This window comes from Acanthopagrus latus, chromosome 2 (genome assembly GCF_904848185.1).
Source record: "Acanthopagrus latus isolate v.2019 chromosome 2, fAcaLat1.1, whole genome shotgun sequence".
In the NCBI taxonomy this organism is placed as follows: Eukaryota; Metazoa; Chordata; class Actinopteri; order Spariformes; family Sparidae; genus Acanthopagrus; species Acanthopagrus latus.
This window is the reverse complement of record NC_051040.1, coordinates 20,661,148-20,927,268: the sequence shown is the minus strand read 5'-3', so window position 1 is coordinate 20,927,268 and position 266,121 is coordinate 20,661,148. Positions and strand designations below refer to the sequence as shown.

At 42.0% G+C, this 266,121-nt stretch overlaps 12 protein-coding genes across 24 annotated transcripts in view; 7 read left to right on the top strand and 5 right to left on the bottom strand.

Annotated features, from left to right (window-relative positions):
* Positions 1-6,923, top strand: part of bace2 (beta-secretase 2) — a 13,068-nt gene extending 6,145 nt beyond the window's left edge. The window contains exons 4-9 of the mRNA XM_037081686.1: positions 1,166-1,297; positions 1,943-2,077; positions 2,351-2,452; positions 2,875-3,024; positions 3,115-3,283; positions 5,114-6,923. Of these exons, the coding sequence (XP_036937581.1) occupies positions 1,166-1,297; positions 1,943-2,077; positions 2,351-2,452; positions 2,875-3,024; positions 3,115-3,283; positions 5,114-5,355 (930 nt within the window). The 3' untranslated portion in view covers positions 5,356-6,923. The remainder of the gene's footprint in view (positions 1-1,165; positions 1,298-1,942; positions 2,078-2,350; positions 2,453-2,874; positions 3,025-3,114; positions 3,284-5,113) is intronic.
* A 160-nt stretch (positions 6,924-7,083) lies between these two features.
* LOC119009941 (transmembrane protease serine 2-like) lies at positions 7,084-14,011 on the bottom strand. The gene is made up of 13 exons (XM_037081699.1): positions 13,713-14,011; positions 13,312-13,459; positions 12,613-12,705; positions 12,353-12,466; positions 11,523-11,652; positions 11,306-11,416; positions 11,177-11,220; positions 10,126-10,288; positions 9,863-10,035; positions 9,441-9,542; positions 8,736-8,878; positions 7,617-7,769; positions 7,084-7,348 (listed from the first exon to the last, which is right to left on the bottom strand). Exons 1-13 carry the CDS (start codon positions 13,740-13,742, stop codon positions 7,331-7,333), a joined length of 1,422 nt encoding a protein of 473 aa, XP_036937594.1. The 5' UTR covers positions 13,743-14,011; the 3' UTR covers positions 7,084-7,330.
* Positions 14,012-14,615: 604 nt separating this feature from the next.
* On the bottom strand, positions 14,616-38,156 carry atm (ATM serine/threonine kinase). 2 transcript variants are annotated; one of them, XM_037085009.1, is made up of 63 exons: positions 37,959-38,108; positions 37,539-37,658; positions 37,297-37,415; positions 36,868-37,013; positions 36,602-36,766; positions 36,254-36,419; positions 35,904-36,142; positions 35,432-35,601; positions 35,079-35,257; positions 34,528-34,899; positions 34,212-34,415; positions 33,266-33,367; positions 32,854-33,088; positions 32,641-32,772; positions 32,390-32,515; positions 32,123-32,212; positions 31,740-31,926; positions 30,985-31,178; positions 30,820-30,899; positions 30,569-30,724; positions 29,393-29,468; positions 28,989-29,131; positions 28,780-28,897; positions 28,509-28,679; positions 28,225-28,400; positions 27,871-28,114; positions 27,397-27,512; positions 26,745-26,871; positions 26,420-26,619; positions 26,139-26,313; positions 25,508-25,666; positions 25,223-25,355; positions 25,030-25,125; positions 24,776-24,947; positions 24,533-24,674; positions 24,158-24,334; positions 23,826-24,003; positions 23,582-23,687; positions 23,321-23,476; positions 22,956-23,064; positions 22,776-22,864; positions 22,585-22,687; positions 22,329-22,477; positions 22,132-22,236; positions 21,913-22,032; positions 21,557-21,791; positions 21,303-21,473; positions 20,982-21,101; positions 20,264-20,484; positions 19,941-20,148; positions 19,713-19,838; positions 19,404-19,544; positions 19,034-19,172; positions 18,695-18,777; positions 18,329-18,469; positions 17,380-17,496; positions 17,137-17,286; positions 16,837-16,993; positions 16,643-16,729; positions 16,233-16,347; positions 15,701-15,764; positions 15,088-15,230; positions 14,616-14,987 (listed from the first exon to the last, which is right to left on the bottom strand). In XM_037085009.1, exons 2-63 carry the CDS (start codon positions 37,608-37,610, stop codon positions 14,807-14,809), a joined length of 9,273 nt encoding a protein of 3,090 aa, XP_036940904.1. In that variant the 5' UTR covers positions 37,611-37,658; positions 37,959-38,108; the 3' UTR covers positions 14,616-14,806. The 2 variants fall into 2 exon arrangements, with proteins under 2 accessions (XP_036940904.1, XP_036940913.1); XM_037085018.1 differs by having other exon boundaries at positions 14,807-14,987; positions 38,048-38,156.
* npat (nuclear protein, ataxia-telangiectasia locus) lies at positions 38,151-48,139 on the top strand. Of its 4 annotated transcripts, none has more exons than XM_037085035.1 (18): positions 38,151-38,257; positions 38,567-38,609; positions 38,813-38,931; positions 39,041-39,101; positions 39,195-39,267; positions 39,401-39,444; positions 39,884-40,120; positions 40,386-40,461; positions 40,701-40,791; positions 41,237-41,328; positions 41,460-41,541; positions 41,681-41,777; positions 41,883-41,999; positions 42,675-43,985; positions 44,620-44,720; positions 45,400-45,493; positions 45,628-46,940; positions 47,387-48,139. In XM_037085035.1, the coding sequence occupies exons 2-18, from the start codon at positions 38,573-38,575 to the stop codon at positions 47,465-47,467; spliced, it is 4,026 nt and encodes a 1,341-aa protein (XP_036940930.1). In that variant the 5' UTR covers positions 38,151-38,257; positions 38,567-38,572; the 3' UTR covers positions 47,468-48,139. The 4 variants fall into 4 exon arrangements, with proteins under 4 accessions (XP_036940930.1, XP_036940937.1, XP_036940944.1 ...); XM_037085042.1 differs by lacking the exon at positions 38,151-38,257 and adding an exon at positions 38,264-38,421; XM_037085049.1 differs by lacking the exon at positions 38,151-38,257 and having other exon boundaries at positions 38,264-38,609; positions 45,628-45,642; positions 45,742-46,940.
* A 630-nt stretch (positions 48,140-48,769) lies between these two features.
* vmp1 (vacuole membrane protein 1) lies at positions 48,770-64,490 on the top strand. Of its 3 annotated transcripts, none has more exons than XM_037085074.1 (12): positions 48,770-48,919; positions 49,520-49,627; positions 49,967-50,099; positions 50,472-50,562; positions 51,050-51,160; positions 56,865-57,032; positions 57,360-57,491; positions 59,019-59,099; positions 59,290-59,406; positions 60,663-60,724; positions 62,405-62,504; positions 63,448-64,490. In XM_037085074.1, exons 2-12 carry the CDS (start codon positions 49,549-49,551, stop codon positions 63,589-63,591), a joined length of 1,218 nt encoding a protein of 405 aa, XP_036940969.1. In that variant the 5' UTR covers positions 48,770-48,919; positions 49,520-49,548; the 3' UTR covers positions 63,592-64,490. The 3 variants fall into 3 exon arrangements, with proteins under 3 accessions (XP_036940969.1, XP_036940968.1, XP_036940970.1); XM_037085073.1 differs by having other exon boundaries at positions 48,899-49,033; XM_037085075.1 differs by lacking the exon at positions 48,770-48,919 and adding an exon at positions 49,080-49,252.
* Positions 64,491-65,609: 1,119 nt separating this feature from the next.
* On the bottom strand, positions 65,610-70,399 carry tubd1 (tubulin, delta 1). Of its 2 annotated transcripts, XR_005072262.1 has the most exons (9): positions 69,924-70,399; positions 69,677-69,824; positions 67,399-67,615; positions 67,070-67,301; positions 66,818-66,982; positions 66,580-66,708; positions 66,277-66,383; positions 66,098-66,172; positions 65,610-66,002 (listed from the first exon to the last, which is right to left on the bottom strand). XR_005072262.1 is itself a non-coding variant. In XM_037085063.1 (8 exons), exons 1-8 carry the CDS (start codon positions 70,072-70,074, stop codon positions 65,897-65,899), a joined length of 1,329 nt encoding a protein of 442 aa, XP_036940958.1. In that variant the 5' UTR covers positions 70,075-70,393; the 3' UTR covers positions 65,610-65,896. The 2 variants fall into 2 exon arrangements, 1 of the variants encoding a protein (XP_036940958.1); XM_037085063.1 differs by lacking the exon at positions 66,098-66,172 and having other exon boundaries at positions 66,203-66,383; positions 69,924-70,393.
* A 2,744-nt stretch (positions 70,400-73,143) lies between these two features.
* Positions 73,144-81,577, top strand: rps6kb1b (ribosomal protein S6 kinase b, polypeptide 1b). The gene is made up of 15 exons (XM_037124266.1): positions 73,144-73,335; positions 74,700-74,743; positions 74,847-74,967; positions 75,113-75,181; positions 76,554-76,701; positions 76,873-76,930; positions 77,222-77,322; positions 77,440-77,530; positions 77,643-77,733; positions 77,836-77,943; positions 78,047-78,109; positions 78,462-78,539; positions 78,726-78,833; positions 79,400-79,512; positions 80,188-81,577. The coding sequence occupies exons 1-15, from the start codon at positions 73,267-73,269 to the stop codon at positions 80,441-80,443; spliced, it is 1,518 nt and encodes a 505-aa protein (XP_036980161.1). The 5' UTR covers positions 73,144-73,266; the 3' UTR covers positions 80,444-81,577.
* A 54-nt stretch (positions 81,578-81,631) lies between these two features.
* Positions 81,632-88,306, bottom strand: slc33a1 (solute carrier family 33 member 1). Of its 2 annotated transcripts, XM_037124250.1 has the most exons (10): positions 88,149-88,246; positions 87,997-88,046; positions 86,458-86,900; positions 86,219-86,372; positions 85,941-86,136; positions 85,639-85,841; positions 85,364-85,548; positions 85,161-85,278; positions 84,161-84,376; positions 81,632-84,073 (listed from the first exon to the last, which is right to left on the bottom strand). In XM_037124250.1, the coding sequence occupies exons 3-10, from the start codon at positions 86,856-86,858 to the stop codon at positions 83,906-83,908; spliced, it is 1,641 nt and encodes a 546-aa protein (XP_036980145.1). In that variant the 5' UTR covers positions 86,859-86,900; positions 87,997-88,046; positions 88,149-88,246; the 3' UTR covers positions 81,632-83,905. The 2 variants fall into 2 exon arrangements, with proteins under 2 accessions (XP_036980145.1, XP_036980138.1); XM_037124243.1 differs by lacking the exon at positions 87,997-88,046 and having other exon boundaries at positions 88,149-88,306.
* Positions 88,307-91,933: 3,627 nt separating this feature from the next.
* gmps (guanine monophosphate synthase) lies at positions 91,934-104,680 on the top strand. Of its 2 annotated transcripts, none has more exons than XM_037076936.1 (16): positions 91,934-92,441; positions 93,994-94,166; positions 94,283-94,397; positions 94,827-94,924; positions 95,655-95,758; positions 96,045-96,238; positions 96,960-97,125; positions 97,562-97,713; positions 97,954-98,127; positions 99,117-99,222; positions 99,392-99,507; positions 100,341-100,466; positions 101,223-101,338; positions 101,447-101,577; positions 102,324-102,496; positions 102,624-104,680. In XM_037076936.1, exons 1-16 carry the CDS (start codon positions 92,415-92,417, stop codon positions 102,723-102,725), a joined length of 2,073 nt encoding a protein of 690 aa, XP_036932831.1. In that variant the 5' UTR covers positions 91,934-92,414; the 3' UTR covers positions 102,726-104,680. The 2 variants fall into 2 exon arrangements, with proteins under 2 accessions (XP_036932831.1, XP_036932823.1); XM_037076928.1 differs by lacking the exon at positions 91,934-92,441 and adding an exon at positions 92,950-93,170.
* A 1,912-nt stretch (positions 104,681-106,592) lies between these two features.
* On the top strand, positions 106,593-113,886 carry LOC119006709 (vomeronasal type-2 receptor 1). Its single transcript, XM_037075716.1, has 14 exons — positions 106,593-106,893; positions 107,374-107,665; positions 107,758-108,000; positions 108,081-108,272; positions 108,410-108,535; positions 108,715-108,899; positions 109,964-110,084; positions 110,163-110,390; positions 110,504-110,627; positions 111,447-111,607; positions 111,690-111,885; positions 111,988-112,235; positions 112,310-112,509; positions 112,938-113,886. The coding sequence occupies exons 1-14, from the start codon at positions 106,670-106,672 to the stop codon at positions 113,257-113,259; spliced, it is 2,862 nt and encodes a 953-aa protein (XP_036931611.1). The 5' UTR covers positions 106,593-106,669; the 3' UTR covers positions 113,260-113,886.
* A 24,973-nt stretch (positions 113,887-138,859) lies between these two features.
* On the top strand, positions 138,860-242,581 carry kcnab1a (potassium voltage-gated channel, shaker-related subfamily, beta member 1 a). 4 transcript variants are annotated; one of them, XM_037072187.1, is made up of 15 exons: positions 138,860-139,153; positions 203,847-203,890; positions 216,756-216,793; positions 224,729-224,808; positions 225,835-225,879; positions 227,882-227,926; positions 229,378-229,421; positions 229,526-229,612; positions 232,865-232,950; positions 234,759-234,879; positions 235,190-235,284; positions 237,741-237,861; positions 238,333-238,421; positions 238,512-238,578; positions 239,716-242,581. In XM_037072187.1, coding segments are annotated over exons 1-15 (1,008 nt in total). In that variant the 5' UTR covers positions 138,860-139,151; the 3' UTR covers positions 239,760-242,581. The 4 variants fall into 4 exon arrangements, 3 of the variants coding, with proteins under 3 accessions (XP_036928082.1, XP_036928059.1, XP_036928068.1); XR_005070339.1 differs by lacking the exon at positions 138,860-139,153 and adding an exon at positions 164,249-165,067 and having other exon boundaries at positions 238,512-239,023; XM_037072164.1 differs by lacking the exon at positions 138,860-139,153 and adding an exon at positions 164,249-165,067.
* Positions 242,582-242,966: 385 nt separating this feature from the next.
* Positions 242,967-245,254, bottom strand: ssr3 (signal sequence receptor, gamma). Its single transcript, XM_037072201.1, has 5 exons — positions 245,029-245,254; positions 244,454-244,580; positions 244,027-244,125; positions 243,435-243,566; positions 242,967-243,086 (listed from the first exon to the last, which is right to left on the bottom strand). The coding sequence occupies exons 1-5, from the start codon at positions 245,159-245,161 to the stop codon at positions 243,020-243,022; spliced, it is 558 nt and encodes a 185-aa protein (XP_036928096.1). The 5' UTR covers positions 245,162-245,254; the 3' UTR covers positions 242,967-243,019.
* Positions 245,255-266,121: the final 20,867 nt, after the last annotated feature.

The window sequence follows — 266,121 nt, the reverse complement described above, 5'->3', positions numbered from 1 at the left end:
GAGATTGTATAAAGTTCATGAAACAGTTTGATACATGCGAGAAACAGACAAATTAAGCCAGTCTTTTCAAAGTCTCAGCTGTTAAAGAAATCCTTGCTCTCAGTGGGACTAACCTGTTACAATAAGGCAAAATAAAAACTGTATGTGTTAATATTGCCTGAGGCACAGAGAAGAAATAACATGTTACCTGATAATAGCAAAAGTGTATCAGTCAGTATTTCTTAACTTACTACTGTCCCATGATGGTTTTACAGGGTTAGGGTTAGGGGTCGGCTTGTGGTGATGGTCATTTCATGACAGAAACAGAAATGTTATCTCCACATTCATATTTTTTCTTTTAGATTTTTGTATTCAAGTTTCTTTTGAAATCTCAGATTTGGTTCACTTTTGGTGCTTTAACTTGTCCTGTGTAAGTTTGTATCCTCAGTGCTCTGCGGTAATATTTGTTCATTTAATTTTTTTTTTACACTGAATATTGGACAATACCTACTGAAAAGTATGACCCAACATGGTGCACCACTTCAGTAAAAAAGGTTACAGGTTAATTAATGGACTTAGATAACTCAAATGTTATTGAAAGTGTCAACTTTCTTTAACGTGATCGTTTGGTGTTGAAGGGATGAGGGTGACGACAGCGTAAACCAGCACAATACATTCTTTCATTCTGTGCTGACTATGGCAACCTTTGGGATCAAATGCCAGTGATTGAGGAGCAGATATGACCACACTGACCACTTTGTACTGTCGGTGTCTCCTGAGTGCTCAGGTTCAATCTGCCTGAGCCTTGTTTGTCATTCATGACATGATGGCACAGGACTGATATTAAAGAACCCATCTGAGTACAAAAATGTCCAGAAAATGTTGTCTCCTTCATACCCTCCAAGGTTTTACAGCCTTGAATCTTCTTTTAACTTTGTGAAGTCATGTAATTGTGTCAGGATACACAATATTATGTCCACTGTAACTTTAGTTTTTCCGTTCAGTTGGGCATTTCCAGTTCACGTTTTTTTTTACAATTATACTTTATATGTTGCCTATGTTTTGGTAAAGAGAAAGTAAATGTTCGCCAAGTCAGTTGAATAATCTAAAACTAAACTAAAAGCTTAAAATGCAAATATAAAGCTCAAAGAATTAATGATTAACACATCCCCTGTCTCTCAATTAGCCTGACTCGTCCTTGGAGCCCTTCTTCAACTCTGTTGTGCAACAGCTGGGAATTCCTGACATCTTTTCCCTCCAGATGTGTGGTGCTGGACTGTCAGCCAGCAGCACAGCTGACCCAGCGGGTGGCAGTCTTGTGAGTAGTCAGGAGGGGCCGTCTGGAGAGAAAAGTTTCATCAAATAATCATATCAAATAAGGTTTGGTTTAAAAGGCCTAAACAGAGTCTTTGGGACTGTTTATATTTTTTTATGATCTCTGCCTCTAATTCTGTATTTTGGTGATACAAATAGTGTCTCTGGGGCATTTAACATGGACTGGAAGAGCACTTATCTTCACAGACAAAAATAGATAAATCTGTCAGTAGTGAATCAGACATAGCAGCTGAGTGCATTTGAGAAAAATAATTGCTTGTATCCTCGTCAATGTGCTTTCTCCATTGGAGGCCCGGTCTAGTTAGAGTGGAGCTAATTAAGCTAAGATAGTATCCTGCTGAGAGCAGGTCTGTCACGGTTATACCAACGGCCTCTGTGCCTTACTCACTGCATCTCCATCATGTGACCCACTGATACAGACAGATGGATAAGATGGCAGGGTGCTGTGTGTGTGTGTGTGTGTGTGTGTGTGTGTGTGTGTGTGTGTGTGTGTGTGTGTGTGTGTGTGTGTGTGTGTGTGTGTGTGTGTGTTAATTTATTCTGCCAAGAGGATAAACCTTTTCTAGACTCTTTGTCCAGTTGTTGTCATCTGTAAATGCGTTAAGAAGTCATTTTGTTCCCTCCTCAGGTCATGGGAGGGGCTGAACCAACTCTGTATCGGGGGTCAGTGTGGTACACCCCTATAGTAGAGGAGTGGTACTACCAAGTGGAGGTTTTGAAGCTGGAGGTTGGCGACCAGAATCTTGACCTGGACTGCAGAGAGGTAAACTTCAAACTCTGCTATGCTTCCCTGATTATCTCTACCACACATCACCATGTAGAGATGAGCATTATGTTCCTGTGTCAAGGTTAAAACACGGAAATGAAACAGATTCTCAGTAGCAGTTCTGCAAAGGAATGTAATCTGTTTATTTCCCACTCGTGAAAGAACTTCCTTGTATTTTTTTTTTTTTTCTGTTTGCTCAAGGCCTTCCATAGGGGCCTGCTGAACTGGGAGAAAGCCTACTGCACTCAACTCTTTCTCCCTCTCTTTCAGTACAACATGGATAAAGCTATAGTTGACAGTGGAACGACACTGCTGCGTCTTCCTGTCAACGTCTTCAATGCAGTGGTAGAAGCCATCACACGCAGTTCTCTGGTACGTTGCTGTCTCTCCACAGACAATGATGAAACATGTTGTCAGAGCAAAGAGATGCAGGGGCGGATAGCACACACTCACTCTTCAAGGACGTAGTAGCTTTGAGAAGGAAGAATCAGGAGTTTTTCAGCTATAAAAATGTGTGTGTGCGCCCATGCTTTGTTTGTTTCCCCTGTTTCTGCTTTACACATTTTTCACCTCTTGCAACTGCACACAAACAGTACTCAAGGTTAATTTGAACCTGGAAGCAACATTTTCAATTAATGTATCCACATCCTTGGAGATTAATCCCAAGTGGAAAAATGAAAGAGAACAGCAAACCCTGACCTTCTGTTTCTGTCTGTTTTTCCTCTTACCCTGCATGTCTCACTTTGTCTATTTCTTTCTATTTCTGCCCTTTTTGCCTCTTCCTTCTTGTTCAGATCCAGGATTTTTCTTCAGGGTTCTGGGACGGCACCAAGCTTGCTTGCTGGATGAAAGGAGAGACACCCTGGAGGTTTTTCCCCAAGCTGTCCATCTACCTAAGGGCCACGAATTCTAGCCAGTCCTTCCGCATCACCATCCTGCCTCAGGTACCTGGATAAACATGAACTCTTCATCAACCTATAAAAACACATATCAGTGCTCATTCTCTTCCTATAATTTTGGCCGGTATATTGCAGTTGTACATCCAGCCAATCACAGATGTGGACGGCACGTTAGACTGCTTCCGTTTCGGAGTGTCATCATCAGCCAACGGCCTTGTGATTGGCGCTACTGTTATGGAAGGTTTCTATGTGGTGTTCGATCGTGCCCAGCGGAGACTGGGCTTCGCACTCAGCAGCTGTGCAGGTAAGAGTACATACAGGGCTATTACTGACACAGAAATGTATGTAAAACTGTTCATTTCACGAGTCAAAACATCATATACAGATGAAAATCTAGAATTTGTCAGTTGCACAGATGGAGTGAACGAGCAGCTCACGAGTGAATAAAGACAGTTAGCGACGTTTGTGATAACAGAACAGTGAATCAGAGACAGGAAATATAATTTTCCGATCGTGTCACAGTGGTTATGTTCTAAATCAAAAATAAAAGAGCTCACCCCTCCAAACAACCCTCTAGAATTAGCGTGAATACAGCCAAAGGGCCCCTTTTGGCTGTTTGCCTCTGAGCCTGTGCATGCATGTAGCTCAGCCCCGTTCTCGGTCAAACAGGCTTTCAGCTGGTATGATAGACAGACAGCAGATAACTTTGTCACACCTTGCACAGTTCTTGGCTTTTACTACACACCCCTGACCAAACACACCAAAATACTCAGAAAATGAAAAATAATGGAAGAGGGCGGAGTCTGTAAAGATACACACACGTTCACATGCTTCTTGTGGGTCCTAAGTGATGCTTGGTCACAAATTGATTCACTGTATATCTTGGTTTGGATGGTCAAAGTGTTTGTTATACCCATATAAATATTTTCCTCAGCCTGACAGCATCACGTGTGTGTGTGTGTGTGTGTGTGCGTGTGCGTGTGTTTGTATGAAGCAATAAAAAAAATAATTTAGGATATAAGTGATTTTTACAGTTTCGGGGCTCCCCTTATGCCCCTTATCAGGCACAAACATACACTGAAATCACCAAAACACTTCATATTATAGTCCCTGTCAAATGTTAGTGTAAGCAAGTCCTAACATACAGTAAAAAAAGATGCAGAGGTAGAAACACTCAAAGCCTGCTACAGCTGTTAAACTTTATTTCACCTTCTATTTACAGGGTGCTTGTATAAAAAAATAAAGATAGGACGAACCTTTAACAGTCCCTTGCGGGGAAATTGGATGAAATTCAGTAAAACACCTCGTATTTGTTAAGCACAGGAAATATTAAAGCTATTATGAAAAGGCAATAGGTTGAGTCTCTTTTTGGGTTTCAATAGTAAATGTTGCTGTTGCAGTTCAGAAGTCAAAATTGACACATTTTCAAAAAGCAAACCGTACTGTAAAGGTCTCTGTACTAATACTTGCAGGTTCACTGACTGAGACTTTGGAAATATCCCATTCATTATGACCTTGACAACAAATGTTAAACCTTAACCAATGCCACTTCCCAGTAGTTCTGTGTAAATACGAGCCTTGGCAAGGCTTCCCACATTCATCTTCAAGTACAAAGATCACTTTTGTTCCACATTGAGCAAACAGACATGGAGCAGATGTAGGCTGAAGGTTGTGGATGCAGGCTTGTGACTGTAGGGTTGCCAGGTCTGATTCCTCAGCTGGTTTCCTAAAATGTCGACTAAGAGAACTCTCAGCTATTAAAGTGTTGTCCATGAATAAAGCATATAACCACAGATTATTTCACTGATGCTGCCAGTCTAAGACAACTGTTGTGTTGCTATCAAGCTGCCATTAGTAAATCGACTTCTAACCTTAATCGTTAATGCAGTTGATGTTTTTACAGCGGCAAGAAAAACTATGTGAACCTTTTAATGGCTTCACTGTGGACTCGTAGTGGACTTGGATTTCATAGACTAAATGGTTAATCAAATCATGAACAAAAATCAGCAGATTCATCAATAATCAATCATTATATGCAGCCCTGTTTACATGATCAGGTGTGTGTTTTTTCTTTATCTTCCTTTTTACTTAAGATTTGACTGAGGTCTGGCAACTGTTTTCTATTTGTCTGCAGTGAATGGTGGGGCAGCTCTGTCCGAGATCGCAGGGCCCTTCTCAGCAGCAGACGTGGCAGCCAACTGCTCCGGCGGGGCCCCGAAGGAGCCTCTCCTCTGGGTGATCTCGTACGCCCTGATGGCGGTCTGCGCCTTGATCCTCATCATACTGTTGCTCCTGCTTGTCCTGCCCTGCCGACGCAGAGACCGCTTCGGGGAGATAACCGACGAGTCCTCGCTGGTGCGCCACCGCATCAAGTGACTGAGAGGCAAGGGACGGGCGCACAGGGTGAACGGGCAGGGAGACAGGGAGCGCAGCCCATGCACGGCGCTGGAGAAAGGGGTGAGGCCCGGCCTGCACCTGAAAGTGACACTCGGCTCTGAATGTCTGACTGACTCTAAACTGCACACAGCAGTTTGCCCGACAGAGGTGGACACAGACAGATCAACTGCCTCCTGAAGGGAAAATCCACCCTAAAGCAGTTCTATAAAAACATCTGTTGGTGATTATTTATGGTTCTAATATCTTGTTTTGTGGTGTATCTTTCTTATTCTCACTGATGATTGGTCATATGTAGACACTCTGACACAGACATAAACATCCAGGATAGAAGAAGAACAGTAGGTGCAATTTTCTCCATCAGCTTTGAAAGTTCAGGCATGTTCTCTTGCCTCTCATTCTCTGAGCTGTCCAAAGGTTTTCTGGGGAATGTAGGACATCCTTAACACAAACAGAAACACTTAATAATTTCTGATACACACTAAACATCTCACCAGCAACAATGTACAGCGACATGAAAATAGCCAAGGGTGGCGTTTGTGCCTTACAGACAATCACAGGGCAGAGCGTGCTGAAAAACCACTGGTGCACTCTTGAACAAATTAAACGTTTATGATTTCATTTTCAGACAAACTGTATTATTAATATCTGAAGGCATACAGCCTCCTGAAATTAGCCTTTACAGTTGAAAATCTGCTGATTACAGATGTGAAGGAATGTTTCTAGTGCCTTCTTACACTTTGAAGTTAACCTCCAGTCTTCCATGGAGTGAATATATTTATATATATATTTGTGCCTTTCTGTGGTGAACTTAAGAGGAAAAGCTGCTCAAACAATCACTGTTAATAGGATGAATATTACTCGAAGATACACATGTTTACAGTGCCTTTAAGTCTCAGCTCACTGCCGACTCAAATAGAGTATCAACAGTTTGAGACTCACTCTGCTGAATTGCACTTTGTTCCGGTCAATCAAAAGTGTAATGTAAATCTGAAGATCAATATTTTCTCAATCTTTTATTCAATTTGTTGTATTAATGTAGTTTTACTAATTCTGTATAAGACGTCCAACTTTATATTGAAATCTGATTGAATGTGATTTAAGTATTATTCCAAATCTTTGCTTTTTAAACACTATATGTTCGATGGTACAAATGCATGTTGCACCTTTTGTACAAACACTAAATTAGAAGCCAAAGGAGTTTTGAAACATAGGAAACACTCTGGGTACCTGTGGACTACAGTGAGTTATGTAACAAAGCCAACTGACCTGTTAGAAATGAAGACGTGGTCTCTTTACACTAGTGACAGCTTCTTATGTAGAAATCCTGAGTGACGTGACTGAAGCTGCACCTATATGTCACTGCGTGCCAAAGTTTAAAGTTGTGTAATTGTCAAAGTGAAGGTAAACTCGAGTCTTTGGTTGTTCCCTTATTTATACATGTATTTTTCTGTGCCAAAATTGTACTTGTTCTGTAAACAAAAGAAGTTGTGACCAAATCAAAGATGTAAATCATTTTAAATTAATAAACATTTCTTTTTTTGTGAAAAGTTACCCAGGAGCACTTTAAGTCAGTGGGACCGAGCTTCATGTGGTGTGAGTGACATCTTGTGTTCACACATGGTATCTCCATGTTCTGCCTCAAATATCACTGAAGTCAAATAAACAGTGTCCATCACATTAATACAGATTACAATATATATTTTATATATTTCACATAAATATACAAAAAATAAAACAATATGAGATGATGTGAAAACATTGTTCATCGGAGTATAATACATGAATTTAAACCAGTTTGATACCAACATCTGCTGTGATGTGAATTGGGAGGATGCAGAGCAGTAATATCAAGTACAACTTATTGTTGAGCCATTTTTAAATATATTATTTTTGCATACTCAATAAAAATAAAACAAACATCCTCTTCTCAGATAGTTCGTCTTTGGTTCTGTCATCAGTCATCTTGATGCTTCTGTAAACAGAAAGAAATTGATTTTTTTTTGTTTGATGTGATACTCTGATAAGATTGATATCATTTAGAGCTGTTACATTAAAAAAAAAAATCGTTTGAATCAATTAATGTTAAATCATAAGCTCCCATGTCAAATGACCAAGCCCAAATAAAAGTTTGAACCCGGCTTATTTTGACTGGCTAACAATAAAACGTATATACGTAATAACATGTACATACAAACACGGAAATCTCCCTTTACAAGTTTAAACTTTTCCTTTGTTTTTACCCTCATCTGATGGTAGATCCAGTCCAGAAAGTAGGTGATATTTCCATAAACACCTGGCTTGTTCTTCTCAGTGCAGTGTTCCCCCCAAATAGTGTCCCCTATGAGCCACCATACACCGTCCTGCAGGGACACCAGAGGGCCTCCGCTGTCAGCCTGAGAAAGGGCATAGCACAAAACTGAGTGAGATTTTAAAAAGTAAACACATACAACACTCTTTAAGTGTACAACATTCCATCTCAAGGGCTTTACAACGATCTCTCTGTGATGAAATTAAAACACTTCAATCACTTTTCGTTCAGTTTAAGAAGCATTTAGATGTCTATTAAGATCTATGAAAAGCTTTGAGTAGTTTAAATCAAACATGATGTCATGGTCAGCTGCTATGTCAGAGCTATAACTTTACATTCATAGTTGTATAAATGGTGTGTTGTAAGTCACAAAGCGGAGCTGTTTATTTAAAGCTGTAGCAGTGTACAGAACACAGTGCAGGTCCTGTTAGATTGCGCCTCAGAGCGCGTTACACAAGAGCATGAAAATGCCTTGAATTCTTTACAGAACAGGAACTATTTTGTTCGTCACAGCTCCATTTGTGAAAGAAAAGGTGAACTGTACCAGAAAACATGTCTTTATAAAGAGTTTGTTGCTGCTTGTTTCAACACTGATTTCTTTTGTCCTACATTGTTCTGTAGGATCATTCGAGGGTGTATCTGTAGAATGTATTCGCAGCTGACGCTCCAAACATATCAACCCTGAAGGCAGTGGACCAGTGTGGCGGCACGCCGGGTGCTCACTTCAGACTAAAACAAACTGCTTTTCGATCAGTTTATCAACTTCATTTCTGCTGTTTCAGCATTTAAACTATATTTTCACACCTCTATCAAAAAATAATGTGTGTGTCACTGGTTCGTCTCATACAGAAGCACATTGCCGGCAGAAAAAGTAAGAAAGAAAAAGAAAGATGAATCATTATCATGTTATGTTATGTGAAACGTTAACAAAATGTTTTACATTGTCACAGAGTTTACTAAATTTGAATAATGTGAAAATATTCACATTATAACATGATGCAGATCTGTTTTTCTTTTCGAGCGTTGCAGCAGTACACTGTTGTAGTCTTACACGGCACAGGTCGGTCGCTGCCCCCGTCTCCCTGGCACATAACATGTCCTTTGATATCCGGCCACTGTAAGCGATGGAGCTGTTGCAGTCTGCGATGTCTATGAGAGAGACCTGAGCCTCCGTCAGGTACGTAGAGTCAGAGTCTGTTGAACAACAAGAACTGAATTAATCTAACTGAAGTATTTTTAGACAGTTTAGCAGACAACAGTGATCACTAGGCACAACAGGTCGATTTCCAGAGCATCATTCAGACACAAAGCAAAATCAAAAGTACTTTACAGGTGCATAAATATACATTAAAATTAAGACAGGCAGAGATTAGATTATTAAAGCTGCATTTAAAGGATAGTAAAAACAAAACAAGAAACAACAAGCAAATAATTAAGGATAAAAAGGACATTTTGTATGTGATTTATTGGAAAAAAAACTCAGTAAACAGTAAAGTATTAAGCCTTGAGCTGACAGTTTTAGCCAACCGCAGGTACTCTTGGAGGTTATTCCACAGGTGAGGCACGTAGAAACTAAAAGCTGCTTCACCTTTCTTGGATTTAATCCTTTGAGCACTGAGGAGAGCTGCGTTCTGGAAAAGCTGCGCCACTAATGCTTTTGAGTTCTTCAGAACTAAAACATCTCATGTTTAAATTTCATCTCTGATACATTGCTTTCAGGAATGTCTTGTCCCTCATGTAACCACTAAGTTCTCACCTCCAATTGCTGTGGGGCCAAATCGTGTTACCCAGCACATCTGAGGAGCTGTGATGTTCAGACCAACATTTGGGAGGCACACAGGTCTGATGTTACCAGACGCTGCCAGAAAAAGAAAAAGTCTTGTTACAAGTCTACAAATGGAGGATTTATACATTAAGCTGCTTTCCACAGAGTGATGGACAATAAACGCTAAATTGTCACCTTAATTAGAGTAATGCAGACTAACACAACAGTCATGCAATAAATCCTTCTTTGGTGAAGGCTAAAATATTATGTTTTTCTTCGAGCGAGGTGTTGTTTCAATTGTACGATCATTTTGGAGGATGAAGTTATACATACAGGTGTTTCTATTATTTTGTCCACTCCATTTATATCAACACGGACAGCCTAAACACCAGTGACACCCATCTCTCTGTCACCTGTGATGTCCAGACGTTCAGAGAGCCTCATCAGAGCGATGTCGTTCCTGCGGGTGGCACTGTCGAAGCCTTCGTGCGCTATGATGCGGCTCACAGAGTAAGCAGGGTTAAACAGACTGCCTAACGGATCCACTATCCCAGCATACACTGTCCAGTCTCCAGGGCTGGAGGCTCTTGAGGGAACAGAGACGGCACAGAGTAGATTCAAGGTGGATGAGAACACAGCAGCCACTGGTCTGAGCAGTGTGATGAGAGGGCCTCACCTGGCCACACAGTGTGCTGCAGTGACTATCCAGTAGGGGGAGACGATGGCTCCCCCACAGCGGTGGGAGCCCGCAACCTGCAGGCTGACCTGCCAAGGCCAGGAGCCTAGAGAGGCCGGCCGGCCCCCAGAGGCCCTGCTGGAGTTCACCCCTTTCCCACAATCTGAGGACAAAAGTGCTGTTAGAGAGCTTTGACGAACAGGTGCTGCACAGACACAGTGTAAATACCGCAGTGTAACGTCATGCTAGAAAGAAGAGAGTGAACCAACGGAACAGTGATGTCTTCAAACTTACAGTTAGTTAATCATGATCATATTTAACGATGCTCAACTAATCAGTTTGAGGCATTTTTTTAGGTATAAGTGTCAGAATTCTGTGTTTGGTACTTCTTAAATGTGATTTTTTTTTTTTCCTCTCTGTCAGTAAACTGAATATTATTGGGTTGTGGAATAATCGAGACATTTGTGGACGTCATCTTGTCTGGGAAACACTGATCAACATTTCTCCTGTTTTTGGACTTTTTGTTGACCAAACAACTAATCAGTTAATTGAGAGATTAATCAAAGGATCGAAAGGTCGAAAGTGAAAATAGTCATTAGTTGCAGCCCTGGTTGGTAGTAATATGGCCTTTATAAATATTCCGGGCCACAACATTGTCTTCACATGTTTTGATTGTTTCATTTTGGACCACTTAACATTCATTGTCAGATCTGAAACAGATAGCAGTAATGGGGAAACCACGTTGGAGACATGCACACAACACACAGTCCTGCTGCAAGACTCCTGCACACAAATCCATCAAAAAGACAAAGACAACATTTTTCAACATTAGATGTCCAAAACCGCAGCAAATTATCAACACAAATGCAGAGCAATTAACCCACTGTATAACTTAATGAGACTATGAATAAATGAACAGAAACAAATGATGAATATCTGAATTGTATCAATGATGCAGCGTTTATGTTACTATTCCCTCTCTCGAATAAAAAAAAACAACTTGATTCTGCATTGCTGTCCTTTGTTTTGAGGATGTGTGATAATAACATACCAGTACAGCGCAGAGTCACCACACTGTTGTCAGGACAGGTATCACTGCAGATGGGGGAAAAAAAACAAACATTTGAGGTAGAATTGGGTTCACACTTATTATCATTGAGAGGCTAAGCAGTTCACTGACCTGAGGACAAGCTGCTGCAGTATGGACACATCAGACTTGAAGTCAGACTTCACTCTTAGGTATCCATCCTCAGAGTTGGTCGTCTGTTGGCCTGATTTGAAATACGTGCCCCTGTGACGGGAAACACAACAAATTCATTCAAACACGTGAATCCTTCACATGTCAGATGATAGAGGAGCACGGTTTCAGTGTCCAGTGAAACACAGGCGCGTGTCACCTGCTGTATCCGATTTGCTGGCAGCTGGCTCTCCCCTGCTGCTCGGTCCAGCCGAGAGAACAAACCGTCCTCCAGTTTTTGCCCTGAGTGGAGTAGATCTGGAGCAGGAAGCTGGAGCCCTGCAGCCTCACTGAGAGACAGCAGCACACAAACACCCAGCTGACATTTTGTTACAAGAGGAATGTGGGTGCAGCCAGTCCACGTACAGTTTTATACATATCCATTGGCACTAATGCACTTTGTATTTACAATATTTAACACTATTCTAATTGTTCATACTCCCCATCTACAGTCTCTAAGACTACAGCTGTAGTTGTACTATAATTGTTTAATTCTTGCCATACTTATCATTCGCCTTTTTCTATTCTTTTTTGGCCATTTTTTTGCCCTTATTTGTGATCTTTAATAATAATCTGATATTTTTTTTCGTTGTAGCGACTACATAGTTGTTGCTTGCCAAGTCAGAAGAATTTCACTGATCAGAATTACATTGTGTAACACCATGTGTTTGACAAGTAAAACACTTTGACTGGACTGTGTGTATCACACAAGGAAAACTGACATTCAGCGACAGCGTTCTCTGTGGTGTCTTTAGTTGTGTCTGATGCTTAAAAAGCAAGAGAACATAAGTATGTATGATAAACTACGATCAACAGTATAACTACATGGAGCTCCCAAACTAAAGGCGCAGAGCTTTGATGTGATGTCAGCAAAACTTAAATCAATGCGTTCCTGTCAGCTGTTAAAGTTGTACAGACTATATAAAGGCAAGTAAAACAGACTGCAGGTGTGTTTTATCAGACTTTTGGCCCCTGGAGGAGGCTGTTTACCACAGTTAGCTTCGTCCTGGCCTCCACGACAGTCCTTCACCCCGTCACACCACTCAGACTCCCACACACAGCTCCCATCGCCACACTGCATCCCGTGAACACAGGCCGAGGAATCTAGGGGACAAGATGAGACGGAGGGAAAGACTTTAGACTATACTGTGTGTGTGTGTGTGTGTGTGTGTGTGTGTGTGTGTGTGTGTAAAGGTTGTAATATTATCTGATTTATTACAGTGGACAGGTGGGATAAACGCTGCACTCACAGTAATAACCGAGGAGGATCCCAGCCAGCAGCAGGAGGAGCAGCAGGGAGATCACAGCAGCCACAGTGAACTTCACACAGCGCTTCTTTACATCTGCGGGACGACACACACACCGTGACTGGAAACCCATTAACACCAAGCTCACCACCTTGTTAGAAAAGTGTTCAGTAATGCCCCTTTTCAGCCAGATTTAACTCAGTTTAGTCTCATAAAAGCATTTGTATTTTCTTTGTTTTTTTATTGTACAAGGAATTCTACATACAAAATATGATTGCACCTTTATGGCTGACAGAAATGAATGTTGTATGATCATAATGATTAATTGAATGAGAAACACATTTGTATTTTTGATCATGTGAAGGTCACTGACTGTCCTGAAAATGGAAATCAACATAAAGTTTATCCCATTCATTCTGTACATCTGATTAATTATTGATTTATCAATTTTACCCAAATCTCTATCATAAATTCTGCCATATTTAGTTATGAGAGTGAATTATCATTGTCGACTTCCTTTGATTAGAGGTCATTTTACATCATTTTTACACTAAATACACATGCACATAGATTTATTTAGTTGGCGATTCATTTTTGAAATAATCCCACTTCAAGCCTGCACAAATGTTCTGAATTAACAGTTCTATTAAAATCATTACAACAGTATAACCTGCCAATTCAATGCAAAGGAGACTGGACTACCTTTGTGTTTGGGAATGGAGTGGCTGATCTCAGGTGGGGGTTTCGGAGCCACGTGATGAACATACTGAGGCTGAACATCTGAACGGCCGGGAGGAGAAAGTTTCCTCTGGTCATTTTTGTGGATGAAATAAGGACCTAAGTCCGGATACTGTCAGCAGAGCATACAAGATGAGAACGAAGATGTCAACCTCTTGATTTAAAAATTTGATGTATTTTCTTCTTTCAAATGAAAGAAAAAAAAGTGTGGGTGAGATTTGTACTGCATTTTAATCCCTCACATTTCTAAATGTATATTTTCAATGATGGTATTATTATAGTATGAATTACTAGGAGGTAATAACATGTTTCTATACAATACGTTCTTTAAACTGACATGAATAAAGAAATGAATGAAAACTTACCGGATTAGTGCTCATTTCCTGTTTAACCATGAATTGCAATCATCAACCTTCACTGTAAATAACCTGCTCAGTATTTACGTCCTCTCTAGGAGTATTTGAAGCCCCAGGAGAGATTTTTCCCTGATGAAATTCAGATGATTATGATGATCTCCTCTCACATTCACCTGGCTCTGCTCTCTACATCTTCACACCAGCGATGACATAAAGAGTGCATGTGCTCGTCTGAGTGGCCACTCCTCGCACTCCACTGGCATCGGTTTAAAGTTTCCCTCCTGCGCACACAGCGAGCGTCAAAAGGGCCGTTGCCTCGTATAAACATCCCGCGAGTGTTATCTGCCGAGCTGTCAGCGTTGGTGAGTGAGTGAGTGTTACACTGCAGTGGAAAGCTACTTCAACATACGAACTGTATACAGACAAACACATTAAGCTTCAATAACTTGAGTCAATGATTGACAGAAAACGCAAGAGCACACTTAGCTCTGTGCATACACTTGTAATGGATAAGTTAAAATACAACTCAACAGGACTTGTCTTAAAACAAATGTTTTTTTTTATTTTTTATTTATTTCAATGACAGAGCAGCAATCACATATATATATTGTTTTTACAGAGCAGTAAGTTATAAAAAGTGAATGAAAGTTGCTGAAATCTGTGAACGCATCATACATTTCTAAATGAGCTACAGATACTCAGTTAACAGCGTAGTATTCAGTCATTTCATACTAAAAGAACTCAACTAACAATCAGCTGGAGTGAAACTAAAAAAAAAAAATGGTCCAGAATCAAAATGGCATTTCAAGTGCAGTTTGTTTGAATGCATATTACATTCATAAGGCTTGTATGCATGGTAGAGGGCTTTAGATATACAGTAATTCATCACTTAATCTAACAGTCAGTAATGTGACATAAAACATATCAGGCCTTCACAGTAAACATTTCCTAAACCAGAGTTAACCAAAAGTTAATTGGTCCTCACTTAACTGTTTTGCAAGTAACTTTTGCAAGTTTCCGAACTGACTTTCTTTCCTGTCAAAGTGCAAATTCACCACCGCCGCACGTGTTCCCTGAAGCAGGAAGCGCTCCGTCTCCCGGGCCTACACCCAGGCCTGCCAGCCCGGGAAGAGTCTGCTGAGGTTCTTTGGGTCCATGGCTTGCTGGATGAGCAGGTTGACCTGCCCCCCGACGCTGAGCACCGTCCCCTCCTCCACCCCCTTCAGCTTCTCCTGCAGCCTCAGCAGCACCCGCGTTGCCACTTTGTTGAAGCTTTGGCTGTCACTGCAGGGGCGAGAGCGAAAGGTGGCGAGACAGAGCTTTAACAGAGACAAGAGGACTGCTGTTCAACATCACCAAGAGTGCGCTCATCTTCGTCATCTACCTGGATTTGCGGCGGCTGTCTATGTCATCTCCCCCCATGGTGGAGCCGAGCGTGGCGTTGAGCTCCTGCTGCTCGTCGTGCTGCAGGTAGAAGGCCTTCAGGGGGTTCATGGTCCAGTCGAACAGAGGATCATACAGCAGCACCTGTACAGAGGGACACACGGAGGCGATGCTTAACGTGATGTGAAGGAAATTAATAGTATTTCGTGTTAACTAATGTTCTGTGTTCTTATACACAAACGCACACACAGTTCAGATTCGTAGAGGAAAAATAGTTTGGCTCCTGATCAATCCTGAGGTCCTGTCTAAAAATGTTTACTTCAGAAGCTGAAAGTTTCCTCTGTCCTGCAGCCTCTAGTTTTTCACTGAGTGCACGGCAAAGCTAAAAATGACTGAGAGCAGCCTTGTCTAATCATTAAAGCAGCATAGTGTACCCTGGTTGTGAACCCACCTATATAGGCGCAGCTTACTATCTGATTAATGTGGCCGTTAAATAGCACCGCTGACTTCAGACCAGCTTTATGTTGGTCTGTGGTGCAGTCACTTTCTGCTGCCTCCAGATAACAAGGCTTCACCAGCGCGCCTGGCCACAGTGCATTTTGAGTTGTTCTTACCTCGACGATGGTCAGCAGTGCTTCCTGGGAGCTCCTCATCACCTCCATCGTCTTCTCACAGCATCTGTTAAGAGGAAATACATACATGTATGTAAAACCTTCATGCTGTAGTGCCTCTGCTTTTCACAAGATAAATCTCAATCAGCAGCTTGAAATGTGTTGCTCTTTACCTTATTTAGCTCTTACCAAGCTGTGTTTAGTTTGATAAATAAAGAAAATGAAACACATCTGAGTGTCCATGAAGGCATCACAAACCACAGTGTTTAAAAATCGGTCCTGCAAGTTAATTTCAACACAGCAGAGACATGAATATGAAACAGAGTCTGACTGGAACAGAGGAGATCAATCTTAAAATGTGCAGCATGCTTTTTATTATTTGTAGTTAACTAGATTTGTGGTTATGGGGCTAAAAAGACAGACTGAAACAATAACTAATGGAAAGAAATGCCAAATGAAAACGTTCTCAGGCCCGACTTCCCATCTTGGTTTATAAATATTTAACAACACGATCTCCTCCCTGACTTCTCCTCACCTCCTGAAAACTCCCTCCACTCCAGTGATGCCCATTCCGTCCACAATGTCTCTGGAGAGTCTGAAGGGGACGGTCTCCGGGGTGGGCAGGATCTTCCCCTGCTCAAAGGCCACGCCTGAACATAAAACACATGAAAAAGATAAGAGGGACGCGCGTTACACCATGATAACGCCAAATATTAGACTTCAAATTCAGAGTTTTAAAAGAGAATAATTTCACAGTTCATACATGATTTCATTTGAATGTGCCGTTTGGTCAAAAAAATATCTAAATGGAAAATAGGTCTCCTGAAAAGTTACACAAGACCAGCGAGCTCAGCACACACAGCACACGTTTACACAGCCTCACCTTTTCTGAAGGGAAGAATAAACTTTCCAAGTTCACACACTCATATGAGTGAAAGATCGTACCTAAATCGATGTGCACCAGCTCGGCAGTCTGCTCATCAATCAGAATGTTCTGGATGTGTCGGTCACCCAGGCCTACGATGTAGCCGACTGGGGGCACAAAACAGAAAAGTTAGCAGGTAATTCATTGGCTGAATCAAAAACAGGAGAGGTCAAAAGGCTTCGGACTGAACATCCAGCCACAGTACTGTCTGTACCTATAGAGGAGGTGGCCACGCTGCGAGTGTAAGCCAGCCGTTTCTCCATCCACACCGCGGGGTCCAGGAATCGCTCCATGCAGAAGTACCTGAAGACGGGCTTGAAGTTCTTGCACACCTCGCTGTACGCCTGGAGCTTATCTTCATACTGAGCCTCCTGCAGAGACAAAAGCGGCAGGAGGTGAATGGGAAATGTTTTGAGTTTCCTTTTTAAGGTAGGGTTAGTGCGATTTAAACACGCAGCTCTGACTGGGAGAGCGCTCGATATTTTTCCATCCGACATCATTGCCCGAGCAGTACCATCATCTTCTTGCGGCAGGCCAGGTTGGTCCAGTCTCGGGGTCTGAAGCGTTTGTGAGCTCCTCTATTGGGCTCCACCAGAAACTCCCCAATAGGCACCGTGCCTGAACACCACTCCAACACGCCGCTACACTGCGAGAACGGCACCACCTGGGACCAGTCGAGACACAAAGACGATTTATGGCGTTTTTCTTTATTTTCACATGTTGATTAGAACACATGATCGTGATGTGTGCGTGTGACCTTGTATCGTCTGATGTTGAGCTTCCTCTTGCGGGTGTCCGTGTTGCGCTGCAGCAGCATGGAGCACATGCCGAAGACCTGCTGCATCACTGCATCCTGCCGCAGGTCGTCCTTACCCTGTTCACAGCCAGAGGGCAAAGATCACCGGAGAATATGTAGAAAACCACAGCAGTCACTCAATTTAATATGCATTCTATATAGGTAAAAAACATATACTATATTATATACCATTTTAATCACTTAAGACATTGTTAAATGTTTAATTCAAATCTAAATTTATACATAGCATTCCTGTTAATATTCCAGGACTGCAAAATATCACTAACATAATTTTCACAAATGAGCAACTTGGGGACGGACTCGGTCAGTAACACAAAATGTGACAGTGAAAATGCCTAAATATCCCACATTCTTCACTGTGTGACATACAGAAGGGAAAGAAAATCAGCTAAATACTAATAAACAGTATTGTGGCATATTAACCTAAAAAGAGAAATTCACTGAGGTTAATGATTGGGAAAACTGTTATTTCACCATGACTCTCCCAAGTGTCGAAGTGGTGAATTATTAGCGTATGAGTGGCTAACAAGTGTTTCTGCAAACACAAACACACACACACACTGAACAATGTCCTGATCACGTAAGTGCGAAAGCATGTTTGCAATCTAACGAACTTTGCATTTGTCCCCGTACAAAAACGGGATTAATTATTAGCAGCAGCCAAAGAGGAATGGAAAAGAACTGAAGTTAAAAGAGAGCGCCGGTCAGACTTAAATCTCACATGACTGCTGCAGCTTTAGCTTCAAAGGGAGGGGGATCAGTTCAGTCCAGAAACACACGTATCAGACACAAAATAATGTCTTTGCACATGTTCGTAACATTAACTCAACCTCACTGGTCTGCAGGAATCAAAGGCATACTTCTGACAGCACGCAGACGTGCTCCCTACCTTGACCAGCTGTCTCCTGCTCTTGCCGTCAGAGCCGACACAGTCGATGATCTTGGGCAGGTTGACTCCTCCGACCAGGCGATAGTGGGGCATGAAGGATCTGACAGTCACCAGGTTGTCATAGCAACCGGATGGATCCACCTATTTAGGCAATCGTTATCATACGACAGCGTTAAATACATAGCGGAACAAAACAAGTTAAAATTTCACATTTGAAGTCTTTTAAATAGATCTAAAAGAGCTTTTTTTCACTTGAGCATACAGAAATAAAAACCTTCTTTCCAGACGATGATGAACCGCTAGATTATCAGCCAACAGTTCATCCAAAGTAACGTTAAATAGGGAAGAAGTTTTGTCATTTTTCACCTTGATCTCCATTGTGGGGATGACAACCTCATCCAGGTCTTTGATTTGCATGATGGGCTGGTCAGCAGGGATGGGAATGGCCTCTGTAATCAAGCAAGAACATAATGGACGACTCAACAACTGGACATATAATACATGTATGGGTAAAGAATAGAGAGGCGTCTTCCGCCAATCAAACAGAAACAGTTTTTGACATCCTTGCCTAAAACATGCTCTTTGTCCAGTTAAACCACTTAAAAAAGGATTCATTTCTATAACACTGACAAACCAGCTGCTGAAGTATCGACCTTGAGGATGAAGGCTGGACTTTATGTACCTCACAGTGCTATATCTACTCACTCTTCTCAGTCTTGTGCCTGCTGGCGTCCATATAAGCCAGAGTGATGTAGGCATCGCACAGGCGCTCGATCCCTCGGATCATCTCCGCTCTCTTCTTCTGGATGGAGTTGATGATCTTCTTGGCCACATCTGAACGCTCCTGCATGAGAAAAAAAAAAACACAACGACAAAATTTACAATTAAAGGCAGAGGAAATTACTTTGACTAATTACAGAATGTCGTGTTTGTAAACAGTGATGCAACCAATCAATACTCAATAAGTGCTCAATTTTGTGCAAATCATCCAATTTGAAGCAGGGGGTTTCTTTTGTATTCCTGCATCACTAATCCCTGTCACACTGTCGAACAGGGGACATAATCAAAGTCTCACCAGGTCTAATGGCGAGGGCTGCTGTCTCGCGGTCTTCGACAAGCGGCTCTTGCTGAAGTTCTCGTCTTTGTTGGCGTTCACCAGGGCGAAGATGATGAAGAGCGTGTGGTGAGGGTGCTCCAGAGACGCTCGGCAGATCAGCTGTGAGGAGAGGAAACCAGTGAAGCAGCAGGTTTTTTCAAAAAGGGCAGTAATGTGATTGATTATCGTGAGTCTGCATGCAGAGGAAAGTCAGCTGTAGATGTCCGCATGCAGCCGGTGACCGCTGATGCCCTGCCGTTAATGTGCATTCAAAAAGTGTTGCCTTACCTCATTGAGGACATCATGGAAGCCAGTATCCTCACTGATGCCGGTTGCCATCTTGGTCCCCATGCGAGCGGCCAGCTGATACATGAGAGGCAGAAACTTGTGGGAGGGGATCTTCTTCACCCCTTTCTGGAAGAGAAACATACAGGCACTGTACTTCCATTTCTTCAAGCAACTTTTTTATCTCAAACTCAACAGCAAAACTGAACAACCTCTGTCTGTTTTACGAACCTTCATCATGTCATTAACTGCCCTCACGTCAGCATTCTCCAGCCAGAGTGAAGCCAGGCGGAACACCCAGGTGTCGTGCTCCTCACCCTGCTCCAGACACTGGATGTAGTTCTCCACCGCCTTACACAGGAAGCGCTGTTTGTCCGACTGCAGTTTGGACTGGGCCGTCTCGTCCAGCTGCAGCTCTTTCTTCACCTTTATTGTGTACCTGTGACGTCAAAGGAAAATCAACACTTTGCCTGCGCATCGACTGTATCTATTAATCTGTCTAAAAGCTGTAGTTTATGCAGTGTTGGCAGAATCTGTGTTTTTAAAACACTGACCGATTATCTGTTATTTTATTCTCCCTTATCAGGTCCACCTCCTCTTTGGCCTTGTGCAGCAGCGCCTGCTTGTTCTCAAACTCAGACGAGTTCATGTACTTGTCGATGCTCTGGTACTGAGCGTCGGAGAAGCGGGCCAGAGACAGGAAGGCTTCGGTCCTCTGACTCTGCAGCCGGGAGTCCCGATGAACCCCCGAGTCCTCCTCGATCACCTCCACCGCCTGAGAGAACGGCACAGGAGAAGCTTTTACAGACTTGAATCGCTGACAGATTCTCTGAAAAAAGGAAGTTAAAAATAAAAGTGACAGAGTGGCACCATTTGGGCGACAACGGATAGAGTCGGGTACAGGCAGACACACACACAAATGAATAATTCAAATGTGTCCATATCAATCTACACAAACATTCGATGTACCCCTTATTCATTGTGACGTAAATCAATAATTCATGTCTGAGTATCTGAGTGTGGGAGTCTGAATACCGTCTGGACGAAGGTGAGCAACTCCTTCACTTCTCTGATGGTGCATGAGTATGTGTGTGCTTCAGAGAGAGAGATTCACTGAGTTACATATTACACACATTTTGAGACCTTTTAGTTTCCTGATTGCCTGTCAGAGCAAGATATTTTTCTGCTGCTCTAAATGGGGGGGGGGCTCCCGCCAGAAAATAGTAAATAAAGCAATCGGGTTGGCAGAATACCTGATGACCGTCCTCTTACCCTCTCGAGGTAGTTCTCCAGTATCACTCCGGGGCTTTCCAGGCACGTCTCAGCCAGCCAGTTACCACACAGCCTGAGGCACTCGGTGTACACCGGGACCACTGCAGGGTTCAAGTCCACCTGACCACCAGATAACAAAAAGTACAGAATAGTTCAGTGAAGCCTGCTGACAGTTTGGATTTTTACTTGGATTCTACTCAATCTGATAATAATTAGTGGACAGCATTATAACATTTACATTGTTTCTCATAATCAAATCAAGAGTCTCTGTCTGACGCATCGTGCATCTTCATACCGTGTATGTCAACGAGTGCATCTCACCTTTTCCTCAAGGTTGCTGATCATCTGTCTCAGCAGGCCCAGAGCCAGCCCCTGCTCTCCCTTGGCCCAGAACACCTGGGCTTCCTCCAGTTGCCATGACGACACAGGCGATGACGCCCAGGACCCTCCACCATCCTGCTGCTTCATCTGGAAGACCGCCCGCTCTGCCAGCTGGACAGGAACCACAGCACTGTCAGTACCTTGTGGATAACTGCTCTGGCCATATCACAAACAGACACGCGCACTACTCCTACCTGTGTGTTCCCGGCCTTGCGGGCCAGCCGGCAGAGCTCCATGAGGTGGTCAGTGAGCACCGAGCTGACGTACTGGGCGCTGTCGGGGTCTCCCGCACTGGACATCAGGGTGTGCTGGGCCACAGAGCGGGCGGCCAGGATGGGCTCTACCAACGCAAAGTCGCTGTCGGTGAGGAGCTGGGAGTGCTGCTTCCACTGGCTACAAACCTCCCTGAGAGTCATGTCTAAGAAGGGCCTGATATCAAACATTCAAAAGCAAATATGTTTATTTATTAATTTTTTTAAGGAATTATGTTAATAAAATCACTCTCCATCAGGTCAACTAAAGAGATGAGGGAACAGACTGCTGATATCACCTGGAAAAGAGCTGTTTGACACTCTCCAGCTCCCTGATGGTGTGCAGGTTCCTGAGAGCCGGGTACAGAGAGGACACGGCCTCCAGGCTGCCCCTGCACAGCTCTTCCACCTCTGCACCCCTGTGCAAACAACACAAGCGCATAGATGGGTGGGTGAATCATTTTGTCTGGGGAGAAGTGAACTTGAAATTGCTGAAAGAGACTAAATGTGGACCATACCTGGCCTGTTTCAAAGTCTCATCAAATATGGAGAACTCTTTGTCTCTCAGCGCTTGCAGGGAACAAAACATTGACTCATGGAAGCCAGCTTTGGATTTCTCACTCCTGATAACACAAGATTAGATTTGGAGGGAAGTGAGAGACGTTCAGTGATCATCTGATGGGTTATCGCACCTTCAACCGCGTGCCGGCCTCACCTCCCCGACAGCTCACAGTCCCACTGTGTGTTCCTCCAGGCGGCCTGGAAGCGCAGCTCTCTCAGCTCCGCTCCCCACTCCACCCCTTCACTCTCTAGACCCCTCAGGTAGGTGGCGAGGATGCTGCTCAGGCCAAAGTTCTGCAGGCCCTGTTGGCGCAAGAGGACGTGGAACATCACCACTGGGGAGGCTGAGGTACACAAAACATGAGCGCCCGGCACACTGTGTGATGAGACAGGGCTTTCATTGTTTTTACCTCCACAATCCCCACTTGTCGAGTGACCTCAGGCAGAGTAGAGTGGAGGTCGTACGAAGTCAGGGCCTTCCCCCACATAGCCTCATGCTCATAGGTTCGAATCCTATAAATGAGAATGACAAAAAGAGGGGAACGGGTGATGATGTGAACCATGGCGAGCAGATCTCATTATTAATCTGACAGCGTCCTACCTTGTCAACGGACTGGTCATTGTCTCTCCACCGCAGCCGTACAGACTGTCAGGCTCTCCGATGCTCCGATACACCTCAATAAGGAGCTCCTGCAAAAGTGAACGTGCACAACACAAGTGAGCAGCATTAATACTGTCAACAGAGAAAACATACCTGACAGGAATGTCATGAAGAACTGACCTGCAGACTAATGTTGGTGTCTTCCATACTCTTCTCAGTCAGGCTGGAGATGGTGAGGATCTGGCTGTTGTCCTCGAAATTAATCTTGCGTGTCGCTCTCGACTTGGTCCTGCAGATTTAGTAAATGCATCGAAATACATCAACTTGGATAACACTGTGATTATTGCCTTGATCAAAAAAAAAACCATTACAACTTGAACAATTAAATAAATATGTTTAATGGTGGTTGAAAAAAGGAAAGGTTTAATTAAAGAAGCTACAGGTCATTTTCCATCTTTGTTGATTCTGTGGATTCATGCAGACATGCATTTTTAAATCCCATTTAGAAAAACGTCCCCCCAGTTTAAAAAAAATTGTATTTCTACCTGCGACTCTCCTCCATGTTCGCTTTGGTCTTGTCGACATAGATCTCAGTGTACAGCAGAGCGGTGAAATGTGCCGAGCAGGACTGAGCAGCTTTGGCCACCTCCAGGTAGTTCAGCTCCAGCCAGAAGTTTGAGTGGCACACGGTGCCACAGGAGCTGTGTTAACACAGACCGTGTTTACATGCAGGGGAAAGAGCATGTCCGAATACTAATTACAGAATCCTTGAACATTCACTTTTATCTGATTACAGTAACACTCACCTGTCAGCTTCCACTGGTCGCTGTTGGTGCCTCAGATAGTCAACAACGGCAAGCATGGTGCGCAGGGAAGTCTTATCATACAAGCCCTGGCTGGCAGTGTCTGACTCTAAAGAATAATAAATGCTGATCACAAATAAACTCCTGAATGTTATGCGGACAAGAGGCACAGAGTAACACTTTCAATGTTATTAAGAAGACGACGGCGAGAATAAATGATCAGTATGCGCCACACTCTCAAACTAACCAGAGTCAGAGTTGAGAGGTGTGGCAGACCGACTGGAGGCCTGAGCACTTCTGCAACAGAAGCTGAAGAATTCCTGGATGTGGGAGGAGAGCGTCTCCCTCCACAAGCCGTTAGCGTCGTCCAGAAGGATGGAGTGAATGATGAGGGGCAGCAGCCTCTGACAGCAGTCCACCCACACCTGGAGAAAGACGCAGGGAGTGAGGCGAGCTGAGCTCTGGAGCTCTGGATTTTAAATGAAGATGGCTGATGTACAGTTTGTGCCAAAACAAAATGAAATAAAAAAGACAGCGTGTGTTCGACTAAGAGCTCTGATGTTGACTCGGCGTGCTCACCAGGCACAGCGGTCGAGAAAGCAGCAGAGCTTCACTCCTGACGGCTCCGCTGTCGAGCAGGGCGGTGCACAGAGCCTTCAGCCAGGCCTTGTGGCCGCCTGCCTTGGGTATCCAAAACACCTGACTCTCCAGCTTCTCCCTGGCCCCCGAACTCTGCTCAGGACTCACAGCTGCCACCTAGTCAGAGACAACAATTGGTAGTAACCAGGCAGACGCAGACAATATATGAGTGTAGACGAAAATACACGTTTTGGATAAATGAGGGAGCACAGTGGCAAAAAACAGTTGATCTTTTGTGTTAATTGGTACACACACACGCTGTAAATAGGAGCCAATGATCAATGCTGGGACACACACAAACACTCCTTCACCCACCATCTTCTTGGCCTTTCTGAAGGGGTTGAGGTAGGCCAGCATGGGGTCTCTGTTGTCTCTGTGTTGCTCCCAGAAGTCGACTCCAGACGTTGTGGCGAGGACGTTCTTCACACACTGGGCGGCTGCCTGCCTCACCTCAATACTGGCAGACGACCACAGCACAGAACGCAGCAAATATCAATTCAGAGTGTTCGCGCCTCCATAGTGAAGTACGACAAGGTTTTGATTTCAGTTTGACAGTACCGCTGGTGAGTGAGCGCGTCGTTCATGCAGTTGAGGACGATGAAAACACACTGATACTCAGTGGCGATGAAGAGAGACACGGCCTTTTCGTACAGGGGGTCTCTGCCATGAAGCAGGGCGATGGTGGAGAAATCCACAGGACCCAGCTCCCCGAGACAGCTGCCTGCTGCCTCTGAGGGGAAAGGTTTGCGTTTGTAAGGCTGAAAACAATGAAACGGTCCAGGCACCGTCAAGGAAGTTATTTGATTTCATACCCAGAATGTCGGCTCCTCCGGGGTGGTTGGCTGCCAGCTTACAGAGCTGCAGCAGACTGAGGACCAGCTTCACCAGCACACTGTCGGAGGGTTCGGCTACAAGACACAGAACATGTAGAAAAAAGCTTATTAGATATCTAACTTGAGACATCTTTTTTTTTTTACGTGTAGACCATTTTTCTCCTCATCATACCGTGGCACTCTTTGAGCAGCTCTCTGATCTGTCCCTTGTTGTCATGCAGCTGTCTGGTCAGCTCCTTCAGCCCCTCGAGTCTGGTCAGAGGCAGGGAGTCGCAGGACGTCACCGACAGGAAGTGGGCGATCTCCTTTAAAAAAGAGAAAGATGCAAGGATGGAGGTCAGCAGTGAAATCCATGACATTTCCATCCCTAGAGTCACTGAGGAATCAGGGCTACATATTCAAAATAAAATGCCTTGAATACATGATACTGACACATGGATTTCATAGGGGCCATTACCTGTCTGAGCGTGAATGTCCCAGTGTTATATTTGAGCGTGTGCTGCACGGACCGCAGCTCTCTGAATTCAGGGAGGTTGGGAAAAGGCTCCAACCTGCTGATGGCTCCTTTTAGCTTCTGTTGGTTTTCTATCACAAGAAACTGCAGCAGACTGAGCACCTACAGGGGGGCGGAAAGACGTAAAAATCAGATGTGCACAAATGCTGAAAGGAGGCAGATGATTCTCTCAAACCTATATAATGCAAAACCTAAATGACTTAAGGGGAGGATAAAATGATCAGTGCTGGATCATTTAAATCCAAAAAGATGTCTTTTAAATGGTGTGAGGCGAGTGTCTGGATGGAAAATTCCCAAATTCTGCTGTGATTTGTAGTTTTTAAGTTAACATTTTGCATTTCTCTGAGCATGTAAACGCTGCAAAAGCTAATCATATATTCACATATTTAGAAAATGTTTTAAAAAAAACTTAAAACCAAGTTGAAACCAAGGAGGTGCGTGCTTTTGTGGGTACCCGTAAGCATAGCACATTTTACATGGCTTCTTGAAGGCACCACTTGTCAAAAAGTCCATTATTGTGTCTGCAAACTTGCAAAACAGCAACCGCTCTTGAATCATCTCCCTCGTCACTTACCTGCTGTGAGATGGCAGGCCGGCTGGTCACCTGAGCTGTGAGAGTCCCAACGATGACCTGCAGGTGGCAGTCTAGAGCATCGTCACAGAACTGGAGAGCCGCCTGACACACAGAGGTCAACAGGTCGCAGCACAGAGAGAGGCTTCTGTTGGAGACCTCATCGCATTGAGCCGGTCTGAGGACGAGAGAAACACAAACTGGTTCGTCTTTGACAGCGGGTAGTATGTGTGACACCGCGTGTATGCAAAGTATGTTACCCGTGAGAATGTGTGTGCACCGACCTGCTGTTGATGTGGTGAATGAGGGTGTAGATGATGTCTCTGAGGACGAAGGCCCAGGCTCCCCCCAGGCCGTCCTTCACCTCTTTGAGCAGCAGGTTGACAAACAGGTGATACATGAGGAGGATGCGATGCCGCTCATAGCTGTTGGTCGTCTCTGCTTCTCTTTCACACACCGCCAGCAGAATCCTCTGGATAGAAATCTACAGCACAAAGACGATCAGGACAATATAATAACAGAACAGGGAAAACACAAGCAGCTAAACAGGTTCATTTTGATCGTTAATAATACACGTAAATCCACACAGGGGAAAGTCAAACATCTCACCGGAGTTTTTGACAGAATGGTGACCAAAGACTTGTGGTTGGCACTGTGGCACTTGCTGAGGTAGTCCAGAGTCGCCTTAATGACATAAGAGCTGAAGTATGGTGGGTTTGGTGCAGGGTCCAGTTCCCTAAGAGGGAAAAGTTATTAAGTCATACAGTTTTGTTGAGTTATACTTGAATTGAAGACTGACAGAAAGACAGGCTCTGTTTTACTAATAGCGCAGCTGTGTGGTGTCACACTAATCAGAAAAATTAGTCAGAGAGTCAGAAAAACCCACTCTGGGTAGTCGGTGAAAATGTTGGCACACAACTTGCCAACTGCGACGTTATGTAGAAACATGGCGGAGGAAAGGAAATGTTCGGCTAATGTTTAGTTACTTATGACTTTATTCTCAGAATTCTGAATTCTGACACTAAAGTCAGAACTAGGTCTAACATGAAGCCTCAAACTAGCGTCCGTGTTGTTTCCACATTACAACTTAAAAGCTCATCAACACACCAATGTCTGAAGAATGACTTCTCAACACAGGAAATGAGCTAAACATGTGAATGGAACATCATGTCAATAGTGAATCTGTGGTGTTTTATAGTGTATATAAGAAAAATGTAATAAATATAAGACAGACATCAGGGTAAGCTTTAAATATTATTACCCTACGAAGCGTTTCAGGTCTCCTCTGTCCTCTTCGGCTCCACTCCCCTCATACAGAGTCATCAGCAGTTCCACCACTATGTCTGCCAAGTTGCTGTGGATCAGGTTGTCAATTTCCTACAGACACGCACACAAACACAGAAACAGAAATGTAGTACAGTCAAGTAAATGTACACTGCACCTGTCCAGCTTTGTGTTCAAATGAAGTAACGAAAAAAGATAAGAAACTTATTCAGGCTGGGGCTACACAAGGTAGAAGATGTCAGAACATTAAGAATACCTCACAACAGTTTCGAAAAGGTCATTTTGCATTTCAGAGGCATATTTATGCACCTTTATTTGTTTTCTCTCTTTTCACTGGGTTCAAATTTTTCATCTTTTTTGTCATGATGTGATCAAATTTTTCAAACCTGCATGAAATAAGAAGCCTAACCCCAGATGCAGGTGTGGGCACATGGTACACAGCTGTGTTTACCTGTTTTCCCAGACAGTCGGCATCTTTGAGAAGGTCGTACACTCTGTAGGCCTTCTCTCGCTGCTGCGCGACCTGCGCATCCGGGCCAGACAGGGCGAAGTACGGCAGGATGTTGACCATGATCTTGGGGAAACAGTCGGCCAATAACTGCTCCCAGTCCTTCATCAGACACCTGCCAATAGACTTCACCTGCTCGAAGTCGTCCAGGATGACCAAGTGGGGGATCAACACCTGGTAGGAGGAGCTTCAAGGAGACAGAAGACAATGGCTTGAACAGTGAAGGGAGGGGAAGATAAAGCCACAAGACAACACAAAATGACACAAAATGAAAACAACAGAAGTTTATTTCCTCACTTATAGAAGTCTTTGACCGTGTCATGGTCTAGGAGAGTGTAGGGGAAAGATCCAAGAGTGTAGCGATCATCAGACTGTCTCTGCGCGAGCCACTCAGCTACCAAGTAGTACAGGTGACAACTGACAAATGTCTTCACGCTCCTGTAGCCCAGCACTCTGGATACACTGCACAGCATCTGCCACAAAAAGACAGAAAGAGCTTGTTTGGCCAATGCTAAACTCTATTTTTAAAGCAGCATCTCGAATCTCCATTTTCCCAGTGCACATATTCCTGACTACGTTACCTTTTTGATGAGCTGTTCCTCTATGTTGTTCTCCTTATAGGACTGGAAGAGGGCAAACAGGGACTGTTTCTCACAGACGGGGCTACAACACATCACAACGGACAAACTCTTGAGCAGGGTGGCCTTGCGGTTAAATGACTCGTCCTGCTGGTCCTCTGCTGAGCTGCTTCTCTGTGTGGGATCACACAGACACAAGAAGAATTAGCACAGTAAAAAACAGAGGCAGAATACACACACACATAATGAGGTAATTAACATCTGATAAACTTACTGGCAGCCTCATTCCTTCCTGAGCCTTCAGATAAACAGTCTCAAAAGCCGCCTGCTGGTGTTTCAGCGGCAGCATCTTCCTCTTATCTGGATGCTCCGGCCTCATCTCCAGAAACAACCTGGAGAATAATGGTGACTGTCAGTTATATGTTAATGACTTCTATGAAAAATATATTCTGATACATTCCCAGGGGTGCCAAGTCAGCGTACCTCTCCACTGACAAGGCCACCAGCATGCGGACTTGGTGGTGGGCATCTGCGAGGTAAGATGGAAGGATGGCAGACACCTTGCAATCTTCATCCGCGTCCGGCCCTCTGATACTTAAAACCGCCCACTTACAACATGGGTCAGCCTGTCAGAGGGAGGAGAGGTCAGAAACATGTTGTGCTGACAGAATAAATGGTACACGGGTAATAAATTGGAACATAAAAAGGATATACTGAAAAATAACAAAGTTCTCAAAGTCTGATGAACTATGACAATGTGTCCTATGTCATTTATTTAGAATGAGATATCAAAGATAGTCATGCAAGATTGCACTGTTGTGCAGATAAATACTTTACCAATATATAATAAACATGGAGTATAATATATATAATCTGTGAGCACTGACCTCCAGTAAAGCAACCAGACATCGTACTAAAGCAGTCCGTACAGCAGCCCTGCATTTCCCCGTTTGGCTCAGGAAACTGAAACACAGCACAGTGATCAAGAGTAGTTGGTACAAGAGAGTGAATCAGACACACAGATTGTAACAGATTATGACTACGAGCATCTACAAAAAACATGAATAATGATTTCAAATATATATTATATATATATATATATATATATATATATATATATATATATATATATATATATATATATATATATATATATATATATATATATATATATATATATAATGCTGTAGCTATCAAAACAACAACAAAACCTATTAGCATTGAGCAAATTATTTTAAGCATTGGAATTTAGAATTTGTTGAATCCCTAAAATAACTTGGTAGGAGGCAGATTTTACATGTGATCATCTTCAAAGACTGAAAGCTCCTTTGTCTCATACAGTGACTCATTTTTAGGACTACATTTACATAATCTATGGAAGAGGATTAGGGTCACATGTGATTTTTTTTTTTAAGTTCTGACTTTAATCTCAGAATTCTGACTTTAATCTCAGAATTCTGACTTTCATTTCAGAATTCTGACTTAAATCTCAGAATTCTGACTTTCATCTCAGATTTCTGACTTTACTCTCAGAATTCTAATTTTAATCTCTGACTTAAATCTCAGAATTCTGACTTTAATCTCAGAACTCCATTTACATAATCTACGGAAGAGGATTAGGGCCACATGTGATTTTTTTTAAAAAATTTTTAGTTCTGACTTTAATCTCAGAATTCTGACTTTATTCTCAAAATACTGACTTTACTCTCAGAATTCTGACTTTATTCTCAGAATTCTGACTTTAATCTCAGAATTCTGAATTCTGACTTTAATTTCAGAATTCTGAATTCTGACTTTAATTTCAGAATTCTGAATTCTGACTTTAATTTCAGAATTCTGACTTTAATCTCAGAATTCTGACTTTAATCTCAGAATTCTGATTTTAATTTTAGAATTATGACTGTAATCTCAGAATTCTGAATTTAATTTCAGAATTTTGACTTCAAAGTCAGAACTAAAAAAAAAATAAAAAATAAAAAAAATAAAACATATTTGGCCCTAATCGTCCTCCGTAATAATCTCTAATAGACCAACCCTGCATGTGTTCATGTTGTGTAACTAACCAGAATCCAGACACCACTTGTAGCACAGATCCCTGAACGTGTCTCATTTCCTCTGGCAGGTGGTGGGTCTTTCCCAGACTTCTGATGGAGGGTAACAGACCCAGCAGAACAGCAGCACAGATCTCTTGGTCCTGACGGTACTGATTACACACGTCCCTGTGAGCATGGCGCAACAAACTGACCTCAGTATTCGCAAAACATATTAGGGGAAATGTATTCAGACAGAAAAAGTCACAGAGAGAATTCCCTACGCCAGAGGACGAAGCAGCGAGTCGAATTCCTCTGGAGAGAGCGAGTCCTCAGCAGGGAGCTTCTTCAACAGGACCAGATACTGGAAGAAAACCAAATCTTAGTGTTAATCAGCTGCACCACCATCAGCACTGCAGCCACGCATCTCCACTGTAGCTGCAACCCACCATGTTGAGGTGCAGGGCTTTGCTGAAGTCGATCTGCTTCACCAGCAGCAGCAGCCTGCGCCGCACCTCCTGCGGCTTGAAGAGCAGACCGTGGACGGGCTGCACGGAGCCGCACTCACTCAGAAACTCCAAGACTGAAAGGACAGCCACGTCCTGTTGGGCCAGATGATCGTCTGCTAGCAGACTCTTTGCACCTGATGGAGGACAGAACCATTATTATCATCACTTTGAGTGTTTCATTTAGTGGTAGAAAACATCAGCCATCTCCCTTTAATTCTGACGTACTGAGAGCAGCAAAACATGAACTTTACTGCTGATGTTCTAGATGCCTTTAAATGCTACTCAGGCTGTGAGGTAAATATCCTGAAGTTATGTGGTGTGCTGTTTCTACATTTGGCCAGTATTAACATTACATGAATAAGCTGTTTGTTTGGGAAATGGTCACATTTGTGTGTTGATTTTTTACACGTTTCTTTAAATTAAACCATTTTTTTTTGTTTTTTAAATATATTTGTATGGCCTTTATATTGCTTTACAGTAAGTTCAGCTGAAGAGATGACAGGAAACAGGACGAGAGAGAGGGGGAGTGACACGCGGCAAAGGGCCCCAGGCCGGGACTCTAACCCACTACAGCGAGACAAAGCCTCTGTGCATGGGACGCTCGCTCTACCAGTTGACCAACAGCGCCCCATTAAACCAAGTTTTTTGAGCCCCAAAAGAGGCATTGATTTATAGAGTAAGTCGTCCCTGCTTACCTGGCCCACAGGAAGCATCACTGTTGTCTCCCTGCATTCTGTGGTGCCCATTGCTGCTGCTGCTGGACTCTATGTCCTCATCAAACAGATCACTGCCGTCCCCTTGTTGAGCTCTGGTCACATCCAAGTCGTCATCCATATGATCATCTTCATCCACAACAGTGACTCGCTTAGAAACGCTGCTTGACTGAGAGAGAAGAGGGAGTAGGACTAACTGAAGCAAGCCAGCTCTTTATATGAGGATTAACACATTACCACCTCTCAGACAGTTATTATTTTTGTATTAAAAGGGAGCGTGTATGGTTGTAACAGTTCTATCGGACTGCTCGGATTTTACAGGTGTACCTTACAAAGTGACCACTCAGTGTATGGATGTCACTCACCAACAGCTTGCTGATCTCAGCCAGTTCACTGAGGAGACTGGCAGGCAGGATCATAATGAACAGACTGGAGGAGATGGGAGAAACTTTATCCTGCAGGAGAAGCAAGAACAAAAGATTTACTCTGCAAGAAAATCTTTCTCACCGGTATACAGTTTGAATGTTTGACAGCGTGCGTGCATTGTTGAGGATGTGGCTGGATTGTATATCCATCTAAATGCCGCAGCCTTTCAGCATTATGCATACAGTCGTGTTGGAGGCTTCGGTCACCTTGTTGTTCCTGCTGGCTGACTGAGTGCAGAGCTTCATGACGGATCTCAGAGTGCTCATGGTTCCTTCCTCTGTCATCTTCACCTTCACGCTAGATACAAAACCGCTGAAGTCCTGAGCCAGAGTCTGGGAACAAGAATACACCAACAAACTTCAATTCTTATATGCTCTTCATAATGTTTCAGAGGCTGGATGATGACCAAATGGATAGCATGATGAATCTATTGCATATTCACGCATCTGGGCGATACCTTGGCTTTCATGAAGAGCTGTGAGCGGCAGGCCTCCTCCTCAGTCAGAAACCCAGTGGAGACATAACCTGCCAGAACACCGGTCAGCAGACTGAAACAGCGCACCAGACACTCTGGAGGGGTGGACGGAGACTGTGGAGGAGGAAATCAGGATAAATACCCATTTGTCACCGACATGAATACACACACACATATATATTAAATTCCACTCACATCAGGAGAGTAGCAGTTGAGAAGGTTGTCAGCCACGCAAAGCAGGGATTGCTCCAACTTGTTCCTCAGGCCGGGGACGGCAGCGAACTGGCCCTCAGCTAAAGACATCTTGGTTGACTCGTCGGTCCCTGCCATGACTGAGAGCAGCGTGTTGAAGCTGAACTGCAGGTAGAGACTCTCGATCTCTTCCAGGTCGTCTTTGGCATCGGATGCAGTTTGCTCTTGAACGAAGGCACTTTGAAATAGAGATCAAAAACTGAATTATTTGTATTCCATAATTACATATTCTGATTCTGGATTAACAATGATACCAAAAAACAACTGATACATGCATTGTGCATGAAAGGGATGCGAGGGGCGAGAGTTTTTAATCATTAGGGTGGTTGTGGTACTCCAGGATAATTTCCCTTACCTTTCTACCTCTTCAGTACCCAGCAGAAACTTCAGGCCACTTCTTGTGTCTTTCAAAGTCAGGGAGACCAAGATGTTGGCTATTAGATTGTGTGGAAAGTCTCTGCACATAAGATCACAAGAAAATACACATTTAAAGATCTTTATCTATGTAAATCAAAGTTAAATAGATATATCTTAACAAAGACATACGTAAGGTAAACCATGAAGGATTTTCACAAAAAAGAAATACAGACTTAAACAAAGATTGGGCAGTAGTGTGTAGCCACTGAAAAATAACGGCACAAAGCGGTGACTCGATAAAAACATAGTGTTCAGGTTACATCGCTGTCACTTCTCTTCTGTGTCTGTCTAATGAGCTTTAAGTCAGTGTGTCTCCTTGACTGGGGGCGGGGCTACAGACATACACAGAGCAGAGAGCAGCAGACAGGAGGAAACCTGTGCTTAAGCCAAGATTCATGCAAAATACAGATTTGTGCCACCTTCCGGAAGGACAAGGGGGTGTTTATTTGTGCTCTAAATAGTAAGCACTGAGAAACAATCAGAACGAAACATTTTTTCTTGTTATTTGTTTGTCCTCCTTTACACTGCTCTTCGTTCAATCTGCATCCCTTGCTTGGCCATTGTGGCTCTCTCAGTTTAGCTGACCCGGGGAGGAGGGGGCAGCTTTCAATGGTTTTGTTTTAAAACAGCAAACTACAAATCCTGCATAGTATACAATTAAGGAAGAAAGCACAATTCATGTTTGGAGATTACACTTCCTTTTTCTGCACATGCAGCACCAAGAACTGTAAGTGGAGCTTCCCAACATTTAATGATGAAAGTAGATCGTGTCACATATCATAATTTACATACCTAAATAAGCAAGCACTAAACAAGGATACTATTATCGACAGAAAGAAACAGATAAATCCATAGTTAACTTGGTAAAGCAGCATAGTGCCAACCTGCAAATGATGGGGTGTGGTCTTGTGCTCTCCTCCATCTCATCACTCTGGTCTGTCATCAGCAGCCAGGCTATGAGCGTCTCCTTTAGGTTAGGGGATGCAGATCCCTCTGTGACCCCCACACAGTCCCAGCTTGAGCTCGAGATGAGACTTTTAGGGACCGGACACTTCAGCAGGGCCTGGGCTAGACAGAGAGCTGCACTCCTGTGGGTAGAGGAGAAGAAGGGGTATTGAATGCAGACACAAAAATATCAAAATGTAGTACAAAGACAAATTTTCAGAATAAACAAAGCTCATATTCATGGTGGCAACTCACTGAGACGGTTTACATGCTGATCCAGAGAACAGCTTCCAGAGTTCCCTGTCCATATTGATCAGTCCACCGTGGATGATAGAGCTCAGCAGGTCCAGGCAGAGAGCTTCTGTCTGGGGTGAGCTGACCCCTCGCAGTGCCAAGGTCCACATCCGACCCCACAGCCTGCCCAGCTCCGGCCTGTAAACCTGGGCCCTCTCCGGGTAGTGAGCCTGGCAGCGGGCCACCTCCCTCAGACAGCGCAGCACGTACGGCCCCCTCTCTCCCCTCTTCTGCTCGGCTAGGAGCTGGTACAACACTGACAGCAGCGGGACCAGCTCCTGGCCGGGCACCATGGACGGGTACTTGGAAGCGAGCACTGCAGTGATCTGCAACCTGAGGGGAGAAAATGACAGAGATGATCCTTGATCTGGATTGGGTGCAACCAGAAAAACAACAGGCTACTTTTCTGGGGTTTTCTACCATTACCAAAATCAAAAAAGCCCATTTATGAGCAGCACTACCTTATTTACCTTCAAAATGTTCTTATATTCATTGTGTTGTGATTTCCATACCATGGTATGATATCAAAGTCATTATGGTGAGGCTGCAGATGATCCCTGATGACGTCCCAGCCCAGCTCGATGCGCCTTCGCTTGCTGGCTGCTCCATATGTGGGACTGCCCATGTGGGTGCCTCTGATAGAGGTTTGGGTCACCTCCAAGACATGGTTGTCATTGTCGTCACTGAACAGCTAGAGGGATTAAAGGAAAAAGGTTATCAAGACTGACCCCCCCTGAATCCCCCTGACACCTAAAGCATTTTATATTATTATTATTATCATTATAACTACATAACTGCATAAACATTTACGTCAAACAAAATTGTTGTTGTTTTGTTTATATACTTGAGTCACAATCTCTGTTACCTGGTGACAGATGTCAGCTGTGAGCTTGATGAGATTGTCTTTGACGGCGATGTGCCGGGTCCCTGTGACGTACTTCCCTCTGCTGCCTATGTGACTTATTTCTCTGATTAAGGCATCATACAGGTTGTACAGCAGACTCCTCCACTTGGTCCAGTCCTCAGCATGAGCACCTGAAATATGAGCGAGGAGACAACCAGTTATTGGTTGTGTGTTTATAAGGACAAACCTGTGGTTTATTACTGGATGGCATGATCCTCTTGACATCTTTCCCTGTGGTTGCACTTTCAACTTTCTAGATTAGGTTTGTCAAATGTCTCAGTGCACTGCTTGAAACAGACAAATCAGTGGGATTGTACATGAAACAATACACAACCCACAATTAAGCCTCCGTGCCGTGCAAGCGCAACACCACCAGAAACACTTTTTTTTTGTTGTTGCCGTTTTTTAAAGACATACGGAAAGCTCACTCTACCTGTATCTTGTGTCTTGGCTCCTTTGGGGTGGTGAGCACACATCTCCAGGTTCAAGAACTCCACTATCTCCTCTTTGAGAGCCACACTGGGCCTCATATCCATCCAGACATACAGTATGGAAGGGAGCAGCTCCTCGCCCAGGTGACACACCCTCATCCGACAGTTCATGGCCGCGGATCTCAAGAAGATGTTGAGAGCAGAGACGAGGTGCTCCAATATAGACAAGTGTTTCTCCTGCCTAACACCATCACAGGAGTTTGAGAGAAAAAAGAAAAACAATAAGTGCAGTCATTTAATTTAATTGCATTAAGTTTATAACAATTTAGGATGCAGTTGGTCAAGTCTGTACCTGGCATTTAGCAGTGCTTTGGAGAAGAAGCTGAACAGGGTGTTGTTGAATCCTTCAGTCTGCGTGCAGCAGCCCTGCACCACCGTGTGGATGACTCTGCTCACCAGAACACGGTTGATGGACTTGGATGAAGAGTTGAACAAGTGACAGTACAAGCCCAGAAGATCTAAGGACGGCAAAAACAAACAAAAAGGTGATTCAGTAATCTGATCAGCCAGGGTGCCGTTACACTGTCAGACAACAGTTGTAACACTGTGTAATGCTAGACGAAAACAAGATTTGTTTCAAAGGTATCATGCTCAAATTGCTACATCACTTATACATAATTCGGATGAATATCCCACTGACCGTGCCACTGCTGTGAAGTGATGTCACACCAGTACTTGCGGACAGAGAAGATGTCCTTTAATAGGATGCTGCTGTAATCTTGTCCATAGGCTGAAGAGCTGTATGAATTCTGCAGGACCTCGATCACATGTTTCAGCAGCTCACTGCACTTCAGACGAGGCCCGCCTGCACAGAGCGAGACAGACAGACACAATAAAGTCAGATATTTACGTCAGATATATTTAAGTTTAACCCACTACTGGATCTTGCAAAGACATCGCCCTTACGTTCATTTGCACAGCGAATGAAGTATTTGATCAAGCTGCACACGTCAGCCATCTTCTTCTGCCGGTTGGCCATCGTAGTTGCTGTGACATTGGATTTAAGTGATTTAACGAGTTCTGTCTCCTTCTGGACATAACGCTGCAGGACTCTGTCATGGAAAAAACGAGAGTATGCAAAACAGATCAAGGCCATTTCCAATAAAACCAAAACTCACAACAATTTACAAATTCAGCACAAGCACAACATACAGGTATGTTGTATAACAGGGAATGAGAATAGATTCTTGCGCACACAAAATTGACACTGAGGTTGCAATCTAAAAAGCATGTTTACAATCACACAGAGCAAAACATGACTTATGTTGTGCTGAAGAAATTGATTTGCATTTTGTTGCACATGAACAAAAATGCAAATATAAACAGGTAGACTACCTGAAAGCAGCATCCCATGTGAGTAGCTTGGAGCCTTTATCTTTGAGTCCGGATGAGCGATCCAACTCTTGCACAGTCTCTGGAGTTCGGATGAGCCGTCTGAACTGCTCCGCCACTTTCTGCGGGTGTGAAGAGAGGACACAGCTGTGGATTTATGCTGCACTCAATGGTTAGAACTTCCTTACAGTGAAACTAAATTGTAAACACATCTCATGTCACTGTTGATGTGCAGATGTAATTACCTTCCTCTCTGTAGCTTTGTCACTCTCCAGCCCCCTGCAGCAGACCATGAGATCATGAAGAGCCAGACTCATCGTGCCTCACAGTGGATGAGGGCACCGTTTTCCTCAATCTGGATTATTCTACCAGATAAGATGTAAACAAGACAGCATGTTATTATTCATACACAACATGCCTGCATGACAATCACTCAGCATAGACAGCATCAGCTCACTTCTGCCTGCAAACAATTTACATGAAATGACAGTTTTACTAGCAACCAGTTAACTGCAAAAGTACTGCAAACCACTCTACAATCAGCCTGGCCTTGCTGGTAGATGAGCTACTTTAGCAACACAAGTGGCAGACCAGATATGAACGTGATTCACACGCATCCATTCAAACGCTGAGTACGCTCTGTGGCTCTCAGTGTGATCGCTGACCTCTGATGACTGCGCCGATCGTAGTTGCAGAGCTGTCACACATGCAGGCGTGAGGACGGTAACTATGCTACTGTGCTGCTGCTACTCACAACTTTGCCATCTTGACGTGCGTTAACAGACACATGCACGCACACGTAGAAACATGCAGGAAATTCCCGCCCCGTCTGCGGCGCTGCAAGGGTCACATCACTTCCTGGTCGTCGCTAGAACCTCGGGAGTCCGGTAACCGTAGCGACAACGTTGAAACACACTCTCTGCTGTGTCTGCTGCGATATTAGTAGTATGATACTAAACATATAGTAAGTCTTGTTCGATGTAGTGTTCTCACATGTTTATATACAGCAGCCTGGGGGGGGTTAAGTGGAACTTCACATTTCGGATTGAACTACAACTACCGAAGTTACGATCGACTGATTAGTTTGAAACTTCCGGGTTATACGTGCTTGAGTTCCCCGCCTTTTGAGTAAGCAGTGGTAGGCTTAGGACGTCGCCCTCACAATAACACCGCAAACGGTTATCAATTTGACGCTGTAAAACAGATTTGTGAGGGACCTTTCTTGAATATGGAGCTTACTGTTCCCTGCTACTAACTTTATATCAACCAACAGGCAGCCATGTTGTTACCCTCCGACGTCGCCCGGCTTGTTTTGGGTAAGTCTAGTGTAGCTGTAGCGTTAGCAAACAATGATAGCCTACTTAGTTGTAAACAGGCAGCTTATAGCTGACAGCCGTCAACTGTTGACCTTCTAACTAACAGTAGAAAAAAAAATATATTTGGGATGACCATCCTCTTGTCGTTTGAGCTTTCTTGTGCTGTTTCTCTCTAACTGGACGTCTGTAAATGTCCTTCCCAGGGTACCTCCAAGAAGAGGGATTGTCCGCTACAAGCCAAGCTTTCATTCACGAGAGCCCAAACCTGAAGGAGTATGCGGATCACACCTTGGGAGATGGAGCTATTCCTGCGTGTGTGTTTGTAAGTGTGCTTTTTTGTCTGACAGACCCTCTCAGAAACTGATGGGTAAATGTCATGCGCAGAAACGTACAAAACGCTTTTATGATTCATTGCTTTTGTTCCCACACAGTCTGTCTTCGGCAAAGGCCTAACAACCATCCTAAATGAGTATATGGCCACTAAAACGAAAGGTGAGATCATCTGACATTGTCCCCGAATATATTATAAACGTACCATTTTTAATATGCTCTTATTCATGTGTGATTAATGTGTTGTTTCCTCAGAGTCTTGTCATGAGGTTCCAGCTGTGATGACCTCTTTGTGGAAAAAACTGGATTTTACACTCAACCAGATCAAGTAATGTGCTTCAGGATTCAGCTTCTAAATCATTGCAACCATCTGACCACTCATTGGAACTGAACACAATCTCAATTCCGGGGGGTTCTTCATCACGGTTATTGTGCCCTTATTTTTTGATTTCTTTCCTTAGGTCGTTGCAAAACGCCCCCGCTATATCAGCAGCATGTCAGAGAAGTAAGTCTTTTCAATTTAATATTCTTTTGTGTATTGTAAAATAATTAAAGGCAAAGGTACGGTACTGGCACACATATGTATACAGAATATACAGCAGTGTTTGCCATCAGTTATCATTGACACCCATCCAAGAAAACTTAACCGAGCCACTAAGATTTTAGTTTTATGATTTCTGTTTTTCATGTTCGTGTGCGAAAGTTAAAGTGTCAAATAATTCTAGATTCTGTTTACAGCATGTGTAAACATGTCAGAAGCTTACTGTGATTATAGTGGCAAATGTTAGTGCCTGTAGCATCTTGATAGTAAAGTGTACAAATGATTAGCATTGCACAATCTTTACACAGTAGTTAAACAATGATATAAGAAATAAAATTGGAATTATGCTGAGTTCTTTGTTCCACACAATGGCTTCTAATTAACCAGCCTCTGTCCATTGCAGCACGTTCACGCATTGGTGTAGCAAACCTAACTAGACAGCGGGTCTTGACTGTGGCTTCATCCGGTGCTCTCGTCTGCTCATCACTTTCTGAAACGAGCTCCATTGTCAGCCCTGCAAACACCTCTCACAGCATGCTCGGCCACTCCACCCCTGTGAGCTACGCTGCCCCGCAAGCCCGACCAGCTATCGGCAGTGGAACACCCCAACAGATCCAGGATGTCAGACTAAATACGCCCAGTCAGTATCACTTAACATGCAGTTCTCTTAATTTTTTTTCTCTTTTTAAAGTGTAACTGAGGTAACGGTTCAAAAGTTTTTTGTTTGTTTGTTTTAAATCTATAAAATGTCTCTTATATAATTTCTCTGTGATAAAGAATTATTACTTTATTTTTACAGTCTTAGCAATAGGTGTCATTTCCCTGCTTCCTTAACTTAAAAGCCATCATCAGTCACTAAAACAATAACTTTTGTGTAATGAGTGCAAATAATATGTCCATCACAGGGGACTCACCTATACCAGTGATTGTTTCAGAACATAGGCTAAATCCAGGCCCAATGTCTCCTGGACGGCGGAAATGGTAAGGATGATTATCATACAGTTGTTGTTAATAGTGCATTAATAAAAGAGCGGCGAAGACAGACTCTGCTGTCCTGCTAAGGCTAATCTGAGTTTGTTTTATGTCAGACACATATTTGTTGATTGATATACTGTGGCTTTTCTTTGTGTTGTTGTATAATATTGCACTTTATCCTGCTTACATCATTGTGCCCTTTCCTTTTGCATTGTTAACTCTCTCATCTTTGCTGGTGCCTTCAGGGACACCCCTAGGAAAAGAGGTGGTGCCACAACTGGCAGTAACCTCATTGCAGAGCCCCAACTTGAGGAAGCGGGCGATGAGAACTTTCCTGTAAGTAGATCTGTATGTGTGGATTCAGCTTTCCTAAACACTGAGAATTTTTTAACTTTTTTCATTCTCACAACTATCTTGGTCCTTTTTATGCAACAAATTAGTGGTTAATAACCTTTAGAGGTTTATCTTTTGTTGGACACCTGGGGAAAAAGTTTTAATTTTTGGTTTAGTGCGTTAATACTCAACTTTTGCAACTTTTGATCGCGTTTGTGTGTTGATTTTTGTGTATTGTGATGATGAAATCTAATATTTAGAGTATGTAATGAATTCAGAAGTAGACTGGGTTAAGGATCTGTTGTCTCTCAGATCTGAGTATACAGTATATGTATGTGTGTACATATATTATAGTAGGTGGAAACAGTAAGTTATGAGTTTATAATGTCATGGAATCAGAAATGGCTTGTTCTCCCTTAAATGTATTAACACATGCTCATCTCCACAGCAACTTGTGATCCAAAATGCACGTGACAGGATTTTGGGGGACAGGTCATTACAGGAGAAGCTTGCTGAAAACATCAACAAAATCCTCGCCAGGTACATTTTGAGTTGGAATTATGTTTGCTCACTGCAGGGAATATGGATTAAGTTTCTGTGATGGATTTGTCAGTGGCTGTCAAAGTTGTTACATGACACTATTTTCTCCTCTGTTTCACCTCTAAAATCAGTGATCCAGTGCCCCAAACATCAAAGGTCTCTTCGAGTACAGTGGAGGCGGACCAGTCTATCGATGAAATCTTAGGATTACAGGTGCTGTAGAACTAATTTATACTTGATACTAATATCGTAACAATAAAATCTGCTTTTCTTCCCCCCCCTTAAATATGGTCCTTTATCATGATCAATTCAGTGATTTATTTTGCCCTGTGTGTCATTACATCCTGCACAGGGGGAAATCCATATGAGTGACGATGCTATCCACGACATTTTGGAGCAAACAGAGTCTGACCCAGCTTTTCAGGCCCTTTATGACCTCTTTGATTACAGTAACTATGACCTACTTTTATTCTGTTTGTGGTGCACAATACTTCTGAATGAAAGCACAATGGAAAACCATTGAATAACAGACTTTTTGTTGTGTGCATTTGCAGATAAAACTAAATTCCCTGATGGAGAAACAGGTGATGGAGATATTGGTGGCTGTCCAGAAGAGAGTGATGCAGCTGGACCCTCATCTGCAGTCAGACCCCTTCAGAGTGATGATCCAGGTATTTTTTACGGTCTCTCGTAGTAGGCTGTGATAGAAATCAAAAACAGATGTCAGCATTGATTGTTTCCCTCCATCTCACATAATCAGAGGCAGGTTTTCTTGACTTCAAACTGCAGAGGGGAGATAAAACTTCATGTGCAGTGAAAACACTGCAGATATAGTCAGATTTATCATTTGTAGTGCAAAGTCTGAAGGAGGGTAAATGGTTTAGTTATGGTGAACAGAACAAGTTAATTCAATCAGGACAAAAAACTAAATACTATAATTGTTCCAAACCAAAACGGATATTCACAATTTCTCCTTGTAGACATTTCTAGTGTAGAGCGCTGTTGTCGACATGAGTGACGTGTTGTGTTGAGAGAGAAAAGAGAGCTACAGTGAAAGGTTCTAACTATGTTTACTTTCTTAGCTCTCAGAGCAGTCATATCTGGTATTATTTTGCTAACATCACTACATAGTTTAGCCCTGTCTACTTTGATGTTAGTGCATGTTGAAAGTTTGCGGACTCAACACAATTTGTTGAAAACTGCAGCCGTTGGACTGCTTTACCACACTCTTTACAGAGAAACTGTGTGTTGTGTGTGCTAATGCTAACTATTGATTTTTGGAATAAAATAAAAATTGGCATATCTGTTGATTGATTAATCATCAGATTTTCTATTTTATTTGTCAGGCACTACACACAAAGATGCTAATGCTTCGGATGCAACATCAATGCCAGCGAGACCTGGACAAGAACGCAAGACCAGAAAATCTACTGCTCCCACCTTATTAAAGAAAACTTTTCTCTGCCCTGGTGGCAGAGCATCCAGAATTGAAAATAGTGCAGCCAGGTTGTTAGTGAGTCAGGGAGAGCAACGAGGTGCTTCATCTGCTGCAGTGGACTCTTGCAGAAAAGGAAAAGCCTCTCCCTTCACTAACAGTGTATTTGATACACCAATGGATATTGATGAACCGTTAAATACACCTCCCCCCCCTGTAGACAGTATGGAGAGTATGGAGCTTACCTCAAAGGGCGGCACCTCCACAACCACAGTTCCCTTGTCTGGAGCATTTTTGTTGCCAGCCTCTAATGTGGACAATAAATGTGAGCTTAAACAAGCAGAAGGATCTAAAAAACAACCTGCTTCAGCCCCGTTAACTCCGTTTAACCAGCCTGCTTTGATGTCTTCTGTACAAACTGAACAGAGCAATACTCCAACAGCAACAGCTGATTTACCTCAAATGTCAATTGCAAGCAGTGGAGGAAGCACTCAACCAGTTTTTACTCTCTCAGTAACACCTGATTCTGCCTCTTCAACATCTGATTCCACTGCCACACCAGCCACAGCGACATCTGGCTCTGTTTCTACTTCTGCCATGCTTACAGCTTCCGCCTCATCCGTATCCACCTCACCCGCATCATCCTCCTCTTGTGGCCCAGTTGATTCAGCACCTGATCATCCAACCACGAGTCCCCCAACCCCGAGCAAGTCTGCAGCTGATTCCAATATAGTTTCTTTGAAGATCATCATCAGTGATAACCAGGATGAGGGTTCTTCCAGTGACCTGGCCTTGACTCAGGCGATTTCAAGCATTTCTGGAGACAAGATCCCCACCATCTATCTTTCCTCTCCAGCTAAATCACCTGTAGCCCCAGGCACACCAAAGGCTAATTTGGACGAGGCAGCACAGGCAGTTAGTGGACTACAAAGCTCTGAGGTACATGCAAGTCCTCTCTGCAGCAGGGCTGGGGCTTTGTTGGCATCTCCATTGACAGGGACATCACAGGTCCCCCAAAACTACATAATCCAACTCCCCCTGGACACTAATACCCCTGCCCTCCAAGGAGCTACAGCCAGCTATTTCCTTGTGACTGATCCTACCACCACAGATGCTCAAACCAGACAAGTGCTGCTGTCTACTGGTGTCTCAAAGGGACAGCCTATGTCTGTCAACCAGTTTGGGGTGGCCACACCAACTAGCTCCCAAGGCTACTCCACAGGTAAGAGACGACAGACTTCCACTTTGGCTTGTCTGTATAGAAAGAAACTAATCTCAGTCGCATTTGAGTATCGCTGGCTGTAACTTTTGGAGCTGCTTTAGTTGTGAATTTGTAGTGTTCATATTTGCAGTGAAGGGAGCTTGTTTCCCCTCAAGTTATTTTGGTCTTGATAAACAATGGACAGTGTTGCTTTTGCTACATTTGTGCATGGGTTGTAAGTGGAGTTCTGTTCTTCTGGAGCAATGCACAAGTACATTTTGGTGCCCATGCATAGTAACATATACAACCCTGATGCCAAACAAGTGCGGACACTGTGTTGAATGTAATTTAAAACAGAATGTAATCATTTGCAAATCCTATTAAACTTATGCTCAGTTGAATACAGCACAAATACAAAACATTTAAATGTGTTCATACTGAAAATGTTTAGTTTCTTCTATATGTCCAGTCATGATTTTGATGCCCACAACATGCAAAGTGAAAACAACCACAGCATCCCAGCTTTTTTGGGGTTGGGGTTGTTGGGGAGATGTCATACATTGTTCATCTTTGTTGTTCATTGTCTGTTCAGCCCATTACTGTAATCTTTATTAGTGTAAGTCTTTGAAATAAACAAATCTGTGTTTATCTGCAGGGTCAACACTTATCTTACCATCACCTGTTAAGCCCATGATGCTTCCAGTTTCTGTTGTTGGGCAGAATACATTGGGGAAGTTCCAGATGGTGTCCAATCAGGTAACAAGACATTATCTGCAGGTCTTTGTCAAAAGGTATTTCTATTCTTACAATTTTCAAGTTCTTAAAGTTTTTGAACGTTCTGGTGACCCATCAACTCCAGTTGTCATCCTGCCATCCGATACAGTATGCATATGCATATGCAAAAATGAAAGTGTTACTGTCAAAATTGATAAATGACCAGTGAGCGAATGTAACTAAGTAGTTTGGACAAGTGCTGTATCTAAGTACAATTACGAGGTACTTGGATTTTACAAGAATATTTCCATTTTTTTCCTGCTATGTACAGTACTTATGCTCCACTCTATTAGAGGTAAATATTGTACTTGTACTATTGTGCTAAATTGATTTGATAACTATTTGCAGATTCAATTTATTAATAGCCAAATCAGAGCCATATTAGCGCATTGTTAAAAAAGAAATGATCTGCAATCTGACAAAAATAAATAACAATAAATAAAATAAAATGCTGAATCTGATAGCTGGTCAGACCAATAATTGGTTAATCTTAAGACCCAGTACTGTTAAGGCTACAAAATTGTAAGTATGTTTCTCAATCCATCCAAGACTTATAATTAAGACTTGTGTGTTATAATAAACTTTGCCACCTTAAAGGGCCCCCACTGGCTCTTGATTTTTAGCAAGAACAATGAAATGTATCATCATTGTTTATTTACAGCTTGTTGCCATACCAAAGGCAGTATCAGTACAGCAGTCGGAAACTGTGAAGCCCAAATCTCCCACGGTGGCAGTCAATTGGTCTAAGCCGGCTGGTGAGTTACAGGTTTACTTGGACATACATAACTATTTATAATGTCTTTCTACTGTGTGTGACCAAAGGCAGTTGTGTTGCTCTGCTTAAAGCTTTACCACCTTATTTCTCTGACCATTTTTTTCTGAATTCCAGGCACTGAGCATCTGAGTAAGTTGGTTCAGCCTGTGTCTGCTGACAAAACAGGCCAGCAGGATGCAGCAAATGGTCCTAAACATAAGAGAATTTTATGTTTTGAATCTTCTGCAGAAGTTCAGAAGCAAACTCCGAAAACAACAAGAGCCGCCTTACCTCCAGCAACAAATACATCTACATCACGGTCTGTCCACCGGACTGAGAAAGATAATACACAGCCAGCCACTCAAACAAGGCCTAATATCCTGGGTGGCAACAAGCCCAAGAGGAGAGTACAGACCGTCAAATGCTCAGCAGATCCCCAGTTTGACGGAGGCTTCATGAAGGAGGCAGTAAAGTCCACACCTCCACAGCAGCACCAGAAAGATCCTGTTAAGAAGAACCCTCGTAAACAAGATCATGGCATCCATAACAAAGAGTCTCAAAGTGCAAGTACCAGCAGGGAGGATGCCTCACAGCCGGAGGCTTTGAAAAAGTCACAATCAGGTCATCCATCAAAATCTGTTGAGAGGAAGCCCAGTCATGATAAGGAAGGTGATAGAGTGAAAGCTAAAGATTCTCATAGTTCTCGCTCATTGTCCTCTGATTCTGCACTGAAATCAGGAACTAGGAAGGAGAAAGATGAGAGTAGCAGGAAAGAGCCTGCAGAAAAAGCTCCTGCCAAATCACGTGAGGGGCGTTCAGAGAAGAGGACTCCTTCTCAAGAGACACCAAATGTGACCGCTAACAAGGAGAATGAAATCAAAGGTAGCGTTCCAGAGCAGTCAACACCTTCATCTTCAGCATCAAGAGAATTCAGCCCTCCAGCTGCCACCCAGCCTACATCGAATCCTCAGTCCAAGGCTACAAAAGCCCCCTCAAAGACCAGCTCTCTGGCCAAACAGGCAGCTGAGATGCTGCACGACATCCAGGGTCTCAGCTCTCCTCCCTCTTCAGCCAAAAAACCTGTAGTGGTCACTGCAGAACCTGGGTCCGGACATGACCAGGAGCAGTCCGCGGACTGCCCCAGGACTCCCTGCCGACAGAAGAAGGGTAAAGAAGGAGAGGGGACTCCCAAGCATCCGAAGCACCCCAATACCCCAGATGTCCCAAACTGCAGCCCAGCCAGTGAGGCTGGCAGTGAAAACAGCATCAACATGGCAGCTCACACACTCATGATTCTTTCTCGTGCTGCCATTGCCAGAACAGGCACTCCACTGAAAGACAGTTTACGACAGGAGGGAGTGGGAGAAATGTCATCCGCAGGCTCTAAGAACTCTAAGAAACGCAAACTGTCTTCTCCTAAAGCCAGCCCACCTGCAAAGAAAGACCGGGTGAGTGATTTGCCATTGAGTAGGCATGTGTTAAAAGTGTATTAAGTTGTTAAAATTGCCACTGTTTTCTTTAGTAGACAAGTTCTGTTTCAGTTATATTCTGGATTCAGATGTAGGTTGATGTAGGTCCACAATGAATGTGAGTGAATGATGTTGTTAGTATACAGATTGTACAGGAGAATGCCCAAGGTGATTTAAATTTGATATTTTGTGTTAAACCGAAACATAATCAATCTTCACTTCTGTAAAGCTGCCCCAAGGGAATTTGTGTTACTTCTGATTGATTCGGAAATTGCGGTGGTTTTATATCAGCACTTGGATCATCATGCAGAGACTGAATTTCTGACTAAATTAAAGTAGATTGCCTAATCAATTCATTTAAATGAAAGGAAATTTTTATATGTATTCTTGATGTGATAATTCTGATTTTTGGTTTAAATCTGCAGGAAAGGAAGAAACTGATGGATTGCTTTCCCCATGACTTGGATGTGGATAAATTCCTGTCTTCACTTCACTATGATGAGTGAAATCTGACACACCAACAGTAAAAGGACAACGATATCACTACCTGCTTCGGTTACTGTCCAGGAATGGAACAAGCCATCTGCTTAACCTGTGCCTCTGTTTCCTTTTAGTAACCTTGCCTGAGACCTTATAAGCTGTAATGTCTCCCTCAGCCAATGAGAGACTTTGATTTAATTGTCTGCTTTCAAGTGTGGGTGATTTGCATAAAATCCTGTTAGATGCAGCAGAGGTAAGGCAACCACGGCACTTTGTTGTATTCTTTTTAATTCTTATGCTCACTTCTGTGTTAATCATCATTGTTTGTACCTTTTAACTTAATGGGTCCATTATGTGAAAGTGGGTGACTCAAAGCATTTCCTTGGTCAATATTTGACTCTAGTTGGATAAATCCAGCGGACACTGAGAGTTTGTTGTGTAAAAATACCTTTTGGAATATGCCTCTACCAGTCATTCTAGTCACACTAAATGAAGAGGTCTCATTGGTTGAAATCCAGTTGATTGATTGATTAATAAAAAAAGAAGTAACGTGAACATTATAATTTGTGGCATAAATGTGTATAGTTTTTTTTATGTAGAATCAGACACAACATTAAAATGGCTGCATTGTTCAGAAATGTAAATTGAGGCTTTATTCAACATTTTAATAAAACAACGAAACAGTCTTGTGTATTTCATCACGCGTTCAGTGTATACATAGCTTGTGTTAGAGGCTTTATCTAACATCAGTCTGGATGTTGGAGGATGCAAGAGCTGGACAAGTAAGGAGACGAGACTTGGGTGCCAGATGACATCAATGCATACACTTCATATGTGTAGGTCATTCAGTTTTGTGTTTGTTGCTCAAAGTCTAATTATAGTAATGGCACATATTCTGGCCTGGGCAGTGCAGAGCTTGAGTGAGTTAAAAGGCTTTCGGGGCTTTAAACATGGCTTTTCGAATGGTTCCAGACAACTACGTGACTCAAGCTGGAAATGAACCTGTTGCCCTTTTAACTCGTGATGTTTTTGGTTCCCCCATCCCTTAACGTTGTCAATATAAGCGGGATGTGGAATTTCCATTATAAAGGAAACGTGATCTAAGCATGACTAATAAAATCGCTGATGTAACTATGTGGTTAAATAAAGTATTGCAATTTCAAGGTTAGAGTGAAGGAATTGTCACAGTTTGTTGGCAAATCTGGCAACCACCGATTGGACCACAAAACACAACTGACGGAAATACGTCTTTACTTAGATTTCAGAATAAGAGTATGTCATCCGTGACTTGAATAGTCTGAATCATATAAATTGAATCTGGAGCATATATACCGCGTCTTACTTCCACATTTGCACAAGTAATAATTCTACCATAACAGTAAACTTGTTTCAGGAAAATTATTCACGGTTGGACTGCAGCACACTTTTTACTTTGACACGTCGGTCGTGTGTTTCCGGGTGAGGAGGACAGGAAAGAGGTACGACTGTCATTTAATTTCAACAACGGTCTGTTTTCACCGTTACATAGCGCGTGTTTTGTCGTTACCATAACAGCACGACGACAGGGAACATTTTTACATATATCTGTACAAGTAAGGCCTTTTGTTGTTGATTTCAGAACCACTATTTTGATGTAGAAACTGACAACGTCCCTAGCTTAGCCATTAGCATGTTGGCTAACCGGTTTGCATGTGGAGGATGATGATGATGATATGAACGAATTTGGCATCATATCTGGTTACAGACTGACCTACGCACTACACGGTTACTTCAGCTAACTAGCTACGTGTGCTATTGTCACGGGGTGTTTGGTAATATTTACGCCTTATTTCTTTGTATTATATTTTCCATGAAATTACCATGTCATTTCAATTTCAGCCGGCGTGCTGACGAAATGTTCTAATGACAGTCCGATGTGTTGTTGCTTAACAGACGCTGATAAGGCTATCATTACTGATTTAGTGACTGAGTCCCACAGTGTCTTGTCATGTCCTTTCGATCAGTAGGAAGTGGGACCTCAGAGGGGTGCACACTGTCGAATGAGAGACACCAACTTGTCTTTTTTTCTGTCGTCCTAGATTGCCTGACCTGCTAAACCTTGATTGACATGGCAGCCAATGGAGCAAGCTGTGAACAGCCTCAGAAACGTGCAGGAGCAAAAGAAAAACAGAATGGAAAGTCGGCAGGTTAGTTTCGTCACACTTTGTAGTTAAATGTACAGCAGGGAAGTTACCATTCATCTCTGAAGAGTGCCTGTCAAGTAGGTTATGAAATAACTGATGCCACGGAATGATAACTACCGCCACGTTGTTTGAGCAAGTCATAAAACCGCTCAAGACTGATCCATTTGAGGTTACTTTCAGTTTTCAAGGCTACAAACAACTTGGCCTACAGTAGAGCAAGAACAGACCCAGATGCCTCATGGATCATGTATTTAGCATCGCCTATTCAACAGGATGCAATAGTTGATATAGAAACAAGTTTTACAGAATGTGAGGGTGACTGTCATTTTGTTTGCCCTCCAGACTCCTCGGTAAGAGAGAGGCGACAGAGAGATAAGGAGGAACGCCTGTCTCTCGTGGTATGGAAGAGGCCTGTCACCACACTACATTATTTCCTCCTGGAGACCCTCATCAAGCTAAAGGAGTGGACGTTTAAGTAAGAAGTTAAACAGGTTTTTCTAAACAGGTTTACAGGATGATTGTGTGTGCACGTCCTTGTGTCTCTGGTCCTCTTTTTTTTCTTCTTGTGACTCTGTAGCGTTCTCTGATTGGTGAAGCAGATATGCCCTGAGACCTTAACAATTATATCAAAAAAGGGAATTTCTCTGTCCCTGAGAAGCTGGAGTTGTAAAGCTTGTAATGAACACCAGTATACACTGTTGGTTATAGTGTGATTAAAATTCAGTAGGGAATCCCATTAAGTAGGGTATTTGTGAAGTCATGCCCCTCCAATAAAATCACTTTTCTTTGTTTTATGTGTGGAACTTGCTTCATTACCAACATTTTGCTTTCTCACCTTTCTGCTCAGGCTTTGGCAACGGCGAGGCATAGTGTTCTTAGTGTTGGTGTTATGTTCTCTGTTCTCCGTTGCCTACTCCACTGAAGGAGCACACCAACAAGTAAGGCTTGACTGATTTGTTTTTTCAGTGATGTTAATAATCAACACCATTGCTGCATCACCCGCCTGTTTAAAGGTTAATGATAAGTCACTCTTTATCCAACCTGAAAACCTTTAGAAAAGAAAGTTCACATTGGGAGATAATGACGTATGCCCTGTTGTCAAGTAACCCTTGATCACACATTCGGTTGACAAAGTTTTGTTTAGAAATTCCTCTGTGCAATGGTCTGTTCCAGTTCAGTGAAGGCATCGCCAGTTTTTTTTTTGAATTAACATCTAGATTACAAACATTTGTAATGGTGAACTCATATTCAACCCGCCTCAGCTAATTTGTACGACATGATGATTTTATATGCAAATAAAATCTTTCCCATTGAAAAACAGCTGATATTAATCAAAAGTTTAAGAGAAAGTGTGTTCTTTTGGACACAATCATACTATGACTACAACTGAGAGTATAACTCCTCTTTGTACTTTTTTCACAAAAGTATGTTGACTACCTGGAGAAGAAGTTCCTATGGTGTGCCTACTGGGTAGGCCTTGGGATCCTGTCCTCAGTAGGCCTTGGGACTGGCCTGCATACCTTCCTCCTTTATTTGGTAAGAGCAGCCCAAACAGTGAAAAATTATTATTTTATAGTTGGAATAAACCTCTTTAAGTGTAATCTTTTTCACCTAGGATTTCCCTGTGGTACTACTGTTGGGATCATTGTTGCAAATACTGCACTAACAACATGATTACCATTAGCAGCCAGGATTCTGTCCAAGGCAAAAACATCTGTAAGAATCCAAATTTGATGATAAAGCAGATAAAACACCCATTTGTATTAATAAGAAGGCAGGCTTACTGATCTTATATAAAGAATGTCGGTTTTGACCCATCTCAAGTCCTGGCGGTAAGAGGAAACGCATATCAACGGGGGAACAGATGGGGGAACACCAGAGCACTCTCCGTACAGTGAATAGCCGTCTGTTCAATCTTGTTTCTACCACTCTCCCTCTTCGCCTTCTTTGCCTCCTCCATCAGTGGTGTTCTTTTTCTCTTGCAGTGTAGAATTTTCTCAGTTATTCCAGTCATTCCTGTTACCTGGGGATGGTGACCTGGGAAAACAATGCCTCTTCCTGTTTTTGTTTGGTAATAGTAGACAGCTTCCTTTATGCTGTAATGCAAACCTTTGTTTAGGTTTGCTCAGTGGCAGATGAAACGGCATAGTCATAGTGAAGCTTCTAGGGGACCAATCTATGTGTGGATGGTATCATTTTTATACAGATATTACACTCTGCAATCTGTATTTACTTCAGAATAACAAGTTAAAGCAAAAAGGTTGTTTATTGCCAGTTTAAAATGAGTCAAACTCAGATTGGAGAGAAAGCCATGTCACTCTGTGGGCAGCTGACCCTGTAAAGAAACAGCAGATTTTGAAATAAGGAACACAGCAAAATACACATGTGAGAATGCTAGCTCTTTATACATTTTGATGAAAAGGGTTCCCGAGTTGAGTGTCTTAAAATCTATTTTCAATGAACTGTTTGAAATTATCATGGCAGAAAAAAGTAACAGGAAATGTATGTCAGTGGTAAAGTTCTCAACCTTCACATACCTTCATTTTGCATTTTTCTGGGAAAGACTATCTCAGCTAGCTCTCATGTGACCCATATCTCAACAGTCAAAAGGGTGCAACATGATAATGGCTGCAAAGTCAAAATATGTATGTGTATCAACAGTATGCAGGCTGTTTTTAATGTCTTGTTCTAGAAAGCTATTTTCCTCTAGATGTGCCTCTAGAGTTCAAAGCATTTCTGCAAAGCCCATACGTGTCTATTCCTGTGGCTGCCAGATGATGGCGTCATAACCATCACACTCACTGTCCTCTCCTTCTTCAAACTCGTTCCATTTTGTCACCCGTCTGTCTAAGGCTAACCAAAAGTGAAGTGTAATTTTTCCCTGACAGGCAGTCACAGAATGACTGTCTGACTGAATCACCAACATGTGTGTCATTTGTCTTGGTTGTGGTAAAAAGGAGAACATAGCAAAATGAAAGAGAGGAAGAAATTCTGCACCATAGTCAGCTTTAGGCTGATGATGTGGCTTCTGTTCTGTAGGACTAGTGCAGATGTGGGTCAGCTGAGTCAGCTATTTCCATCATAATGAAATAATGGGAAAAGATGTAACTGTGACCTTCCTGTTTTTCAGTGCTGATGCACACTCCTTTCTATTAATGCTTTACAGCTCACCATGGGTTTGTTGTTTCATTGTCTAGCAGGCTTCAGTTTTTTACTTTACATACTTTGTCCAACAATAATGCAGTTGTAATGGTATTTTTTACTGTATCCTGTGTCTGTGCACTCTTGTGCCTCATTGGGTATCATAATACTGAGAAGGAGTGACCTCATCCTCTCTCCCCTCTCTGTGTGAGGGAGGTTTCTTTTTATCAGTAGGCATCGTCATCTCCCCCATATGGAACAACCTGGCATCTGTTGAAACAGCTTTTCTCATTCATTTTTCACAATTACCAGCTTTTACTGTTGAAACAGAGACTATTTTAATTCCCCTTTTTACTAACAACAACCGTAACATCTGATGTTCATCTGATAGCTACTATCTTGTGTTACTCATCCTGACATTGCACGCTTTGAAAAGATTAAAATTCCCATCAGATACTTTGTGTCTAGACAATAAAATGGAAGTCAGTTATTCCCAAATTTGATTGGCTTCTAATACAGTCAAAGATGATTGTTTTTTCTTTTTCTACTTTATGTTACAACACAGAATTGTTTTGTTTGGGCATTTTGGAAAATCATTTCTTTCGTAATGTATGAAGATCATACTAGAGCCTTATTTGCACAGAGCTGGTTGTTTCCTCTTGCAATACTTCATTGTCGATACATGCTGATACGTGATTCCCCTGCCAGTTTAACTTACCAGAGTCTCTATTTCGTATGTCCTTGTGTGTGTTCTGTAGACTGAATTTGCCTATAAAAAGTTATTGTGTTGTAGTTGACTTACCACAAAGATAAGACACTATGCATTTCAGTTTCTGTGAAAGTAACACCCCAGTGCAGTGCATTAACACATAATTCCTGCATGTTGCCTTCTTAGAAGTATTTTGTATTCTTCATTTGTAGAAAGGTAATGATTAATATGAATATTTGGTTCAGCTCACTTGTCTTCCCTCAGTCATTCTCCATTCACTTTCTGTTCTCTGTCCAAAGCTAGCAGTCCAGGCATCCTTTATCCTATTCCCTTCTAGTTTATATTCCATCATCCTCCTGTTGGAAGCTCTTCTTTCCATTGGCTTCTACTTTAGATACACTTATGCCCTATAAAACCTCTCCCTACCCCATGTGATAATAAAGGCATGTGTTGTATTCAGAGCAGCCTTCAGGTTGCTGTTAATCCAGGGTGTGGCTGTTCAAGCAACAGCATACCTCTCTGATGAGAATGATGTTGTCCACAGAAAGGTTGATACGTGGAGTGATATAGACTGTCAAGCTGCCGACATCCCTGTTATGTGGCAACTTCTGCTTATCCTGATGAGTGTCTTCCAGAGTATGAAGCAAAGCATCCTTAAACTCCTGTTTTCTTCAGTTTTTTCACAGAAAGGGAAAAGCCCTTTCTAGATTTTCGCTCATGATGTAAGATCTATGCTCATAAGGAGACAATTTCCTGCTTCTCAGTAAATTAGTTAATGTTCACAGAGCAGCACCATCTATCACTGCTGCGGACTCGGTGTTGATGTCAGCTATGGACAGGAAACTCCCCGTTTTAAGCTTGAAGGAAAATAACACATCTCACCATCAGTGTTATACTGTAAGTTTACCTCAAGCCTGAAGCATTAATACATCGCCCCATAGAGAGGATGAGATCACTGCTCGGGGGAAAGGGGATTCACACACCAGTATGATCTTATGATTCATCAGGTTGTTTTTTGGAGGTCATTGCCATGTTCCTAAGTGCTGGGGTTTGGTCCTAATATTGTGGTTAAAATAAGAGATAATACTGGCTTATAAACAGTTTCTTTTATTTGTAGCTTTGTCTTTTTGATCAGCTCACCAATCATTTAAAGCTTCTGTCAGTTTCAAAACATCCATCCATCCATCCATCCATCCATCCATCCATCCAACTCTTTGGTCTAGAAGAGGATATCTGGGCTATTCTTGTCCAGATTCCTATGAATTTTATTTTATTTATTTTTCTCAAATTAGTTTACCACATGCCACTGGTGGGTCAAAATGAAACCTCAACCCACACCCACAAGGTATTTTGAAAGCTAATTCTTAGATTTCCTTGAAATTAGCTGTAGTGGTTCATGATCCTGAGTGGGGCAATCGTAACATTTTTGGTCACACACACACACACCTGAAGAATTTCCTCTTGCGCCAACCACAGGTCAAAATGTTGAAGCAGATTGCTGTGAAATTTGTCGAGCTCATTCATGCTTCTAATAGGATTAACCATTTGAATTACCCTATGGCCTTTTCTGTTGTGTCAGCTTCCCAATAATGTTAACATATTTAGACTCATTACTGGTAAGGCTCTAAAAACAGCAACAATTGTGAGTTGGTCCATCAAACACTTGATTGTAGAGCTTTGAGCTTCAAGGATCCTTTTAACAGCCTTGTTGAACTTGATTTTGATTTTTTTAAATTTGATGACTACTTGGTGAAATAGTCCTGCTCTGCTGACAAAGAGGTTCACTGCAGGGCCACTGTATCCCCTGTCTAATGGGAATTGGGTTTCAGAGTTTGAATCACAGCTTAGTTTTTTTTTTTTTCTTGTTAACACTGACTTGTTCTGTCATGAAGAAATGCAGTTAAGCGAAGTTGTGGCGAAGTTGTGCTTGGTTTGAAACAGACTATGTTTTGTAAACTAAAGAAGCCTCCTGTGTGCTCATACAGCAGAGCGGGGTGGAGAGCGGTTGCAGTCATCACAGACTAATTGTGTGCTGTCAATCTACTGTCAGTGTTTCCTGTATCACCTTAAAGAAGGCATAATGGAGTAGCTGTGGTGTAGTTACAGGTGGGCCAACTGTTATTGAGGCCAGGTGGCTCGGCCTAACCAGGCATCTTCGCAATGATAAATGATGACATACCTGCCTGTCAGAGAGACTGTGACTCAGCTGCTGCTGGTGTGTGTCTGTACCTGTGGGCAGACGAGCTGTGTTTAGCCACGCGAGAGCAGGTTAAATTTAACACAAAGGCTTATGTAGTGCCGTGCAATCATATGTTATTGTTGAAGGTTTTACTGTTATAAATACGTATATACACTTGGTTGCCAATTTATTAGGTACACTTAGCTAAAATTATCCCAGTCTGACACAAAAGCTAGGCGGTTAATGCTACCTTTGAAGGAGTGTTATCATGTCCAGTGTTTGTTGAAACTGTGTTGATTCAACTGTTTGGTCAATTTGAAGGCTGCAGATTGCAGTGCTGTTGATTTGTTTTGAGTCATCCTGAGAAGTATTTCTAACAGCATGTTTACATCAATGAGGGTAGACTAAATAAAAGAAACACTCCTCATTCCAATGCAGTTCAACAGTCCACAAACCAAAGCCTTCCAAATAATCAAAAACCCTGATTATCAGGGTTCTTATTGATCCTTGAAATCCTTCAAAGTTTGGTCTGTTGATATTTTTATATGTAACATTACATACACCACATTCAGCTCCCTGCATGTGTCTACCACCGTTTTCTGCCATCAATGTAACACAGAATCATTGAGAATTGTTTAAGCATTCAAGCCTCTCTCTCTTCTCTCTTTATTTCTCTCTTGATTTCTTTCTGACCTTCTTGTTTGTAAGCCTCTGTAAAGTCTGCCACTTCTTGTCTCAAACTATGCCCAGATCTTTCTTAGATTTTAGTGAGTTGGGCCAGTAAACTCCCTGGAAAGACCTTGAATTGATTTTTAATAAAGTGTGGGAATCCTGAAACATTATAACCTTCATGAAGGCAGGATTTATCGCAGCTCTGTTTTAGTAGATTGCATTATAGATTGCACTTTCATAGCTGAATGTACAGGACCTAATAACAAACTGGTACAATGTATTGTAAGTAAAACATTTGATATGTAACCTTTCTCTATTTAATCAAGAATATATAAGTTGTAATCTTTCATGTAATATTTACACCAATAATCATAACTGTAACATAGAAAATTCTAAAAGATCCCTTTACCTGTGACAGTTGCATTGTGTATTTTGTCTCTCACACATTAGATAAACTGTTGGAATTTGCCAGTATATATCCCAGCGGTTTCCAGTCCATTAAAAACGGCTCATCTTATCCATCTGTTCCACATCTCTAGGGTCCTCACATAGCATCAGTTACCCTGGCAGCATATGAGTGTGGCTCCACAGACTTCCCAGAGCCTCCGTACCCAGACCAGATTGTCTGTCCTCAAGGTGGAGGGGTGGATGGAAGTGTCTCCCTCCTCTCAATCATGTCAAAGGTCCGCCTGGAGGCCTGCATGTGGGTGAGTATTGGTTTGAATAAAGAGACAATGCTGGTGGTCCACTCTGAAAAATGGCAAGAATGTTTTGCAGTGCCAGTAGTGAGTGGCGCATTGTGAGCACTGTAACCTAGTCCAAGAGTTGAGACTCTCTCATTTCATGTTTTAATGTTTGTAGAACTTAGAAAGCTTCACTCGTATCTTACTTTGAGCCAAATTATGCATTACGTTACACAGAACAGTTGGGTGTACAAAATTTAGAAGTCCAAGGTGGCATGAATAGTTGCCTGTGTGTGAATGTGGGAAATAAATAAGTGCTGACATGGAACATTTTAAATTGTGTTGTCGTAGGGGGCGGGCACTGCCATCGGAGAGCTGCCTCCATATTTCATGGCCAGAGCGGCTCGTCAGTCGGGAGCTGATCCAGATGATGAAGACTATGAGGAGTTTGAGGAGATGCTGGAGCAGGCTGAGGGCGCTCAGGTCAGAGTTACAAACACAAACGCATCTTAAGTGTCACCCTAATGTATGTGTATATTTTTTCACTTCAATCAGTTTAAGGCAACTTGTTATATTTAGTGATGAAGGCAGCCCAGACTCTGAAATGGAGTATCTCAGTTTGGTTCCATATTAGCATTGGTGTTGACACTTTGTCAATACGATATGATCATATCTGATATGGCCTCATCTTTATAATGTACAACTGACCATGGAGCCACTGTCCAGTGATTGGTCTTAAAATGCCATGTGACTTCAGTGAAGCCCCTCCCTCCTTCACTTCCAGTAAATGTTCTGTTCGTGGGTGAGTCACCCTGAGCACAGCTCCCCCTTTAATCATCCCTCGGGCTTCGCTCTCTCTCCCTCCCTCCTTCCCTCTTTTCACCGACCTCTAATTTGAATGACAGACAGCTCTGTCAGGAACAAAGTTCACATGACCAGCGCTGGCTAAGCACAGATGCTGAGTCAGCAGATCAGAAATCTGAGAAATTGAGTTATTTGTCTCCCTCACCTAGTCTCACTGCACTGGTTCTCAGCTGAACAGACTGAGGAAGCCACCGTCACATCACATGTCTTTCGTCATGTATTCAGGATGTATCCACATGTGCGATGGTCATAGGTTTTCAAAGCAACAATCTCATACGAGTCAGGACTACCTTTGAGGAACACAACAAAAAAAGTCAGTGTTCTGTCACGTCTGACTATAAAAAGTTAGATGTAAAAGAAATGATAAAGAAAAAAATGACCAAGAGAATTTAAATCAACAGTTGAGGGTCTAGTACAAGCATAAAAATGTACAGTAGTTTTATTTAATTTCAGTTTAAATATAATTATCAATAAATTATTATTTGTTTTTATTGGCATAGAGTACAATGAGCTAAAAATACTTTGCACCACTGGCGCACACTTACATGGGAGAAACTAAATTCTGAATGATTGTGGAGACTTCAAGGAGAAACTGTAATTTAAATGGCATTCAAGATTAACATTGATGCAATGCCAGCTTTTGAAACCACCTCTTAATCTCCCTCCTGCACCGGCTGTGATCTTCACCATGTAACCACAGACATTTCACCCCCACAGGGATGGAGCTTCGATCAAAAGATTCTCGGCACTTCTCTACCACACAGTTTTCAGTTGTAATGCCACTAAAGTTGTCGAACCAAAAAAAAAAAAATTCAGTGCTCAGAAATAGCAGGTATTTGACCGCAGTACTCTCACCAAGGCTTCTTGTAATAACATTGCAGACAACACTTTTGTTTGGTAAAAACCAGACATCTGCGAACAAGTCCAGCGTGGTTATTTTAAGAAAAGAATAAAAGGGTAATATGTGTTTAGAGACACCCATGTGTGTATTTAAATTGTGTTGCAGTGTGGTATAGCAGATTTTACAAACCATGGGTTTTGAAAGGCAGATTTAGAATTTTAACTTACTACCTACTTAAATACTACCCATTCACATCTGTTTTGAGTAATGTGTGTTTAAATAGTTTTTTTAAAATTTGTTTGCAGGATTTTGTCACAAGAGCAAAACTGGGAGTCCAGCATATGGTGCAGAAAGTGGGATTCTTTGGGATCTTGGCTTGTGCCTCTGTGAGTGTCTTTATTGGAGAATGTTGATAATGTTCCTGATCAACACTTACTGTTGCATTGCAGTCTTCAGAAAATATGTCACTTTGGATGCAAATTTAAATAGTAGGAAATTAACCTGTAACCTCACATAGCTAAAACAAGGGTAATTTGTAAGACTATGAATCAGTAATATTTGATGTGTGCGTTTCAGATCCCTAATCCTCTTTTCGATCTGGCTGGAATTACTTGCGGTCATTTCCTGGTTCCCTTCTGGACCTTTTTTGGAGCAACTCTGATTGGGAAAGCCATCATCAAGATGCATATACAGGTCTGTAAACTCAGCTAAAATTTTATCAGAGGTGGCTGACAACTAGCAAACGACCAGTTCACCTGAAATGACAATACGGTTTTCCCCTTTTAACAGAAAACTTACAGGCACATACCATACTAGCAGCAGTGTGGCTTTCACTATGATTCAACTTTTGTTTAATGTCATCACAATTCTCTGTCCACATTGTAGTAAGGCATGTCACAGAATCTCTCTTTAGGAAAAAAAGTGTATGCACCACTGACTGATTCACTTTGTCCCCACAACCTCAAAACGTGTGGGAGAGCCAAGATCATGAGTTGGTGACTGTGAGAAACTCCTAATTGTGCACTTCTCGTTAACTCTTTCTGACAGAGCTCCGATTCACAGGGGATTCCTTATTCTGGTTTTAGCTTTGAAATATATCTAGACCATATAAACAGCCTCAGGATGAAAGGAGGGAAGCTTTTAAGAAGCCATTTAAGTTTGGATTTTTAAAAATCCACTGGATCCCAAAAAACTTGTTAATTACGGAGTGTATTGTTGAGTCTGCCACACCAGTGACTAATAGAAGCCTGTGTAAGGAGAGGCCGTCTGTGTCTGTGACTCGCTCAGTGTCTTAACAAACTAAACCTATCCATCTCTTGGTAGTACCAGCCAGTGATCTCACTCTGAGACCTTTCAAACAAAAGGGGGCCCGGCACGCAGTGGGGGTTATGGAGGATGTAGAGTGGACATGGGAAGGTAGAGAGGAGGAAATTGAGCAGACAGTAAGAGGCTGCGGGAGGGATTGTTTAACTTACATTTTTCCTTTTTTGTTCCTTGAATCTATCGGACATCACGTGTCATATCCTGTCTGATTTGGTCCAGGGGGCCAGTGTGTCATGCTGTTTAAAGTTGATCAGTTTCAGGACTGGAGCAGAATATTGCGGTCTGGCCCCCCCACTTTGGCGCTTTGCAAACCACACAAAGCCCCTTGCAGCCCGAAATTTAGCTTACTACCAGGTTGGATTTTTTGTAATTAGTGTGTCTGTGGACGGTGGCAGATGTGGCCTAAATTTTCCACAGCTGTGCTGCTAAAATTGACTGATCTTAAGATATGTTTTTCATATCTGAGAAATGTTTTGTTAATTATCCATTCCTGTTTAAATGTTCCTCTTTTTTAAAATGCTTTAGAAAATATCTAAAAAAAAAAAATGTGTGTTTGTTGTATCCCTCTGATAATTATCAGAAAGACATGATTTTTAATGATTATTCATTTGTCTCCTGTTCTGCAGAAACTATTTGTAATTATTACCTTCAGCAAGCACATAGTGGAGCAAATGGTGTCACTCATTGGGTAAGTGCTCTTGAAGTGTACTCTGCGTGTGTGTATGTGTGAGAAAGAAAGGGAGAGACTGCATTAATCAGGTACTTTGCGGAGTCATTGTTTTTTCTCTGCCTTTGTGGTTGGCAATGCATTCATAAACATTTGATTGGGGATCCTGTATGAGTAAATACTTTCACTGCGGGGGTGAACGTGCATGCGTTTACCATTTTTTCCACACAAAGGTTTTCTTTCCTCCTCCGAAAATGCAATCCATGTCTGCAGCATTGGTGGTCAGGCGTGTGCGGTCCCATCCGAACATGTTGATCTGACTCACCATGTTCGGCTTTTACTGAGAGAATAACCCCTGTCAGACGGGAAACACAATCATAGAGAAGAAAAGAGTTTCTATGGCTGCGTGTCATTAGTTAATCTATACATGTAGAGGAAAAATATACCAGTTTTGGTCTTAACTACACACACACACACACACACACACACACACACACACACACACACACACACACACACTTTCCCATTTAAAAACTTAAGTTTAGACTAAAACTGTTTGGGTTTTTTTTTTGTTTTTTTGTTTTTTGATAAGACAGGTTTTAATTGTGAGTCAAGTCATGAATTGCCACTAGGCAAAATGTTAAAAAAGCCAACAACTTGTTCACTCAGATATCATGCTGTTTCCATTTTTGGGATTCTCCTAGCATGTCCATTAGGGAGCTGCTGAGTTTGTTGTTACCCAAACCTTTGGTCATCATGAGTGTTCTGTTTCTCTTTATTCAAGCTAAAAGTCCTGTGTTTTTTGGGCGATTGCTTTGTGTATATTCACATGTGCTTGCATGTAAAGTGGGAGAGATAACAAAAATGAGTCAGACAAATCTAGTTAGGTTTATTTGAAATCAGCAATTACCCACTTCCCCTTTGGTCTTTGTTTAGTAAATTGTCTTCTTTTTTTGCTTAGTCTTGTCAAGTCTAGACTACGTGTTTATGTCCTGAGAATTTAATTTCTGCAGTGGGAACGCTGTGTGTGTGTCTATAGCCCTGCAGTATATTTTCTCTTCATGGTTATAAGTTTCACATCATGTAGAGTTCCCTTTGAACTTAACCACGGCTGATTGGTGACTAAAAACAACACCAACGGCTCTCTATGACATGAATTGATAAAATGGTATCCATTATGATTGGCCCCCTGGTGAGCTCATCCACATTGCCTAATAAGGACATGAGCACGCCCTGATTAGATAGCTTTCCACCCAGAAGGCAGCAATGGTGGTAAAGGTGATGACATCATGTCGACTCACTTCCTGGTTGAAGGGGCTGACACAGGCTCCTATAGAGAGAGAAGTAGTATAAAAGGAGGGCTGAAGAGTTTGTGCTTCATTCCTCTCTGCTGCCTGCTTCTGCTCACTGCACTGAGTAGAGGAGGTGGAGGCTCCAGGATAGGGCCCACATGAAGGATGGGGCCTTCAGCTCTAACAAAGGATGCTGGGTTGACTGGTAGATGAGTGAGGACCTTTGGTAGTGTTCAGGGAAAGAGAGGACCTCATGAACTGCTCTTTGAGGCTTTTATAGGGAATAAGTGTTCAGAGTCTAAAGCCTCAGTTTTGGGCTCCACGTAGGAACGCTGCTGAAGGGGTAAGTGGATTAATGTTCTTCCTCTCTTCTCTTTTCTTTGCCGCTCTGTGTGGATGTGGATGTCAGGTCTGTGCCCAAAGTGGGACCATCACTCCAGAAGCCCTTCAGTCAATACCTGGAAGCACAGAGGACCAAGCTGCACCACGCTGGGGGAAGTGCACCAGCGGTAAGAGCAATACATTATTTTTACTGTGGACCTCTTTAATGCCACTGTGCTAATGAGAGCTTCAGTGATGTATTTATTTGCTTGGATTAACAACTATATAAGGCAGCTTTTGGTCATACCGTAGACTTTAAGTGAAACTCAGGATTGGTTTTATTCAGAGCAGGCCAGATCTTAAAACACTTGGAGCAGAATGGACAAAAAACAGCAACATCAGATTAGGGAAGATTTTTTTTTTAGTATAGCCCAGCTGATACTTGTTTATAGTGATATTTTAGAGAATTTTTCATTGTGTTCTTCAAACTGAATTTTAGTTAGGAAAGAATTCTGACAAGATATGTACTGAAGAATATGACTGTCAGAGCTCTCTGCAGGGCAAATGTAATGTGAGAAACTATTTGTAGGTTGCCTCAAACACATCTTTTGCATTTTTGTGCTGCATTTGGGTATTTACAGCCTATGTGCCAATACTAATATATTTATGATAAGCTAGTGTCTGGATTTTATCAGCTCGCTGTAGATTTTGGCCTCTGGAAAGGTAGAGCTACTAATATTAATCAAGCCATTATCAACTGTTAACATTAAACACCAACTATTTTGATATCTGTTCATCATCATGAATCATCATATTATTTCTGCTTCTTAAATGTGAAATATTTTCTGGTTTCTTTACACCACTATGACAGAAAACTGAAATATTCTGACCTTTTGTGGCCCAAACAACTACTAGATCAATCACGAAGATAATCGACAATGAAAATTCTCTTTAGTTGCAGCCAGCACCACTGAAAAAATATGCTGAATAGAAAATAGAAAAATTCGATTCAGCTGGTTTAGATTCAGCAAATTGGATGGTGCCAACAATAATTGCAAATGAATTTATTTGGCATTTATTGCCTGTTTTATGCTAATTAATGGCACATGCACCCCGCTTTTGGCTTCCCAGGATGAGAACTGGCTGTCGTGGGTTTTCGAGAAGGTGGTGCTGGTCATGGTCTGCTACTTTGTCACCTCCATCATCAACTCCATGGCTCAGAGCTACTCCAAGCGCCTGCAGCAGCAGAGGCACTCGGAGGAGAAAACCAAGTGATGACGAGACAAAGCGGTACAAACATCCAAGTGACTGTGTTTCTGCTGCTGCTGCTGAGAGCCCTCTGCTCAGCCCCAGCCACTCACAACAAACCTCACCCCCTCATCCATTCTCAGAGGCTCAACGCTCAAAACAACCAGGCACTATTTGTCGGTGTGTGTGTGCTTTTGAGGATGTATGTGCCGTTTTACTGTTTGTCCCTCTTCTTCAGGTTTTGTAGTTCTTCCTCTCATCTCAGTCTGTAGGCATATGTAGTGCGATTGGTACTAATGCTGATCTTAACATGTTACTTTAAGTTTAACCCATTCATTGACCTCAGAAGTTTAAGCAGCGGTTTGGTGGTGACTGCTGTGTGCGGGCAGTGCCCATCAGATGCTATGCCTTATGCAAGACGGGAAGGTCCGACTTCCTTTGAATATAGTTCTTGACTTATAAACTTGATTTTTATTTAATTTTGTAACATTTATGTATGGATGGATCTTGATGTGTTTGTACAGTGTGCTGCCAAGATAACTTCTATGGATGGTCTTTCTTTTCAGGGTTTAATTATCCTCATGTTTTTGTCCTGTTAAACAGTTGAGACCAACTTGTCTTTTTTGTTTGTTTCTGGAATCGTGAGTTTAAAATGGTGAGAAAAAAGCAATATCGACTTAAAACGGTGTGGTATTGATGGTTTGCACATTGTGTAAATATCTTAATCTTTTTGACAGTATGCACAGATGTATTTCTATTCTAATGGTCTGTGTGGACATGAGTTAACTTGAACCAAAAGAAAAGTGAACAAAAAGATATCATTTGTAAAGTGGCATTGTACTCTCAGCTAACTAGTCCCATTTCTATTCTGTACATTTAGGTTGAAACTTGGATCAGATCATATATAAAACATGTAAATCATGGCACTCGTTTCCAAGTCTGAGTCTGTCGGGTTTATTTTCTCTTCCTTTGTTGAAGACTAACTTTTTAATCGTTCATCCTGAGAAGTTGTGCTGTGATCTTGTTCCGTTTTAAGAATTGTTGTAATGTTTTTTTAACCGTCATGACAGAGCTAATGCTTAATTTTCTTAGAAATGATCATCTTTAAGGTAAGTGAACAGCTCATTACTCAGTAAGTTTACTTCTCTCTAGTAATTCTTAGAAGAAGAATTTGTGTTTTGTCAATTCAGACTACCTTCCCCCCCTCCCTGTGTCGGGGATAAGACCTGCCTGAAATACACTGGGTGGATTCTGGTGAACTAAACCTCATGGTTAGATGTCTCCTTCTGCCCCCTGGCCTTTACACAACTTTCCCACCCCATCAGCTAGCTTATCAGACTGGTGTTGGCTGTTTTAATTAGCGCGGCAACAGCGGTCTGTAAGCTGGCTGAAGTTGTGGGCTTTCAGCATTTCAGTTGTGCTGCTTGGCTGATGCTGAGACTCAACTTCAGCTGGAGCATTTGTGGATATAACGACCTGTCTTTACTGACTCTCATTCTATGCCAATCACTGCTGCTCTAGAAATACTACAATGTAAAATTAATTAATAATAAAGTGATGAAAAGTATTTTGACTGGTGCCCCTGTCACTTTTCTTTATGCATTGCTGCTGTTTCCAGTAATTGTTGAAGACAATTACAGTTTTAGCCTATAGAAACTCCAGTTGATAAGGACAAGGTGCATTTATTCTGGAGTTTTTCACAACACTTTAAAAAGTCCAGTCTATTCGAATTAGTGGCATCTAGCTGTGAGGTTGCAACCAACTTAATACCCCTCACTTCAGCCCCCTCTGAGCATGTAGGAGAGCATGTTGCTTAAAACACAGCAAGCCCTCTTTTCAAGTCACCGTGAGGTTTATACTTTCTCTGCTACCGTAGAAACATTGCAGACTTCATGGAACAAATTGTCTCCCTGTGAACATATGCAAGGTTCAAGTAATAAAACATTTTTTAAAAAATATTTCAGGTGGCTGTAAGCTATTAAAATCATAACGAATTAAATTCCATTTTTGCTAGATTGGCCATAATCGACAACCTTTTCAAGGCATTTCGTTTGAAAAGTCAGTTTATTCTTGGCCTTGAAACAGCAGTTGACAAAACAATCAGAGTCCATAAAAATATAATTTAATTTAATAAAGCAGCTTAGAGGCACTGACTGTGTGTCCCGATGATACTTTGAGTGTGACATAACCTCAGTCCTTCCCCCTGCAGATGTTGAGGAATCTATTAAGCTTTTGGTAAAGAGATTGTTTTTTTTTCCCATCCCACAGTGATGCTCGCTCCCGTCTACATAGAGTCCAAAGGCAAGGAGGTGCTTGTTAGTTTTTCCCTGGTCTAGCACAGTTGACTGTAGCTGGAGATGACTTGCTCAAGAGATGTAAAGCTGTCGAGAAAGTCTTCTTCTGTGAACCCAAATTTAATGTACTGATGGACGTAGGCCCTGCGGCAGGAAAACAAAAAAGAGAGGAAAATGAGTAAAGACATTCAGTGCAGAGGAAACATAAATTTCTGCATCATCTTAAAAGTATTACTTACTAAGACACAAATATTCCCACAGTTGTCATACTTATTGGACCCACTTTTTCCTAAGACTCCTACTCAGGCATGTCTCTGATAAAAAAAAAAAAATGTCTGACTCACTTGGATGCAAACATATTCCAGGCTTTCCCCACCATGTTATCCAGAGGTCTGAGCAGAGCCTGACTGTTACTGACCAGCGTGGCAGATTTCTCGTACTTAAAAGGCACTGGGGATTTCCATAAGTTGAAAGCGTTGTGAGGTGACAGCCAGGAGGTGTACAGAGCTGGGTCCTCAAAGCCACCTGTGGACAGGAGAACACGATATGTATGGAAGGCTGTTGATGCAGGCGACTTTCTCTACTTGACGTGCGTCACACAAACCCCTTCCTCTCGACCTCCATGGATTTGTTTCAGGCGAAATCAATGCAGAATTAACAAATTATTTCACCCAGTTCGTCAATTTATTTTTTCCCCATAACATCAATACGTTTCTCTGACCTGTCTCTGCGCTGTACACATCCTTCCCTCTCAGTATGAGCAGGTTGGCCAGAGAGGTGTTAAAGCCGGCTCCTGTGACGCTCCTGGTCCGCTCTGAGCCCGAAGGTGGACGCACCTGCCAGTCGATACCTGACACGGGACAAGAAAAGGATCCTCAGAAGTGCCTTATCATTTCATCTCTAACAGGATTCTACTTTCAAACCATAATGCGACTTGACAAACATGCTATGATCCTTGCCTTCCTCCATCTTGGTGTTGGAGATGAGCATCTGTCTCAGGTGTTTGAGCATGCCCGGCCAGCTGAACGTGCTGTAGGCCACGGAGGCGCTGGGCATCTGAGGGATGGTGCTCACGCTGAGCAGCTTGTACTCTGGGTGGCAGGTGAGGGCGCTCAACAGCTCACCTGACAGCGACATGACAGAATACGTAATGAGATGATGATGATGATGATGATATTGATGTTGGCAGTGAGTGTGTGGGCGTCTCCCACCCAGAGGATTTCTGCTGTAGACTCCATAGGAGTCGGCGGTGAGCGCGGGCTGCAGGACGCCACCCAGCTGCTGAGCGATGACGCCGTTGATGTCGCTGAAGGAGATGTCTTTGAGGTTGAGCAGCTGACTGCAGATCTTGTGCACCGTGTCGTTCTCGTGCACCAGGATGGCGTCAGACAGCTGGTAGAGATGAGCCAGTGACAGCACGGAGTTGTAGTTCTGGACGATCACCTGAACGGTCGAAGTCAAGGAGAAAGATTTAACAGAATCTTGTTCTAGACATCTGACATTTCCTGTGAGACTTGCCACTCAACGGCGGGCTCCGTACCTCCCCCGTCCCGTACGGCCAGGTGAGGTGGTTGACGATGAAGGACTTGGGGTGGATCTCTCGGAGACACTGGGTGACGTAGGTACCGACCCCGGAGCCGGTTCCCCCCGCCACGCTCATCATAGCCATGAGCCCGGCCAGTCTGTCACAGCGCTCCACCTCTCGCCTCACCAGCTCCTCCACCACTTCTCTGTGACGAGGGCCGTGCACACAGAACCTAACGTGATACAAGAGGCACATCACCAGCTCATCTTCCCCTTCACTTCCATTCATTTCTAAGCACAGTGTGTCTTTTGTGTCTGTAAAAAAATAAACACAATAACAATATACACTATATTACCAAAAGTATTCGCTCACCCATTCAAATGATCAGAATCAGGTGTTCTAATCACTTGGCCTGGCCCCAGGTGTATAAATTCAAGCACTCAGGCATGCAGACTGTGAAACAAGACATTTGTGAAAGAATGGGCCGCTCTCAGGAGCTCAGTGAATTCCAGCGTGGAACTGTCATAGGATGCCACTTGTGCAACAAATCCAGTCGTGAAATTTCCTCGCTCCTAAATATTCCACAGTCAACTGTCAGCTCTATTATAACAAAATGGAAGCGTTTGGGAACAACAGCAACTCAGCCACGAAGTGGTAGGCCACGTAAAGTGACGGAGAGGGGTCAGCGGATGCTGAAGCGCATAGTGCAAAGAGGTCGCCGACTTTCTGCACAGTCAATTGCTAGAGAGCTACAAACTTCATGTGACCTTCAGATTAGCCCAAGTACAGTACGCAGAGAGCTTCATGGAATGGGTTTCCATGGCCGAGCAGCTGCAGCCAAGCCACACATCACCAAGTGCAATGCAAGGCGTCGGATGCAATGGTGTAAAGCACGCCGTCACTGGCCTCTAGAGCAGTGGAGACGCGTTCTCTGGAGTGATGAATCACGCTTTTCCATCTGGCAATCTGATGGACGAGTCTGGGTTTGGAGGTTGCCAGGAGAACGGTACATTTCAGATTGCATTGTGCCAACTGTGAAATTTGGTGGAGGAGGAATTATGGTATGGGGTTGTTTTTCAGGAGCTGGGCTTGGCCCCTTAGTTCCAGTGAAAGGAACATTGAATGCTTCAGGATACCAAAACATTTTGGACAATTCCATGCTCCCAACCTTGTGGGAACAGTTTGGAGCGGGCCCCTTCCTCTTCCAACATGACTGTGCACCAGTGCACAAAGCAAGGTCCATAAAGACGTGGATGACAGAGTCTGGTGTGGATGAACTTGACTGGCCTGCACAGAGTCCTGACCTGAACCCGATAGAACACCTTTGGGATGAATTAGAGCGGAGACTGAGAGCCAGGCCTTCTCGACCAACATCAGTGTGTGACCTCACCAATGCGCTTTTGGAAGAATGGTCAAAAATTCCTATAAACACTCTCCTCAACCTTGTGGACAGTCTTCCCAGAAGAGTTGAAGCTGTAATAGCTGCAAAAGGTGGACCGACATCATATTGAATTCTATGAGTTAGGAATGGGATGGCACTTCAGTTCATAGAATGAGTAAAGGCAGGTGAGCGAATACTTTTGGTAATATAGTGTAGTTGCATATGACATGATTTAAGCATGAAAGCCATAAGAGCCAGTAGTTATAATAATGGCTCTTTGTTTAAATTTGGTTATGATTGGATATGATGATCATCTTTGCTGATGATTATTTTGGACAGCATCAGAGATAAATACGCCAAAGTTTCAGCCTAAAAAGCAACATTTGTCAAAGGGTGGCACACATGAACACCACACAGCAGGGACTTCAAGAAAAAGGAACATTAAGATGTCCAATAACTGAGCCCCGGATACTTTGTGTACTAGATTTGTTGTATTGCTTTGGAGCCCCTCAAGAGGAAATTCATCCCCTATTCTAGTTATTGCCCTACGTTTCAGCCTTTCTCAAGAATTAAACGGTTGCTTCCGACCGCTCCAACCTGAGAATTTGATCATTTAAATGAGTAAGTGACAGGAAAACTTTATATCTCTGAGTTTTGGAAAGTTGGTCACACCACAAGACATCTGTGGATATAATCCTGACTTGATCCCGGAGTCCAACTTATCTTACAAGCCATAACAGTGCTGTGGATAAAACAGAAAGTCCACCTCTATGACAACTGAGCAGACTAACTCTTGTTTGAAAGCTCTGGAAAAAGGAAGCTAGTAACTTGGGATGATTTGACAGGGTTCCAAAGTTGCACGGTGCGTTCACTGACACCGTGATGCTCGTGCTGCCACAGCAGCAGTCTTACCCGTTAGCCCAGTTGTTTCCGGAGCCCTGCTTCTGGCTGAAGTGTGAGCTCTCTCCGTACCTCCACCTGCCAGATTTTGCAGCCTTGCTCATACTCTGGTTGATCACTTTGGACTCCATGTCAACCAGAACCGCCCTGGCTACCAGGTCTGGTCAATGACAGACACGACAGGTGAACAGGTGGGCAGGTAAGCAGCACAGACAAGAGAGGGGAAAAACACGCATTGAGTCCAGAGGTGGCGTCCTACCTCCGCGTGCGGTTTGGTGGAAGAATCGCTCGCAGCTAGCTGAGCGGAACACTTTCCTCTGAGGCTCGTGAGCATCGCTGCAGATGATGTCGAACAGCTCGTGACCCACCTGGTTACCGCACTGACCGAGCTGCACCGTCACGACGGACATGGTCTCCGGAAGGTCCGATGGTCACTCAGATTAGCAGGTAGTCTGAAGTCCACCGGTCAATTCATGCTGGGTGTAAACATTTCGGTGACTGTGACCGAGGAGTGTCAGCGAAGTTTGAGAGGGTCTGTCGCCATGAAGACTCGGAACGCCATTTCCGGCCTTAACTGTCAAATCTTTCAAAGTAAAAGTCCAATTCACTTCTTCTTCTTCGGCGTCTTAATGCAGTTGGCATTAGTGCCTCCCTCTGGCTCAGTTCATCAATGGGCCCTCAGTTGCTCTATGTTGGTTGAACTGGTCCAGTTGTTTTCTTCCCTCCAATGTCTCTCCGTGTAGCAGCAGATCCCTAACATCTGTCCTGGTTGTTCCTAATTTCCTGACTGGTGGACATTTCTCCTTTGGTGCTTTCCTATAATAAAAACATTTACTGTACGGTGTTGATCCTACTTTGTTTTATTTTTTGTGTAAATGCTGCACTGTCCCAGTATTGTTACCATTGTTTAATTCCTCATTTTCACACCTGAGCTAATGGTACCCACATGAACATTAACAAAATTCCTGTAATTGCTTTCCATGTATCCCATTACATCCACATTTGTCTTTTGTAGAGTTCAGTCTGGTCTTATGGGCCACAGCACAGTTGGTCTGAAGTTTATTTTGTCAACTTTCATTTGTTCAGCCCTCATAGTTGGGTGACTTTCTATATGACCCTTTAAGATTAACCCAGCAATTGGCTATCAGCTGTATCCTATAGGTCCACAATGGCATTATAGGTACACAGTGGAGATACCACAATACTCACATGTTCTACCTCATTTCTAACCCCAGTATTTTATAGGCAGTGCCCTCCTTCACAAATGTAACACACCCCTTGCCTGCCCCTTCTTTTCAGTCTTGGCTGCATGCCACATAACCTTTTATTATAAACTCTAGCCTTGGCTTGAGCCACGACTCCTGGACATATATCAGGTCTGGTTTTTCCTTCTGGCTATATATGATCTTTTTAAAATCTTATTAATAACCAATACACTGTGCTCTCTTGGCTTGCTTGTTCACACTGATTTCCTCCCATTGTGTACCTCTTATATCCAGACTGGGGAATTGGTGCTTTAACTGCTACCTGAATTCTTTCAGTTTTACACTTTATTTCTGCTGTTGCATTTATATTTCCTGCTATAAATGTTACCGTCTTTTTTTTCTCCACCAAAATATTCTTTTCAGCTTTCATCATGTTTGCCTCTGTTTGCTTCATTCTGCTCTCCTGTTGATGCTCCCAGCTCGTCACCTTAGTCGCCTCAGCATGAGATAGTTTCTCTTTCACTCGTATCTGCTGTGCTACAGCCTGCCGCCTCATGGCTTCACAACCCCAAATTCACGTGTTGAATGGATGCAACATTTTTCAGTCACAAAGAAAAAGGAATGAATGCATCATGTTTGCCCAGAGTATATAATTTACATTGTATATTCTACTGTAGAATATATTTTATCATTATTATTATTAGTAGTAGTAGTAGTAGTAGTAGTACTAGCAGTAGTAGTAGTGGTAAAGTCTTCAGTTTGTTTTAGTTTTGTTTTTACAACTTTTGGGATTATTGGTGGTAATGATATTCATTTTGGTTTTAATTGTGTTATTATGGTGGTCCTACTTATAGGGGCCAGGATTTTAAATCATTTAATGGAAGCTGATAGCCTTTTATATTCATTCTTCTCCTTTTGATTTGAATTTATTTGATTTGTCAGAGCACATTAAAGTTACTGCCTAAACAAATTGAACAAACAAATAGCACAACTTGTACCATTTAACTTTGTTTATATGTGGCAGACCGTGTCACCTTTCTAGCTTCAAACAGTGTTTGAAACTGAACAGTTTAGTTATTTAGCTATGGAAAAATGAAAAAAAAAATCTGAATTTGAATTTCTCCTCCAAAACTACATTGTGCATTTTAATGTGAATGGCAACAGAAAGATTTAAACAATCCAAAACTGGACCAACAATCGTGTTGTGACAGTCTGTTGAACATTTCATTTGTGTGCGCTGTTATTTATTTCATGAGAAAAACAAAGTCAGACCACACAGGATGCCAAGTGGGTGCGTAGTGATCAGCCACTTCCTCAGCAGTGATGTTTCATCATCTAGGTTATGTCCTTCCACAGCTTGTTGTTGTGTTGAAATGCAAATACAATTTACTGAGGGTGGCTCAAAGCTTGCAGGATGGAATAGTGTCAGCTGCTGACTGTTAACCAGGAATTCATTGTTCACTCTGTTTGAGTGGGTCAGTTTGGGATTTCCAACTTGGGTTCTGGATTTGTGCTCCCAGCCAGAGTCTGTCGCTATCACACCTGGAAGAGAGTCAGAGAGTGAGGAAGGACATTGGCGAATGAAACGCTGCTGTCGATGTGCTGTCTGTGTTGTGCATTGTGTCTCTGTTTGGACACTGAGGGATCGTCTCAGACAGTGGTAATGTTGTGGTCGTGTGAACTGTGGTGTTGATCCCATCAGTGAGTTCCGGGGCTCCACAGAGGGAATGTAAACGCTGCTCTGTGTGCTGTGGACTGAGCTGGTACTTCAGTGAAACAACGTCAATGGCCCAATGAAAAGTGCCCATGTTCATCTAGTTGTGTCCGTGTGTGAGCCAGGGAGAACAATCAAAATGAAGTTAACACTGAATTGACTAGATTTTAAAACAGACCTTCCTCCCTCCAGTGAGACCTGGAGAATAAAGTGTCTAATCAATTGATATGTTGATTTTATCAGATAGCTTATGTTGGATCATTGCAGCCTCTTTAAAATGAACTGTTTCGGTTCTTACAGCCTCAGAGACAGTGAAACAGTGAAATGTTTCTGGTTCTTTCCTTCTTTGTTTCTGCTCTTTCTCCTGCCTCTCCTCCTCTACAGGCTGCTGCTCCATCTCTTTCTCCTGCCTCTCCTCCTCTACAGGCTGCTGCTCCATCTCTTTCTCCTGCCTCTCCTCCTCTACAGGCTGCTGCTCCATCTCTTTCTCCTGCCTCTCCTCCTCTACAGGCTGCTGCTCCATCTTTTTTTTTCTTTCTGGTTACCGCCCCTTTTGTTGAGCGCTGCAGTGCGCATGCTCAGCGTAGTAGCCGGTTATGGCGGCGGTGTGTGATTGTCCATGAGGTGGGGGACGCCTGCTATTCTTGCGGTCTGTGACAGAGCGATCCAAGCGAAGCGCTGCCATGGCTGCAGTGTTTGACATAGATCTGGACCAGCCGGAGGAGAATGTCTCCGACGATGAGAACGAGGAGGTACGGGAGATGTGGAAACGTAACCGCGAGAGTTGTGACAGCAGAAACTCTTGGTGCACAGCGGCTAGCTGTTAGCATGGAAGCCTGCCAGCCACCGCGGGCCTGCTCCTGCAGCCGGGGCTCCCGGGCCTTGTCAAACACCGTTAGCAAAGGGCTAATGCTAGCTGGCCGCCGTTAGCTTGACAGCGATCATGACAGAGCTGTCACCACTTCTGTCTTTATATTAGCAGTAGCGATAGCTTGGGAGGAAATGCATGCGTCGTTTGCGCTGTCACGTTTGAAAACCACCGCTGTCATGTGTGAGTTGAGCAAGCAGAGCCTTACTTGGCCAAAGGTGCTGCAGTGACAAATGTGGCTCGGTGTGCAACAGTTTATTCTGGCAAGCCTGTTACAGAGTGTCTGATCCCATCGAGTCTCAAATACAGAGCAGCACAACACTATTTACACCCACCACAGGGTAATAACCCCTCAGATAATGTGTAAATACTGCTTAATGCGCGTGTCAGAGGCTCGTATCACACCAAAACATGATCACCTGCTGTTAAAGGACTAGTGCAGTGACTGAAGAGCATAAACAGTGCAAAGTACAGCAATTATGTGCACATGCAAGTGATTCATTAAGATAGACAAGTCTTGCCAAATACCTTGCCCCATGTTGATGTTCATGGATTGGCCAGCTCTTTCATCACTGCAGCTCTTGTTTGTGTCACATCGCAGTTTCTGTGTGACTGTGGACCCTGTAAACAGGAACATTTGTTGGCTAAACTTATTGCACAGTGGGATATAATGTAAGTTAAGATACAGCTAAAGATTGTTATCATTATCGGTTGACCTGTTTTGTTTCCGAAAACACACAAATATTCCGTTAACAGTGATCTCAATACAGAGAAAATAAGCGAATCCTCAATCAGGAGAAGCTGGGACTAGAAAACTTGATAACTGAATATTTAAATGGCTGCTAATTAATTTCCTGTTGATCACCAAACAGTTACTGGTTGCTGATCTAAATGAGAGCAGGTATAATATGGAAGTTGTCATGTAAAGTACTATTACTTGATAATTAGATTTGAACAAGCACGACTCTTTACTTAATTGCCCTCATTATCGTGCTTATTGCAGTTTGTCTGTATTGGATGTCAAGTGTTGTGCTCTGCATCAACTTACTTAATGCAAAGTAGTAGCAAAGTTTTTAAACAAAGGGAAATGCAGAAGTTTCCCGATAAAGTCAAAATGGAAATGAAAAGTCAATAAATACAACCATAATCTCTGATGTCATGTGGATGTTCTGAGCCGAGTTCTTCTCCAGGTCGTAGCTGGAACAAAAAAACACTTAAGAACGTGCGATTTTCTACTTTTCCTTCCAGGTTCAACTCAGCGATATCATGGACCAGTGCAGTGGATTTGAGTTGTAAGTATTCAACACCTTTGCTTGTGTTCACGTGCCATTTTTTTTTTTCGATGAAAAAAACAAGTGTGAGAGCAGAAATAAGCATCAGATGTTGCCTCCGCAGCAACATGGACGACTGTGAGAAGATCGAGATATCGGAGGACAACGTCAATCAGGGGACGGAGAACATCAGGCCGGAGTGCTTCGAGCTGCTGCGAGTCCTGGGGAAAGGCGGCTATGGAAAGGTACCTGTGGCTCAGGAGAATGGGCACTTAACACACTGGATCATATTCCCTCTATAATGTGAAGTGCTGAATTATTTCGACTCTTGATTCCTTCAACCGTTAAGGATTATTTTGAAATATTTTGATTATTTTCTCTTCCGTGCAGGTTTTCCAGGTCAAGAAAGTCGTCGGCGCAGCAGCGGGCAAAATATTTGCCATGAAAGTTCTGAAAAAGGTACATTTTTTTTATATTTCACCTTTCGTCAAGACGGAAACACAATCCTGCTTTTATCACTTCAGTTTAGAGTGATGTACAGCTACTCTCAGTCTGTATCCTGTGGACATAATGATTGCACGCTTGTTTTTACAAACAAACATCATGGTGCCTCTTGTCTGCAAATATTGGCTGTCCTTGAAGCCGGCGGTGGGGTAAGATTTCACTGCTAGTTGGTAGGTTGCCATCTCCGCTGCTGCAGCATTGGCACACAGAACCTTCTGCCTCAGCCCGTTAGATTCTGCCTGATGCTCACGCCGCTTCTGCTCGATCGGCTGAAATGACCCCAGTGACCCGCTAAAGACGTGCCAGACTTCAGCCCGTCGTTAAGGTTCTTCACCTGCAAAGTGGCAAGAGTTTACGTGCAGCGCAGCTTTGATAAACCCCTGCAGGCACGGGCCCCCCTGTTTATGAAGCAACTCAGAGTGCAAAATAAGTCCCGACTTGCCCCAAATTCTCAGAGCGATACGTATGCAGTCCTCTCCGCAATCTGAACCGAGGACATAAGTCATGTCATTTCCAGAGAGCTGCAGAACTGCTCCCACTTGGTAGGAGTTCCCAGCGGGTGGACAGTGATAAGAGATGACATTTAAAAACTGCAGGAAGTCATTATTGATTTACATTTGTATGATCCTATACAGTGTCCATATGAGTGTCATTCACTCTTCTATGAGAACTTTGATTCCTTGCTGTGTGCGTGCTCACAAATAACCACATTGATTCTGAGATGCTTGATAAACACAGTGCCAGATTACACAACAGAATTAACAGCCAGCAGGCGGACAAGCTTTTTGCCGTAGTGGATGACACATTGTTAATATTGAGTCTGTTGTCTAGTAAAGCTAACAAAAGCAAGGAAGTTAAAACTTATAATCTCAACGAATGGAGAGGGTCAAGAGCGGCTTCTCGGGTAATGGAAGGGCTCGTCGCGGCCTCGATCCGCCTGCTTGAGCTCCATCTGTTGTCGCAGTTCTCACCCGAAGCTGAGACAACACTGTTGCTGCTGACAGGCGGCTCTTTAGCTCCCTGACAGAAGTGGTTAGCAAACATAAACAGGAGCAGGAGCAGCAGAGAGGAGAGGGAGAGTGTGGAGAGGAACAGAAGGGACTGGCTGCGCACAATTGTGCTCCTGACATCATTATGCTCTGGAGAACTGTAATCCAAATATATACAGTATATTTTAAAGCACAGTCAGATGTTGTACAGTGGAGCACTTCTCTCTATTAGCAGCACGTAAGGCTGTAACATGTAAAACTTGAGAGTTTCACGGTTTTCACTGGTCCCATCAGTGGATGTTGACTAATGTCGATATGCTTGTTCGGGGCGCCACCAGGCTATGATTGTACGCAACGCCAAGGACACGGCCCACACCAAGGCAGAGAGGAACATCCTGGAAGAGGTGAAGCATCCCTTCATTGTGGATCTCATCTACGCCTTCCAGACAGGAGGGAAGCTGTATCTCATCCTGGAGTACCTGAGTGGTCAGTGCAAGATGATGCACACACACACGCACACATACACACACACACAGTGAATGTGAATGCTAGTGTGAAGTGCTTTAATGTTGAATCATGTCTAAACCTTTGGAGACGGTTGTGTTCTTGGTGTGTGTCACCCATGTTAACGGCGTAAACATGTGTTCACCTGTGCAGGAGGAGAGCTGTTCATGCAGCTGGAGAGAGAGGGCATCTTCATGGAGGACACAGCCTGGTGAGCACTGATGCACAGACACGTTGGCACGACTGTCTGTGTCATCAGAAAGTACTCATTTGTGATTATCTTAAACACAGTTTAACTCTCTGAACTGCAGGTATTACGCCTCATGCTTTATGACAAGTCAAAGCTCACCAGTAAAACCTTACTGTAGATTGAACTGTTTACAGACGTATTGCATATTCATACCACATGTGTACCAGACGGGTGGATCCTTATTTAGGAGTTGTGTCTCTGGCCTGAAGTTGTTTGTATTGAGTGAGATGTTTTCTTTGTTTTTCGCTCTAGTTTCTACCTGGCAGAGATCTCCATGGCTCTGGGCCACCTGCACCAGAAGGGCATCATCTACAGAGACCTAAAGCCGGAGAACATCATGCTCAACAGCCAAGGTGTGTGTTTTCATTAGACATAATAATTGAACAGCCGTAACATGTGAGTAAATGAAGGTTAAATGCATGACGAGGATTGTAAATAACTGCATGTGAACATGTGCGACTTCCCTCCAGGCCACGTGAAGTTGACAGACTTCGGTCTTTGCAAAGAGTCGATTCACGACGGCACGGTCACCCACACGTTCTGCGGCACCATCGAATACATGTAAGACGAGCTCTCTCATTTTCCACCTTCTGCACTCGCTGTCCTTCTCCTCACACGCTCGCTCATTCAACTCCAGTTCAGTAGTGAGAAACGCGCCCTGATGTCGTTGCAGGGCCCCGGAGATCTTGATGCGAAGCGGACACAACAGAGCCGTGGACTGGTGGAGTCTGGGCGCCCTGATGTACGACATGCTCACGGGAGCGGTCAGTTAAGATTTCTGCCTCAATGTCATTAAAGGCGCCACCATGAAATAGGAATCGTAATCGGAGACGTTTGAGTAACCCCTTCCTTTCCTCCCCTTTTAGCCGCCGTTCACCGGTGAGAACCGGAAAAAGACGATCGACAAGATCCTGAAGTGTAAGCTCAGCCTGCCGCCCTACCTCACACAAGAAGCTAGAGATCTCCTGAAACGGGTACGGGCTGGTTGTTTGAAGTTCACACTACTTGTGTTTATCCATAACAAGCATGGAGCTGTTGTGCAAGTATTCCTCTGACATGTGACTGATGGTTGTGCAGCTGCTGAAGAGAAACGCCTCGTCACGACTGGGAGCGGGCGCAGGGGACGCCACGGAGGTGCAGGTGAGAAGGCAGACACACCGGCTCTACTGCTGACCTCTAAACAGCAATACGCTGCTTTTATACCAAATGCAGAAATGAACATCCCCTAAGGAGCATGGGTAATATATGTAGATTGTTTCAGAAAACACACTCTGCCTGCACCGCTGCAGATCATACATAGTTACAGAGACTATAATTGGCCTGGCTTTGGTTCAAGAAGACATCCAGAGACTCTAATATGCAGAGGGCCTTGGCCTAAAAAAACCCTGTGTTTTGCACTGGAGATATCCATGGCTGCATGACTGCCAGTTTGTTTAAATCTTTCCAGACTGAGAAGCGATGTTCTTTATAGCAACGCTCTGATATTTTCTAGGCTCATCCCTTCTTTCGACACATCAACTGGGAGGATTTGCTGGCTCGGAAAGTGGAGCCTCCCTTCAAACCTTTCCTGGTGAGTATCAGAGGAGCAGGCCACAGGGAAAGATCACTGTCAGCTCAAAAGATCAGGTTGAACCAACGGAACATGCTTGAGGGATTGAGCTCAGGTCTTCTCGTGTGACAGTGTTGTGAGTCGACACGTCTTCTCACGTTTCCGCTCCCTCCTCACCTGTGTTTGCCCTCCCGTCTGTCTTCGCAGCAATCAGCCGAAGACGTGAGTCAGTTTGACTCGAAGTTCACCAGTCAGACACCAGTCGACAGCCCCGATGACTCGACGCTCAGCGAGAGTGCCAATCAAGCCTTCCTGGTAACCTCTCAGGCTACAGTTCCTTGTCTTTTGTTTGTTTTGTTGAGTCTGGAAACTATTCGGACTATGGAACCATGTTTAGTATGTTAGGGAAACACCCAAAAGACATTGTTTTTGAGTTTACACATTCATCATTTGTTAAATGGTAGACAGAGTTGATTTTCTTAAAAAAAAAGAAAATCAATAATACAACAAATAAGTAAAAGTTGGTTGAACATTCTTTTGAATAGGAAAAAATGTTAAGAAGATTTGAAGATGTCAGTGTATTTGTGCTTAGCTCAGCTTGTATTATGAGGAAACTGTCAAATTTGACTGTGAAGATTAACGTGCGAAGTTACTTGCACTTAAATGCACCACAGGTTTCATACAGGCTCAGACAACTAACAAAGAAAATGATAAGAGACCACATCAGGGGGAGCTCTGTTAGATCTGGATCCGTGCTGCTGCTTCTGAGCCCGGTCAATCAATCATTTCTTCCTCGTCCTTGCTCTTCCCACGACCTGCCTCCCATCTGTGTCCGTGCACCAACCGTGCCTCTGTTTTGTCTCTCATCTTTGTTCTCGTAGGGATTCACATACGTCGCTCCGTCGGTCCTGGAAAACATCAAAGAAAGATTCTCGTTTGAGCCAAAAATCCGCTCCCCTCGACGGATCATGGGCAGCCCGAGAACACCTCTCAGGTACGTCATCTGCAGCTGGCACATGGAGACAAACATGTCTAAATACTACTCATATTTCCACAGTGAGTCCTTGTTTAAACCCCGATATTCCTCACTGTGCAACCAATTCTTGTTATATATAGTTGAATTTAAGATTGTGAAGTTTCCCTCCACACTACATGTTTAATAGCAACATCCTCTGGTGTATTGAATCCACATTATAAACATATCATCATACATGTTGTCAAGTCATTAATAAGGTTCAGCTTTGGCTTTCTTTTTCATGCCTTTTTCACCACTAGATAGAACCCAGCAAGGCCGCACAGAATGTTAATTTGCATTTGATTAATCTGTCGATCACTTTCTTGATTAACCGATTAGTTGTTCAGTCACTAAAATGTCAGAAAAGCTCAAGGTGAGTTAAAAAGTCTTGTTTTATCCAGAACCCAACGGTATTCAGTTTACTGTCAGAGAGGAGTGAAGAAACCAGGAAATGTTCAGTTTTACAAAGCTGGAATCAGAGAATTTTGATCAACAAAATAGTTACTGATTAGTTTATTAGTTGACAATAAATCAATTCATCTTTGTAACTCCAAGTCTGTTTTCTGAAATGTTCACGCATCTCGGAATGTGGCTGTTGAAGACTGTTAAAATAGACACACGATAATAAATCTCCTCTCTTCCCGTCTTGTTCAGCCCAGTCAAGTTCTCAGCGGGCGACTGCTGGGCCCGGAGCCCCCTCCTCCCCGGCGGAGGACCGAGCGTCCTCCAGTCACCTCAGGACCAGGCCATGGAGCTGTCCACGCCAGAGCAGATGGATGTCACAGCGAGCTCTGAGGCCTCGGCCCCTCTCCCCATCCGTCAACCTACCGGCGTCAACCTGGGTCAGGTGAAGCAGCAGGCCTATCCCGTGGCGGCCAAGCGGCCCGAGCATCTACGTATGAACCTATGACCCGCCGCGCCTCTTTAGGAAAGTTTATTTTTTGTTTGTTTTTTGTTGATATTTTTTAAGAAACAAAGCAAAAAGATATGGATGTTAGAGACAATTAAAATCCAAAATTGCACATCCACACACTACATATACTGTCCCAGCCTGGAGTTTGTGCGCGGGTCTGGAACTCCAGCAAGTGCTACAGACGACATCACCGTCTCACCACTTTCTCCGCCGACACCTCAGGTCTCATGACCTTTTGTCTTCTGACCCTCACTTTACGAACTGGACTGGAAATCTTTTGGGGAGAAAGCGGGAAATCAGAGGCGGTGTAAACTCAGTATGCAAGTGATTTAAAATGCAGTCGGTCTTCAGTACAAGATGACGTCCAAAGTGCTTTGTGCTGTTTGAGTGAATGCCAGCGAGGAAGTTGCTTCCACTGGGAGATTATGACGGTTCTTCTTAGACAAAAAAATGCTTCCTGGCTCTGAATGAAATTACATGAATTTGGTTTATTCTTGAAAACGATCAAAGAAATCATTGTGAGCTGTGGACAAGCAGAGGTTCTGGTGTTGATGAATATAGCTTTATGTCTTAACAATGTTTTACAGAATGGATGCATTAACTGCTATACGTCAATGATGAATCAGACAGCCTAAATTAAATGAGAAAAAAAAAAAGAAAACACGTTGACTTTTTATATTCTTTGGGCGTTGGTGTTGTGGATGACGCGTGGAATGACTTATTTGATGTGGGAACCATACTTCAGTTATCTGCTCTCTGGGCGTACTACACTACGGGATGTATCACTGGATTCGTTGACGCGTCACCAACCCGACATGATTCAGCTCGATCACCATCACCACCCCCAAACCATCAAACTGATCTCGGTGCTGCTTTGTTGTGACCCCCACTCTGGCCTCCCCAAGAGGCTGCGGGCCTCAGCGGTGACACGAAGTCAGAGCCCGTCTGACTTCATACTGGAGACTGTGGCACCAGTTGATCTGGACAGTCTGCAGCTGTGGGGGGGTTTAAAGCCCCAGATACACATGGGGCAACATTTACACTCTGTTGCATCAGCGCTCACTTGTTTAGGAGGGGAATTTTAGAAATCCTGAAAAGCAAGGAAAATTATAATAAAATGTTAAAAAACAACAGAGTGCGTCGTGTCTTTTGTGTTTCAGGAAAGACGATTCAAGACCTCAAGGGTATGCTTTTTTGTTTTTAATTACATAAGATTTTCATTTCATCGTATGAATGTCAAAGTTCATCAGGACATTATAGAGCACTGCTGCTGCTAGCATATTTAACCTTCAGATTATGCCGTCATCCTGTGCTTTCTTTGTCCTGCGTATGATTGGGGATTTGGACTCATTGTAAATAAAAAGGTATGCAAAAATCACTGATTTTTAAAAAACAAAAAAAACAAAAACAGGCTTATATGGTAACATTGTGAGACAAATTAAATTTCTGTCACTGAACTTACAGTTCACCACCTGAAAGCCAGTTAGACTTAAACCAACCACAATTTAGAATATAAAAGATAATGCATATATTGCAAAAATAAACAAACTAAAATAAAACCGTGATAACAAAAATTGTGACACTTTAGCTCTCATATGTCTGTTGAACATTTGGTCGTTGTACCGCAGCCAATTGAATATATTTTGAAAAAAGGATTTGCTTTCTGCTTTATGCGTTTCACATGGCATCTGCAGTTTTTTGGAATCTGTGGCTGAATGTCAAAGAAACTCAAAACAACAAACAGTGCCCTGTTAAGACAAAGGGGCTCTCAGGATGGAGTATCCTCACATTGCAGTGACATGCTCACAGAAATATTGAGTTAAAGGTAGTGTACACAGTGCTTCTGGGCATTTCAGAGGGATCGCTGGCCAAAACCATCAGCCATATAATAGTAATCCTAAGAATGTTTGACCTTTTACATCGAGTTCACAAAGCAGAAGAAATCACAAACGATGCAAATTTAAAATGAGTTAAAATGAGTCTCTATCCTTGAACCCTGATTGTGCGCTTAAACATTTACATTTTTGACAGAGCAGTGGAACTTTCAACGCTGGCTTTACAGAAAATAATGTAACATTCAGTTCTATGTACAATATTCAATACATAAACAGAGTGTTGCCTGTCAAGTTTCTCAACAAGGCTGAGACCTGAACTGTTTCGGGGGTGAGAAATTAAATGTTTTCAGGCTGGTGTTGACATCCATCTGCCACTGGAACTTTGATTTACACTGCAAACCTTGAATGAATAAGGACTCCTGTATTTAATTTTTGTAGTGATTATTACTATACAGTATAGTGGTCTTTCATATACATTGTGTCTCAATAATGATGCTGAGAGAGAGATTTTAGATATTTTGGATATTCTTCTTTGAACTTGAACCAACCAGGCGCTATTAATAAATATGTGGCAACACTGAAAAGCTGCACTGTCTAATATTGCTATTAAAGATTTGAGTTGTTGCTTTGATGGTTGAAACTGATCAGGTTTAAGGAAAAAAATGGAAAATGAAAGGCTGCTAAAAAAAAAAAAACAAACAACAAAAACATTCAAAGCCACTGTACAAATTATAGTTGTGATAAGGAATGTGTAAAACAGTAATAACCACAGTAAAGTGTTACACTGAGTACTCATCAGTTCAACAACTTCATGTTCAAGTCACTGTCATGTTCCCTGCTTCGATTATTTTACTACAGCGCTAACAAAAGGTTGGTTTTGAATTGTTAAACAAGAACTAAACAAAAAAATAAACAAGGCACAAATCACTTCAGATGAAATATATATTTAAATAATCATTAAAAAACATTGTCTCAGATCTGAGCCGAACAATGAATGATAATGGTACAGAAAGATATTCTTCACTCTGGGTTTAACTCACTTGAATTAACAGATTTGTTGGTTTTGCCTGTCTTTTCCCTTACGTATCCCTTTAATATGCATTAAATGGTGACTGGCCAGGAGGGTCTGATGTGCTGACTTTACTAACTGTACAGATCACTTGGAATTCTCACATATATTAAACTCAACAATCTGGATCCAAGCAGGCTAAAACAAACCCAGGAAGTTACTTGAACATGTTTTTTGACTCAGCTCTGGTTTGGTTCGACTGTTTCAAGCAGCAGAATACGGATTCAGGAAAAAATAAAAAACAACAACAAAAGGTCTTAGCTAATCTGACCGGTAGTCTCAGTTTTGAGCAAACCATTACAGTGAGCACGAATAAGTATGAGGAGGATTTTTACATCCGGAGAGACAATGGTGCCTTTCATCACATTAATGTACTTCAAGATGAGACAGTGTGAGTGTTTTCTGAACGTAGAAGCTAGAGCAGGACCAGAGGGACCAAACCAGTTGGATGAGAGTGGAGTCAGAGCATGTCCTCCATTCAGTCGTTGGGGCAGCGTACGGAGAGGTGCTAAGAAAAACAAAGTCTGTGATGCGCCGATGATGCTCAGAGTGTCATCACTGATCGACTCTGCACCTCCATGCAGCGGGGCTCTGTTCCTGCAGCCGCCGTATTTTCTTCCCTAACCACACCCACCAGGCTAAACCAATGACAACACACACCACTGACTCCACGTAGTAGCCATCCAACGTCGTCACACAGGCGCCGCCCTCCTTAATGCACAGCTGGAGATGGGAGCAAAAGAAGCGCTGTCAGTCACTCAAGTCTAGATAATCACATGCAACACTTTCTCCCTCACGGTGCTTACTCACCCCCGCCTCCGCTGGAGAGCCGCAGCTCTGCCCGACGGCCCCCTGGCACTCCTTAGAGGTGAGTGGATCCACCATCCACAGAGCCACAGTGGAGGGCCAGTTCCCACCGAGGTTAGTGACTGTGTTCAGCAGCGTCATGTAGGTCCCGCCGATTAGGGGGTCGCTCACTTTGGCGTGGAAGGCCATGCAGGCCACATACATGCTGTAGAGCGCCACCTGGGTGGGCAACATGGAGGAACATTTGTTGAAGATGATCCATTCCTTAACTTATGACATTCATATTTCAGTTTGATCTCATACATTTTTTGTTTTTGTGAACAAGAATCCAAGGTCCTGAAAAATAATATCTATTATCAATTATTTCCAAGCCAAAGAACTACATCTCTGTCACAATGATTTTCATGACATATTAAAAGATAAATTAAAAAAAGAAAATGATTTTCCTGTCCCTGGCATTTTCAATGTTCTTGTTGCATAGTGACATCTAGGGGCCAAGACAGGAAATGAGATACGGTTGAGAGGAGAAAAAGTGAAACATCTGAGCACTTGATGGCCTTAATGCATGTGTGACTATTCTCTACAACACACTCATTAACGAGCACGTTAATAAGTTACATTAGAACCTGATCGATACTGGATTTATGGAGCCAATGCCAACACCAATATCTACAATATGTTCTGTTAAAAAAAAGTTCACTTACAGACAATATATTGGACAACAAATACAGTATGCTGATAGCGATATATCTGTGGTAGACCAATATCAGCTGATAAAATTGACTGACGTATATATCAGTTTGGCTCTAGAAAACATAATTATATAGATCAATTGTTATGAGGCATTTTCATCCTTAAAGTCATTATGCCAAACTAAAAATGACAATTTGCAACCAATTGCCTTTTGTGCTCATAGTCATTTCAGCCAGTTTCCATTCACAAAAACTGCGATAATGGTTGGGCGAAAAAAAAGACATTAAAGAGAGTAAAAGAAAAAACAAACCTGGTGCAATGCGTAGCTCAGCAGCACTATCGCGTAATAGTAAACAGGAAATCCTCCTTCTTGTTTCACACTGGGGGTCCACCAAACCAGCAGAGCATACTCCAGTCCTATGAGCAACCTGCAATCGCAAAACTATTAGCTATTAGTTCTTTGAGGGAGTGTGTGTGGTTTTCTGTGTTTGTCTGTTATGTGTGTGTCACCACCTGAAAGGGAAGGCCTTGTAGAAGACATCGAGAGGTCTGGGCCCTGCTGTGTATTTACTGATGATCACAGGTAGCAGGATCTGCAGAGGCACCATGGGCACAGCCAGCAATGCCAGCTGCTCCTTGGGAACTCCAGCCTCCACCAGCTTCAGACCCGTCACTGCATCTGCTGCAGAGAAGCCCATCTGAAACACATGGACACATCTTTAATTCATGGTGCGATCAAGTTATACTTCAGAGGAAAACCATATACTCATGGAGGAACGGTGAAGTACTTTAGCAGTGAGGAGCAGGGAACAAAAGGTGAAGACTGTGGGCATCTTGACGATGGAGAACAGCAGCTTGTAGGTTTCCATGACACCCTGTGTCTCCTCCTGTTGGACTCGCCTTTTTCCTCTGCCGTGATCATTTTCCCTTTTCATGATGGCCACCAACGTTGTGGAAATCAAGAACACCACTCCCCAAAAGAACAAGAAGTCTGCAGCAGAAGTACAGAAAGCACCGATTACAGTTCTGTCGTAAAACATCTCAAAACAGTCATTTTTTCACTTGTTCTTCTCTCAGGGAATGTGGATACCTGACAGGGTGACAATGCCCGTGTCCTTGGGCTCTACTCTGAGGTATTTGTTGCAGAAGTCTGCAGACTCCAGAGCCAGAAAAAGCACATTCCCTAGGAAGTAGCCAGCCGTCTGGCCCACAGAGTTGCATGTAGAAGCATAGCCCACATTCTCCCTGGATAACATAGTCAGGGCCCAGCCATCAACAGCTATGTCCTGAGGGGAAGAGAAGATACGACCATTGGAGAACTTCACTTCCTGAGTGTGTTCTCACGTCACAGTGTTTATGAGCGTCTACCTGTGTGGCTGCCAGGAAGGCCAGCATAAAGAAGACTCCAGTAAGGGTTACAATTTTTGGTCCTCCCTCACTCTGCAGCATTGAATTGACTGTCATAGAAAGGTAGAGCATGAAGAGGCCCAGCAGGTACTGTGTGGGTACCAGCCAGGACTTTCTGCGGGACACGTGAGAGGTGGAATTAGAAATGATCGGGAAACTAATCCACACATCAGCATTAACAGTACACACATCTGTCTTACCTTCTACCAAACTTGCTGAAGTAGAGAGCATCCACCAGTGGTGCCCAGAGGAGCTTCAGACTGAAAGGCCAGAAGACGAAGCTGAAGAAGGCTTGATCTTTGTAGCTGACGCTCTTACCCTGTAAGATAAGTGGTATGCTACCAGCCAGTCCCAGAGGAATCCCCTGCAGCACGTAGAGGAAAAGAAGAAGCAAAATGTTCCCCAGCTCGCCCCTGACCCCGGGCCGGACTCTGTGCCTCCTGTCCTCAGAGTCTGACCCTCTGATGAGACCCTCCGCTTCCTCTTCCACTTCTGGCTCAGAGGAGCTCGTCTCTCCCCTGTCCATGTCCCTCGCGACGTTAGTACCCGCCAGCTTCCTCTGCCGCCCGTTCTTGTGTGTGGTCAAATCTTGGTGCTCCATATTGGAGCAGTGGGCATCAAACCTGCTGTGCCCTCAGCAAATCTGCAAAGGATTCATATTTTCTATCACTTGAATCCAGTTTAGATTTTCTTTTTTTTTGTTTTGTTTTCTGGAAAGCAACATCATAATAATAAACAATATAAAACGTAATGGACAAACAGGCTCAGTGCAAGAATAAAAGATACTATCAATTACCAAGGACATAAACATTCAGTGAGCTCCTTGCAGGGACATATCGACTTAAGCATTGCACATATTAAACATGTCTGACACTCATTATTCTTTTCTCACTTGGTCATTTGAATCAGAAATGACCAAGTGAGTTTCTGACTGACTACAATAATGAGTGGCAGACATGTTTAATATTAGTACTGCATACAGTATGCACACTGATGTTAGTGGCAAATAGTCATTATTTGGGTGAAAGGTGATTGTGAGACATCCAGTGGTCCACAGCAAATGCAGGATTGTGTTCAATTTAAGAGGTCCTACGATTTATAGAACTTTGTAGTTCAAACTGTACAGTAAGTATTGTACAAGGAATAGAGACAAACTCAATGTCCATTGTATGAAACAAGTGATTAACTAAGAAAATGTGTCCAGAATCACTGTTTAGCTCGCTGACACCATCAGTCTGAAACCAATTAAGGTTAACTATGGAGCAGATACATCCATGAATGTGTAAACTCGGTAGTTCTCAAACATTGTCGTCAGGAGCTGATAGAAGTTCACATCTCTGACCTCACATTTTGTATCAATCATTAACAATGGCAGGGGTAGCAGCTGATAAATAAGGGTTGAAGCTAAATTAAGGTCAGCACCATGGAATAGACAAACTCTTGTTTATTCTCCGTACTTATATCCAATTCATTCACTTTACTTCCACTTCATGTGACCCGATGTGACTCCATGGCCTCGAAGTTTGAGAACCACTGTAGTTGTGACCTGTCACTCTAACGTGACCATCTGTTCCGTTAGCCCAGACACAAAGGACAGCAAACACCAACATGAACAATATGACAAAAATATAACATTTCAGTCGATTAATTGGGGTCAATATAAAGACACACAAAAGACGTTCGTGAGGTGACAAAAAGCAAAGTGAAATTACACAAGCAGCGGCAGGGTTCATGCATACCTGGTGAAGATGACAGCATGCCAAATCAAACGAGCTCACACACGGCTGAACTACAGACACAATCAACGAGAACATCGATTTGAAGCGATGTTTATTCAATTACACACAGGAGTCATCCTAACAAAGGCGAGAAACACGTGAAAAAGTACTACCGTATGACTTCAGTCAGATTACATCGGCGAACATCAACACTGAAGAACCAGGAAGCGCGGCGTGTGCGTCGTCTAAATGTGTCCGGCGCCCACAGCTGACGTGTCTAAAGCGACTTAAAGGAGTTCCGCTTCAGTGCAAGTGCGCAGTCATACAGGAAGAAAGCACAATAATCGTGTAATTAATACTAGACGGACAGTGTCAGGTAGAAGTTTTAGACCATATCACAATTTTCAAAACTGGACACCCATGATCTCACAAGTCTGATGAGAAATGGTCCTCACATGCAAACACAGGCGCGTGACGCACACACACACACACATAAATAAGTGACATGTGATAATGATCCTTTGGGGCATGATTAATGGAGGCTGTCCTGAGAGGTTGGGAATATCACACCAATAAAAACAAGAGTTCCAGGAAAGATTAACAGTAATTAGAAGAGTGTCATGACTTCCAAGATACAAAGATACACTGCATCCTTTCATTGGTATATTACATTAGATACACAGGACCATTAACAGAGAGTATTTGAAATATCAAACAAACCACTGAGCAAATATACAATATATCACCACACCATTAATGTAAGAGACAGGCAGATCGACAGCCAGGCAGGCAAATGGTAATTTAATCCATCTATGGCACTAAATCATCTCCTTGAGAAAGGCCCCTCGCTCTGACACTTATCATTTCGCACTTTTTCTTCTTCTTCTATCATTGAAATGTTCATCACATGAGATTTATAGCATTATTCAATGAGCACACAATGCTATACAAAGATGTAGTGGAGCAATGGCATCCTGGCCAGTGAATAAATATGTGTGTGTCCTGATCCAAACATCTGGTCCTGGTAGCTAGCAGCACGTGCATGTTAGTGCATGTGAGTTATGTGCTACAAGCTGCTAAAGGCCTCCAACTTGACCCTGAACTGTTTTTTTTCCTCTTCTCAATGAACAACTAGTGGTTACAAACATTGTGAATTTGCTTTGTCAAAATTTCTATAGATGTTGCTGGATGTTGTATATAGCACCTTCAAAGTATATGACTGTGATCAGGTCTTGTGATATAAAACAGTCAGGTTGAGCAAACTAGGACAGGAATGATGTCCAATATCTGAGATTTGAAGCTATAGACTATAAATACCAGTTGGACTTCCTTGTCAAATGTGATTGGCACAACAAAAGCCCTTTACCTGAGGATTTTCCTTGCTTACACAGAAATTATGTCTCAATACTGGAAATAGCCCTATTTAGTTCTGGAGTTACTTCTGCATCTCTCAGTATTGTCTGGTAATGATATTTCAATATGGAGCCTTGGTGATCTATAAACAAATCTTGAAATAATGACCAGTTGTTATCATTGCCTGTTAAGTTATTTATAATGTATTCCTGATTTAGAGTAGTGAGGCATTAAAGAGTGACTTCAAGGTGCATCATATATCATGTATCATATCTCTGAAAGCCCTGCAGAAACCTCGAACCTTCACCTCGATCAAAAGATCCTTCAGAAGGGTCATGATGCACGCATTACACTACATTTTATTCAGAGGTAATGAATAACAGCACGCTCTGCCTTGTGGTTGCTTATGAGCGCATGTGAAGCCATTTATCCCCACAGACGGCATGTGACAACGCACAGGCATATTTGGGTTGTTCAGCATGTGATAGCAGGAGCTCTGTGAGGCTGCAGTTGCAACCATGCAAGACGATCAATGAAAGTGACAGAGTGTCCCAATTTAGGAAAATAATAAAGCTTAACATTTCTCTTTTTCAGAACAGAGGATACTGTTGAACTTATTAAGGTTTAACTAAAGTTTATTTTAAAGTATTTGATTTATTTTCAAGGCTGAATTACCAGTTGGATAAGTGGGCAGCTGCTTTGGGCTCCAGAAGTGTCTGTATTAACATCTCAGTTAGTTTGTGGTAATCTGATTAATTGAGAGATCTGAATCTGAATAGTCACTGAATAATTGATTGGGGCTTTAAGGTCAATAGGGACCTGAAGTCCCAGCTGGGATCATCAAGCCACACAAATGTTTCCGTCTGTTCCAACTGAAGAGGAAGTTCTGCTGCTATGGGCAGATAAATGTTCATTGTGCACTGGTTTAGGGCAATGGTTTTTAATGGACATTTACCAGCCAATCAGAAATTAGCATTTTGTTCCTATTCTTACAATCATGGTAATGATTGTCTGTTTTATGAAGCGTTATTCATTACATTTTCCACAGGATGGCGCTGATACTGTCACATCTGACTATCCTTTCCCAGTGTTTCTTGTCAGGCCTTCTCTTAATAAATGTTAGAAAAGAGTCATCTAGTCTTGAAAGACTTGCTAATACCAGATCACTCCTGTTTATTCATTTTGACTAAGTAAATGAGAATTGGGTTCACAGCAAACAGCTTGATTTGTCATAGCATTGACCGCACAGCTGGAGCCATTAACATTAACGATGGCTTTGTTACAGCAATTACTGCCATGAAGCACTTTATAATGTAATAGGTTACACCTGTGCGTGACCAGTCCAAATGCTGCTTTGAAAAGGGTCATTTTTTTACCCACTTTTAATTATCCATTCCCAGATGTATGAACAAGTTTCAAACATTTACCATTTAAAACTAAGAACAACAAACTCACTCAGCGCACTGTGGAATTTGACATCCGTCTATCTGACTAACTGAGTCTGTGTTGTGACATTCCTCTTTAACTTTTGGGGATTTGGAGTTTGAAGTATGTAACAAATGTTTAACGTCAAGAAAATGAGACTGAGACTGCAGCTACATTATCAAAAGAAAAGAAAAACTAAAAATATGTTCATGTTATGTTGAAATTTGGGAAAAACACGTGGAAAGAATAAAAGTCCTCAATGTACGTCGACCCACGTGGAGCATATAGTAGAGCAGATGTGTTAAAGTACAGAGGCCTCCTCTCACATACTTGCTGCCTCTGACGTATAACGCTGTGTAGTATTCAGTGTATTTACAGACTGTATATCAACTGGGCCTTCTTCATCATTGGACTTTTTTACAGTGAGCAGCAGTGTTGTATAAGGTACCTAACACTCCTAACGTTCAAATATTACTTTGGTGAATGTGAAAGTCACTCATACAAACTTGAGTCAAAGTTAAAGCATCTGATACTAAATGTACTTAAGTATCAAAGGTCATTTTCTCCCCCCAAAATTAACCCAAGTATCAACTGCACACGTAAAGTAAACAATACATATATTTACATGGAATCAGTTTTTCCGGTTGTCAATAAAATAAGTTAATTTAAAAATGCACCCAGTAGGCTCCGATGCATGTGATATGAAAAGTACCTGAAGTTATTAAATAGATGTGGTGAGTAAAAAGTATGTTATTTGCCTCCAACATGGAGAGGTGTGAAAGTAGAAAGTACCAGAAAATTAGTCTAGTAAAGTACAAATACCTCAAAAATGCTACTCAAAGGTGCACAGTGTAGTTTTAGGGAGGACATTTCAATCAAAAGGAGAAATTAATTGAACAAACTCTTAATTATCATGACTGAATAAACATGCTGACCTTAAAGGACAACACAACTGCACACTGTATTACTTTCTTTATATTTGGTGGACCCTGCCAACTTTCTAGCCTCAAACAGTGTTGTGCGGACTGTGTTTTCCTCTGAGAACAGCTTGTTTATCTAGTCGTGGAAAAAAATAAAATAAAATTGTGAATATTAAAATGTGTTGGTCACATTCCATTACTAGGGTTTGGTGATATGACATCATAGACCTCAGGACTAGATCCGTCTGTTTAGTACCTCCTGTCTTTATCAGGCCATTGTTTGCATCATTGCAATTAACCATAGCTACAGATGTTTTGAAAGATCCTCTGACAGACACATCTTCACCACTGAACTCCAGATTTCATGTGGCTATAAAACAAGCAGCGAGTGTCATCCACCCATCATCATTTCTCCTCGGACTAATTCCACCATGCAGTCTTAAGTCCAGCCCCCGTGAGGCCACTCTCATCTTCTTCTTCTTCCTTTTTTTTTCGGACTCAACTTTGTGCTCCACCCTCCACACACAGACACATTTATTGAGTCTGTTCCCCGTGTGAAAGTTATACCCCAGACGGAGGAGGGGAGACTGTGACAGCCCTGTCTTCAAACCGACAAACCCGATCTGCTGTTGAAACAGTAGTCGGCGTGCTGAGCCAGGAGCTAACCAGTAGCTCCCTCTCTGTGAGACCTGGGACACCGAGGCGAAGGGGAGAGCTCATTCCACAACACGGCAGTCCTCCATGGCTCTGTGCAACGGAGACAGCAAGGTCAGTGGAGCGGGGGAGCGGGTAGCCCGGTTGACTCGGTGTTAGGACCCCGGTTGCTGGTGTAGCCCTCCCCCTCCGCCCCCCGGTTAATTACGGCCTGTGTGTACCTCGGGGGGGAAAGTTAGGGAGCATGTAACGTTGCCACCAGTTTACTGACGAGCAATGAGTCCGCTGTTGTGTGTATGCCTGTTGCAGTATTACATTAACATGTTGCTCATAGCTGCTAACGAGCCGGACAGGTCATGTACATGATGTGTAGCGTAAATAACATCTTTATCGTATTTAGCCAATAAACGTGGCTGCCTTCTTATGATGGATTCTCTCCCCCCCCACAAGACCCTTTACCTCCAAGCACCGCGTGGGTTTTAGCATAGCCCCGCTAAGTTAGCCAGCCGAATGCTAATGCTGATTACCAGCCGCTGTTTATACTATCTGTAAGCTAGCATGCTACATAGGCAATTTCGTTAGCTAGCTTTAGCCGGGCAGCCAGAATGTGTAATGTTCTGTGCTACCAACCGAAAGTACTGTGTTGTGTTAGCTCTGGCGTTCATTCTGTGAAGTGACACTGAGCTTGTGGCAAAGTAATTTATTTCACACGGCTGCTGTCACACACTTGAAGCTAACGTTGCGTTAACTGACAGGTTTGCTAACATCTAAGCTAGGATGAGCCAACTTGCGGTTACCGGTCTGACAACTGGAGCCGCTGCTGCTCTGTTACCAGCTGATTTGGTAAAGTTTGCTGCAAAACTGTCGACTGTTTTTCTTGTGAATATACTGCTGGAGCTGCTGCGGTCGTTTTAATGATGGCATCTCAGTGTAGTTTGTGGATAACAAATCAGAGGTGATGGGTAGCACGCTCAGTGCAGGTTGTGTGTGTGTGTGTGTGTGTGTGTGTGTGTTTTTTTAGAAACATCTATGGCGGAAGTGTTTCTACAAACCACGTGGGATCATGTTTCTCATCTAGCCAGTTTTGTTGTGTGTGGAGATTATTAAGATGTCAATGATCTGGCTTCTCTATTCTTCTCGTGCCCAGTCTCGTTTATCCGAGTTTGATCTGGGCATATGTTTAAAAAATAACACCCAAGCATACAGAGTTGAGCCAAAGCGTTGGGTAGAAATAGAATATCCTGCCAGAGTTTGAGCAGGCTTGAAGGATGATCCAAGGTCCTTCGCACTAATAATCCTTAACTAACTTGTGGGTTTCATGTGATTCTGCTGATGGGCTGAATGGTTACAGCACGTTTCACAAGAAAGATGGTCTTTATTGGAGCTCACATGTCCATAATTTTGTTAGCCCTTATTGAATCACATTTCGCACGGGCAGGTCGTAGTGAAGTCCAGGAGGAGTGGGTTACCTTACACCATCCCACGCCAGAACCACAGCCAAAGGATCCACAGTAAACGCAGCACTAAGACTTTCCTCTTTTTGTGTGCTCGTCACGTAGCAAACACTCATGTGAATGTGGGCTTTTCCATCCGTTCAGATCAGCACAAACTATGCAAGCACTTTCAACAAGACAATGTGTGTTTTTCTGAATGTGTGTTTCCACAGCTGGAGATCAGCAGTGCAGAGCAGAATGGGTCATGTGAGGGGGCGGTGGCGATCCTGGACGCTGGGGCCCAGTATGGCAAGGTGATTGACAGACGGGTGCGAGAGCTGTGTGTGCGCTCTGAGATCCTCCCTTTAGAGACCCCAGCCTTCGCTCTCAGGGAGCAGGGCTACAGGTAAGCGTGACAAGCATTTAACCAGTGATGATTGTTTTTGTTCTTATAGCCGTGTTATTACACTGTTCTGTCAATCCATCCTGATTTGATTGTTGTCTCTCTCATCCTGTTCCTAGGGCAATAATCATTTCAGGCGGTCCGGCCTCTGTGTATGCAGAAGATGCTCCCTGGTTCGACCCTGCCATATTCACTATAGGAAAGCCTGTCCTGGGGATTTGCTATGGGATGCAGGTAGGTTTGCACATGCATACGCGCCATCAAATTCTGTGCTGGGAGGCTTTTGTAGGGATTAGGTAGCCCATCCTTCATCTACATCGCCTTTGTTCAAGGGAACGATTGTGTTTAACACATGCACTCCAACTAGCTACCAATTACTATCCCTCGGCTCCATGCTGCTGTTCAGCTCTTCTGGGCCAGCTGGGACTTCACTGCCTTCTTCAAGGACACTTTGTCACTAACTGAGGGAGATGAGAGCATCACTCACTCAATTTTCCCAGCTAGTCTGGAAATTGAAACCAGCAGCCCTCCATTCTTTGGCACATTTCTCCCAGCAGCAGGCAGCTGTAGCATCTTTGGAATCACACTAAAATGTGGTCTTTGTGTCCATGTGTTAACTCTGCTGTGTGTGTGTGTGTGTGTGTGTGTGTGTTTGTTTTACAGATGATGAATAAAGTCTTTGGCGGTACTGTACACAAAAAGAGTGTAAGGGAAGATGGAGTGTTCAGTATTAGTCTGGACAACACTTGTTCTCTCTTCAGGTAATATGGATCATCAGAACATCTTCTTTGATGTGTTATTATTTGATCATAGATATGTCTTTTTATCGACTCTAGTTCATTTGGTTTCTTGGATCTTCACATCCTTACACATGCTTGCATTCTTAACTTCACAATGAATTTATGAAAGAGCAGCATGACCTGATACAGTGTAGAGAGAACATTAGTAGAAGGAAGAAAGTATCCCTCTACAGAAAAACTAGGGCTTGGCAATAGAGAAGTTTTTTTTTTGACTGGACAGCATCAGACGGTGTTTGTCGGTGTGTGCAGCTTCAGGAGAGGGAGGGATGTGTATGTTGCAGTTAATGGCTGGAATACCAGGCCTCAAATTGAACATCCAGTATCTCTTGAAAATCGTCAGTGAAACACTGTAGAAGTGAGCTCATTATGCTTTTTAAGACATTTAGATGATGTTCTCTACCTGAAGCTCAATGGTGTTACAAATGCTGCTTGACAGAGTTTGTCCCTGCGCTGTGTTTACTACATAAACTGCAGGAGCATTCCAGCTGTCACATATTTTCCCTGGTTGTTACACAAATACTGCGGTGTCTAAAATGGATGGCTGCAGTCTTTTATTACTCTCTGCCTCTCACACTAAGCTCACATGTACACGGTGAAGCAGGCCCTGTATGTATATGGCTATTATGTGTGATATTGTACCATACATCTTCCTCTGATGTGTGTGTGTCTGTGTGTGTGTGTGTGTTGCCAGAGGCCTTCAGAAGGAGGAACTGGTCCTGCTGACCCATGGAGACAGTGTGGATAAAGTGGCTGATGGCTTTAAAGTGGTGGCCCAATCAGGGAACATCATTGCCGGTGAGCAGCATGCAGGATAGGCTGTGACCCTGATTAACATTATCTAAAATTAGACTCTGGTCATAGACTCGCATGCATGTCCTAAAAAAACACAGCTGTAATGTTTGTTTGTGTAAGAAAAGCCTCAGACTGTTCTGTTTACATCTGACGCAGCCTCTGAGCGCAATGTTTAATCTGTATTCTAAGAATCTATGTGAATCGTAATTTTGTCTTTTGTTATACTAGTTTTGAGAGAATAAATCTCAGTGTGAAGAGTCCTGCATCACATCTGTTTTTTCTCCTTTAGGGATTGCCAATGAACAGAAGAAACTGTATGGGATGCAGTTTCACCCTGAAGTCGACTTGACGGAGAGAGGCATGGAGATGCTGCGTACCTTCCTGTTTGAGATCGCAGGATGCACGAGTAACTTCACCGTACAGAACCGCCAACAGTCCTGCATAAACGAGATCAGAGAAAAAGTAGACAAGTCTAAAGTGCTGGTGAGTGAAGCTGCACAGAGGTGTGTGTGTGAGTGTGAGTATCTGAATCATTTTTAGGGCAGAGAGACTAATTTTAAACAAGACAGAAAAAAACAAAATTCTCAGCACAATTTGACCAAAAGTGTGAAGCTGGGCTGCAGAGTGGTGGTAGCTGCTCAGTAAGTGGTGACAGCAGCAGTGGTGGGAAGTTAAGTAGATCCAATTAAACTCTCAAATTAAACCCTGTTTTATCTGAAAAGAGGTAGTCGACTCCCTGAGCGCTTTTAAACTGGGCTCCATCTCTGGGGAGTGTGAAGGCGATAAATGAGTGTAGGAAATGGACTCAAAGCACAGGATTTATATTTAAAGAACGACATGCAGACTCTGTTTCTTCCTCTGCTACAGTTGGAAGGATACATATGTCACTGTTTTTACTCTGTTGTCTTGTGCCTGTTTGGCAATTGTGGGATTTTCAGTCTGTGTGAGTCCCAAGAATTGGTAGCCAGCCAATTATAAGTGATGAAGTGTCAAGGCTTGCAGTCATCTCTTCCGTTTTGATTCAGACGGCGCTTAATATTTTACATCCTGTGAGGACACAAAACACAAAATGTTGCCAAAGACAGTATGACAAATATAATGGGAAGCTAACATGAACTGAAACTGGACATGCAGTTGACTAGAGCAAAGGCTACTTAAATGTCTTTCCGGACAATTGTGACGTTTTCCTTTATAAATTCTTCAGGTGCTGCTGAGTGGAGGGGTGGACTCAACAGTTTGCACAGCTCTTCTCAACAAAGCTCTTAACCAGGACCAGGTGATAGCAGTTCACATCGACAACGGCTTCATGAGGAAGAGAGAGAGTCAGAGTGTGGAGGAGGCCCTCACCAAGCTGGGCATCAAACTCAAGGGTATGCTGTTAAAAATACACTAAAACAAGTAGGGATGATAGAAAAAGGCCACAACTGTCTGAAAAATGTTCACCATTATGTACTAATTTGTGGTAGAATAGTATCATGAAGACCATTTAATGAAATTAGTTCTTGTGATACACTTTTTCTTGGACACATTGTAATCTCAAAGAAGCATGTAATGAAATGATATAAGAGAGCAGTATTTAAAAGTTAAACTTGTGATGGCATTTCACACAGCCATGTGATGGGTCATTTTCATTCCTGTTTGCATTTTATAGACTAAACGACTCATTAATGATGAAAATCTGAAATAAAGTTGATATCCGGATATAACGCATTATTTAGGTATCTTTGATGTGATCTTGGATGGGAGCATTTTTGTGTAAATGTGTCTTCTGCCTTCCCCTCTCCTCTAAAATGTTGCTCTATCCAGTGGTAAATGCCGCTCACACCTTCTACAATGGAACAACAACCCTCCCCATCTCCGACGAGGACAGGACGCCACGAAAACGCATCAGCAAGACTTTGAATATGACTACCAACCCAGAGGAGAAGAGGAAAATCATTGGAGATACTTTTGTCAAAGTGAGCACTTGGCTTTCATTGATTCTTTTTATGCAAAGCACTACATAATCAAGTTTTTGTCATCGTCACATTTTTATTTAAATGTGCCAGCTTGCCTGCCCAACAGCCTTTGTTGCTACGCAGTCCATCGTCATTTATCACACTGTCAGTTCAGCTGAATTCTGTGTTGCACTCTTGCTTTATTGTTTGCCTTTTTAATTCACTGGTTAACTGTTGTATCTGACTTGTGCTGCCTCACAGGTGGCAAATGAAGTGATCGGGGAAATGAATCTGAAGCCAGAAGAGGTTTTCTTGGCCCAGGGTACTCTGCGGCCCGATCTCATTGAGAGTGCCTCTCATCTTGCCAGCGGCAAGGCAGAGGTTATCAAAACACACCACAATGACACTGAGCTCATCCGCAAACTCCGAGATGAGGTACTTTACTCGCACACACATGCAAACACTAACATCCCTCATTTCCCTGATACATAACTGCTGCCTCACAGTATGGCTGGTAAATCCAGTAAAGATATTGATCAGCTGTACCTTCAAGAGCTGTGAATGCTCACATTCAACACAGTAACATGGTGCTATTTGACATTCACCTTAAAACGGCTTGTTATTGACTTTGTAGCACCAAGACGTCTGACAGTCAAGTGCTCTGGTTACAAAATTATCTCAGTCTTTTATTTTGGCAAATTTACTAATGGTGTACACTGATTCTTCACTGGAAAACTTTCCACACCTGCTGTGGCCAACAAGACGCCAACTCTCAGCATTAACAATAGGAGAAAACAGATGTGACAACCATAGCATGCATTTGGAGAAAACCTTAGTTTGTCTGAACCTCAAGTATGGTGAAAGCAGACACTTTGTGCAGATGACATGAGATGCTTCTAGTTTTTTGTCAGCTTCCAGCAGTCAAACCGTTTGATTCTCCATTTGTACAGACAGACAAACTGTGCTGTTATGTATCTCTTAATGCTTTGAAGGACTGCATGATGGGAGAGTAACATTAACCTCTGCTAAATAGCGTCAGTCTGTGTAAAAAGAGCATCTGCTGCTGCAGTTTAGAGCAGAGATGATGATGAAAGTCCCAAAAGCAGAGCTATCATGCAGCACTCCTGACTCACTGAAAAACATCCGCTGATGGTCTCATGTTTCTCAAACACCTAAACATCATTTACTTTTTATTGAAAAATGTATTTCTGTGTCGTCCTTCATCCCTCAAAGAGGCTCTTTTCTTTCAGCAGTATTACTCCACTCAAAGGAGCCCTGTAACATTCACACATTATTTGCTGTTGAGTGCTCAAATATCATTCTGTGTTTCTGTTGTTTTGCTCCGCACGACTGTGCAATACCTAAGCATATCCCCCACTCTCTCACTGTTGCAATGCTGATTCCACTCTTTTGTGATCCTGCAGGGAAAAGTAATCGAACCGCTGAAAGATTTCCATAAAGATGAAGTCAGAGCACTGGGGAGAGAGCTGGGCCTGCCAGAGGAGATTGTCTCACGACACCCTTTCCCTGGCAAGTACATAAACACACGTCTGTGACGTACAAAAGTTCTGCTTAGTGATGTTCTGCCATTGTGTCATTTCATGATGAGTCTGTTTCATCTATTTACCCAATTTACTTGTTCAGTCAAACAGACTTTAAACTGTCCTCACATTACACGTCCTCTCTTGTGCACCTTTAGGTCCCGGTTTGTCCATCAGAGTGATTTGTGCAGAGGAGCCCTTCATCTGTAAGGACTTTGCCGAAACGAACAACATTCTCAAAATCATCACAGACTTCTCTGCAAGCGTCAAAAAGGTCAGAATAAACACCACTTTGTGTGTCTTTTTGAGTCCAAATTTAATTCCTGTCTACTGAAAACACCGGTCTGAACGAGTGCTGACACACACTATGATGAACTGCTGTATCCCTCAGAGGCTACCTGTGAAATATATGATCATTGAAATGCTGTTGAAGCATTAAACTGTGTGGACCCCCTGATTACTGAGATCTGATCCTTCAGAAATGTTCCTGTGGTTTCTGGCCGTTGCTTCCGAGAAATGAATAAAATGGAGTGAAAATCACAAAATCTATGAAGATGAAAAGTTGTCAGTGCTGGCCGTTTGTCGCGCAGTTGTAACTCTGTTCACATAAGAAATGAGAAGGCGTTGTTGTCTTGACAGTTCATTATTGAGTTAATAATGTGCAACCTCTGCTGGCTCGTTGGCCACACTGCACCAAATAATTCAGATGATTTCAAGAGGTTTTGTATGTAGTTTTTCCGGAAAAACAGCCTGTGCTCAGAAGTTATGCTACATTTCATAAGACCAGAAATGAAAAATTAACTTTGACAAGATTTGTTTATTACTGGATGTATGAAAGTAGAACTGGTGATTCAGTCATTTGTCAATTTGTCACTGGCATGCCGAACAGTTGTTTTGTCAGATAAATTATTAACTCCAGAGTTAATCCAAATTACTTTTCTCCTTTGACATTGTGAATCAGCGTTTTGTCGCTTGATTGTCATGTTAAAAAGTTTCTTTGGCTCTTGTGAGTCTGAGTAAAACGTAGTTATAACATAGCCAGAACTTTACCTGTAAACCTGTCCCTTGCCTTCCAGTTTTAAAAGTGTGTATCTCTCTCCTCTCCAGCCCCATGCCTTGCTGCAGAGAGTCAAGTCATGCATATCAGATGAGGAGGAAGAGAAGCTCATGCAGATCACCAGCCTTCATTCACTCAATGCCTTCCTGCTGCCCATCAAAACTGTCGGCGTCCAGGTAATCCATTTCATCAAACCCAAGCAATCACTCTGTATTTTTGTTTTGTCAGTTCACTGTCCAGCTAAATCATTAAACAAGACATAATATAGAATGATAGATATACTTATTTCAGTATTTAGGACTGTCCAGAAGCAGGGGAATGTTGAACAGTGTCTCACTTTTCCTGTTTGTCTCGCTGCGTCACCACTATAATTTAGTGGTTAACCACAAGACCCGCCCACCCTCACAAAGCGTCTCAGTTCTTTACTCTTGACTCTGTGTCTGTCTAGCCAAGGGAAGGATCTGTTGTAACTATTGTGGCACATTCCTGTTATTCTCAGCTCCTCTGATTCTTAGTCTCTGACACATACAAAGGGTGTTCTGTAGGAATAGTTAACATCACTTTCCAGTTGTTTATACTGACCTTCAGTATTGCTTGGAGAGAATGATGGTTGTGACTTATTTCCTCACAAAAATACTGCAGTCAGCCCGTGACTGTGTGCGTCTGTGTGTAGGTGTGTCTTATTACATCCTGTTTGAAGCCAGAGCTTTAAATTTAACTCTAAACCTCAAACTGTGGGGCAGACCGTAGACAAACACAAGCAGCTTTTTATGTAAGGGGAATTTGTTGTGAGTGAAAACAGATGCTCCATTTTTAGAAATGTTTACATTATTTATAATTTGTTTTATTCGACATCTTGCTATTTCTAAAACTTGATATACAGTCCAAGTTGTTTGTAGCGTTTAAAAATGTACTTTGTGTCCATGTCTCAGGGTGACTGCCGGTCCTACAGTTACGTGTGTGGTGTCACGAGTAAAGAATCTCCACACTGGGAATCTCTCATGTTCCTGGCCAGACTCATCCCCCGCATGTGCCATAACATCAATAGGTAACACACAAATCTTCATAGCTTTGCCCTTCATCTGTCAGTGATCTGCAGGACATGCAGACACTCAATCATTCATTCATTTCTTAACTCGTGTCTCCATTTTTCCAGAGTTGTGTATGTGTTTGGGTCCCATGTGAAAGAGCCGCCAACAGACATCACCCCGACCTTCCTGACCACAGGCGTTCTGAGCACACTCAGACAGGCTGACTTTGTAGCCCACTCTATCCTCAGAGAGTCTGGTAAATGTGTTCACTTTTATGTATTGAAGGATTATGTATTATTGGGGAAGATTTGTACTTGGTTAATATTTATCTGAAACTAAAAAGGATGCAATCTAAAATCTAATACAATCTAAAAGAAGAGTTTTTGTAGAGGAGTTGAATCCTTTTACACAACCTGGCATCAACATGCCCTCACACGTGTCCAGAATAGCGTACAGGTCTCCATTCTTGCGTCCACATGGGGAATTTAACATTTCCCCAGAGGCTTCCACATACTTCTTTCAGTGTTTCTCACTGAGTCGAAAATTTCCTGTCTCTGTAGTTTCTTGACCGTCGCTATGGTTTCACTTTTTGGGATGCGATCAAAGAGGTGACTTGGAAAATATTTTTGATCATTTTGTCCGCATTTGAAAGAAAGCAAAAAAAATCCCTTTAACATGACATAAAGCTTTTTGGTTCAATGAGACATTTTAAAACTCATATAGCCATGTGAGCCTATAATTTTTATTTGGGAAAAACATCAATTTAACCAATGCTGGCATCATGAGAAGAGCAAAAAAAGCAAAATGTTTATTAAAACATTGGATTTGAAGCAAAAACCTCATGTTGTTTCATCTTATTTTAAAGCGTAAAATTTATGAATAATAATATGACGAGTTCTAAATTGCATTTCTTTAGATTGCCATGGACACTCTCAGACAGTGAAATGAGTTTAATATTTGGTCATAGCAGCAATAAGAACTTTTTCTTCCTTTTTTTTTCAGGCTATTCCGGTAAGATCAGCCAGATGCCAGTCATACTGACTCCCCTGCACTTTGACCGTGACCCTCTCCAGAAGCAGCCGTCCTGCCGGCGCTCTGTGGTGGTCCGCACCTTCATCACCAGTGATTTCATGACCGGCATCCCTGCCATGCCTGGCAACCATATCCCAGAGGAGGTAACACTGCATCTCAACCTCTCGATTAACTTTGTATTATCTGACCACGGATACTAAGTTGAGGAGCATCTCTGTCTCTTTGTCTTTCTCTGTTTTAAGAGTTATTTGTCTTATCTGTTTTCTCCAGGTGGTGCTGAAGATGGTGAATGAGATCAAGAAGATCCCGGGCATCTCCAGAGTGATGTATGATCTGACCTCCAAACCACCCGGCACCACAGAGTGGGAATAAAACACAACATGACATCATAACAACAGGACACGCACTCACACAATGCACAAACAAGCTCAACAGATACCTGAGAGGGCTGGTGGACTCCTCTCCTTTTCTGTCCTCCTTCCTCCCTCCCTACTTTCCTCCTACCCCCCACCACCCTCTTGTACCCCCACACCTCTCTTCAACATTCCCACGGAAGGCAGACCGTACTGTGACGGGCGCACATGCAAAGGCGCTACTACTCTGCTTTCCCCCACGACTCCTCCCTGGTTTTAATATTTTTTGGCGTTAGGGATTGATTAATGTTGGTTATTGATAATATATTGTTTTTGATCCATGTACAACAGTGTATTTCCTCTCTATGATGAAAAGGTGAATTGCTGCTTCCTTTTTTGTGAGGTCGACCTTTAAAGGCAAGTGGCGAGAAGCTGTGAAAGTTCAGAAAGTGAACTTTGATGTCGTGCCTCAGGATGCATTGTGGGAGTAGCTGAACATGAGAACGAGTAGTGTTGAGAAGAGATAGAATAGCAGGAAGAGAGTCTGGAAATCTTCACTTGTTTTCTGCCTTTTTTTGTCAGATGTTTTTCGTCTTAATGTTGTAGGTCTGAATGTTCTCAACCTAAGACTATCCTCTCTATTTGTTCAATTTCACTTCCTGCCTGTATACTGTGCTATGAAGACGATCGTCTGTTTCAAACTGAACAGACGACCTATGTGACCAATCAATAATTTTTAAGCTTTTTCTTTTGCCAAAAGTAGAATATGCTGTGGTGATATATAACATCGTGGGCTCCTCTGACGATCCTCTCCAAACTATTTTGTTGATCTTGACTTGCTGCTGTACCCGTCGTGGATGGCAGTCAAACCCAAGATTAGCTTCAGTATGATGACTAGTGTGCAGCTGTGCAGGAGGCCAACATGATGGGTAACATTGTATGTGCCTGTTCTATTGTTTTTGTTTAATTCTTTGGTGTGCGTGACCCGACCTGGACTCTGATGTTTTTCCAGAAAGGAGGATATAACACTGTTTCTCCTCATGCTGCAATATGTTTGCTTTTTATGAAGAATAAACATGACAAGAGGACTTACTAATAACAAGAATTATAAGTACCATAGAGTTTATAACCACATCGTGTAAATTGCTGTTTTCATCAATATTTGGCTGCTCTTTTGTTGCGCAGGGGGCACAATTTTTGCACATTTCGTCTTGTCTTCACCCATAAAGCCTCGATGCTTTATCAGCATAATAGAATAACACATCGAGCGGCGACTTCACCGTATTAAGCGTGTCGCTCTCTAGTGTCAAAGGTCAGGGTAAGAGTGCTGTCTGTTGCCATCTCTTAACAAAAGGTCACTGTGTCTCAGAGAGGCATTACTGCTTCATTTTTCTGTTAACTCAAACCATTCAGCACTTCATAATCTCTAGTCTTCATGTCATGTCATTTAGACCTCAGTGGATACAGTGCTCAGGTTTAACTGAGTTTTAAAAAAGTGTATTGTACCCTGATAGAGACATTTCACCCAGATGTGAAGGTTCTCATGCCTCCAGAGTTTGTCTTTGTGCCTCTCGTCCTCTGTTCAATCCCTTTGACTTTAGTGGCAAAATACTCCTAATGCAAAATGAATGGTTTTCCTAACTTGTCTTAACTGCTATTAGCGTTTCTCCCTCTGTTCTGCCTTTTATACGTGGGTATTTTTTTGTTACATATGTCTCCATTAGAAAAACAGCTTGATAGTAATGGACATATAATTTTGTAGTTCAGTTTAATTGCAATATCAATAAGATTAAGTTATGCAATTTAATGTCTGATGTTTTTTTGTTTTGTTTTATTTTTTGTTCAACAACGCTCATTCTCCTTAGTAACGTGCCTCAAACCAAGCCACTGCATGCAGTTTCAACTATGATGACATTTGTACAATGGAAAACTGAGCTTTAATAAAGATCTCCATGTTGAAACTTCTCACTTCTATATATCGAAATGCTTACCATCTCATCTGTCATCCGTATCGTTTACCTTTCTGATCACTTCATTTGTAAAAGTTACTTTTTTTAACATTTATTTTTTTCTTGCACTTTTTGGCTTAAAGGTATATGTAAGATTTTGCCACCTGTTAAATTCATACTCAGTCAATGTTGCCAGAGTAACTGCTGACTGTATTGTGTTTATACATCCGTGACTGTAGTTATTGTTAGCTTGTTAGTTCAGTTAGCTGTGCGGCTAGCTGGAATACTGGGGTAGTGTTGGTTTTTACAACACTATCACAGGGGCTTTGACTGCTGAGTTTTTTTAGGCCTAGGGCTAGCTCGTTAGCATGCTAACTTCACTAGATATCTCTGCAACACAGTACATAAATTATTTGTTTGACATAACTTAAACTTATAACTGTTATAATGTTATATTGCCCCAACACAGACATGACAGCATAGGGAAGCTGTCTTGATATCTTCTAACCAATTAAACACTGTTCACCCCAAGATATTGGAAAGGGAGGAAGTACAAAATCAAAGTCAAAATAATGTTTGAAATAAATTAAATGAAACCTTTCTGATTATTAGTTGATTAAACTCAACCATTTTGAAACTAAAAATGGATTCAAATGCAAATTATGTAGATAACTATAAATTCTGTGCAAAATGTAGGTAGTGAGTAGTTTTCTTTTTGCTCTGTTATTCTATCAGTTTTTAGTTGGAGATTTAGTGGGGCGGCTTAATTCCAAAGAATCGTGCACTATGTGTTTTCAATATGAGTGCGAATTTTCAATATGGCGGCCGTGGCAGCCACGTTGAAAATTTACGATGCACGAAAAAAAATGCACGATTTTTCAGCTAAGCCGCCCCAGTAATTGTATTTTTTGATTTACTAAAAAGAAAATTAGGCAACAGCTTCCTGGTATCGGGGAATATCCCTTTAACTCCTTCCCTCTTTAGAAACATCTGCATTGAGCAGCGTTTGCTGTTAATGACTGTGCATAATTGATTTCTCGCAGAACTCATCAGTATTAGTCAGACGTCTCTCATGTGCCTGAGACAGATCACAAGGGCACAAGTCACGCACTCACTCACATGTTAATCATTCATCAGCAGCTACACAAGAGCAACACCTAAATATCCTAATTTCTTTTTTTGCTCTCCATGTGACAACTTTCCTTTACATTATTGTCATGTAACAACAGTGACATGCGACCACTGTAAACAGCCATAGTGTTGAGAGAAGTTTCGACTCTAATTAGATTTTATGAAGAGCCTGTCTGTGTGCAGCCGTCCCTCGTTGCCCAGCAGAGGTCCCTGTGTGTGCTGGGGGGTTCAGGTGTGTGTCGGTCCCCGCTGACTGAGAGACAAGACCAGACAAGTTCGGTCACACATCAACACACGGCAGAGCCACGCTCGGGGGACGAGGCACGGCTTTTGGAACAGTAGCTTCTCCGTAATGTTGCGCAAAGACTGCACAAGTCACCACACGCAGCTGCCAATTAACTCCTGGCCTGTGGCAGTTTATCGGCCACAGCTGACCCGAGTACAGACGAGCACTCTGGCTTGAATTCTGGGGGAAAGAAACAGAATTGAGGGGATGTTTCTTTGAACATACTTGATTTAGAAATGTTTGTGTAACTTTGGTGATCCAGTGTCTGGTTTGTGCTGTTGGATGGAGACGTAACCTGTGAAACGCCTTTTTTAAATTGAACTTCGTGTACACACTGTTAATGAGGTCATAATGTTTTGGTGTTCACTAAAATTAAAGTCCTTCTTGTCTTTACCTTTCATGGAATAAAGATCAATGTGCCCTCAGTCAGTCAGTCAGTGTAATCCAGTGTCCTGCTCAACACTTCTGCTCTGTTGAATCAGATCTCAGGTTACCCTGTGTAGCACATCTCCCCCGAGGACAGATAAGACACCTGTCACACTTGTGCTGCTTCCTTCTCTGTCTGCAACAGCGAGAGCTCTCCTGCGCCTCCGTAGCATGGCAATGGGGCGCCGTTTGCTTGGATTATGTGCCTTTTTCTTCTTTTACGGATCTCTCTCAGCAGAGTCCACGTGCAAGCTGAAGGCCAAGTTCAACCTGAGCGGCTACAAGAATGTGGAGAAGAAGAAAGTGGTCATCGGGGGGATGTTTCCCGTTCACATGCGCATCGCCTCCAACGACGGCAACACTTCGAGGCTGCCTGTCTCCTCGGGGTGTGAAGGGTGAGTTCATCTGCTTCTATGTCTATTTTGTTGACTGTTGGCTTAGTTTCTTTGAGCTTAAATTGTTAGAATGTACTACACTAATCAAAGATGACTCACAGGCCTGTTAACATTAAATTATTTCAAATTTTAGCCCTGACGTGACAAATATTTTAAACCCAATTGCAACCACTGTGTGTTTAACCTGATGATATTACTACAAAAAATAAGACAGGGCAGTGGAGGACCTCTGGGGCCAATTAGCCACAGTAGACATATTATTGTGGAGACAGGCCATTACAGTGTAGCATGCAACAATAATCAGCAAGCCTGTGTGAACTGTCCTCTTGTGGCCAATTTAGGTCATAACATCAGAGACTGAAATAGTCTGTGCATATCTTCCAGTCATCAAGTGTTACACTCAGTTTGGATCTGAGGTTTCCTTTGTTCTTTCTAAACTTGAGCTAAATGCAAGATTTTGTGCTGTGTGTTATGCTCCAGGTTTAACTTCCGTACCTTCCGCTGGACCCAGACCATGCTGTTCGCCATCAACGAAATCAACAAGAGGCAAGATCTGCTGCCCAACACCGATTTGGGCTACGTCATCTACGACTCCTGCTTCACCATCTCCAAGGCTGTGGAGGGCACGCTCACCTACCTGACGGGCCAAGACGAGGCCGTACCCAACTACCGCTGTGGGGACGGGCCTCCTCTGGCCTCTCTAGTGGGCGCCGGGGGCTCCGATCTTTCAATCGCCACCGCTAGGATTCTTGGACTCTATCACTTCCCTCAGGTGAGTTACACAAAGGCAGATAAAGGCAAGGAACCATGAACAGATAGAGAGAAAGAAAATGCTTTATGTTTCCTCTCCTCTGTCAATTGTAGGTCAGCTATTCTTCAACTTGCTCTGCCTTGGAAAGTAAGTTCCAGTTCCCCACCTTCCTCAGGACCATTCCCAATGACAAGCACCAGTCTACGGCCATGGCCAAGCTGGTGCTTCACTTCGGCTGGACTTGGGTGGGCACCATAGCTGCCGACGACGATTATGGCAAGTATGGCATCAAAGACTTCAAGGAGCAGGTGGAGGAAGCTGGTGTCTGCATCTCCTTCTCTGAGACCCTACCCAAGGTAACCAGTTGGTCCATCACATCGTGTCTGTCTTTTCTAGAGATGCGTGAGAGTTAATGTCCTTCTGTTACGACCATCAGGTGCACTCCCCAGAGGACATCCAGCGCATTGTTGAAACTGTAGTCAAGGCCACAGCCAAGATCATCGTGGTCTTCTCATCAGACGTGGACTTCAGTCCTCTCATCTCTGAGCTGCTCCGGCACAATGTGACGAACCGCACCTGGATAGCCAGCGAAGCCTGGGTCACCTCCGCTCTTGTCTTGAAGCCAGGGGTTAGTGCTCAGTGAAAGCTCATTGACTGATTGACTGGCATCACTTTTACAGACGTTCCAGAGGTTCTAACTAGCCTGAGCAATTATGTTTGAGTCACAGCTCGAGCTGCAGTTGATAACGTGCATGTTTTATCCAGGTGAGCTCGTTGCTGGGTGGTACCCTGGGCTTTGGGGTGAAAAGGGCTCAGATCCCTGGTCTGCGGCAGCATCTGCTGAATCTGGACCCCTATGATGACCCGCTCACTGAGGAATTCTGGGAGACGGTGTGTTTAATAAGTTGACTAAATTGATCTGTCTCCACACATCTACCGGCCACATGCAAAATCTGATTTTGACCAAAACGCAGTAATCATAGATCGTAGCTTGGACCGACAATTTCTGGGACAGTAGAATAAAAACCTGTTGAATATTCAGTGGCAACATCCTTATTTTTGTCTTATAGTTGTTTAACTGCACGCTGGACTACAGCAAAGCTCTGAGGCAGGCCAAACAAAGAGCCAAGGAGACCAACGGCACACTGTCAAGGGCGGCGAGGGCGGTCCCTGATGGGCTGTGTACAGGGCGCGAGAATCTGGCACAGCTCAATAACACCTACTCCGATGTATCCCAGTTACGAATCACTTACAGGTCAGTTCCCGTTCGATGGCGTACTGAATTAAGTGACGTCTCTAATGCAACCGAATCCTGTGTATCTTTATGCTACTGGAACTGCTTCCTCAACACCTCCACCACTAAGGACATGGCACCGCTCACAGTGTGTCTGTCTGTGGATAGCTTTGCTTTTATATGCCTAGATTTTACGTCTTCAACTTCTGCTGCCACTCTGATATATTGGAGGTGAATGGGATCTCACTGGTGCTGCACAAAGCAATAAAAACTCAAGCAACATATCCCTCCAGAGACACTGTCCTAGATAATCATGATTTCATTACTGTACATTTTTTCTTAGGGTGAACATATTCACCGTTAACTAGCATGCATATAAGTATCAAATGGGCTCTGTAATTATCCATCATGAAACAGTTATTATTTTGCTTGGTCATATTCTACTACTATCATTAACCATTAGCTATCAACTAAGAGTCTTCCCACAATAACCTCCTACTTACGGCTTATTGATAGTAAGTAAGGAAGTGGTTGTACCATAATTACAGTTGATAAGGTGGTAGTACCACAAAACTAGTTTTTTCCCATTAAACCGTACGTTACGATACACAGTCACAAATATATGACATGTTTATAGACACAATACATCACATATATCATAACACTTTATAAAAATGGTGTATTCCATATGTTGATATAGTCTAAGTAACTTTACATGAAGTCTAACTCCACCTAATTTCACCATGCTGAATTAAGGTCTTGCTCATAACTATTTCATTTAATTTCAGTATTTTGAGTTTGTTAAACTACCAACATGCCATTAAGCAAATAATTAATGGTGGATATGTGTACCCCACCCATGTGTAATATGAAGTGTTACCATTCCTTTAATAAAAAAAAATAGTTCCAGAGTAGTCAACACATTATGGTATTTCTGAAAAAAAAAGAAAACTCTGTTATAAAGTGTACCTCCACTGTGTGTGTATAATTTGGGCGAACTGAGTCTTCACTGATGAAGTCAAGCCAGTGGAAATTTGGATGATGGTGTGCTTGACATTGATAAAAATGCTATTGTCTCCTGACAGTGTGTACAAAGCAGTGTACGCTGTTGCCAACGCCTTGCACAACCTGGAGCACTGTGAACCGGGACGGGGTCCGTTCAACGGGAAAGACTGTGCTGACATCACCGACTTTGAGCCATGGCAGGTACGAGAGCGCATGAGAGAGCGTACGACTGTTTTGATATGCATGTGTGTCTGACTCAGATGTGGCTCTCTTCCTCAGCTGATGTACTACATGAAGAACGTGCTTTACACAGTGCCGCACACGGACGAAGTAATCTACTTCGACGAGGGAGATGTAGAAGGCTACTATGACATCCTCAACTGGCAGTTCAACAGTAACGGAGAGATATCCTACGTCACTGTGGGACGCTACAACGGCTCAGCAGCCCCAGAGAACGCGATGACCATCATGAACGACTCCATAGTGTGGAACAATGACATGTTGGAGGTCAGCTGCATATATTGATTAAGACGTGTTGATAAAGTACATCCAGTTTATTTTCTCCGTACTTGTGAGGCCTTACACTCAATAAATCTACGTATTTGCTTGTGTGTTTGCAGCCTCCTCGGTCAGTGTGCAGTGAGAACTGCCAGCCGGGCACCAGGAAGGGAATCCGGCAGGGAGAGCCAGTCTGCTGCTTTGACTGTATCCCGTGTGCCGATGGAGAGATCAGCAACTCAACCGGTCAGTGTACAGTTTTCAGACTGCATCTTATAGATATGATTTTATCTTCCTGAAAAGTCTGAACTTCTGCTGAAATACAGACCTTAGTGAATACAGTGAGTAAATCTGATTCCAATTAAACAAAACTACAAGAGGACAGACCAGTTATCTTAGTGAATCTGCCAGAGGAAAATACTACAGTTTACATTTTATCACTTAAAATTACCTTTAGTCCGAGTGTGTGGGAGTTAACACAATTGTTGTGAATTGTTCATGAATTGAAGCTAAGAAAGGTTGTGCTTTCCTTACCTTATAATGAGCCTTTTACATCTACAAAGGGAGTGGGCCATGTTTCTACAGTAGCCCTGGGGGGACAAATAAAACACTTGCTCTTGAAAGAGCATTTTTGTGTTTTCCCCGCTTTTCGCCTGGGACGATGAAGTTAGGGGTATTCAGTTGGTTGACATCTTCACCCTCACCACTACTGCCACTAACGTCTACACACTGGACCTTTGATAGCATGAAAGTACTCAGTTAAACTTCACTTATCTTACCGTAACTTCAGTTTAGCTGGTGTGTACTAATGGTATCTGTGCAAAATGCAGATATATGATGCAATTTAGAATTTTTTATCTAAAACAGGAAGAAAGTAACATAATTATAAACTAATCTAGTATTTTGTGGTTTTATTCAGGGCCATCAATAGTTTTACTGGGGTCAGGGTCTTCAAAGGCCTCCCAGACGATTATTTCAAGTTGCCCTCATTCAGCCCAAACAGCTGTAGATAAACACGGCCCTGCAACTTTCTTACCATCCTGTCTCTCCGTCCCTCTCTGGCAGATGCTCGTGAATGTATCCTGTGCAGTGAAGACGATTGGTCCAACGAAGCCCATGATGCCTGCGTGCCAAAAATCATCGAATTCCTGGCCTTTGGAGAGCCCCTGGGGATCACTCTCATTGTCATCTCGGCCTTCGGAGCTCTCGTCACCATCGCAGTCGGGGTGAGGCAGGGAGAACGCACCCGATGATGGGGACTGAGAAGCTAAAAATGGTTTGATCACCTGCCTCGTTTTCATTTCCCAGGTGGTGTTCATTTTGAACCTCGGCACTCCTCTGGTGAAAGCCAACGATCCTCTGTTGACTTTCTCGCTGCTCTTCTCGCTGGTGGTGACCTTCCTCTGCTCCATCGTCTTCCTCGGAGAGCCCCAGAACTGGAGCTGCATGACCAGCCAAGTGGCCCTGGCCCTGGGCTTCGCTCTCTGCCTTTCTTCCATCATGGGTGAGTAGCGTAAGCATGTTACTCTGCTGTTCTTTAAGCAGCAATAATAAAATCATGAACTCCTTGTTTTTGTTTTTTTGCTCTGGTGTTTTTGTACCTCAGGTAAGGCAGTAGTGTTGATGCTGAGAGCTCAGGCTCTTAAAAAGGCTCGCACCCGAAGCAAAGCAGCTGCCAAAGCTGCGAAGGCTGCAGCTGAGGCAGCAGCCAACAGCGGCAATCCCGACGTCATTGTAACGAACACGAATGCAAACAACAACAACAACGAAGCCAACAGTGGCCAAAACCCTGAAGTTGACCCGCTCACCTTTGGCCACCAGAGGGCGATAGCTGCTGTGATGACACTGATACAGGTAAATGCACTGGAACTTGCATCGTACTCTGACTTACTCTGTAATAGCTCTGACATTTTCAATCTTCACCACAGGCTATCGCGTGCACAGTGTGGCTCATCGTCCTCCCTCCTCAACGGATCAAGAACACCTCGTCCCAGAATATAAAGATCATCCTCGAGTGTGACGAAGGCTCTGTGGTCTTCATCTGTTGCATCTTCGGCTATGACATCCTGCTGGCTCTCGTGGCCTTCGTCTTTGCCTTCATCGCCCGCAAACTCGAGGACTACTTCAAGTAGGAAACACATAATGTTTCAGGGAAAAAACAGGGATATTTAGATTCAATATGTTTCACTTAGGTTCACTGGCAGAGTGCGAGTAACAAAGTACACTTAATCTAACATTTCCGCATTATAGTTACAAAACATTTTTAGACATTCCCAGAACTTTTTGTTCCATATGTACATCATTTTTACTGACCTTTGTCATGAAAAAAGATTCTTCCACATTTGAAGAAATGAATCTGACACTAACAGGAGCTATGTAAAAACAGACACACAAAACATCTGCGTTAATTGGCGTAGATTATCAAAGTTGTCCTTTTTCACCTGTCATTTGAGATTCAGGGCATTAATCCTGCTCTCGCTTAGACATTTTGGCATCAAGAACACTTTGACGCTTAACAGACACATAATGCATGATGTTTCTTATTCTCTCTCACAGCGAGGGGAAGTGTATGACCTTCGGCATGCTGGTCTTCTTCATAGTCTGGATCTCCTTTGTCCCGGCTTACCTCAGCACACGGGGCAAGTTCATGGTCGCCGTCCAGATTTTTGCCATCCTGGCTTCCAGCTTCGGCATGCTGACCTGCATCTTCCTGCCCAAGTGTTACGTCCTCCTGGTCAAGCCTGAACGCAACACGGAGGAGATGATGAGGCCACGGACCAAACCACGAGACGGCACCTCGACTGGCACCTCGGCCTCGCTCGCCACGGCCGCTACTGAGGTCCAAGCTACGTCGGCGACCGCTGGGATCGATGATTAGCGGAGCATCGCTAAGAACTGCTTTGAGCCACATCACTGAATGTAGATGGAGGATGTGCCACTGCTTCGTTTGGCAACTAGTCAGCTGATTAGGGTTGTTATTCATATTTATATTACATATCATCACGTTTGGTCTCAATTAATAGACAAACTGTGTCGTTTACAAAATATTTGGCTGAATATTTCAAGCTCAGGTCAACTGCACCTTTTTCATGCATAGTGTAGGTTTGATTTCAAGAAGCAATGAGGAAAGAAAACTGCTACCTCAACAATTAGTCTCAAAAATGCTTTTTACAAAAGAATTCTGCTAAAACATATTTTAACAAGTTCAGACTGTTAACGTCAAAGCTGCTGTTGTTTCAGTCATGCTAGTGGGATCAAGATTAAGGCAACGTTTACCTCAGATATTATACTGCTGCACTTCTAGCTGAAAATCAGTTTCCAGCATATCCTTCGATTTCCAAAATGTCACTTTGCTTCCTGCCAAAATATTTGTAGAAATCATTTCAAATACAGACTTACATTTCTTTGACTATAATAACCTGCCAATATAAAACATAATCCTGTAACTCTGTTGGTTTATTAACTTTCCTACCATTACAATAAATATTATTTTCAGTCACTTTAATGCATGTTGTTCTTTTTAAAGCATTAAGTTCATTTTGGGGCAGCACTTTCAGTGACATCCATGAGATATATATTGCAGTGTGCAAAATAACTGCAAACTCTGAAGCTGAAAAGGACATCCGTGTTGTTCCGAGGAGAGTGAGGACGATCCAGGACGGGCTAGAGCTGCTTTTGTTCAGTGGCCAGAGGGATCCAGCAGAGGGAGCTGGAGGAAGCAGCTGATGTGGAAACAAACATCTTTGGTTGCTCTGCTGAGAATGTTGCTATTTCTTTTCTGTTGCCGAGATCTTTGGCTGTGATGATTCTTCTCACACTTCTGCTGGTTTTGCTGAGTGTAGAAAGTGATTAGAAGTGTAGGTAGTATAAAACTGACTGCTTTTCAGTTGGAAAGAAAAATGTTCTTGAAACCATCTAATGGATGATTTAGTGTCGAAAAGATGACAAGATGAGAGGAAGCTTATTGATCGGTGAAAAGTAGCGTCTTACAGAACGGCAATGAGCCAGAAAGTGTTTGGACTGTGTTGACTGTCTCTTAAATCATGGCGAGCTTTACTCACCTCAAGCTGCATCTGAAATTTTTGTACATTTCCAAACATGTTAAATCAAGACCAGCAGATCTTGTAATCCGTGTGTGTGTGTGTGTTTGAGTTGGCTTTTTTGGTAACATGTTCTATGAAGCCCATGTGTATGATGCATTATAACACATTATGAACATACCTGTTATGCATTATAATGTACCTATAAGGCTGTGTTATCATTACTGTAAGCACTCATGAATAGTCATAACTTGTGTAACAAAAATCATAACATCAATAACTATAATATATCATAAACTTTGGTTTAATGAATGTTAATGCCTGTTAAATAAATACATTTTACAGCATTTTGTGCTTCTACTTAATCTTTTTTTCTCTCCATTTTACTTAAAGCAAACAGTAACTTTTTATACTGACTAATAACCAACTTGTAATGTATCAATTTATTATAATCCAGGGATTATAATAATTATAATCACATTAAAATGTATCATTAATAAGAATGAAAGATGAAATTATTGTGTTTTAAAGTGATTACAATGTATTGCAACAATGAGATTTTTAATATGTTATGATCAGGGCAAAAATTGTGTGACCAGCAAGTATTGATACTTGATCTGATCATCATCATAAAATGCTTTATAATATATGATTAATGTCATATAAGGTATATAAGTGTTCTGAATGTTATGGTTAGTTAAATGTATTGGCAAACTATAGCACTTTCTAAGTAATTAATGCATTAAACATTATAGACATTAGGGTGATAATGAGTTATGATTATTGTTATAGCGCATTGTCAGTATTCATGAGTGCTTATGACAATGATTATACAGTACCGTCTTTGCATTATAAGGAATTGACAGTATGCTTGCAATGTGTTATAATGCATTACAGACATGGGCTTCTTGGAAAGTGTTTCTAATAGACTTGTCTGTGCATTGTGCATCAGTGTGTGTTGCACTCTCTGGTGAGCACGTGGCTTTCCAGGAATCTGTGAAGCCGTGAACTGTGTCCAACCGAAGCTGTCACAGTGGACAGTAACAGATCCTCCTGGTGACAGAGCGCTGAGGGAATGTGCTTAAAATTTATTGTCAGCTGACGAGAGTGGACAGGAGCAGTAGTGCTAAATCAAGACAAAATGTGTGCACGTGCATCATTATGTGTGTGTGTGCTGACTTTATTTTACGTGTTTAAGTGTCTGATTGTGTTTCCATGCATGCACTGATGTTAACTTGCAGGAGTTACCATCAGCAACACTGAAGCTGATCACTTCAGTCACTAGGTTCTATCTACAGTTTATTTGTAATTTGAATTTCATGAAAGTGTTTTTATCTTTTGTTACATTTACTTTTTCTCCGTCTGATTTTGCCAGTCCAAGTGCAAAAAATAGTCGAATCCGTTCCTTCGTGACACGTGTCTGCTTTAAATAACCTGTGACCATTTTCTATTTTCACTGTATGGAAAACATCACAAACATTTTGATCATGAGCGCCAGCACATCTACTGGGACGACACTGATTCTGGACCACGTTTGTGATTCATTTTAAGAAGTGATCCACATTTCACGCCTGGATGCCTTCTCCTCCACAGTGACCACGTGATTGATTAAGACCTAAGTGAGTTTGAAACAATCCAAATGAGCCATGATAGCTAGTGTCATTTTTTTCCCCAGAATGACCGGTCTGCTGAGGTCCCCGAAGTGAGCTGTGTTTACTGACGGGCTGTTGAGGGTCTGTTGTTGAGCGGAGGAAGAGGAATTGATCAACATCTAATCGCTGGAGACAGAAACTCTCGAGAGACGCAGAGAGAGGCGTTGCTAATCATCAAGACGACACTGCTCCAGTGATTCATCACTGTAGTGTGTGTGGGCGGCTGATGGGCTGTTACTCAAAATGATTTATAGAAAAAGGTGCCACTAATTTGAAGCCTTCCTGATTTACGCGGGTATGTTTTGGTGATGTGTCAAAGCAAAAGTGTTAAAGCTTCATTTCCAGACTGAAATAAAATGAATGACCTGCAGAGTGGGATGTGAAGTGATTCTGATGCTGCAACAGGAAGTGTTGGACATGTTTTATACAAGGGCCTCAAACTAAACATGGATCAGTGATGAAACAGTGACAAAGTGAAAGTGAAAACCAACACAGTGTCTTTGTGGTGAACCAGCAGCAAACTAATCAGCACTAACTATGTATGATAGTGCATCTGAACACAGGGTTACCATGTTACCACAGGGATAATCCAGACGATGGCGCTCTTGAGTATCTGATTCTAAATCACTACCATCTGGATTTCTTTTCTAGAAATGATCTGAAACAGCAACAAACATAATAGTTTTAAAAACATTATGGAACCTTCACCCCTCACACCTCATTCTAATTTATAGCTATTTCAGCCCCTTGCAGCCTCTCACACTCACTCGGCTGAGTCTTTAAGGGTTCAGGCCACTGTCGACATGTCACTCCATAGCAGTTCAACTCGGTTGAGGTCTGTTGACTGTGAGGGTCATGACATACGATGTCTCTATACTTACAAAACCATTCAGTGACCTTTGTGCCCTCTACAGGAGCATCTGCATTTCTTATGTTTCTTTCCTTTAGTTTGTCTCTCATTGGTTTAATGCAGAGGTCAACCATGCTGGTACCACAGGCACAACTTCAAAGAGGTTACATGTTGTTCTCGTCAGTGCAGAAACTCGGACTTTGAGGGGAGGAATAACCTGTCAGTAACCATATGTTGCTTTTTTTTCTTGCTTTTTGTCTTGCTTTGGGGTGTAAAAACAAAACATAATTTCGAGGTTGACAAGACAAATTCAGAACCATAAAGCATCTGTTTGCTGAACAAAAATCACATGTGGCGGTGATGAAGAAACCCTCCTATCTAGAACCTACCTGGTAATACCACTCGACTGTGGAAAAAACATTATTCATGCCTCCAAACTCTGTTACTTTTCTAGGTCAGAGCTGAAAAGACCATGAGAAGAACTTATCATCGTAATTTCTCATTAAATGAATTAACGTCATGGCTGCTGAGCAACAGTCTAATAACTGAGCATCGTGTTGGTTAACATGGAAACTATAGAGAGAGGTGAAGAAGTTTGCTCCTCCTAATCTAATACCGGAGGGAGCAGCTGTTTCTATTTCTTCCATACGGTTTGTTGTTTATGTGTGTGTGTGTGTGTGTGTGTGTGTGTTTCTGGTTTACCTCTCTGATGCTGCTAAGTTCCCCGCTCTCATCTACATCCATCATCGCCCTCTCACCGTTCCTTCTCTGCCTCTCTCACAGAAATCTGGAATATTCATGAACCACCTCAATAACCATCTCCATTTTTTCCCTCCTTTATTTCTTTTGTGCCGGAGAGTAGAAAAACACCATGGATTCCAAACACTGGTTTAAACAAATGAACAGGAAGGGTTTTTTAGTTAATGGTTATAAAAATATTCAGTTTGCACAGTCTGACCACTCATGTGTGCTCTTTAAAGGTAAGTAAAGTCAGCTCATGAAGGATTAATCATCCTCTAAGTGTGAAACATATTTCATGCAAATGAGAAAAAATGAAGCAATTATTCATGAGAGATTTAAGGATGAAATAATTTCACTGGAGTGTTGGAATATATTCAAGAATAAACTATGCCTGCTGTACATCCAGTTTATAAAATGATGTATGTCGGATAAGGGCACTTAAAAAATAAGTGCAGTGATTTATCAGGCTTTACTAGACAGGGATATGGATTATTTGACTGTGTGTGTTGTCTGTTTGCTGCCCATGTGTAGAGAAGTTGCTCTCATCTGTAATAAACCATCCGCACAAAGTACCCAGAAATTAAATGAATAAATGTTAATGACATTCACGACTCTGTCTAGCAGCGACCTTGAAGTTAAGGGGTTGCGTCTGCTTTTTGGTCAAAACCCGACATGCACCTGTTAGTGCCTAATTTGTGTTAGCTGTCCATCCATCTACTAACGAACTACATGGATGCTGTAAACTTTAAAGCTAATTATCTCAGAACAATCCCAAACACAGATAGAAACCTTCCTCCATAAACTCATGCAGCCTGCTAAAACGTGCCGGAAAATTAACTTTATGCAGAAACCACCTTTGTGTGTGTGTGTGTGTGTGTGTGTGTGTGTGTGTGTGTGTGTGTGTGTGTGTGTGTGTGTGTGTGTGTGTGTGTACTGTATCAGTTTGCGTCTCAGCAGGGCTTTAGGATTAAGGACTTGAATGACCGATTTTGTCCATGCTAGAATTTCTCTCTCTTCGCGACGGCCTTATCACAGAGACGTCAGATTGGGTTCACTTGGTGTGAGGAGTCTCCTCGGGCAGCGACCTTGAGGAACAGCAGATCATCCAGCAGAAACGCTGTGTGCAGGCCGGTGTGATCCAGGTCAAATATGACAGTATGCTGTCTTACCCAAAGAGACTTACAGTCAGTGCATCGCATACAACCAGGTAGGAAATTAACCCCTAACACTGGAAAGTGTTAAAACTGTGAGGCATGCAAGACCCTGTCAAACTAACATACTGATCCTACTTGTAACAATAATAACTGCAGCCTACTTATTAGATGACCAGTGTGAATGAAATCATGGCATCTATCTTGTCATTTCACATCATGATATTGCTTTATTTTGATGTGCTACATTTTCTGGATCCTGAAATGAGTAAATATTTAAACTGTACATAAATATTGAGATGGGAATATCCTTTACTGTTATCTGTTCAATTAAATAACTCACAATTCAATTCAGTTGTTCTTTATTGCGAAACTAATGATCAACATAATTCTGAATATTTATTACAATCTCACCCAAGTGTTGTATGTACTGTACTGTACATACTGTATATCACTATGTGGTCTTAAAAGACAATGCATGAGTCCGCAGCAAACTGCAGAACTTTTCAATTTGTAATACAAATGAGCTGCTGACCATAGACACAGACAAAGGTCTGTCCTTCACTCTGTGCAGTCAGCACTGACCCCAACCTTGCCCCCTCCCGAGGCCCCTCAGACACGTTCAGCGAGCTATCAGGGTCTCGTTACCCAGCTGAATAATTCAGGGCTGACACTCCATCGCTGATCTGTTCACTTGACCTCTCAGGACACCAGTCTCTAGATATCTACTTAGATATCAAGAGGAATCCTCGGACCACACAGCTTGACCACATGGAGACATTTAATGGAGTGCACACAGGTCTGACACCTCTCGCTCTGTGAGTTGGGGTAACATGTTGCTTAAAAAAAGCCCTACAACGACCAGCACATCATCGACTTTATCGTATTTCCCGACAGCGTAGGCTATCAAAGGCTATCAGAGTTTTAGCTAATGTCGACGGCTCTGTCCTGCCCTTATTGGATTTGCACTCCAGAGAACCCAGCTGAGCCTGTTAGATAGAGTTACGCTAGCCAGTTACGGCTATGAAAAACTGACAAGTATGCACGTGAAGCTATAAGCAGCTAGCCAAGGTCACATTTGAATGGATGATCTTAGATTTGTCCTGACTGGCTTTACCCCACAATGCAAGGTGTTGACAACCATCTACAAGTGCATTAAACACGCACTATGTAATTTCTGCAGCGAGACATCAGCACGCATAGGATCATGGGAGATGCTGTCTTTATTTTTAAACAACCACTGCTGCTGAATGTATCTGCATGATGACTTAATGTTTCAAAGTTTTATTCTTGTTCTGTTTCAACATGTTCTCAACTTCCTTGTGGACTCAAGTTATTCAGGATAGCTTAATTAGCTGGCAGCAGCTGTTGCAACAGTTGTTGCTACTTTTTTTTCTACGTCTGTCGAAAGTCAAGGATCTATTGCTCTAAAGAAAATCTGAAATATGCATTTATGACTACTTAAGTTATTACAGTAGATTGCATTAGCTGAAAGCCTGGTCATGACCAGCCTGATTGTCTCTGCAGTTAAGCATCACAGACGTGTAATTAAACCATTTAAACTGTCTTTATTTGATCTATTCACATCGATCTGCTCAAACATCTAATTGATGGCCAAAATTAAAATGCAGCACTGGCCATTTCACTTCCAACTAAGCTTGCTGCCCTCCTTTGGTTTGGAAAAGTGAGCCAGCACTTTACTTAGCCAGCCTTCATAATAAATGAACTCCACGCCGGGTCCAAATTCTCTCTCTGGCTCCCTCCTTCCTCCTCTACTCATCCTCCTCTTTTCCTCATAAGCAGACTGACTCTGAGCTTCTTCGTGCATTTAACTGAACTTGTGTTGAGTCAGGTGGTAAGGGGCCACAACAGCCCACTGCTCTCCTGCAGTACCTGATGTGAATTACCATCTCATCAGCATGCAAGCCACCTTCTTCTTCTTTTTCTTCTCCACCAGCACGCAAATGATGATTGACCGCATGCGTCTCCTGGGTCCTTCCGCTCACCTTCACTTAATATACTTTCCAACTCTTTGCACAGGGCTGCTTCGCAGTTTTGTGTCCCTCTATGCGGTGCGTTCAGGCAAAAAATAAAGTTTACTGTATACCTGGCTGCTCACTTCTGTGGTCAGAGGAAGTTTGCAAAATAGTTTGCTTGGAAGTTGCGAGCTGGGAATCCATAAAGGCTGAACTCTGAACTTGCAGTGGAGAGCAAACACACACAAATGGAAACAGTGAAACACAAACCCTCACACAAGGCCTCTATACTGTTTGTGAATGTAGAGTGTTGTGTACATTAAAACTAGACTGCAGTGCTAATTTGGCTTCCTAAATAAATATATAATGGTAGGACAACAATGTTACATAATACTACAGTTTCTTGCCATCTACGCTCACATATTTTGTCTGCGTTTCCTCATTGTTAGACCTGACAAAGGTGTAAATTTGTGTTTCTGCCGCACCAGCTTGGCGTCTTATGACACAAAGAATGGTGTTAAGACTCCAAGACTCTGAAAAGCTCCAGGGGGAGTGTAAATATAGAGTTGTCACTGGTACCAACCCTGAAGATACAAAGAAGCAATGAGTGTGAGCCAGTGTACATGTGGTGTGTGCTAATGATTGTTAATAGCTCAGCTTCAAACAGTTTCCACTGTGTTTATTACTAGTCTTTATTTAAATCTCCAGTTACTGCCTATACTTTGCGTTTGTCGGTGTGCTTTGTGTGTCTGCGCTCTTGCACACGCAGTTAGAGTGTGTATTTACGTCGTTTCTCGTAAGTAATTTCAGCACGTACCTTTCGTGTGTGTGTGTGTGTGGTGTGTGTTTGTGCGTGAGTGTGTGCGCATTGTCGACACTGGCATGTTTAGCTCCCTGTTTTTAGGCCAGGGCAGGCAGTGACGAGACAAGGAAACCAGGATCCTGTTTCAGGGTGGATGAGGCTATAAGAGACCAGAGAGCACGCTGCACAGACAGACAGACACAAAGAGCTCAGAACAAACAGACAGGAACCGGACTTAACAAACAAGCAAATGTAGGGAGTCTGAGAACTGCAGATGGCCACAAAGTAGAGACACGAGGGTCTGAGAGCAGGTCAAAACAAGCCTACCTCAGACATGCATCCCTCTCTGAAGCTGGACTGATCAGTCAGGAAAATCAAAAGAAGGAAACACTTGGAAACCTGAAGCCCCTCCTCTTCACCTTGCTCACTGAACTGCGCCCTTGAGGGGAGCGGGGCACCCTCGGGGGCCATGCTAGCCGCCCGGAGCAGCGGAGGGGGCGTCGGGGGGCCCGGCGGTGGGCACCCGCCACACCATGTGCACCGCAGACAATCGGTGGCCTCCCTCAGCGGGACGAGAGCCCTCCGCAGCAACTCCCAGGATGTCAAGCGCAACTCCTCATCCGGGAAGCAGGGGGCGCAGCAGCGACACAAGGCGGAGCTGATCAGAGAGTTGGAGACCAGCTGGTACCTGAAAATGTTTGGACTGGGCAAAGACGACACAGTCGCGCAAAAGACTGGCATGCCCTACAGGTCAGTTAAGCCATGTGAGCATGTGTGTGCCTGTGCGTGTGTGTGAGAGAGCTTGAATGGCTCCCATGCAGCCACACTTGACACAGTGCAAACAGATTGGAGGCCTAATGTGTTGTGCAGAGCTGCTTGTTGATGAGCAAAATCATTTGGCCCCATGGACAGATTTATCTGAGAAGAGCTCATTAACCCCTGCACACACACAAACACACACCCACACACACACAGCAGTATTAAAGTTCCTATGAAGTCTTAATAATAATGTCATGTCTTGCTCTATATTGCACCTGTAAACTGGTATCAGGCCAAACCATGGCACAAAAAGGTGTTTTGTAGGTCCTGATGGAATTTCAGAGTTTGTATTTTCGAGGAAATTATAAAAAATGGTGATGAGTCATCCTGTGCGTGGGTGTGTGTTCCAATTACATAAATTGTTAATTAGATGCTCTCTTATTATTACAATGCTGCCACAGATGTATAAAGAGAAGGATGCTGTATTTATGGGGTCCAGCTCACAAAAAACTGACAAAAAACTATGGAAAAACACAACTTGAATCACAGATTTGAGTGAAACTACATCATATTCTTGTAGAGAAAATACTTCCTGGTTGTCCTTCTGATGTCTTCAGTTTTGAGGTTTTACCTCAACTCTGGACTGACAGTTTGGCATGTTGCTAAAGTAGCTGCTAACTTGTGCTAACCAGCAGCCTCCCAAATAACACCTCCAGAATGGGACCCTATGCCTAAGACTGAGGCCAGTTGCACAGCTGAGGTGATTTATTGAGTTCCCTGATGGACAGATACCAGAAGCGCCATTGCTAAATTGACAACTTATACTGCTCCTAAAAGTAGCTCCCCTGTTGAAAAAAACAGCCTAGACAAGCACGATTTCCATGCTGGTCTACGCTGGTTAGTGCTGGTTTAGTTGGTGGACCAGCATGATGATGCTGGTCCACCAGCAAGGTCCCATTAATAATGCTTAGTCTTGCTGGTGAAGTTGCTGATGAAGCTGGTTACCAGCATGGGATGTTGGTGACCAGCTTGTACATACAAAAGAAAAACTTTTAAAAATTGTTTACTTCAACTTGTGAGAGAAACGGGAGCATCAAACAAAGTGTTGACATTATATTTTTGTATATTTTGTGCAGTATTTACAGTTTGTTTTGGATGCCCTCAAATGACCGCAAAATGGTGCAGGTTTGAAGCTTGTGTTCATTAAACTTGGTGTACTGTGACAACCTCACTGACTCCTGAGTCCTGTATTGGACTTTCACAACCAACTTCACTCCTCCTTATACTCATACATGCAATATGAAATAAGTTGTTGACACATGCTATGCTGGTGACCAGCATCCCACGGTCCTATTTGCTGCTGGGTGCCAGGCGAGAAACCTGGCAGGAAAACCACCTCAGTACTGTATTACCTGTTGTCATACTGGCCTCCATCTTCCATCTGTGCTGCTCTGTCCCAGTCTGACTGTTTTCCTCTTGAAGCTGCCAGTCCAGGCAAGAGTTTGCAGATCGCTTGCATTGTTTTGACAGAAAACACATAAATATGCTGAAGCAAATCTCATTCCATTAGTCATTCCATGGGAACTTCAAGGGCTGCTGCTTCACATCATTAGCACTAGAACATTGGTGTCCGTCTGTGCAACATACCATTAGATATACATGGTCCATGCGCACAGATCGATTATTCAGATACTTTTGGGCTGGACCATCAGAGCCATCCGATGACAAGTGGGTCCCCCTTCTGTCCCGTCATTTCATTTGTGAGCTGTGTGTCACAGGAGTCACGCTGCTCATAACGACCCCCGGCTTATGGTCGTGTCACCTGATCTGGCCGTAATGCTAATAGCCAGCATCTGTCTTGCTGCAATAGACTGTGTTGACATCTTCTAACACCATGGTGACAAAACATATGGAGACAGGAGGGAGTGTTTTGATTCCTGTCTGCGTGACTGACAGACACAGAGCACCAGTGTCGTTGGGTTTCCAGGCAGCGGAGTGTGTGACTATTTCCACTTTTGGAAGTTAGAATATTTGTGCAGGAAGTGGCGTTGATCCTGTTTTCCCATCTGTCTCATTCTGCGTCTACTTTTTCTCACACATGGATATTTTCAGTGTAGGGTTGCACCCCCTCCTTCCCTTTTCATGTCTTCCCTCTCATCGCTTTACCCGGCCTAATCCGTCTGTGTCCCATTCCAATCATTCTGGCCTAAAGCTCCACATTCATCGGTCTGTAGTCCAGCCTTTCTCCTCCCCTCTTATCTCCTCTCCTCTCTTCTTCCCTCGGTCTTTATTCTCCAGCCTCCCTGCTGGTCTTGGCTCTGTCCGCGCTCTCATTTAGAAAAACAAAGCAGAGCAGAGACTAGAGACAAGGATGACTGAGAACCAAGGGCGCAGTGTGGAGACAAATTGTCGAGGTCTACCAAATGTTTATGGATCCCTTCATTTCATAGAGCAACAAGGAACATGCTTTCTCAATTCAAAAGGATTTCTATAATCCCAATTTGTTTGTTCGCCACTCAGAGAAAATTAATTTGGCAGACGGTCGCAGAATCGCTGTATGCGCAGCTCAGCTGTGAACTGAAGTATTTTCTTGTCACATGTGTTTCATTTAATTTTTTGCTTTCTTGCAGCTACAATGGGCTGCGTGAGCTCCTTTTTGTTGCCTTGTTGAAATCGAAGGTAACAGAATGTATGTCCAAGATGTCTTCCACATTTAAAGGTTATCTTTAAAAGTGACAAAGGTCATCGTGTGTCTAAAATACATCAGGTTACATCACATGCATTGTGTAACATGGCCAGTTAAAAAAAGGTGCTTGGCTTGTGCAGCTGTGTGTATTGCCACTATAGTTTTATAAACTCTGTAGCACCTCTGGAACAACTAAGCCTCATTCCAGTGATTTGTATGCTTTAAATGTGTACAGAACAGTGTCTATATTCAGCACTAATGTGAAAAGTAGAAAGTAGAGAAATACAATATAAATTCAAAATACTTACTACTGATTGGTACAGTGTATCATTTATTAATGACAATCTAGGTCAGTGACTCTATTCAGTGAATACTATGAATGTTGTTAGGCCTTTTATTGCTTAGCGCATTTAGCCAGCATTTCTAAAGCCTTGAAAGGTGTGTAATTTTTTTAATAATACATTTAAGCTAGTACACTAGTGCACCTATACTGGAGATGTCACCCATAGTGGTTTCTGCAGTAACCTCTCTAGGAAACTTGCAGATAGGAACAACAGATTGGTTGTTAGCTACCCAACCAAGCAGCCGGCTAATCAGCTAGTATGTTTAGCCCTTTAGTTGCCCTGCCAGTGTTTAGCTACAATAAATAATCTGGATAACTCATTTCTGAGTTTATTTTTTTTCTTTTGGAGAGTGTTTGAAATGTTTAGATTTTGGGAGATGCTATACTCTATGTTTATTTTGCCAGAATACTACTTCTCATATTTGTACCACCGATGTGGAGACTGCAAAGTTAAGTCAAAATGGCCACAATTATGAAAATAAGACAGAACCAGAACTTTCATTTTATATAATTTGAGCAGTTAGGATAGGTACACGATCAATACAGCACTTTGATCACATCACATCACTGTAGTGTTTGACTCACTCCATACCTTTCCCTACCTAACAATAACCCCTTAGCCTGAACCATGTTGGACTTAAGTGCCACAATTCCCTCTTTAAACCACATCCTCCTCTTTGTATCCTTCAAATCTCCCCTAATCCTTATCATGTATTTTTAATTTTTGATGTACCACTAAACTGTAGCATGAAAATGTAAACTATGTTTGAACTGTGTTTAATCCACAGAACGATGAACTGCAATTAAACTGAAAACTGATGAGAGATACTTCTTTCCAAGTGCTCTCTGTTTTCTAAATCAAAACACGTGTCAAATACTATACCCAGGTTGTTATTTCAGATGCGGATTCTAATGCCATTTAAGAGCTGGCTTGGTGACATGTTGGTGGCTGCGCACTTCACATGCTTTTTATTTACAGGCTCATAAAGATGCGATGAGAGCCTCTCGTGGTTTGACGGACAGACTGACAGGTGCATGTGGAGTGTGAGGAAGTGTGTGAGCGTGTTTAGTAGGTATATGTATCCAAAGTGATGAGCTCAATGGACCACCAATAAAAAGGACTACAATGTGTGAATCACTGTAAGATTAGCACAACCTTCATACACACCCACAGACCCAGTATCAGGACAGATCGTCAGTTAAAGGGTAAACTAAGAAGACTCCCAGACACAAAAGGCAACAAAAACAGGGAGAGCAGATCTGAGAGTTAATAAATACAATAAAAAGGTACAGACCAAAGAGGTAGTGGGAACATTGGCAGGAAATGGAGGAACGTCGTAGAACAGAACATAGGAAATGACAAAGACTAATTAACAAATTTAAACACAGGTTAACAGGGAAAAAGTGGGAAAAGGACAAAGGGAGGAAGTGAATATCAAAACATGACAAGTAAGGAGAGAATTTATAAACTAAAAGAGGAAACAATAATGAACCCAAACCATGACACCATGTGCATGAATTCTAAAGATTAAATGTACTATGTTGTCCTTACCCACACAGACCACACATTTCATAATACATTCACTCTATGAAGTCAATACTGATCATCAGCGTCTGATCACTTGGACTCAATAATTATAATGGGAAGTCAGTCCTTCTATTTTGAAAGAGCGACGATCAACTCTGACCTAGAAAAGATGTGAGCGTGAGATGAACCCCTCCAAAAGTCTCGCCAATCAGCCAACTCTCTCACACACACACACACACATGCACGCACACTGTCTGCCAGCTCTGCTCTCTGAGCCCCTGTCGTGGATGCCAAACAGTGTGCAATGGCTGGATCTCTCCCCCTCTCATTTGAATCGAAGCAATTGCTATGATTTTTAGCTCTCCAGTGATTCTGCATAAAAACTGGGGCAGAATATGACCACAGAAAACCCGGGCTTTTAAAACCACGCTAAAAATAGTCTTGTGTTTTTTTTCATTGCTACAAATTAATGCAATGGTGTAACGTTTTTTCAATAGAGATGGAGCATTTACTCTGTTCCTCTTAATTGCCATCATGCAGGTTCTGAAAAAAGTATTTTGTCTTTTTCAATCAAGGTAGCTGTTTTGGCAAATAATACAAATCTCTGTGCATTTTCCATGTATGGTAGTGTGTGCTGTCTTGGGATCTTCTTGCTGTATTTGTTTATCTAATCTTCTGTTATACTCATAGTCTCTCGAGACGGTAAGAATTGTTACACAGCTACAGTTACAGTCACACATAGTGACATTTTTTTTCTCTCTTTCAACAAGTAAGTAAGCAGAAAAGGAAACTTGATTGGTTGAAACGATGACAGCCAACAGTATCACTGCCCCTCTCTAATCAGATATTGGTTTTATATTTCCTCACACCCACTGGCACCAGAGACAAAGGCGTGGCAACATGACACTATTGCATGGAGAACAAAAACACATGTTCCAGTAGGGCTTGATGGACAGGTGGACTGTGGGGAGGCTGCCAAGACTGGTGGCTTGATTCACTACAACAGACACTCCTCACATGCTAGAAGTATCCACCCCTCACTAAATTGAATATTGTAATATAAGGAGCAGTTTGTAAGATATGGTCAGAACATTCAAAAAATGAACATAGTATGAGTATGAAGATACAATAGTGTTAACGTCATGTGAAATATGCCTGTGTGTTGTGTATTGTGTTGCAGATATGTCTACTGACCAGATAACCACATTCTGTCTTATCTAGTAATACCACATTGTACCGGCAAGAGATAATAGTCTGATGGCCCCTGTAGTTTCAGCTTGGAGATATATGCAAGCTGAGAGTGTCATAAAAGCCCAAATAAACTAGCAAAAAGTCAAGAAATTAATAAAAATTTAACTACACACCTTCTGAATTCAAGTTTGTCTCAAACTAAGACAAACTTAACTGCCTCATTAACTCATCTTAAAACACAATTAAAACTTGTCATAAACAAAAACAAAACTCACCAAAACAGTCTTAGCTTGTCTTTCTCCAATCACCTCTTGTTTGGTCAAAAGAATTCCTCAGTTCATCTGTCTGAAGTCAGAGTCTCAGTTAGAGTCACTGTAAATCACCTCCATACTGATTCTCCTGTTATTAAACTCCCTTTGGCCAAATCCAGCAATCTAAAACTGATCCTGTGAGTGGTGACCAGCATCCAGCATGGGGCCAATGTGTTCATGGCTAACTGAGCTATTTAGCAAGGACAGTTGTCGGTTACTCTGTTGATGTGCTGCTGCCTCTGTTTTATAGAGCGATCTATGAATTATGTCATTATTCTACTAATGATGCTATTATATGGTGTTTTCTTTTCTTGGTTCATCTTTGAAAACCTTTTAGATGAATTAAAGTCCAGCAGGACTTAAAAAGAGAGGAGCCTTAGGACAGCTATAATGTCCATATATTTTACACAGTTAATGTAATTTAATGTTATCATCCTCTCGTTGCTCTCACCCTTCAGCTTTAAGCAGGGTTTAGATTTTTAATGATAATAACAATGGGATTTAGTAGAAAATGTAGGCCAACACGCTGGTGTTAAACAGGGGCAGGACAGTCCCTGAGGGCTGGGGACTGATCACTGGCATAATTATTGCTGCCATAGAGTCAGATGGCACAGAATGAACCTCCTCCATCGAATGAACAACACTCATATATTGTTTTATGCACTGGAGATTGCAAGGTAGAGGTTACAGTGTAGAAACAGACCTCAGTCATCTCATCTTTAAAAAACATTTTCCACAATAAAGGTTCATAGTGTTGCGTTACGATATGCTGCTCTACTTGTTCTGTTTCTATCACGCTGGATAATTATCCGACATGTGAAATCATTATATAGGGACTCACTCACAGGAAGGGGTCTGCGTGGGGGCAGAATTAAAGATAGAAAAAGGTGGCTAATTAGTCTCAGGGAACATGAAGCTGATGGTAAAAGAATTGAGAATAAAAATTAGGTGAAATCTTATCGTCATCTCCCCTCTCTCTCTCTCTCTCTCTCTCTCTTTTTTTGCTTTTATTCTTGTCAGTAACTCACCTGCCCACATGCTGAGCAGTCAAAGGAGAATGTGAGTGTTCTCAACACCAGAGGCCAAAATAAAAGAGAAGAAAAATAGCACAAAAGTGAAAGAGAGAAAAAGTTACACAACTGTTAAATTATTAGTGAATCTTATCCAGCAAAACAGGGTATTAACTGTCATTGTATAAGTATGTATCAAATGTGTGTGCATGTATATGACCATGTGTGCGCTTCCAGTCTCTATAAATACATTGTAAAAACACACTCTGCCAGCTGACATTCCTGCTGCCAGGCAGGATCAGTTTTTCCACCCATCCTGCCGGACAATGGACACAGCTGCCCCTCTGCAAACCTGCCCCCTCCCTACGCCTGTGTCTTGTGTGTGTGTGTGCATGTACACAGTCGTTGTTTTTTTTTTGCATTAATCTGGTAAATTTCTGCTGTAAATTGCAAAATGTCACTCAACCATGTATGGTAGTCTGACAGTGGTCAGCTCTGGGAAAAGGTCCCACTTGAACAAAGTCCACTTGAAGTAGCTCTCTTGTCAAGCTGGGACATCATAACTTAGATAGATTTGGGTTTGGACCCAAAGTTTTAGAAGCAAAGACTGACCAAGCAGTCGGTAGCTGGTACCTGCAGGAGAGAGGATAAAAACACAACCTTTTTTGGGGGGGGATTGCTCCTGTTGATCCCATGTTCAAAAGAACACAGTGAACGTACCCTCTTGGATGACCCTATGGTAGATAACACATGACAAAGTGCTGTCTGTGACGCCCTTGACTTGAATTTGTAGGCACTTGTGCCCCTGCCCCTCAAACATCCTGAGCCCACCACAGATATTTTTGATGGCAAGTTGTGATATTTCCAGCCTGGTTTGTGCCAACAGGTATTTCAAGCCAAAACATGTTGTTTTTTGTGCCTAAAACAACCCTAAACCTTGTCCCAACACTGAATTGAAAATTCAACCTAAAGAAAGAAGTTCCAAAATATCAGTGGTTTATAAGAACATACATGACCAACATTCATTCTGGCAATTGGGTGAGGACAACTGACTGTAATGGGCAAATATTTTGGGTTTCCTAGTTTCATTTGGGCTTAGTTTGTGTGTGCATGGTGGACCCGTCTGTGTTTGGGTATTGTAGCCAAGTAGTAGTTGCCAGAATTATTTGCTGAATACCGAAGATGAATGGAGGGATAGAGATCCAAGTTCAACATCTATGTGTGTATGCGTGTGTGCATGTGTGTGTGTGTGTGTGTGTTTGCAGAGAGAGAGAGACAGTGTGTGTCTAAACTCAAATTTCCCGATATGGTAGAATGGCATTCCTCATGATTCCCACAATCCACTGGAGGACCAGACGTGATGTCATTGAAAGCTCCCAAGAGGAGGCCAGAGGTGAGACATTAAATACTCAGTGTGTGTGTGTGTGTGTGTGTGTGTGTGTGTGTGTGTGTGTGTGTGTGGGTAGAGGGTGGGGATGATGATGATGATGATGATGGAGAGAGAAGGAGAAAGAGAGAAAACAGAGCAGAGAAAGAGGCTTCCGAGTTTTATTTTGTGGTTCACTTCATTACAAAAACACTGCCTTCAGACCGGGTGCAATTGTGCATAACATGCTGTTGGCTGTGTGCATCTGTGTGTGTGTGTGTGTGTGTGTGTGTGTGTGTGTGTGTGTGTGTGTGTGTGTGTGTGTGTGTGTGTGTGTGTGAGTGAGAGAGAGAGAGAGAGAGAGAGAGAGAGAGAGAGTGTGTGTGTGTTTATTTTAGGTGTTTGTTATGGGCAAAACTCCAGAGTACACTTTGTTTAGAGAGAGATGGAGGAGAAAAGAGAGGGCAGGGTAAGAAATGAAAGACAACAGAGGTTCAAAGGGCATTTTAAAGGGGCGTTGGGGATGGAAAGTGAGCATAATGACACGAAACATGCACAGCGTGATGCACTGAAAAAGAAAAAAGAAAAAAGAAAAAGAGCAGGAGATGTAAATGCTGGAAATAAGACAAAAGAGGAAATCAGTTGTAAGTAGTAAGTAAAAGGGTTTGTGACAAGGGGAATACTGGGAGACAAAGGAGGGATGATGGAGCAAGTGAGAGAAAGGATAAGAGGGAGTTGGAGAGAAAAGGAGGTAAAAGGAGGGAGAGAGAGAGAGAGAGAGAGAGAGAGAGAGAGAGAGAGAGAGAGAGAGAGAGGGGAGAGAAACAGACAGAGAGAGGGAGGGAGGGCGGGAAAAATGTCCCAGATTCCCATGCCATTTAATAGGGAGCAATACCAAACTGAGCTTATAATGTAGACTGGCTGAGCAGGGGGCAAAGTGACAGTGTTAATGTGTGTGTGTGTGTGTGTGTGTGTGAGAGAGAGAGACAGAGAGAGAGAGCAGATGCGAGGAGGGAGAGAGAGAGAGAGAGAGAGAGAGAGAGGGCGATATCTGTGTGTATGTTTCTCTCTCTCTTTCTATCTGCATGTGTGTATGTGTACAGACAACATATGAGGCACAGCCCACATGGAGGAGAACATGTAAAGAGAAAACAAAAAAAAAAGCCTGTTTTTCTGCGTGGATGTGCAGCCTGCAGACAGATTGGACTCCTGAACGCTGTTTCTCTCTCTTCAAATTAAGTCGGATTTTCCTGCATTTCCTCTTTTGTTTTGTGTTTTTGATCAAGAGGAATATGCTTGATGTGGAGTTTCATCCAGAGGAATACTTCACTTTCCTCTGAGCTTTGATCACACACTGGTCCATGTAGCGCTGCGTGGGCGAGGGGGGCCTACCTGGATTACTCTGAGCGTACATGTTTGTGGGACAGACTCACAGACGACGGGAGAGACTGAAAGGGAGGATAAAGTGAGGACGACGAGAGTAGGAAGATGTACCTGTACAAAGCAACATGCCCGGACATCCCCAACCCGAAGCAGAAGGGTCCCAGAGGTCAGGGAGGAGGTCACGGTGGGGTGCAGGCCCAAGGCCCGGGCCAGGGGAGGCTCACCAGGCAGATGTCTACAGGCACGGGGCTGCGACCCTACGCCCCTGTGATGCTGTGGACGGCAAACAAAAGCAACAGTGTGGCGGAGCTCAAACATCTGGAGGAGTTTCTCAACTTCCACTCGCTGTCGCTGCACGACACGGTGAAGAGTCAGACGGGCATGCTCTACAGGTAACCTCACTGGTGTGTGAATGTCTGTAGGACGCTCCTCAAGACTTCTGTGGCAGCACTCCAGGGATCACATCCACGGGCTAATGTGTTGCCATGGCAACCCTGACAGCATTTCTGCTCAGATGGATAGGTGTTGTTTGCACCTGCTGTGGATCAGGGATCTGCTGCTCTGGTTATTTAGACGGTGTGTTGGTTGCGGGGCTTGTAGTTTCTTTGACCACTGTTTATTTGACATGTTTGCATGATTTCATTTTCTTCGCTGGAGGTTTTGTTGACATTTTTCTTGTTTTGTCAGAGACAGAAAAAGTTTGAGCCAGAGCAACTTGAATAGTAGCACAAATCAGGGGTTTAGAAAAAAGAAAACTCAAACTCTTTGAAAACTTTTCAAACCCAGACTGCCACGTTTACCCTCTTTGTTTCCATCAATTTTAGGGTCAGCATTTTCATATTATGCAACAGGGATTACAGCATCGGGACAATTGATCTCTACGTTAAACTCACCAGTTGACTGAACTCTCTCTGAAGGCGTCTGTTTGTATCAGTGTGTTGTATGACTACAGTAACTCATCTGATTAGTTACTCTATGGTGTTTTTTTTCCAGCAAAAAAAGTATAATTACCACATTAGGATCTTTAAAATGGCACCTACTCACTGTAAAGTCCATTCTCAGTCTGTGTGCACTGGGGCCTTCAAGTATCCACATCACTTCTAAGTTTGATGAATACTGGACAAGGACTGGCTTCCAAACTACTAAGTATGTCACAAATCATGATCATAACTCCACCTCTAACATCAGATTTTCACAGACAAAATGTGCACTTTTATCAGATTATGTTACAACAGCCCTCCAGTGTCAAAGTCTGCACATACAGTACATCCTTCTACACATTCAATTGGAGAAACAAGAAGAAAAACACACTTTTGACTGGAGGGAAACTATAATATGATTATATAATAATAATAATAATAATTTTAAAAAGCCAACAAGGTTTTTTCACATTATTCATCTTGAACACGGTTTTATAACATATACAGACAAGCTTGAATTTCAGGTTTAGTATCAAAAAGCACCAGTTAGGTTGCTTCACCTTTCTACATTAACGTTGACAGTCTTTCCCTTCACGTTTGCTCCAACTTGAACATAGATATACTAAAGCTTGTGCTTTAATGTTTGGAGTCGCTCATGTGTCCAGGTGTGCCAGTAACTGACGTCAGTACACCAGGGTCACGCATAATCAGAACATGTGCATTTACAGCCCCATATAGAAAACACACATTAGATAATCCTCTATATGTAAAATGTTTTGAAGATGATCTACTTCACGTTCCTCCAGCCTCTGTGGAGGCCCCACTGCCGCCATGTGTTTGTTGTTTCTCTTCTGGTTCGTCATCAACAAAGCATCATGTTGGTGAGTGGTTTGACTGAGTATGATTGGGACACTGTGGATCACTGCTCAGCCCTCAGGCCATTGAAAGCAGCATGTAGATGCTATGGCTTCGCTGAGTTGTTGTTTCCAGTGGAGAAGAAAGGAGAGGAATGATAACGGCTAAAGCACTTAATTCTCACATAATGTTTCTGTTGATTGTCGGAGCTTGTTGGCACCAATCTTTAACCTTTTTCTTTGAACCTGGATGCTCTTTTACAGATACCCGCCGCTTCACACTCACTCTTCAGTTCATTAAATGTAAATCATTCGGAGCCTAAATCAAGCACGGCAGTGTTGTTTAGAAATGAGCTGTCCCTGTGTGCTTTATATTTGGAGTGGCTGATGGCTTAGCTTTTCCATGAACTGTATTTTGGTCATTCGAACAGCCTGTTCATCCCTCAGGCTCTCTCATCACTGACTGGCTATATTCTGTGGACATATCTGACTGTATTGCGGTTAGTGTAATAATAACATGGCCTTAACTTGTTCTGTTGTTGAGGAAATGAAAGCATGGAGGGAGTCTTTTCCATCACCCCTCTGTGTCCACCAATGGAGAAAGAGAAAGGGGGAGTGGGGAGGAGGATGGCAGACTTTATCTCTGTTGGGTCAACCTGGCTGTGGGAGCTCATATGGCTATGTGCTGTAAGCGTTCCGCCTTGGGACCTCAGCATATGTGTGTGTACATGGGCCTGTGTGTGTGTGTGTGTGTGTGTGTGTGTGTTTGAAGGTTTGTGTTCGTTGCCATGGTAATAAAACAGCTGGCTGTCCACCTTTTTTTCCAGGTCACTGTGTATCAGTGGTTAAGACCTGTGCTGGACACTCACACTCACACTCAGAGGAAAGAAAATCAAATCCAAGAGCCACTGAAATGGAAACCCTTAGATGAGCTTTGACTTTACACGTCAAAATGTTATTAAAATATTAATATTGAACTTTTTTTATTAACATATGAACACCCCAAAGGACAAGATGCAAATCAGTGAAGTGCCCTCAGTGCCCTTCCAACGAGTGTTCCTTAAAAACCCTCCTGGCTCTGCAGAGAGGTGAGTCGTGACATGATGAATGTTCAACTCAACCTATTTAGCTTGTGACCCCTGAAAACAAAGGAATTTCTTCTTGTGAAACCCCGACATTATTGTTATGACAGCTCCACCAAAGCTGGACAAAAAGAGGACATTTAGGGAAATAAAGCTTGACTGAAGATGAAGATGAAGATTGTGATGTAAAATGTTTTTTTTTCTCTTTCTCTTCTATCTTGTTAATCATCCTGCGACACCTTAACTGGGAACTAACCTGAAACTCCTAAATTCCTAAAACCAATGGTGTGATTGCTGCAAATGCTGCAATCCCAAATGCAAGCTAATGTATTTTAACCCTCAACCTTGAGCTTCAATCCCAGCTCCTAAACTTCGTAACACTGGTATAGTCTGAATATTCATTGTCTCAAAATATCCTCCCCATTGTTTCTTGGTGTTTTAATGAAATTCAGTCCTTCGCAAAGACAGACTTGCATTCACATGAAGCTCACACGCAGGGTTTCTATTTTTTGCAAATACCTTTGATTCATTCAAAATTCCACAAGGAGGAGGAGAAGAAGAAGAAGAAGAAGAAGAAGAAGAAGAAGAAGAAGAAGAAGAAGAAGAAGAAGAAGAAGAAGGAGAGACAAATGATTTGCAGATATGAGCCTCAGCTTCACAGTGCACCCTCACATGCCCTGCAGTTTATTATTCATGAGTGTGTGTGTCTGTGTTTGGGGGTAGGGGTGTGTGGATTTTTTTTTGAAGGAGCATCTGTGTGTGTTAGACTGCTGCTTCGTATGTGTGCATGCTCATTGTATCGTTAACCATGTAGGCCACGTTCCGAACATATGCATTCAACGTCTCCTCGAGGCTAATGTGGTCAGTGTTAACGCTGGTTATCTACTCAGCACCAGATACTGTCAGTGTGTGACGTGTTAGTGAACTGTGTTAGAAAAGAAGAGATCAGCCACTTTGTTCCAAGATTCAAAAGAAGCTTTAGAAACTGACTTTGACTGACAGCGAGTGCACGTGTCAGTCCTGAACGCCTCACCACTGAATCAGCATCCGGCACAGGTTCACTCTGGTGTTTCCCTCAGCTCTGTCTTCCTCCTTCTTTTTGTTCTTTGCGTTCTTGTCTCATCTCTGCATTGTATCAAAGAGGGTACAGCTGTCACAGTTTGTTTTTATTCAACGCCCCCACCATCTGCCATATTTGAATCGCTTGAATGTGAGGAAGTCGTCTTTGTGCTTTGGTTGAAACTGTTTTCTTGTGCTAGTTTTCAACGCAGATAGCAGGAAACTACATAGCAGGTTTACTTTTACATTCAGGAATACTTTCTGGTCCCCAGTTTCCACACTTTTTATGATGAAAGAACTTTTTGGTGGACAGGAGGGCAGTTTCCATGATTTTATTTGGGCAACCAAATGAAAATTAATCTGAAAATAACTATTGTGTTCAACTGAACCATCCTGTAAAAAGAGCACATCCCCTTTTAGCCTAAATGGCAAATGCACTCTGCTGAATTTTTAATCACGCACACTGAATCAAAACGGACATCAATTTTAATCAGACTAGATTAATCAAAAGCCCATGATATTATGGGCTGCAGAGCAGGGAATGTCAGTGACAGTGAAGGGGCATTTAGACCTCCAGGGGCCAGAGGGTCACATTATGAAGCATATGCCTTGTGCACATGGGTGTACCGGTGTGTGTGTGTGTGTGTGTGTGCAGACTGGATGTCTAGCGGTCCATCTGATTAAGCGAGCTCTGCCTGCTGATGGAGCATGGTGTGAAGGTGACAGAGTTACAGTGTCCCCGCAGTTGTTTCTCCACTCCCCTGTCACTCATTTTGGTTCTTGACTACTGTTTTATTTTTCTGTTTTTACATCACTCCTTCAGTCACCCTTTTAGAACGAGGTTTTAAAGGTAAAGGAAAAAATTAGATGTAAACGCTCTATGATGCAAAATTCAAAGTGAAAACTGGATGATAAACCTGCCCCTCTTTAGTTTCACTGTACTTTTGGATCCTCCTATTTGTATAACTAGACACATATTCTAGTAATACACTTAAGAATATATACATAGACACATATACATGAAAAATGCATTTTTTTGATGGATGGATGTTCAAACTGATCTACTACTTTTACAATATAGTTATGCAATTTTGCATTAAAACTGATGTTTAAATGAACTCTTGATGCAGACGTACAACAGCATATTGTTTAGGAGTTACCTGCTAAAACACACAATTCCTTGTTTGCTATAGATTTACTATCTGATTTTGGGAGTTATTTTGGCTAAGTGATGGTGACTTCAAGACCTCCCTCTGTGGGGCTGTTTCTGAGCTCCACAGTACTTTAATGCAGAGAGAAAATCAGATTAAACACAAGAGAGAGCATAGGCGAATGTTTATTGACGACAGCCAGTCACAAGCCTGTCCTCGCTGGACTGGAGCCTCATGTTCACGAAGTGTTTAGACTCTGGCATCTGCCTATGTAAGGAGAGGCTGTCCAGGCACACAACTTAACTTGTTCTGTTGTGCAGCAGACGGACACAGAAAGGGTGAAAAGAGAGAGGGGAACAAAGCTGAAAGATAAATAAAAAGAGGAGCACTTTAAGATGAAAAATGAGATCATAGTGTACTCACTACTGTCTGAAAAAAAAAAAATGGTGATGGGACTAATCTGTCTCACTTTATGTTTATGCATCTGTCAGTTTGTGGAATAGTTTGTGTGTCTCAGTGTGAATATGTGTCAGTCCGTATTCTTAATCAGAGCCTAATGAAGCTGTAGTTTGTAACAGATCGACACTTGAGGAGCAGTGAGCGAAATCGTGCACTCAAGTGACTCGCAGAACACACACACACTGTCACGCAGTCAGACACAGACATGCACACGTGTGCAGATAAATGCGTCAATTGCTCATCCTTTATTCATCTTGGAAAACGAGTGAATATTTAACATTGGAGCTGAGATCCTCACTAAATACTTAATTGGTCAGGCGGTCACAGAAACGTCTGTGTGATGGGTTGTGTGTCAGTTTTATACATAGAACTACAAACTAATCAAGTTTGTTTTACTGCATCGAAACCCATTCGTTTCTACCACAACTATCTGAATACACATTGAAAGTGCTTTCATCATTATGAGTAAATGAGTTAAAGAGACAGAAACACACAAGTGTTGTAAAATAAATTCAAGCGCCACTTTATCAAAATAATTTCAGGTTTGTAAGATAAATCTTTTTTGCGAATTTCCATGTGTATTTGAATACAGCAGTATAAGTACCTCTTTAGGGCCTTTTTATTATGAATGCTCTGAAGCCATTACATTAAAAGCCCTGTAAGGGTGCGCTAAAGTGTCATGGGCTTTACACGCAAGGTATCAGACCGACAAAGATCTGGTGACAGCATTGGCTTAGAACCAGTCATGTAATAAATGACTTTGGACGGAGAGAAAGAGAGCACCTAATCTGTAAATAAAAGATGGGAAAAGCCCTTTAACCAGGGGTTTTATGGTATAACGTGTCCAACTAAGTTACACGTTGTACTCCAGAGGGCTTATTTCTTTAGAGTGACATTGAGATGGGAGAGTGGTCTGTGCTACTACCTTTTATCCCCCCTGGTTCTCCTCCTAAAATCTCCTCCAGTTTTCCCAACTCTAGTTTTTCTCGACTCGTTCAGTAAAAAGAATAGTTTTTTATTAAAAAGTTATCACTGGCTTTCTTCAATTTGGTGAAACAGCGCCCCTCTGGATTGTAACGGCTGGTGCATGTGAGTCACTCTGTGTGGTGAAAAACGGGATTGCAGCCTGATACGACCCAGACGTCAGCACCTGCCCAGGTGAAGTTCACGTCCTTTCATTTACAACACAACTGTACTCTGAAGTCGCCACTGGTATTTTACTGGCAGAGTGTGAATAGAAAAGGCTAAACGCATAGGACAGTAGTCGCTTTTCACTAAATAAACCGTAGTGGGAGTTAGCAAGTTTTCTAGCTCTTGTAAGTTAGGCTACTTAAGCTAGCTCTGAAGACCGCTAACAGTTCAGAGTCCTGAGACAGAGCATCACGATATAGTTCACGTGTGGAGTGCAGTGGGATGGTAACTCGAAAAACCACAAGGAGAATGGCCTCTTCAAATCATGTGAGTAAAACACAGTCGGAACTTATTGACTTGTCTGTCTCATAACTGTCTCTATACTCTGTGGTTTCACTGCTGGTTAAATGTCCCGCCATGGCTCATACTTGGTGGTTGCTTTGTTAGCTTGTTGCTGTTGCTTGCCTGGTTTACTTGAGGGCTCCCACCGCTTTGCTTATTTAATATTCGGTTTAGTTGTATTTATGCTGAAGGTATACAGTAGTAGTTGCTTATTGTATTTTTAAGCTGTGTTGTATAATGAGTACTGAACTTTATTGAGTAATAAACTTTATAGGAGCATTTCATCTGAAATTGAAAATTCAGTAATTATCTAAGTTATTTTGGGTGAAGTAGTCCACAAAACAGCAAAACAATGTTGCAGCATTCTCCTTAACAACTGAGGTACATTCATTAAAACAATAACCAAACATAGAATGGCCCCATACAGCTTGTCTGGCACGATCCAATACTATGGCAGCTCCTGTAATCTCAGATTGATTTGAAAATACATACATATATATACAAATACATGTCTTAAACCAAAAGCTTCACTGTGGTTGTTTAGCTCCCCTGAAGTGGCTGCATGAGCTCGGCCACACATTGAGGGTTGAAATAATGTCTTGTAGAATTAATTTGGGACCCTGAAGCTTCAGGAGATTTGGATGAGATGTATGGGGCCTTTTCATACTTTTTTTGGTTTGTTTCAAAACCAGTCTCCACCTTCTGTTGTTGCTTTGGAGAATTCTACAATGCTGTTTTGCTGTGAAGCCCCAAAATTGTTTTGTGGACTATGAAACATTACCAGACTTTCTGCCGCCACTAGAGTAAGAAGACAATGACTGACTTTACATTTTCAGGTAGACTTATCCTTTGATTTATAATCAAAATATTTTAATCTCTAAAAGACAAAATATTATTTAATTGACTGTAAATTCCTGAAATTATGCCAATTACAGTTGTATTTGAGATCTCTATGCTCATTTGAGAGCAGGTGGAGGAGTATGGACTGCTGGATGGCTTTAAGACAGAGAAGCTTTAGTTAATTAGTGTTTTTTCAATCTTAATGATTGATCATTTTATGCACTTCCTGCCCTCTCTCACCTACACACACTTTAACTGTTCAAATGTCACTCTAGGGACATTTAATTAACTTTTTAATTCCCTGAGAAGCTTACCCTGTGAGACATCAAACCCTAACCTTAAGCCTCAACTTTAACACGAACCCTATGAACCCAAGACAGACAGAACAAATGTATTGTACAATGTACAAATATATTTCTGGTGAAAACAAATGTGGGTTTGTGTCCCCCAATAGTCAATGCTGTTTCCATACTGGTATAAGCAAGATTGAATCTAGTTCTTTAATGTGACACAGGCTTCCAGTACTCACACACCTGACACACTCATCACCAGTTCAGTAGTTGGCTATTGAGTGAGCTAATGCATGCTTGACTCTCAAACATGACTCTCATTAATAAATCAGCTCTACATTTTGGATAATCCTCGAGAATCTCACACACAGCCCTGTAACTCTAAGAGTCTTTTCAGTCGCAGACCTCTGGTGTTTCTCTTGTGTCAGTACTAACTGACTGTGTGTATCAATAGGGCATCATTTTGTCCTATTGATATGCCAGGCCGGATGTGCCCAGTTAGGACAGAGTCAACAGTCGCTGTGCTCTGCTGAACAGCCTCTTGAACTCATTCAGCTTTAGAAAAACAATTGTGCGTCCAATTCTGCTTTATTAGATCTGTGAATGACAGAGATTTGAGCCTTGGGATGTTAGGCAAAGATCTCCTAATATAATCAGAGGGTGGTGGAGTATGTGCCTCATCAAGTTGATTCATATCCTTCCTCTTTTCTTCCATTTCCTTCAGATTTGTTTAACTTCTCATTTACCGTGAAAATAAGGACAAAACATCATAATCCATCAAGACAAAGGTATTTGTTTCACCTCGTCTTTATCTCTCACTCTTTCTCCGCTCTAGTCTTTAAGTTTCGCTGCCTCCTCTATCCCCCCTCTTGGTGTTTGTCCATTATTGATGAGGGCTGATAAGCGGTTATTTAAGAGGCAGCGCTCTCCTTGAGGCTCAATGAGGTCGCTTGAGGATAACGCCCCAGTGGAGCTTTATCTTACTCTCCTACGCTGTTTCTTGTAAAAATGAAAGTTGCTGTGCCAACTTCAGCTTTGTGGCACACTCACAGATACATCTTTTGAACTTTAGATGCATTAGCTGATGTTCAAGGTGACTTTGCAGCCAAATCAGACCACAGCCAAAGTACCATGATTGATAATGATGGTCTATGAGGTCTGAACAAGTCATATAACTTAATTAGAAACTCCCACAAGGACTCACTAATAGGTTTGTGCGAGTGTTTGTAACAAGGATGTGAGACTGAACCATTTGATAAGATAAGAGCTGCAGTTAAATACCTCATTTGTAATGACGATGCAGTGCACATGAGGGGTAATAGCGTGGGCATGTGAAGAACGCCAAGGGGGGAAGGCACTTTTAAAACATGTTTAACAGTTATATGGTACATGTGGGCGGGCGAGTGAGGTGCAGTGAGGAGATGCATACATAATGAGAGTCTTGGGAAATGAAGAGAGGGATCAAAAGAGAGCCAGATAGATAAGAAGTGTCTAATTTGTTTAAATAGTGCTGGTCGGTGCTGTCACCACCAGGGGGAGCCGTGGACCAGCTGTCATTTTGTAAATGGACACGAAAAACTGCTACTAGTGTATTTCATTGTGTGTGCGTGTGAGAGAGAGGAACACTTGTCAACAGTAGATTTAACAGTAGTGAGTGTTTAGCGCAACATTTACTTCCCAAACTTACACCTCCACACAACAGAAAGTGTAGCACCATACACCTTGATATTTTATTTATCTGTGCACTGTTTAATATTTGTCAGGGCACAAAACGAATGCCTGTGCCCCGCCGCTGATGGCAGAGAGTCAGAGCACATAAAAGTCAATTGCTCATAAGCTCCCAGAGATAACTGTGTGTGTGCCAAGAGAGGAGAAAAAGGTTTGAGCAGGGTGAAATACTGTATCGCTTCAAGAGACACTGCAGTGCGATGCAATGGTGGAATTGGTTGCGGAGTGTCCCTTCCTGTGGATTGCAGAGAGACCTTTCAAACCACGGCTCAAGGGGGGCAATAAAAAACATGAAAAAAATCCAAGCCAGCTCCTTCAACAGATAAACAATCAACCCCTACTCTTTGTTCTCATCATTCTCTCTCTCTCATTTCCCCAAGTGCCTCTAAACCAATTCTCTCTAAGCTTTTTTTCTTATCTTACTGCTGTTTTCAAATTCCCAGTGTGTATATGTGTATTTTTTCACAGCTCACTCCTTTCTTCTTTCCTTCCTTCCACTCTCTCTATCATTTAATCTTTATTTATTTCTTCCACTCCCCCCCCGGTACTGTCATTAGTTATACACCTCCATATACGTTCAGTTTTAGTGTCACCATATATCTCCACTTAGTTCACAGCACTAAGCTGATACTCTGACGCAGGCAAACTTTATGCTTCCTCGGATCAGCACTTTTCTTGTCTTTTCTCTGTGTGTGTTTGTGTGTGTGTGTCTTCCCAGATTGTAATATACAGGAGTGGAGCTTGATTCCTTGCCAGTTTGTGTGTGTGTGTACGGCGGTGTACAGTATGTGTGATTTCGGGTGCAGGGCTATCTTTTGTATGAAAGGGTAATACACTGTAGTCTCCCTAAAGGCCAATTTAAAGAGGAAAGGTGAGAGAACAGAGGACAAAGAGTGGGATATGGGAACTATACTGCAAGGACTATAGTGCAGCTTACACACACACACTGTGGACTTTACTGCAGTATTTGTCACTGATAAACACTGCAAAAAGTGTTGGACAACACTGTGTCAGTAGAGTGAAGCACAGCAATGTTCTTTGAGCATTGTGTGCAAATACTCAATAAGTAGTTTCATAAATCGAAAAACCCATGAGTAACAGTTATGTGCTTTTTGTGGCTTCAGTGCAGCAATGCAGCAAAAATGCAGCGATCTGTGGCCAGTGACTGCAGTCTCTCATTCTAATGTGTTGAGTATTTACTCAGCAACAGAATCACATGCTTATTCATGCTTTAGTTATGTGTTGCTAACAGCAACCGAGTCTACATATCAGATGTGCTCTTCTATCACCTGACTGATGTTTTTATTCCAGAAACTTAATCTAAATGCTTGAGCCAGAGTTTGAACATGGACTAAGAAAAGAAAGGGCACCACATGTGTCCTAAAATCACTGCAGTGACGTCCAAAACGCATAATTGCTGAGCGATCTGATTTGTATGTGACATGTTTAAAAGCTATAATTCACACCTCTCAAGTCATGTAGTCTTGGTATGTTTGCTGTTGTGATGTTGTAATCCTGTAAAGCTGCTTTTAGCCTTCTTGCACTTGAGATATGTTCACACCCGCACTTCTTTAAAAAGCAGCATCAAAACATTTCTTTTTATCTTGCCTTTCAATGGCAAGTGTCATATCTTAATCAGTGAACAGTTTGTGTTTGCATGTTTCTGTTCTTTCTTTCTTTTGTCCTTTCTTTAGTCTTTTCTAGTTACCTAACTATCTTAAAACAGTAATATAGCTGAAATCTTTTTCATTCATGTTTTTATTGTTCGTTTATTTGCTGCACAGTCTCTGTGGTATTCCCATTGTAACATTGTATAAGATGATTTAACCGCCACTGTAGGAAGCGATACTGATGGAAGCAATCTTACCTGTTTCACACAGACGCAGTCAGTAAATCTGAGTTGAGTTGTGTGTTGCAGAGATGATAAATGGCATGGGATGTGGTGCAGAAATTCTCTGTCAGCACACATGAGAGATGGGGAATCCCTTGAGCTTAGATCATTGCACACAAGTGCTCACACACACACACACACACACACACACACATAAATCAATACAGAGTACATATACACAAGTACACACATTTACAGTATTTATTCCCATTTCTTGCACGATCATCTTTTTTAAATTTAAAGTTTTGGAATACTTGGATTAGGGCTGTAACTATTGATTGCTTTCACTGATGATTATTTTGTTATTTATTTTCTTAACTCGATAAGTTATTTGGTCATTGTCGGTGTTTCTCAAAGCCCAAGAAGACGTCCTTAAATGTCTCGTTTTGACAACCCAAAGATTTTCAGTTAACTGACAAAGAGGAGTAAAGAAACCAAAAAGTATTCACATTCAAGAGGCTTGAATCAGAGATTTTTTCTTATATTTTTTTCTATTACTGAAGTACTAAAACTGATGAATCAGTCATCAGAGTAGTTGACAGATAATTGATATAGTGATTAATCGTTGCAGCTCTATCTTGGAATATTATAATTGACGTTAAAACACAGAGAGGAATGGCAAGATTTCCTGATTTTTGAGCTTCCTTATGACCCTTCCTTATCCCTAACCCTTCCAAGTTTGGACTTTTTTTCAATCTTAGCGATACTGTCCACTGTCTCACCTCGATGATTAGTATTCCCACAGTAAAGCACTTATCAGAAGAGCCAAATGGTTTGGCAGGATGGCGAGTGCTCCTTCATACAACCGCTTCACCTTCTCATTATCTTCAAGTGGTTTCATTTCAACACTTTTATGGTTTAGGTAATTCCACTAATGATCATTCTCTACAAAGTGCCACAAGAGATTAATTTTTCTACAAGGGCTACCATTTAAAAAAAAAAAGTTCTGCTTTTAATATCTACAGGAGTTAAAAGTCACAGCTAAAATCTCACACCCCAAAAAATGGCAGATGATTTATACAGTGCACTTGCTATCTATGTGCTTATATATGTAATTACTTCCATCCTAACAAATCAGGAGAACAAAAACAGGAGATTGAGGGAGACGTCAATCAAGCTCAGTCTATACACACCTAGATTCTTGAGAAGTGGTCTAATTAGCCCAAATAATGGAAATCACCTACGTGGGTTAATCATAGAGGCTTTAAAGCCCTTATTATTATATACTCTTTTTATATTGTACAATGGGTTATTATCACAGTTCAATTTCGAATAAATCCATAGAATAAAGGCTGCAAAGATCACCGACACCCACAGCCAAGCTTACAGCTTCTCTGTAAAGTGAACTGTAATCTTGTACTATATGTTGAGAAAGTGACGTAGACTCAAAGTGAAAGTATCAAACACTGTAGATTTTTACCTACCCAACCAGTAATCATGAAGTAATTAGAGCATGAAATTGGAGCAGAGGGAGATACACATTAGACTAGACACAGGTGTTTGATATAATCCAATTAACAAAGTGATGAACTCACCGAAGCTGGTAGATTAAACATGAAATCTACGTCTCACTCTGTTTGTCTCTTGAGCTCTTTGTCTTTCTGTCCCTCTTACAGAAAATAAAAGGCTGATGTAAGAACACATGTACATCATTGTGCATACTGGTGAATGCAAGCAAGCACAAACATACAGAACTATACAGACACCATCTGTTAAATTCTCTCAAAAAGTTTGTATCTGGAACTGGAGAGCAGTACTGAGAGGACAGTGAGCCGTATGAGGAATCGTGTTCATACTAATGAACTTACCTCTTTCTATTTCACACAGGCTTTGCCCTTTAACAGGCACTGTGGATTTAAGTGGTCCTTTCTGTGGAGCGCTACGCCACAATTTACTGTACATGTACCTGCTCAACCAACCAAGTCTTTTTCCAGGGGTTTATGTAGCGTGACCCCACTGTGCACCAAATTTAATGTAGCACCTGAAAGAGCAACATGACCGACAGCCTAGTCTTGCTAGATAATATGTCATATTGGAAAATACTGCAGTGCACGATTTCTTTCCAAGTCCAGCAATCAATGCCAATTACATGGGTCCTCTGGTTCATCATATTTTAAATGTGATCCAGTCGGGTTGGTTTAAATTCTTTTCAGTTTAATGGGGTTCAGGTAGGACTTGAAGATTTTGAAGGTGACAACTGTGAAGTACAAAGAAATATAATTTATTTGGGACCGTTTATTTTTACGGGGTCAGATTTTGGTGAGTTGTTTATGGTTGAGATTCAGATATTGGACAAGTTGTTAAATAAAGATTCAAGGATGAACTGATTAGAATTTAGTGGCCAAAGATTAGTAATACAGTAGTAGTAGTAGTAGGAGTAGTACAATAAATAAGTAATAAAAACACATTCAGTACATAACATTCACCTAAAGTTGTCTTTCTCTGCAATGCAAACAAAACTGCATTAGACCTGCAGCAAAAATGTGTGTCTATGTGTAGGAGAGAGGGTGTGTGTCACCAAAAGAAAAGTGTTTTGTTAGAAAAGTGGCATAAAGGTCAAAACACTATTCACAGAATAAAAAACCAAGGGCAAATTGGTTTTCAGTTTCTTCTGCATGAGTGCAGCTCTCTCCTACTTCTGTATTATGTCAAAGGCTGACTTTCTTTTCTGGGTGTTGAGAAACTGTCTCGATCAAGGATACATTTTTCTTTTCCCCTGGAATTGATCTGACATTGTATGCCCTTACAACTAAAGGGGTTAGCTTGTGTTAAATGCTTAATGGGTAAAATCATTAAATAAACCTCTGTTGCTGTTATCTTCCATTTCTGTGCTAGTCTCCAATGTGACATGTGTTCCTCAAATTGTTAACTTGTTGATTTTAAGACCGTAACACTAACTGAATCATTTGTGCAACGTACTTTCCTTAAAACATCCCCTGTGCAGATGTAATTTATCCATGTTTGGCAGATCAGTGTGTCTCTCACATCCTGTTTCATGACACTACACAAACACTTTCCTATCCAAGGTAACCGGTGTACGTGTACCCTTGGTTCCTCCAGATGCTGCCTGGTTGCCATCTGGCATCTTTATTCTTGCCTGGTGTTATTTTATTGCTGCTTTTTCCCACACACATAACGCCTCCATACTGTTTCCATAGCAATGCTATTACTGAGATGACGGTTTTCTCTTGTTGTTACCACTCTTCACTATCAAGTGTCCATATCTGGAGACTCTCTAGCAGCCAGGAACGCTGCTCTCCGCAACAAATAGCTAATTGTGGTGCAGGTAGCGTGGGAGTGTATGCTTATTACATGGTACAAGTTTGAGAACAACCTTATTATGTCATGCATTCAGGTACAAAAGTTTACAAAAAGCTTATGCCTTGCAATTGTGCTCTCGGAAATTCTCCAGTAAATGCACTGTGTAGAACTTCAGGCACATTAATTTTAGTTGACATTATTTGAAGGCTTAAGATATAATAGAACCAAGAGTGGTTACTTTTCACTCATCAGCAGTTTTTCTATGTTGAGTTTTACTTCATAGAGCAAACAGGACTTCCATTTCCTATTTTAAATCGCTCCCTTGAAACACATTCATATTTACCGCAGTGACCCTGGATGGATACAGCAATGACCTGAGCTGCAGTGGGAGGAAGTGTTAACCTAGACATACACACACACACACAGGGGAAAGATTCAACTCTCAGTCCTAACACAGTACCGTTAGTACTCTCTGAAGTCTGCTAGAACAGTGCCTTGCTTGCAGGCACTTTATAATGAGGTCCTTTTGTTGTTTAAGTGCAAAACGTTTCGGTTGAGACATATGGTGCCAAAAGCTCATATGATTCTTTGCACAGATATTACCATGATGATAACCGGGGGATTTCTTTAAGGAGTATTGGTATGAAAAATAAAGGCTTCAAACTCACTGGCAGATTGGTGTAGCGTTTGGAGTCACCTGGTATATTGATGCTTTCTTCTTTCCAATAATGAAAATAATGATGATAATTGTAAATGTTTTTAAACATAAACATAGCAATATACAAAGATTAAATACAGACACCAAATGTATTATGTATTATTTACATTTGAAATAGTTTAGGACTCAGAAGAAGAATAATTACATTTTTTTTGTTGTTGTCCCCATTAGATGTCCCCATTCATAATTTATTGGCCTGATACACGTTGTGCATCTCCAGGGGCAATTCTGTTTATTTATTTATTTATTTATTTTTTTACCCCAATTACATTTCAATTTTTAATTGGTTTTCCAGACCAGAAAAAAACACAACAATTGGGCCCTAAATACAGTATTTTGGGATCCACTTTTTCTCTGGGCCTTGGATAGTTAAAACTGTTATCTGCCAGTCCAAATTATGTTCAGCTGATATCCTGTGAACCTTTTCAGCGGTGCCAACCCCAGTCTGACCTTCTGTTTTGAAGTTTTAAGAATAGTTTTGCAAATGTAACACACTTGCTAGTTCCAGCATGTTTTAGACATTATTGTGCATATGACACACAAAAAACCCCGTTCATAATGATGCTGAGCCTCCTGTATCTTTTGCTGATTATTGGTGATCTCTTATATTCTTATTTAATTGTTGCCCAGATGTATCTTTGCTTAGGATAGACAGATTATTGGCTCTTAGATCCTACAGGTTATACAAAAAGCCAGCAGTTTACCCAGTTATCTTAACTATTGTACTGTTTGGAGGTTATACTAAAAGTGAGCTAACCATGGAAATCTCTGTAATGGTGTCTTGTTACCAATGAGATCTGTGTGCACATGCAACTACAGCAAGTACTGTTGGTCAAATCACTGTTGGCAGCACAAGCTGATGTGTGAAGACAGACTACTGTCTGTTACAATAGTGTTTCATACACACCAACAAATGGTACATCAGCTGTGCTTGGTCAGAGTGATTGCGATGGCAATTTATGTGCTGAACCAAGGCAAATTTACTTTGCCTAATCTGAGGAAAATCAGCCTTTACACTGAGTAGCCCCTCCCATGGACACCATTAAAGTTTAACCCAAAAAGCCTGCAAAGGGGATGGTTAACATTAATTGTCTTTCAACTAATTGCTCTTGGTTTAAAAATATTGAGCTGGTGGATAAATTGATTTAAAAAGCACTGCTAGGGCTGGATACAGAACTTTGGTTCATTTATGGCACAGAACGAAATGCTTCGGTAGTACTATGTATCAAAATATGCCTCGTCTTTCGGTGCCAAGTTTGGGTCCCCAGAGGTTAATCACATGATCAAGATCTGATTATGCTGCCAGTAATTGGCTGTAATGTTACACGTGATTGCAGCATACAGGAAAAATACATAAGTTGTTATCAGAGACGTTTTGTTGTTACACCCACAGGCAAGATTTACGTGTATCAGTGTTGTGAACTGTAGTTGTGTGTGTCGTCGAACCGGTTAAAAAATGCTTAAGAATGTCTCCATTTTAGCAAGACTGATGCCAATCGTGCGCAATGCAATATATACAAAAAAGTCATTGTTGCTAAGGCCGGCAACATGACTAATTTGATGAAGCACCTGACCGTGCACAGAATCAGTCACTGCAGCCATCCTCCTCTCAGCATTTAAGTCCGCCTGTGGACATTACAGAGCCCGAGCGGCCTGATTCAAAATCTCCACCACCAGACTCCAGTGTTTAATGCTAACTTAAGATATTAGTGTGTAGCTTTTTCTATGGCTATATAGCTAGCTAAATCAAAAGCTAACTAGAGACCGACAGTAACAGATAAAGCTTTGCTTGTAAAGATGTGCTCATTAATTGGGTCTGCTGGTTAAACAGCTCACCTAACATTCACTGTTATGTTTATGTTCTCCTCACAGTAGACACCATCAGCCAGGAGCGGGCTTGTCTGTGTCCTGAGAAAGCAGACTAAGTGTCAAGGTCCTCAGTATGTAGCAGTGAGCATTTGACATTGACTTGTCACTTGTTTGCAAGTGTTCTTTTGCACTGGAAATTATTTGTTTGAATTATTTTTTCTGTAAGAAAACTGCTTGGTTTGGAAAAATACCAAGCCTGAAAAGTAAAACTCAAGATTTGTACTGTAATGTGTTATGTAACTTACTTTTTGTTAGAATTGATGTTATAAAATTGGTATTGTTCAGGAACTGGTATCGAAGTGAAGGTATTGGTATTGGTACCGGTATCAAAAATTTTTTGATTGATACCCAGCCCTAAGCACTGCATACTGTACTTGTCATCTTTTATGTGAAATAGCATAAAACTGTGTCAAATTGTAAAATTAGGTAAACCAACGTTTTGTTCATAATTGTGTAACAAGTTGCATCAGCTCAATAATTATGATGTGTTAATCTCCAAGAAGTTTTGCCATCTGGGCATAGTTGTAGCTGAGTTTCCATTTGATAGCAGTGAATACAACCTGCAGTGTAATGACTACAAGTACAGCCCCGCTAATTTATTCCACTGTCAAACTGGGCGTGTTCAAGTATTTAATTAAGATGAATTTTGATAATTGTAAAACAAGTTATGATGTTTAAAGTCACTTGTGAAGGCATTTAACCTTCCATGTTATACCATTTATTGCCATTATAACCATAACTGACTTTAACTGTATTGCAATTTGGTATTATCTTTTGGCCCAAATCTACTGTAAGACTGTCATCAATACATGGGGTGAAAGTAATTGACAGTGATAGATACGAGGTCATGACACTTTGACCCTTCTCACATTCTCCAGCTGTCTCAAGTCTAATGACAAGTGGTAATCTAAAGCTCCTCTGAGAACAATGACACTAAATGGATACACTCAGGATTATCACCCAGTGGTGACCTGTGTGTGTGCGTGCGTGGATGATGTAAGTGAGTGAATAAAGAGAGCTGTTAAGTTTAGGGCTGAGTAAAAAAATCGATTCAATCGATTTCGGATCGATTTCATTTAAATTTTGCAATATTGATTCATAGGGCATGAGATCGATTTTTTTTCCCCATGAACCCCAGTGGTCTCGCGCGCGACAAAACCGCGGCGCGTTTACGCCTGGTTCACGTTCACAAGCGTGCATACACACAATGGCCGATGCAAGTAAAACTCCGCTCAGCAAGCCGTCCCAGCTGAAGTCTGACGTCTGGAACCATTTCGGATTTAAAACAACACCGGACAAAGAGCTGGATAAAACCAAAGTGGTTTGCAAGATCTGCCAAGCGGAGGTCAGTTATTGTAGAAATACTACAAACCTCAGAAACCACTTAACGAGGTATCACACTACGCTAACATTAGCTTCCGACAACAAGCCGTCAGGGGCAAAGCAAAAGAAACTGAGGGAATCACTAACATTACCAGCCGATTCGCCGCGAGCCATAAAGATAACAGAGGCCATCCCAACTTTTGTTTGCAAAGATTTACGCCCGTACTCGGTAGTGGAAAACGAAGGCTTCAGGCGACTCCTTCAGGTGCTCGAACCACACTACGTTATGGTGCAACGTAAACATCTGACTGAAACTGTTATCCCAATGATGTATACATGTGTGAAAGACGACATCCTAACGAAAATGCAGTCAGCAGAGAGGGTCGCCATAACCTGTGACACCTGGACATCACTGTCAACGCAGTCGTACATGACAGTGACTTCTCACTACATCGACAACGAGTGGTGCCTCATGTCTCATGTGCTACAGACCATCGAGGTTCTCACGAGCCACACTGCTATTAATATAGCCGATATGTTGACGGGGGCCATACAGGAGTGGGGACTGACCAGCAAAGACCCAGCAGTCGTGACGGACAACGCTGCAAATATGGTTCGTGCGGTGGAGATAATGCAGCTAATGCACGTCGGGTGCTTCGCGCACACACTGAACTTAGCCTCACAAGCAGGTCTAAAAGTCCCAGCCGTGTCACGTCTGCTGGCTCGAGTGAGGCGTATAGCAACGTTCTTTCATCGGAGTACGATGGCAAACCACATACTAAAAGAAAAACAGAAGCTGCTTCAACTGCCAGCACACAAGCTAACAGTAGACGTTGTGACGAGGTGGAACAGTGCACTGGGCATGCTGGAGCGCTTTTTAGAACAACAGCCAGCCATCTCTGCCACTCTCCTTTCACAAGACGTGCGCAGGAATGAAAAAGATCTGTGCACCTTAACAGAGGAGGATGTAACGATTGCAGAAGATTTGGTGCGGGTCTTGAGACCAATGAAAGAAGCTACACTGGCCATGTCGGAGGACAAGCAACCAACTCTGTCCGTCATCGCCCCACTTCTCGCCCTGCTGCAGGAGGCCTTGACCCCCAGCATCGAAGACTCCACCGTGGTGAGGGACTTGAAGGCTGCTGCAAAGAATAACTTGAGGACAAGGTATGCTAAGGTCTCTCTCTCTCTCTCTCTCTCTCTCTCTCTCTCTCTCTCTCTCTCTCTCTCTCTCTCTCTCTCTCTCTCTCTCTCTCTCTCTCTCTCTCTCTCTCTCTCTCTCTCTCTCTCTCTCTCTCTCTCTCTCTCTCTCTCTCTCTGTGTGTGTGTGTGCAATCGTCAGTGGTAGGCCAAATCAAAACATTACAAAAGCAAAGTTTTGTATTTTATGTGCATTTTTTCCTCATTTTACTGATTACTTGTAGTAGTTAGTAATTTGCAATACATGCACTTTTTTGTTTGTATGTGTGAGATTGTATATTTGTATTGCATGCCATGTTTATCCTCATACTGTGATAACAAAAATAATTTATGAAATGTCTTTAAGATATGATGCGCAGAAGGACATATTGTATGCAGCATCAGCGCTGGATCCTCGCTTTAAGGCCCTACCATTCCTGTCTGCTAAAGAGCAAGATGACACCTTCTCCAGACTGCAGACTGAGGCTGCCACTGCTGCACGTGATGTAAGTATTTTTTTAAAAAGTGTGCAGTTTAATAAGAATGTTTTCATTGAGAATTAAAATATTCTCTATTGGATTATAAGGAATATTATATAATTTAAAAGAGTTCATGAATGATTTTCAGTCTATTTATTTCTGTTTTTGGTTTTTTTTTCTGTCTTATTCAACAGCAAAATACTGATGGTAATGATGCTGATGAAGGAGCTGAGGAGATGGGGGAAGCGACTTCGCCCAAGAAGCCCAAGAAATCCAGCACCTTGGGGTCTCTTCTTGGGGCAGTCTACTTACCAACAGCAAAGGAAAATGGCCATAAAACTCCAGCCATGAAGGCTGGAGATGAAATCAGAAGATACAGGGCAGAACAACCTGCTGGGCTGAATGAAAATCCTCTGACCTGGTGGAGGTCAAATGAAAGGGAGTATCCACTGTTGGCTCGCCTGGCGAAGCAATACCTTTGCGTCCCAGGGACTAGTATTGCGTCAGAGAGAGTGTTTTCAACTGCGGGTGATATTGTCACCGCAAAAAGGAGCTGCCTAACCCCAGATCATGTCAATGAGCTCCTTTTCCTAAACAAAAATCTCACAATTACCAAGTGAGAACAAAGTCACAATAACAGGACTTGACTGGACAGTTTAAGTTTACTTTTAGTTTTGTTACCATTATTATTATTATTGCACTTTAAGAAACAGTGATGGAATGTTGTAGTTGAATTATTTGTCAAGATTGCACTTTTGAAACTTGAATTTTTTGTTTACAGGTCTAGTTTAAAATGTCCAATTCACAAGCTTAAAACCTGTTTTGTTGAAGATAAAAAATAAAGTGTATTTTGTTACACAGTTGAGCCATTTTCATTATTTATGAGAAGATTGAATCGAAATCAAATCGAATCGAATCGAATCGAATCGTGATTAATCGATTCAGAACCTTATGAATCGAAATTGAATCGATTTAGGAAATTGGCCACGATACCCAGCCCTAGTTAAGTTACAACCTGTTGGTATGATCACATGCCTCATATGGCATCTCGTTAGGATATTATAACAACCTTATTGCCGTAGCATTTTCTGAGTAAGGCATGTGGGATATGCCAATATTATCTGTGTTTCGGAGCACTCTTTGGACATGTATACAACGCATTCAGAACACACATCTCAACTGGGATTTTCACCACAGTTCATGGCGGAGGGACTCTTGCCCATTACTGTCACTTCTGTGTGTTGTCATGGATACATTACTACAACTCAACAACAAATTCAAAAGTTTGCAGGGCTGGGGCAAAGATGCTTTGCAAAAAGAAGAGTGAGGGAAATTATCTTGTTGTCTGTGCATGATTCTCCATTAGGCACAGATTCCGAAGGCTTTACAAAGAATCTTTTATTATAAACTAACCCCTTAATTTTGAGGAGTCATGTACCAAAGCAGTAATTAATCTCTAAACTCTGTTACATAAAGTCCTTTTGGTCTGGAGGAGAGGTGGTATTATTTTCAGGGGTAATTTTGTTGGTCCTATGAGTGGAGGTGGCAGCTGCTGAGTGTCTGGCATCGTCCTACTGTGACACACCTCAGTGCTCAGCCACTGGATAATTGAAGCTCTGGCTTTTATTCAAAGCTGAGGGGCGATGTGTTGTGTAGAACTGTTCTGCCAGTTTTCCAGTGCTGAAGAATACATGGACCCAGTTTACTCACCTTCATGTTTGTAAAATAAAGTTTACCCCAACAATAAGTTTTTTTTTTTTATGATGGGGATCTCAACATACAGGAAATGTAAGTTTAAAGAGGAGAAGGCCTTTAAATGCTATTACTTTTTCACAGAAAACAAAACCCTGTAGGACAGGGGCCCAGGTTCTGATGACCTGTGACCTAGAGCTTGAGAAATCCCTGTTCACATTAGGGCCTTGGGGAATCTCGGATCTCTGCATAACAATGCAATTATGAAACTATAGACTGCTGTTTGTATTGGCTCTTATGTTTCTGACGTTCAAAAACGTGTCATCAACTTCATATCCTTGTATGCACTTCCTGCACATGACTAACTCGTGTTTGGTAAATTGCCATGTGGTGACCCATAAAATGAGATGGCTGCAAAGATTAAAGACTGACTACAAAAACAAAACAATTAAAAAGCAATTATAATGTGCACTGATTGGTCATTAAAATCACATTACAATCCATCGAAAGCTCACATGTGCTTCCCCCACAAACATGCTCACAGCTCTGCCTCTGCGAGGAGAGGGAGGAAGGGATGAGTGATTGTCATTTGAGACCCAGAACGTTTGATCTTCATGGTATGGTCCATGATTGACGTGAGGATGACCTCAGGGCCAAGACTCATCACTGTGGCAGGCTTATGGCTGTAATATCCTTGACCCATGATCTATTCCGCTTCTATGTGCAAACCGCTGAAATGATACAAACCAACCAGGAGTTGAACCAGGAGTAAATCCCCAGGAGATGTGTATGACATTCAGGTGACATCATCAGCTGTAGTTGCATGCATTTCAAGCTCATTCCTCAGGATGATCTGCTAATATTAAATAACTGCGCAGGAAATAAGATCATGCCCTATCCCAAGTGAGCTCTCACACACACTATATGAAACTTTTAATAACTATAATGTAGTTGTATTGTGACGTTTATAGCATGCATTTGCCACATTGACATTTTAGAATGTAACATGCAAGCTGCCTGTTGTTGCCTTGATTCAGCCTGGAGTTGATTGCTGGAAGTGTTGGGGGTGTAACAGCCTCCATCGTGTCACCATTTGTACTGAGACCAAGGTCACTGAAGCGGCGGGGGTGAAGCTGAAATGCTGCTTATATGGATTTTAATGGATATGATTGACTAATGAAGCATTCATGCTCGTCTTCTTTTTATGTCATTCTGCCCTTTGACCTGTGGCCTCAGTCATGCCTGGAACTAGTGGGAGAGATTTAATGATGGAGCCACTTTCTGTTTGTTATTGTAATTTTACAGAGCTGTCACATGGAAATGACAGTCTGACTTGTTGCACTGCTCAAAGCTGTTATATTATGTTTTCTCAGTTGACACATCCCAAGCCTCTTAAATCACACACTGTGAAAGGTTTATTAAAATGTAATTCATTTACAAACATTCAGTTGTCAGAAGCAGCCATCTCAATAAATGATAAAATAAAATAAAACAGCACTCACATTGACTGGTCAGGAATAAGACCGACTCCAAGTTGTGATTAGTGTTTAGATGAAAAAGATGTTTTTTGTTCGTCTTTTGGAAGTGGACCCTTAACCCCACCAGCTAAAGGGGTTTTAAAGATATCAAGATTTCTGCATTGAAATGTCAAATTCTAGGTTCCCCGTCAGATTGTTGAAGCTTTAGTGTCACATTGTTGGTCACGTGTTTTGTTTGCATCTCTGTGTTTGCCTTGTCCACATTTTGGTCCTTCCCCTGTTGCATTGAACATGCCCCCTACATCATCCACCAACCCATTTCATACATGTAAATGCTCTGCCTCCATATTTGACATGTAGCTTAACAAAACAACAAATGGAATAAAAGTGGAGAATTTTGCGACACATTTTGCCATGGGGTGGCATGTACATATACACAAGAGTATATCAAACTACACTGCTACTTTTAAGAAATGTGAAGTCACTTTACCTACCTACTTTTTTCTGCATTCTTTTATGGACACAGTTTTTCCAACCTAGTTCTAACACCTGGAGAAGCTTATTAAAGTATCTGACTCTCCAAGGGGTGGCACTCAAAAAGTTTGTAGATATAAGATGTATAACTTCTTTACCTCGATGTGCGCTTCTCTTGTTTTGCTTACCACACAGTTCTGGTAGGACTGTGACGACAAAACACGTCAGATCTGCTCTACAGCAGTGTCAAGTCTCACTGTTAGCAGCCTCCCTACTGCTGCCACAGATGGTTCAGTCCATGGCAGGGGGAACAGCTCAGTCCTATGGGCAGGAGATGAGGAGGCTTGACATCCCTGATTCTGCCCTGTCCAGTTACGTCATTGCTCTCCAGGCAGAGCCACAGACAAGGACACCAGTTTACAGTACTGTACTGCACTGAATGTATGTTGAGATCAACAGTATGCAACCAGCACATTTTTGGTTAGATTTCTTTCCTGACATTGAAATGTACCTTGTCACTTTTGCATTTGAATCACCAATATAAAGAGATTAGACACAAAACACTCAGTCAGATATTAGGACTATGACAATTTGTTCATAATCTGTTAATTCATTATTTAGCTCAAGCTAAATAGATATGTTCAAAACTGCAGTTGAATGGCAGTAACAGCTGGAACACTTAATTAAACCCTATTAATGCTTTTAGGTTGGGATCAGCAACCTTGGATGTAACAGAGATAGGTGTTGTGTTGCAAAATACAAATATGCCATCTGATATATAAAGAATTATCACATCTCTATATACAAAAATAGCAGGTGTGCTTGAATACTGTTTTGTTGACCTTGTCCATGTAATGTCTTTAAGAGGTCTATATCTTTGCTCATTAGAAAAAAGCCCTGTGCACAAGTCTGTGATTTGGTTCTTTGACACTGTTTTCTCCAGATATGGTTGTGTGAGTTTCGTAAACAGTGACTCAGCAACGTACAATGACTTTTAAATGCGGCAGCTTGTGTTTCCATTTGTGAGTGTCTGTGTGTGTTTTAACGAGCATGTTTGGATGCGCTCACATGCACTTGAAGTGTACGTGAGTGTTTTGGGCACAATGTGTCCCTTGCTAAGAAAGAAAAACCGTGTCTGTCTGAGGCATCTGTTGTTAGAGAAATGATACTCTAATCAGCATTAGGTTAGAGATCACTGACCTGAGGAAGGCTAGACAGTTGGGTGGTGATGTGCAGTACAAAATTATTAAAGCACGCATGCACACACACACACGCACACACACGCACACACACACACACACACACACACACACACACACACACACAAGCTATATACACTCACACATAGCGTGGGGCATCTCATGGGTATTTCAATATGTAATGTGTGGGCTTTCGCTGACAAAGCTCATGATCCTGCAAGAAGTAGAGCACACACACACGCTCATACACACACAGGTGCAAAAGTAGGACACAGTTGCCGCCTTACGCTCAGAGTTTTGTGTATGTCATCACTTGTGTTTGCAGCTGCTGAGAAAACAAAAACAAAACATGGATGTTAATCAGAAAAATGGGGGGAAAAGGCTTAGAATACATACAAATAAAATAACCACTTTTTCATTTGTATTCTTTAGACACAACCAGTAGAAAGCATTTGTCACTGTGATGGCTGGTCAGTTGGTCGGTTTTAAAAACCGACACACACATCTGTGCTTGTGTCGTAACAGGACACAGCTGCACAGACTGAGTGGCTGACTGCTTCATCAGTTTAGGTTTAACTAAGCAGGAAGAGTAGAGAGATCCTGGGCTTTATGGGTAATGGGTCAGTTTAGTGGTATATACTTTAGTTGTGGTCAATCAAAAATGATGTCTTGTCTTCTTTGCCTTCTTTGCCTCTGAAGTGCGTGCGTCCACCTATTTAACACAATTCTGCACATGTGGCAACTTGATTGCAGCTAAATTCATAAATAACACTGGGAATAATCAGCATTGAAAGGATGTAGCTGTAGCTTCTACAGAACACAAGCAAGCTAAAATACTAACAGCGTAAAGTACTCAGCTGCTGTCACAGACAGGATTTCAAGATTCGTCTTAGCACATAGTTTATTAATCGCTTTCTGCGCTCACCTCTGCTTCTTCTCTTTGAGCTTCAGAGGAGCTGTAAACTTTCTAATAAAACATGAATGCCAGTATTGATCGCTGCTGAATTGTAGCCCCCTTTACCAAGCAACAGAGCAATAAATGTGTGGTATTTCAGATAATTTAATAAAACCTGTCACAGTGCACTGTGTTCTTGGTTTTGAGTTCATTTTCCCTGTGTTAAATGAGAAATATTGATTTCAGGCATTAACATAATCCATATTTCACATGTATTTCAGTCATAATTGTTTGTGTGCGTATGTGACCTCCTGTTCAAAACAAAGCAAATGTGTAGAAAATGTTGAAGAAAGATGTACTGGAGAACTGAAGTACTGAAATGTACTACACAAAGAATTTGTCTCAAATTGTCCAGAAAACATAAACAATGGCCTGCAGGCCTTTAAGAGCAGCTCCAGTAGGTTGAACATCTTTGTTTAGTGTTTTAGCATGCTAACACCTGCTATTAGGTAAGAAACAATGTGCAGCTGAGGCTGATAAACCATAAGTATTGAAAATACTTACAATAAATATCATAAAATAAAGTATTGGACTAAGTAAGGATTTAACCAGATGATGGCATCAGATCAGTGGCTCTCAATCTTTTTTGGGCAAACACCCTACCGTCCCCACATCAAATTAGATGTAGGCTAATTGTCTAATTGTTGTTTGATTGTTATTCAGTGTTAAATCATTAAACAGTATGCCTGTGAATACCAAGTAGCACATTTGATTCAATTGGACACCATAATAGAACTATACTGTCATAATCATTAGTTTCCTAGGGAGCAAAACAAAAAAAAAATGCCATGCTTGGTGAACTGAAATTATATTCATGAGTGTTAAACTTGCAAAGTTATTATGATTATACAATAATGAATGACAGAATTACAGGTTACCAACAAAAAAATCTGAGTGTACTGGTTAAAAAGCAGAAAAATACAATGGGCAGAGAGGTTAGCTTCTGTTGTAGTGTGCTGGATACCATCATGTCCAAGCGTATTGAGGACCTGGCTAAATCCCTGCTCATGAGGCTGGAAAAAGAAGAAGAAGAAGAAGCAACAACACTATGTATATCTTGACCCACATGCTGCTTCATACAGAGGGGAAGAAAATAACCGAAGATTAATAAAAAGACACATCTGTTTAAGGTACTGTAGAGACATGTAGGTGATGTTGCTGTGACTCTGTCAGGTGACATGTGTCTGTAGAGTAGTACTGCAGTTTGTGTATGGATGCTTGGCCAAGTTACAGGAAGTACCACTGTGGGATATCCCACTTGTGAATTTGTAACCACCAAACAAGAGGAAGAAGCTCTTAATTTCCTTAACGGAATGTTATTTGATACGGTAAACACCATTTTTGTGACATTGTGAAGATGTTACTCTGATATCTCATTCTCTTGAAGGCACCATGGAGCTGTGCTACAGACAGTTGACAGAAACAGTGAAGTACAGAGAGCTGTTGCTAGGGAAGTAATGACTGTTTCTCTCAGTAGCACTTTATTGAAGGTGACATTCTTTTGCAAGTAATGTCAAGTTTCAACACACTTTGGTGTAATCTGGTCTTAAGCAAATTTCCCTGAGAACACCTCAAACACCCATTCCATACTACTGCTTCCAGCGCCCCCTGACGTTCTCTGAATGTCCGTGGATGGCGGTATAGCACCCATCAGGAAACGTTAAAGTTCATCCTGAGGGTAACATTGAAGTGTGAAGCAAATTTCACAGTAATCCTTCCAATAATTGAGATATTACACTTAAAACTGCAAATGTCACCTTCATGGTGGCACACCATCCTCTTTGTGATAATCTTTCCAGCAGTCATGTTTCAGTCTGGACCAAAGTGGTGGACTGACTGACTTTTGTCGTAGAACCACCAGTAGCATGGCTAAATAAAGAGGTTCAAAAGTTTGTTTTGTTAATTGTGAAAAAAAATCGTTGAAATTTCTTTGACATTATTTAACCCTAAATTGTTGCTGTAAAGCTGATAAAGGCAGTGTTTTTTTTTGTTTGTTTGTATTCAGTTTTTTTCTTGCTCAGTTCAGTGACTTTGGCTTCATTAACTAGTGGGGTCACAGCTTTTGGTCATTTTAGGTCAGGGAGTGATTCACAGTTTGAAAATCAAATTAGTCATTGAACTTAAGTGACACAGATATGATAACCTTTAATTTAAATGACTGATAACACATACAGTATTTAAGTAAATGACACACTGCTTACGCATTTTTGTTTAGAGTAACACAAACTTCATCCTAAAGCTTTGGTGTTTTGACAGTGATAGACTGGTGTGTTGTGACCACTCCTGGACAGAAATGCACCCTGCAACCACAGTCCTTTTTCACTCAGCACTTTGCCCTTCCTCATTAGCGTAAAAAGGATTTAAGGCAGCTCCAGTTCCATGTGTGGAATTCCCTGGGAATACACTGTTCCATTAAGGAGTGGAATGGGATCGATCAGGAATGAGCTGCTGCAAAGTAGCTGTCAGGGGTGTGATTCTTCCGGATAAATCCAGAAATCTGTCTATTCTGACCTGAAAATGAGGCTCTCATAAATCATGCAAATCTGTTGTCAACGTTTCTTGTGCCTCTTATTGACGTCTTCATGTCACTCCGCAAGTGCTCCATTCATTTGTCACGATGGAACTTAATTCAAAGCAGAGCTCCACCAAAGAGCCTGCAATTGTTACGGAAGGTGCTCTGATGTGTGGACATGTGGGGCGAACTATGCAGGTCTACTTAAACTTAATCAAGTGATCCACTTCAAGTGATCCAATTTTTGTCATGGTGGCATTAATATTAATGTAAAACGATTCTGGGCTAGCAAGGAAAAGTTAAATCCTGCAAGTCTGTTTTTTCCGGCTTTCCTGACCTGAAAATGAGACTCTCATGAATCATGTAAATCTGCTTGGGGGGGGGGGCTTTTCTGTCCTTTGCCAATCACACCTATGAGATTTTCATTTGGGTGTGAAATTGATCTGGGCTGTGTATGTCCTCTCAATGAAGTGGGAACAATGGAACGGGTGGGAGTGGAGGTAAAATGACAAGTTAATTTTTTGGAAAATAACATGCTGTCTGATGCCCTGAGAATACACAATATGCAATACATGGACAAAAAACCCCACATATTACTTACAATAAGATATACGTTCTTGTTATGGAGAAGCACATTTACGTAACACAGTTATTCTGAGAAAAGATGGACCTGCTTTGATTGTAGGATTACACAATGGGCCTCTGTGCTTTTGAAATCAAATCAATGAAATACAGCTGTTTAAAACATTGGATTAGATCCAAATCATTCACAGTCAGCCTCAAGAGGCGGCTCTGGCTCTGTATATATGTAAGACACTTTACCCCAAACGGCTCTTATTTGGCGATTCCAAAGCCTACACAAGGTCATTTCAGTAGACAGAGCTGCAGGAAGTTGAACTTGCTAAGTCAAAGTTTTTTGTCATTTGTTATTACTGATAACTGCAGTTGATAGCCTATAAACAATAAAATATGAATATGCCATGTAACTAGTAACTAAACATATCAAATGAATGTGTTATAATGGAAGTGTAAGGTAGCAGAAAATAGAAATTGTCAAATAAAGTACGTCAAAATTGCACTTAGTACAGTTATTGTACAGTAATTTCTTACTTTCCATCACTTGTTTTTCATAATTTTGACACTAAGATTTTTATTCCAACTGCAAATGATCTCGGAAAGAAATGAGACCTTTTTTTTCTCAATGTAGCAATGTGATCTACAGTTATTTCCTCGTCGTTGGCTCTGCGCCCCCTCCTCCAGTTTGGAAACTGTTTTTAAAAAAATGATAACATGGGTGTTAGCATGACATTTCCGTGACATTTAAAATCAGCGTTCTCTTGCTTGTAGATGGCTGTTGGTACAGACTTTTTATTGTGCGTGTTAACATTAGCCATTTATCAGCTGTTGCAGAAAAAGCATCTACTGACAATGTAAACAACTATACATACAAACAAAAACAAAACGTATATAATTTAGATTCTTCATGCGTATTTGTTTAGGCCAGATGATGATATGGTCCATCTATTCTGTCCAAACACTTGCATATATGAGCACTGCAGTGCTGACATTTACACCACATGTGCTCATCCACCATGCGCACGCATTCGCGCACACACACACACACACACACACACACACACACACACACACACACACACACACACACACACACACACACACACACACACACACACACACACACACAAAGAGAGACTGTTGAGAGACCCCTGCAGCAAAATACTCCATTTACCTCCGCTTGACACCCCTTATAGAATTACTGGAAAGCATAAAACATAAACACCTTCCTCTGTAAACACACACACACACACACACACACACACACACACACACACACACACACACACACACACACACACATATATATGCAGGCAGACACTTGTGCTGTAATCAAACACATACAGTCGCAGTAATTCTTCGCAGCCCTGTTATGCCCCAGCCTGCTTTTTTATTCGTTTTTTTTCTCTCTTGCTTACAGTCTCCGCGCACCTCCCCCATCTCGTCTATCCATCTTCATCTCGTCGGCTTTGATTTATAGCTGCCTATGGGGGTTGCGAGCAGATTTGGAGAAAAAATTATTTACATTATGTCAGCAAACATATGTTTCTGTTTCTGACTTGCCTATACTGCAGCTTGTGCATCATTTTGTGTGTGTGTGTGTGTGTGTGTGTGTGTGTGTGCACTTAGAGAAGGCACATCAACAACTTTAATTCAAATAGCAAATAAATTATACATGTTGTATTTAAATAAAAAGGGAAATATAGTGCAAGGAGCCAAAATATGGCAAAGTTGTAGTTGCAAGATTGATCTTGCTTCAACAGCTGAAGCTTCTGTTGTTTTTGATGAACAACTGCTCCAGAAAATACAAAAAAATACAATAAATAAATACAGAAACAAAGGAAAGACGAAGAAGAAAAAGCAATACCATAAAGAGAATAACATGGGAATGAATGGCAACTGCTTTGCTGGATCAAGATTATTTGGGAGGAAGTTGGGAGGGAACCTTCAAAGACTGGTGACAGGTGAGAAGAAGAGTATGAGAAGGTGAGTGAGACAGGTAGTGGGAGCAAAAGACAGAGAGAGAGAGAGGTAGAGCTGTGTGTTGCACCACATGCCTCTCAGTTCCCTGAAGGTGTGCTGACGGCAAGTAGCTGCCCTGCTGAGCCAAACAAAAATAAGGAAGGAAGAAGGCAGAAAAACAGGAGCATCCAAATATTGGATAGAGAACACATATCAGAAGGCGGGAGAGAGACATAAAAGGGGAGAGGAGAGAAAGAGGGGGAAACTGGGGCACGAGCATATTAGTGACACGCATTAACATCAGCAGGCAGGAGCAAGGGAGCGCTGAAGAAGAGGAAGGAGGAGAGGAGAAGAAGAAGTGACAAGACGGGAAAAAGTGCTGATGGCAGAAGTCTGATGGTGCAACCTGCCCGGACTTGAGAGTGACTCCCCATTCTTGTTTCCTCCTTTCTCTCTGTCCCGATCTTCTCCTTATCTCTCCTCTGACCCTGTCCCCTCCTCCTTCACCCTCCTCTCCCTCCTCTTTCTCACACACTCTCTCTCTCTCTCTCTCTCTCTCTCTCTCTCTCTCTCTCTCTCTCTCTCTCTCTCTCTCTCTCTCTCTCCCTCCCTCCCTCCCTCTCTCTTCACACAGTCAGACTGGGGAGAGCGGACTGCCTGGGTCGCATCTCTGTCTCTCTGTTTCGTTCTCTGCTTTCTCTCCGGCTCTCCTGATTGTCATTCTGCAGCTGAAATCTGTAAGACAATTCCCCGAGCTCGGCATCAGAGGCAGGACACAGGAGAGGGGAAGACCGCTCTCGAAATAAATTGGGGATTCCTCAAAGAACTGTGGAGTCTTTTGTTCTTTTCAGGCTTTTTGATGATTGACCTGCTCCGCTGCCTCTCTTCCACAAGAAAAGACTTGAAATGGGAGGCTTGATGAGAGAATAAAAAAGGAAACGGAGGAGAAGCTTTTGCAGCTTTAGTTTTGCATCATAGAACAAAGTGATGCAAATGGACACACAGTTTGGAAGTGAGCGACTGAAGAGTTAATCCATTTCCAAGGAAAGAAACAGAACTGCAAAAGGAAACGGGAACTTGAACACTTTGAGACAGACTTTGAAAAGAAGAGGACGAGAGGCTAAATCAGTAGATTTGGAGAAAAAACAGTCTTTTTGAGACTCAGGCTTCCCCCCTACCAGTGTCAGCTTCCGCTCCGTCTATCCCATCTGCACTTCTTTCCTCTTTCGTCTTGGGCTCTGCTCCGTTAACTTACAGCACAACCATGCAGGTGTCCATCGCCTGCACAGACCACAACCTCAAGAGGGGGAATGGGGACCACAGCAAGCAGAGCGCCACCAGCCCCAACGTGGTGAACCAAGCCCGGGCCAAGTTCCGCACTGTGGCCATCATCGCTCGCAGCTTTGGCTCCTTCACTCCACGCCACATTTCACTGAAAGAGTCAACAGGGAAACACACTGGCATGAAGTACAGGTGTGTGAGTGTGTGTGTGTGTGTGTGTGTGTGTGTGTGTGTGTGTGTATAATGAATGGGGTACAGTGACTGAAGGATATGTTTCTTCAAAAACAGCTGTTTATTGGTTGAGTTTGAGTTTTTTCCTCCCAACTGTTTGTATGTTGTACTGTGCTGCTCATGTTCCTGTCTGTATTTCTTTTCTTCTCCTCTTCAGCTTCATTATTCTTTAATCATGCTTCACAAATTTTTATTAGATTTGCTAACATATTTGTGAATGCAGATGAATCCCTTTCTTGTGCAAGGTCAAAGACTTTAAAGGTGATAAGAACAGTTTGTATGAGAAAGTCATCCAAGCAAGAACACACTTCCTAGACAGACTGTTTTATCAGTGGCTTGGCAGTAATTTGTTAGTGTTAATCAATGTTTAGTGGAATTGTATCCTAATTATATGAAAATATCTCATTTGTCTAATGTATTAATTGGTATGTTTATTTGATTATTCTAAATCCAATCCTGAGCACATTTCACATTTGATGATGGTGTGAATATTTTTGTGTAAATAAGAGTTCAGTCTTGTTGGTAACCTGCTGCCACAAGACTCCCCCTCTCTGCCTTAAAATCCCCTCTCACACGCCTTTTGTTGCCATCATATTGTTCCATTTCATGAAGCCATTCTTGCCAGCACCATCTGAAGCACCTTCTGCCAAGCCTGCAGTATGTTTTCAGTGAGCTTGCACTACACATTTCAGATCCTTGTCCTTGGTCTCCAGACTAGTTGTACAAAAGCTGCTCATTCAGGCTGGATGTCACAAGTAAAGCATTGATGAATAGATAGTTAGTTTACTGACAATTCCTACAGGAGGTTCTTTTTTCTGTCAGTGTGTCTCCTCTCTCCTTTCTTCTTTCTCCCCACACTTCATTTACACTTTGTTTCTCACATAAACTGCCTCACTCAAATCTCAAAGCTGTGTCACTCATTTTCTGCTCAGAAATACTCAAATGCTCAAAACCTAATGGTCTCAGATGCCATGAATGGAACAAGACTCTTCTTCTGCTTCTCTCCCACACACCTCAGCACTTGTTTTTCTAACTCTCTCTCCTCTCTCTCTCCTCTGTGGTTTGGTGAGACAGCTCTGCAGTGTGGGCAGAGTGTCTGAGTCGGATTTGACCTCAGCAGTGCTGCTCCTCAGCTGACTTGTGTGTTTGACTCTCATAGCCTCGGGCTGCGAATCTTACGTAAAATATGGTGCCATTACTTTCTTTCCAAGCTATGCGGATCACTGTGAAATCAGACGGGTGTGTGTGTGTGTCAGAGTGTGTATGAAGACATGTTTTGCGTGTGCACAGAGAACAGATTGCATACACATCGCACACTGAACTATTTAACGCTCTTGTATTCGAGATTGTTCATGTTCTGCTGAATCAAGTCACTCTGTAAAACTTGTCAGTGTCAAGGCAGGGAAATGGGAGACATCAGACACTATTTTTTTTCTGATATATGGAGATTTTGGGGTGATTTCAAGACTGATGTGTAGTAGCTGTTGTCAGATGAAAGTACTACAGACCGCCTTGCATGTCACAAAATAGGTTAATTATGGAAAATTGCTTTGCCTGTCTCACAAGTACATTTTTCATCTGCAGTAAAAAGTGAAAACTGCCACAGTTAATTTTTTTCGCTTTTTGAAGGAATGCTGTTCACCTACTGTTGTTTTTTTAACTGGATAAAAGGCCTGAGCCTGAGATAATACTGATATAATGCTTATTGTCAGTAAGTCTATCCTAAACAGCACTGACAGGAGGTATCAGTTTAGATCTCAGAAACGTAACTTTGTGTTTACATGCTATTGCTGAAGAGGGCAACAAGGGACACAGTGAAAGAACTGAACTGGACTGAATCAACACAATGGAGCTTGTAACATGTTTTATACAGGGATTCAGTGCCTTAGTTGTAACACTATTCAAGACCTAGAGAAAACTGTTGTCTCAGTTTTTAGACTATTACATATTGTCCAGACTCGTCGTCTAGACAATATGTAATATAAGTGCGCTGCGATACGACTTGACCAGTAATGAGAGCTGGCAGACAGGTGAGCAGCGTACAGGCCATGGCTCAGTGCCACAACACATTGTGTTTGAAACAACAGCCAAGAGAGGTGGGGGCAGCCAGTAAACTCGCCTGGACTGAGAGTGAAATTTACAGCACTACACCTGGCTGGTGACATTGAGCTGAAAGCAAATTGTCCAGCGGATTCCATTCTGCAAAGCTAGAGGCATCTGAAAAGGGAGTCTACTGGGATTTGATGGTTCGATTTATTGACTGGCCTGCCTTAAAAAACAGACATGCTGTTAGTGGCTCTGACAGTATGATAGCAGTGAATCACAGCCACTTTAAACATGTCTCAGTTATATACTATTGTGTGAAAGGGTTTTTTAAATTTAATTGCTCGAAAAATAAATCTTGGAAAAGCAAGCAATATACAGTGTCTGTGATGAAGAGTAAATTAAGTCCCCACCAAGAAAGTCTAAAAATAATTATAAACATATCACTTTTAAAACCAAACAAAAGTGGATGGTATAGTCCACAACACAGCTATAATGATGACAGTAGAGATGGTTATTGTTGTAGTTGACCTCCTTTATGTAAGAGAATTGATAGCATTTTGTTAAAAAAATGATTTTTAAATCTCACTTCCAACGCTTTGGGATACCGAGGGACTTGACCCACAATCAGAAATCAATTCTTACAAATTGGACCTATAATAGATGGGCTACTCTAATCACTCTGTCTTGTTTATTTACAAAACCTATAAAACCTGATACACACTCGAAAATGGTCATTGGCGCTGAAAGGGTCTCTGAAGTAAATTTCCTCTGTTGTTGCCAGGATACTTGACTCATAAAAAAGTATGAATAAAATGAGCCTTCAAAATTTGACAACTCTTATAACAGAGTGTTGGATTTTTTCTCTCCTCCTCTTTGAAGAATTTCCATATCCCTCTGCTTGTGTTTGCTTTCTCTGTGCAATGTACAGCAGCACCAGGTCAGCAATAGCCATTTTCCTACGCTGCGGGCATATGCAGTTGGACAGCGCCCTCATTGAGGCGCATTTACAGAACTTTAGCGCTCATCAGTTTGAATGCTTACATGGTTTTCATCATAATTATGGTTTAGTGATTGCTCTTGGTGTAGACAGCCCTTAAAATTGTGAGTACTTACACAACCAACGTTTCCTCTGATCTTGATTCTGCCAAATTGTGTTTATATCTGGGGAAGCTTAAGATGTCATGGCAAGGATTTGTCTCATGTCAGGTCACGGCTGGGACTAATGATGTTTCTGAAATGTACATTTGGGAACTTTGACCTGCAGGAATGTTTAATGCTGTGAACTGCATCAGGCCAAAGACTCCTCAGCTACACAGCAACACAAAATGTGTTTTCTCAGTTCAGAGATGCTAAAGGTGAAAGATGATTTGAGATATATGTCAACAACCATTTTGCATCGTTATATGTACATCACGTGTTTAATGGATGTGAGGGTCTTACTGTTCATGGTTTACTGTACTTTACCATCAATGCCAGTGCATATTGATCTACTGTATCGTGTAGGAATAAACAGAGCAGACACACATGAGGATGCTACGAGAGTGCTGTTATGTGTGCCAGGATTTTGTAATGTTAGTCATATGACAGTACAAATGTACCCACGTCAGACAGCAATAAGAAGCATTTATTCCGTAAGTATTCAGTACAGCACAGTACATGATGTACATACAGTAAATATATAAGAATACTTCATGTACGAGTCAATCCGACCACACGCTGCACACGCTTTTGAGAACTGGGGATTCACAGTGATGTTGTGTCATATACTGTAGGTTATGATAGTTTGAAATTGTAATAATTGTTTTTTTCCCTCAATTCTTTCATGAAAGAACATTGAATTGATTGATTGAAGAACATTGAATTGATTGATTGAATCCCATTCATGGACAATGCATCACAGAGAGGGAGCTGTATTATGGTTGTTGAATTGAAACATCACTCAAACGCACAACACACACGCTCCCCTATACACGGCTTCCTCTATAGGATGCCAAACCATATGCCAGTGCCCTCTCCCTGACCGTTTGTCATTAAAAGTTCAGTAGGCACAGGATGGTGAAAATGACTTTTGACAATAGACGAGGATGGGGCTAGAGTTTCTACACACAGCTCTATACAGCTGGAACAATGGGGGAAAAAGATGGAGCAAGAAAAAGAAGAAGAGGTTGGAGACCAAAACAGACAATAGAGATACCGGTGTGTATGCATGTGTGTGTTCTAATCACTCAGTGCTGCATTGTCCTGCGCTGACAGTAATTCTTCAGGACAGACAGTATAGGATGAGAGAGACAGTCACTACCCCCTCCTCTATCTCTCTCCATCCCTTTCTCTCTCTCTCTCTCTCTCTCTCTCGCTGTCTCTCTCTGTGTTTCTTTTTGTTTCAGGAAGTGAACTCAGGGTTGTACACACCATCTGCTCTGGCACTGCGGTGTAGGTGAAAGCGTGACAAGTGAGGAGGATGTGTTTGCTTCATGGTGTGTACCTGTTTGTGCTCCTACAGCAGTTTACGGTCACATAACACACACAGACGGGTCACCTGTCGGGTCACCCTGTTTTAACAATTGATTCCTATAAACACAAATGTGTGTTTCTTCTGTTAGAGAAGAGATGTGTCAAACATGGCTGTCACAAATATAAGTGAATGAATTTAAAGATTATGCATGGTTAAATGAAAGAATATGAAGCACCTCTCTAACAGCTTGTATGTGTGTGCAATGATAGTGATGTGTGGTGACGGTCCTTCAGGTGCTCCCAGTTCAAATCTGACATCCTGCGACAGCATCAACAGATTTTTACATTTCTTACTGACTTATCGACTGATAAGATGTGGTTTTTTCACTGCCCTATGTGAGCTTGACTGAGATGAGATCATTTAAATTTTAATAAGTTGCGACCAAAGCAGAGCTGTACAGTGGGAGCAGGCTCGGTTGGTACATGCGTTTGGAGGGATGGGGGTGGTGGATGCATTGCTGTACATCTGAATACAGTGATAAGATTAAGGATTATGGTGGATTTACAGTATGTGCCCACACTTTGATTCTGACAGTACAGCAAAAACAAAAAAGGTTCTCCGAGCTATTTTTGAGTCTGTTACTGTCTCCCACTATCACTCTGATGCACTGATGGTGAGAGCTCATCCAGTTTATAATGATTTCCTTTACTCTGAGACTCCGTAAACAACATTAGCATCAGTCAATCAGTCAGACAGGTGAAAGGAGACATACAGGAGAGAGAGAGGTGGTAGATGGCGCTCATGAAAGGATTCAAATCCCATGCTGCGGTGGTATGGTTACTGTATACAGGATGCACTTGTGTAGATTTAGCCACCAGGGTGCAACTCGCTCCCTGTGTCGCCTTCGCTGCGTTACTGTGTGTCGTGATAATGAGCCCTGAATCAGTCAGAGTTCCGAGCTTGGCAGCATTTGAAATGAGCGAGAGCAGCAGTGATGTTCGTGTCGTCCCCTTGTTGGATTTATATTTCTGTGCATGTTTCCTTTTACAGAGGGGGAGAGAAGGGGGGATGTTAGAGAAGGGTAGATAAAAATGAAGCAGGAGGGAAACATAATTGAGAGGGGGAAGCATTCTGAGGCAGGAGATTGTGCTTGACTTAATATCAGATCTATTAATAAATCAGAGGTGTGTGCGTGTGTCAGAATACCCCCCCCCCACTGAAATGTGTGTGACATTAAAATGCTGTAGTTAGCTGCATACGTGCCCTGGTCTCTAACAGGCTTCACTATCAATTAACCTTACTGAGACTCTGACTTTTTGCTCTGAGACACATCAGGTCCAATCAGGTGGTAACATGCTCAATAAAACACTAGTGAGATGGTTGTTTTAGTGTTCTGCGGTGGCATTCGCTGCTGCATTTGGTGTTATGAAATTAAAGGTGTTTTATTGTCAACAAACAAGACGTATGTTTACCATGTCTCTTAACTCACGGTGTGAATTGGTGTTTTTCAAAAGCTGCGGGAAAGGTTTGCCACCCTTTCTGGATATATGGAGCCTATTGCACAAAGTTATCTTACTTCCTGCAGCTTTTTCTGTTTTAAGGCCTCCCAACAGGTTTTATTTTTCCTGGTAACAGATTAATTAATCTTGTTCTGTTGGTATAACAACATCTTATTGAGAGAAAAACAGCAGTTTTCTTGGGGTCTCAAGTCTGTTCTCCTAAATATCAGGAAGACAACATTTGTTTTTTCCCATGTTGATGACAAAAGTCCTGATCTCAAAAACAAAACAAATACAATTTTATTTGAACGTTTATTAAGATAAAATAGAAATAATATGGTTGACCCATAACCGCGTGAGCTTCTGTAGGTAGCACTGTACAAAACAGTAAACATTTACCTGAAGAAAACATTTTATGTTTGTGTGCACATACTTTTTAACTGCAGCTGTCCTCTTGCCTACAGATGAGTGAGTACACAGTGAACAGGATGGCAGTCTGTGTAGTATTTAATCTGACCATCTGAATAGGTTGTGATAGAAATGTCTGTCTCAGGGCGTCCAGGCAGAGTCTTTAAGGGGTTAGAATAGACCTAGTGTTTTCCATGCGACCACTGTGTCAACCACTGGTTGAATCTGTGTTGACAGAAGATGCTCTGACAAATATGTCTACAAACATGCACGTGAAAACACACAAATGTAAACGGCAGAAGGTATTTGCACATCATTGGTTCAGACTTTACTCTGTTCATATTTCCCCATCATCTTAATCTTTGTTCACACTGTATTTGATTTACTTGCTCATCTGAGTGAGGTATGGGTTCATTCATCACTCACTCCGTTTTACCTTCAATGACAGCCAACCCTGCTTTTTCACTTGAGATAATAGAGAAAAGAGAGGCGGCAGATGTGGGAGTTGGGAGGTGTTTAGTGGGTCACAGGAGTCAAGGCCAGTTATTAGTGACTGAAACACAACAACCAGTGAAAAGACAGCAAAGGCTAAACACACATTCATCACAGGATAATAACATACTCATAAAGAACCTCTTATTTTTCTTATTTTTTTATTCATTTTTATAATGCGTCTGTTTAAAAAATAAAATAAAAAATTGATATTCTACACTGAAAACTGGCGGTGAGAAAATAGAGCTGAACAATTCTTAAAGGAAGGTTTGGCCATTGAAAAAAGGGCAAGAAAATGAGCCAACTCCTGATGACATTTCAACATGTGTTGCAATAAAAAAAACATGAAGGCTTTGTGAGTACTGGGCAAGCTTTTGCAGGAGCCGACTCATAAACTGTTAATTTGGCAGAGGAGGGTTGGTGTCAGCTCAGCTACTGTACGCAGCCTGCTTGGAGCTTGCACAGTATAGCAACGTGAAAGGCCAGATAAGCAGCCACTGTAAAGGTGTTTTATGGAGGTGCACTGCGTGTGAAAGACCTCAGTGTTTTGGTTATCATTAAGACATTTATTATTGTGCATTTTGCAGCAATGTGTGAAGAACAGTGACACCTTAAGTTCCTGTGTGTGTGAGTCGGTGTTATAGAAAGATGGCAGCTGTTCAATTTCACGTAGCTTTTTTTTTTTTTTGCAAGACGCCAACAGTTATGTACAAGAAAAAAATAGAATGAGACAGATGATAATGAATAAACGATGGAATTCTCTGTGCCTGCTGGTCCAGCTCCAAACCGCCACACAACAAATACTCAACGGCCCTAACCAACGCATTATCTCTGCTTGTTGCTATGGTAATCGTGTCCTTGGCTCTGTAGTGCCATCATTCAATTTGGAACGCTTTTGAAGACACACATGCACACACACACACAAAACAAACATATTTAAGAAAGACTTTAAGCCACTGGCAGTATGAACTTAAAAGGCAACTGAACTAAAGAGTGACAGAATAATGGGATTGCAATGGTGAGGGTGATGAAAAGAGACAGATCTGAGCCCCGAGTGGATGTCTATGTCATGAATGCAAGAACAGGACCTGCTGATTTTAGCTGTGATTTTGAGCAAAGAGTGGGCAGTCATTGTTTTCATTGTTTTCACTGGAAACACACTGAATCTGAAGGAAGAACATTAAAAGCGACCTAGTATGCATTTTTCACACCACACTACATCACCATGTCACACATGTGTATAATTTTATGTAAGATGTGCTGAAAAATAAGATTTTTTTTAGCATAGCTGTTGTTAACTGTGCTCAGGTGTGTGTGATCTGACCAATCAGAGCAGACTGGGTATTTGGGAGAAGGGGCCATAAAGAGACAGCAGCTGTAACAGAGCAGATGGAAGGGGAATACTGCACTGCAGCACTGGACAGTATTAGGAAACTAATGTCTATTTTGAGCATTAAAGCATGTACAATCCAAGTTCTATGGTGGGTTAAAAACTTTGTTCAGTGCTATTAGAGAAACATGAGAAACATGAGCAGGTATTTAGCTTACCCAGAGTGATGCAGGGAAGATAAAAAGGAACAAGAGGAAGGACAGGAAAGAGAAATACAGCAAAGAGCGAGTGTGTCAAATGTATAAATGATTACAGTGGTATATCCCTGCAGGGGCCTATTATATTGAACTGTGGGCAGAATAACAAACAATGACTGGGACTGGTTGTCTGTCAGTGTGTCTGTGAACTGTTGCTGTGCCCTTGGGCGTCCTGAAAGACACTGATAGTATTATTAATTCTTATGACAGGTCTGCAGCCGAAACTCGCTCCGAATTCAAACCTTTTATCTCCTCTGTGACAGCAATTGATAAGACTAATACCTCCCTGTGCATGGCTGAGTAAAATATGTCACTCGGTCTGCTGACTCTGAAGTTACAGGCTGCTTGTTCTCGAGTTATGAATGCAAGAATGAAGTTAAAGTAATATCACCCGTTGTCATTTTATAGTTACTGCTCCTCTGATCTGATCCTAATGGCACTGATGTTAGAGTTAAGGATAATGGCGTTCAGAAGCTTCAAGTGCTGTCTTCCCCCTTTTACTTTGGCTTTTTAATTAATAGGAGTGCTGGGAAGGCTTGTCAGGTTTGTTTCATAGTGTAGCAGGGGAGTGATTTAAATGGGACTCGGAGCCAAAAAACAAAAAGCAAGCATCATTGTCAGTGTCAGATAAAGAGGGCTTAACCTGCTCAACAGGAGAGACGACAGACAACAAAAGAAAGAGAAACAGATGGGAATAAAGAAAGTTAATCAGTGAGTTAACTTTTTTACTCACCCTAACCATGTTATTAGATGCTTAGCACCATGTTGATCAGTTGAAAGTGCACACTTTTCTCCAAAAAATCTGTCCTCCCAAAGAACGTTAGTTCCTCCCAGAAGCCTTTTTAAGTTGGTAATTAATCCTTCATCCCAGAAACAGTGTCACTGTAAACACACAGGCTTCCCAGCAATTAGCACAAACAAGTTCATTGTTAAAAGGATCCATTTTGGGTGTCTACTGTTCCTTGTCGTTAAAGTACAAAACAACTTTTTGTTAGTGGTTTTGCTTTGTTGGAGCTCAATGGTTGCATGATGTTCCCTTAAATGGGAACTTTGCTGATTTCCAACCAGCCTTGTATTACTACATTGTTCATAGTTTGTGCACATGAACAACAAACTTGTGTCATCTGGCAGCTTCTAGAGCTTTTGTATCAACTATAGATCGTGTCTGTGGATTTGGCATACGAAGGGTAGAGCAATAAAGAGAGAAGGAGCATCTCATGAATGAATGTTAAAGCTCAGAACATATCTTAAGATGAAATATATTATATGTCTCCCTCTTAATAAGCATGTATGGTTAATCGGTGGCCAGTAATGTGTCATGATCTCCATGCTGGATCTGCCTTTCTCTTGACTGGATGCCAGCAGACAATGATGGTAGTGCATTATCCCTGTATAAGAGCCAGGGCATAGTTTCGTGACTCTCAGAGAAGACATTTTTTATGCAAACTGAGCTGGACTGCCATCATCTGTTTCATTACTCCCATGTCTGCAACGGAATCTAAAAAGTAAATTTTGCTCCCCGTCCCCTCTCATTGTTGTCCAAAATGCGGGACAACCACTGAATAAACAGCCCATCACCCTCCCTCTTTCCAGCTAAAATTCATCCTAACAGCTATGCCTGTGTTGACAATTGGGCCAATCAGACAGACTGCCGCTGTCTGTATGACAACTGATATCTGCAGGGCCCAGCTTGTCTCTTTCACACGAGGTCTCCTGACAGCTCTTTTACCAGATTTACAAGGATCCACAGTGAATCTTCCTGCAGGCCTGGGGGCAGCAGACGTATCCTGCAACTCCTGGCAACTTCTCTTTTCCTTAATTCCTGTTTTGAGCAGTGTTTAACCAGATAACAGATACTCAACCTGCATGTGGATCAAATGTATTTTATTATATATGCATGCAGCTGTATAAGCTGCAACTTGAAATCACAGCTTGATTTAAACTGCACCAAACTGTTGAGACAGACTCATTTGATTCATTTTTACAGTTTAAAAATGCTGTTGTATTCAGTTGCAAAACCACAGTGAACTTACAGTGTACAGTGAAGTCTGGTGAGACAGATGTGTTAAAATGACGTCTTACAGCTGTTGCCTCACATTCTCACTATTAGAGGAAACTTTAACCTCCACGTTTACTGTCTTTGTAACTCAAGTATATCAGTACTTTTTTACTATCTATATTGAAAATTGTTAGTACCAACCATGACATATATTACTGCTGGATATTTTTACTAACCACTGATAGAACATTCCCAACATAAGTGAACCTGAACTGCTGTCTGCTGAGAAATGTTACTAAGAAGCATTTGCACACATGACATCAGCAGCAGCAGCCTTACAGTCATCTTGAACCTGTCTTATCATACAAGAAGTATTAAAAGGGTTATTTATTAAGAAGTTTTATTTATTATTTATGATTATTTACTTTGAAAATGAGTGTGTCACAATTTCAAGATTCAAGATGTTTAATTGTCATATACACATAGTTTGTACCAGGCAATGAAATTCTTAATTTGCAAGTTTCCCTTCACACAAAAATATAAAACACAGAAATATAAAATTTTAATAAAATTAACTGGGAACACCGGGACATGAGAGGATAGAGGACAGAAGATGAGGAGGAACTGCAAAATATAATATAGCTACCCAAAAAAACAAAACTATGACACTGTGCAAGTTGGAGTATTCACATGCAGAACTGAAGGTTGAAGTATCAAGCATTGCTGATGTAAACAGTTTGCATTTGGATCACAGATAGTTAGACAGATAGATATTTGCTGTTTATCATGACGTATCATTACACTTTTACCTGGTATGCTATTTGCTATTTAATGACGTATTTATTTCAGTTAGATAAAATAAACCCCAGTTAATACACGTTGTGCCCTTCTACTAAACAAAAAGAATGAGTGTGAATGTTTCTGCAGCTGACATACAGGGGATATTTGTACGAGCTTTTGCTTCATTAATTTTCTTTTGGTTTATGTGTTTTAATGGAAGTTATTTACACCTTTGTTTCTCATCAAAAACCACAGTGAGAGGCAGTTTGTTGTGGGCCTGTGTATATGAAGCTTGCTTTCTCTCCTCAAAGTCTCCTCTCTTTCTGTTTCTGTTTGAAAGTCACATATCTTTGGAAAACACAACTGAAAACTCTTTGTTCTGATCCTCTTGTTGAACTACTGGAGGTGTGGACTGAGAGGAACTGAAGATCATGACAACCTCCGACGACTTCACTTCGTTGTAACACGAAATGACTGCGCTTTGATCTCTGGCATGCTGCAGCAACCAAAATATTCACTCTGAGCTTAATGAAGACAATGTTTCTGCTAAGTACTGATCTGTCTCTCCTCCACTCCATTGTTTAGCTGAGTGGACATTTTGCTGAGAAGCTTGAGGTGGAATTATTAAATCCTGTCTCTGCACTGAATTAGTGGAGACAGGAATGTAGACAGAGGTAAAGCGAGGATAGAGAGAAGTTGTAGGGGGTGTAATTGATTGGTCCTGACTGAGCATGTGTGTCAGTGCTGCTCATCCCTCACTGTCTGTACGCACTATGACAACAGGAACACACTTCTTTTCCCCAGATTCACAGATTTACAGGTTTTCAATTTGCGCCTTTTTCTCCTTTTGTAAGATTTACCCCCCTCAGTCTTTCTTATTCATCTGTGCTCTTTTTTTCTTTCATTCTGTGCAGTGTCGGCTCAGCTCGGTGCCTTTGATCCATGCTGTAATCAAAATCACCTAACTGTGCCCTGAGGCTGATGTCATGGTGGGCTGACTTTTACATACCCATATTGTATGCGCGCACACACACACACACACACACACACACACACACACACACACACACACACACACACACACACACACACACACACGTTAACTCCTAACCATGCCATTTACATGTTAACAGATTCAGCTTATGGATTTAGTAAGCGAATAAAGGCTTTTGTGTTGAGCTCACTGAAACAGGCTGCATATAAACACACTAACACGCATAGCCATGGAGAGCCTTTCTGTCCATCTTTGTTTAAGTCATTTTTCCAAGCAAAAATCCCAGTGTGTATGAATGAATATCAGTAGGTTTTGGAGTGTTTGATGTTGTCGCCTTGGGATTTAGAAACTTGGCAATTTCATAGCGCAAATGATGAATTGATTAATGGAGGAAATGATCTGCAGAGTTTTCAAAAATGAAAGTAATTGTTAATACTAACATTATAATGGTTCCGCGGATAGAGTTGTGGACTCAAAGGCAGGACTCATGGGCTGAGAGCTTGAAAGCAATCATCATCATTTGTTCTGTAAGACATTAGACGTGGAATGCAGCAACAGGTAATCAGCCACAGTGTAAACAATGCAGGCAAGGGGCAGGCAGCACCTGGAAAGGATTGTGGCAGGATCAGGCAGCCAAGGATCAGGAACAAAAGGCTGAAACAGTAAAACTGGGTAGTACATTATGCCGGGATCAGACTACATGTTAAAGTGGTGACCATGTGAGATTAGGTAATTATAGAGTCATACATTATTGCAGTTACATTACCGAGACACCAAAGACACAAAAATTGTATCTTGTTAGTTTACCAACAGCCTAAAACAGAAATAGAAATTGTCTATACCAAGGGGTGTAACGATCCATGGATCCAGATGGATTTATCAATTCACTATTTAATGATCGAATGGGATTGATGCAAAGTGAAAGCCATCAATCCATTTCATAATTTTTAAGGTGAAAAATTAGCTGAATGGGGACAGAGGGCTAGTATGTGTACATGGCAGCCAATGAGAGACTGGGGAACAGGTTTTTGGTGTGTGAGGGGATTAGGTGACTGAGAGTGCTGGAAACACAGTGAGGGCAACTAGGGCAGGTGAGAAGTCAGAGGGGAGTTCATCACTGAAAAAATTGGAAAATGAGCAGAAATGACTAACCAGAGTACTGTAGGCGCTGTGACAAATACCCACAGTGGGTTCCTGTATTAAGCTGTCATAAATTTCCCACTCTGAATGAACATCTGAGCTTCAGTTCCCAGCAGTCGTCAGCGTTTGTGAGGGAGGAAGCTGACATGGTTGGTGTGGATTGGTCACTGCATTAGCGGCTCCCACTGCATGGTGGGCTTCTCTACCCAGCAAATAAGTGGAGCTTGAACTTGCATTTTGTACTGGAAGAGGAACATGGTCGACAAAACAAATTGGCGAGAAGAGAATGAAAAATAATTTATGCACACTGATGAGTTCTGTGCAATAAACATGCAGCAACCACAGTTCTCTCACTCGGTTATATCTGCATGTGTAGTAGTAGTGTGGGGGTAGAGCGGACTGTGTGTGTGTGCGTGCGCCTTTGTATCCATATGAAGGCCATATAATTGACTTCCGTCTCCATGGAAATGTGAATGACTGCAAAAGCGGTAAGTGTGAGGCTCCGTCGTGTGGGGGTGTCTAATGTGTGTGAGGTGTGCTTGGTGGAGGTTTCACGTCTCTGTTTTAATGTGAATTTTTGATTTGTCTTGTGCAAACTGTGGTATAAAAAATGCAGCGTGTGGAAAGTTTACTACTAATACGTCTTGAAGCTATACACACAGAAAGTTCTGGTACTACGCTGCAGATAATCTCTTTGTCATATGTGATCTTTTTAAAGCGGACATCTGTGGGTTTCTTTTCAATAGCACTTTTCTCGCTCGGTCAGACTTTTCTCTTTGATATCTTTATCTCTCTTTCACACACCGAGCCATAAATACACTCATACACACATCAGACAATTTTACAAACACATATCTTTGCAAACACACAGACTATAAATACACACTCTTTCACAGCAAGCAGATCGATGAGAGTGAGTCTTGAGGAAAGCAGAGATGAATTAAAGGGAGATTGTGTGTGTGTGTGTGTGTGTGTTTGTGTGTGTGCGCGTGTGTGTATGTGTGTTAAAGATGGTGAAACAGGGTGTGATATGAAGTGAGTGAGCAATTGAGAGAGCTGTACGGACAGACGTTCAATCCCACACAGTGAGGAACTCCCTCCCTTCTTTAATATGGCTCAGATGGATTTGTTCTCTTTCTCTTCTTCTTCCACACCTGGTTTTTGATCTGTGTCAACATCAAAGCTGACACAATGAAATGCTCCTGAGGAGAGCCTCGACCTCTGATGCTTGCTGTGCTCCTGCTCATGTGATGCCTAGAAGCAGTTGTAACCCAAACCCTGCTGTAACACAGCTTTATCAGTACCTGTCAATTAAAGGTGGTGGTGCTACTTCAAACGTCCATTCTAGCTCCTAATCTGAGGAAAGTGGGCAGTCTCACACAGGAGCTCCGTTGTGAGAATGAAGACAACTGAACCATGTTGATGTGGAAAGATATATAAGCTGCAGACATTTAAAGACAGACTAAGAAGCACACTAACTAGATCGATGTAATAACTCCATCCTCTTTAATTTCAGTGAGATGCATCAACTCATGTTTAACCTTAGCTTCAGTTTAGTGGCTGCTTTTGGTTTCTACAGGATTCAGTTTTCACTTGCAAACTCTTAGATTGGCCAAGGCAGTCTCCCATCTCCATATATGCGACTATGGTGTACGTTTTAAGCGGGATGTAATGATGATATAGTTCATTATTAAAGGATAAGTTCACCCCAAAATGTTTTGTAATCCACAAAACATTTTCGGAGTGTAACACTGCAAAAAAAGTGTTGCAGCATTCTACTAAACAGCTGAAGTCGATGGCGACTTGTGTTTAAAGATTTTCGACAACAGAATGGCTCCACGTTTAGCTTAGCAGGAGCAGTGAACATTTGGGGTTTAAAAATTGTGTAAATAACATCTTTTCATATCAGTTTGGTTTAGGGCTTAAAACGATTGCCAAAGATGAAAGGAGCAGTTACATTCTCAATAGCAGTAACTGGGAGACGCACGTCAGCGATGTATGAACATGATTTGGCACGTCAGAACGTGGCAAGGTCAGAATGTTTCAAGGTTGAACTGCCAGGAAAAGTTTTCAGTGGTGCCTGAAAGTGTGTCACTGTATAAAAATGATTACTGTTACATCAAGCAATAGATTTTTATTTTTCTTTATTATAACAGAACGATTACAAGCAGGGTAGGAGCAGGGCAACACACCCTCTCTTTCTCATTTCCATTTACTTCTTCTTCTGTTGTTCATTTCTATGAGCATGGGTTGAGGCGTTCTCTTTAAGGTGCACTGTGTGGTGATTAATATACATATATACGCCTAATACACCACTGTAGTGCTGTTGTTATAGCCTCAGCACAATAATTGTTTTGGATGAGAGAGAAACCAGCAAAGAGGTCAACAGAGGCCCAGTAGAGATTACATTTTTAATGATGCGATATTGCTTATGGAAAAAAAAAAAAAATTGGCTTCATTAGTGTTTAGCCAGCCAGTACAGTATTAATTAGTTAAGACTACTAAACAAGCACTTTTGAACCAAAGCCTAATTTATCACACTAGTTCCTGAGAATCTGGTAAACACATTACATAAACACCTGCAAAACACAAACACAGCAAGAAACTTGTGTCCACATTAACTTCACACTGAGTACATATGACGGGTATTAACCATTAAACTGCCTCTGGGAAGCAGCAGGTGTAGTGTGGTGAAATGGGAAGAGTTGAAACAAGCATTACAAATTAGATCTACTGTGATGACACAAAGCCGATGCACTTTGATTCCACAGCATGATGATGATGTGGAACATTATTACTCAGTTTCGTAGACAATTGAATTGATGACAGCAGCCTATTATAGAAAATGAATCTAGGACAATCCCATTTTAACAAGGTCAGTGCATGTGCAAGGGTGAAAATAGGGAGTTCTTTAAAAAGTTCAAAGATTTAGGTCTTCTGCTCTTTTAAGACTGTTTCAGCATGAACAGACATTTTACACCGGCTGCAGCAGAAATACAAACCTGCAATCAGTTAGGTAAGATAATGGATGAGAGTGCGGGTGGGCAAATCTAGGTGGCTGACTGCTGACACATTCTTACTTTGCTAAAAGGTTCTTACGTCCGAGGTGCAAAACTCAAATTTCATCAACTCGAAGAACCCCACACCCCTACCCAGGGATCATGACTTGCTGTGATGATGAAACGTGAGCGAGCCTCTCCAGATCAGGTTCTGTGGTGGTGATGATGAAGCTGAACTTCTGTCCTCTTGTCACCCTCTCTCCACATTTTTTTGTGGAAAAAAAAAGAGGGATCTGCAGACTTAAAAGAGCAAACAAGAAATATTTTTTCTGTGACGGGCAAAACCTGAAACTGACGGTGAAAGTGTGAGAGGAAGGGAGCTTCTTGTACTGTAGGGTGACATCTGCAGCACACTACACTGTATACTGTAGGTGGACGGAGCCAGGGCTGCTGCAGTGTGGTGCAAGGCAGAGTGAGTGGTGATGTTGTGAATAATGCAGGATGGAGTGGTCAAGCTGGGATGACTGAGTGTGGTTATAGTGTGCCTGAACTAATTCACAGCTCACGTGCTGGACTTAAGGAACCGTGCATGAGGCGCTGCATTTGTTCCTTTAAGTGATGTTCACTGTGGATTAAGGAGAATTTTATAATAGTGGTCCAGAAAGGTGAAAGTGTTTTTTTTTTCTTGCCACTGTATTTTGTCATTAACGCAACATTACACTTTTTTTCAACGTAACAGTTTATCATGTAAATATATGATGTCGTGGTTGCATGAGATTAGGGCAGCTTAATCATCATTTTTGTATAGTTTTTAACTGAAAATGACATGCAGAAATTAAGTATAGCTACCTGTGTAAAGTAAAAAGTACCCCTCTGAAGGACATTTCTACCAGCCATTGTTTGGCAAAGCAAACTGAACTTCACATCGTATTGATATAATTTAAAGAATTATAAAACTTAAAGCTAGAATCAGAAGAATTTGTCAGAGCAGAACATCTTGGGTCGGTAAAACATCCTGAGCACACCAACAAAGTGAGAAAAAAATAAAATCCAGGCAGAGGGCTGTCTGCACATATGAGACACGCAAAAACCTTTTCCACCGTTCGAGCCTCCCTCTTGTCTGTTTCCATCTTGTTACGTCTTTTATGTTGTTTTGTTTTGCTATGTCTGCTGAGCGTGATATGCGCTGCTAGGTTGCTGATAGGTATGAATGCAGTGCATGGGTTAAATCAATCTCGTGATGTTGGGAAGGCAGCATGCAATGACACAAAATAAAAATGATTGATAAGTCCCCTAAAATACATTGAATATAAAGTAGTTTTTTTCAAAACTTAAGGAGTAGAAAGCACAGATATTTGTGTTAAAATGTATGGAAGGAAAAATAAAAGCTGTCTGAAAAAGTAAAGTACAGATACCTGAAAAATCTACGTAAGAACAGTAACTAAATATTAGTACTCCATTACCTCCCACCTCTAGAAATTTCCATTCCAACAAAAAATACTCATATCGCTATTGCATTATTGTCAAAATAATTTAATAATTAAATCATTTTCATATCAGATCATCAGATTTTCCTTTGAATCCGTGGCTGGAGGGCTGGTTGTCCCACATGCATGCATTGGACAGTGTCTTGCTTGGATTGCTTATCCTACAAATGGATTCCAAATCCCATTGTAGTTGATCAAAGGTCATCTTGTTACAATTAATTTAAGATTTGCTTTGTTTCATTAACCTTTATTTATCTTATGGTTGAATCAGAGGGCTGAAAACATGTGTTGATCCCCAAAGGCATTTGGTTGTCACACGGCAGAGGCAGAATTAGCCGCTGTGATTGGTGGTGCAGTCTAAATGTCAGACAGTGACCTCGTTCTTATTGTAACATTCAGTCGTGTTAATTAATAATAGAACATACCAACATGCATAAAATGTTCAAAACACAGCAAATCTTGTCCCATGATGGTTGAGTTCTTTGAAGTTTTTCATTCGATAAACACAACAAGCAAACAAAGAATGCATTGTGCTGCTTTCTGTGTGTTCAGTATGTCAGGAAAATACTATCAGTGGTGTCAGCAGAGAAAAAAGAAACCTTGTTCTTTTATTCCTAAGAGAGTCTCTCTGACACTCTGTCACCTTCTGCTCTTTGAAAGGCTGCAGCTGCGTTTTCCTTCATGAGAACGCGAACGCTCTCTCCTCTCTCTGTGTTTCTTAGTCAACACTGATTTGCACAGCTTTAATTTGTCCCTGGACGAACATTTCCAACAGTCAGTTTTATATGATTATTGCAAAACTATGCTAAATGAGAAAGGTGGCTTATTTTATTTTTGTCGTTTATTGCCACAATAAAACAATATAGTAATAACATCCATAAAATGGCCATAAGTAATATTAATGTGCTAGAGAGTCAGCAGGGCTGATCTCTCCTCTGAGGGAGCTGTGCTTTTATATTATACTTTTTATGGCCCACAGCAGTTTTATGACATTTATTAAACTGGTCATTTTAACTGAATGTGCACTTGTATGGTACAGTATGTGTGGATGTGTGTCGGTACCCTTATCTATGTTGGCGGTGTGCATGTGTGTGTGTGTGCAGTCAAGTCTATAGAACAGCAACTTACTGAAAATCCATCAGAGCGTTTCTGATCTGCTGTTCTGAGGGATTGTATTGATCGCGCCCCACGCACCGCAGCTCCCCAACATGGCTAGAAAATCTGCTGGCACTGTCTTTTCTCCACCTCCTGTGTAAATTAAATACAATCTGTGCACTTTGGTGTGCGAATGTGCGTGTGTCAGGGCTGCACTGTGTGTCGAGGTGAGCGTATGCTTAATTATGTCTGCCGATGTGCATGCATCTGGAAATACAGGCGTTGGTATGGCTGCGTTTGCACTCTGTGTGTGAGTGTTTGCCTGTATGTGTCTCAGGGTTGTTCTAGTTGCATGCTCAAAGGCCCCTAAACGGTATTACAGACTGTCAGACTGCATACACTCCCCTTTAATGTGAGTGACACCTTGTAAACTGCTTGTGTGTGCAAGCCTCAGCGGCATCAGTGTCGATGCGTCTTTGGGGATGGAGAAGACTTAAATGAGGTTATTATTTATTGAAAAAGGAAAGCATCACTATTTATACTGTTTTTCCTGGGAAAGTACTGAGGGGATGTAGTTCTAATTACCTGCTAATCCCAAGATGCAACAATTATATTTCCTTTCCCACAGTAAAGGAGTTCTTTCTGTCTGTAAGGGCATGCACACATCAGATATTTGCAGCTATTCCCGCTGAATTCTTGCATCTTTTAGTTTGTGTTTGCAGGTCAGAGTATTAATAAACTTGCGTGATAAACTGCACCTGCTTCAAAGTGCGAGCTCCATTCCTCGTACGTGCAACCAACTGTGGTTTGCTTTATAGAGTGAGTAAGGATGACATTACACGAACAAGAGCCCACGACCATACAGCAAAGCATATGTTCCTTATGAGCATGATGTCCATCGCCATATGTTTGCACAGCCAGAAGGAGATGGATGTTGACATTCATATCTAGTAGAACATTAATAGATGAGCTGCTGCATGCTCTGTTCTTTAACAAGCAGAGTGAAAGGCTGAAACTCAAAGTGGATCTCTGTGTATCTTCTAGGAGTGTGCAGCTGAACCAGCTGCTTCAAAGGACAGAAAATCTTATTGGGCAGAAAAAGGTGATTGGAGCACATATATTGATTAAACAAAACCGTGTCATTGAAAAAAACGGGACACATTTTGTGTCAACACAACTTAGGTCTGCAAAGTATCAGTCAAAGGAAACAGAGTCTCAAGTCTACAGTATATCTAATGGACATGTAGTCTGGAGTTAAGCTCCCAGTTTCCTCCATCAGAAGTTTGTGCTACCAGATTAGTATTGGTAGATTGGTATGGTTGGTTGGTCAGCTGTGCAAAAGTGAGAAGGAGCCCTGGATGATGTCCTGACTTTAATTCTTCATCCGTCATACACTTTTTACACTAAAATTGGCAAGTATGTGGTTTTGAAACTTGGGTACAACCTGCTCAAAAGAGGCAATCAACTCCTTTTTCACCGTCAGCACACCAGTTTGCCTTCCTGTTGCTTTTTTCTGGTACATCTCATTAGATGTCACCACACGTTTACTGAATGAGAGCGGAGACAGATGGAAAATATATTAATGCAAAAACATCAGGAACTTCAAAACACATCAGAGCATTGAGCTGAAAAAGGGTGAAAATTGGTTTCCATCTGTAGGAGGTGACCACAACCTAGACTGTTATTTATGAGGTGACTAATACATCAATAAGCTTTTTTTTTCCATCTTTGTTAATTCGTTCTGTAACTATTATTATCATAGCTCCATTCACAGGGAGAAAATGTAGCAAATACATCAATATCAGTAAACATGAAATAGTGACTCTATGCCAAATGATCCAGGCACAAATGATCTGGCAGTCAGCAGCAGAGTTAGAGCACCAGCACCAACACCAATTTTGTTTAAAGTATCTTCAAATTGAACGTATGGATGAATAGATAATCTCAAGGTATTTTCACTTTGGAAAATTATATTTTTAGCCTATCAGCTGTGCATAAGTACCCTGTCGTATTCCCCAACTGGTGACATTATTGTGTGTTTTATTTCTCTGTTCTTACAGTGAATTACAATGACTATCTCACTTTACGATAACGATGATAGTATTCATTCTCTGAGGAGACCTTGACTCTTGACTGAAAGTGGCTGGAAGAAGCTTCTTAACTATCTCTTAATGTTTTAGAGACTGCAGTATTTTTTAGTCCTAATCAAATGCTTTAACAGTTCATAAAGGCCCAAGTTTTCTTCTTGGGGAGTTTAAATTAAAGCAAACTTGTAAAAGTGTTACATTTCAGTGCAGACTAAGAATGAAAAGAAGCATACAGAGAGTGTTAGCAAATTCTTCTACTAATATTATTTTGTTCTAATTGCAATCATTCCCCAATCTATTGTAATCTATTCATTTATTCTTTAAGTAAAACAGTGCCAGCCACATACTTTAGTTCTCATTAATATTCTATTCTATTCTATTCTATTCTATTCTATTCTATTCTATGCACTGTGGTTCCCTTTCACCAATGACATCTTTTCATTTATTGAATGTTAATGACTCAGTGTTGCATTAATATTGTCCTTGTGGACTCTCCCATCTATTTATGTAATGGCATGTGAGTTTGAAATCTTGCCTCTCGAATGTAACGGCCATGACCCAGTAGATGAACTAAATGCTTATCTGTGTAAATAATTAATTAGAAGCCTGGTCTCATTGTCAGATAGTCAGTGGATCAACATTGCTTCCCTGCTATAGGCTGCATGAATGAATGGGAGGCAATGTCATGTGGTTTGATTGTATCTCTCACTATTATCCTCATACTCGCTGACTATAATGCAAACTAGTCCCCATGAAATGGCATGATAGTGATGTGGCCTGTGCACGAATCAACTCCTACGAGACTTGTGAGATTGTAAGTGCTCGTTCTATGTATAATATGAATTAAAATGTCACCACAGCTCTCAGTCAGTTGTCACTTATGGATATATTTAGTTTAGTGGATAGAAACTCTAATGGTTAGATTTTTGCTGCCCATTGAGGCTCCAGTGGTATTGAAAAATACTTGGCAAGGTACTTTGGATTATCAAGGAGTGTTACAAACCATATTGACAGTAAATTTCATTTCATTTTGTATTTCATTTTATGTCGATGATTACAGTGTGTCATTTTCAAAACCCAATTATACAAAAGAAATACACCAAACTACAAATTCTGTGACTGAATAAGGACCTAAGCTATGTCCGGATGTAATGTAAAATCCTTGATGACAACTCAACATACTGTAGATATAAGATGGCCATCACTATTTTTGTCTACCTTTTTTCTTTTTAGAGATTTGTTTTCTAAATTCTACAGTTATAGTCAAAATGATAAAATGTTTCAGTGTCCGCCATAACAGTCATCTTAACATCTGTATTACACAGTCTTTAATGTATCATAAATTTGTTCTTTATACATTCTCTTAAATTGAATAATATTTGAGCAACAGTATAAGTCATTGTTCAGAGAATCAAAAATCAAAAATAACACATCACAGGGTTCTCCCCAGCTATACTGCTAGCTCAGGACCACTATACTCATTTTCAGTGTTAGCTGCTTTGTAGCGGGTGAGGGTGACGAGCGAGTGTCCGTCATGAAAATGGTGTGTGTGTGTGTGTGTGTGTGTATTCCTCTTATTGTGCCTGTTTGTGTGTGAACTTCCCTCAGATTGCTGCGTGTGAACGTGTCTCACATGTAATCTCCGTTATTGATTGAAGTCTTAATTAGTATGTGTAATGACCCATCAGGATCAGTTGAACAATCTGCAGATGGACAGAAACATGAGCAGCATCACAGCCCTCAGCCATGTTATTGCTCAAGTATCTGTGATTGTCTTCTGTTTGCTCACTGGCATCCTGTCAGTGGCTGTTGAGGGAGGTGAGATACTCGTTTCAGTTCCTCGCTGCATCTTTCCAGCCGCATTATGAATCTTATACTCTCAGCGTCAAGATCACTTACAATTACAGTATCTCTGAGTTGGCTGCAGTCTCAGTTTGTGCACTTTCTTCTGTCCCTGGCCAGCTCTCTGCAGCACGGTGAGTCCCAACAGAAGAAAACAAATCAACCTTGTGTTCCCGTTTTTTAACAACATAGACACTGCTCAGGTGGCAACAGAAAATTCTGCTGAGTTTCCATTGCCATTGGCCTGGCAAACGTCCCTGTCTCCCCTCCTAATTGGTACATTTTAATCACGCACAATGCAAAGTCATCACTGGAAGCAGCAGAAGCTTCAGTCTGTGTTATCATGATGCCTCCCTGCCAAGAGTCTAAGCTCATCTAAATCCATGTGTAAAGACATCAGTTTTTATTAAAGTTTGTTATTTTGTCTGCAACTTCCTCATGCGGTTGCAGGGAACAGCCGTCAGAAAGACACACTAATCCCTGTTAAAAACTGGATTAGTGTTTTTGTCTGAGTCTGTTAATGGTGGATGTTGCAAGTGGCATCCTTAATTTTAATACACTGTGATTCTGACTTAGCTGTAATTTAAAGAAGAAAAAAAATCAGTGAGTAAAAGAAAAATCTGGAGCAACGGACTCGTGTTCAGCCAACAAATAACAGTTAAACGCAGACTAATTTGGCCTGACATTATGTTTTTTTTTCACCCAGCAGATTGTCAGACCAGCTGCTCGTGTAAGTAGTAAGTGCAGATCAGCATCTACCATCCACGCTGAGAGATTTACCCTGAATAAAAGATGCTCTGGAGTGATACACATAAAATGGGAAAATCATATTATAGAACCTTCCCAGGTAAATGAATCCAGGCTGAATAAGTCATATAAATCCTCACAACAAAATGCAAGGTCATCAAATCAATGACACTGGAGTACTCGCAAATATGTAATGTGTAGTGCGCACACATCAAGTTATGATATATTTTATAGGCACAAAGCATGGCACGGTATCAGTCTGTGTGTGTATATGTATGTGTGTGTGTGTACACACACACACACACACACACACACACACACACACACACACACACACACACATATATATATATATATATATATATATATATATATATATATATATATATATATATATATATATATATATATATATATATATATATATATATATATATATATATATATATATATTGCTCACAAAAATTAAAGGGACACTTTTTTTATTGGGCCTGGCATGAAATCAGTTAAACCTGTCTGATAATTTTCTGGTTGGTTAAGCAGCTGAGGGCATCGTTAATCACAGGTGCACCACAGTGGCAACAATTAGAAAACCCTCAAAACAGGACTGGTTTTACATGTGGAGGTCATTTCAAGTTTCTCCCTCTTGATCTTTTTTGGCGGATTTTTCACTCATGCTGGTTTTGGCTTGAGTAATTATCTCTACTGGCAGTATGAGGCGATTCCTTAACCCTACAGAAGTTGCACAGGTTGTCCAACTATTCCAGGATGGCACATCCACACGTGCTGCAGCAAGAAGGTTTAATGTGTCTCCCAGCACAATCTCCAGAACATGGAGGAGATTTCAGGAGACTGGTGGTTATTCTCGGAGAGTTGGACAGGGCCGTAGAAGGTCCTCAAGCCATCAGCAAGACCGATACCTGCTCCTTTGTACAAGGCGGAACAGGCTGAGCACTGCTCGTGCCCTACAGAATGACCTCCAGAGGGCCACTGGTGTGAATGTCTCTACCCAAACAATCAGGAACAGACTTCATGAAGGTGGCCTGAGGGCCCGACGTCCTGTAGTGGGCCCTGTGCTCACTGCCCAGCACCGTGGAGCTCGACTGGCATTTGCTGAAGAACACCAGAATTGGCAAGTCCGCCGCTGGCGCCCTGTACTTTTCACAGACGAGAGCAGGTTCACCCTGAGCACCTGTGATAGACGTGAAAGAGTCTGGAGAAGACAAGGAGAACATTATGCTGCCTGCAACGTCGTTCAACATGACAGGTTTGGTGGTGGGTCAGTGATAGTCTGGGGAGGCATATCCATGGAGGGACGCACAGACCTCTACTGCCTAGGAAATGGTTCTCTGACTGCCATAAGGTATCGAGATGAAATCCTTCAACCCATTGTCAGACCCTACGCTGGTGCAGTAGGTCCTGGTTTCCTCCTAATGCACAACAATGCCCGGCCTCATGTGGCAAGAGTATGCAGGCAGTACCTGGAGGATGAAGGAATTGAAACAATTGAATGGCCTTCATGATCCCCTGACTTAAACCCAATAGAACATCTGTGGGACATTATGTTTTGGTCCATTAGGCGCCGCCAGGTTGCTCCTCAGACTGTACAACAGCTCAGGGATGCCCTCACACAGATCTGGGAGGAAATGCCACAAGACACCATCCGTCGTCTCATTAGGAGCATGCCGTGACGTTGTCAAGCATGCATACAAGCTCGTGGGGGCCACACAAGATACTGAAAAGCATTTTGAGTTGCAGAAATTAAGTTTTTGAAAAAATGAACTAGCCTGCCACATCTTCATTTCACTCTGATTTTAGGGTATCTACACAATTGAGCCCTCTGTAGGCTGAAAACTTTTATTTCCATTAAAAGACTTGGCATCCGTTTGTTCCTAAGACATTGCCCTGTCGTTATTTGTATAGATATCCAACTTCATATTGAGATCTGATGTATCTAATGTGTTTCTTTAAAGTGCTCCTTTAATTTTTGTGAGCAGTGTATATAACACACACTCACTGGCATTTATGTGTGTAGTCAAATAGACAAATTAACCCTTTTTCCATTCCTGAGACCTCAAGGGAAACTCATCTTAAACCGTGGGTGTATGTTTTGCGCCCCCATATATCCGTGTACATGTATCTATAAATACATGGTAGCTTCTGTCAATTTATACCACATAGCCCATAAGTGCTTTGCCTGTTTGAGCGCAGATATATGCACTACGGGCAGCGTAATGAACCAAGCTGAAAACATAGATAAAATTCCTTGAGGGCTCACATTGCCATGTGGGTCAAACTTCAGATCAACTCTGTGAATCTATTTTTAATGTCTTGAGTCGGGTTTTCACTCTTGCCTTATGATGGCAGAAGGTTGTTAACATACTGGATGGTTAAAGACTTTACATGTTTTTGGGTGACATTTAATCATAAGTACAATAGATGACTATAATAAAATACACTCATGCTGGAATAGTAATAAGAATTTTGCCCAAAGAAATTCAAAGTCCAGCAGCGTGAAACTACTTGAACAAATAGTCTACAGGCCTGTGAAGGCAGAGAAAGATGTCTGTCAGTCGCAGCACCAGACTACAGAGCAGCGTATGTGTTCAGACTGTTAACTGAGCTGTGACTCGATAATTCATCCTCAGCACTCCGCCATTAAATGACCTGGATAAATTGAAATTCGAAATTCAATTATATGACTATAATATATGACTATAATGATAATTAGAAATAGCCAATCATCTCCCTGATGGTCCTGTTTGTTATGTAGGTCATCTGGAGGCACCAGGATTCAACTGTGACTGATTCGTAACCAGCTTAAAGTTAAGTGTTGCAGGTTTCAATAAAAGAATCCGAAAAAGGACACAGTGTGTAAGGAAAATATTCTTGCATATAAAAAAAAACTGCTTTCAAAACAATAAAAATGTTCACTTCCTCTTGAGGTCATAATCATCCTTAGCTGCTGCCATTTTTGTGCGATCCTGTGGTGTCTGATTGATACTATGCATATGCAACCGTCAGCAGAGATGTGAAGAAAGTAAGAAGGCTCAATCCTCCGCTTAAAAACAATGTGTTTAATGCTGTTTTTTTTACCACTTCCAAGATCTGGCAGGTGAGTTGCAAGATTTACTAGGCGTTTTACTTACCCTGGGCAATCATCCTTACTGTTGAGCCCTGATAAATCAGCAGTGACACATATACTATGGTTGGAAACCAGAAGCACACTGACTCCTAGCACTATTCCTATAGTAAATTATTTAATTAGTGTTCATGTTTTGTGGTTGGTCGATGGCATTTTCACTATGTGCCAAATGAAAGGAGGTCAGTCCGTCTGTCCATTCATCCATTCACCCTTATTTTGGGAACTCAGCCCAACAGCGGGAAAGCCAAAGTGACAATTTAATATAATTACACCATGGTTAATGTGCAGAATCCTGTAACACTTAACACAGGATTGCATTACAACTGTACGGTCGTCAAGCTGGTGTGTGTGTGTGTGTGAGAGTGTCTGTTCCTCTGTGTTTGGGTGCAGTCTTTGCTGAAAGGGATCTTCCAAGAATCTCATTTGCTGTGTGTTTTGTTTGTCCTCCAGGCTCTGAGTCATCTAGGTCTACAGTCGAGGTTTGGGGAAATTAAGCCAATGCCAGCGGCTCTTGCGCACTATGAAGACAGCATTGATTCTTTCCCCCTTCTGATATAAAGAACACCAAACAGTGTCATAATGTTCTGAAACAGTGTTTTGCTGAGCACACAAGAGCCTGTGGAGATTGATCCACTTGCTGCTGGAGGTCTCGCAATATTAACAATTTCAGAATAAATATCACGCATCTTGGCCTCTTTAGGTTTGTGCCACCTGTCATTTTGAAGGAGTTACCCTCAAGCTTAACTTCATTATTCTTGATTTCAGCAGAACCGTATTGTCAGAGAAGTTGAAAATTGTTGTTTTATTAAACATAATTGTAAGGAAGAAAGGTTTCATCCACTCCTGTGCCTGCACTTCCTCCACTGTCTGTCCTTAGCTTGCACTTGAAGTTGCTGCAGACCCCCGCAACAGTATCATAATCTTCTGCGGAATGCCTCTGTGTTTTTGCAATTGTTTGAAATACTTTGGATTCCCATCAGCACCTCTGAAAATTGAAGGGAAATTGATTTGTGTAAGAGGCAGGTGGGACACTGTCTTAAAATGATGGATATCAGCGTTGCTCTATCGTGGCAACGAAGAGTGAAAGGGAAAATAATTGAAAAAAAAGGTGGCTGAATTACCCGACTGGCTGCCAAAAAGGATTCAGTGGTGCAATGGATCTTGGTTTGGGGGAAATTGCTTGTCCTTTCTTAGATGTACAGGCTTTACATAGCTCTGGAAACCAGTTTGTCTCTGTTGCTGAACAGCAAGGCCACTTGACAACAAATAGATCAGAGACTTTGGCAGAATGATTCAGGCCTGAAATGTGAGGATCCTTTGCCCACGCAGCCACTCTGAGTCACTGCAGGCACATATGGGGTTGAGCTTGGTGGTGTCCTTCTTCTCTCCAACTACTCAAGTGCTGGTGATGCTGCCACATACATGATTGCATCTGAATCATCTTAAACATGTTTAAACATCATCTCAGCCTCCTCATCAGTCCCCCTCCTGTCATGATTGAATGCGCTACAATAACAAAATTGCAGTTGTGCAAATACATGCCAGGTTTGTCTCATTTGAGTGTGAAGCTAATTGTGGGTAATTTGCATTTTGAGCACCTAACGTAATGCAAATTTGCCTCAGGAGAAAAATCAAGAGGTGTATGTATACTTTACATAACAAGGGGACCGCCAGGACAGCAGTCCTGTTCCGACAAGGCTGAAATGATGAAAGCAGCTATAATGGCTCCCAGTGGTATGTTTTTACTGTGTGGGCTGAATTATGCTACGCTATTTTTAGGTTGTTTATTATTCTCAGAGTCATTCGTCATGTCAATGTAAGTTCTGTTGATTTGTTTTCACCAACATGGCGTGAAGGTTTTAGATAGATTATCTGCTGCAGCTATGGACAGTAAAATGTAATCAAGTTTGTCAGAGAAAGTTAGTATGTTGTCAGCGTTTGATTATTCCGGCTCCCATGAATCTCACCCATGTGGACGCCATCAAAACCTTATCAGAACTGTAGTTCAAGAATGCTGACATACTCACCAGCTGCAGCTTATGGGATGTCAATGCAGAGATGTGTTGTAGGTGCGAATCATGCTCAGATACACAGTGAGATGTGATACGGCAAGGCCAGACATTAGAATGTAACACAGGTACAGTAACATGTCTTCTGACTCTACAGATGTGAGGGTTGTTGAAGCATTGTGCCAAGAGCGTCATATTCTCTGTATCTCTCTATTCCTGTCAGGTTTCCTTTCTCACGGTGACAGCAGGAGGTGTTGAGAAACAAGACTAAAAGAGACACAAATGTGTGTTAATTTATTTAATTTCCATATGCTGCATAGCCATTCATTAGCAGCATAGACCAAGGGTACGAATACAGTACTACAACACAACGCTGAATCAAATGCTTAAACATACACACACACAGGCACTGCTCTCCATACCAAAACAATCCATACTCACAATTACTCTCTCGTCACAGTATATAAATCGCAGCCACAACTGGGAAGGTGTCAAAAGACTGATTGGCTGAAAGTGTGTTCCCCTTGCTCCCATTGGCACTGTAATCTGGCTTGGCTTGCTGGGTGACAGCTTTTATATTACTCCTATACACAGGCTGCTGCATTACTCCGCCTGTACGTAGGCTTTGAGAGACTTCTTCACCCCCCACCCCTCACCCACTCAGGCTTTGATAGGCATGAAATAGCCCCACTGCTCAGATTGCTCCTTCGTTTAGCTCGTACAGACGCACTGGTACAGACGCATACAGGCACAACATGCAAGCAGGTGCAAGTGCATGTAAAGCTGAGCATGTGCGCCCACCATATATACAAATGTGTTCATGTATTCATGTATGCATGACTGCACTGGCACATTCACAGGGCCACATGCACATGTAGATTGCTTTAGTTTCAAAAGAGACATTTCAAGAATAATGGTTGTAGTATGAATGCGTTTTTCTACAGAACTTCAGTTCTTTGGGCAAAAGGTGACTGACGGTGCTGTGGGGCGACAGCCTGCAGTATATTGCAGCACAGGAGATGACATGGTGGATGTGAGGGGAGGAAATTTAATGCGTGTTGTGTTTATTTGTTCAAACAAGTCATAACTATAAGGTTTATTTTTTAACAAAGGCTTCACAGTGTTTGAAAACAGCTGTACATGGGAACATGACTCAGAAAATACACAACAGATTTGTATGTTGGGGTCTGAGCCCTGCACATTAATACATGTTTGTTGCTTCACTGAGTGAATGATGTTGAATGTGAGATTAAGTCAGATTAAAACTGCAAAGTCCAAATTCTTTGAAACTGAAGACATGTCTCACATTGATGCATCAATTTGATACGATGAAAACTTTGTTGGTTTTTGTAGATTTTTCAGCACAAAAGACTTCCTTGCGTGATAATTAGCACAGCTGTTAGAAGTTGCACTGAAATAATTCAGGCAAAAGAGCATACAGAGCAATAAAGGTCACTTTAGACTGCTGTTTATACCATGATGTTAAACTAAATGTTAACTGCAATCGGATGACGAAGGTTCAGTATGCGTGTTGCTGGTACGCTGCATTAGTCATGTTGTTATGTATGAGGAAGTATTTAGATATTTATGTGTGAGTGTGTTGTCAACAAAATAATACAGAATGTTTTAAACACCGATACTGATACCAGAGCTCTTCTTTCTTGAATATTATTATTCTAATCATTTTTATTATTGCTCTTGTTGGTGGTGGTATTACATGTAAGGTTACAAGAGGTTGCAGTGAACCACACAGCACTTACAGTATACAAAAATGACATTTAAATGTATTCCAGAGCAATTTAATTGAGCTGCAAATTAAGAAGGCTCCAGGCGATAACAGGTACAGGGAGGCAGATTGCTATTGCAACTCCTTTAATGTTTTGAAAAACAAATCAGTTGTCGAGCAGTGACTTATCGAGTAAGCAGATTTTTATACAGTAGTTCTAGAGTAATAAGTAAATTTCAGACTACAATGGGAAATCGACAGTCAATCAATCATACTATGAAATCAATCGATATTTCGTCAGTATTACCACCCAGTACCGATGTTGGATTGGATTGGTCCCAATGCTCAAAGGTATTACCCTCATGTTTGACAGACCTGATGTAGCTGTTGTTCAGTCTCTCTCACTGATTGATGATGTGGGTAATGACAGGTACATTTGACTTGGAGATGGAGGAAGGAACTGATTGGCCATTAACTAATCAAACATGGTTTTACTGCCATAATTGAATTAAATCGCTTAAAGTCAAACCAAGAGGATGCTATTGCTTCCGTTTCCCCTTTTTACTCCTTAAATGGCAGAATGGAGGAACATGTTTTAACAGAATTCGTATAAAGCTCAGGGTGAGGTCAGAAATTACAGGAGGGCGGTTGAGAGGCAGCCGGTGATGTGAGAGAAGGGAGTGTCAGCCAATCACAGAACATCACTGTCAACTATGATCTGTCTCTGTGTTCTCCGCCCCCCTCGAGCTCTTTCTCCCTCTTCTTGTCCCTGTCGCTTTCTTGCAGGTTCAAGAGCTGGATCTTGTTCCATAGGTAGTAGCTATCTTTATCTCTTAGTGCTGTGAGCATGATTGATTCTCTCTCACTCGGTGAGCTAAGACAACGTCACCTCCCTCATTTTTCCCACTTACTGTGAGTAAATCTCCATTTTAATTGGTGCATCATTAATCACAATACCAGTTTCCCCTCAAGAAAAAGAGCCTTTTTTTTCTTATCTTTGGCTCCCTGGTGCAGGTCTTGGTCACCCTTTTGGATCTTTTTTCTCTTCAGCCTTTCCTCTCATACAATTTTCCATCAGATCATTTTCTCATCTGATCTTAGTTGATATGGACGAGTAAAGTGTCTGTTTCCTCCTTTTTTCTTCTTATCGATTATCACAGCTATCCCCCTCCCTTGATTACTCAGTCAATTAAATATATGGAGAGATATTTAGTCCACATAACATTATAAGTATCTACAGAAGGTTCTCTTTTCCTCTGACGTGAAGTCATCAACTAACTGAATCGTAGCACAGAAGATTTTATGCTAAATTAGTACAACTTGATATCAATGTGGATGTGAGGGTCAGATTCCCTCTCCATGAGTTACGACCAGCTGCACATCTGGAGAGAATAATGGCCCTGTGCAGAGTGTCTCTTCTACGTAGACCTCTAATAGGACTTTGCCCATTTGTTCCCTCTCATGATGTAAACTCAGCAAAAATGTGTCGAGGAATTGGAAGAATCTGACATTGAAGATGTTTAGAGGAGAACAAAAGAAAAAACAAGTCAGCAGCAGCAGCGGTGATGAGTTGAAGGGGTTTTTTTTTCCCCCTGCCAAACTGCTGCGTTAATCAGGAACCTTGACAGACCTTCAGAGTTAAATATGAGATGGGTGTGCACAGTGGAATAGTTGCAGAGAGTTTTAATGTTTAAAAGATGATGGCATGCAAGTGGGAGGTAAAAAAAAAAAAAAAGAGTGAGAGGATGGAGGATTGTTGGTCTGTGTGAAAGGAGGCGAAGGGAGCACAGCCAGTGTATGTTGATGGTTTTCTGCATATGTTTTTATATACAACAATCCATGTTTGGTTATTAATTTGAATTAAACTGATCTGGGGTGAGAGGGGGCAACATTTCACTAAAGGCACTGAGCGTGTTGAGTTTACCTGTAGATAATTGTACTGAAAATGCAACAACACCTTGTCTTGCTTCTCCTACTGTAGGACGAAAATAGTAACTGCCTGATTGAGACAGATATGAAGGCAAAGCGAAGGCAGATTAATTTACGACATGAGACCACACTGACTGACTCACAAGGCTGATTGTTAAGGGAAAATCACATCTGCGATAGAGTGGGATGTGACAAGTACAGTATATAGTTGGGAGACTTTTAAAACTTAAAGATGATAGACAGTGAGTAGGAGAGAAAATAAAAGAAACTACAGGGGCAATAGAAAAGGATAGAGAGAGAGAGCCAGTGTGGAGATACTGAAGGAAGAGAAACATTTAGAAAATGGGGACAGAGCATTTGTAGAGGCGGACACAGATAGTATTTTTAGACAAAAAATAACATTTATATGCAGGTTTCTTGAACGCAGGCAAACCCCTAACAATAGGTGACTGACTCCTGTCGCGGTGCCAGTAGATGATTCGGTTTTATCCTCGTGTGGCAGATTTAAAAGGACAGAAAAAGGCTGACTGAGCTCATACCTAATCAGGATACAGAAGAAAATAAAACTTGTCTAAATCTAAAAGTCTAAATCAACAATGCATCGATACATTGTTTTTTTGTTTTTTTTTTCGAGAACTAATGATGATAGTTAAGGGGTGTGACGCTAGCCAGTGCCAGTATTATAGTGGTTACTCTTTCAAAGTGTAACCGTAGACGAGCACCGCGTGTTGCCAGAGTTTGGGCGATTACTGTAACATTGTAACCTACTTTATCTGGAGCTCAGGTGGCCTCAGGCGTGCACCCCTGCCCCCTCCTTGTCCTCCTTCCTCCCGACTCATTCACCCTCTCCGAACCAAACACACACAAACACACACACAAACTTTACACGCGATAGAGAAGTGTGTCAGACGGTCTCTTGAGGCTTCTAACCGCTTTTCCGTAGCATAAACAGCAATTCAGTGGTCACAAAGGTAAAAACCAAATCCTTTGGAAGACATCCACAACTTCATTAAAGGTAAAATGCATCCAGAAATAAAACAGTAACCAACAGTGTCCAGACTGAAAGGGCAGCCAAATACTGATTTATTAGCTTTCATCAAAATAAAGTGTCCAGGGCTGGACTCTTTTAGAGATGACCCACTACTCTAATGATAATTACAAAAAAGAGATTTTATTTATAGAGCACTCAAGGACACGATAATGATAATCAAAAAAACTGACAGCAGCATATGTAGAAATCAGCCAAAACAGCGGTTAAAACAAATCCAACACAATAAGTGAAAACATCTGCTATAACCTGATTATTTTCAGGATTAATCGATTGATCAAAGTTTTTAATAAAAGAGAAAAGAAAAATGCTCATCACACTTCCCTGTGACATCTTCAAATCACTTCTTTTGAAGCGACCAGTAGTCCAAAACCATTATATACCTAAACCATTATTCATTACATATTCATATTATTGTGAATCAGTTTAGTGCAAGTAATGCATATAAATGGACCAGTCACAGTCTGGTAAAGTGCCTTAATCAGCAAACATGTTAGTCATCAGATGAGAAAATAATTTGTCTCCTCTACTTTGAACAGTAAAGCCTTTTGCGCTTTCCCAGCCAATTACAACTAGCCGTCTGGAAAAAAAATAATCTTGTTTAAAATGCACACTCGAAGCATAACCCCTTTCTCTTCCTGAACGCTGAGCAGCTCCCTCTGCTACTGTCATGGAGGACATAATGGGCGAATCAGTGACAGATCTGTGATGATGCCTGTTAACGCGCAAGAGAGGAAAAGAGAGAGAGAGAGAGAGTGAGGGAGGCAGGATGTTTTGTCAGATGAAGAGAGAGGATAATATTGCCCCAGTACAGGGGGTATTAGAGGTAAAGTCATTACTGTCCATCATGAGGCAAATGACGACGTGTTTAAGTGGAGATGAATAGCCTCATTGATGGAGAAGGCTTGTTACGGTAGATCTGTTTGGAAAGCAGCTACAGGGGGTTCATATTTCAATAAATATTTGATGGGTGAGGACGGCTGTATTGCACTAGTGTGTGTGTGTGTGTGTGTGTGTGTGTGTGTGTGTTCAGTAGTGGGGGTTTGGTTATTCATATGCGTGGCTATAAGTGTTTGCATATCTATGCCGGAGCCGTTCGAAAGGGGTTTTAAATGAGGGAGAAGCTCATTTTCTCACACCATCTCCCAAGTGGGGGAATCTTATTTTTTTCCTCTCTGCATCATTCTCTCCATCTCGTCTATTATCCTCTTCACTGCCGTTCTTTCATCCATCTCGCCGTCTCTCCCTGTGAAAGCTGTATGAGGGCGCAGATTGTGTAGGCTCAGCAGAATCAGGGCCAACCGAGCTGATCTAAAAAAGTTATTTGTTCCTTTATAACCTCAGTCAACACTGGAAGAAAAAACAGTCAAACAGTGAGAAAAGGGAAATATAACCTGCTTTAATTGCCCAGTAGCTTATTTGCACTTCTCCCTTGTATTGCACAATATGCAAGGATTTCATGTGAGATTGCTGCTGCACCGACATAGTTACATTTATGTTTTGAATCTGCTCAGTCAAGATTGTTGTTGTTGGAGGAAACCAGTCCTGTGATCCCTACTAGCTGTTTCCCAGCATATTTTTAAGTACTGCATTAGAATTTATTTTTGCAAAACTTCTCAAGAACGTCCGTACAGCTGCTTGAAGTGGTCTTTGCCTTTTTGAAAAAGAGTTAATTTGCTAAATAATAGATAATGGAGAATAATTGAAACACCTGAAAGTGTAAACCCATGACCAAAACAGTTTGTAACAGTGTTCATATGCGACCTTTCTTTGAGAACCAATGGTTTCAATCCCAAGATTGTTCAGATGTTTCCACTTCTAGAGCAGGAGAAGAAGTTGTTTCTGCAGACTAAAGCAGTCTCCTCAGTGCTCTGATGTAAAATCTGAAGTAACCCACCTCACATTAACACATGTAACAAACAGAACTGCCTCCTACAGCCCCTCTTGATGATCCAAGTCCTAATAATTGCCTGATGGTTTTAACAGAAACAAACATTAATTTGCAGTTTCTTTTGCAGATTTTCTTGAAATGGAACATTCTTTGGATGTAAACCCAGCTGCTGTTTGTTGTGAATGTACGCTCCGTCAGGAATATTACCCGCCATCACTCCATTTGGACCTTGAAGTATTCCGTCTAAATGAATGTTAGTCGTCATACCCCTCACCACAGTGTGCAGTCTTTCGCTTCGTTAGGTGATCTGTCCGTTCTCGGCTCCGACTCAAGCCAAGCTTTTCTTATAGACCTGAATTTAGAGGTCACCAGGATTGTCATCACTCATGGTCGTGGCCTGGGGAACAGCAACATCATCATTAATCGCTGGCGGGGGCGTCCACTGCCTGACTCAGCACCTTCAGCTGCCATGAGCTAAATTCAAAAGATTGCCCCGACTTCAGGAGGGCCCTTACTTTGAACTTTTTTAAACGGTCGTCATCTTTACAGGACAAGAAAAGCGGCCTTACATAACTTTGCATTCATGCATTCTTTCACCTGCTCATTCCTGCTCAGGGTCACTGGGAGGGTTGGGGCCAGTTCCAGCTGAAGGCAGAGTATCAGTCACATTCACATTCACATCCATTCCTGTGAACACTTCAATGTCTCCCACTTATTTTCACATAGGACTCAGACTATGGAACTTCTTCCCATGTTGTCCGGTGTAAACATGGGAAAACATTCAACTTCCGGACAGATATAACCACTGAACCTCTGTAAAGAGGAACCGCTCTCCGCTCGTTACTACTTTTGTTCAAGAACACCTTGTCCAAAATGTGTGTCCTTAGTGGATATGTTATAGGTTACAGAGGATCTCATGCATCATCCAAAATCAATTTTCCCAGGGTGGCTTGATTTTATACGCCTGATTAAATATTCTGATATTGAAGGATACTGAGGTGACATGTCAGCAATGAATAACTTAAGTGGATTTGACAGGTGAAAGAAAATGAAAGATTGCTGACAGCTGTGAATAACGTACTCTTCAATCGATACACAAGGCCAAGCCTGTAAATCTGATGCTTTTAATGAGGTCGTGCATCTGTTCTTAATACAGACTTAGAGATGAATGTGAGCACAGAGTTAAAATCAAATTACTTGAGAATAGAGTTGGCAAAGGTTTTAAAGCTGAATGAATCAGTGCATTTCCATCTTTTGATGTTGAGGGTGGAGGCGTTTCTACAGTGAACTGAAGGATCAGGTGTTTGTTAAAGTTTGCTTTCTTTACTGCTATTTACACCTTTAGTTTTCTGCATTTTGAAGGTTCTGATACAAATGTTATTTCCTGCATTGCGTATGTCCTGCTTTACTTGTTGTTAAATACTCTAAACTTCAACTGCGGCATCTGTGGTCACCTGTTTAGTTCTCTGTGTACACAGTGTGAAGCACAGAAGTTTCTTTCTTGTACTTATTTGTGATGAAAAAATGATGACTTGGATTTTAATTTGAGATCAGTTGTGGAGTATCCTCTCTGAATAAGGTTCCTGAGTGAGTCATAATGTGCTGACCTAGCATTTTCTGAAAACTGTGTCACCTGTACTCTACAAACTGATGAATAGGAGCTGTGGTTTTAGCATTGCACCTGCACAAAACTCAGAAGTTGGTTTTCAAAGTTTCTGTGTGGGTGTGGGTGTGTGTGTGTATGTGTGTCCTTGAGCATCGGTTTAGTCATCAGTCCATGTCGTTCTCACAGGAAGCCGACATGACAGGACAGTGACTGTTCCTCAGGCTTGATTGGACATGGCAGGGATCTGCCAATTTGCCTCAGAGCACTGGAACAGACAGGAAGGACGAACTCTACTGTATGACTGTAATCCGAGAGCGGAACTATGCCTTTTCCCATTCCCAAGCCGAACAACTTTCAACGCCAATGTTTTTTTTTTTTCATGGCCAGCACTTTTGTTTAGCTGTCACTGCAATGCTGCAATCCATTGCAATTTGAAGTCCATGTTTCCAAGTCAGTATAATGATTTCCAATCTACATGCATGCATTTGCTTGGGAAAACATGGGCGCACACACAACAATCAAAGCAGCTGATTTAGTTATTTATTATTCATATTTTTTTTGGCCTCTGTACATAAGACAGGAGCACTAGGCTCCGACTGCATACTCGCAAGTAAAGAGACAGACTTTTCTGTCAAGTGTCGGTAGAGACCAAAACAGAGCTCAAAGGATGCTGAATATTTGACTTGGACTTCAGATGGCCAAAAACTTGACTCCAAATGAATATTACTGTTGTGTATCTCCAAAATATGATATATATCTTTATAGATAGCAAAATAGTGTGTGAGAGTAACTTAAATGGCAACATCAACCATAATAATTCTTTAAATTCCAGAGGAGAGTCAGCATGTGCCTGATTTTTTTTTTTCTCTAATGAGGTTGCAAAGGCAGGTGTGTGTTTTTAGAAGTATAGACTAATTACTGTATGTACCTAGGGATGCATGTATATACTGAAAAAAACAAAAGAAAAGTCTCACTGCATGTGGTGGTAATGACAAAGCAAATGAGGCCATTGGCAAGCTAATAACATGCATCCAGTACACACACAGACGCACACACACACACACACACACACACACACACACGCACACGCACACTGATAGACACACACACTTCATCTCCATCCTGCAGCATAGAAGCTTTAATTTTATTTGTCATTATTGTTTTCTCGTGCTGCATTTGCAGTTTCAATCAGCATTTCACCATTTTGTTTGATCGATGCCTTGAGTTTTTTTTTCTGTAGCACCTCCATCATTCTGTGCTCAGGTGTTTGTTCTCCTCCCTGCTGACGTGGACACTGTACAGTAACATTAGCGCGCAGATAACCTGCTCATTCGGCTCGCTCCACTCACGATGGGAGGTTGACTGTCAGTCCTGGAGGTCCAGGAGAGTGAAATTCAATTTCCTGTCAGCGAAGAATCAGATGCACTGTCAAGCTGTCATGTGTTTATCAGAGTCAAAGCCACATCCAGCCTCTTGTAAAACTGAAAGGCCTGCTTGTTATTCACTCGACTGTCGGCCTCCTTGACATCCTGCTGCATGCACAATATTTCATCTACAGATAGGAAAATCCAATGAAATAGAAGTTTTGATACGAGGTAGAGGTTGTAATGGGTCTGATTAATAGCTAATTCTCAGTCTTTCAGCACTGATCTTCTGTTTGAATGATCTTATTTGGTTTGATACATATACATTTACAAGAGATGTGATTCCTTTTTTTTCTCTGTTATTGCAGGAACCTTGGGAAATCAGGACTCAGAGTATCTTGCTTAGGACTGGGTGAGTAGACTTTCTGGTTCACATCTCATAATGCACTCCTTTAGCAGGCCTTACTGAGGAAGCAACAACACCAGTTACGTGGACTAAATAGATAATATGACAACAAAAACTTTACAAGTAGCAACTGATGAGCTTTGCATTGAATCATTTAGACATTTAATTGAGTCACTTGGTAAAACACGGTCAAAGTATTAAATTGAGAAATGGGCTGGGAATTGATCTGTTAAGATGAGTCTGTTTTCTTATTAAAACAATAAATTTGCTGTGTTTATATAATTCCCCTACACCCCCTTCAAATGGCTTCGTGCAAACACACACACGCACACACACAAACAAGCATTTTTGATTAAAATGACTGACTGTTGCCCAGTCAAGCGTTAGTCTTCCAGCAGAGGTGTTTGTAGTAAAGTGTGCATTTGTCCGTGTGTGTATGTGTGTGTGTGTGTTGCCATATCAGTGTGGGTTGTTGGTAAAAATTCACTTTTCATATGAGATAGTCAAAGCCACCCCCAACTCAGCTTCAATATTTAGCCTAAGAGTGGGAAGAAGACAGCACGCACACACGCACACACACACACGCACGCACGCACGCACGCATGCACACACACACACAGACACACACACACACTGACACACACACACACACATACACACACACACAGCATACCTATTTCTGTCACCATGGAGAGCTCTCAAACAACAACAGAGGAGTGTGTGTGTGTGTGTGTGTGTGTGTGTGTGTGTGTGTGTGTGTTTACTGGTTCATGCTCTTTTGTTCTCGTCCACAAAAAATATTAGCCCAATGTTCTCATTCTCCTGGGTAGGACACACAGACAGAGTCAGACAGTTGGATAAATTGTATGTTCACATCCTGCAGACAAGCGGCCCAGACACCAAAGAACAAGTGGCGATGAAAGCGGCCTCTCGGCCAAAGAGCTGCACTTGAACACACCACAAAGCTGACAGCCAGCTAGCTTCTATGTTCTCTGCTCGTGTGCGAGAGGATAGCTCTCCATGCCACCAGGTGTTTAATTTTTAAACTCCTCTCACTAATATAGCCCCCACTAAATGAACATGTCTGACAAAAAGTTGCAAATGGCAGTTGGAATGGGTGAAATCAAGGATACTACAGTGACTCCAGGAGCTCTCTCTTTCTTTTTGGGTTTCTCTTCTATTGCTCTGATTCTGCTGAGCCGCCAATTTGTGTTACTGATGTGTTACACAGCCAAAAACGTTTCTTTAAAAGCCTTTCTGTTACATTATAATGCAACCAAACTGAAGATCTTAAACTTAAGGTGTGCTTTGTACAGGAAAAGAGAAGAAAATGTGGTGAAATATGTATCTGAGAAGGAACATTGACAGAAGGAATTTTACTGTGAGGATTTACGGATTCATTTAGTTTTGTAATAATGTGGGAACATTATATATATTTCATTTTATTTCTATCAATATTCTACCATATTTCACATGCGCTTTGCTGAAAATGCCTTCAGAAATGGTAAATTATTTAGGATCTTGAGCCTTAATGTATTGAAGTCTTATGTTCTCGGTTTGACACTGCATGAGATATGTATACGAGATATGTTCTTGATTTATACATGATATCAAAGTGTAGTTTTTTAACTTTTAGAGAAAATATAAATCTTCATGAACTCAAGTTCGTTGTGACTGAAATATTTATTAGTTTTTTTTTCATCCAACCTGCTGCATCTGCACGCGCTGTTTCAATTAAAGTAGCTGCACTCTACTATCATTTATGAATAAATCAAATATCTTCTCAAGTGTCCTCTCCACAGCTCTAGAAACCTCCTTGTTTTTTATATAGAGGAGTCACAATTTGTGTTGAAGCAAAACATGGCCTACCTTCCACAGAATCAAATGCAAAAACTTGACTCCGATGATAAATGTTGAGGAGATGACAAGTACAGCATGTAAAGAGATACTGTTAATAGCAGACCTGCAGAGAAACGCCTCGTCACCCTGCTCAGAGGACGCCCTCGAGGGCTCAGATCAGCCACCATCCTGAAAATTGGATCGGATCAAAACTAGTTCTAGTTCTCATGGGATGTGAGCTTTAGCTGGCTTAGAGAGGCTGACCTTCACCAAGACATTTTGTATAGACTTGTCCTCAAACAGGCTCTGCTTCTGTCACAAGTTTTTGGTCTGCAGTAATAGCAGAGTTTGGGGAAAATTATATCCTGTACAGGAAGATCTTTTCTGTACCTTTCGTGAGGTAGATTTGAGGAGTTTTTTTTTTTTTTTACATGGTTTATTACTGTTTATGTTTTTGTAGAGAGTTAAATTAGTAATCAAGTCAGAACACTTTCATTTGTCCTGAATATGTGGAAGAGATTGTTAATGTTACATTCTGATTATTGAAAACACAGCCAAGTTTCTGCAAAGGGCACATCAGATGATTTATTTCAAATTACATTTAACACTCCGGCATTTTAAGTAATTTTTCTCATTTTCATTCATGCAGATAAATACAGAATGAGAGCACAGCTCCATGATGCACAGCAGCAGTGACCGCAAACTTGTTCTTTCCCCCTTTTCTCATGACTTTAATTGTGTTATTTGAGTTTTACATTGCTTTATCGAAGACTTGCCCTGGAGCTGATGATCTTTCTCTGCCAAGAATATTTCTATCTAAAAGGTACTCAGCTGGCTGAATGCAGTCGTGCAGCACCAGAAAGTTGAACCACAAGGGCCTTCCCTTTTGTTTTTGGTAGATGATATCCAAAAAGGTGTTCTGGTGCCATGTTATAACTTCAGTTTTTCACAGTGTAATGTCTGGCTCCCAGGTTGTCTCTGAGCGCAGCTGCCCCAGGTGGTGCACAGTAGACTGAGAGGTCTGAATCAAGCTGGCTGAGCTGCGCGGTGCAGAAAAGGTCAGCATAATGCCAGCTGCCCGCCACATGCTGCGCCCAGGGCAGACATGATGCTGGCAGGGGAGAGGAGGAAGAGAGAGGGCAAAGAGCAGGGTGCTAAATGGTGTTTCACTGTTTAACTTCAAAGAGTTAGAGGAAGGTGTTGTGTTTGTGGATGAGAACTGTGATATTAGAGCAAATGCAACAGCACGCACAAACGCATTTTCCTGAATGACAGCGTAGTAGACACAAAAATTAATAAAACACACACTCAATCATGTTAAATCACGACTCAGTCATTTGTATCCATTTGTCGCTGGCTGTGGGAAGCATAATCAGGAGATGAAACCGTCACAGGAGTCTCACTTTTTTTAAAGAGCCAATCTGGAACGGTGCGATGGCGCCCCGAGAGAAACACCAGCACCGGCTTCATTTACGTAATGGTTTAATCGGCTGAAGACCTCTTTTTCACAGAGATTCAACATTTCTCATTGTTCAGATTTCCCTCAGCCTTCCCATACGAGGGAAGCTGACGTCTGGTTTCTGCATCAAAACACTGCATTAAAGGGAGACCTTAGTTTGAGGAGTTGTTTATTCAGAATTCCTAAAAATGTCATTTTGAGTGGTATTATGCTTGCTGACTGGATTACATCTGCACCGAGCACTCAAGACCCGAGGCTGCTTTTAAAACTTTGAAACTGGCAAACTTGGCCAGAGCCCAGAATGTGTTTTTAGATGAAATGTCCAAAAGTTATGTAACTGTAAAGTAGCAGATTGACCTTGACATGCAGCGACTGGCTGACTCTGCAACAGCATTTAGGATGCAGAGCCACACTGCTGAAGTGCACACGAGCAAGGCAGGGATGGTGAGTGTTTGATTAAATCCTTGTATGCAAGGCCAGTTTAGTCTTACGTTACGGTTTTTGTGCACTAAAAAGCCATTCATTCCTGATTTCTACGACTACTTCTTGTTTTTCAAAGGCCGCACAATGTGAAGACTGCTACATATTCTATGTAACTCAGTCAGTAGATACAGTTTTTGAGTCAGTCACCAGTTGACTTTATATCTGAAGAAATGATCATGTCTACACTGTTTTCTTTCCCTGTCTATTAACATATTGCTCTCGATTTGAAATTTGAATTCTGATTGAGCGCAGGATCTTTGGCTCTGTCCACTCTGTTAAATAGTTCAGCATGCTGAATTTATTCTCCGCTTCGTATTTATAACTCATATACACACATTAAATATGTGTAGCGGAGGAATTAATGGCTGTATTCATTTCTGCCTCACTGCATCTAAAGAAACATTTTCTTACAAGTTCTGACTCTCTGTGCTGGGTTAATCTGAGGAGAATCTGAACAGATGAATTAGTATTCCACACATACCGGACGGACGGAGGGAGGGAGAGAGGGAGGGGTGATGAGATGTGAACAGGAAAAATGAAGAGGAAAGATGTGACTCCTGCCTTGGTAGTTTTGCCGTTATCCTGACAGTCTCTATCTCTCACATGCTCTGTCTCTCTCTATGAACCCTCTCACCCTCGCAATGTTTTCTTCCTTCCTCTGTTTTCTTTCTTTCTTTCTTTCTTTCTTTCTTTCTTTCTTTCTTTCTTTCTTTCTTTCTTTCTTTCTTTCTTTCTTTCTTTCTTTCTTTCTTTCTTTCTTTCTTTCTTTCTTTCTTTCTTTCTTTCTTTCTTTCTTTCCTTCCTTCCTTCCTTCCTTCCTTCCTTCCTTCCTTCCTTCCTTCCTTCCTTTCTTCCTTCCTTCCTTCCTTCCTTCCTTCCTTCCTTCCTTCCTTCCTTCCTTCCTTCCTTCCTTCCTTCCTTCCTTCACTGATCTGCTTGCCTTCCTCTGTCCCTGGTGTTTTGCTCCCAGCTGTTGGTAAGAGCAGCTTATTTGGTTAAAAGAGGTTTGATGAAGGTTAGCTCGGTGCTCAGGCAAGATCAAGAGGGCTATCAAACATATGTACGTGCACACACACACAAACACACTGTCTGTCTGTCGTGCAGGTCAAACTGAAAAACGTTTGCAGATATTTGCAGATGATGATGTTTTTATATTATACCTAAAGCAACATTATTACAGACCTGGTTATTGGATTTACGACAGTGGTGTTGCACTCAGAAACTGTGGGGGGGCGCCAAATCAAACAAAATGCCAATTTCTGCATAATGTTGGTTTAACAAAATACACAGGCCTTCTTCTTTACATTGTAAAATTTGAAACAAAGCAATAACCTTAAAGTATTAGTCTACTTTAGTCTACATATTTTTTCATATTTGATTTTAGGGTCTTATGTTCTACTTCTTATAATATCTCTGTGACATTTTTATTATAGAAGGAGCAACTGTAACATAACCCAGTTTCCCATCGTGGAAATATGAAGTATTTCTGATTCTGATTATATAGTCAGAACTGCGTCTTCTCTTTCCTGGCGGCAGGACTGACATATTCTCTCTAAAATTGACTGTATTCTTATTAAAATTCAATCTCTGTATATCAGTCTAATAGCTAAATTCTGCTTGACATTTCATTATCAGCTATTTCCATTCCACAAACAATAACAAAAGCTATTTTCACATTCCAGCAAAACTCAGTTTGATATCAGTTCAATTTCCATGCATGTGAAAATGTCACATACTGTGTGACAAGCTTCTCTGCCTTCCAAGTAAAAACCTCTCACCAGTTAATTGAAACTGAATAGATTTATAATCCTCCTGGAGAGTGGATTAATTGATAAGTAGAGTGATTGGTGAAGTCATCGATGGCAGCACAGGCAGCCTGCTGCTGCAGATAATTCACTATCTCCTCATTCTCTAAAAGGAGACTGACTGCAGAGGGATCTGCTGTGAATTCACTGTGCTGTCAACACACACGCTGGTTCCAACGATGCTAATTGCGTGGTAGAAATGGAATAAACAGGGTGTTTGTGTGTTTGCGCAGCAAAGCCATTTTAATTGGTGGAAAACAAAACAATGCATGCAGAAGTTTGTGATCAGTGTTATCTGAACCATCAGCACTTCTGCGTGCAGACACAGATGCCACACACCATCCAGGTCCATATTTTGTCCTTACTCTTGTTGCACTGATGTGGTGCTGTTGATTGATGATTTTTTAAAGTGGCTCTATCAGAAAATCCTGCAATCCTGCAGTGTATTGATGACAGTGGCCGGATGGACCGCTGCATGTTGTCAGTAAGGGGACCAACATGCCTGTTGGCTGTGTTAGAAATGACATTCTAATGCACTGCCTACTACATATTCACTCAGTATATACTGCATATTGCCTACGAAACGTAAACGATGAGAATGTTCTTACTAGCAGACTATTCACACATACTCAAGCAACACTTCTAACCACAAATGTAAATCAACATTATGTCCATCACTCAATGTAGTATTTCCCAGTGATATTTTACTATAATTTTGACGGTACAGTGTCTTGTAATAAGGTGAATGATGTCTCTGTCTCAGCCACTCTGACCCCCCATCACTTGTTTGTGCACTAACTTCTAACTAACATCAGTGAGAGTGTATTGCCAAATGTATTCACTCACCTGCCTTGACTCGCATATGAACTTAAGTGACATCCCAATTCATGGAATTGTCCAACATCTCTTGGTGTGCTGAAGCATTCAGAGTTCCTTTCACTGGAACTAAGGGGACAAGCCCAGCTCCTGAAAAACAACCACACACCATAATCCCCCCTCCAACAAACTTTACGCACAATGCAGTCAGACAAGTACCATTCTCCTGGCAACCACCAAACCCAGACTCGTCCATCAGATTGCCAGGTGGAGAAGTGCGATTCGTCACTGCAGAGAATGCGTCTTCACTGCTCTAGAGTCCAGTGGCGGCGTGCTTTACACCACTGCATCCGATGCTATGCACTGCACTTGCTGATGTATGGCTTGGATGCAGCTACTTGGCCATGGAAACCCATTCCATGAAGCTCTCTACGCACTGTTCTTGAGCTAATCTGAAGGCAACATGAAGTTTGGAGGTCTGTAGCGTTTGACTCTTCAGAAAGTTGGCGACCTCTACACACTATGCACCTCAGCATCCGCTGACCCCGCTCCGTCATTTTACATGGCCTACCACTTCGTGGCTGAGTTGCTGTCGTTCCCAGTTGCTTCTACTTTGTTATAATACCACTGACAGCTGACTGTGGAATATTTAGGAGCGAAGAAAATTTCATGACTGGACTTGTTCCACAGGTGGCATCCTATCACAGTACCATGCTGAGCTCCTGAGAGCAACCCATTCTTTCACAAATGTTTGTAGAAACAGTCTGCATGCCTAGGTGCTTGCTTTTATACACTTGTGGCCATGGAAGTGATTGGAACACCTGATTTCAATTATTTGGATGGGTGAGTGAATACTCTTGGCAATATAGTGTATTTACTTCAACGTACAAGTTGTCAGTGCATAACATTGTTATGATGCAAAGAGTTTTGTATGTAGTTGCACCTACATTACATCTGACAAACTGTTACAGGCCTGGGATTTGTATTAACAACAGCAGTGTCGCACTCAGAAATGGTTTGGGGTGACAAATCACGCAAAATGCCAATTTCTACATACTGTTGTTTTAAAGCAAACTCAAAAACAAAAACAAAACAAAACAAAAAAGCGGAAAATCTATTAGGATCAAGGATGAGCTGAGGAATGTTGTCAGCTGCTGTTGGTGCACTTTAACAAGGAGCAGAAGGGAAGGCTACTGAATTTAACGTTTTATAAAAGCAGCTCTTAACTTTAGTACAGAATAAACATGATGCAGGTGACAGAAATGTTCAAACAGATATGGTCTGTGTGCCCAGGAGCAAGAGGGGTCTTTAAGTCAGCCAGCAAAGCTGTTAACCTGCTGGCCAATTAGCTACCCCCACAGACACAAAACCTTGGAACATATTTTTAATTCGCAATCAATTTTCATAAAACTGTCTATGTTCGAAATCTACACTGCTGAAAATATTCAACCAGACAGTGTGCTGTTAGCTTAGGCCGTGTACTCAGAAATGTCAGAATGTCTCGACTACACAAAGTTCAGGTACAGTGCAGTTGGAACACACAATAGAAGTCTGTGTGTTCATGTGTGATCCTGAACACTGCTTTTATCTTGACTTCTTATGCACCTGCTCTCCTCACATCGGTTTCCTGCTTTGTACCTCATCCTCTAAAATCTTCAGCTGTGTGGTTCAGCAGCCTAATGTCATTACGTGTCCTCACTACACTAAGGGGATCAGACAACCTTCACCATTTGTCCCTGTCTCTTTGCTTCAGCCTCCTTTCACTGTCCACTCTTTTTAACCCTCAGTAGAGTACAAATCCAAGTTGTTTGTTGTGCTCCCCTTGACTTGTTCTCCTCTGTAGCTGAAGTGGAAATCTAGAGGGATCAACGTTGCCTAAGATTTAGAGTTATACACTGTGTTGCATATCATTTTATCAGTCCAGCGGTAGTGGTTAATCATTTTACGAGTTGCAAAGCATGCACACAGTATGAACAAATTTAAGATATGACGCAATTAAATGCAAAAAGCCTTTTAGAAATTGCCGAATTGAATATGATTTTCAGTTTCTGTTGTGAAAAAATGAAACTTTGAGATCATTTGTGATGGTCTGTTCATTCGCACTCTAACCACTATTTTTGTCATCCGTGCAAGGAAGAAAATGCTGTGTCGATTTTTAAGTGTTTATAATGCTTTGTCCGCCCCCTGTATGCGGCAGCTGAAAAGAGCAGACAGAAACAGATATAGCTATAACGGTGCAGACGAAGGCGACTGAAGTAGAATTGTTTAGAGGAAATCAATAGAGCTTGAAGAGGCAGTACAGGAGACGAGGGCATATAACAGAAGTGAAAATAGGTGCAAAGGGAAAGAGAGTTTTTCTTCGTGTTTGTGTGGATATATGCAGTAAGGTGCGATACAGGACCTTTGACATTCAAGTCTTACACTGGTGATACCAGTTTGCTCAGATCCTGTCAAAGCAAAAAAAAAGAACCCTTTTACAAAACTTTATGGCACTTTTCCTCCCCAAAACGAGATTTAAACAGATTCCTGGACAAAAAATACAGTTAAAGGATAATGAGGCGTTCTGGTGGTCTGTTTTTTAGAACACTGCATTTCTTCATGACCAAAATGTCCAGGTCCAATTTCACAGGATTTCTCACCATGTAGTCCATCGGTAACTGCATTTTAGATGCTTAAATAGTGCTAAATGCATCTATTGGAAGATGATGACGGTGTAGTATTCTATATTTAACCCAAATTATAATTTGCCTTCTTGTGTTTCATCCAGATAAACCTACTGTAAACTCCTCAAGCATTATCAGCCTGCAGACTTACTGTGCCCCTTTATTGGAGCTGGAAATTAATCCAACAGAAAAATTATGACTCAGCCTTTCTATCTGTAGGCAGACGAGCCGAAAAATGCTGAGAAAGAGAGTTAGGAGGTCAGTTAAACTGAGACACCAGAGAGGAATATTTCATTTAAATGTGTGCCATCTATCAGGATGCCAGGCACAGAACCGGATTCAAGAGTGAAGAATCGGGTTCACACAAAGCTGAAAACATAAATGACAGCTCTTGCCAAATTTACTACTTGGTAACTCATTAATTTCTCACATCCCTTATTTGCCCCATTTTCTCTCCCTTTTACTCCTTCTGTCCTGTTTTTATGCCTTGTGCTGTTGGGCTCATGTCAGTTTGTCTTCTCTCTTTAAGCCACCCAGTTGAAGTGCTTTGACATGTGTGAATACAGGGCAGAAATGTCACTTTAAATGGCAAGATATGAAATCAAAAAGCAGAGCAAGGTTATCACACTTACTCTTGATTTACGGCATCGCCAAATGCCACTGCCAGCGCTTTCCGCCAGCAGTGGAATATCTGTTTAGCACTCGCAGGGACTTAATTTCCATCAAACAGAAAAAAAGTCACTTGAGCCTATGAGAGTGGTGGCCTTGACATTAGAGCTCCACTGGGTGTTCGTCTCATGCTGTCAGCCTCCAGCTCAGGAACAAAGCTCAAAGCTGCGAGTGGACGTCGTTAGCTGTGATTACAATTCCGCCACACTAGAGACGGCTGAAAGGGCTGATTGAACACACACACACACACACACACACACACACACACACACACACACACACACACACACACACACACACACACACACGGATCAGTTTGCAGTTATACAAGATTTGGTTCTCAAATAAGATCTTTAAGGCAGGCTGTTGTTTGTGAGCGATCTGATCGGATTTTTGTGCCCAGACATCACCAACCTATCAGCACTGGTTGCTGTGGTGACAAAGAGAGGCATCAGTTACTAAGTAGGTGTCTGTAACTACGTACGCTACGTCACCCTCCAAACAATCATTCTGTCAAGTCGCAGAGCAGACAGTTTATTTCAGCGGACTGTGTTAGTCTGCTTGTAGCTGGTCTGATGCACTTCTGTGACTTCTGGATTTGACCTCATTAGCCCGTTGCATTGGGAGTGACACAAAGGACAGTTTGAAATCCCATACGACCAGAACATCCAAGGTGCATCTATAGAAATCTGGTTTGAATCACATTTCGAACCGACTCCAAATGTGGTTCACATTGGCTCCCATGGCAAGCCAAAATTCAAAGATCCCAATCCAAACGAGCGTCTGTGCGATGTGCTGAATCTCAAGCGTTTCCACCACGCAACCCACAGGACATAAAGGATCTGCCACTACCGCTTGGTGTCAGACATGAAAGGACAGCCCCAGAGGTCCTGTATCCATGCCTCAACGGATGAGAGCCAAGACCAATCCATGGTTAGGGCCACGAATTAAAATCTTTCCAGGACATCTCGAGGGTGCACGATCACGTTGGGATCGGTGGAATACGGAGGCCAGGGGGATGTCTTGAACTGCTTGTCATGTTCCTAGGGTCATTCCTTGAGAGGTTTTTTGCCACACTGTGCGTTGTCCTGCTGGGCTTGCCGCTGCCAGCGGGGAGTGCTGTTGCTTGCCCTCAGAGGGTATACTTGTGCCAGCCACCCAAACACCTATGAAGACTGTGTCAGTTCCACATGAATGCCGGGACCCAAGATTTCTCAGCAGAACATTTGAACTCAATGAGATGAAAATTGTTTTTCAGTTTGCATGTCAGTGGTTTTAAATGGCTGTTAGTTTTGCATACATTTGTGGATAGCAAATAACATACAAACATCTTGTATATTTAATAAGAGCAACCTGTAATCACTGTCGCCCTCCCACAACGATGAAGAAATTCGATTACGATTCTGCTGATGGGGCATGTTGAAGCACAGCATCATAATGAAGATTATCATTATGCACCAACAGATCCAGCTTATCCTCAGGGTGTCATCTGTAAGTTAAACCTCGGGGGAGCTGATGGTATTGCAATGTATGGAGTAATGAGCTTCATTGTTCATCCCGACTGTTGAGACGAGCAGATGGTTAAGTGCTGTTTCATTGTCTCCAGTCTCTGAGGTGCATCGGTTGTTTTCTGACAGTCGAGCGGTGGAGGTCGACAGAGTCAGAGGAGGAACGGTCTGTTCGTTCGGCACTGGGGCACGGGTTGAGTGAGAGATGGACAGAGAGAAGGATTCAACACAGGGATGAAACACAGAGAAGAGAGCAGTCATTTGGCCTGAAAGGATTTAATGAAAAAAAGACTTGCAATCGATATTTGGAACCAATATACATTTAAAGTGAAAATAAAAACTTGGTGTCAAAATATAGTAGTTACATCGAACTGAAACTCTTTAAGAAAGCATTAAATGATATATACACCAGTTATTAAGCAGCTGTATGTTTATAAACATGATAAACAATATAGCATTTAGAACCAATTCATGGTGATTAATATATGTAAACATTTACCATTTATTAATTATGGTTATTTTAGTATTACAGAAAAAAAAAATGTCTTTTTACTTACATTTCACTCAGAATCATTACATTTGAACAGTAAAAGGACAGGTTAATATGTGCTAACTTTATTAGCAATCATATTGACCTAAGAAAGGAAATGACTTTGTCAGGCTGTTTTCGTTTGCTCCATGCTAACATGTTGAAATGCTGAAACTGTTGATGTTGCAGTTGAAGTGGCAGTGGAAAAATTCTGCAAAAGAAACTGAATCAGCAGTTTAAGTGGAAGTATTTATTTCTCATTACATTGGCTGATATATTAATATAGGATTCTTTTTTTACCCTCATATATTGATATTAGTATCTCCCTTTGATTCCAGTATCTTGACTATAACGCACTGTTTTTACTGTACATACTTAAACTGTCATACTGTAAGTACATGAGCAATTCATAACATCACTTGGAATTTCCCTTTACCTCAGATGACAAATGAAAAATGTGGTGACAATGTTTGGTCCTCTCCTGCCAAATTCCAAACACATTGCAACACAGACCGTCTCATATCTTGTCAGGCAGCCCAGATTTTCTTGAAACTCCCAGAACACACATAAACACTAGACATTTGTGATGTAAAAAAGGTGTTCCTCTCTCTGTCTGTCTGGCACAGTAGGACAGTTTTAGAGCAAAAAACGTTTTAACATAATCTGAATGGGAAACATTTCGTGCCACAACAAAGCAACATGCATAATTCAGCGAGGGAATGCACCAAGGATGGAGTGTTTCCTCTGGTTGGCTTGGCTTAGCCTTTTTGTCTTGCTTATCAGCATTGTTTGCATTTACACTCAGAGGCATGTAGTGCACGCACACACACGCAAACATAATCACGGAAGGACAGCGGACACAAGGACGTCCACATATGCACTGGTGACGACTGACAGCGCTCATATTGGCGAGGTGATCCCTCAGTACTAAGCTGATATTTTCCTCTTGGGAACTTGACAGCCTTCCCCGAGTGGTGTCACATCTCAGGTATTAGTCGTGTTTTCCTCAGGATGTCAAACACAAACACACACTCGACAACACACTGAAAGAAAGAGCTGAAGTGTTTTCTAACAATGAAATGTCTCTCTCTTCCCTCTAGGTACATGGGTGACATTTGGGGGACAGATAACGGACGAGGTATGAAACACTTTGATTTATCTTGCGTAGAGATTCAACTACATTGACTCAGTGGATTTGTTGTACTGTTTACCATTGTTTGAGTGTATTCCTTAGATCTTAGTACATTATGTCATTACCCTTTATCCCATGAAGAATACACTGTGATACATGTTTGATACTGTGATAAAAGTACAGAAAAACGTATATAGTACATACAGGAAGACACTAAAAACTTCATTTCTTGTAAACATTTGGTCTCCAGCCCACAGATCGTGATGAACGGAAGAGTATTTGGGCCAGGGGTTGAGAAAACTATTTCTTTTATGCAAGAAAAAGTCGTAATGTTGAGAAAAAAGTTAAAATAATGAATAAAGTCAACTCTTCCGGTCCATCAAATCCTTTTAGGGGAGCAACTGACAGCAATGCGAGCTGCCCGAGCCTACGGTCTCTGCCATCGCTGCGTCCTTGGAGTGTAATGGTAAAGGGTAATGCCATACTTGATATGAATTGATATGTGTATCATATTAGTATCATTAAGTTACTAACATCTTAACATAATTCAAGTCAACAACCAGCCACTAAAGCATGAAGTCTTAAAAGGTCGACTTTAATCTTGAGTGTATTCACAACATTTCGACTTTTTTTCTCATTTTGAAGTCCATTCCTTCTCTTCTCATTTTTATCCTCAACCCCTGGCTCTAATACTCTTCCATAGTGATGTGTCAAACTGGGCACTGTTCCAGTTCTTTGATGTGGACTGTGCTGTATATGAAATAGTCTCACCTTACCTGTGGAAGGAATGTCTTCCTTGATCTAAACTCACTGATACAAATCAACTCCAACTCTTCTGACAGACTCTCCTAAGGGAAATGTCACAGCACTCAAACACTGATGAACAGCTGATACCTTTGAAATGCCACTGCAAAAAAACAACCCCCCCCCCAAAAAAAAAAAAAAAAAAAAAAAACCTCACCACATTTTGCCAAATCCAAAATGAGTCACCTTTGGAAATGTCCAGCAAAGCAACTCAACCTGTGGATGACTCACTCGTCATTTGAGTCTTTCCATTTCGAGTCAACTTGACTTGACAGAAATTAAATGAGAATTTCACCTAAAGAAATTAAGGAAAAATGTATGCAGTTTTTTTGTTTGATTATAGTATTTCTGCAAATCATAATAAAGTGATTTAATTCATTATTATACGTTTTGAACAGGTTTGATACATTTATAAATATCATTAGTTGACAGAAACTATCACCTGATCCTGTCAAGGACTAAGACTGAAGTTTCTTGGGTAGGGAGAAAAAGTGACTTGACTTGCCTGAGGACTCGACCTGACTTGACACAGCCTGTGACTTGAATTGACATGCCCTAGTAAAAATGACTTGGGCTAATTGATGCGAGCCACATATCTGTCCTTTTTATCTGTAGCATTACTACATGGCTACACAGAAAGTAGCTCAACTTTATTGACAGATATTTCTTTATTTAGCCAAGTCTATTGCACAAGTACAGTGATTGTCTATTAGGTTCTGACTGCTGCCGAAATGTGGATGACCCACAGTCTACAGCCTTAACGCATCCAGTGTAGACACACAGATGGAGGACTGATGCTGCTGCTCTGTTATCAGGCAGCTCACGCTACGCCTCCTGTTTAGACACACTGTCAATCTGAAAAACTAAAGTACATTTCTTATGATGTGCTCAGAAAACAGAAGCCGTCTTTGGGTTTAAATGATTAATTTTCTGTAAAGAGGAGGCACAGACTCTTTTGAAACATCAGAAACTTGCGTCATGGAAAGGAACAACAAAGTAATTATACACGCAGCTTTCTGTATCTCTCAGTGGAGTCACACTTTACCTTGAGCTCTAATACTTACCAGCTTAATTGGACGAGGGCTTAGTCTTTTATTGCTTCCTTGGTATAATGAAAGAGGGTGGATTTATTTTTTAACATTTTAGTCACAACCTCTGCAAAGACTTTGGGTGAGATGATTCAGATCATTTGGACTGACTCACATTTTATGCTACATAATACTGAAAAGGGGCACACTGAGGGTGGACACATTATGATTACATGTGCATACTTAAAACCCCTTTACCATGCTCTGATGTTGCTGCTGGGGTCTTGACCTCGGTCGTCTCAAACACACACACACAGATACACACACACACACTTTACAGTGACACTTAGGGAGAAGGGAACAGAGCTCACCTCAGGGGACATTAAGCTTATGTAACAGCATTATTTTCCTTGCCTTAAGGCTTGGTGCATCAACTCACATGGTACGCTCAAAGCTTAGCACCGTCTTCTCTCCATTGTTATGAATGTCCCCAGTTCAATGTCACTGGTATCACTGAGACACTTCAGGCTTTGGATTCGACAGCTGAGATTCAAGCGGGCGGTGCTGGTCGGCTCACGTCGAAACTCTTCTAAACATGACATTGTTGACAGAAGATAATGTTTGAGCTCCCAGTAGAGTCACACAATTGGCATTGAAACTAACAAAAGAAGAAGCCAGTGCTGCAGGGGTCTCAGTGGACATACAAACTTAAGCGATTCCACCACGGCCAACACATGTGACGCTGCTGGGTTAAAATGTCCTCTGCTGTCCTGATTGCCCCCTGTTTAATGTCACTGTTATCAAAAGCACCCTAAATATACTACTTGTCCTCAGCAGAGTTCAGTGTCCCTGCCCTCATTAAGAAATGCACAACAACTCTGGCACACAAACACAGTTACGGCATGAGATCTGTGTGAGGGCTGCTCTAATAAGCACGAAGTTGTGCTTCTACAAACACTGAACACATCTTTTATATTATTTTTCATGAGGGATGTTTGTAAAAAGTGTATTAATTGCAACCAGTGGATTTATGAGTTTTAAACAGACCCTTAAAATGGAAAGTTGGACAACTGGTTTACTACAATAGGCTGCAGAGAAACTAAAAAAAAAACAACTTATAAAAGGAATACACACACGTTTTGAGAAATAAGCTTAATCCCATTTGCTGAAGGCTGGATGAGAATACCACTCTTGTGTCTCTGTGCTAAGTATGGAGCATAATGACTCATAATGAAACAGGGGGGAGACAGATAGCCTTACTCTCTTCAAATTGTATTGTTTAACACATCATATCTGTGCACACACAGAAATGTAAAAAAGACGAGTTTGATGTCAAAGGGGGTTTCATGCTGTAACTTGGCAACCAGTGGTGGGGTGCAGTGACTGTTTAAAGTCTTGACGTTACTACGATGTTGTCAGACAACCAAGGCCCAAAGTTACTAACATGTTTTTACATTTCTTAGTGTGTACAATTTAAAAGAGAAGTATTATGCTTATTTTCAGGTTCCTAATTCTGTATTTTGGTTGCTGCTAGAATAGGTTTACATGATTTAATGCTCAAAAAAATGCATGAGTTTGCTGCGGCACTGAATCCACCTTCTGTCTAAAACACTCCTGTCTCTTTAAGGGCCCCCTTCTTGAATACCTAGTCTGCTCTGATTGGTCAACTCACACCTGAGCCAGCACTCCTAACCACGGTCGGCTCTGTTATGTTTTCAGCTTCCAGTTACACACACAGACACAGACCACATGCAATGTGTTTTGTTAGTGAGCTTGTGTCAGTCTGTGTATTTGTAGCTGTCAACAGAGCCAGGCTAGCTGTTTTCCTTCTACTTCCAGTGTTAAGCTAAGTGAAGCTATCCTTCAGGTTCCAGCCTTATGTTATTATTCAGAGTATGATTGGTACAGTAGCCATCTACTCATCTAATTCAATTAAAGGAAATAAAGCATATATGTATATATATATATTTATTTCCTAGGACCATTTCCTTTAACATGCTGAACAACAGATGTGAGAGCTTTTAGAATGAATCACTTTCTCACATGATAATAAGCTGTCTGGTCTGCAGTAATAAATGCTGGAGAGCTGTGCCTTTTATGAAGCCATTAGTAACAGCTTATGAACCTCTAATAAAATACGTCTTATCAAAGTGGTGGCAGGTTGGTTCCACCACAGTCTTGTCTGGGCAGCAACACATTCCCAGACAGAAAGCTCACAAGAGTGATGGTGGGATGCAAGTTAACATTGCTTATTCATTCCAGAAGGCCAAAAGTGGACCCATAAATCATAAAGTGAATTTGAAGAAAGTGTCTCTTGTCGATGTTAACTTTGATGTTGGGAGTGTGGTTGGGAGGATGCAGCGCAGTCATGAAATCATCTCAAGGCCGTGTGGGTAGTATGTGGGAGGCTACCATGGCCTTGAATCTAGGGTTGTGAGAGAGAAAATGTTTCTGTCTGTCTGTTCTATGTATGGAAATCAAAATCTCCTGCACCCTTTGTGCCCCAGAGAAAAAAAAAAAAAAAAAGAAGAAAAACACAAACACAAAGAAAGGTGCCTGAAGCTCAGCCACCCATGTATTCCTGCAACTTTTCAGTGACTCAGTGTTTCTCTAAAGGTGAGGCTAGATGCGCATGTGTATATGACTGTGTGTTGCAGACGGCTTGTCTCTGCAGTTTGTCTTCCCTTTAAAAAAAGATTAGCACATCATTTGAAGGCCATTTGTCACGTTAAGCTCATCTGAAATGGCCAGAAGTCAGAAATGGTCTGCTTTGTCATCATAACAAACTTTCTGACCTTGTGAATGTCACTGTGATCACTTGGTGACAGTGACTGGCCTTTTAGTGTCTTACGAGACTCATTGTGAGTGAGCAATCACCAAAGGCCAAACAGTCGCCCTTTAAAAACTTACTCGATCACCCTCGTCTCGGTTCTGACCGTCTGCTCCTCTGCAACTCTTCATCTGTAGGCTACACGTACAAGCTGTCTTCAGCATATTCCTGCAGAAAGTCTATTACCTATTGTGTGTGTTCTTTAATTCCAACTATTTTTCACTGATCCGAGCACTTTCTTACTTTTTTTATCCACATCCAACTTTGTCTTAATCCTCCATCTATTCTCTTACCTCTGCAGAAAATCTCTCACCCCACCCTTCCCTCACTTTATTGAAAATCACCCTCCAGTGCCCCCAGCAGAGATTGTTTCCCCTTCGCACTCAACAGAGACCAGTTAGAAGAAGAACACGCTGTTCATTTTTTGTCGTCCCTCTTTTCCCAAATTTGTCTCTCCTCAGCTGACCCCTACTTTCTTTAACCTCCATTATCCAGCCCTGTCTTTTCATTCTGCTCTGTTTGGTTTAATGACTGTCCATCCAGACTGAATGAGCCATTTTGAAATGTGGCCACTGTTCTCTCTGTCCTTTACTTCACTCCCTCACTGTCTATTCAACCTTCTTTGAAAGCAGTGGATTTGCATCTGATAATGATGCAGGTCTTAAACATGAATAAGTTCTGAAAACTGCTGCAGATAGTAGTGTTATACTGAGCTGAAAAACATTAAATTCCCATTACTTTTCGAGGCAAAGACTGTTGTGCTCAGTGAAGCATTGATACAATATGGTACAGATCCTTGTAACACATAGTTACAACTCAGTTTTAAACACCACATTAATTGCTGGACTCATGAAAATGATGCCAAGCAGTTTCACGGTGTTTAACACATTTAAAATGTACAAAACACAGCACTGATATAAGACACTGGCAGGCACCCTGAGTTGAGGTATCTGGCACATCTTCCAATTGAGTTAGAGTTAGATTGTTTTAAATCATTTTATATCATAATAGTTGAAACGTGTGTTCGCTTGCTCAGGATCAAGTTTAAAATTGATTTTAAGATATCCTATTTGTTATGTCCAGCTCTCTCTGGGAATGAGACTCATTGACTTTTCTTGCAAATAGGACATTTAAAATGTTACCGATCATGTTCAGATTTGGCTCCAAACTATGCAACAGGCTTCGAGCTCAGATGGGATCTATGTCCTGCTGAAATCACATTTTAAATCAGTTTTTATCACCTGTTTTTATCGACTTGTCATCCCTTTATTCTTATACTTGGCCTTTTTAAAAAGTCTTTTTGTTATCACTTACACTTTCTGTATTTTATTTGATTCATTACGTCACTTCTCTCTGCCTTTGGTTCCTCACATTGATATAGATCCTTGTTGTACATGGTTTTATCATCTTGCTTTTTTCCTTTATGAGTTGTCCTTTCATTTTGTCCATCTTTAAAAACAATAATAAAATAGAGATAGATAAAATTATTATTGTTGTATCATTATCATACATCGGCTTGGACTGTTTGTGCAGGTTGCACCAAGAAGGTTGAGGAAGGTTGAGACAGATTCTCAGAGGAGAGATTATCATGTTCTTTGAGAAACAACACCTCCGCTGTCTGCCACCAGTGAAACACACACACAGACACACACACACACACACACACAGAGTGCTCACACTGCGGGCGTATACACAAGGGCAGACTAACAGATTGCATGCACACATGTAAACACAAACACACAAACCAACTCATGCACATGTAAGTCCACAGGGAGTTGATAGCAAATTCACTTAAAGTCCCCATGTAATAAAACTCACAACGAGGAAATTAGATCTCGGTCTGATGATTTATGGTCACCATGTCTGCGAAAATGAACAAATATCTGCACACATGCCGCACACACACACACATGCACACTTAAGTAAAGCATTAGCACTTAATAACTAAACAGAAATGAGTTGACACTACTGTACATCATAGAGGATATTTCAAAGAAAGTCACACTGTGATCCCAATAAACTCTGTTCATCAACAGACTCACAGCCACACAGTAAGAGCAGGCGAGTTCAGCCTGGCAACTCAAGTGCACTGCAGTATACTCGCACACTACATAGAGTCGAGTACTGCAGCATACATACAGTATCCAACTCATCCTTTACTATAGGGGGCTGTTTTTAAGCCTTGCAGCTCGCCTCACTCTCTGCCACAGCTGCTGCAGTGCTGTTCAGGTATAATTTCATAAGCCAGCCCAGCATACACTTTAGGGGTCTAAGGGTGGGGTTGTTCTGGGTCAAAAGGAGCTTGTAGGACGTTTGGTCTGACCACGATGGAAATCAAAATTGTGTATAGGTCTTTTTGGAAGGCGGATTGAAAAGATGAGGGCCGTAGAGAGGGCAGAGGCGCTTTGTTGTTATATATGTTGTCCATAAGGGCTTACATTTTTAGACAGTCTCTCCTGTAAGTCATCCCTTGTGTTGCACTCAGACGTTCAAATGAAAAGTGACAGAAATAGTTGTGAGGACTAGCAGCGAGAACTCAGAGTGGGAAGTAGGCGTAAATGTTATATTGCAGGTCAACATTATACAATACACCTAATCCATGACTGTCCGACAAGCAGCTCTGGTGGACCGTCGTGAGGAGAAGTTATTACAGTTGCTCCTTAATCCCTGTTGTGCTGACTCGCGTATCCTTTTGGGGACTGACGAGGTCAGAGCCCAGAAGTCAGATATCAACGCGGTACATATTGGGCCCTCACACGATAATCCATTCCACAGGAGTTGGCAGACTGAAGTAGTGCTGTAAATTGAATAACACAATCAAAGTTATTTATTTACTTGTAAATTATTTGTGTTCTGTTGAAAGTTTTGTTAGTGTGCTTTCCAGAGAGAGAAACTAAGCAAAAATATAACAGCTGGTAAGTCCAGAGTTACTTTCAAAGCATTCTTAGAGAGTTTGCACCTTATTTTGGTGCCGTCTGTTTTGTTTGCTGTGTTGATTTAAGTCACTGGCTTGATTGTCTTGTATTTAAGTGACGTGGTAGCTCTGAAGAAGGCCTCAGGTCGAAATGCACGGGCACTGTTATTTTAATAAAATGTGAATCTGTGGTACTTTCATGGCTGTAAACTATCTTGATAGGCTGGACAAGTCCCTAAAAAGATTTACAAAAGATAATACATATTTTGCACTCTGGCCTCACTGTACCGTGTGTGTGTGTGTGTGTGTGTGTGTGTGTGTGTGTGTGTGTGTGTGTGTGTGTGTGTGTCCTGACCTCTTGCCAGATTGCAGAGCAGCTAATGACCATCGCTTACGAGAGTGGAGTCAACCTGTTCGACACAGCTGAGGTCTACGCCGGTGGCAGGTTGGTGTCATACGAACCTCTCTGCTCAGCTGAGCTCATAACATCTATTCATGTTTCAGTGTGATCAGGTGCAGACATTTGGCCCCATTCCTTTAGTGAAGTCATGAACAATTGGCAGGTCTGGACTGATAATTCTAACCTTAGAAAAAAAGTCTCCTCACTAGACTACTACTTTTTCACAACAGTTTCTTTAAAACCTTTTCAAACCTATATCTGAGACTGGATGGGTGAAATTTACTTCCTCTTAAAGGAAACATCTGCTGTTAATGTGATGCTGGAATTCTCATTATTGTGGCTCTTTGCTTGGAGTAATTTGAGCCTGCGCCTTTGGATATTGTTGAAAGATAAAGAGAAGGGTAAAATATGAATATTCTTGGTTTACATTTAGGATTATAAGAATGTTTGGGTATTTGTGTCAGACTAAATGGCATTACAGCTCTGAAAAGGCTTGCAGCCGTCGCTGTAAACTAATCAGCCAAATTAGACAATTAAACAGTCTGAGTCTGATGTAAACGCCTCTCTAGCCTGTGCCAGCTTCAACAGGACAAATGAGATCATTTTCTTTATTATCTCATCGTTCAGCAAGTCATGATAACAATTTGTCATATTCCATACGTTTATACGACTTGCACAGCAGTTTGTGCTGCCAAACCTGAGTGTGACATCAGAGGTAAACTGCCAGCGTGTGAATATGGCCTATACACTTAAAAAATTGCCTCTTCTCATTGGAGTTTGACCCTTCTACTGTTAAAACAATCCATATGGGCCACTTAGTGAGTGACTGCACTTTTAGAAAAAAACAACAACCAAAAATTTCAAATTTGTTGGCCGTACAATTCTTTCACTATACGATCATTAAGAGTATTCTAAGACTTATTAAATGCACTATTTAGCCGTCCATTCATGATCAAATAGGTTTGCCATCTTTATAACGCACAGGGGGCCTGTTTTATCTGGTGACAATGAAATGTGGTGTTTATGAAGTCAACTATCTAATAACTCCGCCTCATTTATATTGCCTTGCAGGGCTGAAATCATTCTCGGAAACATCATCAAGAAGAAATGCTGGAGGTAATGGCAACATGAATGCGTCTGATGGCTTCATCTCTTTCGTGTGAGAGAGAAAACCAGAGAAGGACCCTGTGTGTGCATGTCGCAAGAGACAGGACGTGTGTGTGTGTGTGTGTGTGTGTGTGTGTGTGTGTGTGTGTGTGTGTGTTTGAGGCCTGTATGAAGGAAAGACGAAATGGAGGAGGAGAGACGGGGGATGTTTTTCCCAATGGTGTGGGCAAACGCACATGTTAGTGTTGCAAGTGTGTGTAAGAGACAGACATGTTAGATGTTTAAGTGATGCCGAGTTTGCTGTAATTTGCATATTTCTGCATACATATGCACACTTGTGCACACACACACACACAGGCAAACAGACGTATTGCATCAAAGCATGGAGCAGTTACCCTGTTGGCCTTCAGCCATTTTCAGTTTCCACACATTTCAAATATTCCCTTGATGGAGTTATTTGAACATGCTCATTTTTGTATTATTGATAAATTCCGTAGGAATCAGGGAGGAGGAAGTTATAGTAACATCAAAGGAAGCAACTGATGGAGCCTAACAGCAACATCAGCCTCTCTATGTCAGTAAGAAGCAGCACTAATGTAGCTCATTCTCTAAGCATTCTGGCTTGTAATGTTTATTTGCAGTGATATTTGTGTAAAAGACTGTTGGCAAGTGGATCTAATGAGTTCAGATCCGGAGAGAGTGTGATAATATCGGCTTAAAATGAAAAATCAGCATCGACACGGACATTTCTGCTGATATAACAGGCTTTAATTATGGGCATGCAACACAAACCCACTGCATGTTGAGACTTTTTGTTTATGTAAGCAGGTGGTGGAGAAAATATGTGCACACATTGCTACTGCCGTCAGCCAAAAGCAAAAATCCATAATTGCTCATCCCTACTCCTGATTAGCGCACACATGATTTTATCCACTGACTGTCAACGCCAGCTGACCCAGACTGGAACCGTCCCGGTCCAGTTTTGGTCTGATGGGTCTTCAGGCTCGACTGGTATTCATGATCAGCTCAACAGTCGCTCAGCATGTGTCCTCGCCTTTAGTGACATGCGCTGATCTGACTGCCTTACACCAGTAGGCGGTTTGATGCTGGTGCAGTAAAAACACACTGGTCCTGGCATTTCAGTCTTTTCAGTGTCATCATGAGTTTACAGAGCCGATGAGAGGACTGGAAGTACTGAGGGATGATGATCCACTTTTTACTACATGCTAGACTTTAACAGGAAATAAATATATGAGTACTGTCACACAGTTTCCAGTGCTGCTTGTGTTTTGATATTCTTTAAATTCAAACTGATGTTCATCAGTTGTCTCACACACACACACACACACACACGCACACACACACACACACACACACATACACACACACACACACACACACACACACACACACACACACACACACACACACACACACACACAGCATGTATTGATTTGTCCCATGTGACTCGAGTCTGCAGATGCTTGTCACTGTTGGAGCCTGTTCCACCTTTAATAAGCAGCTCTGTTACCATCGCTTGATGGAAAACAAGACGTAGAGCTTATCCTTTAATACAAAGTAAACAGACTGTAGGCAACCACATATGGTGTATCTGGAGGGGAACATTTAATGATTTAACAGATCACCAGGCATGTAATAACAATGCGTCACCCAAATCTCGTAAGCAGCGTGTGGGTGGCATATTCACACCTGTTGTATGTGTCAATGATTAGTCCAACAGTTTGAGGATAAGAGGACATTAAACTGCTTTAGACTGAAAATGAATGTACCTCAGGGACGAGAGAAGAGCCGATTATGGCTTTAACTGCAGAGAGAGCAGATTTAAGGATAAAAACATCTGTGATCGGATCAAATGTGGTGGAAAGAAAAGTTGCGATGGACCTGTGTGTCTGGATGAGAGAATACAGTGAGCAAGTGCAATGTATTATGCATCGCTCTCTCTGCTGCATCTGTCCTCTGACTTTCTGTTTCTGTCTCTGCACTTTGTCAGGCGATCCAGCTTGGTCATTACTACTAAACTCTATTGGGGAGGAAAGTAAGTAAGAAACTCTATGTATTTTATTGTGAATAGTACGGTAGTGTACTGCACCAAAGTAAAAGTACTGTTACTTTTCACAAACTGCTTCTCTAGTAGAATTAAAAGTAGTCATCCAAATATCTACTTGAGTAAAAGTCCAAAAGTATGAACTAAAAAAGTAACTTTAGTAGTGAATAACTTAGAAAATAAAAGAAGAAAAACATTGGCACAAGTCTTGTCTGTTGTGGCTCTGACAGGAATCATTTCAACCTCAGATGGTCCTGATCAGGTAAAAAAGTGAAGACATAATAATCTTTATTTGGGATGCAATGACAAATCAACATCTTCTGATTATACAATCTGCCACATTTACACCAGGACAATAAATGTTCCTCATTTGGTTGTTGTCCTCTATTTTATATCAAGATTTGGCAAATACATCTGCTAAATCTGTGGATAACAGACCATTTCTGTCATGTCAGAAAGTAAAGAGTGCCCACATTACAGTAACAGTGTCCTTAGTCAGGTCATACAGGTCTGTCAATCACATGAAGACAATAAGACTACAGAAGTGGTTCAATGACTTGTTTAGGTCAGTTAAGAGATTATGCTGTGATGTTTCAGCATTGTGTATTAAATACAGATGTGTCCTCCACCTGTGGTGAAATCTTTGTATCAGTCACGTCCACGTTCATGTGCATAATTCGGTCTCATCAGCCCCTCTGATCATGTTCAAGTTAGTTAAAAAAAGTTAAAAAGTTAAGCTACATTTATTTAGGAGGTCTCAATGAGGTTAAACAGGCAGTTTGCGTGGCCTTTTCCTCTGTGACTGCCTGTGCATCATGTCACATACAGTAACATCCACCTCCTCTGCTGAAAGTGGAGAGAGAGAGAGCGAGAGGTGGGCTAAAGAAGTCAGTTTAATATTACACACACACACACACACACACACACACACACACACACACACACACACGGACTGTTGCGAACAGGCTGTCACACTCCTTGGCAGAGACTGTCCAACTGTGTCTGGAGATAAGGATGAAGGTATTCTCTCTGTTCCTGAGCATCCCTTCTTCCTGGGAGGAAGACTTAGTCCTCCACCTCCCTCCTCCAGAGTTTGGATGCATAACGATGCTGAACGGTTGAAAGCGCACTGACCCATTTTAATAAAACAGCCTGATATGCACATTCTCATGTCTTGTCCTCCAGCCGGGGTCAGAAGGTGTTTCAAAAAAAACTTTGACTCTGCTAACTGCTACATTTAAAAAAAAAAAGAAAAAAAAAAAAAGTTATTATAAAGTCATATAGTTAAAAGGGCCAGAAAGTCCAGATGATCTCGAAGTTTAGTGCACATTCTTCTCATTTTCCTTTTTGAAGACCCAACATGATTTTGTGACTTAGAAATATATAGAATAAATAAAGACTTGACGGTGTAGCTCGTCATTGATTTGTGTTTGTCCCATCAGAGCAGAGACAGAGAGAGGACTGTCAAGGAAACACATAATTGAAGGTAAGACAGATGAACTTTTTAACTCACTGTACATTTAAAAATAAACTGTGTTTACACAATCACCCTCCACTATCTGAACCCTCACACCTCTCTGCATCTCTCAGGTCTGAAGGGCTCTCTACAAAGGATGCAGCTGGAGTATGTAGATGTAGTTTTTGCCAATCGCCCTGACAGCAATACTCCCATGGAGGGTGAGTCAGCCAATCAACTTTGTACTTGAATAACCAATCAGCTTATATGAGTTGCTTCTCTGTCACTTGTCCCGAGGCCACAGTGAGTTTATGATGTTGGATGTTGACTTCCAAACTGGTCAAGGCAGATGGAACTGGATACAGCTTCTTTTTTTCCTACCCCTTTAAGATTTATGTGTTTTTTTGTTTGGGGACTGCAGAGAGAGGTTGTTTATTCAGTATTCGGCTAGAGGGCAACTGTGTACTTGCAAGTGAAAATTACAGCGTCAGAAAATAACAAAATAATAAATGCGATCACAGCGTTTGAATTTCTCATAATCCTTACACAGAACCGGTGATGTTAGAGCTGCTGTACTAGAGCTCTAAGTCCAGTTTTGCTTCAGCTGAGGCAGGCAACCCCACATAATTCATCATCAAGAAGCCTATTGTTGAAATGCAAATGAGTAGTGTATTGGTTCTTCATTAGTCATCATTAACAAATTGTGTAGTATTCCATTCTACAGATAAAGCCAATTAACTGTGGGTTTTCACCTTATTAATTAGTGCTCACAACTAATCAATAAGGACATTACCTGTTGATATTACCTGCTTTGCTCAGAATTCCTACTGTCTTGCGTGGGACTTTTCAAATGTTTCGAACTAAACCCAACAAGACTTAAATTAATGCAAACGTGTAAGGCTACTGCAACAACGTGGACGGAAACAATGTAAATTTTTGTTTCAGTGTTGAAGATTTTGATGACTGATGTGAAAGTGGAGTGGGGGGATATCGCTAGGTTATATTTACGTCTTGTGAAATTGTGGAGGCTCTGTTAGTGAACCGGTGTAGGATATCCTATGACACACACACACACACACACACACACACACACACACACACACACACACACACACACTAAGACCTTGATTTCACACTTTTTCTAGCTGTTGCCTCGTTATAGATTCCCTCCGTCCTGGAAAGTCAGCGTACTGTCTTCTACCATCTGCGCCCACTGTTCATTTCCTTTTCAATTTCTTCAGCTGTTAGATCTGTTGCTCTTCCTTCCTCTGACTCGTTTTTCACTCCCTCCTCTTCTCCCTCTTGTTATATTGGCCGGAAATGTGAGCGAAGCAGCATTTAAATGTGAGTGCAGTGTGCACAGTCGCAGCGTGCTGCCGGAGACGGAGCGAGCAGGATGGCAGGAGGGCAGGCCGAGGGATGGAGAGGAGGCCGGGAGACACAAGACATAGATACTGTGTTATTTCACTCGACAGGATGGTAATTAGTTCAGCATCTGTGTTTGATCTTGTGAACAGAGTCTTACCAAATTTAAAAGGAAAGCAAAAAAAAACCCCACCGTCTGAACTCAACACTTTTGGTCGTCTTGATTAATCATTCTCCTGCAGATCTATTCTCTTTCCTTCGATCCTGCTGCAATACTTATTCTTATTCACAGTCAGTGTTTCCTCCCTCTTAGCTTCTTACCCCTCACGTTCTGTTGTGGTTCCAAGAACCCGTTATGCAGATTGAAATACAAGGGTCCTGCCACAGAGAAGGATTGCAGTATAATTGGAGTGAGCGCGGGGTGATGATGAATAACCTTAATGACAGTCTTAATCTGAGTTTTTGTTGGCCTTGACTGCTGTTGGCTCGCACAGTCAGCAGTGTTGGAGCTAATTGCATCATTAAAAATGCAGCAGCTTGAACGTGATCAGAGGGGATTTAGTATGTGAGCTTGTTAGTTTGTCCCCGGAGTTGTTATGGATGGGTGATGAGCCGTCAGCAGGTAAGAGACACTCAAGGAGGTGTTTGGAGGCTTTTAAACTTGATCAAGGCTTCACAAAACTGGAACAAAATAAAGTTTGTGGACTCTCAAGGCCACCAATTCTGCTTTTTAATTGTCTTAGTGCCTCTTGCTTCTTGACTCCTGTGTGCTTTGGCAAAAAAAACATTCATAAAAACCTGTCTTGTCTTTGTTTTTTTTTCACGTGTCCTTTCTGTGTGACCGTTGGTTTTCTGGGTTTCATCCATCTCTTTCTTTTTTTTGGCACTGTCTTCTTCATGTGGCTTGGCTATTGTTGATTCAGGATACGTTGCCAGCCTCCCGGCAAGTCAACTCAAAATAGTGCCTGGTGTTTTTTATGCTCATTTTTCAACAAACAAAAAATACCTTCTCAGTCACTTTCTGTCTCCGCTGCAGCTTGGTTTTCTGTTTGTGGATTATCTGCACACATCAGAAACCATACATCCAGTTCATACTTTTATTTTGGGTTTCTACTATGAAATTTTTACATGATTAAATGTTAAAAAAAAACAAAAGAAATTGTTTCTTCTCATACTGTACTACTGCAGCAACTTTCTGTCTGACAGTTCTGTTTGAAGGACTGTCTCTTCATTGCCCGGCTCTTTAAGACACTTTCACTGTGTTTATATAATACCAAACCCAGGAGCTATTTGTAAGATATGAACAGATTTTTAGTTTAAAATGTTCAACATGTGAACCAACATTATCAACAGAGGGTGAAGAATCAGCATGTTTTATGTTGCAGAGGTGTCTACTCAAGTTAGCATGCTAACCAGCTAGCCCCAGCCCGCCCTGACTCATAATTACACATTGCACCTCTTTGTATCTAACTAATCCATGAGCTAATTAGCTTATGGAGGCTACTTAGCTAGCTAAGGGCAGCCATCAAAGAGCAACAGCTTCATACTATGGTGATATGCTGCCCCTATGTTTTTTAAGCTACTGTTGAATTCTGGCCAAATTCTACAATTGCACCTTTGATTAGTATAAACACAGTTATACCATCTCCCATTCGAGTTAGACTGATATGCCTTGGTGACATTTTTCAAATACTAATTAATTGTAATTTAGGACTGCACAAAGTCGTCTCTCCAATGTCCATTCTCGCTCATTAAGCCTTAACAAGTTCATTAAAGCCAGTATTGAATCTGCGTTGAGTAAATTATGGATTTCATTTTCATGAAATCTTTTCTGAATGACAGTCAAAACTGTTGCAAGACAAGAGTGAAACATGCAGAGAAATAATCTTTCTTACAGCAAGGTTTTTGCTGCGTGTCCCCTCGGAGTCTCATGAACACCACCTAAAGCCCCCAGCGGGGACCGGCGGATGTGTTGTGTTTGTTTAGCGGGCAGAAGTGTGGAAAACATACTTTTGAGAGGAGCATTTCAGGAAATATGTTATAGGCTTTTAGTAGCACTGTTTCCCATCGATCCAGCTGACTGATAATCTCTGCTGTTATCTCTACAGAGATTGTTCGGGCCATGACCTATGTGATCAACCAGGGCATGGCGATGTACTGGGGGACGTCTCGGTGGACAGCCATGGAGATCATGGTAAGCAGCGAGGAGCTATGAGTGTCTGTTCTGTGTCCGATTCTCATTTTGAAGTGAATGATTAAAACGTTCAAGGGGATCATTTACAACTTATTTACGCCTGTTATTAAACTGGGATCTATGTCCTGATTAAGTACTCTATCTGGAGAATAAACACTGGCTGTGCATTTACACCTGGTGTTATTAATGTGTTCTCATTATTCTCAATTAGATCGGATCTGTGCCCTCCAGAGCAAAACCTAAATGTGAATAATCTGAAACCAGCCCCTGACTCTCTTAAAAATGCTTAGTGAGTTATTGAGTTATGGGAAACTTAGTTTGGCTTTTTTCTTGCTCATAATGGGCCTTTGGGGGTGAATATGCATGACAGTAACCACGATAGGCCCAGCAACAGATTAAAAAAAAAACCCTGATTGAGTTCTATCTTGGATGTGTCAGTAGTAGAAGAAGTAGTCATATATTTTACTTTTCATTTCAAAGTCATGTATGCCTATGAGATTGGATCATACATCAATGTAATGTTGCAGCAAGTATAGGGGGAGCTGATTTCAAATACTTAATACAGCTTCAGCTTAAATAATACACAATTATTGATTAATTAATTTGTCGATTATATTTTTATGAAGTTGTATTAAATTAGATATTTTGTCTGAGATGTATTTTATGCAACTCAGCTACAAAAAAGGAAGTGTGATGAAATGGAAAACCGTGCTGTCTTAAGGTTTGAGGAATAACAGGTGTGTCTAGGAAGCCTTCCCGCTGAGGCACAGCGGCGATCTCCAGCTTTGTTTCCACTTCCTGTCAGAATCGATGCACCTCCCAGCTCAACTCTCGCTACAGTAATGAATATATTCAGGGTGTGTGAAGCCAAAGTGGAGAGTTATGAAATGAACATATCGCTAAAGTGACATTCAAGGACCTAACACTCATTCTCTCTCTCTTTCTCTCTCTGTCTCGGGTGTCTTTAACGCCCTCCCTCCCCCCTTTCTAACCGCGGCGCGATGTGTTGACATTCTCTCTCTGTGATCACGGTGAAAGGGAGCAGATATCTTTGTAGAACACAAGCCCACATGAAAGCTGTGTAATTTAGATAGCATCAATAATGAAGAGGAGGGGGCGGAGGGGTAAATACGGCTGCTCGGTGTACGTGACGAGGCAGCAGTACACACACACACACACACACACACACACACACACACACACACACACACACACACACACACACACACACACACACACACACAGGCTGGAGGCAGAAGTCATGGGCTGCAGCACAAAAGGGTAATTTGTAAGTTGAGTGATGGCACCAACATTATCGTTGGTGTTACGCTGAAAAGATTCCCCCTCCTACAGCTCTCCAGTCCTGACATGTGTTCCCCAGCAGGCGACCTGTAAAATGAAAGTGTAGGGAGTGTTTAAGGAAGGCCGACATGTGTGTGTGTGTGTGTGTGTGTGTGTGTGTGTGTTTGAGTGTGTATTTTCCTCTGGCATGAAGGACACACGGGAATCCAGATATGAAAGTATATAAGGAAATTTGAATATGATGCCTCGGAGAGATGTGCTATGGAATATTGATTGGGTGACTTACTTTGAGCCCCGCATTTGAATGGGTGCCACGCTCCCACAAGCTGATTAACACCCACCCTCCCGTCTCTTACACGAGTTTCTCTCCTAACCTTTACTAAAATGCAAAAATCACCTTTTGTTCTTTCCTTCAAGCTTCCCTCCTTTATTCTCACCAAAAAGAAAACAACATCGAAACAACTGTTCATTTACCTTTATCTCTGTCTTCATGTTTTTATCTCTAGGAGGCATATTCAGTGGCAAGACAGTTTAATCTCATCCCTCCGGTGTGTGAGCAGGCAGAGTATCATCTCTTCCAGAGGGAGAAAGTAGAAGTTCAACTTCCTGAACTTTACCACAAGATAGGCAAGTATTCATTGTGTCTGTTGTGACGAAGTAGTCATTCGATGCCTGATAATGGAATGTCTTGATGCTAGTTCGAGCACACGTTCGACGGTCGGAACATTCTTGCACTCAGTTTGTTATAAATCAGAAAAATAAGGAATTAACAAACGGATAAATAATCTCCGTCAGCAGCTGTTGTTCATCTCTTTTCATCCTGTCATACATTTTCACTTTCCTGGCACTGTTCTCGCACATTTTTTCACACCTCTCGCTTTGACGTGTCTCACCAAAACGTCTCCTGTTTAACTCCTGCTTGTCTCCATGGTGATAGGAGTTGGGGCGATGACGTGGTCACCACTGGCGTGCGGCATCATCACAGGGAAATATGAAAATGGCATTCCTGAATCTTCGCGGGCCTCCATGAAGGTAGGCAAGAAAACCTCATCAGAGCTTGATTTGTGATATTCAACACGCCAGGGTGATGTAGTGTGTTCTTAACGTAGAACAACCGCATGGATCAAAGTGAAAGCTATGATCAGATTTCATGTGTTTAATACACATCAATTTGTGTCAGTGTCAGGAAGGTTTATTTAGAAAGTAAGGCCTTAGATTAGTCTCATGAAGAATCTTTGGTAACTCTGATATGGTCAACATTTTTGAAAGTGTTCATTCACCCAAACATCACAGATAATGAGTAATACCTACACCAGACAGCTATGTTTAATCTATATAGTATAGTGTATAAGCTTTTTTTCTCCCTTCTAGAACTACGACCTGCCTCTTTCTTCTCAGTTCAAAATACAAAATTCTTGAAACAGTTCTCACTCTGCCCACAAATGTTTTCACTTGTTTCAAAGGCTGTGTTGTGCCGGGAGCTGGTCATTACTTTATGTTAGTGGACTCAGTTTCTAAACTAACGTCAGCTACAGTTGACCCTGTAAACGGGGTGGAGAGAGGCACTCGAGAACGTCCATCAAAGTCACATCCTTTGGCGTGTCACAGACAATCCAACGCGAGTCCTTCACAAAGGAACCCACAGTCCAGCATCATTAATCGGCTGCAGGCTTGTATAGGCAACGAGAGAAACAGGGAAGGTCTCGTTTTTCATGTCATGTTACTATCTGCTCGTATAAGGCCAATCAAAGAAGTGATTAATACATGTGAATTGCTACAAATTGTTACACAGAGTCAAGAGTTTGGGGGATTAATTATTGACAGAAGTGGGCACAAAATTATGTAAATGTTTTTTTTTATATTTTCCATCTTTTTCTCATGAAATACCTGCACCCTTCACCTTCGCAGGCTTGTAGAAATACATCAAACTAAACAGTCTGTGAGGGAAGCGTTCTCATAACTCATCCTAAAGCTCTATTCACACAGGACTAATATCACCAGGGGACCTCGTGTGATTCGGAAATTACCACCCCTCGTCTGTGTTTCATGTCATGCATTCGCTCATGGTCGCAATATGTAGTTAATGTAGTTTAGAGTTGTTGTGTTCACTTTCTGCATGTGTAATGAGCAGAAATACACACATGCAGCTCATTCAGATCAAGTAACAGATGGCAGCCTCATGTTGCTTCTCACCTTCGTTGTCATCACTCGTTTTAAACTACATTATAGCTGATCTCACGGCACAGATGTTGACTGCTGTTCAGCATATTAGGAGCCGCAGTCACATTTCTTCCTTGTTCAGTTGTCTGACGACTGAAAACAGACGTTAAAAAATGAGGAAACAAGCCCACAGAGTCACAGAGATGCTGATTCGCACTGGACTTATATTATCACATGACCTTCAAGTTGGTTCAGGAGCTGCAACACTGCAGGTTTTTTTTAACCATCCAGAGCACATGGAGTCAACAATAAATGCGGCTTATTGTGCAGAGCAAAACAAAGTTATGGACCGGCAGTTTTGGACATCACTTACAAAAGAAGATCCATCAAAGAATGAAAGCGTTCAACCATAACACAAGTAGCCTGTGACAGCCAGCAGCAGGTGCAGTGGGCTAAGAAGGACGATAGAGGTTAAAACCACAGCCCGGCCTGGACTGATGTGATTGTTGATAAAACTACGAGCCAAATGCCAAAGCATGAGCTGTGAAATAAGATGGAAAATATCCAGTAGATATCGTCCCCGAGCCAACATAACTCGACTGTGACAAACAGACTAACACATGGGCCAGAATCCCTGTGGAAGACTTTCAACACCTCTTTGATTGCACGCCACGACTGTCGTCCAATACAACATTAGCGAAGCAGATGTCTCTCATGCTTCAAACATTTAGTCGAGCGATGCTGGGAATGATTTTCAGTCTTGTTTTAATTTAGCTTTTACAGTGTATCCACATACTTTAAGGCTCAAAGGAATAGTTTGAAATGTTAAGAGATACACGCTTTGATGAGAGTATCAATATGCCTTTCACATATGTGCTAGTTACAGCCAGGAGACTATTATCTTAGCTTAGCATAAAGACTGAAAGCAGGGGGAAACAGCTAGCCTGGCTCTGTCCATCAGGTTCCTACAAGCACATCTAAAGCTCACAACAAAAGAAAATGTGGGTGAAAAGTAATTAGCTTTCCAAAGCTGTGTTATTCATCTCTAGCCCATAACTACAGTAGAAACAGATCAATACAAGCTGCTGTATTGGCATGTATGATTAAATGAAGTCATGTTTGCAGCACCATTATCTACTTCTCAGCCTTACGCAACGTGCTCGCAGTTGAGCAGCACTCACTCCCTCTCACTCCTTGACTCTCCTTGACTTTTCCCTTCCTCGAGTTTTTCTCCCCCTCCCCATCTCATCCGTGTCTACTTTGCTTTGTTTCTTCCTCCTCCCTCACTCACCCGTTTACTCACTGTCTCCCCTCCTGTCTCCCTCCAGTCCTATCAGTGGCTGAAGGAGAAAATAGTAAGTGAGGATGGAAGGAAGCAACAAGCCAAGCTGAAAGAGCTCAACCACATAGCGGAGAAGCTGGGCTGCACTCTGCCTCAGCTGGCTGTGGGTAAGATGTCTCTGCCCACCTTTACCTTCTCGCAATGAGCAGGAACATTTTGAATGCAAGACGTGACTGCACATCACCCTTCACACAATGTCTGTGTTCTGATTTGATTTTTCCCACTGGCTTCACACTGACACACAAACACACAGACATTTACATCTATTTGTGCATGCTCGTGCATCAATACAGTAACTGAGCTGCCTGGAAGGTAGACGTAAATGCATTCAGATTCAAAACATCTGCGGTGTGCTTCGGAGAAACGACTGGCAGTAATGTTAAGGTTTACAATATGAATTGAATCCACTTAAAGAAACCTTGGATCTGCCTTTTAATGCCCTGTGATGAATGGCTATATGGATCCCAGCAGAGCAAGTGGCGGACTAAAAGGCTCTGTTTTATTTGTGGACGATAACACGCGGCAGTGTGCCATCATGTGGGCGCTCTGTGAACATCAGCCTCACTGTCTCTCTGCAGCATGGTGTCTAAGAAATGAGGGAGTGAGCTCGGTTCTTCTGGGAACGTCCAACCCCGAGCAGCTCACCGAGAACCTCGGCGCCATACAGGTGGGATCAGAAAGCTATATCTGGTTCTCTTCATACATCCAGCGTTCTTTTTTCTCACCAGATGTACTCAGTTCTGCTCTTTTCCTCCAGGTCCTTCCCAAGATGACGTCTCACATAGTGTCTGATATCGACCACATCCTGGGCAACAGGCCGTACAGTAAGAAGGACTACCGCTCTTAGAACGGGCTGGTTGGCCTGCCTGCTTACCCAGCTACTTAACCACACCGCCACCATGGAGCCACCGTTCAATGTTAAGCTCCGTGGTTCTCTCTTTGGGCCCCACTCAGCTCCAGCCCACTTCAGCCTGGATCAGACCAGCCTCGCTAAGCAGCAGCACCGCATCCCGTAACCTTGTCTGTCTGTTTTGAGACGCATCATCTCAGGTCCAGTCCAGTTCAGCCAAGAGATGCTCAGCTTTTTGCAGCCTGAAAACGCAAACTTAGTCCCCCTGAGTACCTTAAGGTGTTAACCTCTTCCACCACCGGTCCATTCAAGTATAACTATGCAGAGTTTAGTTACAGTCCATGTTGCAGTTAGGATTCACCATCCATCCAGGAGCCTCCTCAAGAAATTCATCCATTCAGTTCAACTTCTATTAGATGGTAAGATGTGAGAATTTAAAATAAAAGTGCCTTGCTCAAGGGCACCTTGCTAGTAGTTGTTAAGCGAGACGGTTTATTATACCGACTCCCATCCTCCCAGCTCGCCCGGTGACTCAGGCCATCAACTCTCTAATGTCCAGACTTCCACCCGCAATTTAATTTGAGCACAAAATTCAGATTGAGCACATGTTTTATTCACGAGGGTGACTGCACCACAGCTGAATACATCAATGCAAGCACTTTAGACTTGTGAAATTAAAGGTACCTTTAGAAGAGGGGACGTGAAGATGCTTTAGCTGCATGAACAGTCAGTCGGTCTTCGTGCTTTCATTAGATTGCTATGCAGTGCAGCAACGAAATTAACATACGAGCTCAATACTCTCACCTCTCATGTCGAAGTCGAGGGATCAGATGTCTCAATTATTTTCCCATGAAATGAGGGGTTAAGCAGCAATACGGTGACCTGGCCATACTTCTTAAAAACCTAGCTTTCAAGAATGAGGCCTCAACATGCCAATTCCCTGTTAGCTTGGATTTATCTTTCAACTATTTACCAAATGTACTCAGTCCCATATTTACTATAGTGCAGACTAGTATCCAGTAGATAATATAGGCTGCAAATCCTGAGTGTATTAACCAACAGATGCATGTCTCCCCTGCTATAGCGTGCCTCTCTTTTCTTTCCTACAAAGCACATAATGAAACAGCAGAAAGGAGTTGGGTCTACTGTCTGTGACCGCCTGTGAAGCAGAGGATCATCAGTGGCAGTGGGACTGGGACTCTGTTGAGGGAGAGAGTGGAGCATGTCGCCCCCGTGTGGTGTTTTAGAGGAACCGCTGCTCTGCTTCACTAGATTAGAGAAGAGAGAAACAACACTGCGGACTACTTTTCTCTCAGTTTTTCGCTCGTAACGGAGATGTTTGACTCCTTTTCTGCCTGTGAACTGACCCTGCATTGCTGATTGCCTCGATGAACCCTGCAGAAAAAGGACATAAGCATTTAATGGATATAATAAATATATGTAATGAGAGGACGACCGGCCTCCTGGCCGGTTGTTTTTATATTAACTGCAAAAATTGCTTGTTAATGGCACAAAGAGGCATATAGGCAAGGTCTTTGGGCAAAGATAACAGTATTTATTTTAGAGTAGTGAATAAATATGAAATTTATTTTGACATTTTGAGACTTTGGTTGGAGAATTATGAGGATGTTGCGTATACATAAAATGTTAAAGCATACTTTGTAACATAAGAAAACCACAAAGAAGCCTCTTGTGCATACGAGGACTTCACTGTACTGTATGGCTGATATATAAATAAGATGTAAATAGAGTTATTTTGTTGCTCCTCTGCTGTATTACTGCATCACTCGCAGTGTTTTCAGTCGCTCTTCATCCCATCCTCCTCCGGCCTGGCTTTACACTGTCACAGACTTCACTTCTGTCCCCTGGAGGATATTTCATCAACTATCTGAAAGGAGTAAGGCTCAATTTTGTTTATTGTGTTAGCATTGTGAAGTCAGACTCTGTATTAATAATAGCATTATTTAAAGCTGCTGCAAGGAAGTGTCTCTATGTCAACTCTGGTGTCCCCTGTGGACAACAGGGGTAGTGTTTCCATCGCCTCCTGTCGTAAAGATCTTGATCTGCTACCGGGTGCATTTGTTTTGGAAGTGTGAGTGGAAGAAATAACGCTATTGTATGCAGAATATACCTGTTTATTGCTATATACATAGGATTAACAACTGTAATGTGACAATGGTGAAACAAAGGAAACTTTGTTTTAGTGCCGTATTGGCCAGACCACAGAGCACCTTTTTTCCTCAGGCTCCCCAATTCATCCTCAGCATGACCATAAAAATTGTTTGGATTTCATGACTTATCCAACCCAGATAGGTGGGAATCCAACCTGACCAGACATTAAGAATGGCTCATTATGTATGTTATACAGAGACATCGGTATTAATTAAGACTGTGTCATAACCACTTAAAAGTTCCCTGCAGTGCATTGTACCGAACTTCCGCTCAGACTCGATTATTGACCTCGGCTCATTATTTCTGACCAGGCGGCTCAGCTCTCACAGTTCACAGTCGTCACCTCCATGCGTTGCTCTTCTGGTTCTTTTATCATCCGGAAAATAAGCCATCACAGAGATCCGCAGAAACGTTGGCCAGGTGCCAGCTGAGTCACCGTCTCCGTCTTCACCCTGCATTTGTTGACTTGTAGCACAAACGCCCTCGGAGTTTAATGAAAGGATTTTTTTTCTGTCTGTGTAGACCTTTGCCAGAAATGCTGTTACGCATATTTGAACGGAGCATCAATAATAGGTGTTTGGCTGAGGGTGTATTTTAAGAAGCCTGGCCTCAGATAATGAATAGACTTCTTTATGACTTTCTGCATTGCAGTGGGTGTGAGCTGAACTACAATCTATCATCCATTTACCAACAAAACACACATGCTGAAGAGACATTTTCTGCTGTTTCAGTCAAATTGCTTTCACTCATTTGACTCTGCTCATTAAAAAGTGGGCAACATGTGGCCTAAATACCAATATGGTCATTTGATAATTGCACCACAAAATGTCTGCTTCTCAAATCATTTTATTTTTCTGTCGCTCTGTGTGATGTGCTCCTGTCATTTGTGCTCAAGTCAACAAGAGGCTCATTAGCGCGAGTTGGTGACCATGTTGGACCGCGGCATGCCGGTGTGTGTGGAGGCTTCTCCGTCCGACAGAGTGCCTTGACTTGTGACTCGTCCTGCACACAGGAGAAAATTCAGGGATGTCTTTTCATTACGAGTTGTTAAATGCTGTTTGGATGTCGTCCTACACACATGGTGAGAACAGAACAATATGTATGCACATTCTTGTATCCTAGACCCTCACAAAACAGATTATGTAGAGGCAACTTTTGGGAAATTGGCTCAGTGTGTTGAATATATTTTCCTGCAGTGGTAATGTTTTGTTTAGTCTCTGCCTTCCTCAGTGTCTTCTTCCACCAGATGGTTGTTTAATGCAGTATCACTCTCTCCAGAAAAGGGCAGCATGTCTTTACCTTAACCTGCTCTTTGCAGAGAACAGTTGAGAGCCTGTTAACGAGGAAAACAAGCAATACAATATTCCTATGAAATGTAATGTATTGATAATTGAAAGAAACTTCCCAGAATCTGTGAGAATATTTGACTTTGGTCATTAAGAGTCTTCAACAACTTCACTCCCTAGCGGAACTGGTCTGAGGGCCGAAGAGAAGCTAGAAACGGTAAATCTGCAGCTACATGTTCAACCCACTAGAGACCGTGAAAGGTCCTACAAGATGATTCATAAGCTTTGACCCAAGACTGAAGCCAATTTACATCAGTTCTGTTCAAAATGAGTGTAACCTGCTCCACAGATCAGTGTTGTTTTCTACAGTATGTTCATTAGATCGTCATTGAGTTCTTCTATTTGTTTAAGTGACATGCAAACAAACCATTAGTGTATCATTTCTCTCCTGGACAGTGGTTTCTCTGTAAATAGTCTATATGAAAGTGTGATTATAAATAAATGCATCGCCAATGGAAACATCTGTGTCTGACTTTTCTTTGGTCAGTCCTGTCATAACTTGTTCTTAAAGGGCTCTGAAGCATTTATTCTCTGTTTGAAAAATGCCTGAAAGCCGATTTAACAGTTGGTGATTAGTTTTCTTTCAGTCGACTGATCGTTGAGGCTCTAAAAGCAGACTGAATGGCTCACACACACGATCAACACAGAAAACAAAGTACACCTGGTTGCTTTATTTGTTACAAAAAACAGAAGACAGACCTGGAGAAACACCCTCCAGACATTTGATCATGAATTTCATGAAGTTGAAATGTGATAATCCAAACCCCCCCCCCCCCCCCCCCCCCCCCCCCCCTTTAAGCCCATCCTCAATTTAAGTGAAAAACAATATAGTGTAGAGCCATCTGTGACCCACTCCTGACCCAATCCCACCCCCTTGTCCCTTCTGTTCTTCCTCCTTTACTTGGAGCCTGTGGACAGCAGAGCGATGAGTCCTGAGGAGGCACTGATGGACAGAATGTAGTTACTGGAAACAAGCAGGTTAAGGAAAAAACAAGTATCTGCAGAGTGCTGAATGCTATCTCATTAAATGCATCCGGATCAAATTTTGAAGCTCAAACAAACTCAAACCTGTTGCGACCGGTACTCATGCCATTTAAATACAGATTCCATATACTTCTTCTGTCAGGGTGTAGTTTAGGCCCTCACACCTTCTTCCAACACTTTTTTCCTATCTTCGAGTCCTCTTGCTGTGATCGACTCCTCACCACAACTTTGGTGTGGCTTTCATTTCTACAAGGAGTATCTCCTCTAACCTGATAAATGCCAAATGTTGTAAGTGTGTGTGACATGTACAGCTCGTTGTAAAGGATACACGGTGGGGTTGAAGTTCTTGAGCAGGAAGAAGGAGGCGACGATGACGAGAACCAGGAAGAGAGTGTTGTTGTAGAAGATGGAGAAGGTGGTGGCCTCGTAGTCAGCGACCTCATTCTTCTTCCACAGGATCCTGGACAAACAGGAAGAAACAACAACACTGTCAGTCACTTTAATGGTCATGTAAACACACTGCACAGTTAGTAGTATGGAGGCATCACAGAGCACCCTTGACACTCAGTAAAGAGATGTATGCTGTAACAGAGGAAGTCAAAGCGAAGACTCTTACATCTGCCACACATTATAAATGTGGTAGTTTTTCACAAGGTGATCATTACTTGAGGCTGTTGTGGTGCTTAGCTTTTTAAATGTTGATGTCCCAAACTATAATATAGTTCTAAGGATTATAGATGGACTATAACATATATTTGCATATATGAAGATAGACATCAGCAACATATTTATGTTTAATGCATAATGTCTGACATCCTGCTCTGAAGTCACTTTTCAGCAGTCAGAACTGCAAAACCAGAAGCAGACAATGAGCATCTTACACACGTTACTGAGGATTTACAAGAGTATGCATGGCTCACCTCTCGTCTTTCTCCTTGCGGGACATCTTGCGGTTGTCTGCCTCGGACAGCTTCCTGGTTACCTCCTTGGAAACGGCGTCCTCGCGTTTCTGGGCAACTCTGGAGGGTGAAGAGAGAAAGGTCAGTGTGAGATGATGGATATAAGTTGACATGTAAGAATAAATATTAACTACTTATTAATGCAGGCAATAATGCCCCCCGAATTTATTTTCAGTGGTTCTTTGTTTACCAGGCAGATGGTGTTACTTAGCAGATTACTTTTTTTTTTCAAAGTTTCCCAGACAAGTTTATCATGTGTCAGTCACATTTTAAAAATGTGTGTGACAGTAATATAAGTACACCCCTGATCGTACTAACGCACATGTACAGAAAATCTGTAAACCCTTCAGAGTTGACACATGCAGAGTAGTGTGTTTATCCTTCTTACTTGTGTTTGAGAACAAACTTGACGTTCTTGTAGGCGAAGGCCACCAGGTAGGTGCTAACCAGAGTCATGACGGCGTACAGAACTGCAGACTGGACAAGGTCCATGTGCCAAATCCTCCAAAAGAGCCCTGGAGAGATAACAGTCACTTACTGATCAGTGAACATGCAGTATGTTGGTTTACAGACGTGTTGTTAAACATGATGTTTAAGACTGAGAGTTCATCCTGAGCTTTGTATCAAGCTTTTAACAATCAATTTGCATCACATAGATAACTACATAACTATTTTGATTATTACCATGATATTAACTTGTACTTACACCTACAGTAACTTCACTCTACAACAGTTAGCAATGACTGCACACTAGCTTTAGCATATCACAGCCATTCTTTCGGACTATATTGTGCTGTTACACTTTACCGCCTATGAAAGTGTGTGTAGTTTTAAGGTTAACTTAAGTTTCTCTTGATAGAACCATTATTCAGTCAGTTTTTCTTCAATTAGCTGTACTCCTTCAATGAATCGGGGCTAGCTAAGCTAGCAGCAGCTAGCTGCTCCAGACTCTCTGGTACTCACAGATGGGGATGGCAGAAACGATGAGTGCGTTTCCGTAGAACAGAGCGGTGGACTTGGCTGAGAGGTTCCTGCTGAAGTCCTGGAGGAGAAGGTCTTCCTCTGACTGCTGCTTGTTGCTGCCTTTGGGAGCCATGTCTGCGGATTGAGCGGTCTGTGCGCTGCTCAGCTCTGGACACAAGAAGACTGACACGTCGGTGTACGAGGAGAAGAGGGACGCGTCAGCATAAACCCGGAAATACACGGGCGTCCTTCTTCTTCTTCTTCTGTATGTAAGACGCTCCAGCTCAGTGCTGCCCCCCGCAGGAAGACAGAGGCACTGCACCTGTCACACAGGGTGAGTTCTGCCATTTCCCTCTTTACTTCATTTTCAAATTTGTGAGGTTATTCATTTCTAAAAGTTCTCATGGGCTACTTCCCCCAAAAAGGCCTAATGTAAAAATGGATTTTTAATTATGGTCCCCACTGAAAACCTTTAGTGTCTTAATCTGGCAATTGAACCCTTTTCAAGGAGGAGAAAAAAACTATTCCCATGGTGAGTCATAATTATAGGCTAGTAAACCAACATTTATCTCATAATTATAATTTATTATATCATCATTTTTACCTCTTTCTCAGACATTATATTTATACATGTGAGCAGCTAACTCAAGCTGAAGAAAGATACAATTGGAACAAATAGTCTATTTGGTAACCATTGATAGCACATTCTAAAGGTCTTAAAACATAGTCAGAGTAGATAGCATTTATTCACTTGTTACCACTTATATGTTTCATGTAATTTGGGTCAACTCTCTCTTGAATTTTTTTTATATCTTCCTTTGTTACTGTGAATAACTGTCATATTCTTACTTTTTTATTTTTACTTTCCATATCTCGTTGTGGATTTACATTTGAATGAGCTTTAGACATTGTAACATTTGCTCTGTAACTGTGACACCAACTGATACTCAAGAGCCACACTGTTTAAAGGCCCCCCAAAAAAACAAAACAAAAAAAAACAGCACGAGATATTTAAAACACAATAAAGAAAAAGAAAAGGGGAAGAGGAAACAAAATGAATGGGAAACATAAACACCTCTTAACTGTTTCAAACAAACAACAAACAAACAACTATGACCAGATGATCATCGCTCCCGGCGACTGGGATGCTTTTTATAATCTAACAAAAGATATGAAACATCAAATGGGCTGTTCCTCTTTTCCCCAGAATTCTTACTTCTCCATAAATCATGCTCACTGCCCCACCACATCCCATCTCATTACACTCACATCAGCACATTTATTTGAGAGAACCGTTTGCCGGTCATTATTACGCTGTCAAAATAAATAACTTTTATGGTGGTACAGAAAATTCACTGCCTTCCTCTTTAGGTCCAACTTCTCGTGCACTGCTCTTTTACTTCTCATATCCACCTTCCTCCTCGGAGACACTGCAAGTACTTCTCTCACTGCAGTACCTTAAAGGAAGAATAGTTTATAATAATGGTTTGAAGAATAAGCTCCAAAATCATTCTGCTAGAGCTCCAGCAGCAGAGCTCAGAGAGGGACGTGTTTGTAGGATTCCTATTTTGCCCACTAGAGGTCAACATCTACATGTCTGTGCACGTCGGTTGAGGTATTTGGCCTGATGCACATTTCCTGAGGGACCAGCAACAGTAAATCACAAGGATTACCAACAGACAAGGAAAGAAGGGTCATGGCCTCATTGTGCTTATAGAACTTATAGTGCCAGAGACAAAGTATTTATTTGGTGTTTCAGGATTTTACAGAGCAGTAACATTGTGCAGAGAGGTATCATTCAGTGGGGCGAGATGTGACTTACTTCTTGAGAAAAAAAAATAGTTTTCAGCCCCGCAGCGAAACTTTAAACTGACCGGAGAGACTTTTTAGGAGGCTGAAGGGATAAGAAGTGATCTCTCCCCTCAAAAGAACAACAACAAATTCAATCTCAGACTTCATAAACAGGTAAGCACATGAGACTTCTCTCCACCCCACAGGCCTGGTCTCAAGTGCGCACAAATATTCGAGATCCTATTTTAAAACTCCTCCTCTGCGCACACACACATCCTCATCTGACAAACACGCCACAGTCCGTGGTGTGCATGAGAGTGTGACCACACGGCTACAGATGTATAACGCATTAGCAGAGCACGAGCATCTGCAAAAGTCCCCTCTTTTCCTTATCGTGTCCTCCGAGCCCGTCACATGCCTGCAGCTCGAGACATTTTCAGGCCAAGGGAGGAAAAAAAACAGGCAGATATTCGTCCTGCTGCTGCTGCCACTGCAGTGCTTAACCCCCTGCTGAGCTCTTGTATGTCTTCCCCCTGCGTTTGCAGGAGCAAACAGCACGTGCGTGTGACTGGTGAGTGCATGGGTTTGTGTGCGAGCGTTTTAGAATGCAATGCGGACGGGCAGGTTTGCGTGATGTCCCTGTCTTTAAATGGGGATAGAGCTTAGGGATTAAGCGTGCACTTCAGGGGTGCAGGAAGGAGTCAAAGAGGAGGAGGCGAGGGAGGAGGTGATGCCGAAAGGCCTGCCAACACAATGCCAGGCACGGCTGCTCCCTTGTGTGTGTGAGCGCGTATGTTTGTGCCAGATTACTTTGGCTTTGGTGACACCACAGACATGACCACAGGGGCAAACACACACGCACACGCACAGAGGCACACGGTGGACTCCGCTAGGACAGTTTGCCTGGCAGTGCTGGTATGTTTTAGCGCACTATGATCACACCCTGAGGAGCATTTATGACAGATCACCTCTCATAGTGACAAATTATTTTTGAGTTATCTTTTCTCACTTGCCCAAAGCTAAACTGCAGGAGCCCTACATCTCTTACATCTGCATGCCACAACATCGTGTGTGTGTGTGTGTGTGTGTGTGTGTGTGTGTGTGATAATGATACCATGTAAAAACAGCGCTATTGTGCCATCAGCTCTCCAAGGCTTTGAGATCAACATGAGTCTCCTAGCACGTACTATTGAGCTGAGTTTATGACCGATGATTTCTACAGTCACACACAGTTGCATCAAGAGAAGCACGAGAGAAGACGAACAAGAATCTCATGAGGCGAATGTGACATTCATTTAAATGAGCCCAGGCTTATTGGATTTTAAAAGGTTTCTGAAACACAAGTGGTAACAGAGCCAAGCCATTTTACACGGTGTTGGAAAATAATATGGAAGTCCCCAGCCGATGCAAAAATAATTCACAAAATGGTAAAAAAATAAAAATAAATGTTTGACTGAGCAGGCACATGGTCACACAACATCCTTCTGATGGTCAAAAGAGGAACAACATTTATTAATCTTTCATCACTGACATGTGGAATGGATTCTTCACTTGGAGGGTTCATGGAGCAAGTTTAAAGATTTTTTTCTCGTCCTCAAAACTGTTGGCTTCTCAATTTCCTCTCTGAGCTGAGCTCATTCCAAAGAAAGGGATGGCTTCATTCTGCTAACTAGAGCTGAAACTGAGCTGATGCTTGAGCCACTGTGAGGTCGTTATACACGAAATGTGTTCACAGGTTTCTTTTTCAAACACTGCTTATCCAATAAAATCTTCTAGTTTTACTCAAACTGAAACCAATCAAGTACATTTATGGCAAGTCAGCCAACCACTGCAGTCGGAACACAGCAGATGTGATATGTGCTCTGCAGAGTTAGCAATAAACAGACATAAAACACATGACGTGGAAAACATGCGGAACACAAGACAAGCACTTTTCATGAACACTCACCACCACAAGAAATCTTCAGTCAAGTCCAGTGCCAGACACACACCACACTTGATGATGTGGTTGGAAATGACATACCCCACTCAGCTGAACAGTGTTGAGAAACCGTAATGCACCCGAAACTAGACACTCAATTGTTATTAGTGTTGGGAGTGTAGCAACACTACATGAGCTCAGCTAACCTGGCTAAGCTGCCTAGCATGCTACAGCAAATACTGTTGTATGGTCCAAATTCACCAGCCAGGTCTATATTCAGTTCAGCCTGTACAGAAAAAGGTACACAGGACATAACGTTACCCAGCCAGTTTGGAAGCAATACACATACCATTACACCCCATTCACACTGGCCTTTTTCACCGATACAGTAGCAACACAGAGTTAACATTGTATAACTAACTCATCCATACTGACACCGTAACAAAGGCCTGTGTCGCACCACATGAATTTTACACAATACTTGAGCTAGCTCGCTAATGAACAGTTAACAAGCAGTTAACCAGCTAATGTGAGCTCATCAGTGCGTGTTCACAGTAAAGTTATCTGGTTATATAAAGATAGCATAACATTGGGTATTATTATACAGTTTCCATTTTTTGGTTCAGTTTGACCATTGTACCTGTTTCTCATTATCGTGGAGCAAAGAGGGTCGAAGGTCAGGCTGAAGGTCTGGTCCAGTCAGTTCAAGCCGCCGTCTCCATAAATTGGCCGTTTGCAAAGGATGAGCCCAGGATAACCCAGAATTTGGGTTATTCAAAAAACGTACGTTATTTTAACAAATGTTAAAGTGTTCCGTTGGCAAATTTTTTTAATGTGCTGCAGTTCTCTAAATGCATCAGCAGACTGGGAAAGGTTTTAAACGTAATGTGAATAATAAAATAAAAATCAATCATATGTATGTGTTTACTTTCATTGTTGTCAGGTTAATCTATACAGTTATCTATATTGGTGTAGCAGAACTGAAGGCTTTGTCACTAAATGACTTTTTGTTCGCCTGGCTTCAGACGGTCTCAGGTCTTAAGCAGTGCCGGAGGAATGAAGCCAGCTGAGCCCAGCTTTGGTGTGGTCACCACAGTCAATACTTCCGGTCATGTGATGCACAATATTTGCAAAAAAAAAATGGGCATAAAACATTTTTGATGTCATGGTGTGTTATCTTAACCTCAGAGACGAATGAATAAGAAGGGGAGAAGAAGGATATACAGCATGTGAGGAGGTTGCATTACCTCTTTTACCACTCACCATCACCTCTCGGGCCACAGATTGTCGTATGGCGATAACAAACAGTATCTTTGACTCGGGGTGAGAGATGAGTGGAGACAGAGGAGGCTGTAAAATGAGCAGGTTAGAAAGGAGAGAGCAGACTGACAGAAGCACCTGTGTGATGGCACTGGAGGCGCCTGTTTCGGGGTCTGGTGACACGTCTTCTGTTATACCCTGCTTTCGTTAGGGAAAGGATTGTGTTCACCCTCCCAGCCGCACGTAACACACCCGGCCCCTCCACCCCCGTGCCTATAACGTCTCCCCCTTTCACAGACATTTGCTGAAATGGTTGCGTGCGCTCCTCCACTCCTATCTCCTTCGTGTCCTGTGATTTATGTTCCCCCTCCGGCTCGAAGGCACGGAGCAGAATGCGATATAGTAGAGGTGGAGGTGAGGGGTGGAAGTGAAGGGTGGGGGTCCCTCAGAGAGATGAAGGGAGAAAGAGGAGTGAAAACTTCGCCTTTTCAAAGGATGCCAGACATGTGTTTACACTTTCTGCCTACTTTCACCATAAATAGTTTCCTCACCCTCAGGGTTGCGCGCTTGCATGTGAACCTGCATGTAAGCATATGACTCTGTGTGTGTGTGTGTGTGTGTGTGTGTGTGAGGGAGATAGATGGAGACCAAACTTTGACTTTGATCTATTTTCTCTTTTCTCTTTCCTCATGATTGGTAGAAAAATGTGTTGGTGTTCAAGATAAGACATGAAACATTTCTGCATGACGACGTCTACAAACTACTAGATGTTTTTATGTATTTTAGAGGATAAGTTTGCCCAAAAAGACAATTTAATCATTATCTACTCACCCACCAAGTGACTTAAAGTATGTATGTATGGAGCCATTTTACATTTTCTTCCTCCATCTGCTTCAGCTGTTCAGGAGGATGCTGTGACGCTGTGTTGCTGTGAGGCTCCAGAACATTTCTCGTGGACTACGAATAATCACCTGACTTGAGATAATTTTCACACGTTGGGCGAACTCATGCTTTAAGGTGTGGAGGTTGTGCGACGTGTGTCAAGTGGTCACCTGTCTTTATCACTTCTTGCAACATCAGAGACTGACGGAGGAAGTTGGCCGACGTCAGTAAATATTTTTGATGTGACTGATATTATGTGGGTACATTTTATGTGGACAACAACTCCAGAAAATCAAATGCAACTTACGTGTTTTGTTTTGTTGTGATTTGGTTGAGAGACCCCTAGTGGCAGAAATTACATATAGGCAGAAAAAAATATGTGCATGCCACTTTATACATGCATGAAACCAAGATGACACGCTCGTTATTTTTTTATTTTTGTTTTGATTATGCATCCATAATCATCAAATTAACTTTTTTTCAAGGGGATTGTAATTGTAAGAAGGATCTGTAAGATCTAGCATATTTCAGGACATTTCCTAGAGAGTGATACGTCACAGGAAGCTGGAGATAGATAACACAGATAAACACTGTGTATGCTTTTCCCTGCTGATGATGAAGGCGATGGTCTCTGAGTCATGTGTGTAGGTGAGGAGATGTGGCTGTGGTCAGACAGACATTATTTATCAGGTCAGCCAGACCCTGCCGTAGAGATTCATAACTATCCAGGCTGCGATAACACGGGCTCAGCTTCCCCTGCCAGAGTTATGGTGACCCTCCAGGCAGAGCTCGGTCCCAAAACAAACGCTCACGTGGCTCATTCCTTCACTCCAGCAGACCCCAGATTTCGCGGTGTACTTGAGAAACAAACAGATAAGACCGCACTGCTCTGTTTGAACGCGTGGACACCAGACAGAGCACACTGCGGCCCGGCTGTCTGTTAACTGGGCTGTTTGCTGTTGAATGAATTAATCGGGAATTTATATCCTTTAAGAGATCTAATTATGGGGGAACTTTGCACTGTGTGTGTGTGTGTGTGTGTGTGTGTGTGTGTGTGTGTGTGTGTGTGTGTGTGTGTGCGCATGTTTAGCCAATAAGCAGAGACATGAAGGCTAACCTGCTGCCAACTCGGCTTGTCTCAGAAGCAGAGAGAGAGCAGAAGATGTTGACATTTTGGCAGCGGAGAGAAGCCGCTGTTCCATCTGCATCTGAAAGGTCACTGCGGTGGGTTTTTGGAGCACAGTATGTGTGTGACGATGCGTGTGTGTTTGTGTGTGTGCGCGCGCGTGTGTGTGTACGTGCATGCGTGTGTGTGCCCCAGTGTCTGCCAAAAGCAATGTTGTTTAATGTGTGTGTCTTTCTCATCAATTCTGTGTGAAAAGAGCAGAGGAGAGCTATAAACAAAGACGCTGGAAGTGTTGGGCATAGCACAAACAGAATAGTAGGAATCCACGTCCCACCTCTCTCTCTCTCTCTCTCTCACATCTCACACACACACACAGACAAACACATTCATGCACGCACATTCTTGCTTGGAAGATGTTTATGTGTTGGAGCAGACTAGCGGCAAACATTTGACTCGAAAACATCGGCTAATGGAATAATCAAACTTTTTCGAGAAATTCTGTTTTTCCAGTCATGTCACATACAGTTATTCAATCAGTTCAACCTTTGTGAAGATAGGTGGCATGTTTAGCCTAGCATAGCACAAATACTGGCAACTGCGAACCCTCGGCCAAACTGAAAAGCAGGCCACTAATAGCCACGTTACCTGCGAGTTCAGCGTCTGCATCACCTGAGCTCAGGTGGGCGTCTCATAGGCTGCAGCAGTAAATAATTCGGAGTCTCACCGATGTTTTCAGTCACACACCGGGGTCTCTGTGGAAATCCACTTGAAGATAATCTGCGGATTGTCATATCACATTATGTCAGTGCTTCACTATGGTTTCGATGCAGAGGGACAGACTGGCTCATTCTCTGTGGTTTCATCATCACGACTGACTTCTTTCAACTTATATATAGTCATTTCATCATTACCAACATGAACTACTGATTGAGCAGCTCCTTTTCTGTTTGAAAATGAAACTTCTCTGCACTTATATGTAGAGAAGAAAGATACGTAGAGAGCGAAACATTGTGTGGATGCTACGGACGATGACCGGAGAAACTGTGTCTTTGCACTGGAACCTGAAACGGAGACATCTGTGCTGACCATTGCGAGGGCGGATGTTGGTGAGCTGTACCGAAAAAGAGGGAAGAAGGAAGAGTTACAAACCTGCTGTAAAGATGTGCTGGCACTGCTCGCTCTCAAAATAATGTGCTTCAACTGTCACCCTCTGAGAAATTCCTCTCGTGTGCCTGAGGATGTTGACTAGAAGGTTTGGCAGTTTTTTCGCTGTTGTGGCAGCAGCTGCGAGGTGCTGTGGCCAAAATATGTCCAGTGCTTGTCATGAAAGCAGTCTGACTGGCCCGGTGTCCAGTACCGCACGGCCTGGTGGTTACAGGGTGCACATGATCCAGACCCAACGCTGAGCCTCAGATTCATGGAGAACAACACAGATTCCATCCTGGTCATGTAACCACAGACCAGCTGTTCACAGTCTCAGAGATACTACATGAACAAGGAGAGCTTAGCTGATTGTGTCAGCACGTTTTATGGATATGTAAAAGGTGAAGACATCCTGAGGGAAGTGTGTGTGGAGTGTGGAGAGCCAAGAGTTTAGCCAGTCTTTATCCACTCGGTGTGAGAGCTGGGTTTGCATTCTTGGCATTAAGTCAAGCTCTTTCAAAGCTGGGTGTCAGATGTGCTGTTTGTGATGTTCGTGGATGAGGTATCACGATGCCAGAGAAGGTCTGGAATGTGTCCAGTTCAGTGACATTACAGCGGCTCCGCTGTTGTTTGCAGATGATATAGTCCTTTTGGTCTCGTTGGAACTTTTAGTGTGGCTGTCTTCAAACACAACACTTGAAAGAGAGGAGGAGGAGCGTCTGGTTATTCCCTAAAGGTCCCCTTCAGGTGGAGCTTTTCCAAAATGAGCGAGCGCTGCTGAAAGGCACCGAAGGACTGACGGTAGTGTCTGGAAAACCCCGAAAGGATAAGCATATTATTAGGTTCGCTTCCATCAGAATATATTCATGTGCATTTTGAAGAATCACATTTAAAAAGGATTATGGAAAGGGCAGAAGTCAGAAAAACATGCTTGAGGTGGCTTTAAAAGTTAGTGAATATTTATCTCATGTGACGGAGCTTCAGCTGAGACAAGAAACAGAGGACGATTACAATTGTAATCTCCTTGTTTTCGGTTTTTGGTATAGTAGTTTTCCATTTGGAGAACTAACATCACTTACTGCTTATTCTAATGCACCAACTCCCAACAATCACATAACGGTACTGGATGGGACCATTAACGTGCATTAATTTGCATTCTCTTTTGTCGATTTTCTCAAAAAATTTGAATTTTTCGATACTTTCGAGCAAAAGGAGCCCAGCTAGTGTATCAAATGTCAGCTGAGGGGGTAAATGTGGAGGGGTTGTTTGATCGTCTGTACACACAGCTGTTCAGCTGCACACATCCTGCACATGTGTATACGCAAACATGCCGCTGTGATGTCTTTGGATGTGCACAGCGCACCATATGGGGAGCTTGCGTGATCAGACGGTGTGGTTGGAGAACATGTGTGAATTCGTCTTGGATACTCTGCGTGTCTGACCTACTCCTTATAAAAAAAAAATAAAAAAACAGGATCAAAGTTGCTGCTGCAGACTGTCTGGGTCTACTGCAGATACCACCAAATTTAGATCCTGTAGAAAGACCACCATCATGTTCATTTTAGTTTCAGTCTCACTTGCATCTCATATCCATTTGTTGCTTTTTGCATAAGCTATGTATTTGCGAAATCAGATGTTTCAGCATCTCAACAGCATGCAGGTTGTTTAACTGTGTGCTCAGAATCAGAATCATGTGCTCTGTGCCTGACTAATAAAGTAAACAAAGTGTTCGAATTTTCCCAGAAAAATGATGGTCAAATTAGGACACCAGCTTCCATTGCCCATCCAAAACAGGAAGAGGCCTTGTTTTCCCCGGTCACTATCCTCAGGTTATGGTGGAACAAGTGGAATAACTGTGGAAACTCTGCACCTGAAAAGAAAAGGAACCCTGCTGATGGAGGAGGCGGTGAAGAGGGAGAGTGATAGAAACCTAGGAAAAGCAAGAGTGAACGGACGGGCATTCACTCCATGGAGAGCGCCGGTGTTGTGTCAAAGTCTGTGCCCTGATCTGATATGTGTCTCGTCTTACCACTGGGTCATGAGGCGGTTCAAAAATGGGATCCTGTCAACTGGATCGGTAAGCGACATAACCTACCGACTTATTAATTCAAACTTGTGTTTTACTCTGCTATTACTACTTTTGTTTCGCTTTAGACAGTAGCCAGGCTGCTGGTGGTAGCCATGTTGCTAATGCTATCTTTGCGACAGTAACACCAACAGTTGATACAGGCGAACTCTAGGAGAGGACATCAGTGAGACAGACCATCACAAATTGCTTCCTGCTAATTGTTTCAGAACAAAGCAGTGTTTTAAACAAAGCCGCACAAATGGATGAATAATAAAGACATTTTAGACAGTGTTAAAAGCATGTGATTTAACAGAATTAAGACTTTTATGACACAGTGTGATAAGCATCCCTGTTTATAGGGATATTGAATTACATCAGCTTGAACTGGTTATGAGTCACCTCCAGCTCGGATCTTATCAAAGATTATGTCACCCGATTAGGTCACTGGATGCATTAATCAATTTCATGCAGCATTTTCTTTTTTTCAAAAAGGGAAGTGAACCTTTGTAAATGTTCTGAATAAAAACTCAACCGGAGGAATATGATTTTTCTTTTTCCTCCTCTTCCTTTCTGCCCTTGCCCTGGTTGTTGCCTAGTTCTGCATTTGGCTGTTTGATCGATCACCAGCTATTTTGATAATCAAGCAATCGATTAGTTAATTTTTAAAGCAAAAACATGGTTTTGGTCCAGTTTCATATTAGTAAGAATTTGCTACCTTTCGTTTGTTACTTATGATAGAGCCGTTGGGTTTTGCACTGTTGTTTGGAACAAAACAAAGCTATTTGGCCCATGGATGATCGATAGGGAAAATAATTGTTCACTGTGGCTGTGGTCCGTACAAGTTCAAAGACATTCCCTCCAAACATCATTCTGGCCTGATGACATTCAGCTGGCATGCACTCTTTGCATGTGCACTGACGTGTCAAGAAGGAGTTGTGTGCTGAGGCCACTGATGGCATGGTAATAAAAAACAGATTTGCATGATACCCCACATGTACGCACGTAAAACTATGAATATAGAAGTACTTTGTTTGCCGGTGTGCGTGCCACTTTGATCACATGCTCAAGGTGCATGTGTGAATCGGGAGTTAATGTCCAATTCCCTGTGAAGGGTTGACATATTTGCATGAGAGAGTGTAAAAGTGTGTGTGTGTGTGTGTGTGTGTGTGTGCATTACTGGTTGAGGTAGGGGCCATGGTCTCATGAGATGAGTGCTGTGCGTGTTTGTACGTGGGAAGAAGGGAAAAAGCGCGTTAGGGGATCGGATGCTAAATGAGGAGTGGACGAGTTGGGCAGGAAGTGTGTGAGTGCTAGTGTGTGTGTTTACATGTGTGAACTGCTGTCCTAATGAAATGTGAAAGCCCTCCGAGTCACCTCTGCCCTCCCCCCGCTGTATTGCATCCCGTCTGCCTCTCCCACACACACACACACACACACACACACACACACACAGGTCCATTCCCTCCTTCACACACACAAACAGTTGTGTGCACACGGCTCGTGTTAACATGGAAGCGTTAGCGTGGAAAGAGGTCTTCTCTGTGTCTTCCCTGTCCTGCGAGGCGAGACTCTCTCTGGGTATGTTGAGTGAACAGCTGGCAGTCAGGGAGCCTCCAGACACACACTCACACACACATGCATGCAGACAGAGGCACGCTAGGCAGTAGGTCATGAAGCCGCTGGCGTGAAGGATAGACGGGTCTGACACCAGAAAAGCAGACAGCTTCACATGCACCGGAGAGCATTATCAGGATAACAATGGCGTGTTTCATGGTGTGTGTGACTGCGTGTGGGGGTTTGTGTGTGTGTGTTTAGATCCAGGCAATACTGTAACAGCATGCTCCAGATTGCCAGATTGAGTATGTGTGAAAGTATAAGAAAACACCAAAGAGACCACCGTGCGTTTCACGTTTCTTTAAGAAAATGTTGATTTAATATTCTGGATTATTACACATACACGATACAAGACAGCTGTTTCTGTGGATTCTGAAGATGATGACTTTTTACCTCGAAACGTCGCCGTAGCCTCATGCTGCCTTAAAATGGAGATCATGAGCTAACAGACACGGGAAGTCTTGTGCACATGTGTTTGTCGTTCGAGCACTTGAGTCGTGAGAAAGCCCCCGCTTGGCCACAGCATCCAGACGTCACTGAGGCCAAAAATTTAAGAAGCCAATGAGCTGGCAAAGTAGAAACGCAACGGCACAAATAATAGCTGTCTTTAAGCATGATGGATGTAGTCATCAAGGGCAAACTTAAGATACCCTTTCACGGGTTCTTATCTTAAACAACAGACAATCAGCCAACTCATAGGAGAGGCATTAGCTTAATAAACTAGCTAACTATAGCTGATAGAATCTGCTAGTGGGTGACCAGCAAGAAATGAGAAGCCTCTTCCATCTGAAATCAAGAGCACTACTTTGTGCGAGAACAGAAAGCTTGGCAGCAAAGCGTTATTTTGAACAACTGGTCATGAGCCCTGTTAGTAATAAATGCTCTCCAAATCAGACCAAAAGCATGGACAGAGCCGGCGGTCATCGACTGCAGGGAGAGGATGTACTTTCAGAGCATTGGGCTTTTGGGTCCATTGGGAGACATTTCTGTCCTTTATACTTACTGTGGAGGGATTCTTTTAAATCGGTCACAATGGGTTTCCTGGCATCCCCCACTGAATGTTCCTAGGACGTTCTGCGATATTTCCGGAAATTTTGTGAATGACTGTGCTGAGATCCGGGGTCCAACCAATACAACAGTGTGTGTGTGTGTGTGTGTGTGTGTGTGTGTGTGTGTGTGTGTGTGTGTGTGTATTAACTGCTGTGGAAGACTTGTGTGGGAGGATGGGGTGGGATAAACCCTTCAGTTCTCAAGAAAGCCTCAACGTTTTTACACATGGCAGCTTTATCTCCCACACGTAGGCAGCAAAGACACCGATGTGTTTACATAGACAAGGTCACACACACACACACACACACACACACACACACACACACACACACACACACACAAGCAGCACACTTGCAGCTGCGATCCAGATGGGTCAACAGTCCTCTAGTGAATCATACAATCTCTATGACTTAACTGCTGCACAAAGCCGGTAGCAAGCAGCACATTTTCCATATTACCACCTCCTCCCTACTGCTGTGACAACTCCCACCCCTGTCTCTATTTCAGTTTCCCTCTCTCAAGTTTACTCCCCTCCCTTCGCTCCACTGTTAAATATTTTCCCTATCCCACCTTCTCTGCTTTCTATTATTGTGTCCTCTGGGGTTTACTCAATCTCCCTGTGTCTGTGATGGTGCTTCTCTTTCCAGCATCGTGTCCTCCGATTTTCTTTTATTTTGATGTTGTAAGTCATTGTGTGACATTTTGGCAAAAATACACCTATTTGGTTTCATGCTGAGAGTTGATGAGAAGATGTTTTAAAATTGCTTGCTCCCTGAATGGAGTTTGGATTGATAAGGGCAATGCTGTGCTGCCCTGAGACGTAATTCGGTACGAGGAGATGTTCATGGATGTCCGGACATCAACAATGTTATGACGTTATTGTGAAAACCCACAACCGATAAGCTTTTGCGACACCACGGCGTGTGAAAGTTTTGCTTGAGTTCAGTGTTTTCAACTCATGGAAATGCTCGCTCGAAGCATCACCTGAAACGCGTCATTCGCGCTTCCCTGCAGCGAATAGACACAAATTCACGTCCAGTCGAGTTTTATCATTGACTTTGTATGTCATCCAGTGCGAAATCACATATGGTCTGAACATGGCAAAAGCAACCAAACTTCCCTTGCTCACAGTCTAGACCACTGGTTCTTTTGCTACGTGTGTTAACTAGCTAATGGCATCTAGTGTTGGCAGCATTTAACACTAACTCTGGTTATGAATTAAGGTGGCAAATTCTTATGTATTGCACTTTTAAAATATATAAGATAAATCGCCATCTATGCTGTTTTATTTCTGTAAGAAAAAATAAGTTTGGGCGTCCATGGACTGAATTATTGAATGAACTGATTTTTTGTCATGTGTTGGTCATTTTTGAGACAGAGGAAAACGAAAACAATTCAGCTGTCTTTGCAACAGCCATACTAACAATAAAAAAAACACTTAGAAACACAAGGGGAGAAAAGTTGTCTATTGCCACTTTAGATATGAGACTGAAGCCAGCTGCCAGTTAGCTTAGCTTAACACAAAGACTGAAAACAGGGAGAAACAGCTTGCCTTGCTCCGACCATAGGTGAAAAATCCACTTACATGTTATATTGCATTTGTTTAAAGTTCTTTATGTCCGGGACTACAGTATGTCTTTACCCTCCCTCCACTGAAGCCACTGAACCTAACGATGATGAAAAGAGGTCAATGCAACCCACCAAGTCCCGCATATATAATCCCCATATCACTACAGTTCTTTTGATTAAGATAACCTTACCATGTCTCGGCTCCAGATTCATGTTCAATGGGCAGACATGTGCTTCGTATCAACCATGTCAGCTAGCTCGGCAGAATAGCTGATAGGCGTGTTTCCCAAAAATGTTGAACTATTCCTGTAATTCATGTGTCCGTGTTCAAAATTTGTTGAGAAACTTAATAGGCTGATACACACATGTTTAGACTACAGAGTAGAGGACAGTGTGCATGCGTGTGTGTGTGATGTTCTTATCCTTACTTAACAGGAACCAACTCGCTCAAATCTTTTTGACATAATCTCCTCACTTCTGTCTCTTCCATGCAGCGGGTGTATGAATGCAGCAGGCCAGGAGGTGGAGCTAAAGTCTACATATTTGTCTATGAGCAGCGCCAACTATTAAGTGTTATTATTAATCAAATGAATGTGATAGTCTGTGGCTCCCCGCCGAGAAACTGTGTATTGCTTTGCTTCCTATGCAAGACGAGATCAGGGTCAGATGCAGGGACAGCTGCTCTAGAGAGCGCCTTGCTCAAGGACACTTCAGCAGGGAGTGTGTTTATCCCCAAAAGGTCATGAACTGTGGATCGAGGACGACTTGTTGTTCATTATACCACCCTGCTGCCTACACTCCTCTCCTCTCCTCTCCTCTCCTGTGCCCTTTTTGCCAGGAAATGAGGTGATTGACTCCCTTTCAAACCGTGCTGCAGCACAAAGGCGGCCGCTGTACACACGCTTCCTGTGGAGAACGCATAGGGGATAGAGTTCACCCTCTGTGTGAGTCAGCTGTCCTAGAGCCCCACACACAAACACACCGGTGGGTATACATGTGTATCGAGCATCCACATCCCCCCCTAAAAAAAACCTGCACTCACAAACACACACACAAACTGTTCACCTTTAGCTCCATTACTCATAGTTCATCTCTGGCACTTACTGCGGCTATATTGCGTAACGTACAGGCTGCGGTTGCCATGCAAGCAGGAACACATACAGAACAATGTACAGAACAATGCGTGTGTGTGTGTGTTTGTCGTACCCTATGGTGCATGCACAGAGACTGAGGGGAAGCAATAAATGAATACTCCGTCCTGGCAACAAGCTGTTTTCCTGTCAACATTGCTGTTTCTGTGCATGCACATCTGTGTGTGTGTGTGTGTGTGTGTGTGTGTGTAAGCGACCACTCTGCCAAACTGTTTTTCCAGTCAGGAAACAGCCGGGTGTCATTCTTTCTATCATCCTCCACCACTCCTTCAGTCAATACACTTGAAATCTTAACGCAAGCCAACGAGCTGGCTCTCTTTCTAGTTGTTGTTTTCTCTCTGTTCGTCTGATGTCTTTGTGTGCCTGTCATTTGGAGTGATGGATGGTCAGTGAGGGAGGAGGATGAGGAAACATAATATGACAGGATAAGTAGAAGAAAGAGGTATCGCAGATCAGGAGGGAGAGGGAGAGACGGACAAGACAGACAAGAGGAGGAGACGTTACCAGACAGATTTTGGGAAATGGGAAAAGACAGAGAAGAAGCAGACGGATATGACAAAGTAATAGAAAAAGCTGCACACCAGATTCGGAGGCAAGAACTTACGTTTTTATACTGGCACAGTAACGATAACAAAACTGCCCCTGGTTGGAAATCAAACATTCATCGCATCCTTATAGGGTGTTATGTTCCAGTCAAAACAAACAGAAAACTTTCTACGTAAGGTTTCTCTAAATGTCCAAAGTAGAGAAAGATTCACAGCAGAATGAGTGTGTTCGTAAATGTTCACGATGATCAGTCTATGTCGGCAGGAGACCATGAATACCTACAGCAAATCTGGTGGGACGTCACATTCTTTGATCATTTCCCAGAGACTAAAGCATTGATCAGGACAGTCGAGGGGTCGATAGGTCAGCAAGATCTTTGGGAGTCATTCTTTGGGGACCGGGGATTCTGCATGTATTTCATGGCGATCTTGTTCTGGTTTAAAGCTTCGGGCAGATGGAGTGAACGATTGACACTGAAACCTCCAAGCCAACTGCTCACAAGCACACTGATCAATATTAGGACCCTGAAGAGAGTTACGAATATGTTTGAGGAAGAAAACAAGACCAATTCGGTTTTTTTCCTGCAGTTCATTAGTTAGTTTTCACAGTTGAAAAGGACATTTGAATGTGCACATAAGTAATAATCAGACAAATAAAATATAAGAATTAGAGTTATATTCAAGTTCCTCTTTCCAAACTGGGTTAAACGTCTCACTAAGCGACTCAGACTGCATGTCTCCAGTCTGTTACCGTACTTCAGTCACACACTGACTAATACTGTATGTGGCTGATTACACAGTTAAACAGACATCCCCGCATCCTGTCAAATGCCACCATTCACACCATTTATAGAGATGCAAGCGAAGCAACCTTCACCACTTCCTGAACAAAAAGAGATCCTTTATGTCCTCTTTTCTGTCTGTTTCCTGGGACCTCAAGTTTCTGTGGCTAAAACCTGCACGCCAGGGGCAGCGCTGATCACCATGGCAATGATGGCACCTCTCAGCAGAGTTCATTGGCTGGTCAACCCGCATCTTGTGCCTCAGACGCGGGGCGGTCGTGGCGGGTTTCAGGCTGCTGACTCTACAGCTGACTTCAGACAAATGTCCTCAGATGAATTTTCTAACACAGATATTCATCGCTGCCTCTTACATAATGAGCTGTTAAGCGAGAGGCTAATTACAACAACAACAGAATGATGATAATTATCTCATGCTCATTAGATTCCTGTAACCTGAGCATGAAAATGGAATGTAGGAAAAGAAGACGAAATTAAATCAGTTCATTTGTGGGGATTTTTTTCAAACTAGAAAAGAGAAGTAGGTTTACTAACTACGGTAGCTGAGAACAATTCTGAGGTGCTTAAACTAAGTGCTTAAAGTATTTCCATTTTCTGCTACTTTATACTTCCACTCTTGACAGTGTTTTTTTTGTTTCACCATTTTATTTATTCATGAATTCATTTTGTTCATATTCATTTCTCCACATATTTATTTACGTATTTCCTCTTGTATAATCTTGCAGAATGCCACGGGAGAAGAATACAGATAATAATACAGGTATAAATGAGTAAGTAAATACATTTTTTATTTTTAGAAAAACCTACTTAGAACATAAATATCAGTTCATGTCATGTTTTATAAATTAATTGATGCCTACATTTATTTTCAATATCATTTTGGTGCATTTACTGGAATATTCACTTATTAATTACGCCATTTGTTTATGTATTTATGACTTGATTTTGGGAGCATTAATCCTCCATATAGTTTATATATATACATGTAAACACTTTTGCTACTTAACTACACCTACTTTTTCTGCTTCTGTAAGATTTCAGGTACTATTTCTATGGGTGACTTTCAGTTTTACCAATGTCATATTATTACTATTACTTTCCTATGACTTTTGGGTACTTTTTTTTTTTTACAACACTGCATATGACTCATCAAAGAATGGGCCAAATAAGAGAGTTTAGGATATGATTAAAATATAATGTGTATAATTTAATCAATAACTCAGTTGTTAAAAAAATAATTATTAAGAGTTAAAGTAATCATGTTGTATTAAAGTGGTCTATAAATAACATTAAATCGTTGTACAATGAGCTTGTATAACTTGTCTGGCAAGCAGACATGGGACCAAACAGGGAGGGAGAATGAAAACCAAAACTGCCCCGTCCCACTGAGCACACACCTCGACGTCACACACAGGCGAGAGGCCCGTAGTCATTCAGCCATGCCAGGCAATCTACAGCAGGACGGTGGAGTCATCTGCTCCAAAACTGATAGGAAGAACAGAGAGACAGACAGAGAAACAGAGAGAGAGAGATGGCCTGACAGAGAAAGGAAAACAGCAGATCACACCACTCTGTGATCGACATGTCACGCTCAGGTCAAAGTTGAGCTTGGGACATCAGCTCAGGCTGAGAAAGGAAAGGCGTCACGTAAGCTCTGGTAAACAGAAACTTAAAGAAATCATTAACTAACTTTCTACATGAATGGAAACTGGCCCCTGGGATTCAAAACACACAATGACACACACTGACGTGAAGGATATTGATAGCGTGACAAGGCAAGGTAGAAAGCTGATGGTGAGGATGATCCTTGTAAACAATGCCTCTAATATTTAACTTGACCAGGGGGGAGCTGTCCTCCCTCTCTCCGATTGTCAAGTCGAAGATTTTTTGGAGGAGGACGAGGCAGGTATCTGTGGCATTCCACCCCTCCAAACCTGCTGGGCTGGTTTCTGGGTCATTAAAATTCCTCTTCTCCTCACTTCTCCCCTCTGAAGCCACAGTTTCTGCCCCCAAGCGACATGTTGGCTCTTGTCCACCTGCTCGGCCTCGCCTCCTCTCCTCCACCGTCTCTTTCTCTCTGTTATCTCCCTGCTGCAGGAGCACACTCCCTTCTCCGTCAGGAAGACAAATTTCTCTAGAAGTTTTGTCTTTCTCACTGCCATGTGTTTCCCGCTCTCTCCCTTCTTCCTTTTCTACATCCAGATGTGATTGCATTGAATTGCCTTTGACGTATCGAGACAGTCATCCCTCGTCTTTCTTTGCTTTCATACCCTCCCGACTCTGTTTTTTTTTTCTTCTTCAACCCGCCTTCCTCTCCTTGGCATCTGCCTCCCCCCCTCTCTCCACCGAGGCGTGTAAGACGGTATTCTCTGGAGTGTCACTTCTGCTTAAATCTGAGATGATGAAGCAAACAAAGTAAACGTCAAACCTGCCCGGACTCCTTACCACTTGTTCAACCGTCCCCTGCCAACAACAACAACAACCACAGTCACAACCACAACAAATACAGGCATGACCCGACTAAAATATGTACAGGCAACCTGAGCTTCCAAGCACTTCCAAATGTCACCCACACAACAGAGAAAACAACAGCAACAAGTAGTATAATACAGCCAGGGCTCTGCCGAAGATGCATATCACATCTTTCGTGGCTGATGAGCAGATGACGAACAATTACAGTTGATCCGTGTAAGTGACACAATATGAGGTATTTACTGGTATCAATACAGTGGCTCCATAAAACTGCTGCAGTCTTAAACCATGAAGGCTGCAAACAACAGCAACACGTCAGAGTCTTGCTGCATACCAAGTCCTAGCTGCCTACACCTCATTAAACACGATGTACTGTACGTCACGTATGACTCGTTTATTTCTGACTGCACGCAAGATATGTGAAGCATCCACATGACAAAACAAACCAGGAGATCAGCTGTTCTGTCAGAAAACACTAGACATACGGAGAGGACTAATGGGCTTGATTTAGGCCAGTGTGTGACCCAATCATGAATGATTATACGTGACCTCACCGTGCGTTGTTTTTGATAAAAAAAATGTTGCATCAGTCCCTTACTAGCTTTCAAAACAAATCTCTAAGACAGGAGGCTGTGGTGCTCGTAGTGCTTTTGTCCACAGGGACCGCCAGAATCAACACAAAACCAAAGGGTCCCTGTGGCTGAACTAAATTTACCACCAGAATCCTGTGTTACAAAGTGGAGTTTCCAAAGAGATTGGAGGACATGAGCATTTAGTAGGCAGAGCGGGTCGAATGAGAGGCCACACTGAAAGATGCATCATGGGAATCGCAGTGAATTGCTGTGAATTTGCTTACAGGTCTGTCATGTAAGATGAAGTGGACTCTATCAGTGTGGTTGCAGATTGCAACCAGGGAAATACCCCTCTGCTCACCTTCCCCTACGGTGGCACATAACAGTGTCAGTGTCAGCGTTGGTCCGTCCGTTCTGGGCAAGAGCTCATTGTTTTCGAATATTTTGGAGACCACAGACTAAAGAAAACAAAATTGTGAATATTATATTCCATAACTGCTGATACATCCTTCTAAATCCTACACATAATACGGTGTGTTTGAGTCACAGAGATAGTTCTGGTGCCAATCCTTTTGTGGTATATGAGTAATGTGACCAGTGACACAAGAGCAAATATCCTATGTGTAACGTATGAGTCAGTTAATTCATAAAGTCATAAAGCTTTCATTTTCCAGACTATAATTCTTTGTCAAAATGTCTAAGATGTGACTCATTAATGACAACTATTATTTGGATTACAACCAATGACACCACTTGTTGATACACAACGGCAGTCTCATACTTTCTGTGATGGTTAAAGAGATAAAAAAAAAAAGAAAACCTCCTTCTGCAATCATAGAAACTGCGCTCTGGAGAAACACTGACCAATGGCAGGCTTTGGGGAAATCACACAAGACCTGCTGACCCACAGCACACACGAACACCCACACACACTCCCTCCCAGGCTAATCTCCTATTCTTGGCCCCCTACCCAAGAGCCAGAGCCTGCCTTTGATCAGCATACATTGTCAAGGCACACTGGGTGACCTCTGTGTGTGTGTGTGTGTGTGTGTGTGTGTGTGTGTGTGTGTGTGTGTGTGAGGGAGGCAGAGACACAGAGGTTTGGTGGGGGTGGGAGGTCCCAACCTGA

Bases quoted from the DNA above. Each gene is read 5' to 3' on its own strand.
- LOC119009941 (XM_037081699.1), bottom strand. From the start codon at position 13,742: ATGGTTAAACAGGAAATGAGCACTAATCCG. The intron at 11,417-11,522 runs GTGACACGCGCC...TTCCCGTCACAG, and splicing joins CAGCAAATCGGATACAGCAG to GGGCACGTATTTCAAATCAG. The intron at 11,221-11,305 runs GTCAGTGAACTG...CCCCATCTGCAG, and splicing joins CTGCAGCAGCTTGTCCTCAG to TGATACCTGTCCTGACAACA.
- tubd1 (XM_037085063.1), bottom strand. From the start codon at position 70,074: ATGTCCGTCGTGACGGTGCAGCTCGGTCAGTGCGGTAACCAGGTGGGT. The intron at 69,825-69,923 runs GTAGGACGCCAC...GTCATTGACCAG, and splicing joins CCACCAAACCGCACGCGGAG to ACCTGGTAGCCAGGGCGGTT. The intron at 67,616-69,676 runs GTAAGACTGCTG...GTATCACGTTAG, and splicing joins GGAAACAACTGGGCTAACGG to GTTCTGTGTGCACGGCCCTC.
- slc33a1 (XM_037124243.1), bottom strand. From the start codon at position 86,858: ATGGAGCACCAAGATTTGACCACACACAAGAACGGGCGGCAGAGGAAG. The intron at 86,373-86,457 runs GTAAGACAGATG...CGTGTCCCGCAG, and splicing joins TTCAGCAAGTTTGGTAGAAG to AAAGTCCTGGCTGGTACCCA. The intron at 86,137-86,218 runs GTAGACGCTCAT...TCTTCCCCTCAG, and splicing joins CCTTCCTGGCAGCCACACAG to GACATAGCTGTTGATGGCTG.
- LOC119006709 (XM_037075716.1), top strand. From the start codon at position 106,670: ATGGCAATGGGGCGCCGTTTGCTTGGATTATGTGCCTTTTTCTTCTTT. The intron at 111,886-111,987 runs GTGAGTAGCGTA...TTTGTACCTCAG, and splicing joins CTGCCTTTCTTCCATCATGG to GTAAGGCAGTAGTGTTGATG. The intron at 112,236-112,309 runs GTAAATGCACTG...TCTTCACCACAG, and splicing joins CTGTGATGACACTGATACAG to GCTATCGCGTGCACAGTGTG.
- vmp1 (XM_037085074.1), top strand. From the start codon at position 49,549: ATGGCAGCCAATGGAGCAAGCTGTGAACAGCCTCAGAAACGTGCAGGA. The intron at 50,100-50,471 runs GTAAGAAGTTAA...CTTTCTGCTCAG, and splicing joins CTAAAGGAGTGGACGTTTAA to GCTTTGGCAACGGCGAGGCA. The intron at 51,161-56,864 runs GTAAGAGCAGCC...CCACATCTCTAG, and splicing joins ATACCTTCCTCCTTTATTTG to GGTCCTCACATAGCATCAGT.
- atm (XM_037085018.1), bottom strand. From the start codon at position 37,610: ATGAGTCTGGCTCTTCATGATCTCATGGTCTGCTGCAGGGGGCTGGAG. The intron at 37,014-37,296 runs GTAGTCTACCTG...TTTCCATGACAG, and splicing joins ACATGGGATGCTGCTTTCAG to AGTCCTGCAGCGTTATGTCC. The intron at 36,767-36,867 runs GTAAGGGCGATG...CGCTCTGTGCAG, and splicing joins CATTCGCTGTGCAAATGAAC to GCGGGCCTCGTCTGAAGTGC.
- kcnab1a (XM_037072164.1), top strand. From the start codon at position 164,859: ATGCAGGTGTCCATCGCCTGCACAGACCACAACCTCAAGAGGGGGAAT. The intron at 225,880-227,881 runs GTAATGGCAACA...GCACTTTGTCAG, and splicing joins ATCAAGAAGAAATGCTGGAG to GCGATCCAGCTTGGTCATTA. The intron at 238,422-238,511 runs GTGGGATCAGAA...CTTTTCCTCCAG, and splicing joins AGAACCTCGGCGCCATACAG to GTCCTTCCCAAGATGACGTC.
- ssr3 (XM_037072201.1), bottom strand. From the start codon at position 245,161: ATGGCTCCCAAAGGCAGCAACAAGCAGCAGTCAGAGGAAGACCTTCTC. The intron at 244,581-245,028 runs GTGAGTACCAGA...TTATCTCTCCAG, and splicing joins CGTTTCTGCCATCCCCATCT to GGCTCTTTTGGAGGATTTGG. The intron at 244,126-244,453 runs GTAAGAAGGATA...TTCACCCTCCAG, and splicing joins AAGTTTGTTCTCAAACACAA to AGTTGCCCAGAAACGCGAGG.
- npat (XM_037085035.1), top strand. From the start codon at position 38,573: ATGTTGTTACCCTCCGACGTCGCCCGGCTTGTTTTGG. The intron at 41,329-41,459 runs GTACATTTTGAG...CTCTAAAATCAG, and splicing joins ATCAACAAAATCCTCGCCAG to TGATCCAGTGCCCCAAACAT. The intron at 41,542-41,680 runs GTGCTGTAGAAC...CATCCTGCACAG, and splicing joins ATGAAATCTTAGGATTACAG to GGGGAAATCCATATGAGTGA.
- gmps (XM_037076928.1), top strand. From the start codon at position 93,105: ATGAGCCAACTTGCGGTTACCGGTCTGACAACTGGAGCCGCTGCTGCT. The intron at 97,126-97,561 runs GTATGCTGTTAA...TGCTCTATCCAG, and splicing joins GCTGGGCATCAAACTCAAGG to TGGTAAATGCCGCTCACACC. The intron at 102,497-102,623 runs GTAACACTGCAT...TGTTTTCTCCAG, and splicing joins GCAACCATATCCCAGAGGAG to GTGGTGCTGAAGATGGTGAA.
- rps6kb1b (XM_037124266.1), top strand. From the start codon at position 73,267: ATGGCTGCAGTGTTTGACATAGATCTGGACCAGCCGGAGGAGAATGTC. The intron at 76,931-77,221 runs GTGAGCACTGAT...TTTTCGCTCTAG, and splicing joins TTCATGGAGGACACAGCCTG to TTTCTACCTGGCAGAGATCT. The intron at 77,734-77,835 runs GTCAGTTAAGAT...CTCCCCTTTTAG, and splicing joins ACGACATGCTCACGGGAGCG to CCGCCGTTCACCGGTGAGAA.